Source organism: Tribolium castaneum, chromosome 6 (assembly GCF_031307605.1).
Source record: "Tribolium castaneum strain GA2 chromosome 6, icTriCast1.1, whole genome shotgun sequence".
Taxonomy (NCBI): domain Eukaryota; kingdom Metazoa; phylum Arthropoda; class Insecta; order Coleoptera; family Tenebrionidae; genus Tribolium; species Tribolium castaneum.
In genome coordinates, this window is record NC_087399.1 from 11,625,694 (window position 1) to 11,856,285 (window position 230,592).

General features: G+C 30.8%; 12 protein-coding genes, 3 long non-coding RNA genes and 2 other non-coding genes across 20 annotated transcripts; 9 read left to right on the top strand and 8 right to left on the bottom strand.

Moving 5' to 3' along the window:
- Positions 1 to 6,048: 6,048 nt before the first annotated feature.
- Positions 6,049 to 11,733, bottom strand: LOC103314754 (esterase FE4). Its single transcript, XM_064357522.1, has 8 exons — positions 11,487 to 11,733; positions 7,755 to 7,880; positions 7,188 to 7,706; positions 6,972 to 7,140; positions 6,745 to 6,923; positions 6,544 to 6,694; positions 6,360 to 6,492; positions 6,049 to 6,308 (listed from the first exon to the last, which is right to left on the bottom strand). The coding sequence occupies exons 1-8, from the start codon at positions 11,703 to 11,705 to the stop codon at positions 6,137 to 6,139; spliced, it is 1,668 nt and encodes a 555-aa protein (XP_064213592.1). The 5' UTR covers positions 11,706 to 11,733; the 3' UTR covers positions 6,049 to 6,136.
- Positions 11,734 to 14,775: 3,042 nt separating this feature from the next.
- On the bottom strand, positions 14,776 to 27,901 carry ras (raspberry). The gene is made up of 9 exons (XM_961425.4): positions 27,761 to 27,901; positions 22,999 to 23,098; positions 22,894 to 22,942; positions 22,736 to 22,837; positions 22,556 to 22,684; positions 22,340 to 22,495; positions 19,374 to 19,992; positions 15,374 to 15,674; positions 14,776 to 15,133 (listed from the first exon to the last, which is right to left on the bottom strand). The coding sequence occupies exons 2-9, from the start codon at positions 23,076 to 23,078 to the stop codon at positions 15,028 to 15,030; spliced, it is 1,542 nt and encodes a 513-aa protein (XP_966518.1). The 5' UTR covers positions 23,079 to 23,098; positions 27,761 to 27,901; the 3' UTR covers positions 14,776 to 15,027.
- LOC107398421 (uncharacterized) lies at positions 15,569 to 15,926 on the top strand. The gene is made up of 2 exons (XR_001575273.2): positions 15,569 to 15,710; positions 15,773 to 15,926. It is a non-coding gene; the product is annotated as an uncharacterized LOC107398421 (long non-coding RNA).
- Positions 27,902 to 31,587: 3,686 nt separating the features above from the next.
- MFK8-4 (prismalin-14) lies at positions 31,588 to 31,879 on the bottom strand. The gene is made up of 2 exons (NM_001415712.1): positions 31,841 to 31,879; positions 31,588 to 31,788 (listed from the first exon to the last, which is right to left on the bottom strand). Exons 1-2 carry the CDS (start codon positions 31,850 to 31,852, stop codon positions 31,630 to 31,632), a joined length of 171 nt encoding a protein of 56 aa, NP_001402641.1. The 5' UTR covers positions 31,853 to 31,879; the 3' UTR covers positions 31,588 to 31,629.
- Positions 31,880 to 32,142: 263 nt separating this feature from the next.
- Positions 32,143 to 32,431, top strand: MFK8-3 (prismalin-14). The gene is made up of 2 exons (NM_001416385.1): positions 32,143 to 32,169; positions 32,231 to 32,431. Exons 1-2 carry the CDS (start codon positions 32,158 to 32,160, stop codon positions 32,387 to 32,389), a joined length of 171 nt encoding a protein of 56 aa, NP_001403314.1. The 5' UTR covers positions 32,143 to 32,157; the 3' UTR covers positions 32,390 to 32,431.
- Positions 32,432 to 36,755: 4,324 nt separating this feature from the next.
- MFK8-2 (prismalin-14) lies at positions 36,756 to 37,439 on the bottom strand. The gene is made up of 2 exons (NM_001416384.1): positions 37,418 to 37,439; positions 36,756 to 36,962 (listed from the first exon to the last, which is right to left on the bottom strand). Exons 1-2 carry the CDS (start codon positions 37,427 to 37,429, stop codon positions 36,804 to 36,806), a joined length of 171 nt encoding a protein of 56 aa, NP_001403313.1. The 5' UTR covers positions 37,430 to 37,439; the 3' UTR covers positions 36,756 to 36,803.
- A 294-nt stretch (positions 37,440 to 37,733) lies between these two features.
- On the top strand, positions 37,734 to 38,041 carry MFK8-1 (keratin-associated protein 19-9b). The gene is made up of 2 exons (NM_001416383.1): positions 37,734 to 37,772; positions 37,831 to 38,041. Exons 1-2 carry the CDS (start codon positions 37,761 to 37,763, stop codon positions 37,987 to 37,989), a joined length of 171 nt encoding a protein of 56 aa, NP_001403312.1. The 5' UTR covers positions 37,734 to 37,760; the 3' UTR covers positions 37,990 to 38,041.
- A 3,520-nt stretch (positions 38,042 to 41,561) lies between these two features.
- Positions 41,562 to 41,987, bottom strand: LOC103314753 (coleoptericin). The gene has a single exon (XM_008201572.3). The coding sequence runs from the start codon at positions 41,985 to 41,987 to the stop codon at positions 41,562 to 41,564; it is 426 nt and encodes a 141-aa protein (XP_008199794.1).
- Positions 41,988 to 45,227: 3,240 nt separating this feature from the next.
- Positions 45,228 to 45,733, bottom strand: LOC135266555 (uncharacterized). The gene is made up of 2 exons (XR_010334661.1): positions 45,554 to 45,733; positions 45,228 to 45,505 (listed from the first exon to the last, which is right to left on the bottom strand). It is a non-coding gene; the product is annotated as an uncharacterized LOC135266555 (long non-coding RNA).
- A 3,185-nt stretch (positions 45,734 to 48,918) lies between these two features.
- Positions 48,919 to 50,248, top strand: LOC103314752 (uncharacterized). The gene is made up of 5 exons (XR_010334706.1): positions 48,919 to 49,030; positions 49,085 to 49,693; positions 49,739 to 49,846; positions 49,893 to 50,048; positions 50,093 to 50,248. It is a non-coding gene; the product is annotated as an uncharacterized LOC103314752 (transcript).
- Positions 50,249 to 54,905: 4,657 nt separating this feature from the next.
- On the top strand, positions 54,906 to 55,881 carry LOC107398430 (uncharacterized). The gene is made up of 3 exons (XR_010334701.1): positions 54,906 to 55,360; positions 55,405 to 55,512; positions 55,566 to 55,881. It is a non-coding gene; the product is annotated as an uncharacterized LOC107398430 (long non-coding RNA).
- A 4,589-nt stretch (positions 55,882 to 60,470) lies between these two features.
- Positions 60,471 to 61,745, bottom strand: LOC103314767 (odorant receptor 297). The gene is made up of 4 exons (XM_015982466.2): positions 61,156 to 61,745; positions 61,001 to 61,108; positions 60,799 to 60,954; positions 60,471 to 60,752 (listed from the first exon to the last, which is right to left on the bottom strand). The coding sequence occupies exons 1-4, from the start codon at positions 61,723 to 61,725 to the stop codon at positions 60,678 to 60,680; spliced, it is 909 nt and encodes a 302-aa protein (XP_015837952.2). The 5' UTR covers positions 61,726 to 61,745; the 3' UTR covers positions 60,471 to 60,677.
- A 2,727-nt stretch (positions 61,746 to 64,472) lies between these two features.
- LOC103314751 (coleoptericin) lies at positions 64,473 to 65,344 on the top strand. The gene has a single exon (XM_008201569.3). The coding sequence runs from the start codon at positions 64,532 to 64,534 to the stop codon at positions 64,955 to 64,957; it is 426 nt and encodes a 141-aa protein (XP_008199791.1). The 5' UTR covers positions 64,473 to 64,531; the 3' UTR covers positions 64,958 to 65,344.
- Positions 65,345 to 68,037: 2,693 nt separating this feature from the next.
- Positions 68,038 to 69,468, top strand: LOC103314750 (uncharacterized). The gene is made up of 5 exons (XR_010334618.1): positions 68,038 to 68,284; positions 68,338 to 68,946; positions 68,990 to 69,097; positions 69,143 to 69,298; positions 69,341 to 69,468. It is a non-coding gene; the product is annotated as an uncharacterized LOC103314750 (transcript).
- A 501-nt stretch (positions 69,469 to 69,969) lies between these two features.
- On the top strand, positions 69,970 to 160,961 carry pyd (polychaetoid). 4 transcript variants are annotated; one of them, XM_064357259.1, is made up of 15 exons: positions 69,970 to 70,092; positions 125,595 to 125,758; positions 125,809 to 126,047; positions 132,494 to 133,069; positions 133,117 to 133,180; positions 138,003 to 138,772; positions 141,223 to 141,445; positions 141,526 to 141,703; positions 141,768 to 141,986; positions 145,004 to 145,213; positions 145,262 to 145,626; positions 149,578 to 150,394; positions 154,314 to 154,648; positions 157,911 to 158,347; positions 160,566 to 160,961. In XM_064357259.1, the coding sequence occupies exons 1-15, from the start codon at positions 69,985 to 69,987 to the stop codon at positions 160,787 to 160,789; spliced, it is 4,929 nt and encodes a 1,642-aa protein (XP_064213329.1). In that variant the 5' UTR covers positions 69,970 to 69,984; the 3' UTR covers positions 160,790 to 160,961. The 4 variants fall into 4 exon arrangements, with proteins under 4 accessions (XP_064213329.1, XP_064213330.1, XP_064213331.1 ...); XM_015982391.2 differs by lacking the exon at positions 69,970 to 70,092 and adding an exon at positions 99,073 to 99,397; XM_064357260.1 differs by lacking the exon at positions 141,768 to 141,986.
- LOC655234 (heat shock protein TC005094) lies at positions 83,314 to 90,488 on the top strand. The gene is made up of 3 exons (NM_001170627.1): positions 83,314 to 83,809; positions 88,944 to 89,819; positions 89,868 to 90,488. The coding sequence occupies exons 1-3, from the start codon at positions 83,314 to 83,316 to the stop codon at positions 90,386 to 90,388; spliced, it is 1,893 nt and encodes a 630-aa protein (NP_001164098.1). The 3' UTR covers positions 90,389 to 90,488.
- A 2,011-nt stretch (positions 160,962 to 162,972) lies between the features above and the next one.
- Positions 162,973 to 226,332, bottom strand: Snoo (Sno oncogene). The gene is made up of 3 exons (XM_008197871.3): positions 225,345 to 226,332; positions 222,044 to 222,616; positions 162,973 to 168,177 (listed from the first exon to the last, which is right to left on the bottom strand). The coding sequence occupies exons 1-3, from the start codon at positions 225,606 to 225,608 to the stop codon at positions 167,233 to 167,235; spliced, it is 1,782 nt and encodes a 593-aa protein (XP_008196093.1). The 5' UTR covers positions 225,609 to 226,332; the 3' UTR covers positions 162,973 to 167,232.
- Positions 226,333 to 230,592: the final 4,260 nt, after the last annotated feature.

Sequence of the window (230,592 nt, forward strand, 5' to 3'; positions counted from 1 at the left end):
TAACACTCATGCGAAAACGCTTAAAGTTCTCGGGTGTCTATGCCCTCGAACCTCAAGCTTGTATTATTAATAACTATACATTTAGAACCATAGAATCGTGTAAAAAAATATCATCTTATTGAAGCTTTAGAACATTTGAATGTTAGGACATTATACTCATTATAGACTTGGTTACATTCCAATTTTAGAGGATTTGAAGGTAACCAATAGAAAATTTTATTTAGGGCGCAAACCATGAAATTTTTAATTTCAGAAATTTGCAAATTTTGTGAAACTACAATTTTAGAATTCAGTCATTCTTCTGGAATTTAAAATCTTAGCATTTTGAAAACATTTGGTCTTCAATTTTTTTTCTATTAGAATCATAGAAGTTGAGTTTATAATTTCAAAACTTTTCAAACAGTAGACTCGTGAAACCAAAAAAAGTAGACTCTACAACATCCTTTCTCACATTCTTTAGCTTTTATCGTAATCGCAGAGTTGTAAAAATTTGGGACGGGTTGAAAATTTTTAATTTTTCTTCTCTCTTATGAATTGTGGAAATTTCAATCGTCAATGTTCCCAGCATTTTTTTCTAAGAGATTAGTGAACTAGTTGAATTTAAATTTATTTACGGTACGGTATAATGCTCCAAGTGTCCTAATTTTTGATACAGAAAAATTGAACTATTTCGCCTTCTAGTGTATATATTTATTTTTCCATACTCTTATCACAGGGTAAGATATACAGCGTGGAATTTTTAACTGGAATAAAATTCATAACTTTGATTTAGTCGATTTTGTTGAAAATTCCCGAAACAGGACAATTTTTATTTTTCCTTGCCTACTATTTGGTGCATATGGTTGTTTTTGTTTATCTGTTGTCAGAAATGCACTGCCACCTCTAACTTTTTTTTTCAAATGTAATGGTATGTCAAGTGACACCTTGTATGAAAGTCCTTTTCGCAAGCATTACAACACACTATTTGTTTTTTGAATTTTTTAAAGCCTACTTGATAAAAAAATAAAAACCAATTTTTTAATTTGAACATTATTTAATGCAACAATTGTTGATATGTTTCCACTACTCCTAGATAAAAGTATTAAGAACAGATGCGGTAAAATCCGGAGAAGAATCAAAAAAGCCTACGGCGTACCTTCTCGCAAATAACGTACTACTCGGTTCTTCTATAGTAAAATTCTTTTAATTTTGGTCGAATGTTGTAAAACGTTGTTGTCTTTCTTACTCTTCGAGAAAGTAGCTAGGAGCAAGTAAGATAAACGATGGGCCGCCCTCGGCTCGAGCCAGGGGTATATTGTCTTTCTCGCACTTAGGTCATTTAAAAGAGACACGAAACTTTCGCAAGCTCAACTACGCCACCCACCCAAAATATATCAGTGGTTCTCAACATGTTCAAATAATGCAACAAGCGCAGACAACAAGTAAATTTTATTTACAAAAAATGTATAAAAATATTAAATGTACAATATTTACAAATCTATTTACGATTTAATTAACATTTCACTCTCATTTTCACTAGCTGTATCGTCAAATTCTCCGAAATCACTATCACTATCACTATCATTATCCGAATTCACGTTAATGATAATTTCTTTTTGCACCTGGTCAAGACAAATTTGTTTTTTTATGTCTTCCTTTATTAGTTTGTCCCAATGATTGAGTGTGTTGCTCCAAACTTCTGGTGTAACTTGATTTAAAGCCTTTTGCCACGTTTGTAAAATATATTCATCGGTAGAATCAACTTTCCCGATATGTTTGTCGTAAAAAGTTTTACTTAACGCCCAAACATGTTCTATCGGATTATAGTGACATTGATAAGGCGGCAATCTTAATACTTTATGGCCGTGTTCTTCAACAAGTTTGTCTACTTTGTAATTAATATCCTGTTTATTAGACTTTGCAATTGCTAAAAATTCTTGTTTAAAAGCATTTTGTGGGTGCACTATTTTTTTTCTTCAAGCCACCTTTTAATTTCGTCTTTTTTCCATGATGACGACAATGTTGTTTACAAATTGTTCACATTAAAAAGTCTTTGGGATTTAAAAATCACTTCCAAATTGAAATTTATAATTAACATGTATATTTGTTGGTAATAGTAAACATTTTGTTTATAAAGTTGACCCGGCAAACAAACAAAAGACATATTAATTTATTTAACAACAATAAACATAACAAATACCAAAATGGCATCCCATAGTTTGGGAACGACTGGTAGACCCTCCCATTTTCCGCTACGCTTGACGGTTTGTATTTTGTTTCACTCATTCGGATAGTAACAACAAAGACAAAACTAGTAGCAGATGGGAAAGTGTTATTTGATACATTTATACAACATTCGGCCAAAATTAAACTACTTTTAGTATAGTCACTTTCATCGATCATAATGCTTGCCAAAACGGTCAAATATTTTGCTTATCATCTGGCTTATACCAATATAGCGTCTCTCCCTGCCAAGTATGACGAGCTTGTCGCTTTTGTTAATCACGAGGCTCCTCAATTGATCTTCCTTACTGAAACATGGTTAAACGACTCTATGCCGGATTCACTATTTTCTTTACAAGGGTACGAGTTGTACAGATCTGATCGCAAAGGGAAACGCGGTGGAGGTGTTTGTAGTTACATTTCCCAGTCTCTCTACAGGCAGTTTCAAATAACTACTGTAGATGTAGCAATTGAAGGCGTGGAATGTCTGTTCTTAAATCTAGCAAGTGGCTCGTGTACATTACTTTTGGGGTGTTTATATCGTCCAGGAGATATGTCTTTCTCCAAAGACCAAGGGTTGTGCAGAGAGTTAACGGCACTAGTTAACAATTTTTCTAAAGTGATCATTTTTGGAGATTTTAACGTCCCAGACATGCAGTGGCCTGCATCGTACTTTGAATCACCAAACTGTACTTCTCAGCTTTTCTCAAACTTTTTTATTAACTCCAATTTAAGTCAGCTGATTGACAAGCCGACTCGTTTTAGACAACACCAGCGTCCTTCTATTCTGGAGTGGATTATTACATCGGATGAACATTTAATTAACAATGTGAGTTATGAATCGCCCATTGGTAAGTCAGACCATGCAGTCCTTACTGCTGACTTGCAAATCTGCCATCAACTTTGCACCAAGGTGATTCCAATAACCAAATCAGTCACAAATTTCGATTTGGTAAGCTACGAATTGCAGAGCATCAACTGGGAGAGCTTGTTATGTAATAAATCGGTAGAAGCCAGCTGGAAAGCATTTAAGTCGGCTTTGGACAATTCTATCTCTAAACACTCAGTCACCTTCTCCTTTAAAAAATCTAGCACTAATCCATGGGTTAATGCTCGTATATTAAAAATGATACGAGAAAAACTTAGATTATGGAAAATCTATAAACGTTCTGGTAAACAATCGGACTATTCGGTTCATGGATCCTTTTCCAATAAGCTCGGAGAAACAATCAAAGAGGCTAGGCGCAAATACAAAAACTCTTTAGCTGCATCTAAAGATTCCAAATTATTCTATAAGTAAGTTCGTTCCAAAACATCAGCCTCAGTAACAGTTCCCAAACTAAAACATCTTGACGGATCCCTAATCGATGATGACCATGCTGTTGCCGATGAATTTGCGAAATCTTTTCTGCGTAACTATTCGGATGAAACAATGTCCAATTTTCCTTCATTTTCATTCGCGAATGTTTCACCTTTACTATCTGATGTTGTATTTACTAAAGAAATAGTTATCGACAAAATTCTGAAATTAAGAGATCATGTGTCGCCTGGTTCTGATGGAATCACTGCTCGACAACAATGTTGTCACTGCCTATCTGGTCCACTCGCTCAACTAATGACGCTTTCATTACAAACGGGGACGCTACCTTCAGACTGGAAGTTAGCCGTGGTCAAACCCATATATAAAAAAAAAGGAGATAAGTTCAATCCCTCAAGTTATCGACCTGTAAGTCTAACTTCGTTGGTTATAAAAATTATGGAATCAATTGTATGTGACCGCTTAAGACAACACCTTCTGACGTATAATATTATTCCTCCTCCACAACATGGTTTTATAAAGGGTAGGTCCATCACTACAAACATGCTTGCCTGTTTCAACGAGTGGTCCAGGGCTTTTGATAATGGTGAGAACGTTGACGTGATCTATTTTGATTTTTCGAAAGCGTTCGACCGACTTCGCAGAAAACGCTTACTGTTAAAATTACAGCATTACGGGATTGGAGGTAATTTGTTGCAGTGGATTGACTCTTTCTTATCGTATCGTTTCTTCACAGTTAAAATTGGAAAGGCGTCAAGCATGCCCATGTCGGTGAGAAGTGGAGTGCCACAAGGGTCAGTATTGGGTCCTCTCTTGTTCATAACTTACTGCGCCGACTTATCTCGGGTAATAACTTCACCTTGGTCTTTGTATGCAGATGATATTAAAATTTACAGTGGCGACTCATTGGCTCTATCGCATGACATTAATGATTCTATCTATTCGTGGAGTAAAACATGGTTAATGCCTCTAAATTTCGATAAGTCCGTAGTGCTTCATATAGGTCGCAAAAACCCGCGATATTTGTATCAACTCCATGGTAGCACCTTAGTCAAAGTCAAGAGTCACGTCGACTTGGGTCTTGAGATTTCTTCCGATCTGTCGTGGACAAGGCACATTAACAGAGTAGTCAAAAAAGCTAACACTGCAACTTTCATTTTCCGCAAAGCTTTTCAGGGAACACAAGCGGCAGCTGTGATAAAACTTTGTAAAGCGTTTATTCGTCCCATGCTTGAATTTGGCAATGCAGTTTGGCACCCCACGTTGGTTCGAGATTCCAACTTGCTAGAGTCGATTCAGAGTCGAATCACCAGAATTCCATTTGGTCGAATTCGACCCTGCTACCCCGAAAGATTAAAAGTCCTACATCTGACCACCCTAGAAGATCGTAGAGTCAGAGGTGATCTGATTACTACCTTTAAGGCTCTTACAGATGCTGATCCTTCCATACGGAATCTTTTCGTACTGCATGGTCAGGATCGAACTCGTGGACACCAGCTCAAACTTAGAGGTGAATCATTTAAGACCACTGCCCGACAGTATTTTTTACCTTTAAGAGTATTTCACAAATGGAACTCGTTGCCAGATAAGTTGTTAGACTGCACGTCGGTCTTACAATTCAAAATTAATTTGGACAAGTACTTAAACCTGTAATGAACTGCAAAGCTCTCTTTTAAGAGGAACGGTAATTGAATTAGCCGTTTAATCAGTTATTGCTCATTCCCACTTGTAATACCATCATTAACGTAGCGCGGGCAATACAGGGTATAACCCTCTGCTCGATGGCCCTTCTAATAATAATAACAATAAAATTGGCACCGTTCCTCTCTTGGGAAATAACATAACGATAGTAGCATGAATTTCTAACATTTTGCAAGATTTCTAGTGTGATTTGCCTAATTTCAACTTATAAAAATTGGGTTTCATTTTTTATTGCGTAGGCTTTGGAAATATTCAGAAAACAAAGAGTGCGTTGTATTCCTTGTAAAGTGCTCTTTCACATGAGGTAACACATGGTATACCGTTACATTTGAAAAAAAAAGTCAAGAGATGGCTAGGCATTTTTGAAAACAGATAACAAAAACCGCATGCACCAAATGAAGTGCAAAGATAATCAAAAATTGACCTGCTTCAAAATTTTTTACAAAAATCTCTTATATCCAAGTTACAAATTTTATTTTAGTCAATAATTCCACACTGCTTTAATTGTTTTATCGCGTAGGCTTTGGAAATATTCAGAAAACAAAGAGTGCGTTGTATTCCTTGTAAAGTGCTCTTTTACATGAGGTGTCACATGACATACCGTTATATTTGAAAAAAAAAGTTGAAGGTGGCTGTGCAGTTTTGACAGCAAATAAACAAAAACCATGCCCATCAAATGATGGACCACAAAAAACAAAAAGCGACCTGTTTCTGAAATTTTTACAAAAATTGCCTATATTCAAGTTCTGAACTTTATTCTAGTTAAAAATTCCACACTGTAGATAAATGTTCTTCGTTGGTAAAAAAAAATATGTCATTCAAAAAAATATTTTAAATAATGAGACACATGGCCAATTTTTTATTGAATAAAAAAATCAAATAACGGATATTACATAGTTCTTGTTCCAGTTGTTTTTAAACGCAGTTACAAATCGGATAAAATTTACTCCAAAAATCATATCTTTCTTTAAACATATTTCCCTTTATTACAAGTTTTTCGCCGATATCTAAGTATTTCCTAGATTTTGTATCATAGGGAGTCCATATCGGAAATGCAGTTGTTCCTTTATTCTCACTAACTGGATTTCTATAAATAAAAACACTCAGAAATTTAACAAAATCCCGTAAAAAAACTCACCCCGTTTTAGCAAAATTGGCCCACAAAGTCGTCAGTGTTTGCACCATCTCTTTTTCAGGAAAAGATGCATTGAAAAAGGGAAAAAGTGTAGAAATATAGAACGAGTAAATCAAATCATCATGATGTACCACTCCTACAAAAAGTGTTAACCAAATAAATCAATGCTTTTTATTAGGGGCCTTACCATAAGGTATGGTTCCATTCGAATCAGGTAAATAAAAATGACTGTACCGTCCTTGGTACGAAAACTTGTAATAATAAACAGATTGGGTGCTGTACTGCGATATTAAATTTGCTGCCCGATTGACTTGAAATCCCACCAAATCGGCGTAAGCCTAAAAAACTTAAAAATTACAAATTTGCAAAAACATACTAAAGCACAAACATCAGCTAAACCTTTGAAGGAATCATTGGTTAAAGGTTCATCATTAAAATAAAACTTCCGAATGCCTTTACTGACTTGTCTCGATTTTGGTGTCTCTCTTTCATAAATGAAACAAATCGGTGCATATTTTTCAAAGTTGTCGCTTAACATTTGCAACAGCGTTGCGTTGCTTAACATTGCTAGAAAACAATTACACAATTACAGTCAAACTGCGTTAAAAGTGTTACGAAATGCCATATTTGCAAACTCATCTTGGGTCACCCCCAGGATTATTGGGATTTTTTCAAAATTTCCCTTTTTAATTAGTTTGAAGGGATCGTCTGGGAGAAAACGTTCCTGTCCGAAATCTTCTTCAATAACAGGCGACCAAATCAGAACGGGATTAATCCCAAATTCCTGGAACGTTTCATCCATTTTATTAAATCATGCAAAATGAAATTTACCATCATCTGGAACAAAGAATTGCCAAGTTCTTCGGCCGATTTCGTTTTCAAACAGTCCAGGATTTCTTGGGAGTTATTATCCGAACAATTTAGAGCTCGGGCTTGTCTTTTGGCCACTTCTATTTGGTTTTTGGGCAAAGGCCATTGTCCAACAGCTGACCCACTTCCAAGGATTGCTTTATGGAATAGACCACGCGACATGGGCGATACCATATGGAGGTTAATGCTCCAAGCGCCTGCACTGTAGCCATAAAGAGTTACAGAATTTGGATCCCCCCCAAAATGTTCGATGTGTTGTTTGACCCATTTCATGGCGACTACTTGGTCGCGAAGTCCGTTGTTCCCTGGAAGTTCTTTTCCCAAACTGAGGAAACCCAAAGAACCGATTCGGTAGTTTAGGGTGACTAAAACAATGTCCTGGTCTAGGAAATATTGGGGTCCGCCCCAGTTGCTGCGTCCTGTGGCACTGTAGAAACCACCGGCATGCAAATGGATTATTACCGGGCGTTTAGCAGACAGCTATGAAGTGGAATTGAGTGTGAATTTAATGAGGGGACGATACTATACTTGAGTGGTGTAAACATTGAGGAAGAGACAGTCTTCCGAGGCGGGAACTAAGACAGGTTGGGGACAAACAGGGCCATCTTCTGTTGCATTGTAGGTTCCAGGCCAAGGGTCAACCGGAACAGGAGGCTTGAAGAAAAATTGAGAGCTCATTTAGTATAACTCCAAAAAATGCACTAAAAAACGGTAAAAGTACTGTTTTTGCAAATTTCGTCTATGATTTTTATTGGATTTTAAAATATGAAGATATTTTAAAAGCAGTTCATTCTTCAAAGAAACACAAGGTGTTCCGTCTAAACCCCACATTGGAATCATTGGTAGTTCTAATAATGATAGACATCTGAAAATTAGTATGCAACCTTAATTTCTTAGGTCCTGCTCAATGAAAATATTTTCATGATGGTGACACTTCCGGTTACACCGGAAGTAGCTATCAACTTCCTTATTTTAAATGGAAACAATATCTACAATATCAAAAAACCAACATACTTGAAAATTATCACAGAAGGTATAGGGAATGCTAATACAGACCTTTGCAGAAAAAAGTTTCTCTACATCTAGTAAAATAAAAATTGGGACATTCCATTTGAAAAAATTAAGTTATGGGTACTTGAAGTTGTCCAAACTCAATCTTAAAATTTTTGAGTTTATTATTTCTCTTTTAATTCTTTAAATATGATTTCGAAATCTTTAAAACTAAGAGAGTTACCAATTTTTTAAGTGACCTGCCACTTAATCCAAAAATTTTCAAAAAATCTTAAATATCTCGAAAACGGTTAAACTTAGGTATAGGAAAAACAGATAAAAAATAACTCAACTAATCCAAAAACACAGTGAAAAACATAGCTTTCCATTTAAAATAAGACAGTTGATGGCGATTTTTGGTATAACCCGGCTATAACCGAAAGTGCCGCCATCTTGAAAATATTTTCATTGAGCAAATTCAACGGATTATGGTTAAATACCAACTATGAAATAAATATCTATTAGAACTTTATACTTCTTATGTGGGGTGTAGACGGAACAGGCGGTATAAGCTAATCAATGAACAATGCAGAATATTTGGAAAAATGTTGAAAGACTTTGGGGAGAGACACCTTAGGTGACCTTAGGTCACAAATTCTTATAGGTTACAACAAAAAAGTTTCTATATAGATCTATGTTCTGTTTTTTTATTGAAAGAACAGAGGAATGAGGACTGATAGGAGCGATCAGAAAGTATAGAAAACAGAAAGAAAATATAAGAAGAATGACAGAAATAGAATTTAAGAAAGATAATGAACGAAAGAGAAGAAGACTAAACAAAGAAGAAAGAAGGAAAAAGAAAAAAAAAGAATAAGAAAGAACAGCAAACAGCGATACGTGAACCAAGAGCAGGAAAAAAAGAAGGAAGAAAATAAAAGACTGAGGAAACGGAGAACAAATGATAGAAAATATTGCATACCAACATCCAGTAGGGAATAGAAGGTAGATAAGAAAGAGAAATATATTTGCCAATACCTATTTGATTTCGGATAGCGAAAAGAACGTAGAATAGAAGAAGAGAGAAAATAAATATGTATAATATAGAAGAGGGAGGATAAAAACTAAACTAAAAAAAAGATCAGACAATAAAGGGTGAGGGTAGGAAATAGAAGATAGAAAGTAGAGCAAATCAGAGAAAAAATCTCTGAAAATAAACCTATAAGAGTTTTGGTTCTTCTTTTAACCACCCCCAGTTTAGTAATTTTGATTGAATTTTTTTATTGAAGTACTAGCAGGCACAGTGACTTCGTCCGTGTAAGTTTTAATTCAGACCGTTTTTTTTTTCATCTAGTTGATGAAGAAATTCATTGTTCCAATGCTAATTGAATTTTCTGAATATTGTACAAATTAATAATGAAACCTTTTTCTCTTGTTTGTATAAATGGGTAAAGTTGTTTTAATTTTTGTTTAAAACGACTGGAACACCGAACCACTGAGTTATTTGGTAAAGCGGCACAGCCCATTTCAGAGTTGGTGAGCAACTATTTTTGAGAATAAATTAATTTTGTGATTATTTTAGACATATTTTGTTGTTGTTTTCAAAGCTTTTCTACCGCTATTTGGATGGGATTGTTATTTATACGAAATGTTCTGTCTAAACCTCACATTAGAAGTATTGAAATTCTGATAAAGATATTTATTTGAAAGTTGATACTCAGCCATAATCCGTTGAGTTCTGCTTAAAATTTTCACGATGGCGGCACTTCCGGTTATTTTAAACGGAAAGCTATGTTTATCACTGTGTTTTTGGATTAGTTGGGTTATTTTAAGAAAGTTTTTATCAGCTTTCTCTATACTTAAGTTTATCCGTTTTCAGGATATTTAAGATTTTTTGAAAATTTTTGGATTTGCACCTGTCACTAAAAAAATCAGTAACCCTCTCAGTTTTAGAGTTTTCGAAATCATATTTGGAGAAATAAAAGAGAAAGCCTATATCTCTTTTATAGTGTGTTCAAAACTGTATAAGAATTTAATAAACTCAAATGAAATGTCCCAATTTTTATTTTACAAGGTGGAGAAGAATTTTTTTCTGCATCGATTTGTATTAGCATTCTCTATACCTCTGTGATAATTTTCAAGTTATTTGGTTTTTTTGACGTAAAAATTTTGTACTAACTACAGCTATTTTTGCATAGTTTGCCATAAATACATTTCTGATTAAACAAACGACAAACTTTCTTCAAAATTGTAATATCCGTCAGTGACAACAATATAAATTCATGGAATGTTGGTTTGAAAAACTTTAAGGCGGCCCCCGAAAACTGTCGAAATGATGTGTTCATACTTTTATACATATCTCAAAAAATAGATCACGGAACAGTACCAAACAAAAAGCAAAATGATTAGAAATCAATTCCCCACAAAATTACATATTTTTTATTTAGTATTGAATCCGTTTTTTGGTCTGCTGATCTGAGACTTGGGTGTAAAACGCAAGATCGGAAAAAAATACACCATTCAAGCACAATATCATTGTAAATATGCTTGCAAAAATTAGAAAAATTTCTTTGAGAACGAAATTTTTTCAAAATTACTGCTTTCAAAATTTATTTGCCAATTGGAGGCGTCTCGATGGTTTCCGGTTGAAAATTGTTGTCGATTTTGAGATATATATAAGAGTAAAAAAAGTGTAAAGAACCTATGGCTAATGAATTTCTAATTCCCAACAAAAAGTTGACAACTTGACAGATTTACATTCCATGTAAAAAAGTGCCTGAAGAATGTCCTAGTTAAAAACATCTTATTCCTTTAGTTTTCGCTTAAAGAAATAACGACAAAAATTATAAATTTACTTTTTTTTTCAAATAATTCAAATTATAAAAATGACACATCTAATTTTTTTTCAGATAATTGTTAGTACAAAAATACGCAACTTTGTTCTATTTTTAACCACCTCGTATCTCTTATAATAACTGAGATCACCATGGTGGGAAAAACGGACACCCTGTATGTTAGAGCAAAATTGTGAAAAATCAGTTTTAGCTCAAAATTGTGCTTGAAAATTAAAAAATAATGGTTTCGAACCAATTTGCACCTTCATTGAGTTTAGCTTTTTTGAAAAAATCCGCGCAGTTTTGAGCATAATTAGATGATTTTTCGCCGTGTTTTAATAAAATTTGGCTTTTATGTTCATATTTAGGCGTAAAATTTAATTTGTAAATGTTGCACTGAACGCACGGGCCGCCACTGGTTTAATATTAATGAAAATACCTTAAATCGGAGTTCATTCGTTGGCGCCTTTGCATAGCGAATTCCTCTAAAAGCAAAGATGGTTTTCCCCAATCGTGTTGTATGTGTCGACCCTAAAATTTTCCCTAAGGAAGTGGTTACTTCAACACTTTGTGATTTTAATAAATAGTTTAAAAAAAATATAACTAAAAGCTGCTTTGACCACATTCTTGAAACGACTGAGGTAAGTTGCGAAGGCATTCGGTTTTATGGTATACTTGCAATTCTGGGAATACACTTCCACAACAAGTTTTCCCAATATTTATTTTGAGCCTTGACTGATAACTCAGTAATCAAAACTGCGAAGTAAAACATTCAAACACGAGACAATATTGGAATTTCCAGTTGGGAATAGTTTGCATAACGGCATAATAATGTTTCTGATTCACTGACAATTTTGTGAAACATAAATATTGATCAGCTGCATTTCATAATAAAAATGTGATCATAGTAGATTACTTTAGCTGCGTTTCTACAACGATTCTATTTGCTCGCATAAGAAAAAAGAAGTTGAAAGAAGAGTCGAAAACAAGATATACTATAAAAGTGGAAAGAACAGGTAAAAGGATTTTTTTTCATTTTATTTGTTTTGTTAATTACAGAGTGTATCAGATATACGGGTGTTAATTTTAATACGTAATAAAACTCATCAAATAAAACAACTTTTCTATGTAACATTTTGCAAAATTCTTATTTATGATTTTCACTGTTTTCTCCTTTCTTTTGTGCAGACGAGCCGGTCAGTGTTTAATAATTAATTTGTATTCATAGCAACAATTTTTATTGTTGTTTTAAATTATTTAAATTGTCCGTTTCTATCATAACGAAAATAGTTCGGCTCTATTATTTTTGTACCCATAGGCGGGTACACGTTTCAGTATGTTTTTTTTTCCAAATTTTAAGTAAATTTGCGATTTTTTTATTGAAAAATTACAAATAGAAAAGATGTTTTATTTGTTGAGCTCTATTACCTGTTAAAATTAAGACACGTATTTTTGATACACCGTTGTTTCTTATTCTTTGAACTTGGTGACCTTTTTTTGAAGCCTCAGTTGTTAAATGTTTTCCGATTTTAAGTCTTGTCTTATAAATTTTTTCATAGTTGTTTCATTACATTTGTCACGTTTTATTAATATATATATATCTACGAAACAGCTGTTAAGATTATCGTCTAATAAAAACATCTTTTAAAAACCAAAAAACCGTTCAATTTTATCAATAATAATAAAATAATCCACCTTTACTGAACTAAATATCTAATTTCTTGTACCCATTCAAATAAAGTAAGTGTGAATAAACATGAAAAAATTTTTGTAAATTGTAAGAATATCCTTCGACATTGATTTTTAGTCATTTTTTAGTCAATCAGTCAATTTTATATTAGATATTTTTTTCTTTTTTGGTCTATTGATTTTTTTAATATTTTAAATAAGGTGCAGTGAGCCAGTCGAGTTACTGCTAGTTACTAGTTAAGAAATTAGGAAGAAATCGTCAGTTCCAGCCAACATAAAGCGATTTAAGCCATTTATTCTTTTTCCGCGTCTTTTTTAGTGTTAGAAATAAACTTTTTTCAACGAAATTAATACAGAGATCTTGATTTTCACCCAAAGTAAAGCGATTTGAGACATTCTACTGTGATTCTTTCCGTTTTTACGCAAGGAATCATTAAAATCAAGGATTTTCAAAGAAACTGATGATTCGCAAGTTGTCGTTTTCAGCCAGAATAAGGCGTTGCGAAGTATTTCAAAACCATTTGACTTTTTTGAAAGCCGGGATTGTCAAAAATCAACTGATTTGAAGAAACGTACAAGAAAATTGTCGTTTTTAATAAAATAAAACCATATGGGCCGGTTCAAAGCGATTTGATATGTCTTTTTAAACAAAAAAGTGTTTAAAATGAGCTTGTTTCAACAAGCCTGTGCCTGTCTAAACGATTTTATTATTTTTTAAACAAAGAATTGGTAAATGTCAATGATTCTCACAATATAGGTCTGTAAATCGGTATTTAGAATAATATAAAAACGCCTTTATTGAGCAAAATAAATAGGTACTGCACGTGTCAAGCAACAAATAAAAATAAAACTCGTAATTTTTTTAGAAGTTTCTCTCGGATATTTTTTTCGTAATCTGAGGTGAGACAATCTGTATGTACAGGCTGACCAAGGGGTGCGTAATCGGTCTATAAATCTTCTGCTATTGAAAATATTGCCATAGTGTTTTCATTATACGATAGATGAACTTAAAATACACTAAATTTGAAAAAAAATAGTTATTTAACTTTTTGCGTTTTGGCACACCTGTACATTACCTGCGTGTTTCAAGTAAAAGTCGACTATTTCTAAAACTACAGGATTGGAAATTTATCGGACAATATCCATAGGCGACTTTGCAGTGATATTTCAAAAATTGGTCTTTTTAATAACAAAAAGTTGAATAATTCCGAAACGAAAAGAGACACTTAATAGTTTATATAAAGTTACATAATTTTTTGCGTAGAATCTAGTTATGCAAAAATATATAGGCTGTTCCAATTAAAAAGATATAACACCCTGTACACAATACCGGGTATATATTAAAATATTTTTTAGTTTGTGGACTTTAAGCCGATCTATCGGATAATGAAAACGGCATGACAATATTTCAAGTAACAAAAAAAGTTATAGACTGTCTAGGCACCCCTGGATCACCCTGTATATCTAAATATCTTTCATAGCCATTCAGTCGAAAGATTTTTGTTTTTATGAATTAACTTGATCGTTGTTACTTTTTCAGTGCTTATTTGTTATTACTTCTTGTTGGATTTTCTTGGCGTGGAAACACACAAATGTTTCAAATAAAGGTTTGGTGTGTCGGGTTTTTAAACTTTGTTTTATTTATTTGTTATTGATGAAAATTTTAAACGAATTTTTTTCTTGTTGAAAGCATTGTTAAATGTTTTACGATTTTATCTTAAAGATGTTTTCATAGTTGTTTTAAGACTTTTTTCACACCCAGTTATGACCTTAGAAGTTTCAGATAATTCATTTTGTACAATTTTTCACTTTGGAATTTATCAAATTATTCGAAGAAAAACCCCGTGTTTACGATCATTTGATCGTTTAGCCTATTTTCTCAACTGTTTGTTAAAAACAGAGCTATATAGAATCTTCCTTTGATTCGAACTGTTTTTATGATAATCACAAATCTATTTCGACAATTATAAGTGCTCCCGTCTCGTCTGTGAAGTTGCGAAACGTCGCGTTCAAAAATAGGATTGAAGGACAAACAAACATTTTCATAATTTTTTAATAAAACATAACTAATATAAAAAATATAGGTACACTTATAAATATATAGTCTTAAATAAATATGCTTCTATTGTATTAAAATTTCCATAATACTTTCACAACAAAAATGATTGTTTAAAAGTGTAAACGCAAATTGTTGGAAATACACAATATTTACAAATATCAGAAAATGCGACACCGATCGTACCTATATCACATAAGTATTTATTTACAACTTAATTCCCACCGCACTCTTGCTAAAACAATCTTTTCTCGTACGAGAATAAACCATGAACGTTTCCTTCCAATTGCGCCGAATGTGTTCTCTTCTCAAATCGAACCTCCCCACAATCGATCAATTCTCTACAAAATAATTAAATCATTCGTCAAACATGTAATAAATAAAATAGTTTCGAAAATACAATTTGCTTGCAGCTCGGGTGCCGGGAGTGCTGCAAACAAATTGCGAATATTTTTTTCTGATAGGTTGGTAATAGAAACTAGAGCACCAGAATTATCAAATTTAAATTTTGTCACCATAACCCAATAAGTTAATGTCCCTAGATGTTATTACAAAGCAAATGAGTAAAAAAAATTACTTACTTAAGCTTAGTCAGAGATTTGACTCCTATATCTTGACAGCCGTGTCTAATTCCACATTGCAAATATGGAACGAAGCGGAAAACAGATCCCTTGTCTACAATACTTCCACTAACACCTTGAGCCACTTTTAGTTTGTCGGCATCGCTGTGGAAGTATCTGTTCATGGCAGAACCCATGGCATCTTTCCGGTTCATTGCTTCAATACTGCCCATACCCCTATATTTTTTTAATCTTACACCATCAGAAAAGTAATATTCGCCGGGTGCTTCGGAGGTACCGGCCAGCATCGACCCCATCATCACTACAAACAAACAACAATGTTAAAAAAATTACCTACGTATGTATGCAAAATTTCAGTTTGTTTGGAAACAAGGTACTGAAACTTTCAGACGTTAATAGACTTGTTCCAGTGGAAGACAGAGAATTGGTTTTCCCCTTAAAAAAAGTCAACAACTCTGCTTTATCCAATAGCTTTGGTTCTGTCTTAGTGTAATTCTTTACTAATTATTATTAGTGTATTAGTGTGGTTTTTCAATAAATTTTTGATAGAAAACTATTATTTTTACCTTTTCCAACGACCCGTTAGCTGTATCAAAACTATAAAAACGCCAACGTCGGATTTTAACAAATTATGTTTTTAAAGAAGGTTAACAAAAATATAAAGTAATTATTAGTGATTAGGTCTCTCATTGAAAGTATAAATTACATTATCCATTATAATTTTGAAGTGCATGAATAATTTATTACAACTAATTTTGAGAGAAAATGCGACGTTGGTGTTTTTATAGTTTTGAAACAGTTATGCATGTTTTAAAATCATATTGTCAGTTTTTCGTGAGATTTTGCTAACTGATGGTTTTTTCGAACGTTTTAGCATAAGCGACTTTATTTCGAAATTTTGTAAAAAATAAGGCAGAAAACCAATAAATTAGTGGTTTTGATCTGTTGAAAATTATACAGGGTGATTCTTTTAGGGACTACATTAGAAACTTTTTAACTTCTAATATCCAAATCGACCATTCTGAGTTCAACTAAATTATTTTCAAAATGGCTGAATATGGGCCGAATTGAAAATTTTTAATTTTCTTTTTTTTCTCTTTGTGTGGTGAAAATTTTAATCGTTCCGAGCTTTTTTTCTAAGGCATTAGTAAACTAGTTAAATTTAAATTTATTTAAAACAATTTGGTACGGTATAAAGCTCCAAGTGTCCTAATTTTGGGTACTGAAAAAATAAGCTTTTTTGCTTTCTGGTATACGCGCTGATTCTTTTAGGGCCTACATTAGCAACTTTTTAACTTCTATTATAGCTAGAGCTTTAGGATTTTGCATACATTTTAAATCGACCATTCTGATCTCACCTAAATTATTTTCAAAATCTCGGAATTTCCGAAACTACGAGAAATTGGCGCCAACTTTGAATTTTTAAATAGTAACCACCAATTTTTATTGCATTTTCGAATTCGCCTCTGAAAACTGAGTAAAATGTACCCTAGTACTTATCTGTCATAGTTTTTGACATATGTCAATTTTTTTATACAAATTTTCATTTGCAGAGGTTCATTTAAAACATTACAGCTCGTGAACCCTTTGCAACAATTGAATAATTCTTTTTGCATTTGATAGTCAAAGGTTCAAAGGGTTTTCCCAGGTCTTTAAGATTCTCAGCTGTCAAACTGCAAGACTACTACATTTTTTGAAAATGATGATTAAAAAATGATTATAAAACAGTTTTTTTCAAATGAAATGAACCTGTTTTTTTCAATGGCATTCAAAAGAACATCACTTTTTATTAACATCTTCTATATCTATCTCTTACAGTTTTTGAAATAATCGCAAAAAACAGAATTTTGGTTCATTATTTTCACTTTTAATCAAGTAAACTTTTAAATACCATAAAGTTGTGCTATTAATTAAAAAAATGTCCTATGTGTCTACTATTTTCACTCAAGAAATTAAAAATTCGATGACAGACTGACTGAGTTACTTTACATAATGTATTAAGTTATAATTAACCAAAATTTATAAGTATAAGTTATTGTTAAAATTACGCTAATTTTAATAATTCTATTTCAGCGGTTCTCAAAATCTGAGACTGTTTTTTCAGAACGATTTTTTGGAAAAATTATGCATTTTTGATTTACATAAATTTTGCTTAATAGATTTGTCTTGCCTGTCTACCTTTAAATTTTTGATAAACCATTTCCTAACACGCTGTATTTAAACTACTGAAGTGATTCTGTACAATGCTCTGAACTCGTAATTTTGAGGCACCTTGTATAGTCCCAAGGATTCAACGATATAAAACAATAACAAAAAAAAAACAACTGGAAAAAATAATATTCACCAAAAAAGTCACATTATCTTGAATTTTCTAAAGACAGATTACTGTACAAATGTGTTGTGTTTAAAATCGAACGAGTCAGTTTTATTTTTATAAATACCACACTGACATTATTTTTTATTTTTTCAAGAGCAACCGACATTTTTGTTTACCTACTGTTTTTTTCTTTATCAATTTGATAAGTACAAGAATGCCATAAAATAGAAATAAATATAGAAATTAAAATAAAAGTTATAAAAAAAATTCTGGTTTTATTTTATAATTATAAGAAATAATTGTAATATACATACTTACTTATTTACTTTTTGTGTTGAAGTTTCGTGATAATAAATGTTTTATTGTTAATTACTGCATACTATTAAAAAACCGTTCAAATTAAATGCACAGTATAATATTTAAACGACAAGTATTTTTGATCAATAAAAATGATAAATGCACAGTGAAAATGATAGATACAAAGTAAAAATACTAAATGCGCAGCAATAATAGCAATAATAGAATCCCACATTTCGAGTTTAATCGTTCGAGGGTTATGTTTCAGCCCCAGCCTGTAGTCTAACTACTGAACGTTTATTATTTAAAACGGCCTCCGAGAACTGTCAAAATGATGTGTTCATACTTTTATACATATCTCAAAAAATAGACCAGGGAGCAGTACCAAACAAAAAGCAAAATGATTAGAAATTAAGTCCGCACAAAACTACACATTTTTTTTTAGTACTAAATCCATTTTCATGGTCTGCTGATCTGAGACTTGGGTGCCAAACGCAAGATACTGCACAGATCGGAAAAATACACCATCCATGCACAATAGCAAAAAAAAAACAACCTTCAGAAAAATTTCTTTGAGAACAAGATTTTTTGACTTACCGCTTTAAAAATTTATTTGCCGGTTGGAGGCGCCACAATGGTTTCCGATTAAAAATTGTTGTTTTTGAGATATGTATAAAAGTAAAAAAGGGTAAAAACACATTTTTTTGATTTGTCAGTTCTCGGGGGCCGCCTTAAGCTGTGCAAGCAGAATTTATATACGGTACATATACGATTTTTTTACTGGACAAATTTTAATAAAATACTGATCATTTATTATTATTATTATCCATATATGATACGGCAATAACAAAAAATAAAGCCATTTTCGTAAAATTTTCATTTAATTATAGATTTACTAATGTTTAATTTTTTTATTGTCAACAGAAAAAATCAAAATCAAAAACATTAATCAAAAATTCGGTTGTCATTATAAAAATAAATGACGTACTAAATGTTACTATGGTGTCTAGATGTAAGATTTAGAAAAATGAAATCGACTTGTTCAAAGATTTAAACCCACCCTGTATATTTTCTTTTGTTCCTAATATTTTTTCTTAAATACTTTTTATTATTATTTTGTATTTTTGTATTAATTCCTTTGTACCTGCTATTTCAAAACTGTAGAAAAACTGGGAACAGCACACTTACATTTTAAAGGGGTCAAGTAGGTCAAAAATCAACACATTCTGTGTCCGTACAATTCTGGGTTAAACTGGACTCTAGTGAACAAATTTAGTGCCATAAAAAATAAAGAGAAAACCAATTGCAAAAATTGATACTGGTTTTTATAGTTTTGTCAAATCTTAAATTCTGTTGCAAATAACTAAAATTTCGAATTTGACTTACCAGAAGATGCCCCCAATGCCAAAGCCTTGATTATGTGCCCAATCGATTGAATCCCCCCATCTGCAATAACAGGCACTCCGTATCTCTTCGCATACTGCGCCACCCTGTAGACCGCTGTAGCTTGTGCCCTCCCAACGGCCATCACCTCCTGCGTTATGCAAATACTCCCACTCCCCATGCCACAACGTAGCGCATCGGCACCAGCATCTATTAAATTCTTCGCCTGTTTGGCGGTTACCACATTCCCAGCAATCACTTGCAGGCTCGGATACGATTTTTTAATATATTTGATCATTTCTATTTGATAAACTGAATTTCCTTGCGAGGAATCGAGAACAATAACGTCAACTCCGGCATTGACTAGGAGTTTCAGTCGTTCTTTGTCTTCGTCGCGTGTTCCAATAGCTGCTCCGACGATCAATTGTTTATTATCGTCTTTAGATGCTGTGGGGTAGCTTTTCGCTTTTTTCAAATCGGTTCGGGCCATTAAGGCAACGAGGTTGCCTTCGGCGTTTACGATTGGGAGTTTGCCCTTTTTGCTTTTGGCAAGGATTGAGTTGGCTTCGGGAAGGGTCACTCCAGACTGAGCCGTTACGAGATCTTCTAGTTTGGTCATTATCTAAAACAATTTTTAATTAAGGCCGTTCTTCTAAAAAGTTAACAGAAAGTTTCAAAATGGACGAGGAGCTGCGTAAATTTCTGGTAAATTTAAATCTACTAAACTAAAAATCAAAATTGCGGTTGATGATTTTTTGATTTTTTTTTCAAAGGTAGAATAGTTATTTACCTAACGAAAGTGGAATTTCCCATATGAGGCACTTTGTTTGCTGCAAGAGGGCAGCGAATGTTGAAAATTGCTTTACAAACAAGTTAGGTACAATATTTTTTGTACGAAAAAAATATTTATTTTTGATAAGGTATCAAGTCTGTAATCACATTTTTTCCAATATTAACAGTTTCCGAGATATTTGACAAAACTTTGCAAGAAAACATAAAATCGGAAACTTTTATACAAAATTAGCGTTGACGGTTATTTAACATTTTTTCAAACATTGAGATGATTTTTTAAAATTAAGTAAACCTGTCTAATCTGTAATTGCATTTTTCCAACTACAGCACTTTTCGAGATATTTGGCAAAATGTTTACTAGAGATTCTAAAGTTGGTACTCGTAACTTGAGCAATATTATTACCGTTGACGGTTGTTTGATATTTTTCAAACACTGAAATAAATTTTGAAAATTAAGTAGGCCTGTCTAATTCAAAATTTTCAGAACATTTCAAATCTGTAACTAGATTTTTCCATCCACAAGAACTTTTCAAGATAACTGAAAAAATGTTGTCAAGATATTCTAAAATTCTTAATTTTGAAGCAAAATTACCGTTGACGGTTATTTGACAATTTATCAAATATCGAAATAGTTTTTGAAGATCAAGTAGACCATCTTGTGCTGAATTTTCCGTAAAGTTCAAATGTGTAATCGGATTTTCCTGTCTACAAGCACTTTTCAAGATATTTGGCAAAATGTTGTCAAGAAATTCATAAGTCGGAAAAATTTTAAATAAAATGATAGTTATTTGATATTTCTTCAAACATCAAAATTATTTTTGAAAATCAAGTAAGCCAGTCTAATGCAAAATTTCAGAAAGATTTCAAATCTATAAGCGCATTTTTTCTACATCCAACACATCCTTAACAAAATGTTAAGGAGAAATTGAAAATTTTTAAGTTAAATTCTATTGTCGGATTTAATTTTTTTGGAAACATCGAAATAGTTCTGCAATTGGATTTTTCTGACGACATTTAGGTTTCAAAATATTTAGCGGAAAAAAGACTAAAAATAATTGCAAATTTTGAAGTGAATTCAGCGTGTGTGCCATGTCAAGTTCAAGCAACACCTGTAAATATTGCAGACTGATTGATTTAATAAAAAATTGAAATGTCACAAAAAATATAAATTTTAATTACTCTCTGCCTTAAATAACCAAGAAATCTTTTCGGGTCATAATTATTGTAAATTTGAAAATTTTGAAAAAAAAATCCGCTTGGCAGTTTTTTGACAGTTTATTAAATATTGGTTTTTGAAAATGCTGAATTTTCTCAGGATTTTAAATCTGTTCCTATTTTACCTAAGACTAGTATTTTCAAAAAATTTTTGCAAACTGTTTACTAGAAATTTGGAAAATTTAAACAAATTTCCGAATAAAAGAGACTTTGCTTGCATTCGTTGTTTTTACACGATAAATCTTTTTCGAGATAATTATCAAAATGTTTATTAAAAATTAAAAATTTGGAAAATTTTGGGTGGAAATCTGTTAAGGGTTTTTGACATTTTTGAACACCGCAATAACTTTTGCAAATCAAATAAAGGTGTGTAATGCAGTATATTTTGAAGATCTCAAGTCTGCAATTGGATTTTTCCGACGGCTAGTAATTTAAAAAACATTTTACAAAAAACAACAAAAAATTTCATTTTAGAAATGAAGTGAAACTCCGTTGACGGAGTCAAATTTTTTAAACATCAAAATAATTTTTGCAAATCTAGTAAAACTGTCTAATGCAGAATTTTTTAAAGATTCCAAATGTGTAATCTAATATTCTCAACGACTAACACTAACACTTCCTGATATATTTGGCAAAATGTTGACAAGAAATTGAAAAGTTAAAAAAAAAAAGAAATTTTTAAGCAAAATTGCAGTTGACGGTTTTTGACATTATTTCGAACATCAAAAATAGTTTTTGAAAAAAGAATATGCCTGACTAATTTTTCGGAAATTTTAAATCTGTAATTGGATTTTCCTATCACTAGTAACTTCCCAGATATTGACAAGAAAATCAAAAGCTGGGTTACAAATTTTTGACTCTTTATTAAATTGTATTAAATTTTTGGTTAAAGAGAATCGAGTTATTTCGCCCCCTACTCGTAGTATTTAGTCCTCTAAAAATATTAAAATAAAAATACTTACAGTTTCGAGTTTAGAGTTTGAGTAATTTTGATCTTCAAGAAAATCAAGATCTCTCGACGTCACAATTCCAACAAGCTTTCCGCCCATTTTTCCATCTTCAGTGATCGGAATGCCCGAAAAACCTTGTTCCTTCTTAGTTTTGAGCACATCAGCAACCTGTAACGATTTTTGTTTTTTCGTAATGTTTGGTAAAAATTAATTAATAATTAATCGTACCGTATTTGTCGGACACAAAACGACCGGATTATGAATAAATCCGTGTTTGTATTTTTTTACTTTAAGTACTTCGTTGGCTTGATACGAGGGGGAGCAATTGTGATGAATCACCCCAATCCCACCACAAAGCTAAAACACAAAAATGACTAAACCGAATTATTTTTTTTTAAGATAAAATACCGCCATTGCAATCGCCATTGACGATTCTGTCACAGTGTCCATCGGAGACGAAACAAGCGGCGATTTGAGCGTTATTTTTTTGGTCAATTGGGTCGTCAAGTCCTAAAACATTGTAATTACGTACCGGGGGATGATATTATAATTAAAAGAAAACATACAACTGCGTCCGGTGTAAAATCGATATATCCTGGGAGGATTATAAAGTCACTGAAAAAGCAAACGAGTTAATGGATGAAGTTTTGCAAAGGGTTAAAACTAATTACTTGTAAGTGAGTCCAACGCCATCGTTCATCATGTCTTGGAGTGATTGGCCATCTTCAAGCAAACTGTTGCTGTCAGCCATTTGGACTACTATTGATTATACTGGAAAAAATAGACTATTGTTTTATTGTGCAAACAACTCTATTTGTATTTGCATAAGTTGTGTTTGCTGAAACGATATCATCAGCAAAGATAAGCGTTTGAAAAGAACCCATTGAGTACCAAAGTGTTGAAAAATTGGCCCTATTAAACTATAACCTTTATCTAATCGTAGTAAAATAAGTGAAACACGAAACAACCATTATTTATGATATGTAGAACACTTGAATTAGAACAAACCATTTCAGAGTGTTTGTAAATGTTAAGTCTGTATTTAGAATACATGGGTAATAAATCAGTGTGTTTAAAGCACGAACGAGCGATAGCGAGTGAGTGCCTTTAACAGGTAGTTTATTGATTGTCCATTAATAATTTCAACTTTATCTAAACTTATTGTGAATTAAATGTAAGAAAAATGATGGAAATAAATAAACAGTCCGTTTTGGGTACAATTTATAATAGACTACCTGATTTGAAAGAGGTCGGAAATGTGTTTTTTAAAGCAGGAATTCAAAATTTATCCCTTGATAAAGTTATCAAACACGATCGAAAAAGCGGCCTTAATTTTATCAATTCGACGTTCCCTTTACAAAATGTGTAATTGAAAGATGCACGAACATCATTGCGTGTCACTTTAAAATATTCAGACTAAAAGTGAAATGTAAATAAATTATACCAATATCCAATCACGCACTTACATGGAATAAGAAAGCAAGAAATTACATTATTAAGGACTTTACATATTGAGGAAACAAATTAGTTAGTATACAGAGTGAGTCCATAGTGGGTTATTTCTGAATTTTTGTTAATATGCAACCAGTAATACTGATTCCAGCAGACCAGATCGGTAATCATTAAAAAATTTCAAAATTAATCCACGATTACATTGTTCTGGGTATTGCCAAGTTTGTTTTAACAGTTTTGATAAATTTTTACTATAAACTATTATTATTTAAAAGATAAATAATCAATGTTGATTGAATTAATGATTTTAAAAATTAAACAGTTTCCAAGTGGTAAGTGAAATTACAATTTGTGGTTGCATCTTAAGACATGCCAGAAATAATCCACTTCTGACTCACCCTGTACTTATAAAAATGGAAAAAAAATAGTTTCGTACTCTTGGACCATTATTTACTTTATAAAATGAAATCCTGACAATGATGCTTCAAAATTAAAAAGTGTTTAGATATTTTTTTATAATTAAATTAAACATCAATTCATGAAACCGAGTCTATGATAACCCACAACTGATAAACCAAATTTATAATTTACAAATGAACCTCTATCTCTTGCATCTGAACTCTAAACAAATATACGTAACCAGGAGAATTCGTAATTAAATTAATTCAGTCACTTACAGAAGGATTATAATTTATTAATGGAAGACATTCAATATTTACTACTTTTAAGGTTTAAACATGCAATAAAATGTTTTTGTTGACTTCTTAGTCCAACACAATGATTTTGCGCAAAAACATGTAAAACATGTACACAAAAATTTTGTTGTGTTCAGATAGTATTGAAATACTATAGCTGGTGTGTAATAATGTGTACTTAAGAGTAATAAATATTATGTGCAAAATACAAATACATTCAAAAATAATAGCTTTTACGTGTAATGGAATGTTATATCGTTATTCTAGAAACAGGTTTTTTGCTAAAAACTCAATTTAAAAAACCAAAACATGGATCGACAATAATATATTAAAATATTTCGGCGTTAATATTTGGAAAGCTTTTCGTCCATCCACTAAAGCAATTAATGTGAAAAAGAAAACCGAAAAATCACCGAACTGGATGGAGAATCTTTTCTTTTCCTAAAATATTACCAAAAAAATCGTGGAACTAAATTGAAAGTGGAGTTCTTTTTGCCATTTTCTAGCAATTAAAACCGACAAAATATAAAAACTCAGCTTTTGGTGTTTTATCATGACGGAACGAGTTATAACCAAATTATAGATTAAAATATAACGCCATTATTTCGACAATTTTGGTAAAAACACGACGAAAAATTGCAGCATTTTGTAAAAAATGATATCGTTTTTGTTTAAAGCTATTAAGCGAACAGAAGTAGAGTAAAAAAATCTATTATTTATATCAATTTTATGCCTTTGTCAGGCGTTTCACATCATTTTTCATAAACGTAGTTATTTTACGAAATTAATCAAAAATCACTAAATTTGATAGAAAAGTACATTACATTGTCTTTTTCAATGTTTTACACCAATCTCAAATGCAGATTCGTCAAAAATTAACCAAAAATCTCAAAATGCGTTAAATGCGTTAAATGGAGCAATTTTTGTATTGTGGAAATAAAAACGCAGTTTTTTAACTTTTTGCTAAATCTGGCTGAAAAATCATTAAATTGGATCAAAAATTATATGCTTTTAAAATTTTTGCGTTATAGGTAGGTGTCCCAACCAATTACTAAAGTACATTATTCACCTTTAAATTGTAAGAGAGTAAAAAGAATTATAAAAAATTAGTAGATATTAACCACCTCCATCTCCCACAACTATTTTCAGGTATACAGTGTGTGTTTCGGAAACATGTTTGTTTATTAAATATCCTATACACTGTCTCTTTTTAGAGCGCCACCATGGGGATCTGTTATTATAAAAGATATGAGGTCGGTTAAATTAGGTCAAAGTTGGTCATTTTTATGCTGAACAATTATCTGAATGAAAATTTGATGTGTCATTTTTAGGTTTTAAATTATTGAAAAAAAAAACGAAAATTTTCATTTTTTTAAGCGAAAACCAAAACAACTAGACGTGTTTAACTAGGGCATTTTGTATTTTTAGAAAGTATTTTATTCCTGATTACAACGATGTATCACATGATATGATTAAATCTTACATGCTGATCAAAAAGAGAAAAAAGCATTTTTGTGAAGTGTGTTTGAAAAAAACGCCAACAATTTTGCTTTTAAACAAACTAGATTTTGGAAGTATATTAAAAACGTGAGTGTTTTCATAGTTTTGAAACAGCTAATATAATTCTTATGATTTACCACTTCCTAAAGAATCTATTCAATCTGATTCTTTTCTCAGATTTTTAAACTTAAAGCCGTGCAGTTTCTTAGCTCCCACTCCCTGGTGTATATTTCTAAAATTTCGCTGGAGTAAGTTGCTCTTTAAACCGGTGTTTAAAAGGGCGATTTACACCAGGAAGTGGATACAAAAGAAAAGAAACTGCTGTACGTAAATATCAGTTTTTAAATGAAGGGACTGATTTCCTCAATAGTATATTTAAAAAAAAACAAGTTTCATAAGACCAGTCTTGAAGCACGAATTCAGTTTCAAAAACGAGTTTTTTAAAAGAATGAGTGTTTCAAGGTCTTATGAAACGAGTTTTTTTTGAACTATTTTTTGTAATTTGCCCCCTTTTTGCCGTTATTTTAGTCGGTTTAGGGATTTTTGTGACGGTTGGTAATGTCCCAGTTTTTAAAGTGAAAAATTGATTCAAAACTTTTATTGTATCAAAATTTTGTCAAAAAACACGAGTATGGATGATAATGAAGGTAAGCTTGCATGAACTCCACTTGAAATTTGTAAAATTAGCAAAAATACGGTCCAAAATTTGCTTCTTGCCAACCTAAAAATTTTCGTAAAATGTTCCGTCAAATAATGACTTTTATGACATCGCACCTGATGACGTTGCGTGCTTTAATATGTCTATTAAAGCATGAAAATGGCGGCAAACTACAAAAAATACCTTCATTAAATTTTATCGCAGCCTCTGTCTATAAACCTTTTAGTAATAAGTTTAAATTTAATTTCAATAAGCATTTTATTAATGTTAAATTTCCATCCCTTTTATTGTGTCCAGCAGACGCCGTAGTTTTGCTATTCTACGTTGTTTCTCTAAAACTGTAATTTTTAAATATGTAATATTTGTTAATCAAGAATTGAATTTGTAGTCTTTTTGACTGACGATGGCAAAACGTTTAGTTTTGGTTTCTAATAATTTTAATAAACTACTTCGATTTGTGAGTTCGAGTTTAAATTTATCTTCTGTGTATAATAAAAACAAGTTATATATTAAAAAAAAACAAATTAGTACCTAGTTCCTCAGGTTTTGCGGTTGAACTATACGATTTTACATAAGCTACATAAGCTTGACCACGATTGGTCGGACGTTTTGGAACACCTTGTAGTTAGTGACAAGGCTATTTTTGGTAAGTTGCGTTCAATAATGAAATTGTAAATAATTCTAATTCCCTAAAATATAGTCACAAACAAGCTAGTAAAAAGAACTAGCAATTTAATTTAATTCATTTTTTTTTTTTTTAATTTGGCAACATTTAGACGAAACAACAACAAACTATTGTGTAGTATCATTGTTATCGCTGCGAATTAATCAAAAACACTATTGGCGGCATAACCCAAGTTTTCTCAAGTGACATTGCATGCAACAAACATTGCATGCAAATCCCAAACGTGCTATAATCTCACATTCGCAATTAACTGACATTTCAATCACAAAATTTCAATAAAACCGAAATCAATGAATGAAAAATTGTGCAATTGGGAAAACCACGTGGAGCCGCTTCTCGTATTTGTTAGCAGTTACTGAACCCATAAATCAGAAAAATCGAATCGGAGGTGCAAACAATTAAATAACTAAGAGTAATGAATATGTGCTTGTTTTATTACTCACTCGGTGAAATATCGAGCAGAAGGGAGGATTCCGGACTTGGAGCGATAACCGTCCAATCACAGAAGCTGTTAGAGGTAAAAGAACGAGGAATGTGGAGTGGAATCGAACTCGTGTGAATATCCCCCCACTTGGAGATTTTTTAGCGCCCTCTTACGAAACTTTGAGGAAGATTTTTAGTTGGTGGAGTGGCCAATAGATGGACAGGAGGAAAAACAAATGACTAGCGAAAAGGTGCCTACTCGTATTTTCTTTGGTGGAATGAAATGGGAATAAATTAAGCGCTAGTACACTTCCTAAGATAAAATCGTAAACGCTAAGTAAAATAATAAACGCTAGGTGATAAGTGAAAAAAATAAACTCTAGATGAAAATAATAATTGCTACGTAAAAAGAGCAGGTAAATGCTATGTAAAAAATCGTAAACGCTAGGCAAAAATTAGGAGTACTACTAAAGATTATTTACATTTAAGAAAAAAAAGGGTTACTACACTTTTTACTTCTCCCTACGAAATACGCTACTAGGTTTGTGCATTCCACCTTTTTTGTTTTATTAATTAAACAGACCAACAGACGGCTTTTAATCAAATCTTCATCTCAAAAATTGCTTTTAGCCTATGTCTAGTGCATCAAATATTTAGCTTAGTGGGTGTTAAATACCAAGGTAGGTATATAGCATTTTATAAATAATAGATAAATTTTAGTAAAAAAATATTACCAATTAACATTCAAATTATTTAGCAAGCATTTTTAATATTGTACTTATTAACTGTTTCAAAAGTAAATAAAAACGCCACCGTCGCATTTTACCAACTTATTTTTTTAAATAAGATTGATAAAAATGTAAAAAAGTTTTCAATGGTGAGATCTCTCATTGAAAGTATAAATTACGTTAGCGATTTTTTTTAAGTGCATGAATAATTTATAACAGCTAATTTTGAGACAAAATGCGACGTTGCCGGTTTTATAGTTTAGAAAAAGTTAATGGAAATTACTATTATTTACCAAGCACTTATTAGTATCTAATAACATTTTTTTTATTTATTTATTATTATTTATTTATTATTTATTATTATTATTATTTATTTAGTCATTTGAAAGGTTTTCCTAATCAAAAATTTAACGTAGAAATAAACCATTTTTGTTTTCGAATTAGTTTTGTGTTTTATAAATTTTACTTAAATCTGATCTTTTAGCTCAAAATCGTGTGTAAACTCCCAAGGGCAAAAATAACGTCATATTTGCGTCAATTTAATTTAAAAATCCGTTCAATAATTGCAGTTGTGGATGAAAAACGTTGTAATACAGGTTGAGTCAATAGCAAGGATTATAGAAAATTAATTAATCTTGTCTATAATCCTTGAGTGCTTGAATCAATAGTGGGTTGTTTCTGAATTTCTATAAATTTGCAACCAATAATACTGATTCCAGCTGAGCAGAGCGGTAATCGTTGAATGTTAAAAAAATTAAAATTAACTCACGATTACATTGTTGTGGGTATTGTCAAGTTTATCTTAACAGTTTCGCTAAATTTTATTGTGGACTATTATTGTTAAAAAAAAAGCAATATCTAGATTCAATTAAATGTTTTTAAAAATGAGTGTTAGACTAAAAAATGAAAATGTTTATATGGATAGGCACCCTTACTATTTTATCGTAATTAAAGCTCCACCATTTTTGAGAAAAGTAATTAAAAAGGTGAAAATTCCAGGACTGATTTCAGCAATGTTTCTTTTTAAATCAGCAAGTCACAGAAAAGCGAAAGACTGACGAATCACGAGTCGAGACATTGATTAGGTCACAGCGCAAAATTTGTATTATTATTAAAAAACTACCGATTTAAAAAAAAAGACCGGTATTACTACTTCAGAATTACCTACTTTCAGAATCTGTAATTTTCAAAAAGTTTTACTATTGAGTATAACACTTCTTTAAAAAAATTGTTAGTACAGTTTTAGTAAAAAAAAATAAAATTGTCAAAAATAGAGGTTTTTTTCATTTTATTTTTAAAAGACACTATCAATTGTTTCAAAATTTATATATGTTGTTGCTAAGGCCATCATAAGGTTACGGTTTTTTTTTCATAATTTTTGAACTACGAATATTTTTTTCATTCAGTACAGTTCAACCTTAAGCGAAGTATTTAAGTATGATCAAAGTGGTAAGTGCCATTTGTATCTTTAGTTGCATCTGAAAACATGTCAAAAATAATTCACTATTGACTCACCCTGTATAATGCAAAAACGGCAAAATCTTATCATGTCTATTTAACTCAAATTACTTTTAATTACTTATAGAATTAACGATAGAAAAATGCATAGGTTAAACTATGCTCAATTTTTTAACATATTTTGTGTTTCTTCGGTTATTTTATGGCGAAATTTTACTAAACATGGCTACCACGTTTCTCAAATGAGGTAATATGTATAATTATGTAGTTTTCGATTCAAATTAAAGATTTTTCGGCCGATTATCGAGAAAACTCACAAACTAATTGCGTTTCTGAAAAACAAAGTAAGTAAAAAGCCTTAAATAAAATAACTAAATCACTTTGACTTTTGGTTTTATTTTGAACGAAATTTCTAAAAAATATAATTCGACGAGACAAAATGCAGAAATGTTTTATTTATTTTGTAACGTTTTGTTACAATTTATTACAAAAATGTTACAACGTTTTCGGTTTATCAAAATTTCGCAAAATACGTGTAGATGTTTTAAATCAAACATTTTTCTAAAACAATGCCGAAATAATTTTGATTCAGATTTGTAAGTTTTTAAACTTTAGCGAAACTCCTAGCCTAGGTTTTAGCTCAAAAATGTGTAAACTGTCTAAAAAAGCAAAAATAACATCATTTCAGAAACAATTACGTTAATTTTTGGTTAATTTTACACGTAACTACATCCACTGCATAATGCAAATAATTATACTTCTGAATTAAAAATTTGCTAAAATAACCCAAAAATGCCGAAAATGCGTTTTTTATCAATAATGCATTTAGGCAAAATGAAAAATTGCTCTATTTTTTACAAATATTTATACTTTTCAGGTAATTGTTTTTGCGAAATTTTACAATTTAACAACTGCGTTTCTAACTATAAGTTTTCTAATATACTCAGAAAGTCAAAATAATTTGTTTTTTATACAATTTTATCCAAAAAATTGATCACAATAATATCGTTTTTGTTTAGAAAACGTGCTGATCAGACGCTCAAACAGGAAAGAAATAATTAAATTTTTATCTTATCGTTCCATTTTAACAAAATCTTGCATAAACGCCAAAAAAGCAAAAATATGAATATTTGTTTCCAAACTTTCTAAAATCTTTCTTAAACAATAAGTATTATGTAACTATTATCGTTTAGGATATTTTTAACACATATTTTTGTTCACAATATGCTTTGAGTTTTTTGGACTCATATAATATTCACTTCAAAAAATCTTCCCTAAAAGTTTTATTTTATCAGTGGGTGAAGATATTTCAAAAAACAATAACTAATTTTTTGAAAGTGGAAAAAATTATTATTCCTAGGTGAAACAATAAAAAAATGCTTAAAATATCAGTAAACTAAAGTGTCCCTTGGCTACCTTGCACAAATTATATTAATTAAAATATTACTGCTTTAATTTTATGGTCAATTTCTGATGCTCAAATTTGCTTGATATCCTTTTTTAATTATTTTTTTATGTTGCACAAAGCTTTCAGCTCTTTTATTAATAAAACAGGTAATAACCATTTTTCGCAGATATTATAAAATCATTAATGAAAACATTTTTTGATCATGTTTTGTGTGTTGATTCAAACAACGTCTGAAATAAATAAAACTAAAAGATGAACTTAAAAATGTATTGAAAAATGCGGTTCACATTAAAATTTAAAAGTAATAGCCTCCATATCCAGTGTAAGCGTATGGAGAAGCATATCCGTAACCATATCCTAATCCACTGTATCCTCCGTAAAGTCCGGAATAAAAGTACTGTGGTGCAGCTTTAGGGGCAGCAAAGGCAACGGCAAGAAGAGCAAAAAGTACCAACTAAAAATGTTAAAATTAGAAATTAAAACAAAAATAGACTGTAGTAACTTACGAGTTTGAACATTTTGTGGTAGTTTTTATTTACTTCGATGTCACTCGAAATCTGCCAAACCTAAGACAAGGTGTATTTTATATACCATTCCGAAAATACAAGATGACCTCTGTTAGTGCATTATCTGCGTAAATCACAATTTTTAAATAACCAGTTTTACAAAATTTGTTTAAAAACTAGACCCTATTAACATTCGGAGAATTTCCTGTTTTAAGATGCAACTGAACTTGAAAGTTTATCTGACACACCCCTAAAAACAAGTATAAAAGCCACCACACAAGAATCAGCAGTTAGTGTTTGCTCGCAAAACAAGCAAAATGTTCAAGCTTGTAAGTATTTACTGATTTCGTCCCCAATCAAGTGAAATAATTGTTATTTCGTTATTTTTAGCTTGTATTCTTGGCTCTTGTAGCTTTCGCTATCGCTGCTCCTAAAGCCGATCCTCAATACTTCTATTCTGGACTTTATGGAGGTTATGCTGGATTAGGATATGGATATGGATATGCTGCTCCTTACGCCTACGGTGGTTATGGAGGATATTTCTTTTAGACAAAAAATGTGAACTGACTGAATAAAGTACTTATAAGATAATTGTGTTGCTTTAATTTGTTTTAAAAATTATGAATTTTGTGTGCCCAAAAATTTTATGCAGTGTGAAAAAATTAATTAATCCGCTTAATTAATTAAGTGTTGATCCGTTGTTTTAAATTAATTTAAATCCAACAAGTTCACTAATTGATTGAAAAAAAAATAGATGTGTAAGGATAATAAACCGTAATTGCTGAGATGCCTTATTGTTATTTTAGTTTTAAACAAAAAACGAAAAAAAAGTCTAAAAGTAGTTCAAATTTTCTGTTTCTCTGTTCGTAGCGCCTGCTCAACACGACGAAAAAATTTGATTAGTTCTGAATATTTCGAGACAAAAATTTTACATTGAGTTAGCCATCTGAAGGTGGCTTAAAATATAAAATATTAATGTGTAACATTAATATTTCTCAAAATCACGAGTATATCATATACAGGGTGTTTCTTGTTAACCCCACATTTGAAGTATTGAAAGTTTTGATAAAGATATTTATTTGAAAGTTGGTACGTAGCGTTAATCCGTTGAGTTCTGCTCAATGAAAATATTTTCAAGATTAATAAATATAAAAATAATAATAATAATAATAATAATAATAATAATAATAGAATTTATTTCCAACAGACTTCTAGTCTATAGTGGACTTTATAATAAATATAATAAATGAACGAGTAGTCCCTACAAATATAACAATATATAAAAAGAAATACTAAAGAAGAACAAAATTAACAAAATTTGAGACAATCAATATACAAAACATTTTAAATTACGAAGAAAAATATTCTAGTAGTTTGATCTTTACAGTTTTAGTTTGGAAATTATTGAAGAAAATATTTAAATCTATTGTAGTATTATTATATAATTTAAAACATTTAAAAAGTGGAGAATTCGGATGATGACAGGTATTAGGAGTGGAAAAATAAAATGTAAAAGAATTTCGGTTTATTAGCTCTAGGTACTACAATGTTCACTTGATCCAGAAGATCAAGGCTGATAATCTCACCACATAAAAGTTTCTGCAGAAAAATAATACATAGAATGTTTCTTCTACTCAATAAAGTGCTTTCATTTACGTTTTTTAAAAGATCACTTTGATCACAGTACCTTACAGGATATCTATTATAAATTTTAAAATACAAGTATTTACAAAATTTTCTTTTTGAATTTTTCAAAACATTTACATAAAACTGGTAGAACGGACACCAAACAACACAACAATATTCAAGCTTAGACCTCACCAGAGCATAAAATAAAGATTTAATGCAAGATATATTAGTAAATCCCTTTGTATTTCTACATATAAAGCCCAGAGTCTTTAATGCACTACTAGTTAGCTGAATAATATGAGGTGTAAAGGTCAAACCACTATCCATAACTATGTCTAAGTAATTTTATTGCAGAATTCCGATTATACCGGAAGTCGCTATCAACTTTCTTATTTTAATTATTATTAATAATTATTCATTGCGTTTTTGGAGTAGTTGAGTTATTTTAAGGAAGTTTTTATCTGCTTTTCCTATAAGTTTAACCATTTTCGAGATATTTAAAATTGTATTTGGACTTGCCACTTAAAAAATCGGTAACTTTCTTAGCTTTAGAGATTTTGCAATCGTAATTGGACAATTAAAAAAGAAAACCTATATCTGTTCTCCAGTTTGTTTAAAATTGGAAAAGAAGTTAATAAACTTAAAAAATTTAAAACTTAAAAAGTTTAGATAAATTCAAGTATCCATAACTTAATTTTTTCGAATGGGATGTCAGTGTCAGTACTTTCATTTCAAAAGGAGTCAGTCCAAATAACTTTTGGCTTTGAGCAAATCTATTTTCAAGCAGAAACAAGTCGATTAGGATCGCGAGGGGGAAGTTCAAAACCAACATTAGTTACATTTTAGGTTTCATCCCTTAATCGCTAGCCACCCCTATTTTAAAATTTTAAATAGCACTTTCTACTTTTTTAAACATTTTCGGAAAGGGAAAAAATTGCGAAACTAACTGTCAAATAAAAAAAAATTTGTCGATCCTTTTTTTAGTTACGGGTATTATATTTTTGAAATTTTTAATCGTAGTAGGCCATGATTTGAAGTATTTAATTTTAATAAAAAAAATAAAGTTTCTAAAATTAAACATAAATAATTTGTTGTTTTTCAATTAGAAGAATCTATAGTAACATTTTTACGTAGTACTGATACCCTTGAAATGAAATAAAACAACATAACTATTCCAGAAAATAGTTTATTTTAATAGACCTTCAACTTTCTCTCTTTAAAAGAAATAGCATACATTCTATAAAAAAAGTTTGGAGTATTGAGTTTTATTAGAAGCAGCGAAGGCAGAAAAACTAAGGAACAAAAATACAAACTATGCAGTTTACGTAATCATTAAACTAAATTCTTACAAATTTGAATTTTGCAGTTACTAAATATTGCACCTTGTACTGGTTAAGTATGTATCAGACAAATTTCAAGTTCATTTTAATCTTAAAACGAGAAGTGTGATAAACCAGTTTTTAAATAAATAAAAATTTACCTTTTTACATAGAACGCGGAATTTTAGCAAGAAATGATATTTTATAGACATTACATGAATTTATTTGCTTCCGAGAATGACTCATATAGATTCAAGTTTTCATGTAACTGAAATTCAACCCAAATTTTGTATCCATTTTTTTTTATTAAAGTTTGCTAAAGTTATTGCACATAATATTTGACATCACACGTACCAGAAGCTTTTGAAAATTCGCAATGTGACTAAAAAGCTGGTTTTATTTTTTCTAAATGGTCTGTTATAGTACAGGGCCGCTAAAAAGTATGGATATATTTATAAATATAAAAAATATTTATTAAAACTTATTGAAATTTGGTATACCGGGTAATTTTAACAGGTAACTGAACTCAACAAATAAAACATTTTGTTTGTTTGTAATTTTTTAATAAAAGTAAGTAATAATTTACTTAAAATTTGGAAAAGATAATATATCGAAACTTGTACCCCCTTATGAATACAAAAATAAAAGTACCGATCTATCTTCGTTGTAATAGAAATGTACAATTTGAACAATTTAAAACAACAGTTAAAATTCTTTACACAAAAAAGAAGGAAAGCAATGAAAACAATAAATAAGATTTTTGCAAAATGTTATATAGAAAAGTTGGTGAACTTAATGAGTTTTATTACGTGGTAAAATTAACACAGATATTTCTGATACACTCGGTATAATGCTTATGTTAAAGTGTTTTTTCTTGAAGGAAGAGAAACAACAAGGTTAAATATTTTGCACATAATAAAGGTAAAATTTTTGTATTTCTTATTCATATTTTTCTTTAGTCTTGAGACTATTAAAATCAATCACAAAAAATTTGTTCTTAAGAAGATAAGAAATAACTATTAATTTTGTATAAGATAGAAGAAGAAAATTACAATACTTACATGTCGTCATTAATATTTTCCCCTTCTCCTTAATTCATTTTTTTTGTATTTACTACATTATCGTTATTTGAAAATTAAAATTAAAATACAAACATGTTTTCTTTCTAAAAAATTGTAATAACAAAACAAAGTGTATATACAGGGTGTCCGTTTTTCGAGCTTCACCATGGGGATCTCAGTTATTATGAAATACGAGGTCGGTTAAATTAGGGCAAGGTTGCGCAGTTTTATGCTGAACAAATATCTAAAAGAAAATTTGTTAAACCAAATTTTTTGTCTTTTTTTCCAAAGCACTCTTTGCAATAACACTTTCTTCTTATTTTTAATTAGCATGTAAGATTCGATCATATGATGGGATACATCATTGTAACAGGAATAAAAAGACTTTTCAAAAATAAAAGTATTAAATATGGTGTCTTTAAGAAAAACCAAGGTTGAGTGTTGTAACTCTGACATCAAGAACGTCTTGGAAAATACGATGATAGATTTACATTTTCTGTAAAAAAGTGCCTGAAGAATGTCCTACTTAAAAACGTGTAGTTTGTTTGCTTTTCGCTTAAAAACATAAAACAAAAACTACAATTTTTTTATTTTTCCCAATAATTCAAGAACTAAAAATGACACATTAAATTTTCTTTCAGCTAATTGTTCAGCTTAAAAATGTGCAACTTTGCCTTAATTTCACCGACTTTGTATCTCTTATAATTAATAACTGAGATCTCCTGGTGGAACTCGAAAAATAGACACTCTGACAGTTTTTGTTTGTTCGATTATATCAGAAGTGATTTGCGAAAAAATATAAAGGGATATAATTTATTGAGTTTCTAGTATATAGTATATCTAGTATATTATAGTAATAGTTTTCTTCGCTTTTTTGAGCATAAAACCAATAATAAAACAACGAAATATTTTAAAAGTGTAATTTATTTAGATAAATCAGTCCAGAATTTTTGTTCAATAGAAGTAGCTTCCATAACCACCGTAGGCGTAAGGAGCAGCATATCCATATCCATATCCTAATCCAGCATAACCTCCATAAAGTCCAGAATAAAAGTATTGAGGATCAGCTTTAGGAGCAGCGATAGCGAAAGCTACAAGAGCCAAGAACACAAACTGAAAAGAGAAAAACCATTTAAAACACGGACGAAGATAGCGAGTGAATGCTTTCAAATAACAAACAAGTTGATCACAACGTTTTTTCGTAGACCGCTAATTTTTTTATGCTTAATTTAATTTTTTATCGCAATAGTTTGTAACTTTAAAGAAATAATAACAGTGAGACTTAAGTAAAAATCAGTTGTACTAGGTGATTCAAAAGTAGGTAACACAAAAGTTTTGCGTTATTTTTAAGTGCCGGCGATATTTTCTTTAAATTGTGTTCAAGAACGAGTTGCCAGGAGCCACGGTAATGTACCTCATCACATCGGAAAGCGTTTTTTAAGACTCGGAAGTCTTATAAAGTAGAAATTAAAATTTTAAACGTCAAAATCGCAAAAAATATCCTTTTTATATAAAATTGTTCATTACATTGTATTGAAATTAACAAACAAAATCAATAAATTACTTACAAGTTTGAACATTTTGCTTGAGTATACAACAGCAAACACTGACTGTTACGACTGTGTTTGTCACTTTTATAGTGGTTTTTGGAGGTGTGTCAAAATTTCAAGTTTAATTTCAGAACAGGAAATAACCAAAACAAGCCGCCGAATATTAATTGGTAAGATAAAATTTTCTTTATGCAAAACGAGTTATTTGAATAAAAAATGATACGGATATGCACTTACAAATCGAACAACTCGTTCGTTCAAGGGAGGTCATCCTGTTGTTACAAAACGGTATATAAAACCTCCTTGCTCCTGGTCCAGCCAGATTTCGAGTGATATCGAAGTTGCTGATAACTGCCACAAAATGTTCAAACTTGTAAGTATGGAGCAAGGAATATTTTCGAGAAAAGTTTTAATTGTTTTTTATTTTATAGTTGGTACTTTTCGCTCTTCTTGCTTTTGCTTTCGCTGCTCCTAAACCTGCACCACAATATTTCTACTCCGGACTTTATGGAGGATACACTGGATTAGGTTACGGCTACGGATATTCTGCCCTTCCTTATGGCTATGGAGGATATGGATATTACTATTAATAAACCCATGCTCTTCATGATTTTTTCTACTAATAAATTGTGACAAAAAGTACTAGTCGGATTTTTTACCTTTGATTACGGTTGCTCATCATTTTTTATTTTTTAAAACGATGTTTTTTTCTAATTAATTGTCCTTCGTTTTTAAGGAGCACTTAAAGGTGCGAGGTCTGTCTTTGTAATTTATGAAACGTTAGATAGATGCTTGTAGCTAATTCAAAAATCTTTAATATTTAGAATGTTAAAAGTTTTTCTGACTTGTAGAGTAGAAAAGATGTAGAATTGGTACTTATTAATACTGTGATACTTATTTAATCTTAATTCGTTATATTCTAGGATTGAAAAACAAAATTTTTACAAATCTAGTCTCATATTCTAACCATTACATTTTCTACATTGCTTCATTTTTAAAAAATTTTTAGAAAATTTTTATTATTACCTATTATACAGGCTGTCCCGCGAGGAAGTGCACATATTTTAATAATAGATTAACCATTAAAGATAAAGTGACCTATTTTTTTATTTTTTTGCAAAAACGTTTTGTTATGGAATTATTGGCCTCCAAAAATTACCTAAAAATACAGTTTATATTGTTTATCTTTAAAATATTTTTTTTTATAATTTGGTATACAGTCGTTGTCATAGACATTCATTTAATAGTGCAAATTATAATCTTGCGAAACATTGTAAGAGGAGGCTGCGAGCGCTTTCTTGGCATAAATTGTCTCATAACTTTGTAGCACAACTTAATTTGACTTTAATATTACTAACATTTGAAAGTTCACTCAATTTAGAAACTTATTTGTCTCTAATAAATGTTTTGTAAAATATTCCGTTTTCGAGTAAAATAATAAATACATCACAGTGGTTTTAAACTTGAATTTCAAACCTGTCAAATACGCAAATATTATTGTATACTGTGTTGTATTCTATAATATATTCTTCGGTCAATACAACCAGTACTTTTTCAAGATAAAATGAAGCTTATTTATAAAATGATTACTCATCTGTAAAATGTACAGGCATAACAAATAAAAATGTAATAAAGTTGGTATATAGGTTTAAAATCGAAGCCGTTTAGTTTAAAAACACTTTTGTTGTATGGGTTGATATCGACTCCATATTTTCACATTTTATTATTTTACTCGAAAACGGTACATTTAGCAAAAAAATACGAGAGGCATAAAAGTTTCAACCCAAATAACAAAAATGCCAAATTAATTTGTGCTACAAAGTTATGAAACAATTGATGTCAAAAGGGTACACATAATCCCTTTTAACAATGTTTTCCAACCTTACAATTTGCACTATTAAAATGACCATCTATGACAACGACTGTATGCCAAATTTTATAAAAATTGGATAAGTAGTTTTAAAGATGAAAAATATACAGAATCGCTAAAAAGTATGGATACAGTTAAATATTTTCAGAACGGTTTAACAGAAAACCTTGAAATTTGGAAAACAGTTAAAAGTGTTTAAGTTCTATCATCGGAAAGCTTTTTCATATTTTTAACCTCACTTATTTTGTAAATACAAAGTTAGCTTGATTTTTTTAATGACACGAAGGGTTAAATTTAATAATTTTCAAAAGAGAATTTTTTTCTGAATTCAATGATGTAACATAATGCCCACCTTTACTTTTATTAGAATGTAAAAAAATTTGAAATTCTAGAAATTTCTGGAATAATAAATCTAAGTTAGCTTTAAAAATACTGTTATTAGCAATGTTTGTCACTTGTATATCAAAAATTAAACTTGGGTACAATAATTAGTTTAATAATGATACATTTAAGTAAAACTGAGCGAAAAAATCTTATGTTGGTTTGTCATGGAGACATAAAGCCAAAAAATTAGTGGAAATTATTTTGAACTTCTTTTGTAGCATAAAAATTAAGTATTTTGTGTTTTAATTTTTTTAATTAAAACGTGTTTTTTTCAGTTAAAAGTGTTATTTTGACAACTATTTTTAACTTTTACTTATTTTTGGTCAATGTTTAAACAGCAAAGAGCTATCGATAGAGAAAAACAAGATTTACAAGACCAGCAAAATTTTACATTTTTCAAAATTTTTAATTTTTCTTTAAGTTTCGATTATATTGAGGTATGCATATGTTATATCATAGAACACAAAAAATGCTCTTCTCAAAAATATTAAATTTGATCCTTGTTGCTATTTAAAAAAAATCAAGTTAGCCTTGCATCCGAAGAACAAATGGAGATAGAAATTTAATTAATATCTGAAACGACAGAATTTATATACTTTTAAACATACACCAAATTTTAATAAGTTTTAATGAACAGTTTTTATAATACTTAGTTGTATCCATACTTTCTAGCGACCCTGTTTATACTATGTATTTTGGGGTTACTTTTGGAGGCTAATAATTCCATAATAAAACAATAAAAAGTTTAAAAAAAATATATGGGTTTAAAAATATGTGCACTACCTCGCGGGACATCCTGTATACCAGGTGAAGCAACTTTATAGCGCAACTAACTCGATTTTTTCGAACACCACTGTTCTAAACTTTTTCGCTTCCGGACAGTTTTTCATTGTACTAGTTCAAATTGTCTAAAGTTCTAGGTTTTGAGAACAGAAATTTGTTAAGACTGTAATATCAGTTCAGATTATAATTTTAATAGCAGAATATAGGTGTCAATTGTTTGTATTTCAATGAAAACAATTATTAAAAGCACTCATCTTATTTTGTGCAGACAACTTAGCAAAGTGTTACAAAAACTAAATTTTGTTCGCAAGTTTTCGGTCAAGTGGCTTGTTTAGCAACAAAAATGAATAAATAAAACCAGAGTGCGCAAATATAATTAAAAAGTCAATATTTTTTATTACAGTGCTTTGTCTTGAGTTAAAAGTATTAACACAACTCTAGTCTTAATTTTGTCTTGAATCTCGACAATACCAAACAAAGAATAAAAAGATTTTTGATTTTTGTAAAACCTAATAACCCACTAGATAACTGAAACATTTTTTCTGACAGTCACTGATAAAACAAGGTCCGACTAGACACTAACCGGCGTAAATTAAACAAGAAGAATAAAGGAAAACAAGAAAAAGATCCTTCTTAATTAAAATCATTTTCTGAGAAAAATCTGACGATATTAAACACCTGGATTTTTTTTTAGTTTTTAAATGTTATCATTGTTATAAATTTCGAAACTGAAATGCAAACAAATAAAGGTCGTGGTACACCCACAATTTTTTTTGAAGAGTCAATATAATTTGCTTATAGGCAGAAAATAAAGTTTTAAGAGAAGTATATGTAACCGTGCCAGTCTATATTTAGATTTAATGCGAAGTTAATTTAATTATTCTACTCGTACTAAGGAAAGAAAAACAATAATTTATTTGGAAGTAAAGAACTATGTTTATTCTTAATAAGTTAAAACAAATTACCCCAAAACAATTTTGGAAGTGAAAAATTGGAGATTTGGTCACATTTTTGGATAAAATTAAGGACTTAAAAAATTTTGTAAAGAAAGATAAGTGTGTACTTTTTACTTAATAAATAATAATAATAATGGAACAAATAATGTGTTGTGTTTAATTTCCTTCTTCACCACTTGTAGGTTCCACCCACATGCCAAGTAGGTTTCGCTTTTCCAGGTCCTCTGACAACTTTCCCCCACCCAGCATTAAAATCGTGATTCTTTCCCTTATGACCAACTTCAACATTCGTTTGGGTGTTTCCACGGTCATCTCTTGAAACGCTGGGATTCACCGACCATCCTCCGTCTTGTTTCGAAGGTCCTGGGATGTTCGGAGCTCCAGGTTGCAGTGAACGTCTTTCTCGGTGGAGTTCATACAACATTTCAGCTGGAACGTATTCATTTTCTTCAGCTGGGATGTCCTGTTCTACGGAACGTCTAAGTCGATAAAATTGGTAATCGGGTTCGAGGTCATAGTTGTACTCTTCGGCTGGCAAGGCCAACGTTGATGCAACAAGTGCAAAAAGTGCCAAATAGAAACTGGTTCTGAACATTTTGAATTGTGTTCTTTGATTTTACTGGAGAGCAGGTCAGTTGTAAACTGATTTTGAGTTTGCAATTTCAATGCTTTTATACAGAGCAGATACTAGGGAAGTCCCGTGTGAATAACCTCTACTACAATATCTGTGAATCCCAAGATGTGTTTTACTATTTCCAACATTCATTCAATGAATACTCGTAAATAATGTTATCTTGTGTCGTGCTCAAACATGAGATAATTGCATATTTTATTAATAATAATAAATGATTACAAATAAAAAGAAAGGGATATACCTAATATTGCCATACCATTTTCACCGATAGATCAACTCAAAGTGCACATACTAAAAATATTTTTATTGTACACAAGGTGTGGTATACAGGGTGGTAACCAAAATTACATTTTTTTTTAATGAAATACCTTATATATTTTTGCATAATTGAGTTCTACACAGAAAAATAATGTAACTTTATATAAACTATTATGGGTCTATCACTTTTCGTTTCGGAATTATACAACTTTTCATTATTAAAAAAAACAATTTTTGAAAAATCACTGCGAAGTTGCCTATGAATATTTTCCGAAAAATTTGTAACAGAAAAACTCAGAATACCCTGTAGTTTTTGCAATAGTTACTTAGAACATGCTGATAATGTACATGGTGTGCCAAAACGCCAAAAAGCAAAATCGCCTTTAATCAGCGTAACAACGTAAGTTTGAACCACTTTTCGTCCGATCAACCTAAAATTGAACAAAATATTCAACATTCACCCGATGAAGAAAAATTCCAAATTTATTACCAGAATGTGCGGGGTCTTCGGACTAAATTGAGCGAACTTTATAATAATATATTATGTGAACAGTACCCGGTTATAGTTTTAACAGAAACGTGGCTTAATCCTGATATAAACAATAGTGAATTTATTGACACAAATAAATATATGGTGTTCCGGAGTGATCGCTCACCTGAAGTGACAAACAAATTTAGAGGTGGTGGAGTGCTAATTGCTGTGGAGAAAAACTTTCCCTCCAATCAAGTACAGTGTGATGCAACAATGAGAGAAGAATTGTGGGTTTCCGTTTATGTGAATTCTAGTCAGCTTATTATTGGTGCAACTTATATTCCACCTAACGCAAATTTTGTGGAATATTCAAATCATTTAGACTCCCTGGCTCTTATGTCTACAAACTATCCGAATGCCGTATTATGTGTACTTGGTGACTATAATTTACCAGGTGTTAGTTGCTTAGTTGATACTGACTGTGATTACTTAGTGCCCAACAATGTATTTTCTGCTGCAGAGGAAATCATATGTGACAATTTTGCATACTTCGGTCTTTTTCAATATAATAATATTGCAAACAATAATGGTACTTTTTTGGATTTGACATTTTGTAATAATAGGCTTTTAGTAAGTAATGTTGAACCCATTCTTGCTATTGATAAACATCATCCACCTTTATGTGTTAATATCTGTGATATTATTGTACCTGATATACAACCAGAAATTGATATTTTTTATTTAGATTATAAGAATGCACCATATGATGTTATTAAAAGTTATTTATCTTCTATTGATTGGTCTGTTTTAGATAATTTTGTTGATATCAATAACTCTGTAGAATATTTTTATTCTCACATTTATTATATCCTAGATAACTTTATTACGATCAAATGTAAAAATGCGTCTAAAAATTTTCCTTCCTGGATTAACAAATCAACAAGATCTTTAATTGTAAAGAAGAAAATTGCTCACAAAAAATATAAGCGTAGTAGTCTGTTAAGTGATTATGAACAATTTTGTGTACTGAGAGATAAATGTAAAAATGCCACAAAGAACTGTAAAAAACAATTCCTTGATCAGGTAGAACAAAATATTATAACTAACAGTAGAGCATTTTGGTCATATGTTAAATCTAAAAATACTGTACAGGGTTATCCTAAAAAAATGTCGCTAAATGAAAATTCATGTGATTCTCCTAATGGTATTGTAAACCTTTTTGCCCATCATTTTGAATCTGTTTATCTTGATCAACCGAAGTTATCTGATTTAAATTTTTCTAAAAATAATCAAAATGCTGTATTTTTAAATAGCGTTGAAATTTCTGCTGATGTTATTTTTTCAAAATTGATACATCTAGATGACAACTATACAACCGGCCCTGATGGTATATCTCAAATGTTTTTAAAAAATTGTGCTTATGAATTGACATTGCCATTACAAATGCTGTTCAATAAATCTCTTGATCAGTCTCAATTTCCGGATATTTGGAAAATCTCATATATCAGACCTGTCTTTAAAAATGGTAGTCGTGTAAATATTTCCAACTATAGACCGATATGTACCCCATCGTATATATCAAAAGTTTTTGACTCCATTATGGCTGACATTATATCATTTTCTGTAAAACAATCTGTTATTGAAGAACAACATGGTTTTTTCAAGGGTCGCTCTACGATGACCAATCTTTTTCTGTTTACTGAATATATAACGTCAAATCTTGAAAATGGATTCCAAATTGATTGTATGTATACTGATATGTCAAAAGCTTTTGATCGCATTTCCATTGAGTTATTAATATCAAAATTAGATAATTTAGGTTTTGGGGATCCAGTCCTTAGTTGGATTTATTCTTTTTTATCTAATCGTGTACAGTATGTAACTATAAATGGTGTTAAGTCTCGCACAATTCACCCATCCACAGGTGTGCCTCAGGGGTCACATCTAGGCCCTATTCTTTTTTCTCTATATATAAATGATGTCAAAACAGCGATCGAAAGCTCTGAAATCCTTCTTTTTGCCGACGATGTAAAGATTTTTAAAGTTATTATAAATCCAAACGACTGTGATATATTACAACGTGATTTAAATAGTTTTTGTATGTGGTGTAAAAAAAATTTTTTAGAACTGAACATAAATAAATGTAAATCACTAAGATTTTCTAGAAAATTATATTACAATCTACCATCGTACTTTATGTCAGGCAATCAACTTGAATGTGTCACTCATATTCGCGATTTAGGAGTTATTGTAGACAGCCAGTTAAGTTTTGACTATCACGTTAACCACATTTTGTCGAAAGCAAACAAAACATTAGGATTTTTAATAAGACAGTGCTCTGATTTTTCAAGTTTGCGTGTTGTAATGTTATTATATAATTGTTATGTTCGTCCAATCTTGGAATACTGCACAATTATTTGGCAACCTTGTTATAATGTTCATATTAATCGAATTGAAAATGTTCAGAAAAAATTTGTTAAATTTGTATGTTACAAATTTAACATATTTTATGACAAAAATAATTATATAAACATTTTAAGTTATTTAGGACTATCCTTACTATCTTCTCGTAGAATATTTTATGACGCGTCGTTCGTATATCGTATATTGTCTGGTAATGTAAATTGTAATCCTATTCTTCCGCTATTTTCAATAAATATACCCGTTTGTAACGTTAAAGAGCCTAGAATGCTTGTAGTGCCTTACCACCGTACCAATTATGGGAAAAATTCTGTATCTTCTAGGCTGTCTAAAACATGCAACGTACTTTCTGGTAAATTAGATTTTATAGGTTTACCTAAAAATAGATTTCTAAAAGATTTAAAAACTGTTATTGAACATAGTGAACTTAGCTCTTTTAATAATTAACACTTTATTTTATATTAACTGTATTGTACCTATCTGTGTTTGTATTTATCTTTGTATTTTATATATCACTTGTACTTGGCGTGGCCGTTAATAAACATTATTATTATTATTATTATTATTATTATTATTATTATAACTCATTTTTTTCAAATAGAGCACTTCTTTACACTTATCGATGGCATTTTTCATAAGCTTTCTAATGATATGCGGTTTGTATAGCACATTTCTTAGTGTTATTTTTTTCCTCTTACTTTATTTTATTATTAATTCTTGATGAGCAAAATTCATTTATGTATCAAGTAATAATTAGATTACTAATATAATTAGACATTAGTACATATCAAAAAATAAATTACTATTTGACTTATCAGATTCTAGGATAACAAATTTTTTTGTAATAAAATCATTTTTTTGAAAAATCTCGAAAATATATCAAATTTGCTATGCAATTTCATACCCTTAAGAAGTTTATCAAAAGTGCTGTCGATACATGAGAAAATATACAGGGTGTTTCATTTGAAAAAAATGAGTTATTCAACTTTTTGCGTGCTTTAGTTAAGCACTTTCTGTGTGCTTAACTAAAAGTCGTTAATTAAATTAAACTACAAGGTATTCTGTTTTTTTTTTGTTGCAAATTTGCAATATTTGGAAAATATTCATAGGCAACTTTGCAGTCATTTTAAAAAAATTAACTTTTTTATAACAAAAAGTTGAATAATTCCGAAACGAAAAGAGATAGACCCATAATAGTTTATATAAAGTTATTTTTTTTGCGTAGATTTCAATTATACAAAAATGTATAGGATGTTCCATTTAAAAAAATGTAACTTTGGTTCCCCACCTGTATACAACACCCTGTGCATAATAAAATTATTTTTAGTTTGTGGATTTTATGTTGATCTATCGGATAATAAAAACTGCATAGAAATATTTCGATTACTAAAAAAGTTATAGACCGATTACACACCCTTGGGTCACGCTGTACAATTTACATTATTAGATTCCAAAATTTGTAGAGATTCTTACAGTAATAAAATACTAGTGCTGTTAAAAAACTCTCTTTTGCAACACTGCTATGTCAATAACTGATACCAAGCATCAGTTTATTCATTTTTGTGGAGTTTTACCATGAAATAAAACGTGTTACGAGAAAGTTTATCAGGTTATAATAATTAATACAGTTACTTATTACGTAAACTACCCTACCTTCCCTAACTGAATTTTTATAAACTATTTCTTACAGATGAAAACTAACATTATATTTGGGATTCTCAGGCAATTTTACGAGTGGAAGGTCAAAGTTTAAAACTCCCTATATTGCCAAGTTAATTTTAAAAAAAAATTGAAACATTTTCCTCATTTGGGAGTTTGGAGTCCTGAGACAAACAAAATTTAAGATTAGCCGCATTGCTAAAAGTGCTCACATTCAACATACATACAACATTTTTTGCAATTTAAAAATCGTAAATACAACAAATAAGAGGAAGAAAGAAATGCAATTTTTTTGTTTCGTGGTAATTTAACTTCTTCTAAAGAAACTTTCGATGATATACAGTATGTGTTATAAGTTCCTCACTTATTAAACTTATTAAACCATAAATGTTTAATTGTAAAAATAATCTATTTTATCGACCATAGAGGTAATGAGTTATAAATAATCATAATAAAATGATGTAACAAAAAGTGATTTTTGGATCCATTAGTCTAATGATCACTTTTAGGACAGAACTAAGCGACTCACAAGTTTATGAATGTTAATTAATTACATCATTAGTTTTTTATTTTATATAAGTTTGCCAAATTGAAAGAAGTGTTTGACATCAAGATATTTTGTACTACTAAATAATTACGATAAAAAGGTAAATATACAATAAAATGCAGCACAAAAACAGACAGCGCGTGTATGATTATGTTGATGTGGAACGCTTTTTGTGTTGTTTTTACTTCTGGTAAAGTTACATAGTTCTGTAGTTTCGTATAACATGTCAACCATAGATATAAAAGTTCAGTTTAACTTTTTTTGTCAGATATTCTGTTATTATTACCTTTCGATTTTTAATTATGCAAAATGAGTCAATAATTGCGGGTTATTTCTGACTTTCAAAACTATAGAAGTGCCAACGTCTATTTTACCGAATAATTTTTTAAAATAAAAATTATAAAAATGTAAAATAGTTACATTAGCTATTAATTTTTTAAAGTGTATAAATAATTTATAACAACTAACTTTTAGAGACAAATGCAGTTTTGGCATTTCTATAGTTTTGAAACAGCTTTTACTAGATTAATACTGATTCCAGGTGACCAGATCGATAATTGTTACAAAACTTCAAAATTAATCCACGATTGCATTATTTTGAGGTTTGCAAGTTTATTTCGACAGTTTTGTCAGAATTTCATTATGGACTATTATTATCTAAAAAATAAAAAAACAATGTTTATTTAGTTAGTGTTTTAAAAATCAAACGCAATATCTAAGTGGTAAGTTTAATTTGTGTGTTTGGTTGCATCTTAGGATATGTCAGAAATAAATAGTTCACCCTGTACGTCTCTGGACGAAGTAGTATTATTATTGGTTTATTAATTAGATCATTAGTTGAGTAAAAAACTGTTACAAAATATGACAAAAAGCAGTTATATTGTTTGATATTAATTTCTTTTCTTTTGACATTTATTCATTGTACAGACTTGTATCATAACATAACCGTTAAAGATTTACTAAGCTTCTGACCGCGTTACGGAAAAAAAACTCCTTTGCATTTTTAAGTAAAAATACTAAAAATAAAAACATCAAGATGTTTTCCACTTGAGAGTAATTTTTTGTGCCCTTGTTTTAGGTAACATGAAACTGTAGAAACAATGTCAACAAATTAGTTGCTAATTGGTTTCAGCCGATTTATGAAGTTTTGGAATGTTTTTATTTCATGAGTTTATATTGTAAACAAAAGGAAAGAAATATGCTTTTTATACTCGTTAAAATATGATGACATAATACACAATGATTAAGATTACGAATAAATGATATTGAACTATTATTTCAAATGGTACAGCATAAAAAGTAATGCGTTTGTCGGATTCTATAGTGACTATAGTAGGAAACTAGTTAGTTGCAAGTCGCTAAAATGAACTTTGATTTTCGGGGCGAACCCAAAAAGCAAGAAGGTTTTAGTGCACTTAATTTTATTCGAATTTCTAATTCTAATAACTGTGAGTTGTAGAAGATTATTTAGAACTACTTAAACTTTGCTTTATCGATTCGTTTCGGACCTATTTCGCCAAGTTCTTTCTCACCATTGCGTTTGTTAACGTTATAGCATTGACCATACTTCAGACTTACTACTCTCTTACTAGTTTCAGTACGGTACAATTTTTAAAATACGCACCTATTTATTTTGGACGCTTTCATGTAACAAATATCTTGTTTTGTGCTGACGATTATTTGTATGTTTCTTATTGTTAGGTATTAGTATGTTTGCTTTTCATCTTGCATTATATAAATGTTACGGACAAGAATTTCCAAAATATTCCTCGGTGGAGTTACACCACTATTGGAAGAACGTATGACAATGAGGTTAAGAAAAACGCCCTATATACTTACATCTTGGTCGCGTGCATTGTAATGGCAGGTTTTGGTAGTAGTGTTCTTTATGCAATACCAACGGAGAAAGACAACGAAATTTTCTTCATTATGACTTGGTTTGAAGACAATTTGTTGGAATGGGCTGATATTTTATCTTTGTGTCATCGAATGAGTTTCCTTTTTGTTTCTGTGATAATGCAAGCTCCGTGTTTGCAAATTTGCTATATGATAAAACATACTCAGTATCAAGTAGGCATCTTGAAAAGCATCCTAGAAAATATACATCAAGGATTTGATAATTTGGACGAACTTGTTTACGACGATAATTTTCACAAAGAAATAAAAAAAAGATTAGTGTTTTGTATTAAACGCCATATTAATATCACTTTAGTAGGAAGGAAAATGGTGAGAGATACTGGTATTTTTGTGCTTTTTCTTTCCATTAGTGGGGCAATGTTGGGTGTAAGTCTAATGATGTTTTTCTATGTGGTACGTTTTTATTGTGTTTAATTATTGTTTAATTAAGTTTTTCAGATTGAGGATACACCGACTTTTGTGAATGTCCGTCTTTGTGCTCTGATTTTTGCGGCTACGATAACAGGGATGTTGTATGTGATCCAAGGCCAAAACACTGAAGACATTGTAACTCAAATATTAATAAACATACTAAAATAATTCAAACTTTTAGAGCGAAGAGTGTTTTCAAACTTTGACTGAAATGGGATGGTATTACTGGAATGAAGAAAATAAAAGAATCTATCAGCTTTTGTTTATTAACTCTTGTGAACCATTTTCTATCAGATTTTCAGAAAATATGGCAGTAAATTACAAATTAGGAATTGAGGTAAGTGCAAACGAAACATTCCTTATTACATTAAACTTTTCCAGTTGGCAAAAGCTGTATACTCTATGATGTCATTTATGACGTATGTTTCTAATTACATCAAAAATTAATTAAACACAAACACTCATTTTTATGATTTCTTGCAACTAATATAGCACCTATGTTGACCTTGGCTTGTAAAAATAAAATAAATTGTCAGCTGCAATTAGAAATGTTGTTTTTATGATCAACTTTAATAAAAGAGTAATTTCTAATTTGGTTGGCGGAAATGAGCGCAACTATATTACATCGATTTTGACTAGAAATAAGCAGTTTTGCATAACTTATGAATAAGTTAATCATTGGAATAATGATTTTTTCAATTACTAACGGTAAAACAAAATTAATTACATCATTTAAGGCGATTTTATAACTGACCCATTTAGCAGTTGCTCAATAAATAGTATTTTATATACTAAGGGCATAATGAAGATGTTTATATTCGAGGGCAACAGTTAAAGTCGAGTGCCTCCGGCCCGAGATTTATAAAATCAAGTTATGCCCATGGTGCATATAACGTTTTATTTTCCACTTGGAATATGAAAGATTCATGTTCACATTAGTATCATTAATTAGTAATCATTATGCCCGCCTATTATGGCCCTAGGACATAATGAACAGGTTTATATAACGCGTATCATAGACCAAAAGAATCAAGAATTTATATTATTATTATTATTAATTGAAAAATAAAAAACTTTTCGATTTTTGAAGTTATAATATTTTAAGTTATATTATTTTAAATAAAATACCCTATACAGGCTGATTTAAAAGAGCCGTACAATCTTTCGGGTGCTGATAAAGAACATAATTAACTGAATTAAAAGTTCCTCTGACAAAAAATTGAGCCTTTTTTTCACGAAATATAGCTCTTCAAAATTAAATTTTTAAGTAATTTTTTTATGCTTCTAATAATATTGTTTTGACTTTAGTTAGTGAAAATTAGAGCTCTTGCAACATTAAATAAATTTCTGTTAAAAAAATCCACAATTAATGTCTAATGACGTGCAAAACAATTAAAAATCTTGTAAATTCGACAATAAATTAAATTCGACATCCTAGAAAACAAAAGAGCAACAATCGATACCGTTGCTAAGGAAAACAAATTAAAGAATGTATAAAAAAAGTTGCTTGAAAAAAAATCAGACTTCATTTTTGGGCTTAACTGAACGTCTTTTATCACCATACCAGTGATTGTCCGACACTTTTGAATCACCCTGTATATTTTTACATAATTAGGTTCTACGTAAAAAATATAATAGCTCTTTGTATAAACTATTAGAAGTCAATCTTTTTCCGTTTCGGAATTATTCAACTTTTTGTTATAAAAATGACCAACATTTGAAAAATTACTACGAAATCGCCTATAGATATTTTCCAACAAGTTTGCAACAGAAAAGCTTAGAATATCTTGTAGTCTTAGCAGATAGTCCACTTTTAATGGAAACACGCAGCTAATGTACATGGTGTGTCAAAACGCAAAAAGTGTAATTAATTATTTTTTTTTCAAATGGAACACTATGCATATCTTTACACGTATCGATATCATTTTTTGTATGTTTTCATATAATTCATGATATGCGGTTTGTATAGCAAATTTAATATATTTCTTAAAATTTTCCAAAAATTTTTTTTTATTTATTTAATTCGATAATTAGATAATAATAATTAGATTACTAATAATTAGTCACATTAGTACTCGTACATAACAAAAAATATATATCCTCTATACATTTTTTGTAAAATCACGAAAAATATTTTAAATTTGCTATACCATTAAAAAGCTTGTCAAAAATACTATCGATACATGAAAACAAATACACGGTGTACCATTAAAAAAAATAGTTAGTTAACTTGTTGCGTTTTGTCGAATGTGATAATGATAATATGACAATGATGATATGACAATGATGATGATAACGCAGATAATAATATAAATACTTTATAAATAAATAGTTTTTCTGATGCAATTTTGTAGGAAAATATTCATCGGCGACTTTCCAGTGATTTTTCAAAATGTGGCTTTTTTATAATAAAAAGTTGAATAATTCCGAAAGGGAAAGAATGACCACTTTGTGATTCAAACGTGTTGTGTTTAACATAAACGTTTGGTGTCGGGTTTTTAAACTGTATTTTGGTTAATCGTTTCCACGTCAAGAAAATACAACAAGAAGTAAGTAAAATTTTGTTTTCGAATAAAGCGGTCCAATACGGCCAATACCTTATTTATTTTCGAGGTTAATATACATTTAGATAACTTACGCGCAGACTCATTTCGGTTAAACAATAAACGATGGGTAGGTATGTGTTTATATTTTATTGTACAGGGTGAGTCAATACTGAGTTATTTTTTACAAGATGCAACCAAAAATACTAATTGCACTTTCCACATGGAGACTGTTTAATTTTTAAAAATATTTATTGAATCAACATTGGTTTTTTATCTTTCAAATAATAATAGTCCATAATGAAATTTTAGCAAAACTGTTAAAACAAACTTGACAATACCCAGAACAATGAAATCGTGGATTAATTGTGAAATTTTGTAATGATTACCGATATGGTCTGCTGGAATCAGTATTATTGTTGCATATTAACAAAAATTCAGAAATAACCCCCTATTGACATTGACTCACCCTGTATAGTATAAACGTTACACGTAACACTAAGCAAGGATAAACGTGGGTTTCCCATACGTGCAACGTTCCTTCAGTGGCGTCGATGATTTTATAGTTTTGAAACAAATAATAGAAGGTGATTCAGATAAAATAAAGAGCCTGACGATCTGAATCACGCTGTATATCATAGTAAAAATATACTTTTATCAGCCTCACCTTGTGTAAGACGTGAGTGTACCATTAAATAATTAAGTTGAAAAGATAAATTTTCATTATAGACGCTGATCTAACTGTATAAGCCTGACACAAACAAAACAACACAAAGTACAGTCAACATGTATGAATATTTAGGTGTGTTACAATGATTTTCATCTAGTCGCCTGCTGTGAATTTCTCATGTAAAATTAAAAATGCCGCTTTAAAGATATCGCCATTCTCCATTTTTTAAGTCTCCATTTCGGAAATAAACTTTGATAATAAATGTATTTTCTTGCACAGTGTAAAATTTTAGTATTGACAGTTTGTGAATTTTACAACTGAAGGTTTTGACATTTATTGACAATAAATTCATTTGAGTAGAGGCAAATTTTTTCCATACAAACTAATTTCAAAGATAACTAGATATAAATCATTTTAACACATCTTGTAAACGTAGAATGTATTTTTCGTACGATACTATCGAAAGATGTCAATTTCTCACATCTGTCAAAAACTCGTGCGTTATTAGGTCGCACAGTTCTAACGTAATTCTTTGCTTTTATCAAATATGTTGCTATTCTGTTTATCTGCAAGGAGAACTCAGAAGCAAGACAACTGGTAGACATGAACAAACGTATCAAACTTTGCAGCTTTCTTAAACAAATACCCATTTATTTCAACATTAAAAATTCAGAGTTTTAATATTGTAACAACGTTTTCTTTGTACATCATAAAGTTTTATAACAGATAATGGTGTTTAAGACAAGCAACCCTTATAATAAGATGTTTTGACAAGAGTGACCCAAAAATATTTATTGATTAGCTTGAAGGGTTCTTTTGGTTTGGGGTAATCATAATAAAAATTTAATGGTGCACAAAGAAACGTTTCTACAATTCACAGGACAGTTTTCAGCGGTCCGCCGACATCACATCACTTAGGACCAGTTTACAGAAGCATCATTAATTTAATTTGCAATTAAATGCGTGATTAACTGATCATGTGACCAAATGAAACAAATGTGATTGGTCCATTCGCGTTGTTAACTTTTAACAACGAATTCAATTTCAACAAAGCTTTCTATAAACCGGCCCTTAAGAGCCACGATGGATGGAAATCTACTGCTGTCGCGAAGAATAAATAAAATTTTAAATACAATTCCTCAAAATCTTTTTTCAACAAATGGCGTTCACTCGCACGATATCACTCACTTTCCACACCCGTTACGTAATAGTCTATTCGGAATTAAAATCAATTGTTAAATTGTTTCAACGTTGGCAGGTTTCCAACATGATTTCAAAATTTTTGACACTGATAATAATTGATTAAAAAAAAAAGAGGTTTACTATTGTGTTGTTTTTGCTTCTAGCAAAGTTGGATAATGCTGTAATTGGATATAATACCTAATATTATCAACCATAGTGTTAGGATTCAATCTCGTTTATCAGTACAGACTGAATTACAGAAATAAAAGGGAAGATAGTTGTCTTTACACTCATTAAGAAAAACTCAATTAGAAAGACGTAATAGGTATAGAACGATTAAAATTACGAATAAATGAGATTGAACTATCATTTCAAAGGGTAAAGCATGAGAAGTATTGCGTTTGTCAAACTTTATACTACGTTGTAAGTTTAGTTAAAGTGGAAAAGTAGTTGAAGCAAGTCCCAAAATTGAACTTTGATTTTCGGGGAAAAAAGCAAAAAGGTTTTAGTGCACTTGATTTTATTAAATTTTATGCTAACTGTGAGTTCTAGAAGATTATTTATGCCCTTGTTTATTTCGGACGCTTTCATGTATTAAATATCTTGTTTTATGCTGATGATTATTTCAATGTTTCTAATTGTTAGGCATTAGTATGTTTACTCTTCATCTTGCATTATATAAATGTTATGGACAAGACTTTCCAAAATATTCCTCGGTGGAGTTACACCATTATTGGAAAAAAATATGACAAGGAGGTTGAAAGAAACGCCCTGTATACATATATCTTGGTCGCTTGCATTATAATCGCAGGTTTTGGGAGTAGTGTTCTTTATGCAATGCCAACGGAGAAAGACAACGAGATTTTCTTCATTATGACTTGGTTTAAAGACAATTTGTTGGAGTGGGCTGATATTTTATCTTTGTGTCATCGAATAGGTTTCCTTTTTGTTTCTGTGATAATGCAAGTTCCTTGTATACAAATCTGCTACATGATTAAACATACTCAGTATCTAGTAGGCATCTTAAAAAGCATTCTAGAAAATGTGCATCAAGGATTTGATAATTTGGACGAACTCGTTTACGACGATAAATTTCACAAAGAAATAAAAAGAAGATTAGTGTTTAGTACAAAACGCCATATTAACCTCGTTCTACTAGGGAGGAAAATTGTCAGAGACACTGGTCTTTTTGTATTTTTTTTCTCCATTAGCGGAGCAATGTTGGGCATAAGTCTAATGATGCTTTTCTATGTGGTACGTTTTTATTATGTTTAATTATTGTTAACAAAGTTATTCAGGTTGAGGATACACCGACTTTTGTGAATGTGCGTCTTTGTGGTCTGATTTTTGCGGCTACAATAACAGGGATGTTATATGTGATACAAGGCCAAAACATTGAAGATATTGTAATTCAAATAATACTAATTAACACACTCAAGTAAATAGTTTAATCTTTTAGAGCGTTGAGTTATTTGAAACTGTGACCCAAATGGACTGGCATTACTGGAATGAAGAAAATAAAAGAATTTATCAGATTATGTTTCTTAACACTTTTTAGCCATTTTCTATCAGATTTTCTGAGAATATGGCAGTAAATTACAAATTAGGAATTGAGGTAGATGCAAACAAAGCGATTCTTTTTACATCAAATTTTTCTAGTTGGCAAAAGCTGTATACTCCATGATGTCATTCATGACGTATGTGTCATTAAAAGTTAATTAAGCACAAAAACTCACTTTTAAAATTTCTAGCACCAAATATAGCACCTAAGTTAATCTTCACTTGTAAAAATACTTGTTTTATAAAATACATTTTCAGCTGCTATTAGAAATGTAGTTTTTATAATCAACATTAGTAAACGAGTAATTTTTAATGTTTTTGGTGAAAATGAGCTTTTGCATATTTTACAATTATACATCGAGTTATATCGATGTTGACTACAAAAGTGTGCTAAGTGTTGCCTTAAGTGAGCAAATAAGCACTTTTGCTTAACTTATTAATAAGTTTGTTATTGAAACAGTCATTGTTTCAATTACTAACATTAAAACAAAATTGTCATCATTTAGGCCTCTAGCACGATTTTACAACTGACCAATTTAAAACATGCTCGATAAAAACTTGATAAAAAAAACTTACAATGTTTTACAAATCACACAAAACATTTTATTTGATATTTGTCAATGGTTTAAAATGGATAACTTGACATTTCTCAATATATTTTAAATGGTAACTTAATGTCGAATTAGTTGAATTCGGAATTAAGTTAATTTCGGCTTTTGTGTAATTGTTAATAGTAATAAACAACCCTTCAAAACATTTTATTATTTTGTTTGTTTATTATTATTTTTATTTAATGCAACACTTTATTCACATTGCTACTGCCAATACGAATAAATTAATAGACACTCATTAGATTTTTTTTAATTAGTTTGGGGTTGAGTTGACTAGCCTGCGGCCCATGGAATTTAAATATTTTTTTTATTTATATTTTGTTAAGTAAAGGCCTATTATTATCATTATTATTATTATTATTATTATACAGTTGACTCATACTTTTGATGAAAGTATTCATAATATTTACAGCTGATTTACAGAATATTTTAATTGCAATCAAATTTTAGTCGCGATTAATTTTTCATTTGTCAACTTAACGTGAAATTAATTTAATCGTTGATTAAATTTTAATGATCCTCATTAAGGTCAGTTTTCAAAAGTCAAATTAAAATTTAATTCCGGATTAAACTCAATTAAGTTATCATTTAGATTGCATTAACAAACACAGAATTAATCCCGAATTAAAGTTTAATTGGGATTATACGTGTTCCAAAAACGGTACTAGATATTTAAAATAAACAGATAATGAAACTGAATGCAAATCCATCTTTATTACTTTCCTCTCGCAAATGATCTGCAACTGCAATGAGGATCGGTTTATGGACACATTTTTAATTTGTACATACAAACCAGGTGAGTCTGCTAAAAGTATTTTTTGCTGTATCTCAAACTGATAATCACACCGAAATTAAACGTTTGCTATTAAAAAAATGTGAACTAAAGAAGTTAACAAAATAAGTTGATGGCTCCAGACTTCTTAAAATATGACTTTCCAAATTGTTTTAAGCTTTTTTCTGCACTGAGTTGGAGCGCTAGTTTTTTACCAAATTAGTTATTATAGTTATTTTTTTGGACTTTTTACAATACTTATTTAAATTATAATATAATTCGGAAGTAAAGTTACCGTTGGGAGCGCCACTCAGCTAGGTCGAAAACAGTAACCATAAATGGCGGGAAAATGTTTATTCGGATATTTTGAGCGTTGTACGAATTTTGAGCCTTCACAATTATTGCATTGCCTATGCGGAATGACTATTGTATCTTTGGTGGAAGAAACGAATGTTGACAAATTAGAGATGACGAGGAAAACACGAATAACGAATGACTGTTTGGTTCACTTTCTTTATTGGAAAATTATTACAAAGACATTGAAAAGCCTACCTTTTGGAATAATTTACGTTTAAGTGTATTAGCAGTTGTTAATCTTAATTGTATTTTTGTTGATTTATCAAAGTATTTCATGACTTTATCAGTGGAAAAATTCTAACCTAAAATTCACAAACTTCACTAATTTATTAGTTTCATGAGCCCAACTTTATGTTCGCTGTGATCCATTACTTATAGTCTTTAATTAGACAACTGTTTGATAACACTTTGTAATGAAAATTTAAATCTTTTTCACTTTTAATCCACTTTCAAATTCCAACAATAAACACTTTATACCACGAAAAACCGCAGAACCAAAGTGAACGTTAGTATTTACCACCACGTACTCTTAAAGTGATTCTCTCTTGTAAGTAGTTAACACTATACACGCAAAATTGTTAAACAATTCATTAAATTCAATTAAATGTGGAATTACGAAAATCTCGTTACTGTTTTCGAGATAGTTCAAAAGTCATCACCAGAGGGCGTCTAGTTAATTTTATTTCCGAATAATAATGTAATTATTTAAATAAATAATAATAGATGAAGATTCTGAATCTGATCAAAAGCTCAAAATGGTGTTGATGTAGGGGAAACTAGGGACAAAAAAAAGTAACAATTTGCTCATTTATGTTAATATGTCTTTTTCTTATTTAAATATTAATTTAATTTACGTAATAACAATAATTAAGTGTTTCTCTTTCTCGTGAACTAAATTAAAATCACGAATTTTTAGAAACATTAAGTTATATCATTATATCAGAAGCAGCGTATGTTACAACTATCCCTACACCTAGGGTTAGCTGAAATATGCTTTTGGGATGAATATAACATACGAAGCTAAAGTCAAGTATGATGGAATTTCTGTAGTTTGTTTTAGATTTTATTCTAATAATAACTTTTATAAATTAAATTAACATAACATATACACGAAAAATTGCATTCTGACAAATTAAGAAAATACTTAATCTCAGACTGTTAGTGCAATCGTCATGACCACATACGGCACTCAAGACACTTTACCCTCTACTCCTTTGGTCTGCTGTTGGAAATCGATTCGACACAAAGAGGCGCTTTTACCTTTTTTGTTTTTTTATTGCATTTATTGCCTCTTAAAGATCGCATGTTCATTGTCTTGGAATAAAGACTTTTTGAGTAATTTTGGTTTACGTTTTAGTTCTTCTTCTATTTATAATTTTAATGGTGTATCTGTTATAATAATATAGTTATAATGTAGTAGCGGATTTACGTGTTTATTTGTTGTTTTTTTGCGCTTATTAAGTTAGAGAAAAATTCTGTAGGCTTTGAATAATTCAAAAATAAGTCAAAATAGAAATTAAGAACTACAACTCTTTTTGGGTCAAAAGTAACAGACTGTTAACAAATCTAGAGTAAAAATTGACAGAAATACGTGGCCAGAAAAAATTTAATTCACAAAGAAAGATATGTTGTGCTAAACTAGTTTTAAGAATAGTTATTTATTATTGTAAATTGTAAATAATATGGATAAATCACATAAATCTCTAAAATAGCAGACATACTTATGTCATATTATTTCATTGTATGCACGGTTGCATATGTGCAATAGATTATAAATTATCGTGGCTGTTACGTTCGTGCCGCGTTACTTTTGTCGATAGTCTCCCCTACAAAAGACTTTCTAATTTTTGTTTTAATATTTTCCAACATACGTGCCTACTTTATTTCTTATTGCTATATACAGATTGTTCTGTCTAAACCCCACATTAGAAGTATTGAAAGTTGTAATAAAGATATTTGGTTGAAAGTTGGTACTAAACCGTTGAGTTCTGCTCAATGAAAATATTCTCAAGATGTCAGCAATTTCGGTTATACCGGAAGTCGCTATTAACTTTCTTATTTTAAATGAAAAGCTATGTTTTTCACTGCGTTTTTGGATTAGTTGAGTTATTTTAAGGGAGTTTTTATCAGCTTTTCCTGCACCTACGTTTAACCGTTTATGAGACATTTAAATTTTTTTGAAAATTTTGCACCTGTCACTTAAAAAATTGGTAACTTACTTACCAACTTATTGGTAACTTACTCACTTAGTTTTAGAAATTTTGAAATCAAATTTGGAGAATTACAAAAGAAGGCCTATGTCTGTTTTTCAATGTGTTCAAAATTGAAAATAAAGCTAATAAACCCAAAATTTTTAAATTTGACAATTTCAAGTACCCATAACTTAATTTTTCTTAATAGGATGTCCCAATTTTTGTTTTACTAGATAAAAGAGAATTTTTTTCTACATCGATCTGTATTAGTATTCTCTATACCAATCTGTAATAATTTTTAAAGTTATGTTATTTTTTTTGTCATTGAAGAAAATTTGTTCTTACTAACCACAGCTACTTTTGCATAGTTTGTCATAAAAATATTTTTGATTACACTTAAACGATAAACTCTGTTCAAAATTGTATGATTCATCTTTTAAGAACAAAATAAATTCATTGAATGTTGGTTTAAAAAACTTTAATTTCTCTTATTTTTTCATTCGTTTCCATGGCAAAGTATGAGAATAGACCTTTGGCTAATGAATTTTTCAATTCCAATAAAAAATTATTGTAACTTGAAAAAAAGTTTGAAATTAGTCAACAGATTTAAAGCAATATAAAAAACTGCTCCCAAAATTTTTACCAAATAACTTTGTATTTAAATAAAATGTAATAAATTATTGCTACTATTTTAAAATATTTTAAACAAAAATCTTACGGACAGTGCCATAACACGAGGCTACAGTCTGTATATTATAAGTACTAGTTATAAAAAATTGTAGCAAATTTTATTTATAAGTAATAACTAATACTGACAGTAATCCTTCTTGCGAATCTTTCTGTAGGTATTAAATTTTAATTAAAGAATTATAGCGAAATCACAAAGTTGAAATACAATATCAAAATTTTTTCTTATTATTATAGAGAAGAACATTAAAACGATAACATTTCTATCAACTCCAACTGAATCATCCTGTAATAAATATAGTTAGTTATACTATGTCCTACTCCCAATTTTGACAACAAAACACGTGCTATAACAAGAGGTACCTAAATATTATTAGTTTTCAACTTTTAATTTAACCCTTTCTAGTTAGCACCGAATCCCTAATGTATGTCATAAACGACATCATGGAATACACAGCTTTACCCACCTGAAAACATTTTTCATATAAAAAATACCCATTGTTTCCAACTTACATCGATTCCTAGTTTGTAATTCACGGATACATTTTCCGAAAATTTAACAGTCACTGGATCAGAAGCGTTAATTAAAAGAATCTGATAAATTATTTTATTTTCTTTATTCCAGTAATACCATTCGATTCGAGTCAAAGTTTCGTAAAATTCAACCGTCTACAACAACTGACTGTATTTAAGTTGGTACCTTAATTCATATTACAATATCTTCCAAACTTTGTCCTTGCAGCACGTATTGCACACCTGTTAAAAAAGCCACGACAATTAAAGCCCAAAACCGGAAATGATTAAAAGTTAGATTTTCTTCGTTCTGTAAAAGTTTTCCATTAATTAGTCAATGGACACAAACAGTCTCACCAGAAAAAAAAACAGCAACATACTAACAGCCACCATACCGCCAGTTACTGAAAAAAGGAAAACGAAAACCCCTGCTTCTCTAATATGTTTCTTGATTATTACGATAAACGAGACGTGGCGTTTAACACAGAACAATAATCTTGTTCTTATTTCGCCCTGGACTTTTGTATCACCACAAGTCATTTCGTCCAAGTCTTCAAAACCATAGTGTATATTTTCGAGCAATTTTTGTATGATACCAAGCTGGTATTCGGCATGTTTCAACAAGTAGCAAATTTGGAAACACGGAGCTTGCATTAAGAGAGACACAAACAGAAAACTACACCGATGGCAAAGAGAGAGGATGTCAGCCCACTCCAACAAGTTATCCTCAAACCAAGTCATGATGAAGAACATTTCGTGGTCTTCGTCTGTTGGTATCACGTACAGAATGCCAGTGCAAAAACCTATAACTATGATAACGACGATATAAATTTTTGTGTAAAGGGCATCTCGTTCCACGATTTTTTTGTAAGCTGTTCCAACAGTGTCGACTTTCCATAAGGGATATTTTTGGAAAGAATTATACATCGTAGTAATGAAATACAAAATGAACGACAAACACACCAAAACCTAGAGAAAAAATTAATCTTTCAAAAAGTTTTTTTTAAATACTCGTACTCACATAAAACCGTCCGAAGTAAACAGGGGCGTACTTAACAAATTGTATAGCGGTGAAGCCGTTTATCGAATAATAAGTTTGCATAATAGTTAAACCCGTGACGTTGAAGAAAGCAATCACCAAAACTAATTTTGCGAAATGTGTTTGGAAGAAATCAATGAAACAAATTCGTATAATTTCCAAACAATCATCTACAAGTTATGATAAGAAACAAGTGCGTTTAGAATTGACCACAAACCGTTTTCTTCTTCCGGTTCTTCAAATTTCATATTGATGTTGAAACACTTCTTTCAATTTAACACAATTAAGTGAAATGGAGAACTAATGGTGTAATTAATTAACATTCATAGTCTTTTGACTCGCTTAGCCGTGTCGTAAAAGTGATCATTAGAATAATGGATCCAAAAATCATTTTTTATTACATTACTTCGACAGGAAGTTTGGGGACAACCATGGTTAATTGTGACTCATTACCACCATGGTCGATCTATGGATTATTTTTTAATTAAACTTTAGTATTCAATGAAACGGTGACCAGAAATAAGTCTACACGAAAAAAATTACTTACCAAAAAAAACACACAGAGAAAGAAACTCAATATAAGCTGTGTGTGGATATTACGTTTCCCCTCTAGTTTCATTAAAACAATAAACTCTGTTTTGTCTTTCTTAACTTTAAAGATAACATTTCCTGTCAAATTACAGTTTACCAAAATCAGTACCAGGGTACTAACCTTCAGTCAGCTATTCTTTTAACTTTTAAGACAGTTTTTAAATTTTAAAATGCAATTAATTTTTAATTGAATCGCCGTAGTTATTAATTCCCATGTTATAAATAAAATTCAGTTGACATTGCCTAAAAAATTTTTGCATCAAATAAAAAATTTTGTAAATGTTTAACAAATTGGGGGTGGCGGCTGAGGTGACAAGTGATACGAATTTATAAAAAATACAGAAGTTTAGTCTTTCAACTACTTCATTTTTATTTTTGGTAGATGTTTCTGATATATTTGGGTAATCATTTTTTTCGAAAAAGTAGATTGGGTGCCATTTAACATTATAAAGCTGAGGACGGCGACTCGGAGGCACTCAAAATCTTATACATTACTTACTTACTTTCGGTTTCACCAAGAATAAAAATCGTCGGATATAGCACCGGGTGCTTGAAGATCGGTGCACCAACTCAATGGTGTATGATGAGAAAAAGTGAAAATAGTAAAAAATTCTTTGTATTAAATAGCGAATTTTAAATAAATGAAATGTGGCAACGTTGTCTAACTATCCTGATCGCAATAGAATTTGATCAAGAATATACAAGGTCGCTAAAAAGTATAGATGCAATTAAATATTATAAAATCTATTCATCAAAACTTCTTGAAATTTGGTGTATGCTAAAGAATATATAAACTATATCGTTTTAGATGTTTGTTAAATTTCTATCTCCATTTGTTGTTCGGATACAAGGTTAACTTGATTTTTTTTAAATAGCAGCAAGGGTCAAATTTAATATTTTTGAGAAGAGTATATTTTTCTGAGCATACCTAAATTTAATCGAAAATTTTTAAAAAGATAAAATTTTGTTACTTTTGAAAATGTTGTCTTTATCTATCGTTAGCTCTTTGCTGTTTAAACATTAACCAAAAAATAAGTAAAAGTTAAAAACAATTGTCAAAATAACACTTTTATTTAAAAAAGAACACGTTTTAATTAAAAAAAATTAAATACGAAATACTTGATTTTTAGGCTACAAAAGATGATCAACATGAGAATTTTTTTCGCTCAGTTTTACTTAAATGGTACTACTACTAAAGTAATTATTGCACCCAAATTTAATTTTTGCTAATATACGAGTAACAGATATTGCTAAGTATTTTTAAAGCTAACTTAGTTTTACTATTCTAGAAAAATTTTGAACATTAAAAAAGGTATTTTAAAAATGATTAGATTTGACCTTTCGTGCCATTTAAAAAAATCAAGTTAGTCTTTTATTTTCAAAATAAATGACGATAGTAATTAGAAAAAGCTCTCAGATGATAGAATTTAAACACTTTTAACTGTTTACCAAATTTCAAGATTCTCTGTTAAATTGTTCTGAAAATATTTAACTGTATCCAAACTTTTTAGCGACCCTGTATATAAATTATTTCTAAAACGGTTTCCTAGGAAATAATTCCCAGTGTTGGCACATGATTTTTTGATGGATATTAATTTTTTTAGTTCAAAAAACTGTTAAGGTTTGCCAATCTATTAATTGTCCCTAGCCATTGTTGCAATGTAAAAAACACCTCAGTGCAGGAAATAGCTATATAAACGCTATGTGTACAAAAATAGATAACTATTTTTTTACAGCACTAGAGTTTTTTTGCTATAAAAATACCCACAAATTTAGAAACCAATGATGGAAATTGTATATCCCTTTCTCCTTTTTATCTGTAATCAAAATTACACTTATTAAAATAAGTAATTATCTCATGTTTATTATTGCAGCACGACATAAGATAACATTATTTACGAGTATACATCGAATGAATGTTGGAAATAGTAAAACACATCTTGGGATTCACACATATTTTAGTAGAAGTTATTCACACGAATCTTACGGGACTTTCCCTAGTACTTAACGACCCTGCTCTCATATAAAAGCATTGAACTTGCAAATTCATAATCAGTTTAGAACTGACTTCCTCTCCAGCAATATCAAAGAACACAATTCAAAATGTTCAGAACCAGTTTCTATTTGGCACTTTTTGCACTTGTTGCATCAACGTTGGCCTTGCCAGCCGAAGAGTACAACTATGACCTCGAACCCGATTACCAATTTTATCGACTTAGACGTTCCGTAGAACAGGACATCCCAGCTGAAGAAAATGAATACGTTCCAGCTGAAATGTTGTATGAACTCCACCGAGAAAGACGTTCACTGCAACCTGGAGCTCCGAACATCCCAGGACCTTCGAAACAAGACGGAGGATGGTCGGTGAATCCCAGCGTTTCAAGAGATGACCGTGGAAACACCCAAACGAATGTTGAAGTTGGTCATAAGGGAAAGAATCACGATTTTAATGCTGGGTGGGGGAAAGTTGTCAGAGGACCTGGAAAAGCGAAACCTACTTGGCATGTGGGTGGAACCTACAGGTGGTGAAGAAGGAAATTAAACACAACACATTATTTGTTCCATTATTATTATCATTATTTATTAAATAAAATGTACACACTTATCTTTTTTTACAAATTTTTTGGGTCCTTAAGTTTATCCAAAAATTTGATCAAATGTCTAATTTTTCACTTCCAATATTGTTTCAAGGTAATTTGTTTTAACTTATTGAGAATAAACATAGTTCTTTACTTCTAAATAAATTATTGTTTTTCTTCCCTTATTGCGAGTAGAAACAATATCTAGGACCTGGAAAAGCGAAACTTGGCATGTGGATGGAACTTACAGGTGTTGAAGAAGGAAATTAAATATGATATAATATTTGTTTCATTATCATTATTTATTAAATAAAATGTACACACGTATCTTTTATTATTTTTTGGGTCTTTAATTTTTCACAAAAGTGATGAGCTATCTTGATATCATTAGAATTTATGTTCAGAGTAGGATTTATTATTAATTTTTTGGCTTTTATAAAAACGCTAATTATTATCATAACACAGATCGACATATGAAAATTTTGTTGTTAAAATTCTGACAGATGTTTTTGTATATTTTATGTGTAATTCAGTAGTACCTAGAGTGTCTTTTTATCACATCTAGTTTTTTACACAAATAAAAAAAATTAAATTTTTGAAATTATTATTAATTCTAAACAATTTCGGGAAAATTATTAATTTCAAATACTATATGACTTCTATTATTAATTTAATTTACTTAATATTTTTTACATTTTTCGTTTGACATTAGGCTTGAGTTCAGCAGACATACGTTCTTTAATTTCTAAGATAACTTAATAGAAGGACTTTTTGATCGTTTTGTATAATTTATATATATATATATATATATATATATATATATATATAATATTCCTAATCAGCATCATCAAGTTAGTAAAAAATGACAATAATGACAAAAATCATGTCATGTAATCAAGATGAAAATATTGAAATAATAAATTATCTAAAAATTATGTCTATTTATTTATACTAAATAGTCTAATTAATAATATTAATAATTAATAATTAATGATGTCATTATTTAACGGAAAATTTTACAAAAATTTTGGGTTGACAAATAGCAACTTCGGGACCGTATTTTTACGAATTCCAGAAATTCAGGAGGGGTTCATGCAAGATTACCTCCATTGTCATCTAAACTCTTGTTTTTTGAAAAAACTTTAATATAACAAAAATTTTAAATCAATTTATCACTTTTAAAATTGAGATATTACCAACTGTCACAAAAATCCCTGAATCGACTAAAATAACAATTTTTGTTTAAAAACGCAAAAAAAGGGGCAAAATTAAAAAATAGTCCAAAAAACTCATTTCATATCTTAAAGCACACATTCTTTCAAAAAACTCGTGGCTTCTGAATTCGTGCGTCAAGACTGGTCTTATGAAACTCGTTTTTTCATATACAGACTGATCCAGAAATACTGAGTCTGTTGGCAACACTGGACTTAAATTTTTAAGGATGGAAAACGCTTTCAATTAACAACAATTTAACATTCTTGTAGGGTTGTACGTCAAATAATTGTCAAGAAAAATCAAATTCGGTTGCAATGTTACAAATTACGAGCACAAATACTTTCAAATGTGTTGCCAACAGACTCAGTATTTCTGGATCAGTCTGTACTATTATTTAACGAGTTTGAGTGTAAATCGGAATACGAGAGGAATATCAAACCACGAGTGAATACTAGTGGTTTATCATCCACGAGGTGAAATAAATGAACCGATTTAATCGAAAACGAGTTGAATACAACATTTTATTCCTCGAATTGACTCAACAAGGCTTAAAATAGCTTTAAATCTGACTTTTGTATTGAGAAATGTCAGACATTTGTCAAAACATGTAATGTGACACCTAAACACAAAAAAATAAACAAAAAAACATCACTCCTTGTAACATAAAGCAAGAACGAAACAATAAAGCACTTTGTGTTATACTCTCAATAACTTTTATAACATTTTTTTATTTGCTCCTTTTTTGAATTCCTTCTGCTTTATTTTTTAATTTTTTTTATACTTATTTGTAGCAGAAATGAAAAATGTACCTTTCCATTGAAAAAAATAAATAAATAATGACATCATTATCTAGAAACGAATGACGTCAGAATTGTCATGGTGTCATAATGTAGCATTTAAAAAAGTAAAGTCTTGCTGATCAAGGACTTTTTGAAAAATGACTCAAAGATTTGAATTTTGTGCGTTACTTTTGGTTCAGTCTAGATGTGACGGTGAATGACTTGTGGCCGGTATAATCAAAAATGAAAAATCGGTTATTTTCCCCCTTATAACAATTCTGTAATTAAATTCAAGACTACTTAATTTATTATTCGTATCTAATATCAATAATTATAGATACAAAAACTTCTCACTAATAAATGAAGTTTTATCTACTTTTTTGCGAGATACTTTATTATTCCACTTCGATTTTTAATTATACGTGTGCTGGTGATGTCTAACGCTTAATTTATTAAATAGCTCATTATTGCAGTAAAAACAGTTACGAAATTAAACCAAAAATAGTTCCTATATTGTTTGATATTCTTTTCTATACCATGAATTCATTTTATAGAGTAGTGTTCAAACCAACAAGAATTTAATTAGGAATATTACACTTGTGATCACTTATGAAAATTTTTCAAAACAAGACAACAAAAATTTTTCGTGACCATTGTGTAGTTTAGTTACCAGAGAAAAAATTTTAGTGCTTTTGAAGTAGGTAAGACGAAACTACATCGCATCAGTTACAATATCAAAAAATTATTTGGCATCAGCCAATTTATACAGTTTGGGAATGTTTTTATTACTGCGCTCTAGATAAAAGGAAAAATAGTTGTCTTCTCCACTCATATAGTAAAATCCAATTACGACAAAGATTTAAATAAAGACATCATAACGATTAAAATTACAAATAAATGAGATTGAACTATTATTTCAAATGGTAAAAGATGATAAATATTTATCAGACTTTATATTACGTTATAAGTTTAGTTAAAGTAGAAAAGTAGTTGAAGCAAGTCGCTAAAATGAACTTCGATTTTAGCGAACCCGAAAAGCAAGAAGGTTTTGGTGCACTTGATTTTATTCAATTTTCTGCTAACTGTGAGTTGTAGAAGATTATTTGGAACTACTTAAACTTTGCTTCATCGATTTGTTTCGGACCTATTTCGCCAAGTTCTTTCTCACCATTGCGTTCATCAACATTACAGCATTGACCATTCTTCAGACGTACTACTCTCTCACCAGTTTCAATACGGTACAATTTTTAAAATACGCTCCTGTTTATTTCGGACGCTTTCACGTATTTAACATCTTATTTTTTGCTGACAATTATTTAATTGTTCTAATTTTTAGGCATTCATATGTTTGTGTTTCATCTTGCATTATATACATGTTACGGACAAGTTGTTTGAAAATGTTCCCCGGTGGAGTTATACCACTATTGGAAAAAAGTATGATAACGAGGTTAAGAGAAACGCCCTGTATACAAACATCTTGGTCGCTTGCATTGCGATAGCAGGTTTTGGGAGTGGTGTTCTTTATGCAATGCCAACTGAAAAAGACAACGAGATTTTCTTCATTATGACTTGGTTCGAAGACAATTTATTGGAATGGGCTGATATTTTATCTTTGTGTCATCGAATGAGTTTTATTTTTGTTTCTGTGATAATGCAAGCACCGTGTATCCAAATTTGCTACACGATAAAACATTCCCAATATCAGTTAGGCATCTTAAAAAGCATCCTAGAAAATATACATCAAGGATTTGATAATTTGGACGAACTCGTTTACGACGATAATTTTCACAAAGAAATAAAAAAAAGATTAGTGTTTTGTATTAAACGGCACATTAATCTCATTCTAGTAGGGAGGAAAATGGTGAGAGACACTGGTATTTTTGTGCCTTTTCTTTCCATTAGTGGAGGAATGTTGGGTATAAGTCTAATGATGTTTTTCTATGTGGTAAGTTTTCCTGTGTTTAATTATGGTCGACAAAATTTTGCAGATTGAGGATACATCAACTTTTGTGATTGTGCGTCTTTGTGGTTTGATTTTTGTGGCTACGGTAACAGGGATGTTATACATAATACAAGGTCAAAACATTCAAGATATTGTAATTCAAATACTAATAATACACTCAAGTAATTGAGTCTTTTAGAGCGAAGAGTGTTTTCAAACTGTAACCCAAATGGACTGGTATTACTGGAATAAAGAAAATAAAAAAATCTATCAGATTATGTTTCTTAATTCTTTTGAGCCATTTACAATCAGATTTTCAGAGAATCTGGCAGTAAATTACGAATTAGGAATAGAGGTAAGTACCAACAACAATTCTTCTGACATGAAACTTTTCCAGTTGGCAAAAGCTGTATATTCCATGATGTCATTTATGAATTATGTTTCTGATTACATGAAAACATAGGTAACAACAAAAAGTCATTTGTAACCTTTTTTACACCAAACAATGTAATAAAATATAGCACCTTGATTTTGACTATTAATTGTTTAATTTAACAAATCACAAACATTTTTTTAACCAGAATCAACTAATGACTATATGAAGGTAAACCCTTGAAGTTAATTTGGGTGTGTGTAAATGAGCTTTTTGCATATTTTATAACTACTTCTAGTTAGATCGATTTGACTACGTAATTGTATTAAATGTTATTAGAGCTTTTATTAAGCAAATAACAGTTTTTTCCTAATTTATTAATATCTTTTTTATTGGAATAATGACTGTTTCGACTTGTGGTTACTAAGGAATGATATTGAAAGAAAATTACCAAACACATTTGTAATCAACATTAAATAACAGTAATTATTATAACAAAAAAAATTGTGGCACTTCTCTCCAAAAAAACCATAGTGTCAAGAGCAAATTTCAGTCTGGAAAGTGAGTTAAATATTTCCGTTATCTACCAATATGTTAAGTGGGCGTACTTTATATTCCGATTAAATTACCAACCGAAGAGTTAGTCGCAATATTTCATACGGAGGACAATGTTCGAAAAAATAGTGAAAACCAAAACTCAAAAGGAAAGAAACAGCAACAAGCCGAGAAGAAAACGTCTCAAAAAGTTCAATCCTCGCAACTTTGTGATTAAAAGGGTAAGTACGACATAATTATTTTCTTCAAATTTTCTTCTGTACACGCCATCACATTTAGTACAATGTGTTCACAAATGGTCGTTCATCAAGTCACCTATGAAATTTGAGCTTAATGTGCCGCTTAGTTTAAATTGTAAATGTTGTCAAAGTGACAGATCCGTCAAAATAATGTAAAAAAGCTTCGAATCTAAAAACAAGATGAAACTACAATAATCATTTGAATAAAGCGGCACATTGAACTTAAATTTCATAATCGGCTTGATGAACACCATTTTTGAACACATTGTATTTTAAAATAAGTAATGTAATACAAACATGAAATTTATACAATGTGTATAGTAAAATTGCGGGCATTACGAGTTTTTTTAATTAATTATTAAATTAATTTCAATGTTTTTTTGAATTTTAGAATAATAACTTTTAGGATGAAATAAAACTATGTTTGAATTCCATAAAAAAAATGAAAGAATTTTAGTTGTAACTTTAGTCTAGAATCCTAATCTGAATTTTATTTTTCACAATAAATAAATAAGATGATGATCTTTAGAATTTAAAGTTTAGGATCTAGGATGTATAGAAACGGAAAATTAGAGATATTCTAACAGTGACTAAAATCAGATATGCAGAAACGGCGTAGAAAATAGGCAAAAGTATAGAACTAATCGTGTTGTGCTAAACTATGTACCTTACGAAAAAACTAATTAGCACATTCCCAAGTACTTTAAAAATGTGATAATTTTTCAAGAATAATTATTTTTGAAAGTCATTAGTTTTGAAGTTATTTAAAATAAAATTTTAAGGGCATCCTACCTCGGCGACATTGTTGGTAAAACATTATTATATGCTCCAAAAATACTTTTATTTCAATAATATTGTTAAATTATTAAAGATGCTCTCCGAGCTCATTACGAAGATTTTTGGAACTTGACCGAAGTAGTTGTATCCATGCATGGATGTTTAATTATTTGCGAAAAATTTTTCGATTCAAATTACTCGACTAAAAACATTTAACAATTTAAAAAAATCGTCATAATAAGCTTGAAACGCAACTTTAATAGGTTATTTAAAAAAAAACACCGTTTTAAAAACAATATTGTTGAATTAGAAGTCTTTTTAAAGCATAATCTTTTGCTAAAAAAAACCGCACAATTTTCCATCTCCGAATGAAATTGTAGTTTTTTTAGTTAATTTTTAAATCTTAAAATTACGGAGGACTATAACTTAGGAGACGAAACGAGCTACTAAATCGCAAAAAAATAGTATGGTAGAGTAAAAGGAGGGCACTTCGAATGTTATACCGTCTCGGCGACAAATGTCAAATCGTTTTAAATTAATTTAAATTCAATCAATTCACTAATTACTTGAAAAAAACGCAGAAATGTTGAGCTATTTATTCTTAGACTGAGAAAAACTGACGAGTAACTGTATAAGAAACATGAGAAAAAATTATTTTAAATTTGAAATTTGCGCTTTGTCCTGTATTTTTCAAAACGCTGCAAAAACGGTTAAAAATACAAGAAAAATGTTAAAAAAAAATGTAGAGAATTAAATTTCTTATAATAAGTCTGCGATACCACCTTTCATGTTCAAGCGATGAATTCGTTTCATTTTACTGGCGGAATGTTAATTTATGCCTAAGCTATAAGAAGGTAGAAATATGGGGTCTGGAACATTTTTTATAGGAAATTTAGTTCTCGACAAAAAGTGTGCAACACTATATTTTTACCTTCAACGGTTATAAATTAACATAATAGTTGACGACCGGCAAAAGAAAGCAAATCGCTTGAGCGTCTTTGGACGACTTTGGACCTTAAATGCTTGAAACATGATCTCGCAGATGTTTTTGTAGAAAATCTAATTCTCTGCAACTTTATTTCTTACACTTTTCTTGTATCTGTAACCGCTTTAGTAGGGTTTTGAAAAATGTGAGGCAAGGAGCAAATTGGTGAACGTTCTAAATTTTTAAATACAGTTTGTCTGTTTTTCGAGCTCTACCATGAAGATCTTAGTTATTATAAGAGATACGAGGTCGGTTAAATTAGGGCAAAGTTATACTTTTTTATGCTGAACAATTATCTGAAAGAAAATTTGATGTATCATTTTTAGTTTACGAATTACTGAAAAAACAACAGAAATTTGTAGTTTTCGTTTTTATTTTTTCAAGCGAAAACCAAAAGAACTAACGACGTTTTAAACTAGGACGTTCTTTTTTTACAAGGAATCTAAATCTTTCATCGTATTTTCCAAAGCGTTGTTGATGTCATAGTTACAACACTTAGCTTTGGTTTTCCTTATGGAAACCATATTCGCTTTTTTGTATTTTTTAAAAGTGTTTGTCTTCTTGCTTACAACGATGTATGACATTATATGATCGAATTTTATATGGTGATCGAAATGAATTAAAAAGGAAGGGTACTTTGGAAAGACGTCAATAATTATGTTTTTAAACACACTAGATTTTAAGATTAATTGAATTTGGATCTGGAAGTTTCACATTTCCACCAAGCTTCCTTATTTAAAAACTAAACAACATGATAAGTACAAATTTTATTCTTCGCAAGACAAAACAAGACAAAGTTATAAAAATTCTGGTCGCATATTTAATAGAACTGTCAAAATTTAGTTTGTTAAACAATATTTTTGAGGTTTTTTTTTCAAAGCACTCTTTGCAAAAACGCTTTTTTTAATTTTAATCAGCATGTAAGATCATATCATCATTGTAATCAGGGACCAAAATACTTTTCAAAAATACAAATGTCAAATATGGCTTCCACAAGTTGAGTGTTTTAACTCTGACATCAAGAATGCCTTGGAAAAGACAATGACAGATTTAGATAGTACTTTTAGTTTTCGCTTAAAAAATAAAAACAAAAATTACAAATTAAATAATTAAATTAAATAATTAAATAAATAAAAACTACAAATGACACATCAAATTTTTACTGAGATCCCCATGGTGGAGCACTAAAAACAACCCTGTATAGTTTACGATAAAATTTTTGCATTATTTTTATCTCTTATATTGAGAATAATAATTAATAATCAACCTGTGGCTAAAAAAGCGCTTCTTCAACCACAATTTTGCAATTTTCTACTTTGTTTAGAAAGTTTCTAAAATTTTGTATTTTTATTATCAGCAAAAGCGCTCTAATCGCGCAATTGTCAGTGTTATATTAGTAAAATATCTAGATTTTTGTTCGTTTTTTGTCAGAAAAACTTTTAGAAAAAAAAAACATTTTTTTCTTTAATTTTGCTTTCTTCTATTTAGTTTTGCCAATTGCTATCGCCTATAGTGAATATCTTTTATCTAAAGGGAAAACAATATAATTTCTACTCTTCACAGGCGCTTAATAATGAAATAGTCCATTTAAAGCACATCCATTTCATTAATTTTTTTACATTAACAAATTATGATTTTAGTAAGACAATGCGGTTAAGACATAGTTTTACCCCGGCGCATCCACCATTTTTATCACTATTTGTATTAGTTGTTTGCATACATTTGGAATATTTTGACAGAGTTTTACTAACAATAGCAAGTACTAACTCATTTTACTTCAATTTTTAAAAAATTTTTACGTTGGTCTCGACAAACCGATGCAGCAAATGGCAAGATTTAGAAATATGTCAGCGCTTTTTTTTAACTAGAATCACACAATATCAAGCACTGAATATGTTATTTTACTGTTTGATTTGCTTTATTTGTAAGACCTTTTTATTTAGAAAATACTTATACTAACTGATTTAATAACCGCACAGCAATCATCAAACTATTTTAATTTCTTTGACTTTATTTAGAACAACCCACTTGATGTGGTATTCCGAATTTCGGTTTTTAGTTATGAAACAAAATGCTGTTAAGACATAATACAAATTAATATTAAAATTAAGTTCAGATTCTTAGCTTATGTTAAATGAAACCTTCCGGTCATCAGCTTTCACGTTAGTGAATAGATGGGAAATGTCCAATAATAAAAATAATGATCAAAATTTACTACCTATTAATACAACGGCAAAGTGGGTTCCAATTAAGGTGACACAATTTTTTCTAGTTATCAACATGAAATTTGCCGAACCACAAATACAAGAAGGTTTAATTTATTTTGAAATTATCGATTTTAGTAGTACATGTGTTATTTGTAGAAGATTATTTAAAACTAATCAAAATCTGTTTTATCGATGTGTTTGAAACAAATCTCGCTAAATTGGCTTTAATTGTTGCCTTTGTCATTGCTACCGGATTAACAATATTGCAAAGTTATTATTCAATAAACAACTTCACTGCTAATCAGTTTTTAAAATATGCTCCCGTGTATTTCGGACGTTTTTATGTGAGTACCTATAACTTATTGTGTTTCTAAAATTGTATCCATCTTTAGGTGTTGGTCTGCTTGGTATTTATCTTTTACTACACCAAAGTTATATTTAAGATTTTTGATACCGTTCCTAAATGGAAATATGAGACCGTTAGCAAAAAATACAACCAACACGTTAGAAGAGACGCTTTGTATATGAATTATTTTTGCCTGTTTAGTGTTCTGGCTGGTCTCTGTACTGCAGTTCTTTATGTAATACCTTCAGAAGAAGATCACGAGATTTTTTTTATTGTGTCTTGGTTTGAAGACAATGTGCTAGAATGGGCTGATATTTTATCTCTATGTCTTCGATTGAGTTTTCTGTTCGTTTCCTATTTAATGCAAGCTCCATGTTTCCAAATGTGCTATCTTTTGAGACATATCCAATATCAAATGGGGATCTTGAAATTCTATATGAGAAACATTCATCATGGGTTTGAAAATTTAGACAAACTTATTTTCGATGATTCTTTTCATAAAGAAATTAAAAGGCGATTAGAGTTTTGCATTAAGCGACATGTCACTATAGTACTCATAGGCACCACAATGGTTAGAGAAGGTCGAATATTTATTCTCCTTTTTGCAATTTCTGGAGCAATGATAAGTGTTAGCCTAATGATGTTTCTCTTTCTGGTAAGCTTAATTGTAACTAATTCACAAGCACAGATTTTTACAGGTTGAAAGATCACTTCCTTTTACTTACTTACGTCTAAGTGCTCTAATTTTCACAGCAACGCTAACAGGAATACAGTATATTGCTCAAGGACAAAGTATTCAAAATACGGTAACTCAAACGTAAATTAACCAATTCAAGGCTTAAATGTTTTATAGAGCGAACAGTGGTTTAGAACATTGGTTCGTATAAAATGGTATTACTGGAATCGAGAGAATCAAAAATCTTATTTTATAATCCTTAACGCCTACAAACCATTTTCTATAAAATTTTCCCAAAAACTTGCGGTTAATTATAAACTCGGAATCACTGTAAGTATAGTCACAGATTTGGTTTTCACATAAAAGTTGGTTCCAGATAGCGAAAGCTGTGTATTCCATCATGTCTTTTATGAGATATATCACAGATCATGTAGGAAATTAGGATTCACTCCAATAAATTTCAATTCTTTGTTCAATTGACAACCCTTAGGCTAGACAAAGAATTATAATAATTATTCAATTTTTTTTAAGTTCTGGAAATAGCATAGGCTAGAAAAGTAGATAAGTATAGTAGTAACAAAAGTTGTTGTGTATCTAATAAAAATATTAATTGTCAATCAGGGTTAGTCAAGCGGCATAGGAGAAACGGTTTATTAAATCATACTATCAACATGCGGCGCCACGTGCGTTATCTAGGCAGATTTCTGTAAATTTGGGGTACGTGGCACGGTCGTTAAAAGAAACTACTTATGCCATCTCTTGGTAGTGTGATTTCAAATTAAATCCACGAATTTATCCAAAAATCCAAAATATTAAGCAACCTTTGGCGCGCAATGTCACACTACATTCAACGGTGTCAAAAAGTTTTTTCAATTTTAAATGTTTCAATTTCCAATTTGAATTATTCTGCTACGTGTTGTGTTCGTGTTTTTTTTATTCTTATTTGAATTCGTTTGTTGGTGTTATCTACTCCTAAAGTAATCTCAAAAACATTTAAGTTTTTAACTTTCGAAGGCTAAAATTTGGTAAGTCGGGATTTTGTTGCCACCAAAAATATTATGTAATACATATCTCCAGCTCTGGTGTGGACCTATTATACACTTAAAAGGCAACCTACAACGTTTATTAAACAACTTCTGGCTGGCTGGAACACATGATTCTGGAAACAGTGCATCTCTTTACTTGTGAGAACTATCCAGAAACAAATCCACTTGGGCACCAAAAATAAGTTCGAGAATTTAAACCAAATTTCATTTTTTGAGTGAACATCTATGATGGACACCGTTTAAGACTTCTACCTTGCACATAGTGTCTTTTATTTAATACACGCGTTCATTCTTCATTTGTACAAAAGCCACAAAAACGTATCTTGAACTCCCTCCTTTTTACCGTTAAGTTTCAAGACTGGTGAATCCATCAAAGTGGAGTCCTTACATTAAAATCAGAAAAACCTCTTACTCATATTAAGTTCATATAAGTAAATTTGTCACTACGTGAGTCTACAACCAACACGAAAACATACAAGAAATGTTTGCACAAACTATTAAAAGCACTACTTTTCTGTGAAAATTGAATTGGGCACATGTCTAAAACTCCAATAGTACCTTATTAGAGTCCGTATTTACTTATTTAGTTCTTTAATTTTTTTCCAAGTTTCAAAATAATGTTAAATAACCGGTTTTTGAGGGTGAGGAAGTCGCCAAATTAATATGTGGAAGCCAAACACGACATTTATTTCTTATAATTGATGTTTTTATAATTTGTGAAACGTTAATTCATTAATAAATTATTTTCATTCATTGTATTTATTTTTTCTTTATATTTACAATACTAACAAAATTTTGCAATTAAACACATTTAACCGATTTTCAATAAAATCGGTTATGTGTGTTTAAATCGTAAAAAGATAAAAAAATTAAATTAATTGTGTAAATAATAAAATATTTAAATTTGCCGCCAATTTTAGTTCCTCATACTACCAAGATATGGCGCTATTATCGAAATTTTGACGACCAGTCAATTACGTGTTACTTGATTTTCTATAACTACTATATTCTATGTTGTCAATCTACTTTATAAAAAATATAAGAAGTTGCATAAAAATTGAAATGAAAATTTTTATATGGATAGCCAGCAACAAAATAGGCGACCCATATTTTTTTATTTTAACCAAAGCTCTACCGTTTTTGAGAAAAATAATTGAAAAGGTGAAAATTCCTGGCCAGACGTCAGCAATGTTTCTTTTTGAACCAGCCAGTCACAGAACTTGAGATAGAAAACTTGCCAACAAAAATAGCTTGAAAGACGTACGTTTTTTCATAATTTCCGCCTCTGTTGTTTCACATACGACTTCAGATGTGCTGCAGGAGCAGTCATTTTACCAAAACACAAACTTTTGCAAAATATTAGCACACAACACAGTCACAATCGACAACTCATAGTTTTGACATTTTTATTTGACGTTTACCAGCCCAAACGTAGGTCGTAGCGTTACTTGTATGCAGCGAAAGACTGACGAATCATTAGTCGAGACACTGCTTACGTCACAGCGCAAATTTTCTATTATTACTAAAAAAGTACCGATTAAAAAAAAATCATTTTGTGTCTACTTTCAGAATCTACAATTTCCAAAAACTTTTACTTTCGAATATATCACTCCATTGTAAATACATGTGGAACGTTTCAAATAATTCAGCTAAAACGTTTTAAAAATATGAACTAGCTGTTTGAAAACTTTTTGCTACTTCATATTTGAAAAAGTAACAAAAACAATAAGTTTATGTGAAATTGTTAGAAATAACTTTAATTTGAACTTCTTTCTTGATCTCTGTAATTTTCCAAGTCCGGTCCTCAACTTGTCAAATAACAAAAATTATTTATTTTTTGTTTAAACAAAAAGGCTTGGGCGTTATCGCCATTTATTCTTCTTTTTATTAAACTTTTTAAGTCGTTTAAAATTTGAAAAGTGTCTTTACTTATTTTACTTCTGGAAATGCTGAAATGTGAACAAATATGCAAATGTTTTGCATATTACACTTTTCAATTGAAACGTGTATTGGTGAATCATAAAAACTGGATAGAAATTTATTTTCAAGCAAAAACAGTTTATTTAGTATTAATATTAGAATTAGAAATAACACAGAAATAAGAGAAATAAGCAGTTTTTCTCTTTTTTGAATTGGGTAAATAAGAGAGCTTGTTTTTATTTCAACTTTTAAACTAAACAAATAGTATTAAGTCGTAAAGACTATAAAATTTTGAAAAACGTGAAATAAAACCGAGACAAATATATTTTATATACAATTCCACAAAAAGTTATAGTTGTTGCACCATGCATTTTAATGTATTTGTTCTAATTTAAAATTACGAATGTTAGGTCATAGCAAAAAGTTATTACTATTTTCTATGTTAACGCTGATAAGTCATTACTTAAATAAAATCTAGCAACAATTTTCTCACGTATTTTTGCTCAAAACCTCATTCAAAAATCACTATTTTAGAATGACATTTCGTTAATAATTACACAAAACAACACCAAGAATAGAAGCTAAAAATTGTGCGATAAACAATTGGTTTTAATTTGCTATTAATTTTAAACTTTGTGACCAGAATAAGAAAAGTTTGGGGTCAAAAAAAAATGGTGTAAGCAATTCGTTTGTTATTATTCTTTATTTTATCAATGTTTATTCTTGGTCTATTTATTTGAGCGTCACTTGATTGTACATTTGTACAATTTGTTTTATTATTGTTTTTATTATGCTTTGTAAACTGTCTGAAAAACAATATTGCGAATACTTTCGACTACACTTTACTTTAAAAAAATAAGAAATGATTCATTTCAATTTGACTTTGATTTTAATTTATTTTTATTGTAATGGTCAAACATAAAGTAACTTTTAACGTGAAAAGTTGAAAAGTTTGTTATACAAGCTGATTAAAAAGTTTTGTACAAACTCTAGTTACGCACAATATTGAAGTTAGATTTTTTTCGAGCAACTTATTTTTTATTATACAGCGTATCTCAAAAAGTATTATTTGTTTAAAAATTTGAATACAACCATAATCTCTGCCCAATAAAAATTTCAAAATTTCTAAATTAGTTTATTATAAACGTTTTTATAAATTCGCTAATTGCTATCTTCTTTCTTTTTTTATTTTTCTCCACTCACTTACATGGTTGTTTTTTTTTCAAAATTTCTTGCTGAACTGTCCTCTCGTGAACCATTTTTGTTCACTCGTATTTTTGTAGATAAATGAGTATACAACAAATAAATGCAGATTTCATGAAGATCAAGAAATAATAAGATTTCTGACATCCAGAGACAAGAAACGAATATTCAAGAAGTAGCCAAGTTAAGAACAAATTTTTTCTTATTTTGATTTTCAAGACAATAGAAGAAAAGCGCGTCAAGATTTCTTGTCTTGATGAATCACTCTTTAGAACAATTTACCTAAGGGGCATTTCACGCGAAGCGGCCAGCGAAAAAAATTTGACATCTTGAAATTCGGTTATATTCAGGATAATTGTTCTCCCAGAAAGCATGATTGTAAATACTTAAAGATTTTTTTGCATAACACTTATTTGTGAAAATATTGACTTCTACAAATGTGACGAAATATGAGCTTTCATTTAAAAAACTGATGCATACCAAAATATTCAAGATATAGAAAATTCTCAGTTCTTTTCGATTCTGAAATCAGATTTGGAACTTGAATTTTTTTTCGTGTAGGAAACCGGAAGTGAAGTTTCAAATCCGAATTTTAGTAGCCTGAACCATTTTTTTAAACTTATTTTTATTTCAAAAAATAGCTTACAATATCTAGACTTTACACTGGGATCTCTATTCCTTTAGGAGACACAGTGCTTAATGTACGTGATCGGCCGATTTACGCAAGAAATTACACGCTTTTGTGTACATTAAGTACTATATTTCCTAAACGAATAGAGATCTCATTTTGCGATTCATAGTGTAAACTCTATTTACTTTAAGCTATTTTTTAAAATACAAATGATTTAAAAAAATGATTTAAAGAAATGGTCCAAGTTACTAAAATTCGGATTTGAAACTTCACTTCCGATTTTCAATACGAAAAAAATTTCAAATTTCCAATTTTATTTTAAAGTTAAAAAGAACAGTGAATTTTGTGTATAAAACACCATTTTAGATATTTTGTTATAGTACATTGTTTAATTAGAATAACAGTTTACAAAAACTGTTATGATTAATATTTGATAAATTTTTAGAAGTCAATAACTTTTTAAACAAGTCGCTCACAACAAAAACCATTACGCATTTACATTCACACATTTTAAGAGAACAATTGTAACCGAATTTCAGATTGTCGCATTTTTTTGAGATGTCCACTTCATGTGAAACGCGCTCTAATCCAAACACGCAGTAAAATACATAGCTTACCATTTAAAATGTTACCTTAAAAAATGTATCAAAATCATTACAATAAGAAACTTGATAGAGACTTCCGGTGTAACCACCACCTTGAAAATATTTTCACTGAGCAGAACTTAACTGATTTTTTAAAAACGAGCCACCCTAATTATGATAAAAAATTCAACTTGCAATTACTTTGCGGCAGGGAACGAGGTTCCGCAAAATACAAATGCTTATCTGACATTTGCAAGTGTTTGCAAGTTTTGATGAATTACTTTAACGAGTGCTAACGGTTGCTATGGATAGTAATTTGCAACTTTTTCGTGAATTACTTTAACGACAATTGCAAGTTATCTGACACTACCGAGCGTTATCGAGTTTCGTGAATGACCCCCTAAGAAATTTAAATTATATGTGCCGCTTCGTTCAAATGACTACTATAGTTTCTGAGAAATGTCGTCGTTGTCAAATATTTGATTAGTTGCTTCCTCATTTTTATGCATTTTTCAGTAATGTTGTTTCAATTGTAGGGTTTGTCTTGATTTTTGTTTTACATTCTCGAGCTTATTTGAGTAGTCTGAGCTGTCGTTTGTATGATTAAAGCGTTTTTGCTTTTTTGACGGATCCATCACTTCTGACAGAATTCACAATTTCGATTTAGCGGCATATCACGTTTAAAATTCATAGGTGACTTCTGCGATTCTGCTAAATCTTGTTCTGTGTAATGTAAATAAAAATAATGAAAATTAAAAAAATTACACAGCCGAATTCATGGTCAAAATACCTTTCCTTATAAAGGGTGATGCCATTTAAAATTTTAAAGGGGCTGTTTGTATTACAAAGCTGGTGTTACAACTTTTAAAAGATACACCAAAAGGTATCCCCCTTTAAATTGACTTGCCTCGGGATTTTTTAATTTTATGCTTATTTTCAGAAATATTCAGGGTGGCTCGTTTTAAAAATCACCCGGTATTGCTGAGTGCTAATTTTCAAATAAATATTGTTAAAATTTTTAATACTTCTAAGGTGGGGTTTGAACAAAACAGTCAATTGTACAATTTTTTGAATTGTTTTTTTGCAACAGTATCAATTTATTGTTACACTTTTGTTTCCAAAAAAGAAACAAATATGCGTTGTTTTGTACATCATAAGATGTTTGTTGGATTTTTTTCAACAGTTTAATGTTGCAAGATTTGTCGCTTTTGCTAACTCACTAACTCAAGTCAAAAAAACATTGGCAAGTATTCAAAAAATTAACCTAAAAATTTAACTTTGAAGAGCTGCTACACAGGCTGTTTTACGGAACCTTACGAAGCTTGCGTCTAATGTACGCACCTCAATATACAAAAGTCACAAAACACTAGATACAAAAAATTCACATTCAATTTGTTAATTTTTGGAAACCCATGACTGTAGTTATCAAGCTAATCAATAGTCATGAATTGTTATTTTTCAGAAACAGACGGAATTAATATGATCTTAATCTCTGTATCTTAATTACTGACTACCCAAAACCGTTGTAATTCTCTAAAGGGGTGAACAAACTAGAGAAAACTATCCAAATTTTCAAAATTTGTTATCGAGTGCGTATAGGAATATGGTTTCTTGGTGGCATTTTATAGGCGCAGGTCTCGTAAAATTATGTGAAACACCCTCTAACTTGTGGAATAAAATTGTTTTGTTAAAAGGCTTTTCAGTTTGTTATCTTTTATGTCTACGCCAGAGATTGTCCGACATTTTTCAGTCACCCTGAATATGACGTAATTTAATTTAATGACTTCTTCTTCCTTATAATTCGATATTAAACTTTTGTATTTACAAAAATTACATTTCTAAAGTATTATAATTTATATCACATAATTTCAAATGAATTTGTGGGGCTGATCATATTTATTAAAATAAACGAAACAATCGGTACTATAGTGGCGGTCAGCTCGATTTGCGTGTGCGTCATCAATTTCATTTTTTCATTACCAACACAAAGCTACAAAAAATTATCAAAAACAATGCAAATTTAAACAGCTAAGGGCTATCTAAGGGTGGTATCCTTGAACATTAATTTACATGTGCACTTCGACAACACCGTCAAGTGTCACGAATTTGTCAAACTGACATTGACAGTAAATTATAGACGTCGTCTCATGGTTGTTGAAAGTGTTATCGGTGTTAATCACAAGTATTTTCTGTTCGTTTATTGTGTTTTGTGATTTGCGTTTCGTTAGGTTTTTGATTCTGCGTTTATTAGTTCTTGTTTTGTGAATCTGTATTTTTTGTAACAACTCATAATTTAAACACTTCGTAACCTCAAAAAATATTTGATAGTTTGTCACCGCTATGCCCCTGCTATGTAAACGTAGTGACAGAAATGTCAGATGACGCACACGCAAATGGAGCTGAGCGCTACCATACCAACTCAATGAAATTGAACAGACTTTAGCTTTTATACGGACTAGTAGAGCGCGAATTTGAATGTCCTAAAAGCCCACACCCGTCTGGATTGTCTATTCTATTTACTCATTGTATCAATTAACAATAACTCGACCTTGCCTTCTTCAGCGATGAATAAAAAATGGGTAAACAGTTACGCTACATTTAAAAATAAAACAAGCCCACACAACAAAACCAAATTTGTCTGATGATTGTACTTATTTTCCTCCACTCCGTACCGTGCTCCCATCGAACAAATTTACCAGTTTTCTGGAACATATCGATTAGTGTGCCACAAACGACTTAAAACTCCCGTTGGGTCGATTTTGCTTCACTCGGTCACAAAAGCTCGAAGTAGGCGCGCCTCAATTCAAAATCACATCGTGTCAAGCAAAATGGGCAAAACCCCAGCGATTGGCATCGACTTGGGCACGACGTACTCCTGTGTGGGTGTGTGGCAGCAAGGCAAAGTGGAGATCATCGCCAACGAGCAGGGAAATCGCACCACTCCCAGCTATGTGGCCTTCACCGACACGGAGCGCCTCATCGGCGACGCGGCCAAGAACCAAGTGGCGATGAATCCCAGCAACACGGTGTTCGATGCGAAGAGGCTGATTGGGAGGAAATTCGACGATCCGAAGATTCAGCAGGATATGAAGCATTGGCCGTTCAAGGTGGTGAATGACGGAGGGAAGCCGAAGATCCAGGTGGAGTTTAAAGGGGAGGTTAAGAGGTTTGCGCCGGAGGAGATTAGTAGTATGGTGTTGAGGAAGATGAAGGAGACGGCCGATGCGTTTTTGGGAAAGGAGACCAAGGATGCGGTTATTACGGTTCCGGCGTATTTTAACGACTCGCAGAGGCAGGCTACCAAGGACGCTGGGATGATCGCAGGTTGGTACTTATTGACTTATTGAATTTGCTCTTTGTTCGATTCTTTTGCGTAGTTTTCAGTTTCGAGCCATAATCCATAATACACCAAAAATGTAAAAACTGCAAGGACGAATAAAAGATTGACAAGTTTTATTTAAATCATACAGGCTGGCTCAGGGGTGCGTAATCGGTCTATAACTTTTTTGTTACTTGAAATATTGCCATATCGTTTTTATTATCCGATAGATCGACTTTAAATTCACAAACTGAAAGTATTTTTATTACACACAGGATGTTGTAGAGGGTGGTGAATCAAAGTTATATTTTTTTAAGTGGAACACCCTCTAAATTGTTACATAATTAGATTCTACGCAAAAAAATAATGTAACTGTATACAAACTATTATGGGTCTATCTTTTTTCGTTTTGGAATTATTCAACTTTTTGTTGTAAAATAGACCAATTTTTTAAAAATTACTGCGAAGCCGTCTGTGAATATTTTCCGATAAATTCGCAACAGAAAAACTCAGAATATCCTAAAGTTTTAGCAATAGTCCACTTTTCAACGCTGGTAATGTAATTAATTAGTTACATTATTACATTTCGAAAAATAAATTACCATTTGATTTATCAGGTTCAAGGGTAACAAATTTTCTTGTAATAAAATTTTTTTTTTTGAAAAATTTCGAAAAATGTTTTAAATTTGCTACGCAAACTCTATCCCTACACCATTAGAAAGCTTATGCAAAATGCTATTCGGAAGTAAAATTACCGTTGGGGGCGCCACTGAGCTAGGTTGAAAACAGTAACCATAAATGGCGGGAAAATGTTTATTCGGATATTTTAAGCGTTGTACGAATTTTGAGGCTTCACAATTATTACATTGCCTATGCGGAATGATTATTGCATCTTTGATGCAAGAAACTGATGTTGACAAATGAGAGATGACGAGGAAAACACGAATAACGAAGGACTGTTTGGTTCACTTTCTTTATTGGAAAATTAATACAAAGACATTGAAAAGCCTACCTTTTGGCATAATTTACGGTTAAATGTATCAGCAGTTGTTAATCTTTAGTGTAGTTTTGTAGATTTACCGCAGCATTTCATGATTTTTTCAGTGGAAAATTCTAACCTAAAATTCATAACACTTCACTAATTTATTGGTTTCTTGAGCCAAACTTTGTGTTCGCTGTGATCTATTACTACAGTCTTTAATTAGACAACTGTTTGATAACACTTTGTAATCAAAATTTAAATATTTTTCACTTTTTATCTACTTTCAAGTTCCAACAATAAACACTTTATACCACGAAAAACTACAGAACCAAAGTCAACGCTAGTACGCACTTTTAAAGTAATTCTTTCTATTGTAAGTAATTAACACTATACACGCAAAATTGTTGAACAATTCATTAAATGTCAGTTAAATGTGTCATTACGAAAATTTCTTTACTGTTTTCGACATAATTCAAAAGTCATCACCAGAGGGCGTCTAGTTAATTTTATTTCCGAATAGATACGTGTAAAAAATACATGGTTTTCCTTTTGAAAAAAAATAGTTATGTAACTTTTTGCGTTTTGGTAAACCTGTACATTATCTGTGTGTTTCAAGTAAAAGTTGAGTATTTGTTTTCTGTGGCAAATTTTTCGGGAAATATTTATTGGCGACCTCGTAGTGATTTTTCAAAAATTGCTAAGTTGAATAACTCCGAAGCGAAAAAAGATAGACCCATAATAGTTTGTATAAAGTTACATTCTTTTTGTGTAAAATTTAATTATGCAAAACTATAGAGGCTGTTCCATTTAAAAAAATATAACTTTGCTCACCACCCTGTATACAACACCCTGGGTATAATAAAATTATCTTTAGTTTATGTACTTTAAGTCGATCCATCGTATAATAAAAACGGCATGGTAAATAGCAAAAAAGTTATAGAGCGATTACACATCCCTGGGTCACCCTGTATCCCAGATGTTTCAGTTTTGGATTCATCTTATTGCTTTTTTATTTTATTATTTATTTATTTCTTTATGTTATTTTGCGATCATCCTACATTTTTTTTACTGTGTATTTGATAGATAAGTTGCTTCTAATTTTGAAGATGTGTCACCATCAGACATAGTAACTAATAGAAGCTCGAAGCTCGATTTCGGATGGTAATGGAAATAAGTGATGGTGCAGATACTCTTTTCATTTGAAGTGAAATATTGGCGTCACGTTTGCACTTTGTATACAACTACAAAAATTAAGCTAAAATAATGAATAATGAATATACAGTCACATGTTAAAAGAAACTTCTCAATTTCGTAAACATCCTGAATAATATGTGTTAATAATATTAATACTAAAATAAACAATATTTTTACCACATTTTTATTAATTGTAAAAGTGTTAGTTACATGTGAGCAAAATCAAAAAATAAATAACGCTAATTGCATTTTTCAAGAATGCTTATTACCAAATGGCCTTGTAGGTCACCATATTAACACTATGAAAATATTGAAAATTTAAGATTTGCTGGTTTTTCCATATTTTTCATTCCATATTTAGTAATGTCATCGTAATTACGGTCATACAAATGTTTACCTAAAAATTAAATACTTAAATGTGCATTTTTTGTATCTATTAACTGTTTCAAAACTGTAAGAACGCCAACGTCGCATTATCTCTCAAAATTAGCTGTTATAAATTATTCATGTATTTCAAACAATTAATTGCTAATTTAATTTATAGTTTCAATGAGAGATCTAATCATTATTAACTATTTTATAATTTTATCAATCATTAAAAAAAATTATTTGGTAAAATGCGACGTTGGCGTTTTTATAGTTTTGAAACAGCTAGTAGTATTTTGTGACTTTTGTATATTTCGAATTTAAATTCAATGTGCCGCTTTGTTTAAATGATTATTGTGGTCATCTCTGTCAAATCATTGAATTAACTTTTTACTCATTTTTTGTATTTTTAGGCAAAGTTGTTTCAAATGTAGGGTTTGTTTTGATTCAAAGCTTTTTTGCAATATTTTGACGAATCTGTCACTTTGACGGCATTTACAATTTAAACTAAGCGGCACTTTATGTTCAAATTTCACAGGTGACTTGATGAACTACCATTCTTGAACACATTGTATAAAAAGTATTTACGAATAATTATTTTACGATGTAATAAAATATATGGGTCCGAATTTGGGTACACTTAAGGTTTTCCTACTTTTTATTCGTCATAAGATAGTGCTTAGTTCTGAATTAATAATGATAAGGATAAGTTTGCAAAATTAAACAAATACTTCTAAAAATAGATGTCTGCTAAATGCTTGACCTATAAAATTATCAACGGACCGATTCTCTTAAATACAATAATAATTAATATTAATAAACTTTTGTATTCTTCTCTATAAAATGATTAAAAATGTCTGTAACATTAAAGTTAAAAGAGGTATATGAGTAAAGTTAAAACTGTTATAAAAGAAAAAAAGTGTTTTATTATATAGGGTGATTCAGACCAACTTTCACATAGTAAAAATAATAATTGTACAGTGAAAATAGTAAATGCACAGTAAATAATAGCATCTCAAAACTAGAGAGTGTAGAATTTCACATTTCGAGTTTTACGTTTTCGAGTTTAATCGTTCGAGGGTATGTTTCGTTTTAAGTCGCTGGGGCGAAGCTAGCTACTGAGCGTTTATTATTCAAACTGTGCAAACTGAAACTAGATACTATGCATATACAATTTTTTTACTGGACAAATTTTAATAAAAGACTGCGTGGTTTACTTGTCATTTAAATTTTTTACTGTGCAATAATGAATTAAATACTGATCATTTATTACTTTTACTGTGCAAAAATTAATTAAATACTGATCGTTTATTATTTTTTAATGATCAAAATCAAATTTATTACTAATTGATTTATTACTACCCTTTTTTAAATTTTCATGGATAACTAGATAAACATTTTAAAAAAATTGCATCATAAATAATATCATTAGAGACTTTTGCACTAAACCCCATAGTACACCAATGGAACAATTTAGGAAACAAAGCGGTAGTACATTTTTGGACACTGTAAACAAATAAACAAAAATAGATTACAGAACAAACCCCCTATCAAGTGCAGCTAGTACAAAAAACTTAGGAATTTGAACCCAGATTAGAGTTTTGATTAGAGGTCAGCATTTTAAACACCTTTTTCCTTAAAAATCATTTTTTTGTGTCCCTGTTTATTGTTGCAATTTATAATTAAAAAACAACTGTTTGGCTTCCTTTAATGTTTTATTCTTTCATACATTTTATATTGGAGTTTACACCGAAAAGACTTTTCTACTTGCTATATCATTCCGCCAGAACCAAATGAGACTCGTTTTTTGCGCCGATGTCAGAGTGACATAGGATGATAAATAACTTAAATTCAACTTGAAAGTCCTAATTTAAATTGGATCAAAGGCGTAAATGAAATATGTTTTTTGGGTTGCATCGCTAGATTGTTAGGCTTATTATCTTATCTAAATCACCCTGTATACAAATTACGTAATGTGAAATTACAGTGAAAAACCCTTTATTTAAATCCAAAATTTGTTCTTTCGTTGACAACACAATGAAACCTTTAAGAGCTTTGAATTTTACTGCACTCTCAAACTATACTCTCTGCCAGTGTTAATTACAATCGTTAGAGGTCAAAATAAGCATTTGTTAAAAAAATTTGCAACGGTACTATTTAAACACTGGTACAATATACTTTCCCTTACGACACTCGCACTCGGCTCGTGTACTAATCACCAATTTAATGGTTGGAACAATACTGTTTCGGGATACTTGAGAAGTATTTCCTTTAAAAAGTGACTACTTGCGTCAAGTTTTGAATTTTGAAAAAAAATCTCAATTTTTTTAAATTCGTATCGGCCTCTAACCAATTTTATATTTTTATATTTTTGAAAAAAAAAGTCATAAATAATTAGATAAAAGAAAGAAACGGTGCTAACTTAAAAATAAATTAATAAACAATGATATCTAAGTAATTATATCTAAGTTCTCTTTTTTCTGTCCGTTTGTGATGCATTTCCATGTCCATATTCATACCTAAATAAAAATGTAAATTGTTTGTATTTAAAGTCGTATCGATTGGCCTATTTCCAAGTTCAAGGTTTTTCCTTTCAGGTATCAACGTTTTACGAATAATCAACGAACCAACAGCTGCAGCTCTAGCCTACGGCTTGGACAAAAACCTAAAAGGCGAACGCAACGTCCTTATTTTCGATTTAGGCGGTGGCACTTTTGACGTTTCAATTCTAACAATCGACGAAGGTTCACTTTTCGAAGTCAAAGCAACAGCCGGCGATACACATTTAGGAGGCGAAGACTTTGATAACCGCCTTGTTAATCATTTCGCCGACGAATTTAAACGCAAATACAAAAAAGACTTAACCAAAAACCCGCGAGCTTTGCGCCGTCTTCGAACGGCCGCAGAAAGAGCTAAGCGAACTCTGAGTTCTAGCACGGAAGCATCTCTTGAAATTGACGCTCTGTTTGAAGGGATTGACTTTTATACGAAGATTTCAAGAGCTAGGTTTGAAGAACTCAACTCTGATTTATTCAGAGGTACTTTGGAACCGGTCGAAAAGGCACTGAACGATGCCAAGATGGATAAGTCTATGATACATGATGTTGTGCTGGTTGGGGGTTCGACCAGAATTCCCAAAATTCAAAATTTGCTCCAGAATTATTTTTCGGGGAAGACCCTAAATTTGAGTATTAATCCCGACGAAGCTGTTGCTTATGGTGCGGCTGTTCAAGCTGCAATTTTGAGTGGTGATAGCAGTTCGAAAATACAAGACGTGTTGCTTGTTGATGTTACACCTTTATCACTTGGTATCGAAACAGCAGGAGGTGTTATGTCGAAGATTGTAGAACGCAATGCGAGAATTCCCTGCAAACAAACTCAAACTTTTACCACTTATTCCGATAATCAACCAGCTGTTAGTATTCAAGTGTTTGAAGGGGAGAGAGCCATGACAAAGGATAACAACCTGTTGGGTAAGTTTGTTCTACTTGTTGTAGCACAATTATTTGAGTTATTTTTAGGGACGTTTGATTTGTCTGGAATCCCACCTGCACCACGTGGCGTCCCAAAAATCGACGTTACTTTTGATTTGGACGCAAATGGAATTCTGAATGTTTCTGCAAAGGAGGTTAGTACCGGGAAGTCCAAAAACATCACCATCAAGAACGACAAAGGAAGACTGTCGCAAAGAGAAATCGAGAAAATGTTAGCCGATGCGGAACGTTACAAGGAGGAAGATGACAGACAAAGGGAACGAATTGGAAGCAAGAATCAGCTCGAGAGTTATGTTTTTAATGTGAAACAAGCGGTGGAAGAAGCTGGGAACAAGCTAAGTGCCGAAGATAAGAAAAAAGCTTTGAAGGAGTGTGAGGCTTGTATTAAATGGTTGGATAGTAACCAAATGGCGGAAAAAGAAGAGTTTGAGTATAAGTTGAAAGATTTGACGAAAATTTGCAGTCCGATTATGACCAAATTACATAGAGGTGGTGGTTCAAGTGGTGGTGGGGGAAATGATGGCCCAACAATTGAAGAAGTGGATTAATTTAATAACTTTGTCTCATCATAGCTTGGATTTTTGGCTTGCTTAGTTGGAAATTTGTGTGATAATCTAGATTTGAAATAAAGAGCTTTATTCTACCGAAGACCATTTCTAATCTTTCTACAACGGTATTTTGACTTTGGCGGAAAGTCAGAAATGAGTATTCTAGGTTAAATTATGTTAGTGAACTCAGTTTTTATGCATTTTATTTTTTTATTAAAAAACGGTACTATGTTTTTTGATAATTTTTTATGGGTCCTGTTTACAGGCTGTTCCGTCTAAACCCCACATTAGAAATAATGAGAGTTCTCATAATAGTAGTCACCTGACAAATTGTATACAACCATAATTTCTCATATCTTAACTCAATGAAAATATTTTCAAGATGGTGACTCTTCCGGTTATACCGGAAGTCGCTATCAATTCCCAATTTTAAATAGAAAGCTATATTTTTTAATGCGTTTTTGTGTTACTAGAGTTATTTTAAGGTAGTTCTCATAAGCCTTCCTTATATCTAAATTTAGCCGTTTACGAAATATTTAGGGTTTTTAATTTTTTTTTGAATTTGCACTTTCCAGTTCATAAATCGATAACTCTGCCATTTAAAAAAAAATTTGGAAATATTCTGAGCTCATTCGAAAGAAGAAGTCTAGATCTTTCCTTTGGTGTTTTCAAATTTCTAAAAAAGAATAACAAATCCCAAAAGTTTAAAGTTAAGTTTTCAGAAATTTAAGCACCTATAACTCAATTTTTTCAAATGAAGGGCCACACGTTTTATTTCATTAAATCGTAGCGAATTTAATTCTGCATCGATTTCAATTAGTATTCCCTATACTTATGTTTAATAGTTTTCAAGTTACAAAAAGTTTTTGTTGGTATTGAAAAATTCATTAGCTATAGACCTTTCCTCATAGGTTGCCATGAAAATGAGAGAAAAGATGTGTGTGAAATTAAAGTTTTTCAACCTAAAATCAATGAATCTTTTTTGTTTTCACAGGACTTACAACACAAATTTAAACAGAGTTAGTCATTTGTTTAACCAGAAACGTTTTTACGGCAAACTATGCAAAAATAGCTGTAGTTAGTAATAACTTGAAAGTTATCACAGGTAGGGAATGCTAATACAGGTCGATGCAGAAAACAATTCTTTTCCAATTAGTAAAATTAAAATTGGAATATCCCATTTGAAAAAATAAGTAATGGGTACATGAAGTTGTTCAAACTTAACCTTACAATTTTTGGGTTTATTAACTTTTTTTCCAATTTTGAACACACTTGAGAACAAATATAGGCTTTTTCCTTTAGTTCTCCAAATATGATTCCGAAATCTCTAAAACTAAGAGAGTTACCGATTTTTTAAGTGACAGGTGCAAATCCAAAAAAATTTAATATCTCAAAATTTAAATTTAAATAGCTCAAAAACAGTTAATCTTAGGTATAAGAAAAGCTGATAAAAACGGCCTTAAAATAACTCAACTAATCTAAAAATGCAGTAAAACACATATTGTAGCTCTTTCCATTTAAAATAAGTGCCGCCATCTTAAAAATATTTTCATTCAGCAGAACTCAATGGATTATGGCCGAGTACCAACTTTCAAATAAATATCTTTATTAGAACTATCAATACTTCTAATGTGGGATTTAGACAGAACAGGCGGTATGACATACTTGTAATACTGTATTTTTTTCATGCAATTTGAATTTTAGGTTTTTCCATAAAAACATTAAAATTATTACGCTGTTTACCCCGTAATAACTTGGGTTACAAATATTTAAATCAACATAAGAACTGGTCTATGAGGTAATAATTAACATAACCTAAGAACAACTTATTGTAAAAAAAAACGATTTTGTTTATTATTTTTCTTAAAAAGTGAGTTTCAAATTGGTGTATTCGTACGGCCGCGTGGACGGTGAGCCCAGTATAGTTTAACCTTAACGACGCCATACAACGAAAATTCTTTCTGATTTTGACACTGACACATGTTTATAAAAAAAAACAGACTAACAGATGATTTACATTAACACCACCATTTACATAAAGCAACTGATGATGCAACTGATAATATGGAATTCTGAGTCTTTTTTCATTTTTGTGGCTACGAGCCACGAGCGATAGTTTTTAAAATACTTGAGGAATTGGTTAAAACTGAATTCGTCAAAAACCAAACACTTCTGAAAATGTAATTTCTTGTGGCAAAGTGATGGGGAATCAAACGATCTCAAATGTAAGTTTTTCTTACGGAAAATTGAGGAAATATTTTGAGTCTGTATTATTTATTTCTCATCTACAATTAACCGAGATATCGGTCAAAAAGTTGGTTCCTCAAGATAAAAATTAATCAAAGTTTTAAAGAGTATTTTTTATGAATTTTAATTTATTAACTTCAAAAAACTGCTAAGTAGTGATAGTAAATTAAAAAATAGTACATCGTTCGTTTTAAGGAACGAATCATACAGTGTGGAATTTTTAACAGGAATAAAATTCATCACTTGGATATATCCTATAGGCAATTTTTATAAAAATTCTAGAAACAATTCGCTTTTTGTTTTTTTTTTGTCCATCATTTGGTGCACCATTTGGTGGATATGGTTTTTGCTTATCTGCTGTCAAAACTGCACAGCCACCTCTGAAAGCAGTACAACGCACTATTTGTTTTCCAAATGTTGTCAATGCCTAAGTAATAAAAAAATGAAAGCTGTGTGGAATTATTGACTAAAATAAATTTTGTAACTTGGACATAGCCGATTTTGTAAAAAAAAACCTTAAAACAGGTCGTTTTTTTAATTTTCTTTGAACATCATTTTGTGCACGCGGTTTTTATTTACTTGTTTTCAAAAATGCCCAGCCACCTCTACCTTTTTTTTAAATGTAAGGGTATGTCAAGTGTCACCTCATGTGGAAGGGCACTTTGCAAGAAATACAACGCACTCTTTGTTTTCTGAATATTTTCAAAGCCTACGCGATAAAAAAATGAAAACCAATTTTTATAAGTTGAAATTAAGCAAATCACACTAAAAATGTAGCACAATGTTAGAAATTCATGCTACTAGCGTCATGTTATTTCCCAGGAAAGGAACATTGCCCATTTTGAACAATTGTTGCATTAAATAATGTTTAACTTATAAAATTGGTTTTTATTTTTTTATCACGTAGGCTTTGAAAAAATTCAAAAAACAAATAGTGCCTTGTAATGCTTGCAAAATGGGCTTTCATACGAGGTGTCACTTAACATATTATTAAATTTGAAAAAAAAGTTAGTGGTGGCTGTAGATTTCTGACAACAGATAAACAAAAACCATATGTACCAAATAGCAGGCAAGGAAAAATAAAAAGTGACCTGTTTCTGGAATTTTCACCAAAATCGCCTAAATCAAAGTTATGAATTTTATTCCAGTTAAAAATTCCACACTGTATACATAGTATGAAACATAAAAACATTAAGAAATAATTATGAAAACTGAAGAAGTTAACAAAATTAGTTTGAAGCTCCTGATTTGTTAAAATATGACTTCAAGAATTTTTTCAAGATTTTTCCTGCAATCTGTATTTGCTTTTCAACAACGTATACCACTGAGTGGGTGCGCCAATTTTTGATCTTTCCGTTTAGTGAAAGATATTTTTCACCGATAAAACAATTATTTGATTAAAAATCCTCCACTGATGAGTGATGCTGATGATGAGTCTATTCATTTCTCGAAACCGGACGTTGAGCAATTCGTTTCGGTTTATTGATCCGAAAGAGAGGTTGTTCGAAAAAATTCCTCTTTGACAATGACAAAGCAAGGTTGCTCTACACTCTCTACAGTCCGATATAAAATTTGCATCAAACTTTCGTGTGTGTAACACACGCGATACGGTGGAAAACCAACAAACCGCTGTGAATTTGCGTGTTGCCTAAGAATAAGGCGTAAGAAATATTTAAGTATTCGCTTTATCTCGGAGATAATCGCCAAGAATCGAACCTGGAACATTCTAAAAACATCCCATTTGAATGTTTCGTAACGGATAATACACGAGAATATAAGATTGTTTGGCTGTGTGCTAATACAGAAAACACTTGTTGAGCGGAAGATGGACTCATGTGGCGGTAGCGGCTTGCTACCTGATACTGTGGAGGGAGTCAGGATTTCGGAAGTCAATCAGCAATTTTTAGGGAATTCGTTTTTTTACAAATTGTTTTGAAATTCTGTATACAGAGTTCAGCGTTGGGCAAACGAATGGAAACAAGCGTTTTCAGGTTAAACTACAATGTACCTTTTGAAGAAACTAATCATGAAGTATAGTATACTTTTAAAATGTGATAATTTTTCAAAAATACATTTTTTTTGAAATTCATTTTAGTTTTCGAGTTTTTTTTTGGCACTTTACTTCGATGATTTTTTGATAAAAGATTTTGTTTTAAAAGTGACTTCCAATTCAATAATATTGTTTTTGTAACTTGCCATTTTGGTGCTTTAATAGGCATATTAAAGCCCGCAACGTCATCAAGTGCGATAACTTAATATATACATTAAACATTACCTATTTGACGGAATATATTAAGAAAATTTTTAAGTTGGTAGGAAATAAATTCACGACCAAATTTTTGCCAATATCACAAATTTCAGGGGGCGTTCATGCAAGATTACTTTTATGATCACCCATACTCATGTTTTTTGACAGAATTTGGATAAAACTAAGGTTTTAAATCAATTTTGCGATTTCTATATTGAGGTAATCGTCACAAAAATCCCTAAATTTATTAATATAACCATTTTTGTTTAAAAACGGCATAAACGGGACAAATTAAAAAAAATAGTATATTTGTTTATTGTTTTTTGAACGAATGGGTGTTTCAAAGTCTTATGAAACAATTTTTTTATACTACTTTTTTATAATTTGCTTCCATTTAACCGTTTCATTACATAGTTTACGCACAAAACTCTTGATTACATACTTTTGCCCATACTAAATCCATTTATATTTATAAGCATTTAAATTTATAATTATTAATTAGAGTAGGCGTTTTCTTTCATTGTGATTGATAAACCAGTGCTAACTGAGGGAAAAAATCTATTCTAATTGATTATTACCGTTCGAAACTTTATTATTTGACTCTTCAGCATGATTAATTATGATAATCAGCGTTTTCATACAAGTTAAAAAACTAACAAAGCCTAATGTAATTATAAATTCAAATGATCACATGATACTTTAATATGTAAAAATATACTTAATAATAAACAGCATAAAATACATAATTATGTATACTTACAAAATTTAAAACATACAGAAAAAAAGGATCAGAGGATGTGTTACAAGTTAGATTTTATTGGTAACGCAAAAAATTTACTTCCACGGACACTCTTCCCAACTTAAAGTAAAAACGATGAATTTAATAAAATAGGTTTGGAATTATTCGGAAGTACATATTCGAAATGCATATTAAAATTATCTTGGAAAACGATATTATTGAAATTATTTATTTGTAAATTACTAGTATTTTTCTGGGTTTAATAGTCTTTTTGGAGTAACTGGCAATATTATTGGAGTTATCCGAGTTAAAAAAGGAAGTTTTTGAAGAAGATGAAGCAAATGTCTCTTAATGATATTATATTATATTAGATAGAATCTGACAAAGTGGAGTAATAAATTGTTTATACAAGACAAATAATTAGAAAGATGACAGTAAAAAACATTAAGCTATTTCAAATTCAGAGAAAAAAGTAAAGACTTCTATTTGTATATTCTTTTTTTCTATTTATACAGTAGAATCAGGATGTAATTTTAACGGTAATTAAAAAATCTTCGTTATATTGGTCACTTGCCTTCAAAAAATTATTTCAAATAAAAACAAAAAACAACTTTATCTTAAGATGTGTTAAGCGCTAAAAGAAGGCGCTTGCAAAAAAATAGTTTGCACTGATAATATACTAAAATATACGACACCGAGACATTTTCATCTGTTCACTGAGTTCACTCAGACGAGGAAAGTCATAGTAAGTAATAGTAATTAACGTTTCGAAAAACATTAAGGTCAATCAGTTTATCTATTATGAAGAAAGGTGGTACTGTTCGGAAAGGTAATAAAACAACGCAACGATGGGATAGGTTGAAATTTAAAATCACATTTTTTAATAAAATATAAAAGAAACAACAAGAAATTTACTTACTTTTGAACAGGAAGGCACCTTCCCTCCACAAGTTTCTCCCTCCATGATATTGCATCAAAAATGCAAAAGTAATAAGTATAATACAAATTTCGAATGAAAAAACGGACATCTGTAGATAAAGCTTAATATACAAAGTATGTTAAAATGATTTTCATCTAGTTGCCTGTAAATTTTTCATATACACTGCCGCTGTATAAATTAATGACAGGCATCATCATTCATCGAGTATTGCCATTCTCCATATTATTAACTTTTCAATTCGGAAATAAGCTTCGGTAATAAAAGTGTTTTTGTGAATTTCATTATACTGCCATTTTATTAGCATCGGATTCTATTGGGCTTAACGGCACAATTTTTTGATTTCAAAGTTTACTAGATAAGAATCACAACACGTCTTGTACAGGGTGACCCAAGGGTGTATAATCGGTCTATAACTTTTTTGGTAATTGAAATATTGCTATGCTGTTTTTATTATCCGATAGATCGACTTAAAATCCACAAACTAAAAATATTTTTTAATGCACAGGGTGTTGTATACAGGGTGTTGAACCAAAGTCATATTTTTTAATGCAACACCCTATATATTTTTGCATTAATGGAATCTAAGCAAAAAACAATGTAAATTTATATAAACTATTATGAGTTTACCTTTAATCGCTTTGGAATTATTCAACTTTCCGTTATAAAAAGACTACTTTTTGAAAAATCACTGCAAAGTCGCCTATGATTATTTTTCGGCAAATTTGCAATAGAAAAATTCAGAATACCTCCTAGTTTTAGCGAACAGACGACTTTTGGTTTACAGAATGTGCCAAAACGCAAAAAGTTAAATAAATAAAATATAAAAATATTAATTTTTTCAAATGTATTTTTTTATGTATTGGTAGCATTTTTGATAAGCTTTCTAATGATATGGGTTTGCAAAGCAAATTTAAAACATTTTTCGAGATTTAAAAAAAAATGATATTATTGCAAGAAAGTTTGTTATCCTAGAATCTGATAACTCAAATGATAATTTATTTTTTGATATGTACTAATGTGACTAACTACCTTAGTAATCTAATTTATACTTGATACGTAAATAATTTTTGCTCATCAAGAATTAACAATAAAATAAAGAAAAAAAGATAAAAAATTAACACTGAGAATTAAACTAAAACAAAGTTTAATACAAGATGTAACATTGTAAGAATTAGTTTACTTTATAATCACACCTAAGGATGACCACTTTGTGGTTGAAACGCGTTGTGTTAAACGTTTGGTGCGTACGGTTGTTAAACTTTGTTTTAGTTAATTTCCACGCCAAGAAAATCCAACAAGAAGTACAAGAACCAGAAGTACTTTAAAAATATTTCAAATTTGCTATACAAACCGCATATCATTAGAAAGTTTATGAAAAATGATATCGATACGTGTAAAGAAATACTGGGTGTTTCATTTGAAAAAATGAGTTATTCAACGTTTTGCGTTTTGGCACACCCTGTACATTATCTGCATGTTTCAAGTAAAAGTCGACTAGTGGTAAAACTTCAGGGTATTCTGAGTTTTTCTGTTGCAATTTTTTTATGAGGAAAATATTCAACTTTTCGTTATAAAAAATTCCGAGGCGAAAAGAGATAGACCCATAATAATTTATATAAAGTTACCTGCGTTATTTTTTGTGTAGAATCCAATTTTGCAAAAATATATAAGGTGATCTATTTAAAAAATGTAATTTTAGTTCACCACCCTGTGTAGTGTGTACTATTGCGGGTAAAAGTCCTCATACAACATTTTTTTCAAATAATAAAAAAGTTATAGACCGATTACGCACCCCTGGGTCACCCTGTATTATGTAGGTAGTAAGAATCAAATAAAAAATCGTCAAAACTTATAAAAAGTATAATTACATTTAGAGCAATTTTGAAATAACTAATGCAGTTTTATTTTCTTTGTGTCCATTCTGGTGCAAATGACTTACCTGTTTGAGAGTATGCCATTTGCACCATAATGGTATACTAATCTTCATTAACATTTTGTAAAAAAATACAAAAAACTTACCTACGCCAATATAAAGACTAATACCAGAAAATCATCTGATCAAGTACAAACTATCAAAGATATTACATCAATTACTATCATGTATCTATTTAAATTTGGAATTATTTAGATGTTTATGGAAGGATTTGGAAATAATAGGTACTACTTGAAATTAGTTATGGATATTTCACTTTCATTCGAAGCAGTTAATACATATGTTATGGCTACAACAGTACTATTTAAAGTTGAATCAATCGACAATAAATTATTGTAAACGGTGCGAAATGTTTTTAAATAATTCTGTAATAAATAATAATCGCACACCTGTTGGATTAAAAATAGCCATTCGCAATTAAAATAAGTGATTGGGAGTGGGTGTACCTATTGTTCTGGCACATTTTGCGTTTTCCCCCAATCGATTACCAACAACCCACAAGGTCAAATCGCTTAAGACGTTTTCAAATGCGACAGATTCTAGTTGTCGCGTTGTTGGTCCACAGCCTTCAACCGGTAACAGAAAGAGAAGGGACGGTGGACTTTCTTAAGTCAGTTAGTTTAGTTGCTAGACGCATTCCGAACCGACGCTGACTTGTCCCCTTATATATTTTTTTCTCTAAACTGGAATAAATGTGATAACATTTATCAATTATTACAAAGTGTAAAATAAGGATTTCTCCCCATTTCGTGCGAGTTTTCAGTGAATTTTTGGGATTGACAACGCGTGTCAAGTTTAAATGTCCATGTTGTTGGTGTTGTGTCTGTGTTGTGTGGTGCTGAATTTGTTGCACAGAAATGGATAACATAGCCAACAACAATTTGGTTTCGAATTTACCTGAGGTGAGTGAAAAAACTCGTTCGGCCAGGTGTTGAATTCGAGATTTTTTGCTTCGTTCGATGCTGCATTGAAATTGATTATAAAACTCGTGGAAAGTGAAACGAAAAATGCATTCTTTGGTGTAAACTGAAATATAGTGTACTTCCCACGATTGCATTACATTTGAAACTTGATATGCCATTGTTCAATTTTTGCTTATCTTTGTTTTGAGTCATTTCAAATTGTTGTTTTTCGAATTCCCTTTGATTTTTTTACCAACTAAGACAGTCTCAAGGCTAGTGAAGAGTTCAATAATCGAATTAATTTAACCATTTCGTAAGTCTATTTAAATTAAATGATTAGGCGGCATTCAAATTAGTTAATGTGTTTATTTGTTTTTGGAGTTTTAAACCATATTTTAAGCAACGTTAGTTTTTATACCTGAAAAAACATTGTTTCCAGGTGTTATTGTATTCAAATTCCGAGACGCCTGTACGGAATATAAAACCCCAAAACAAATAATCAAACGTGACGAAATTTTCGTTTAGAGCGGGCTTTTTTCAAATACAACGAAAGAATTATTGAAAATGTTTATTGTTACCCATATTATTAGCACAGCTTTCTCCTCTTTCTCTTGTTCATTTAATTTTTTAATTTTTACAAAAATAGTAAATACTTAACACACATTTGCATATTTTACAAATACTTATCGTTTCTAAAATAAGAAAATGTTGTGTTCACATTGGGAACACAACATAACCATTAATTAGCAAATAATTTATCGTTTAGCTGACCTGTTGGTTTCATTTCATTACATTTCATTTAAAAGGGACAAAATTAATTAAAAACTTGATCGATTATACTTTTGTAACGCATGAGTGAACATGCAAATGAATGGATAAATTATTCTTGTATTAGTTTCAGTTTTTAAACTTATTTTGCCATTTTCCATGACAAAATTATAGAAATTATTTCCGACTTAATGACATTTTTCGAATGATTCTGAGATAAAAACAAAGTTCAATGAAACACTCAAAATAATATCAAATTCGATTTATTTTACTACAAGGTTAACAATAAATGTCCAGCTGCATCAAAAAAAAATTGAAACAGAAAAAATTTTAGAAAAAATATTAGTTTAAAAAAGGTAAGACACAAAGGTCGGTTTACATAAAGAGAAATTAAAATTTAATTCAGAGTTTAACTAATTCGACATTATGTTGCCATTTAAAATGCATTGACAAATGTCAAGTTAATCTCGAATTAAAATTTGATTGCAATTAAAATGTTCCGTAAACTGGCTCTTAATCTTTTAATTTTTGGAAAGATTAACGTTTTTGGCTGAAAAAGACAAAAATAATGTAATCATTGCCTTAATCTAGTGTTTTTTGTTCTCTCTTAGCAAAATCTTTCTCAAAACTAATTTGTTAATTTTTTGGCTTATTTTTTAAAAAATTTCGAAAATGCAAATTCAAAGTCATTTTTGAATTGGACTTCTGGCAAATTCTCACAAAACAAACTTAAATTTGGTTTTAAAAGTGTCTTAGACATTGCAAAAGGTAAAACTTAACACAGTATTGCTTTTTTCGGTATATTTTTTTGAGGAAATTTCGATTAAAGAACAACTAAAATAAATTTTGGTCAATTTTAGGAATTTTCTCAAAAAAACCTTGCTTAAATAATTTTCGGTTTACCCATGTAATTTTCGCACTAATTGCGTTTCAGTCAACGCACAAGAATGCTCCAAAAAGACCAAAAGTTATGTAATTATTGTGCTTTTTCAGTCTGTTATCAACTAAATTATAAACTCAAAATTTCGTGTAAAAGACCATCATTGCCAGTTTGTGTTTTTTTGCAAATTTTTACATCTTTTTTGCAAAAATCCGAAAAATCGTTTTATAAGTAGATTATTACATACAATTTATTTGTTTCAAGGATTAAGTGGGTTACAACATGTCACCGATGATACGAAAATGCTAAAAATAGATTTATGTTCCAGTTCACAAGAAGTTATCGTCTGTGTTAATTAAATGCAATAATTAATTACAACACTGAAAGAATCTTCCTGAACATATAAATTAACTAAACGTTCGCTTCGTTAAAAGAAGAGATTTCTTCTAAAGTTAGTGAAACTATTAGATGCCATTAAGTACCTGTTTTTAATAAAACCAGCAAAACCAGTGAATATATTTGCCAACATCCAGTCTAGTCTCTTTACAAACAAGTGTCCTCAAGGTAGGTAACAAGAAATGTTGATGTTTATTTTATTGGTAACTGAAATCACTTTCTCTAGCTGAAAAATTAGTTAGTCTTATAAACAAACACTGTTCTTATCTTGTTTGGTTTTGTTTTTACTGAGGTGTATGAGGTGGTATACTTCCAGTGCTTTTAAGGTGTTACAGTTTTGAGGGCTTTGACACCGCGATTATTCTTGAAAAAAGGTGGTCGTTTATTATTACACGAAGGTTTTCAGCAAATAATTCACCGATTTTCTTATCGGTTACAGGTCCGTGTTTCAAGCCAACTAATCAAATAGTGAAATGTTGATCTTTTTACGATTGCAGTTAACACTGTAAAGACAAACGAACAAACGGAGGGGTTCACTGTTCGATAAAGATGGGTTGACAGCTACTTGGATTCGATGAACAAAGAGAGGAAACAACAGACTGTTCAGTATTGCATTAAAACTGCAAAAATATGTGCGTTATTTTTAATTAACCAAAAAGGAATCGAATTGTATGAACTTTAGAAAGAAGGGATAAATTTTCTAAATTTTAATCAACGCTTTTCGTGGTACAACTCTATAAATTGTCTCTGTTTCCTTTCGTCTATCTCTTTGTGTTGCGTTCATGGCTAATTAATTTGGCTCTTTGTTGGTGATCTGTCTCATGGCGCCACTTCTCCCTTCCTGAAACACGCACACCACCAAATTGTTGTGGAGATTTAGGAAAGTTGAAATTGTTTCCGGAATTAATCTACATTTTTACTCTAGTGCTTTTAATGCTCACACTTGGGTCATTTTGAACTTTTGAACAGTTTATTTGGAAATAAACGTTTAAGATTTATTTTTATTTACCTTATTTCTGTTTTATTATATATTGTATATTAAAAAACAAGTTTAATAATTTTTAGAAACAAAAACGAGCCGTAAGCGAGTATAAAACGAGTATTTTATGCTATTTTTTATATTTTGCGCTCCTTTTTTTTCTTATTTTAATTAAAAAAAAACTTTGTGGTCTAGGGAATTTTGTGTCGGTTGGTAATAAATAATAAATAAAGAAGAAATGATAATTTAATCGATCGTACGTGTATTCCACGCATTATCGATGAAACTCTTGAAAACTAAATATCCCTAAATTTATTAAAGTACACTGTACTTTAATGAGCCATAACGACTCCTACTGATAGACGTTAATAAACGTATTACAAACGCAAAGTATAAAAACGTTTTAAAAATTGTAAAATGTTACTTTTGAGCTTTGACCCAGTTTTTCAGTTCGGTAAGAAATTCAAAAACGTTTTTGGAAGTTTGAAAAATTAGAAATAACTGTTTTTAAATCAAATTTTGTCATTTTCAGCTTATTCTTGACGAAATTTCGTTAAAAAATAATCGAAATTGTGTGAAACAGGCAACTAATATAGGTTTATTTTATTTTTGTTATTCTGAGTATTTTGAAAAGACTGACAAAACAAATGAGTTTCAGGTTCGAATACGAACTAAATTGACTGAAATAAGATAAAATTAAAACCATTATCTATCAACTTTAGTAATTTTTCAATTTTAGCGAAATTATTCGAAAAAAGCAAAATTCATCTACTATTTCTTTCGGTTAATTTTATTGATTTTTCAGTTTGGTTTGAATAAAATTTTTTGAATATTTTCATTTCTGGCTGAAAAATCTGCTAAACAAAATATGTAATTTTCGACGTAATTTGATGATTTTTTGGTTTCTGTCCTTTATTTATTTTGAATTTAAAACTTTAGTTCAAAAACAGAACACGATTTTCGAGCGGATGTTGTCGTGTTATAATTTAACGAAATTCTGCTCAAAACAAACCAAATCGAAAGAAACATCGCTTTCCATTAATTCTTTGTATTTTTTAAGTTCCTGCAAAATAAAACGTCTCCACCTAAAAAAGACAACATAACATAAAATTTGATCTAATTCGTTTTTTTTTCCTTCTAATTTTACATAAATTAAAAAAAAAGTTTTTGTCTTTAACAAGACTCGATGGAGACTGGGTGACTTTACAGTATATATGTAACAAAATTTTGCGTAATAAATGCGTTTCTGACTAGAAGTTGCGATATTAGTTTTAAAACATTTTGTTGTGAATAGTTGTTGTGCAATAAATGAACATCTACATAAAAGCTGATTTATCTTTTTTATCTCAGAAACATGTTCAGAAGTTCAAAAAACTCTTTTTTGTCTAAATTGGATCAAATTTCGTGATTTTCTAGCCAGTGTTAGCAATATTATTCGAAAAAGTATTTTTTTGTTCTCAAAAATATACTTAAACTTTCGAAAATCACAAAAATTTCAATTTCTGTGCATTAGGGTAATTTTTTTATAGCTTACTTTTAAATTTTGCCAAATGATTAGTTTTGGTTAACACTATGCTAAAAAACTCAAAGTCAAACTTTGTGCATTTTTGATCTTCTCTAAAGAAATCTTGCAAAAAACTAACTTTAACAACACTTTTGACCAAAATTTATTTTGAAAAGTTTTTATGCAATGAATTTCTTTTAAAACGAGCCAAATCGAGCAAAATGTTAGGGGTAATACGATTTTTAACAATATCCAATTTTTTTGTTTTTGTTTTTATATATTTTTTATGCAATTTCGCACAAAAATGAACCAAAGCGATTAAAATACCACCAACTTCGACGTATTTTTGGGGATCCTGGACGTTTGTTGACCAAAACTTGTAAAATAAATGATTATTTGATTCAAACATTAATCAAGTGGAACAGGCTAAAATATTTAACATCAACTTAAACTAACAAATTTATTTTTTTGATCTCTTTAAAGTGTCAAAACGTTGTCTTAATCAACCACTTCCACCAACAAACCTTGAATCAAATGGATTATAAACGAAATGTCGAACTTCTTTCAAAATTAGTTTATGGTCTCTGATGTGTTGTTGCAAGGGCTGGTTGCGATCCTTGAATAGAGGCGTCATTTTCATTTTGGGTGACTGTACCTGCATCTTATACTTATTAACTGCACTAATTTAAGGCATAAATTTGTGATTTATATTTCTTGTATTTTTTATTGTAGATTTAATACATTTAATAATAATTATTGGAACATATCAAAAGTGTTGTATTTATTGGGTTATACTTTCAGTTCAATGTATTTTAAAAGTTTCACAAATATGACAGACAATCGCTTTGGCTGTGTCTGTGATCGAAAGAATTCGACCCCAACGGCGAAGAGGGTACATTCCTGTACCTTCGACAAGTCCGACCTTGAAGGTTATTCCACCTGCCTGTCAACAAAGAATGCCGTTTAGATTAGAGCTCTGCAATCCCTACGCGAACCCAACAACCGATGACAATAAATTCAAGCTCACGCAGGTGTCGTTTATCGCTACGATAACGAGCCTCAGTTTGTGCAACTATAACAAAATCGAGAGAGCTGAGTGTTGCCAGAAGACAGAAGCACTACCAAATACTATTTTTTTCAATTCACAATGGACAACTACTCATAAAGATGTGCACATCTGTTCATTCAAACAACATTGGATTTATTATTAATTTCATTACATACATAATAATAATTAAGGTAGTTTTTGTTATTTGTTAATTTGTTAAATGCAAAATCAGTACAATGCAATATTTTTTGCGGAAATAAGCCGTTAAATAAAACAATATTTATAAAAGGCAAAAAATCGAAAATATCAAAAACTTTGAAAGAAGAGTGTTTAAAGTCATTTGAATAGAAGCTGGAAATGGTGGAAATAAAATTGAATAGTTACTTGAAAGTTTTTTTTTTTTTGACTTCTTTTCGAAAAATACAGTTTTAACATTTTTTTATGGTTTTATACACACGTTCAGAAATGGTTGTTCAACAAGCCGCTTATGAAATTTAAACGTAATAGGCCGCTGTGAATGCTGTCGAAGTGTCTAAGTGAAAGATCCGTCAAAATAATGCAAACTGGCTTCAAATCTAATAATCTAATAATGAATGAAAGGACTAGGCACACTTCTCATGGGAAATTAAGGACCACTCAAATTGAATATTTTTTATATCAATTGATGCGTCTCAAAAAGCTGATCAAATCATATCATTGCGCCAAACTGTAACTTGATTAGGAACGCCAGAAATCGAAATACTTTCAATACTCACTTGAAACAACTTTATCCAAAAATGCAAAAAAGAGTAACGCGCTAATTTAAAAATTTTACAGAGATGACAATACCTACTTAGAAACTACAATAGCCATTTGGAGGAAGCGATATATTAAATTTGAATTCCATAGTCGACTTGATGAACAACCATTTTTGAACATATTCTACAAGTAAAGAAAAGTTGTTCAAGTGCATAGCACAACAGAATACAAGGTGTATTAAAATGATTCTCATCTAGTTATCCTTGAAATAGATTTACATGTACACAAATGTGCCGCTTTACTCAAATGAATCCACCGTCAATAAAACTCAAAACTGTCAGTTGTAAAATTCCCAAATTATAAGTTAATTACCTTCAAAATTTCGTTAAAAAGCAACTTAAATATGGTACTGTGCAAGAAAACACTTACTGTCGAAGCTTATTTCCGAATTGGAGACTTAATAAATGTAGAATGGCAATATTTGACCTCTGAATGCCTGTCAGTAGTTCTATAAAGTGGTATTTCTGATTTTACATGAGAAATTCACAGGCGACATGGTGAAAATAATTTTAACACACCTCATATTATCGATAATTTTTTCTATTTTTTCACCAATAGAACAAAAAATCACCAATAATAAACCAAGAATAACTTCTAGTCGTTTCTATGTTAAACTAGTATTTAAAGGGCAAAAAATTAGAGAAACACAAAAAGGTGTGATCCAGATAAGCTGCAACTGAAATCTGGGTAATTATCAGATTAAAGGGCATGATTTCTTTAGTAAGTCCATCAAGTTTTGTAATGTTTGGTCAAATGGTTCCAAAATTATAGTGCAAAAACTTGGTTCCCTGGGCCCAGTTTCGATGTCAATTAACATCATTTTATAGGTTCTTTTTGAGCTTTATTTATTGCTGTATATTTATGAATAACCCTGTATACGAGTATGGTTTTTATACAGCGTTGGGCAAAAGTTTGAAGCTAAGCGTGTTGTGACTAAAGTATATGTATTAGCGGTTTCAAAACTATAAAAACGCCAACGTCGCATTTTCTCTCAAAATTATCTCTTACAAATTATTCATGCACTTTAAAAAATAATCGCTAATGTAATTTATACTTTCAATGAGAGATCTGATCATTACTAACTATTCTACAATTATTTTAATAAAATAATTCGGTAAAATGCGACGTTGGCCTTTTTATAGTTTTGAAATAGCAAATATTTTACGAAAAATTAATTAGTACAACATCAGCTACTTTAAAAATCTGACCATTCTTCAAGAATAATTTTTTTCAAAATTATTTTTGTTTTCGAGTTATTCAAAAAAATGTTTTTAAATGGCACCCTACTACAGGGATTTTTTCGGGTAAAAGATTATACTCTAAAAATAACGTCTACTTTAATAAAATTAATTTTAAACCAATGTTTTTTTTTAATTAAATTATTAAAATTGCGGTCCGAACGAAGATTTTACTTTTTGAATTTGGCCGAAGAGGTTGTATCCATGGATGCTTTTAATTCACTAATTTGATTTGTTAATTTTTTCGCAAATATAAACATCAATGGAAACAAGAACTGTGGCCAAGTTCTAAAACCTTCGTAATGAGCTCGGAAAGGAACTTTAATAATTTATTTAAGAAAAACCACTGGTTTAAAGTTATTGTTATTAAGGTAGAAATTATTTTTAAAGCATAGTCTTTTACCAAAAAAATCGCCGGAGTAGAAGGCCATTTAAAAAAAATTGTTTGAATAACTCAAAAACCAAAATAATTTTGAAAAAATTTATTCTTGAAAAATGATCGCATTTTTAAAGTAGTTTATGATGTACTAATTCGTTTTTTTGTAAGGTACATAGTTTAGGCACAAAATGCTTGGTTTCATACTTTTGCTCAACGCTGTATATTCTTCTACCACTTGATTACTGCTCTCTGCTTTGTGTCGGGTTGTCGAGTAATTCATCTTCGGGAGAGAATTCATGTCTTTTCATTTCATTTGTTATTATGCATTTTACTCATTGATCATTGCCCATTTAAATTTTTTTTAAAACTTTTTCTAAGAACTGTAGTAATGCATTCATATCAATTTTTTAAAACTGAATATAGGATTAATATGTGTATTATGTGATTTTCAGTAAAACATACCTCAGCGTATAATTTTGTACACCTATTTATTGTAAAAAACCAGATCTCTCTCTCTGTGTGTGTTGAATATTTCCATTGAAATTGATTGCTGTCTGAAACTGGTGCAGCCATTTTCGTCCGATTGGAAAAGTAGAATTGTTGCTAACCTTGAGTGGTGTTGTTTAATAATTGTCACTTCCATCTGTGTAAACTGCGCCTCTTCCATGATTGATTTGTCTGGACTTGGATGTTTTCCCGTTTGTTTGAAAATTGGAAAATGGTCATCAAATCCGGGTTATTGGGTTTTAGTGTTAGCGATGGACTGAATTTGTAATTTCAGTGTCGCGTCTTGTTCCGAATTGTCGAAACTTGTTTCAAAATAAGAGTAAAAATACCATCGTATGAATGAATTATAATGAATGAAGGAAATCTGGTTAGTGTAAAACTTTCAAGAAATGTCAGAGGAGACGAGATAATTTGAAAACAGAACGAGACACGTGGTGGCTGACAATTTACACGTGCGTGTAGTTCACTTTTACTTCCAGAAGGAAATTTATTTCTTTGACATTTGCGTTTCTAATATTGCAAAATTTTGAAAACGACGTTAATAATTATTTATTGTTGGTTTTTGTTCTAAATATATTTAGGTCCTGAAAATGTAAGTGAAAGTAAATAAGTGTGGCAAAATTATGCACACGTTTAAAGTATGTGGAAAGGTAATGACAATAGAAAACGTGTCTAATAAAGCCTTCGGGCCCCGTTATGCTATTACGAATTTTGAGTTAATTTACTTCACCAACTTTCTTGAGGAAAATTTCCTTTCTAAAAAGTTCAATATCTTTGTATTATGAATAGTTGTTACTACTAATTACGAATTGTAGCTACAACTTTTTATTTTTGTAACATTTTAACTTCAATCTATACTAGTTATGTCCTATGATTATTAAAAAAAACCAGTTTGTTTTGGATTACCAGAAGTACGGTAGGAATAATGGGTATAAACAGAAATGCCCCACGTTGAGCGCCATTTTATACCAGTTTTTGTATTGTGCCCCACGTTGGGCGCCGAATTACAATTCACAGAAAATACTTAAAAATGCAAAAATTACGTCTAACACAAATAATTATAATGTCTTCACGTTTGTTCTTATTTTTTTCTACCTATTTGTTCATATTTTTCATTTTTTTCTGTATTAATTGACTTATGCGAATTTCTCCTGGGAACCAGTGTTTTGATAATAGTCTAGCATTCAAACGCAATAATTTATGTCATTTTTTATAACAATTAGAGTAATTTAATTGCCATTCATTATAACAAGAAACGTCGAATAATTAAAAAGCCCAACAATTAAATTTGTCACGTAGTAATTTAAACCCATTGTTAATATGTTTATAATCATCTAACAAACAATCCAGTCTGTAGTAACCAGATCGTGGATTCGTAGGTGCTAAAGAATGCAATAAAAAAAGGTCATTTTACGGCATGGTTTCTCACTAGTCATCTTTATAAACTGCCCACACGTTTCGATACAAGTTCTCTGATACGTAATTAAAAGAATTTTATTCCGAAAAAACATTCTTTGTAAGGAGACAAATGGTGAAAAGGCACGACGTGCCTTTGCCATTACTGTACAAAACGTGTTTCAACTAGTCTGAATCTATTAGAAATCAATATTCTATTCCACGACACAACCTGTGGTAACATCAATAATTCATAAAATTAATATTAAATGGACTAATGAATGGAACGGACTTGCTAATATGAAATAAACTCAGTTTTCTGAGCTACGAACTGTGAAATCGCCTGATCATTTTGTCAAAATTGAAGTTTTTAAATGCTGCTTATTAATTATGGTTGGTTTTCCGCTTCACATAATTTATTAATTATAGTAATGGTACAAGTAAATAAAAAATGTTGAGAATGTGCATGTTTTTCTACACCGTTGAATAAAGCTTCGTCATAACCCTTTTTCCGGGATGTAACCGTCATGAACTATAAGTATTATCCATTAAAGTTGCATAATCACTAGTTCGCTGTTTCAGTAAGTGTTGGTTGGGTAAAGAAACTTTTTTCTTACAGTTTAATACGATTAACTGTATCAACATGTTGCAACTAACAACTTTTATTCAATTTTTTTATTTATTCTAGCACCAGTTGAACGTTGAATCTCGCTGCTTGATTACCTGTGATATACGTGTTCAGAAAACAGATAATTCAACTGCTATTAACTACTAATTCCAGGCCTTAGAACTTTTGATCAGTGCAAACTAGGCTATTAACTGGATTTTTTCCGCTTTTTGTTTGTAATAAAGCGACTTGTCTATAATAACTAGAGTCGTTTTTTCATATAAATAGGTAACATCATGTTTCCTGTTTTAATGTCCGTCTAATTGCAGGTTTGTAACATGACGGAAATGTTTGGCTTTAGTGTCTATCCGTTGAAAAGCCTCTCTCTTTTTTGCATTTCTTGCATACTCATCGCCATTAAAGCGATGTAATTGATGCATTTTTCAGAAAGGGTTTTGTATTTATAATTATTTTCTTCGTTTGAGGATGAAATAAAGTATTTGGTTTTTGGCTAACTCTATTTTGAAAACGATCGCTCGCAGACAAAAAATTAAAACAGATCCTTGAATAATTTTGCATATGAAAAGTTGGATTATCAGTTGTCTGAATTATCTAATATTAATAAAAAAAGTATTTATCTCTTACTACAATTAATTGTTATTTTGGATAACCGATGTCTCAAAAACCGTTAGGGCTGAAAAATAAAGACAGTTTCGAAAACCTTTGACAATTTTCCGTAAGAAAAACTTACACATAAATATATTTTAAATATATTTTTAGAAATATTTGGTTTTGAGAAACAACGTTTTAACAAGTTTCTTATATTTTGGCTGATATTTTAAAAACGCTGGTTCGCAGATAAAAAATATAAATAGATTCTAGAATCCTTGAATAATTTTGATTATGGAAAGTTGGATTATCAATTATTGTCTGAACTATCTAATTTTAATAAGAAAGAAATAATAAAAGTAGGTGCTCATCTCTTACTACTCGAACAACTAGTTTTTTTTTCTTGGATAACCAAGTTTTGAGCCATATCTTAAACACTGTTAGTTCCTGGTGAAAAATAAAGACAGGTTCGAAAACTTTTGACTATTTTTAAGGGATACTTCCATGTGAGTACTGATTTCATTCTTCATTTTGTCAAATACAATTATATCTTTAGAAGTACTATTTGGTTTTTGATAAACTAAATTTTAACTAGTTTCTCAAATTTTGGCTAATATTTTAAAAACAATCACTTGCAGATAAAAAATAAATAGTATACGAGTTTTATAAGACGCGCTATTGTGGCACGAATGAGTTTTTGTTGTTTGTTTTTGTTTAGTTTAAGTTATCAAAAACTGTTCAAATTATTTCCCCTTAATTTTGTTACTCGGGCTTTATCAATAAACCCCTTGACGCTGTTGACAGATCACATACTAAGTTTCAAAGACGACTGATGACTCCCAACCCACCATTGCCAATACAACTCATAAAAATTTACTAAAGCAATTGCACAAAAGTTCGCTTTGTGAATTTACTTTCAGTTTCACAATGAACAATTTGTGAAACCAAAGTAGGAAAAACAGATTTAGAATCCTTGACTAATTTTGCTTATGAACAGTTAGACTTTTAGTTGTCTGAACTAAACTATGTAATTAATAAATAAAAAAATAAAAATAAATAATAATAAAAGGTATATCCCATTTCAGTTCATAGTAGAATTTGCAACAACGCATTTGCATTTTTTTGAGTGAAATGGAGTCCAAATTGAAAGTTTCTGGTGGGGTTTCTTGACTCGGAATTTGTCGCTGGGATATAGTTTAATTTTTTATTTTATTTTAATTCAAAAAATTCAAATGCGCTGCTGCAAAATTCTACAATATGTGTTAGAAGATATTCTCATCTAGTCGTCTGTGAATTTTTCATAAAATCAGAAAATGCCGCTTATAGAACTAATGACTAACATTTAGACATTGAATATTACTATTCTCCATTTACTAAGTCATAAGTAAATGGGATTTACTCATCTCTTACAAGAGTTAATTTTTATCTTGTATAAAAAACTTTGACCCATACCCCAAAAACTGTTGGTTGTAGATGAAAAATAAGGACAGTTTCTAAAAAACTGTCAAATAGAATTATATCTTTAAAAGTACTGTTAGTTTTTGCCAAACTAAATTTTAATTAGTTTCTCCAATTTTGGCAGATATTTTAAAAACAATCAGTTGCAGGTAAGAAACAAAAACAGATTTAGAATCCTTGAATAATTTTGCATATGAGAAGTTAGATTATCAATCGTCTGAACTATCTAATTTTAATAAAAAAAAATCAAAGCCGGTATTCACTTCTTATTACAATTAATTTTTATCTTGGATAATCAAACTTTAACCCATATCTCAAAATTTGTTAGTTGTAGATGAAAAATAGACAGTTTCGAAAACTTTAGACTTGCAAACCAGTTGATTTTATTCTCCACTTTGTCAAATAGAATCATGTCTTTGGTACTGTTTAGTTTTTGACAAACTAAATTTTATCTAGTTTCTCAAATTTTGGTTGATATTTTAAAAATGATTACCCGCAGATCAAAAAACACAGATGAATAATCTTTGAATAATTTTGCATATGAACAGTTGGATTATCAATTATCTGAACTGTCTAATTTTAATAAAAAACTAAACGTGACTCACTTCAACTAATTTTCATCTTGGAGAATAAGACTTTGACCGATATCTCAAATAAATTCAGACAATTTTCCCTGAAATTGGCATTGACCCCACGTCTGAAAATTTACAACTGACCTAGCCTCGACTAGAATCTTGATGATACAATTTCCAGCAACTAGAGACGGCTAACGTTCAGTCGCAATGTGTGAGAGAGCTTTTATTTATTATGTCTGTGTTATAGGGTTAGAGGTGTATAGTCGACAAACTTATGATTACATTAAGATGACAGTATAAAGTAACCTTTAATTTTGCATGCAAAACAACAAAAAAATTCTGCATAGTGTATGATTTGACATTCCACTTGGCTGCACCTTGATTTAACTGTCATTTTCGAGTCTTTATGGCTATGTATCTTGTGCTTATTGCAGCTTCAAACAAAGGGAATGTATGATTTCTAATAAGAATGGTAATAAAGTACCACTTTGTTGTTTTCCAAACGCATAATCATCTGAATTAATTATTATTCTAAAAGCAGCTTTAATTTTGATATATCCTCTCTCAGTAGGCGATAGATATTGCCAATTAATATCTGTTCGTGTTATGTATTGTCACGTCGGCCTTATAAATCGCCCAAGAAATAATTAAAACGGGCTTTTAACATTTTGACCTCACCAGCATTGTAATACAGTGGAATTTTTATAAGAGCGATATTATATGAATTATGGAATGTGAAAATAGAGGTAACCTTAATAATGAGTTAGAGTCGTTAACCATTCATTTTTTAAATAGGTAATGATTTTAGGATTAACTACATTAATTTCCACAATAATAATCAAGTTTTAAGTATTTTTTCGTGACTTGTGCCATCTGTGTTTAAAAGTCTGAAAATCAATTTTAAGAAACTTTGGTTATAGCTGCACATTTTTCATTGAATAAACGAGAAGTTTTGTTCAAAATATTCTTATACTTTTCGCAAATAAATTTTAGTTTTGAAAAACATTGATTCTCGATAAAATAGGTATACAGGGTGTTTCATACAACCTTACGAGGTCTGCTCTTAATGTTCATAATGAAATATACAAATGTGCGTAGTCAAATATACAAAAGTCACAAAACACTAGACTCAACAACACATTTAATTATTTAGTTTTTGGAAACTCATGACAGTAGTTGTCAAACTAATGACTGTTTTATTAAAATTTATTAATAATTGCAGGTTTTCAGAAACAATTGTTATGTATCAAGAGACAGAATGAACATGATTTTCTTACTCCCTAACTAACCAAAAATGTAACTTTTTGAAGGTGTGAACAAACAAGAGATGTCTATTCAATTTTTCAAAATTTGTAATCGTGTTCGGGTCGCAATATGTATTTTTGGTAGCATTTCACAGGCGCAGACCTTGTAAACTTCCTGTATTATAGTAGGTTCGGATGATTGAGGTAGTACTGTACTATAGTTTCGTCAACTTAATAACAAATTAATAAAATGAAAACAAAGACAAAAACTCATTTTAACTTTTTGAATTTTTTTTTATCTTTAAGTAAAAATAAGCGTGGGTATTATGTTATGTCACTGAATTCAGAAAAAAATGGTCTTCTTTGACCCCTCGTGCCATTAAAAAAAATCAAATTAGCCTTGTAATCTCTAAATAAATAACGATAGAAATTTGAAAAAGCTCCCAAATGATAGAAAATAAACATTTTTGACTGTTTCCCAAATTTCAAGGTTCTCTGTTAAACCGTTCTGAAAATATTTAACTTTATCCATACTTTTTAGCGACCCTGTATGTAAAAATTGCTATTCTCACCATATCTTCACCATAAAAAAAAGTTTGGAAGAGAGGATTAAAAAACCGACGTTAGCGGAGGAGAACAAACAAAAGAAAAAAATTACCGAACTAAAGGTAAACTGAAAAAATCTAATGTTGAAAAAAGTGTCCAAAAAGAATAAAAAAAGTGTCCAAAAAGAATAAAGTCTTTTAGATTAAAGCGTCAATCGAGAGCATCAACAGTGAAGTTGAAAATAAGAGACATGTGACTTTTTGTACTTTTTGTCAATTTTCTATTTAATTACTTAACAAAGGTTCCAAATAAGTCATAATCATGAAAGACTATTTACCAAGGATATTTACTAATACAAAAAATAAAATAAAAATAAAAATTGCCCGCACTTCCCCTACAAATGTTTTTGCCAAGACGTTAGAATTATATTAGGTATTTGCTATTTCACAACTATAAAAATGTGCGGTTCAGAATGAGTTACGATTTTCGTCCACCGCGAACGATAATTTATCGTTATCAAGTCAAGTACACAGTAAGTGTTTAAAAACTAACAAGCCATAAAAAATTATGCCCAAGGTATGAATGAGTTATCGAAAGAACCTTAATAAGAAAATGTATAAATTGTAGAAAACAACTCATTTTCAAATTTTTAAACGTTATTTAATAATTTATTAATAATAATGTTTTTGTCAAGATGCTAGAATTTTATTAGGTATATTATTTTGAGTTCGGATAATCGAAGCAGTGCTGTACTACAGCTTCGTGAAAAGTGCTACTATAAAGTAGCACAATGCACACAAACACGAAAACCCATTTCTACAGGTAGTATTTTACAGTTGCAGATTTATAAAATTAAGAAAAAAATAATTTTACATTTAAAAATTAAACATTAAAATCATAATTTGGAAACTATCAGTTATAGGTCTTCGAATCAAATTTTGCGCTGCAAATCAACTTTTGATTTGGAAAATATTGATGTTTACAATTTTTTTAGTTAATTACTCTCTAAGCTAGTAACTTCTAAACCAGAAGAAATTTTCTGCAAGACACAATTAAAACTCACTTTGCGAAGATGGTATACAGTCTGTTTCAAAAAAATTTTACCAAACCGGTAGTTCGGGAAAAATGGGTCTCTCTTCATGAGGGTTGTAAGGTACGTTTCAAATTTACCTTTTGTTTTTAAATTTTTAATACATTTTTGGTGAATTTATTCTACTGTGTTAAAATTTTAAAAAATAGGACCTCTTCTCATAAATATCACCCACCGTTTTACATTCTAGTATGATCCCTCATTGTGCAGGTGTTTTCTCGTGTTCGCACACGGTGAAACTGGGATCAAATTACATCCACGTAACATGATTTATAATTTGCCAGCTGTTGATATTTTAATGCCGTTAAGTTTGCCACGGGTTGAATTTCAATTATCTTTGGTGGTGTAAAGTCGTCTTCAGTCACGTCTGATCAAGTGACAAATATGGTGAGACGTTCACTGCCAAGGTCGTAGAAGAAAACCAACCAGACACAAAGGACGATAAGGTTCAGTTCCTTCGAGTTCTCATGATTTTCATTCAAAATAATACAACAGACGGATGATAATTTTCTTCTTCTAGTCTGGAAGCTCATAATTATTTGAGTTTCAACTTATTGTGTTCAAATTTACACCACTATCAACGATTGAAGAGTAATTCAAAACAAAGTTTTTAATAAAACTTGTAGATTTCACAGACCAGTGAGTCAGAAAAACGCAAGTTGCGTCTAATATTAATTAAAAACACTAAAAGTTAACTGTGCTGAACTAATCGTTGAATGGTCAAGAAAATCGGTTAGTGGGTAAAAAAATACAGGACTTGACTATTTCTTTTTTTAACCAGTGGTGAGGTGATTGTCATGAAACACCTTATTGTATCACAATCTGAAGACATACTTCCAACATTCAATTATTAAGTAAAACTGGTAGCACTGGGTAATTTTTTGCAGTTGCTACTCATTACGAGTAATTACTAGTTTGCTAGTGGAGATCGTTTTCTTATTCTTCTGAAAGTGTTGTCGATGTATCCTGTTTTATACACATTATGGTCGAAGCAAGAATGAAGGTATGTACTTTTTTCAGATGAAAATAAGAAAATATTGTTTCCAATATACTTTTTGGTCTATATTGGACAAAAGTAAATGGACGGGTTGGTCGTTTACTGTTCAAAATGCACCTGATGTGACCTGACCTGACCTGAGGTACAACTTCAAACCAATCTCCGAATCTTAACAGTATTTATACCCCATTTCAGTTCATAGTAGAATTTTGCAACAGCGCATTTGAATTTTTTGGAGTGAAATGGAACACAAATTGAGAGTTTCTGGAGGGTTTTCTTTGCTCAAAACGTGTCGCTGGGATTTAGTTTAACACAGAAATCTTTTCTTTTCCAGAAACTCCCAATTTGTGCTTTATTTTTGCTTCGAAAAATTCAAATGCGCTGTTGCAATTCTACCATGAACTCAAATGGGATATACAGGCTGATTCTTTTAGGGCCTACATTACAAATTTTTTAACTTCTAATATGGGTAGAGCTTTAAAATTTTGTATACGATCCAAATCGACCATTCTGAGTTTAAGTATAGTTATTTAACTAACGAGTTTGGAAAGTGCAATTTTCCACATGAGCACTTTGTTTGCGACACGAGCGCAGCGAGTGCTGCATGAAGTGCGAATGTGGGAAATTGCTTTACAAACAAGTTACGTACAATATTTTCTGTAATGAATAAATATTTTTTTTGATAATTTTGTTCTTTTTGTTGATGGGTATGGTAACAGGTCACACAATCATCAAATTGACATGAAGTGCCACTTATCATAAAAAACTATCGTTTCCATTTCAACCTATTAAATGTCCCTAGCCATTATTGCAAAGTAAAAAACACCGCAGTGTGGGAAAGTCTAAAAGCTATGAGTACAAAAAATTATTTTCAAGATGGCTGAACTACGAGTAATTGGCGCCAACTTTGAAATTTGTAAGGGTAATCACCTATTTTTATTGCATTCTTGAATTCGCCCTTTAGAACTGAGTAAAATGTATCGTAATTATTAGTACTTATTTGCCATAGTTTTAAGTATGTTTTTTTCTTAAAATTTTCGTTTGCAGTGGTTCATTGAAAATATCACAGTCCTTGAACTTTTTACAAAAAGTGAATCTATTTTGTTGCATTTAATAACCATAGGCTCTAAGGGTTTCTAAAATCTTTACTATTGTCAACTGTCAAATTGCAAAGCTACTATGATATTAGCATCTTCTATATCTATCTCTTACAGTTTTTGAAATAATCTCAAAAAACCGAATTCTAGCTCATTAATTTTATTTTTAATCACAAAATATGATAAAATTGTGCCATTGATTTAAAGAAATGTTAGTTTTGTCCACTATTTTCACTCAAGAAGTTCAAAATTCGATGGCAGACTGACTGAGTTACTTTACATAATTCAGTAAGTTAGCATAAACCATAGTTAAATATTATTGTTTTGCTGCTTATTCGATAATTAACCAGCTAAAAATTAAATAATATGTTAAAGTTGACAATTGTTGACCATTTTGCAACGTCTACCGGGTTAACTATAAAAATTACGAAGTAGAATCTGTTTTTTATGTTTTTTTCAAAAACTGTAAGCGATAGGTATAGGACATGTTGATAAAAATCACCACAAATATTATTGTTCTTTTGATTGCCGTTAAGAAAATAGGGTCGATCCATTTTAAAAAACTGACTTATAGCCGATTTTTGATAACCATTTTGAAAAAATCATACTAGTCTTGAATTTTGACAGTTGACAATTTTGAAAATTCTAGAAGGCTCTACGAAACTTCGGTTATCGAATGCAAAAAAATATATTTACTTATCGCAAATGGTTCAAGAACTGTGATATTTTAAATAAACTTTTGGAAATGAAAATTTTAACAAAAACATTGACATTGTATATCAAAAACTATGACATATAAGTACTAACAACTTAAGTAAATCTTACTCAGTGTGAGAAGGTGAATTCAAAAATGCAATAAGAATGCTTGGTTATTATTTAAAATTTCTAATTTTAAAAATAATTTTGTTGAAAATTTTAAAGCTCTAGATTTATTAGAAGTTGAAAAGTTTCTAATGTAGGCCTTAAAAGAATCACCCTGTATATTTAGACTACTGAACTGAAGTGATTCTCTACAACGCTCTGAACTCGCTAATTTTGAAACACCTGTAGATACAATTTTTGTATTATAATTTCTAAACTGCAAAGTTCATTTTTATCAGTACGGGTAAATGTATCATACTATTTTTCTCGGTTATCTCACTGGAACGTGAAAATAAACATCACATGAGCTTGTTGAAGCGCTTTTGGGAAGTGTTTCTACATACTTCCGGTTACACTTGACTCATTCAATGACTGTCAGACCAGACACATGTTATTATGGTGTTTATGACACGCTAGCATCCAGAGCTTCGTTTTTATTAAACTTCTGGAGGTTTTAATTTTGTACATCGTCTGTCAACGAGTGCAAATTGGTCCAATTTGTCAAAGTTAACTTTAGAAATCGTCATTAAAAGCTAATTGCATTTTGGTCCAGTTCATCCTGAAACGGTAAACTGGTCTGAAAATCGTTGGACCACTTTCACTCCATCCACGAAAAAGCCGTCATCACCTCAAGTTTTTCGATCTGGTTGTCGGGTCATCACTGACCTTGGTTCTCCGACTGCTTGTTTTATTTCTGCACAAATCGCGTCCTTCGACGCCACTTGAATGTTAAAGTCAAGTTGCTCCTTTGCCACTGGTCACATCGCCCTCTCCGCATTCCCTTCATCCTTGGTTTTTGGATAGGAGGACCGGAAATTGCTAGATTGTGATGAGGACAGGTCGCCATCTTCTCAAATCATGTAGTATTTATAGAATGTCAGGTGGACGATAGCCAAACGCTCGTTATATTTAAAGCAAAAGAATGAAAGAAGCTCGAAATTTTTATTTTCAATAATAATTACAGATTTTTGTAACAATTTTGTTCAGTGCTTTTTAAGATTTCTTTGATTGATGAACTGACTTGAAAGTTTGCACTTAGATATGCCTCTTTTTCCAGTTATAACAAATTTCCTATAAAAAGTAGATTTTCTTATAAAATCATAATTTTTTTTTCAAACAATGTCGCCAATAATTCATTCGACTAGTTTAGTTTAGGATTGGAGAACCATTTACACTAGATAAAAATAACTTAAAAAATCGTCAAAAAAGACAAACAAATCTAATAAACTTCGACGAAAGAGTTGATTTCAGCGAAATTCTCAGTTTTGTGAGATTTTGCTAAAACAGACTGAAAATGTTCAGTCACTAAATTAATACACTACTAATTCATAATTTTGTATTCTTGTTTTCCAAAAAATCGATCTGAAACTAAAGTCCGAAATTTTGAGAACTAGTGAATTAGAATAAAAAAAAATAGCGTAAATTTTATACTATTGACAGATCAGCAGTGGTAAAATTACTTCTTGGTCCACTCGCAATTCTTCTATTTCAATTTGTGTTTTGTTATTAAATTTTACAAAAGAAAACAAAAAAAATATGTCAGAACCGAGATTCGAACCTTCCACACCCTACCAAATAAACGAAATTAACTGTTGATAAACTACCACACAGTGGCTTTCAACAGGTGGGTTAATAATTTTTTTTGAAGAAAGTATGATTTTTTTGAAAAATGATGTAAGGGTTTTTAACTCGTCTGAGCATGATATCAAATTCACATACAAGATTGCCAAGCCATTCCCTAACACCCTGTATGCAAAAATAGTCTAAATCACTAAGTAACAGTATTTGATTTTACACTCAAATAATTTTCACTCTGCTTTTGTTATTCGTCTTGTGGCTGTAATATTATTTTTTGAAAAAGAAATTCTTTTCTTTAAGTAGAGACAGCTCAAATAAAAATTGGATCAAGTATGGTTTTGCCAAAAAATGCTTTCACACTTATTTCTGGACCACACATTAGTTAAGACATACTTAGCAAAATCCATGCTGGGTGTGCAGTAATCTGGTCATCAGAGAAATATAAGATCAGTTGGTAACGTTTATATGCGCTAATTTACGACAGTAATAAAATAATTGTAGGCTAAAGTCGTTGTGAAACTTAAATTGTGCTAATGGTTACGTCTAACGCAAGCATCTTTAATCTTTTTTTTAAGAAATATAAGTAAATAATAAATGATATTCTTTTTACTCTTAATACTAATTGCTTAAAATAAAACTAAACATCTTCCAGCTATTAGTGTTTCATCCACTGATGTGTTTATAACAGTTATAAATTTAATTTTTTCATGGCAAACATAAGTAACACAACACTAACGCTTTTCTGTCATTATGGACAGCTTTGAGGTAGCTGATGTAGCAGATAATAATTGGGAAATAACGGTGAGTGTGCTACAATTATTTAGAACGGTTACTTTTAGATACTGCGATCCAGTTTGAAAACCAAGTAAACTTGTTTCAGTTTCATTCTAACTTGTTTTAAGGGTGACATCAGTTAAATTTGGAACATCCGGTACTTGAAGTTAATAAATCTGAACCATCCAATTTTTGAAACATACTTACTCACATCATCGAGTTATGAAATGGAATGGAAGCAGTAATTAAATCATTCTTGTTGCACTATTGTTGCTCAATTTCCAATGACATTGCACAACTCGAGAAGATAATGATTGAGATTATCTCGCAACAGCTGTATAATCGTCACCATTCGTAAACAATAACTCTAAATTATAATAAAACCCAATTGGCAGCTGCTACTTTCACATAAAGATAAGCTAGAAAGTGCCAAGAACTATAATAGTCGCTTCTTCCTGGAAAAAAATCCGAAATCTCATCAAAACTCTTATGTCTCATTTAGACTCGCCACGCTTCTGTTCCATCTCTAAATTTATTCAACCAAAATTCAGCTAAACATTCCCGAAACCGTGTTTCTAATTTGGATTTTTACCTGTTTCTTGTAGATGTGGCATCCTATTTTTAACACATTTAAAAGTGGGAAGCGGCCGTAAATAAAACACTTACAGAATTACCACCAATTGAACGGTTGCTCACACAAAACAATTTATTAACAAAGCCAATTTACGCAATGTTGCATTGTTCTTGTATGAGTAAGAGGAGGTTTTTTATCGTGAGGAGTTGGGAATACAAACACATAATTGGAATAACTCCCAGTTGAAGGAACTAAATGAACATAATTAGGCCTGACTCTAAGGCAATATGAAATTGTTGCTGTGAGTTATGTTTCAACATATTGATAAATTCTTTACCAGAATAAGGAAATGCCTGCTATAATTGCTTTCACAGTCGTGAAAATATTTAGTATGTCTGAAGAACGAGTTATGTACTTTCAACATTCTTTGATAGTTTCTAGTTTATATCAGTCAATCATTCAATCAAAAAAATGTTCTCATTATGTCATCATTACAAAGTAAAAGAAATAAATTTTGCGTAAGGTTTCAATCTCGGTTTTGCTAAACTGGTGTGAACTATTTCATTCAATTTGTTTTAGTAACTAAGTGTCTTAACGACCAATAAATATGCATTTGTGTGGGTGTGGATACGGTTTATGTCAATAGTACGACGCATTGTAACTCTTAATCTTTAAATGAAACAAGAGCTGCAAAACAAGTCACAAATAAAAAAGTAAAATAAAAACCAAAAGCAGTTAATAACTCCGTACTGACAAATGAAAGGCGGATAATAATCTGCAAAAATCGCTAAAATTGTATGTTACACAGCGAAAGCAACGGACAGAAATGGAGTGTGCATTTTGAAATTCCTTCCTTCATTTTTAACGGTATTGAAGGAACACTAATACATCAAGTATTCAACTATATCTCAAATACCAATAGTTTCATCTTATGGCGTGATAGGAATAATACGTCACGTACATCACAGCTAACTAAGAGGAAATTGGTTATTAGAGAACCAGTAAATAAAATTCTAGTTGGGATTAAAAACAACTGTTAATATTTCTACTTCGCTAGTTCTAAATTAGCTAAAGAATAACATTAACTACCGTGCGATAAGTTGCATGTAATGATTGTTATTAATTGTGATATTCTTTTATAAAGAGCGGAAATACGTTTATTACACCTATGAACTCGATTTGTTTATTGGGTCATTTGAAATGACTGTAATTATTGTGTTAATTCTAATGACTGTCGCAGCAATTCATTCTCCATTTAGTACCTAATTACTAACATTTCTATTTATTATTTTAACAATTTTTAATATTGAGTGAAATCATCATTAAAAATTTTAATTTGGAGAATCTTCAGGTATTCCAATATGTTTCTGAGAAACGGTTAAATCCTTAACCCGGAAATTGGACTGAGTTTTCGACTTCTCTGGTTTCTTAATGCAGTTTGCATTGTTTGTAAAAATAAAATAAGACACCTACAATGCTAATGTTTCATACAAAATAATTATAAATCCACCAAAGTACAAAAAAGTCGCAGGAAGTGGGAAATTACACATGGTGTCGTTATCGCAGAAAAAATTAAGGTTTAAAAATATGGACACTGCATAAGTTAACCAAAAAAAGCAGGGTAAGTCGTTACAAATCTTCGGTCAAGTTAAATCCTTTACCGAAAAACCGCCCGTCTCAGCTTTTTATTAGTTTTAATATAAATTGTATATTTATTTACTATAAATATAAATATTTAATATAAATAAATTAATATTAATATAAATAGTATCATATACTCGTAGTATACATTGGAATACATAATTTCAAATTTATTGTACTTTTATATTTTTACAATCCTAATCTCAGACTATCCTCGTATTATTTCCAATATTCCATACTCAGTGATTGGGTTTTTAGAATTCTACATTTTCGTAAATTCTCGGAAATGTTTTATGTTATGTATGGCTTCAACATTAAGTTTAAAAAGTTCAAATTTCTTATTTCTAAAAGCTCTAATTTTAAGATCTCAGTAATTCGTGTTTTATTTTTAATGTTCCTCTATTTTGATCTTTAGAATTCTAAATTTACTCGTCAATAATTTTTCTTATTTAATGATTATCTGAAAAATTCTTGTTTCCTAAATAGCAAGTTTATGCTTGCTTAGATGGAGGTTTGTATGGAGGCATACATAAAACTTTACATATATTTTCGCTTTAAAATTTAAATTCCTAAAGTTCATAGTTTGAAATTTGAAGGGGATGAAGAATTTCTAAGATTTTTGTCGCAAGTGGGCATTTATATTTAATTCTACGATAGATACGCGATTCTTTAAAGATTCTGACATTTAAGGCTTCATACGAGATTTTTTTTTACTTTGCCTTGATTAGACGATTACAAATAATTATTCTATTAATTACAAATAATTATTTGTAATTAATTAATTATTTATAATTTTATGATATGGGACTCTGTCTCAAGTTTTTTCCTTAATCCTTCACATAACGTTTCATTGTTTACTTGACTTTATAGATATTTCTATCTTAAAGGTAAATTTCTACCCACAATACATGTATTATTTATTATATCAAAAACTTAATAAACCATGAAATAGGGTGTTTCCTTTAAGAAAATTTTTATAAAACTGTTTCTATAAAATAGTGTTAATTGAAACGCTTAAAAATCACAGTCATAAAGTTTAAGCTATTTGTTTGGATCCCGTGATTAATCTAGACGAAACGGATGGAATTCTTTACAAATTTTTAGAAAAACTATGCTTCCTTTTCTTTCAGTTTTTTTTTTGGTTGGTTTTTATGTTCTTTCTTCTTTTATTCCTCCTATACCTGCTTCTTCAACTACTTTGCGTCTAGGTTTTTTCTTCTAACTTGGTTTTCTCTTTTCTCCTAGCTTCTTATGAAGCTGCCTCGCCCCTGTCTTGGCTTTTTCTTTCTTTTTTTCTCTAGCTCTTTCTTCAGCTGTTTTACGTCCAGATTGGCTTTTTCTCCACTCTTCTTCAAGCTTCATCTTCTTCCGCTGTTCTGACACGAGTTGTTTTTTCTTCATCTGTTTTGCATCTAGCTTTTTCTTCTGTTTTTCTTTCTCCTTCAACTTTTCTTATAGTTACTTTGTTGTATGGAACTAAAGGAGTTTCATAGAGTACAGGGAGAGAAAAAATGTAAGTGAGAAATTTTAGAGAATATTTATTATAGTTCTGTATAATAAACAATTTAAGGATTTACTAAAAGAAACATAAAATTTTGTTTTACCTTCTTTGCATGTTGTGTCTTCTTGTAGTCTTTTTCTAACATCTTTTTAAACTGCTTTGTAATGCAATGTCTTTTTTGTCAGCTCTTAGTCTTCCAACTTTATTTGATTTGCCCAAGCTGGATTATTTGTACGCTTTCCTTCTAGCTTCTTCGTCCGCTGCTTTGGACCTGGCTTTTTATTCCGCTCTTTTTATATCTTCTTTTTCACCAGCTTTGCGTCTTTCTTTTTCTTCCACTCCTTTTCTATTTATAGCTTCTTCAGCTGCTTTGCGCTTTGCTTTCTATTACGTTCTTCTTGTATTTTTTTGAGCTAATTTGCGCTTCGCTGCTTCTTTCGTTTTTTGACCTTCTTCTAGCTTTGGTGACATTCTTGGTTTTCTTATAACACTTGCCTAATTGTTATGTTAATAAAGGTCGAAAGTTCTTACTACTAATAACTCATCCGTCAAATCTTATTAAAAAATCGCTATTTTCTAAAACTATCCAAGTTTTATTAAAAAAAATGTAAATCTCATTTATTGTGTTTAATTTTGTATTTTCTAAAGTTCAGAGTGGTAATCAGCTGCACTATTCAGCTTCTAGTTGGTTAGGTAATGGTCCAGCTTCTTATCTTAATTAAAATTATATTTAAATTAAATGTTTCAGATAGAAGACTAATTTTTTGTTCATTTTAATAACGTGTTATCGGTTATCGGCATTTAGCAATTATTTTCTAGGTTCATTATAAGATTGTTTGGTTAATATCAGAAATTTTAATGGTGCATTTAAATGTTAAAATTTGTAATAAATTATAATTAACTGCGCTGCTCTTTCCTCGTCCAATCTAAACCACACTGCAGTGACATTGAAATTCTTTATTCATTTATTCATCACCTCCAATCTTGTCGAATGTCATCTTCTGTAAACAATAAGTTGAACAAGAGCCGCCGGTAGTTCAAAGCAATTCGAAAGAATCATAAATTGCAATTTTATGCATTAATTCAAGCGTAACTAGAAATTCCTCGAGCATATCTAAGAGCTTTCGTCTTTTATCTCTGAAATTTGTTGCAGGAACGCGGCTGGGAGTACAAACAAATATGCGTAACCCGAGTTCCGGGCTATGGGTTCGGAATTGCCGTCTCCGGAGGCAGAGACAATCCGCATTTCGCCTCCGGTGACCCCAGCATCGCTGTCAGTGATGTTCTAGCTTCTGGTCCGGCCGAAAGAATTTTGCAGTAAGTTTGTGGTTGGTGTTGGGTTTGTGGTTTGATTGTCGTTGTGTTAGGGTCAACGACAGGATTATTTCCGTGAATGGAATCTCCCTTCAGAATGTTGATTACGCCACGGCGGTTCAAGTGCTGAGGGATTCCGGAGATACAGTGACCTTAGTGATTAAGAGGAGGACGACTCAGCATCAGCATAGTCATAGTCTCAGTGCGTCCTACACTGGAGCACCACTTGCTGCCTTGGGAGTTAATCCTGCGGCGACAAAGGTCACCCTTACCAAAAATTCCAAGAAAGAAGGTGAATAGGCGTTCATATTTTTTTTGACTAGTTTATAAAATGAGTCGTTTTTTCGAAAAAAATTCGTTGGCCACTTACGAAAAAACTTCTTTTTTTGTTTTGAGAAAATATTCTAATACACGCGAAACAGACCTATGAGTATATTTTTGAGGATATTTGGTAACTGATCCCTTTCTAAGTGAAGATTTTTTGGACCCGCTTGACAGCTTTAATGGACGGGACACTTTACACAATTTTTTTTATTTTATTTTCAACTTTTCTGAACAGGATATGTAAAAGTGAATTTTTCTTTATAGGAACGTAATACCACTTATTACAACCTACAATTGGAGCCACATTTGTAAAACTCAAAATACGAAATTGATGACGGACGGGACACAAAAAGACCTCACATTTTTATCGTTGAACAATCGTTATAAAATTCTGCTAATTTAAAAGGCACTAATTCCAACAATTAATTTTGAAGTAAAAGGTAGATTTTGTTGAAACCTTTAAAACCATGAAACCGAAAAACAAGGCAATGTGTGACGACTTCTGATTAATTTACTTTTTGGTTACACATGGTGGACGGGACAAAATAAATTGTGAATGAAAGTAACTCAAATATTAATTAAGACAGGTTTTAAATAATAAAGATTTTAACAATATTAAAATTAGACAATGGAAATTGGTGTTGTTTAATGACGCAAGAAATAAGAGCATCATTTATATAGGGTGACTCAGGGGTGCATAATCGGTCTATAACTTTTTTATTATTTGAAATATTGGCATGCCGTTTTTATTATCCGATAGATCGACTTAAAGTCCACAAACTAAAAATATTTTATTATACACAGGGTTATGTATACAGGGTGGTGAACCAAAGTTTTATTTTTATAAACGGAACACTCTATATATTTTTACATAATTAGATTCTAGAAAATGAAATAATGTACCTTTATATAAACTATTATGGGTCTATCTATTTTGGTTTCGGAATTATTCAACTTTTCGTTATAAAAAAGACCAATTTTTGAAAAATCACTGCGAAGTCGCCTATGAATATTTTTCGATAAATTTGCAACAGAAGAACTCAAAATACATTGTAGCTTTAGCATTAGCATTTCAAATAGCAAAAAAGTTATAGACCAATTACACACCCTGTATGTTTGCAATAACGGCCGGGGCAGCAAAATTTACGAAGAAAGTAATACTATAAATGATTTACTTACCGCTTTCTATTTTTTAAACTAAATACCAGAAACTAGAAAAACATTCTTCAAAAATTATTCAACAGTTGTAGTACGTTAGCTGTCAGCAGTATTGTGTTATCGCCTACGAGGCAATGTATGTGAATTTTAGAATTCACATTTAATGTTTAGAAACATTAAAAAAACCTCTTTGTCTTTTGTTCAAAATTAATTAAATATAACAGTTTTATTTTTACATTTTACATACTAAAATTGATTTGAAAATTTCGGTGTCAGGTTGTATTATCCATGGATTGTCTGTTGAGCAAAATTTTGCGAAAAAGCTGAATACGAAAACGGATAGAGTCTGAATTTATTTATTATTACAAAATGCCTTAATAAAACAAATATACTCGTACCTAAAGTTCAATCTGTATTTTTTTGCTTGTGCAAAATTTTGCAAAAATTGCTGAATTCAAGAATGTTATAAAATGCTCAAAAGAGCAAAAATAACACTATTTTACTAATTAATTTTACTAATAATTTCACTAATTAATTTTATAATTTTTGCGATTGTTACTGACAAGTATCGCAAAATTTTGTGTTTCTGGGATTTATGTGGTAAGATTTTGTTCTGATTTTAGCTCATAAAAGTTATTTATTATTATTACTCACTTATTATTTTTTTGGTTTATTTTTGTCGAAATTTTGCAAAATATTTGTGTTCTAAAATAAAACGTACGAAAACGTCCACAAACAGCAAAAGAAATTTAATTTGGGTTATAATTTTAGACTTAGCTAATTTTTTTGGAAAAAATCTGTATTCTTAGCCAAAAGATCCTTCTAAAGTACACCAAAAAATTAGATGTAACACGCGTTTTGATAATTTTGTTTCAGGAAATTACGCAAAATAATAGGGTTTTTTACTTACAAACATAAAAAAAAAAGAAAAATTAAGCCTTTTTTTAAACTTTGACACGAAAAAACAATAGTAAATACCTTCAAGTAATAGCTTAGCGATATTATGTAATACATAATTGAGTAGTAGTTGAGTTTTACAATTGGATGTTGCGATGTCGCGTTTGTTTTGATATTCTAAAAAGTATGAAAGAATGGAACACGTTACACCTATAATTGGCTATTCGATTTTTTTTTAATTTTACCAAAAATTTTGTAGATACAAAAAATTGCAGTTTTATTTTTAAAGAATATTTTCATGTGATATATGAATGGTGGAAAACGATAATAAATTGGTGAAAGTGACCACCAAAACAAAGTTATTCCAACCTTATTGCTAGGAACGCAATTATATTGTGAATTGTTTTTTTGATACTTGTATAAGCCAAACACTGAATGGCATAGTTTTTGCGTTTTTGTGCATATAAGAGTATATTCCTGAGCTGCAAATTTAGTATTTTCGTTGGAAAAAATTACTAAGTTGCGTCAAAAATAACATTTTTTTTGGATTTCTTAAAAATCTTTCATATTTTCACTCAAAAATTCATTTTTTCGACATTTCGCTAAAACCAAACGATTAAATCTCAAAGCCGTTCCAGAAACTTAGTAAACTAGTTCGAAAATAAGACAATTTTTGCTTTTTTTAAAGACATTTTGTCAGAAACACAATTATTTTACAAATGAAAAAATTAAGTGGCATTTTTAGATGTTATTATATTACCAAATTTGTTTTAATTTTTGGGATGAAAATGTCTAGATTAAATACCAAACGCTTAGTTAAATTTCTGCCTAAGATGAGCTGCGATTTTGGAATTAAGTTGGCACCATGAATATTGATGAGATAAAAAAAAATGTGTGACAACACTGAATTAGCAGTTATTCATCTAGGGTGTGATATACTCGTAACGACCATAGATTATAAAATTATCACGTATGTGTTTAATTATTTCAATTTTATCAATTTAATTTCACTTTCGCCACTTCATTATAAATGCTTGAGCTTATTATTCAAGAGTTCTTTTTTACATACACATGTGGTTGGTTACATTTATTATAATAGCGGTAACAAGTAGCTGCATATAATTAGATCATAAACGTCATTCAAATCTTCCTTAAGCCTTTACTAGTGAATAATTTAATATTAATTGATTTGATATTGGTGTCTTTTAAGTGAAAACTGGTTGTATGTAAATACATGAACAGCAATTACCAATCTTCAATGGAGATAAACTGTTAGACAAACTGAATAATTTGTTTTTGCTAAACAGATCTAGTGTTTCAAGTCTCGGAGAAATGCCCAACAAGGAGACACAAGGTGTGCTTAAGTAAACCTAATGAATACAAAGCTAAATGAATTTCTTTGCCTTACTTTCCGCATTTGCAAATGATTACCTTTATGTTTTTTTTAATATTTGAGTTCTTTTTTAGGTGGTCTCATGTGTAAGAATTATTAAAATTTTTCGGTACCAGAATATTAAACAATTTACAATTTTCTATATCTGATAAAATTCTCATATTATCAAAATTATTTAAAAAAGTTTTCCTAGGTAGATTTATCACCAAAAAGATTGTGTCAGAATCTTATTACGATATATTTTTTATTCTTTTCATTCATTGTCACCAACGTAGTTGGAACAACTCGTTTAATATTATCAAAAGAAATATCATAATTACATAAGGCGCAACAGTTAGAATAAACTGAAAATTATGGTCTAGATCGAAAAACGGACACCCTGTATAAATTTTAATTTTTAATTAAAAAATTGTCAAGTATTTTATTATTAAAAATTTTAATAAAAAATTAATAATTAATTATATTAAAAAATTAATTAATTAATTAATTAATTATGATTTAATTAATAAATATTTAATTAAAAAAATAACTTAATAAAAAATTAATAAGAAAATTAATTAATGCTAAATCGCTCTACTTCATTTTTTGTTATTTCTAGTGAACATTTTTAAACAAATGGCGTTAAGCTTCGTTTGGTGTCATCATTACGTAAAAAATTTGTCGCTAGCTCCCAGAAAATTAAGTTTTTTCAATGTGTATAGCCTACTTTTAATCCTAATAAAACTTTAAATTCTCAGTTAATTTGAGTTTTCAAGGTAAATATACCAACTAAATTTAACACAAAAATTACTTAATTACTATAATTAAAATAATTTGAATTAAGTTTTCACTTACATGGAAAAGATTTGGTTAATCTCAAATTAAATAACAAATTTGACTACAATTAAATGTGAGTAAATAACTTTTTTGGGAGTGCTTTCTTTTGCGGTTAGCGAAAATTTTCGAAAATTCGTGAACAAGACAACTTTCAGGCATTGTTTGATTAAGAGATCATTAGAAATAAATAAGAAAATAGCAACTCAGTATAAATTAATTAATTTTAATTTAATTCAGTGTAGATATTAAAAAAAATCACATGCTTGGAGAAAAAAATGTGTATTTAATAGCAAACGCTGAATTTTGTGTAATTCTTAATTTTTGAGATATAAAAAATATACAGGATGGCCAGCCCAGTTCCTTCCGTCTTCTGTAGCTCAGTTATTATTAAAATTGGAGTTTTGATATTTCGTAGATGTTATTTATATTCTAGGATATATTTCAGGAAAATATTTTTGATTATACAGCTTGTCTCAAAAAAGGTGTGACGTCATAATAATATTTTTTTGAACGGCATGTTATAATTTTTTGTGTTCATTATGATACCTTTTCAGCTTCTTACATGTTTTTCAAATCGGTTTAGGAATTACTCTTAAAAAAACAAAATCCATAAAAAATGGTTTTTCACCTTCACTTTTAGAAATTAAAAAAAATAGAAACAATGCTTTTGACGACATTATTACTACGAAGTGTTAAACAAGGTTTAACCGACTTATTAAGTAAGTTTGATTGATTTGAATTACTACAGGGTGTTTACAATTTATTTCCAAACTTTTAAACTTTAGAGCCTTTTATTGCTTATTTAAAAATAGCAACCCCTGTTTATTTTAATATCATTCGATATAGAATTAAAAAATGAACATTTTTTCTTATTGCAATGCTAACGTAAATTTTAGTACATTCGGAGTTATTTACCAAAATCTTGTTTTGTCTGCTGTTTTATTGACAAATTTAATGAATAAACCCTGTTTATTTTTAAATGATTCGATGCGAAAGTAAAAAAGCAACGTTTTTTATTATCACAATCTTATTGCAAACTCCAGCACTCTGAGTTATTTGTCAAAAACATTAACCATGTTCGACTTTTAATCATTAAAGTCATTTGTCATTGACAGAATGAGTTTCTAGCAAATAACTCCTAATGTGTTAGAATTTGAAATAGGGATGTGATAACAGAAAAAAATGTTTTTTTAATTCTGCACCGATTCACATAAAAAGGAACGGTGTTAAAATCTTTCGATACGTATTCATTAAAATTGTCATTAAAATACTTGACAAAACGAGTTTTTATAAATAACTCTGAATATCTTAGCATTTATGTTAGGGTTGTAATATAAAAAGTTGTTCGTTTTGCAATTCTGCATCGAACGATGTAAAAATAAATAGGGGTTTCCATTTAAATAAGCAAAATAAATGCTCTAAACTTTTAAAAGTTTGGAAATAAATTGACAACACCCTGTAGAAATTAAATCAATCATGCCTAATTAATAAGTATGTTAGACCTGTTCAACACGTACTGTTTCTATTTTTCAGTAATTTTTAAAACTAAAGATGTAAAACCGATTTTTTGTTTTTTGTCTGTAGGAACTTAGTTTTGACTTAAATATTAAATTAAATATTTTCGACGGATTTTTTGCGTTTTTAAAACTGTATTGCTTTCTCCAAAAATTGTTGACTGTTAGTGAAGTTTCCCTACATTTGGGTGTATTTAAGAATGAATGAACTAGTATAGCATTAGAAGAGAAGAGAAAATAAGTTATTAACCGACTCAGAGGTTACAACCTTTGCTGCTAAAATACTTATTAAACTAGATGCCGACCGTAATTACGGTTTTATTACTAATAATTTTGTTAAATTGTTGTATACCGCTCCCGCGCTAATTAATTTTAACTATAATGTATTATTGTACTGTTATAAATTGTTCCACAAATTTTAAGCAAAGTTAGGTTTCTGAAATGTGTGTAAATGTGGTAAAGTAGGAGCTTACCATCGATCTTTTGCTTTTCTCAAGATTTATAGATAATAAGCACGCGAATATCATATTATTGATAAATTCCAGTAAAATAATGGATTCAAAAAAGTTAAAAACCATTTCCATAATTCGTTTTTCTTGTATTTGGATTTTAATCTCGCCCATAATTTTTCTCTAGATTTCGGCATAGTCCTGGGCTGCAAGCTCTTCGTTAAAGAGATCTCGTCAAAAGCCCGCGACCAACTCCTCAACACCAACCAAGTCCTTGTCGAAGGCGACTTTATCACAAAAATCAACAACACGAACTGTAACGACTTAATGTCGCTCAAAGAGGCTAAAAAAATCATCGACGGTACAAAAGACAAACTAACAATCTCAATAGCACGTGACTTTACATCGAATATTTCTCATCAGACACAAAGTTCAATAAGCACCACTGGCGCTGTTAACAATTTTTACAAAGGTGATGACTTTTTAACATCGCAGAGTTATTCAAATCAGAATTTGTACGTGCAACCACCGACCAGAAACCCCAACCTCAATACGAGTGGGGGGTTTGAGGATAAGTTGGACCCAAATAGTGGACCGAATTCTTTGGTTGATGATAAGAGCAATTTGGCACCGAGGGGAAGAACACGGGGGCCCTTATCAGAGGCTAATTTGAACCAGTTGGATAATAGGAATAGTTTAGGGGGGTATGGCAGGTCCAAGGGGAGAGATGAGCCGCCTAGGCCTCCGCCCCCACGAGCAGAAGGTGACGAATATTTGTGCAAATTTTTGGTATTAAATTTTTTTTTTTAGATTATTACAGTTCTCGCCGACAAATCTACGATGATGATCCAATTATCCAGAAGAAGCAACCGATGTAAGTATCTACAATTGAAAGCTATGTTTTTAATTACACTTCTATATTTTTATTTTTTGGATTTGCACCTTCTCTTTCAAAAATTAACAACTTTATCGTTTTTAAATGTTTTGAAATTGTATTTGGGCGACTGAATGGGAAAACTTTTGGCCTTTTCAAACTAAGAAAAAATTACTAACTCCAAATTTTGAAGCTTACGTTTGGGGAACTTCAAGTGATTATAATTCAATTTTTATGTAAATGTAGTGCCTCTTTTTTTCTATTAGATGAAAGAGAATTGAATTCAGCATTGATCTATATTGACATTCTCCATATTGTTTTTTTAGAGTGCGGGATTTGAAAATAAGTAGTTTTTACTGATTTTTTTTATCTTCCACAATGTGGGATAGTTTGGAATGAAATTTTGCGCATTGGTATAATGGATACCGATATAATGTATACCCCAAAATTTTGGAAATTTAAAAAAAAATAAAATTTTATCTGAGATACTTTTTTGTATAATCGAATCAATTTTGTTTTTATTTCAAAACCATACATTTTTATCAGTTATAATGCTTTTGATACATTATTAGTCTTATAATATTGAACAGTTTCATTAACTTTTAGGGCCGGTTTAAAGGTAGAAAGGTTCGTTAAATTTTAACTCGTTGTTAAAAGTTAACAACGCGAATGGACCAATCAATTCGTTTCAATTTGGTCACATGATCAGTTAATCACGTATTTAATTGCGGATTAAATTAATGACACTTCTCCAAACCAATTCTTAAAGTTTGAGTGAAACTAAAAAATAAAAAAATTGGAATTTGGAAAATCAATAATTCGTGGGAATTGTGTTTTGGGCCATAGATAAATGTTTATTATCCCACAACAATTGAGCTGAAAAATGTACTGGAACAATGTCAACAAGTTTAAAATTGTAAGTTTGTAACAGTTTTCAAGGGATTTATTTTTTTTAACTTTTTTTGGATTTGCACTTTCTCTTTCAAGTTGATAGTGTTATAATTTTTAATAAATTTTAATATTTGGGCATGTGAAAGAGAAAGCCTAGAGCTTTCTTTTAGTGTTTTCAAATGTTGAAAATAAGTTAATAAACCCAAAATTTTCAAGGTTACGTTTACAGAACTTCAAACACCTATAAATAATTTTTTTCTTAATTAATGAAGAAGGGTTTAATTATACATCGACGTTAAAAACGTTCGCTATACCTAATGTTTAATAATTTTAGTTTTTGATTTTTTGACATTGCGGGAAATTCACTACTTTTGCAAAAATTGTAACTTCCACATATGAAATAACGAGTGTTTTGGAATTAAACTATGCATCCTATTGATACAGATGTATAAGAGGGTGATCCTGATCTAATAATGTCAGACTAATTCTCGAGTAATGTTAAAAGACGTTCTGCTAAATAAAAAATAAATTAGATTTTTTTTACAAGCAGCTTCCAGTTTTTGATATTTTTTTAACAAATGTCTTAATTGTTGCTTTTTTGTCGAATTGATATTTGAATGTGATATTTTTTACTAACATATATTCGTTTAATGTTGCGAAGCGCGAATTTTGCCATTTCTGCTAGCTAAATTTAAGAAAAAATAACCTTTGAAGAGCTATATCTTGTGAAGAAAAAGTTCAAACAATTTTTTTCTTAGAATTTGTTAACTCAGTTGGATGGCTTTTATCATTTCATCCAAGTCTGACACTTTTAGAGCAGCTTGTTTCACAAAATTTTTGAAAATAAAAATAAATTTAAATGTTTAAATTGATGAAAAATTAAGAAATATTTCGATATCTGGAAATTTTGTAATTAAGATCAGAAACCAATCATTAGATAATGCTATTAATGCTCTTCTATTTTTAAATGCACATTTCATAAGAATAGAGATTAATTAACGGTTGAAGGGGCTTCCCATTTAGATCTCAATTTAAGTACCTATCACATAGGATGTATTTAAGACTAATTATAAGCTAGTCAGTTTTGAAGATCTTGGTGTTTTGTACACTTTTTTAAACATAGTTCCCCTTTTCTAAGTTTGCAGTTACATACACGTATTCTTACGTATATGAATTTTTTCAGATTTTTTTCTACAACTGCTTCTAATTAATATTAAGTTGCTAATGACATTCTGAAAAAATAAATGATGCTTGTATGTTGTTTTGTACAAAAATTACGCAAAAAAGTTGTCACGAGCCCCCCAAAAAATTATTAAAAATAGTTTATTCAAGCATTTTACAGCTCATTTTTAACAATGTGTTAAAAAAGTTAAAAATGAAATATTTGTAATTTGGAAAATTAGCAGATTTTGGGAGTGGTGTTTTGGTTTAATAGTAAGCCATGTAAATTAAATGTTCAGTATCTCACAAAAGATCTCTACAAAATTTACTAGGAACTACGAGTACATAAAAACTTTTGAAATATAAGTTTTTAATGAAAAATAGTTATTTATTTACCGAGTCTGAGTGTAAATCGGACGCTTTATTACCGAGTGGATTTTTAAACGTCGAGTGATAGCGAGAGGTTTATCATCTATGAGGTGAAATAAATGAACCGATTTACACGAAAACGAGGTCAATACATTTTATTCTTCGAAATAGACTCAACAAGGCTTTAAATCTGATTAAAATAATCTACCGTTTCGTCTTGAAAAATGCCAAACAGTCAAAACTTTCTTACACAGGAGAAAAACCGAAAATTTTGACAGTGTTGAAGAAAAAATGAAATTTTATGTGTTGGGGGAATTTATACAGATGGTAATACCTTCAAAGTGTTAAAAATAAAAATAAACTGAAGTATTTGCAAAAATCAAGTTTGGTTTGAGGTACCGACATTTTTTGGGATAATTTAATCTTTTTTACAATAGTTTTACAATAGTTACAATCCAAATCAAAACGATGGTTAAAAGGCCTTATACAAATATAATTCCTCTTAAAGTCAATTTGGTAAATGTCAAAAAAATAATAATTTGGAAAATTTACACATTCTTCTGGGAGCGGCGTTTTGACTTACAAATAAATGTCCATTGTCTCACAAGACTTAATTAAAAAAATCGCACTGAAATAAGGTTTAAATGTTGAAAATTTGTTGCAAAATTTCACACAAAAAGTCGACAGCTAAAACAACAACTTTGTTGTTTTACATAGAAAGCTGTGTTTTTTATTCTGAGTATTTAGTATTAAGAGAGATTTCATCAGTTTTCACTATTACGTTTAGCTGTTTTTGAGATATTTACAATTTTAATTGATAACCTTAGCATTTTTCATTATTTTTAACTCGTAATCCAGATGGAATGCTTTATTTTTTTCTTTATTAAATTAATGATAATTTAATTTTGTATCAGTTTGTATTAATAGTTTACAAATTATACAGGCTGTTCTGTCTGTACCCCACATTAGAAGTATTGGAAGTTCTAATAATGATTGTCATCTGAAAAGTAGACAACCATAATCTCTTAGTCCCTGCTCATGAAAAAATTTTCAAGATGGTGACAGTTCCGGTTGTATAGGAAGTCACTATCAACTTTATAAATGTTTTAAATGGAAAGCTATATTTTTTAATGCGTTTTTGGATTACTACAGTTATTTTAAGGTAGTTTTTATAAGCCCTCGCTATACCTAAATTTATCCGTTTACGAAATATTTAGGGTTTATAATTTTTTTTTTTGTATCTTCCAGTTCAAAAATCGATCTCTCCTATTTTAAAAAAATTGGAAATATTTTTAGCTCATTTGAAAGAAGAAACCTTGATCTTTCTTTTGGTGCTTTCAAATTTCTATAAAAAAGTAACAATCCCCAAAAGTTTAAAGTTAAGTTTTCAGAACTTAAGCACCCATAACTCAATTTTTCCAAACGAAATGCCACTAGTTTTGTTTCATTAAATCGTAGAGAATTTAATTGTGCATAGATCTGTATTAGCATTCTCTATACTTATGTTTAATAGTTTTCAAGTTACAATAACTTTTTGTTGGGATTGAGAAATTCATTAGCTATAAGCCTTTTCTCATAGGTTGTCATTGAAAGGAGAGAAAAAATGTGAAAAACTAAAGGTTTTTAAACTAACAATCAATGAATTTATTTTGTTTTTACAGGACGGACAACACAATTTTGAATAGAGTTTGTCGTTTGTTTAATCAAAAATGTTTTTATGGCAAACTATGCAAAAATAGCTGTGATAGTAAAAATTTTCTACAATGTCAAAAAACCAACACAACTTGAATTTTATAACAGATAGATATAGGAAATGTTATACAGATTTATCAGAAAAAACATCTCTTCTATCTAGTAAAATAAAAATTGGGACATCTCATTTGAGAAAATTAAGTTGTAGGTACTTGAAGTTGTCCAAACTCGACCTTAAAATTTTTGGGTTTGTTATTTTTTTTTCCAATTTTGAACGTACTGAACGTTTAACTCTCTAAACATGATTTCGAAATGTCTAAAACTAAAAGAGTTACCGATTTTTTAAGTGGCAGATGCACATCCAAAAATGTTCAAAAAATCTTAAATTTCTTGAAAACGGTTAAACTTAGGTATAGGGAAAGCTGATAAATACGGCCTTAAAATAAGTTAATAATCCAAAAACGCAGTGAAAAACATAGCTTTCCATTTAAAATAAGGAAGTTGATATCGACTTCCCGTATAACCGGATGTGCCGCCATCTTGAAAATATTTTCATTGAGCAGAACTCAACGTACTATGGCTAGAAACCAACTTTCAAATAAATATATTTACTAGAACTTTCAATACTTACAGAACGGGCTGTATATTTTTTATTTTTAATCACACTATAAATAAGTTTTGAGATTTCAATCGACAAATATGTTTGTAGACCCGACGCTCGATTCGTGACATTCCACAAAGAGGGTTCTGTGGGAATTCGTCTAACTGGTGGCAACTTTGTCGGAATTTTCGTAACAGCCGTGCAACCAGGAAGTCCAGCATCCCTTCAAGGTTTGCAACCTGGTGATAAAATCCTCAAAGTGAATGATATGGATATGACTGGCGTAACGCGAGAAGAAGCCGTTCTTTTCCTCTTAAGTCTCCAAGATCGCATCGAACTAATTGTTCAATACTGCAAAGAAGAATACGACAATATAGTCGCGTCCCAAAAAGGCGACAGTTTTTACATCAAGACCCACTTTCATTACGACAATCCGGCAAAAGGTGAAATGTCTTTCCGTTCCGGAGACATTTTCCACGTCATCGATACGCTGTATAACGGAGTCGTGGGCTCGTGGCAAGTGTACAGAATTGGACGCAACAATCAAGAAGTGCAAAAGGGAATTATTCCGAATAAAGCTAGAGCCGAGGAACTGGCAACGGCTCAATTCAACGCAACGAAAAAAGAAATGTCGGCTAATGAATCAAGAGGGAGCTTCTTCAGGAGACGAAGGAGTTCGAACAGACGGTCGAAAAGTCTGGGAAAAGAGCATTGGGATGATATTTTGTTTTCCGACACTGTTTCCAAATTTCCTGCTTATGAACGCGTTTTGCTCAAACATCCTGGGTTTACAAGACCTGTTATTCTCTTTGGGCCGATTGCTGACGTCGCAAGGGAGAAACTACTCAAGGATTTTCCGGATAAATTCATATCACCTCGTAAGTTATTCTCATTTTCGTAGTTACAAAAGATATGAATACTTTTTATTTTTATTTATTCAAATTAGACCGTTGGAACAATTGATACTCCAACTTTTATGTGTAAAATTTTCAAGGATTCTGAATATCTTTTAATTTTTTTTGTCTATGAGCGATAGTTGTTAAGCTATCAATCAATGTTCAACGAACTGCTTAAATTAGTTTGTTCAAAAACAAAACATTCTAAAAATATAACCTTTTTGGTAAAGTGGAGAAACAAACCTATTTAAATGTAAGTTTTTAAAAGTGAAAGTTTGGTAACTCAGTATATGCAAAACTATTGAAGGATTCTGAATATGTTTTCGCTCTTCATTAATTTTCTTGTTCACTTAGCTGAAAAAGTTCTTCACATCTGTTTATGTAAAAAATGTACATTTTTTGTATTTCCAGTTTCTTAGTTTATTTATTAAATTTTTATCTTATTATTTTATTTACTTTCCTAATGCTTTTATTGTTTGAAGTGGTTTCCGTAATAATTCTTTTTTATCATTCAAACTATTTTTGTATAATTTATTTATTAAAGTTTATTTTTATTAAGGTATATAGAAACAAATGAAAATTTATATCTTTCGTTTTGCAGTGTTGGACTTAATGTTAAAAGCGCACTATTGATTTCCATTAATTAAAATTTTTATTACGAAGAATAATAGTATTTTTTGCGATTTTTTTCTTTTTATTTCTGGAACTTTTTCTCTTAATTTTCGGTTCTTGTCGCGTCCAAATTTTTGTCTTTTCAGTTTGTTAGTTTTTCCATTGTTTTCTTTATTTTATTAAATGCTTACCTATCATTGCTTTAATAGCAGTTCAAAGTAATATACTTATTTGTTAGAATCTTTCCTTTATTCCATTTTTTTAATTAAAATTTTGCTTTTATCTTCCATTGTTCTATTTACTCCACCTTTCATAATTTTTTTCTTTCAAATTTAAAAAATTAAAGAGAAATCTATGATTTTTCTACCCATATGATGTTTTGTTTCTTCTCCCATTATTATGCTTCCTTTTCATTACTTTTCATTACTCTTTCATTCTTGATTGCTTATCTTTTTTTTTTCTTCATTTTACATTGATTTGTTATATCAATAATTTAGTAATTTGCAGATTTGTTTTAACATTTAAATTTGTATAATTGATCTATTAGGTTGGCAACGTTAAATGTAGAAAAAAAATCTGATATTTATAAAAAATTATGTTTGCCGTTTTGCGAATTGTTGCCACTTTAATTTTAAAAGCATCCTGTGGATTAAACATTTCATTGAAATTTTTGTTTCAAAGAATATTATTTTTTGTTTGCCTTTTTGTTTTGGTACTGTACTTCTTAATTTTCCGTTTTGGTGCATCTACAGTTTGTTTCCGTTTACCTTTTTCTTTTTGATTAGGTTATTAAATGTTTAGTTTGTTTAGTTTCTCATGTTTTCTTTTTTTGTAAGTATTTTCATATTTTTCTATTTTTTGTGTGATTTTTTCTTGTATTCTTATATCCTTAAATAATAACTTATTATTATTGCTAATATCTTTACTTGTTCTAATTATTTCTTCACTTGCCTTAGTTGTTCTATCTCACTTCTTTGTTTCTCACTCTTCTTGAATTTATTTTAATTTTTTTGTATTATTTTTTTTAATTGTCATCTCTTTTTTTCAACTTGTTTGTTTTCATTTATTTGTTGCACACTGTTATTGTTTTTTTTTCTAATGCGACCCTTGTTTAAATTTTCTATACATACAATAATGTTCGACTTCTTATTTTTCAGTTTTCTTTAATTTTTGGCCAATTTTTCTTTTTCAATAATTCCTTCCAGCTCTACTTATTTTTTCGTTTGAGTTTTTACATTGTCTCTATTTCTTTTATAACTTTTTTGTTTCATATTTAAGCAAATAAAATACTTTTTTTCGATTGATGGATTGGAGTTCCCTCTAGAAAGTATAGGTTTCTTGTGCAATTTTCTTAAATTATAACAACTTCAATTTAAATTATAAACAATTATAATATAAACTATTCGAAAACTTGCTAACAAATTTTACTGTTTTTCTGTCATATGTGAAAAATACGTCAATTTCCAGCCGTCTTCACAGGTTTACGTATTCATTTTTGAGATTTGAAATCACTGAACAAACAACTCTAATTCAAATTAATTGAAATTATAACGTTAAAAACTCGACACTCGACAAACACGACACACGACATTTGTTTGTCAAAAACATGTTCCTTACACCCCACACATCAAATTGTAGTTTTTCCTTTAAAATGTGTTTTAATTTTAATGTTTTTAAGATATTTAAAACTTTTTATACTTACCTGTGTACTTACTCATTTATACTTTATCGATAATAATGAAGTTTCCGATAGATTGACAATTGATAATAAAATACTGGTAATGTCCTCATAAAGTTTTCGACACAATTCTTTATTGCAGAACTCGATTCAACAAATGAGGAAAACACAAAATCGCAGAAAACTTCAAACATCATACGATTATCAGCGATTCGTGACGTCATTTCAACTGGGAAACACGCCCTTTTGGACATAACTCCCAACGCGGTTGAACGCTTGAATTATGCCCAAATTTACCCAATTGTAGTGTTTTTCAAAGCTGAGAGCAAGATTGTGATCAAGCAGTTGCGTCAGGGCTTGCCCAAGTAAGTTTTTTTGCTGTCCAAAGATCAAATATTTTGACACTGATAATTGATTATAAAAAATAACTTAAATTTGTTAATAGGTCTGCGCACAAAAGTTCGAAAAAATTGCTAGAACAATGCCAAAAACTGGACAAAGTGTGGAGCCACATTTTCAGTGCTACCATAACAATGAACGACAATACGGATAACTGGTATCGCAAAGTTCGTGATATTATTGATAAGCAACAAAGTGGCGCCCTCTGGATGAGCGAAAGCAAGGTAATTGTTTTAAATTTAAAAACTGTGCCAAGGTGATGGTTTCTTCGTTCTTTCAATTTTTCAGTTGGGGGCGGATATGTTTTCTGACATTTATTTCCAATACACCTGTAGACCTAATAACAAATCCAATTCCTTGCCTAACAGGTATAGACCTTCTCGAAGTCGTACGAGAAGGGTACCGCTTTCTATGTACAGTAGTCCTCAATTTATTTATCCCGTGGTACATTCCCAATTTTCTCCGAGTCAGAGTAGTTTGTACAGTTCGAGTACCGGTCTGCCATATGCAAGTACTATTCCTTACTTTGATGCTTCCGCTGATTGGTTTAACGCTAAGCCACGTGGTGCACTTACAGAGAATGTTAACAGTTTTGAAGAACCTCTTTATTACGAATGTAACACTTTTCCAAGGTGTAGAACTTACAACAGCACTTTTCTTCCAATCAAGGAGGAGGTTTTTGGCGAGATCTAACACCAGAATGCATGTTTTGTGTAGAGTTCGGTTTTTATGCAAAAATAAGCCATTCACAAGTATTTGCACATCATGATAATTACAGAAAAAGTTAAATATTCTTCTGTATCACTTTATTTCTTAAACTTAATCTAAAATCTACGGTTGTAACATTTTAGTCCTTCGAGCCGGATAGCTAACAAGTGCACAAAATTGAAAATGCGATATTTGATCTTAAAGTTGTGTTCTATGTCTCTTTAAGCTGAAACAAAATTTATATTTTTGGGTTATTTTATTACCAATACGCACGTTCATTGCGCAATGCCATTTAAGTATGTAATAGTTACTTATTTATTGTATATGTGTTTTAGAGAGTATTTATCCACGCAAGAAATATTTTTAAGTGGATAAAATGCCAGTAAATCACAAATGCAATACAACGTTTTATCCATATTAACAAAATGGAATTAATCTAAATAAGTTAAATTACAAATATTTGCAGATTTTGTCTGGTATTCATAATTACTAGTTGCTATGGCAAAAGTGAATAAAGTGATCTTTTATCAACTAGTGGATAATAGGTCAGGTCACTAGTGGATAATAGATCACTTTATATGCTTCATAAGCGTGGATAAAACTCCAACTATAATGTGATATTTTTTTCTTTGACACTGTCAAAACTTAAGGTTTTTCTCCTGTATAAGGAAGTTTTGAAATTGTTTGGGATTTCTGATTACGAAACGTCAGATTATATTTAACAGATTTAAAGCAATTTTAAGTTTTGTATAGTGTAATTCGAAGAATAAAATGTTGTATTCAACTCGTTTTTGCGTAAATCGGTTCATTTATTTCACCTCATGGATTATAAACCACTCGTTTTCACTCATGGTTTAATATTCCACTCGTAAAATAAAGCGTCCAATTTACACTCAAACTCGTTAAATAAATTACTAAAAAACATCTAAGGTGCAAAAAAATGTTAATTTATATCTTTGGAGTTTTGTGTTTTAGCAAAAGTCGAGCGATAATAGTTTTCATTGTCGAGTTTTATTAATCGCAAAACATTTTTTTGAAACTGGCCAAAATATTACTGTTTTGTGTCTAAATTTCGATTTTTTACATAATTTCCATCGATTTAGCTGATGCTGATTTAGTTAAACTTTAATCAGAAACTTGCATATTTTAAGGGATTTTGCCCAAACAGGTTAAAATTCGAACTTTTTAGGCTTAAACTCAAGTTATACCAAGAAATTCTGCTTAATTTTTTGATGTAACAGGCCAGAGGTGAGCATGCTTTTAACTCGTAATAACTTAATTTTGCAAGAGATTTTATCCAAATGTCAGAAAAAAGTCTGAATTACCTAATTTTATTCAAATTACATCAAGTAAGTTTAGCGGAACTGGCAAAGTAATTGATTATTTTAGTCCGGAATTCTCCACTAGTTTAATCAATTTCGAGCAATTTACTCGTTTTGAGCAATTTTAAGAGATTTCATTTTGGAAAATTGTATTTTTAACAAAGTTCGGACGATATGATTCCTCAGAAGTCTTATTATATTTCACACATTATCTATTGAAAATATAGATATAGTACGAATGTTTATTGACAATATAGATATAGTACGAATGTAATGGGGTGATTTATTATTTCTCAAAATTAATTCATAAAAATATTGATGGTTGTCTGTCCACAGAAATAATTGCGAAAAATAAAATTTTTCGATCCGGTTTTAGCAAAATATTGCAAAAAGATAAAGTTTTTATAATAAAAACTTGCCTAAACTTGCTTGAAAAAAACTTGAAATGTTAGTGATGATATTACCCAATTCAAACACTTTTGAAAATATTAAATTTTCAGCTCAGGAATATGAATTTAACGATAAACGATAAATTAACAATTTTTTGGCTTATTTTAGGAAAAAAATACTAAATATTTGCGTTCCATGGCTTCCAAATTAATGTGCGAAAACTTTCAGAAAAGGCTTAAGCGTTGTCATTTTTGACCTGGTTCAGTGTTTTTCGGTTTGATTTTTTTTTAATGTCAACTAACACTTTTTTACTCTTTTAGATGTTACATTCTTTATATTTGTATTTAAATATTAAACTTAAATTATATTTAAATTTAAAAATAAAAAAAAATAACATAAAAAACTATTGATATAATAATTAGTACACAAAGGGCTTTTCATCTTTTTATACTTTTGCTTCAGTTTATAATTGCGATTGCTTTTTAACATGACAACAAATAACATACATGTAAAACATAGAAATAAAAAAAAAACAATTAATTATCGATAATTTTTTTATTTCATTTTTTGATGTATTTATCAGAAACTTGAAGAAACTACGAGTATCAAAAAGAATAAAAAAAATGTTAAAGGCTTAAACAATAAATAGAAACAGTAAAAAAATGCAGAAACCAGTAACACCATAAATATTGCTATGGTGTCAAAATGATGCATTTACAAAAATAAAATCTATATGACTCGTAACAAAGATATGTATTTTATTCATAACTCACCCTGTATAAAAAAATAGATACATTAAAATTTACAAATTCTCAAAGAAAATACAAGTAGATTTTAAAACACTTTTACCGATACAATATTTGATTAAAATATGACAGGGTAATGCTTCAGCATTATTTTTATATTTTTTGCAGACTTTTAGTGTATAAAATTTATTTTTGCATAATATACCAACTCATTTGTGTGTAGAATGTACTTGTGCCCATTTAATGATCACTGCATCTTCTTTTATGGTCACATTTGTATTTAACACTTTTTGCTCGCTTTGTGTTGTCTCTAATACATGTTTAATGTCTTTCATCGCCATTACCATCGTCATTTTAGCCCGAAGAATCACTCTCAGACGATTTCCTGTTCCCAATGTCATCTTTGCGACTATCATACGCTAGTAGTCCTGAAAGTGACTTGGAACACAGTCCTGGCCCTCCAGTCTCTTCAAATTCACCAACAGCTGGACGCTTAACAAAAGCCAGTTCTGATCCAAGTGTTGTAATGCCTGATAGTAGCACCACAGATGTTTTACCGCCATATCAGGTTGATTTACAATTTCAAAAGTAATTTTTCTAAAGTTTGGAATTTTAGCCAAACTACGACTCTAGGTATGGTTTTAACAACAATCAATCGAATGACCAAGTTAATTTGACCAAAGAACCGAACTATTTGTCCAATCAAGATATTCCTGGTAGTTTGGACCAGTATGGCAAAAGTGGGTTATATAATACTCAAATGGACACGAGAACTGATTTTGGGAATGTGCAACATAAGAGACAAGTTAGTAGTCTTCATCATGGGTATAACCATCCCAAGAGTCATAGCATAAACGAGCAAAGTCCGCGAAGGAGTCCCAAGGAAGGGGTTTATGGGCAAGTCCCCGATTTACCACCGCGCATTGACCGCGCAATCAAACCCATCAGTTTGTTAACCACACCCAGCAAAATACCCAACGGGTAAGTTAGTGTTTCTGAGGGGTAAACCGCCATAATACTAAAATGGTTACAAAAGACTCCACAAACATCTAAATGATTCCTGATTTAAATAAAAGTAACTTACTGTGATATTTATCTGTGCCTAATTAACTATTTAGAAGTCTGTCTATATTATACTTTTTCTACTTTGGTTTCACAAATTGTTCACTGTGAAACTGAAAGTAGTTTTGTATTGGCAGTGCTGGGCTGGCTGTCATCAGTCATCACTGTAATTTAGTGTGTGATTTGAGCGACAAGTCGTTTATTGATAAAGCCCGAATAATTAACAACATTAAGAGAAAATAGTTTGGACAAATTTTGATAAGTTAAACTAAACAAAAACAAACAACAAAAATAGAAAGTAGAAAAAATAGTATATTACACTTGTTCTATAAGACTTAATTGTGGCACTCATTCTATCTATTGAAGCACTCTTTTGTCGTACTCCAAACTCATTCGTACCAGAATATAACGTCTTACAAAACGCTTATACAATGTATTCAAAAACGGTTGTTCATCAAGTCGCCTATGAAATTTTAACGTAATGTGCCGCTTAATTTAAATTGTGATTACCGTCAGAGTGACAGATCCGTCAAAATAATGCAAAGCTTCGAATCCAAAAACGAAAGAACACAAAACATCAAAAATCACGGAAATATAAAACATAAAACAAACCCTACACATAAAACAACTTTGCCGAAAAATGCAAAAAGTGAGTAAAAGGCTAATTCAAAGATTTGACAGAGAAACTAAAATAGTCATTTGGAAGAAGCGGCACAATGAATTTGAATTCTATAGTCAACTTGATGAACAACCATTTTTGAACACATTGTACTATTGCGATCATACACACATATTCTCCATGACAATATAATAAAGTTAGTTTAATTTATAATAATTAATTAACAATTATTACAAACAATTACCAATATCTCATTCCAGTCAGTAAAAAAAACACAAGGTTTTTTTAAGCAAAACATCCAAAGGAATGACGATATTAACGTCTGAAATGATCTATTCCAGTAAAAAAATATTTTAAATGTGTTTTTGAAAATTGAAAATATTTTACAAAACAATCAAGTCTAAAAGTAAAAAATAAAAAAATGTTTTTTAACTATTATTCTTCCACTTTGTTACGGTTACGTGTTACGGGTTACGGACATTGTAATAATAATGTTGTCAAATTATTTAATTTTTTATAGAGTTACGGACTTCTGCGACAGCAAATGTTTCATAGCATCATTTGCAAGGTTTTAATTTTGCCCGCATTTACTATTTTGTACAAAATGTAATATACACCTAAACTTATTTTTCATTACGAATGTCTATCTAAACACTAATCGCCGAGGCGATAGTCGAGCCATACGTAAATAATTGTTTTCCATTAGAGAATTTTGTTGCTTACAAGTTAAAATTTTATAATTTATAAAAGCTTTCAAAGCATTTTACCGAAACAAGTAATTGTTCAAATACCGGTGTGTTTTGACTGTGCTTCTCTAATTGAATAACTTTTCTTTATTAGTATATTTGTTTTCCATTAGAGAATTTTGTTGCTTACAAGTTAAAATTTTATAATTTATAAAAGCTTTCAAAGCATTTTACCGAAACAAGTAATTGTTCAAATACCGGTGTGTTTTGACTGTGCTTCTCTAATTGAATAACTTTTCTTTATTAGTATATTTTATTATATAATAAAAAAGGTTTTGGAATTTTTTTATATATTTTTTTCGTATTTGCTTAAGTTTGTTACTATAAGGGACTATTTCATATTACAGTACAGTTTTTCAAAATTGCTCCAATTGTAATTATTTGATCTAGTTTTTGTTTTTTTTTTAATTTTTTTTTAAACTTAATTTTTTTAAGATGTCTTAATTTAACGCATTTCAAGGAATTCCAATCAATTCCATAAACTTTTAACCTTAATTCCTAGCCAGCATTAAGTTTTTTGCAGTTTTGTTGAGTTCTAAGAATATTTTAAGAACCTCCTTCGTCGCCTCGTCTTTAATCCGATTCGTCCTTTAAAACTCTTTTGTACGGACTTGTTACATGAATAAATATTAAAGAACTCCAGAAAAAAATTATAAACATAAACATTATAAATCCATGTTTAGATTTTTAAAATAATTTAAAGAAGAGTCTAAATTTTAGACTACTGTCAGCTTTAAAAAAGAATCAGAGAAGAGTCTTACAAAAATTTAGAAACGAGTACAGAAATGATGCCAAGAGTAATGTAGAAAAATTCTATACAAAATTGGAAAACAATTTTGAAAAGACACGGAAACAGTGGGTTGTATCGAAACAACACAAGAGACCACTTTCGTGTAGAAAACTATGAAAAAAAACTAAAACCAAAATAGTTAGGGTATTTTTTACCCTACACCCCCCAGCTTGGGACGCCCCTGATAAAAATTTCTACATTTGATTTTCGAATTCGATTAGACGTATGAAGATTATCGATTGTATCAAATTTTATAATTTTATCTGAATGGCTTCTGAAATATTGAGAAAAATTCGCTAAAAGAAGCACCCTTTTCAAAGGGTGTAGCTCCCTTACGACGTATTTTTCGATACATGTTTATTAGGAAACTTTTGTTTTAAAATTGATTGTTCTATCACCTGTTTAAATTTGTAACAATAAAAACGAAACACCCTGTATAAACAGAACTGTTCCCATTTCAGATCTATAGAGTGACCCAAGGGTGTGTAATCGTTCTATAACCCTTTTTGATAATTGAAATATTGCTGTGCTATTTTTATTATCCGATAGATCGACTTAAAATCCACAAACTAAAAATATTTTTATTAAACAAAGGGTGTTGTATACAAGGTGGTGAGCCAAAGTTATATTTTTTTTAATGGAACAGCCTATATATTTATTTTTGCATAATTAGATTCTACACAAAAAATAATGTAACTTTGTATACTATTATAGGTCTATCTCTTTTTGTTTAGAAATTATTCAACTTTTTATTATAAAAAAAGACCCATTTTTGAAAAATCACTGCAAAGTCGCCTACTAATATTTTCCGGCAAATTTACATTAGAAAAACTTGGAATACCTTGTAGTTTTACTAAATAGACGACTTTTAGTTAAAGCACGCAGAATACAGGGTGCTCAAAAACTGGCGCACCAACTCAGTGGTACGTTATTGAGAAGCAAGTGCAGATTACGGGAAAAATGTTGAAAAAATTCCTAAAATAAGTTTGGACCTACAAACTTATTGTGTTAACTTCTTTAGTTTTCATCATTTTTTTATATTTGTATGTTTCATACCAGGTAATCATTCCGTAACAAAACGACGAATAATTATTTTTAAATTTACTATCAGATTTTAGCAGTTTTTTTTTTAATTTAGAAAAATTACAATTCATCAAAAAAATCACAATGTGTAGATGGAACAGCCTGTATTTTTTTCATGTATAGATGGCATTTTTGATAGGCTTTCTGACGGTATGAGTTTGCATAGCAAATTTTAAATACTTTTTTTTTTCAAAAAAATGTTTTTATTACTAGAAAATTTGTTATCCTAGAATTTGGTAAGTCAAATGGTAATTTATTTTTTAATATGTACTAATGTGACTAATTACGTTAGTAATCTAATTACTTACAAAATAATCTAAAAAAAGAATCAGATAAGTATATTAAGAAAAATCTGGAAAAGAATATAGAAACAAAGCTAAAGCATCATCTGGAAGAATTCTAAACGAAACTAGAGGGATTTTGAGAAGACGCAAAATCGAATTTAGAAAATTTCGAAAATGTTTATGTATAGTTATTCTATTTACATTGTTTGTTGTTATTAGTGTTTTATCCTTTAATTTATTTTCTTATTTAAACGTGGAGAACTACAATGATTGTCACCAAGCTTTTTTAGTACAGCGGTTTACCCCTCGGTGTTTTCAATGAAACAGTTCGTGACAATATTTTTTCAGCCGTTCGGCACATGAAAGACTTTTCGGTACCAAACCGGGTCAAGCTCTGGATAATCCGGAACAAAACAACAACGATAATAACAATTTCAGCAACAAGTTGGGCTCATTAGAACGAAGTCAGAACTCAAAGTCGGATTCTCTTTCAAGTTACGATTCTTTCAACAAACAGACGAATAATCGAATCGGTCCGAACGCTCACGACGATCTCAAAACAACCCTGTCCAAAATCGAGCCTGGCTCTGTCCAGAATAGTCCGTCCAAATACAATTCTGGCAATAGGTGGGACCAAAACCCACACAGACACAACTCGAAGCTGGATTTGAAATATGGTTTGCCTCAAAATGACCACAATGACAATAGTCCGCGCAATTCTCGCGAGTTGGATAAGGAATCGCGTCCAATGGAAAATATGAGTCCGAGAGGATCTGTCGAACGTGATATTTATCGATACTCGAGGTCTCCTGCGAAAAAGGGGCACGTGGAAACCAAAACAGATTATGGTAAATACAGTCGGAATAACAGTTCCGCACAAGATTATGCGAGGAGTTCGCATCAGGATTTGAGTCAGTCGCATTTGAGTGTGCACCAAGTGCCTCCACATCACCACTCGCCCATGAAGAGTCCACCGGTGCACCACAATGGGTTTGATAATGGAGGTCATATGGGACCTCCTAACGGTAATGGGTATAAGCCGGTGCCGCCTCCGAAACCGAAAAATTACAAACCTCCATATAAAGGGCAACAGGGTTATGGGGAAGGGATGGTGCAACCACCTATGCCGACATACCAACATGGGAAGAGTCACAGTAATCCAGTGGTAAGTTATATTTATTTATTTTTCACATGGGATGTGGGTTTGCAAAACATCAACTGCGGGAGGTAAAGTCTAGCAACTGCTATTCAGATTTAACCCACTTAACGATAATATCTAAATAAACCGGAAAGTAACGTGATAAGTATTGAGTAAATGAAGTGAAATTTACAAAAATTGCACTCTTCTAAAATAAAAAAAAAACTACTGATGAAAAAGAACAGAAAATAAAACAAGTAAATAACTAAAAGCAAAAGGAATGTTAAAAAAACAGATATTAGAAAAATATGCTTTTATTTTATTGTGAAAATTGTTTAAGAGTCATTCGAATACAGTAATGTTTGGATGTTCCGAACCGCCTATAATCCGAACGTCCCAACTGTGTAAAATTGTTTTTCTACTTTGGTTTCGTAATGAGGTCATTACGATACGCGATTTTTGCGATTTGCGTATCGTAATATCCAACGGCGTGATATAATAATTACACTAAAAACCAGGGTAATTTAGTTGGATAATGTTGACAACCTAGTTTTTTGAAAATTATCTGAGAGAACTCTCAGTGTCAATCGGCACCTGTTTCAAGTGCATAATGGAGTGTTATACCGAAAAGTAAAAATTTTTGGGAATTGCAGATTCTGAAAGTAAACACAAAATGATGTCTAGTACAATCGGTCTGAGTTATTTTAAATCGGTACTTTTTTAGTAATAATAGAAAATTTGCGCTGTGACGTAAGCAATGTCTCGAGTAATGATTCGTCAGTTGTTCGCTGCATACAATTAACACCACGACCTACGTTTGAGCTGCTAAACGTCAAAACCGTGTGTTGTCGATTGTGACTGTGTTGTGTGCTAATATTTTGCAGGAGTTTGTGTTTTAGTAAAGTGACTGCTCCTGCAGCACATCTGAAGTCGTATGTAAAACAACAGAGGCAGAAATAATGAAAAGACGTATGTCTTTCAAGCTATCTTTGTTGGCAAGTTTTCTATCTCTAGTTGTGTGACTGGCTGATTCAAAAAGGAACATTGCTGACGTCAGGCCAGGAATTTTCATCTTTTCAATTATTTTTCTCCAAAACGGTTGAGCTTTGGTTAAAATAAAAAAATATGGGTCGCCTATTTTGTTGTTGGCTATTCATATAAAAATTTTCATTCTTTAGTATAACACTCCATTTAATCAAATTAATCAATTAAGAACCTTTAGAGACTTTTGTACCAGCCCTGATATGTGGCCCTTTCGAACACTTTTCGAGTAATGTACAAACAAACATCAAAAGCCAGTGCAAGTAAGTAATTTGAGATCTCATAATCCTTAGGCCAGTTTTCAAATTCCACGTATTTGCCACAAAAGCCTGTATTTGTTAAAGGATACATTGTAAAACGTCTTGGACACTTTCAGAACACATTTGTACGAATAAACTAATGACGATCCAAATTATTAATTTCATTTCATGGTCTGCGAGCAAATATTAACAACTGCCACAAAATTCCTTAAATTTCGAAATTTTTTTTTTTTTGATACAAAAAGTGCAAAGTAGAAAAAATACTGTATGATATCTCGTTTATAAGGCATTTTGTCGCGCTTACTCTACTATGGCACTCCTTGCTGCGCTCGTCGTGCACTAAATCCGTGCGTGCGATAGCATGCGTTTTATAAAACTCGTATCATAATATACTATTTTGTAATTTGCCACCATTTTGATGCTTTAATGGGCATCTTAAAGCACTCAATCCGGAAATAAAATTAACTAGACGCCCTCTGGTGATGTCTTTTGAACTATGTCGAAAACAGTAACGAAATTTTCCTAATTCCACATTTAATTGACATTTAATGAATTGTTTAACAATTTTGCGTACATAAACACAGTATAAAAAACTTGTTTCATAAGACCTTAAAGCACTCATTCTTTCAAAAACTCGTAGCTAACGTCATTCGTTTTTGAAACTGAATTCGTGCTTTAAGACTGGTCTTATGAAACTTGTTTTTTAATATATTGTTCCATAATTCGAACGTTTGAATTCCGTAATCCTAACTACCAATTAAATTAGTTAAAAACATTAATGGTAAAAGCTACATCCAATTCATCCAAAAATGCAAAAAATAAGGGGAGCTAGGGGGCTAGTATCTATGGCTCTCGTATGAGTGAAAGTGTGATTAATTTTCTAACATTTAAAGGGCAAAAATCGCTGGGACACCCTATATGTAAGTGTTTACATGGTTAATTGATCATGTAACGTGTCTACAGGGTGTAGACACTTAGTATTCTTTTTGGCAAAGTGTAAAATAAAGCCAACTCATGTGTAAATTTGACTCACAGAAAAATGAGGGTTCCAAAAATGTTTTTATGTCTTTATTTTTCATTAGAAGACAATTTGTATTCCAACTTTTCAGAAGCAGTGTTTTAATTTTTTTTGTCTACTGGGAATAGTTTTTAAGATATCTGTCAAAATTTTGTTTTTTGATAGTTTTTTATGTCACTAAATTTCTGCCAACAAGTGACCACTCAGTCTTTCAAAACTATGTATCTTTTGGCATTTCTCGTCCTTTGACAACCAGTTTAGGTCAAAAAGCCGCTGTGAGCCGCAGTCAAACCAGATATGGCAGGATTTCTTTCTATGACAGAAATTTCTATGGTAGAAAATGAAAACTTGACGTAAGTTTCTCTCATTCAAACTCAACTCTCATTCGAAAGTAAAATTACTGTTGGGGGCGCCACAGAGCTAGGTCGAAAACAGTAACTATAAATGGCGGGAAAAAGCGTATTCGGATATTTTAAGCGTTGTATAAATTTTGAGGCTTTTGGAACAATTTATGCTTAAATGCGTCGTCTGCGTTGATTGACAGTAATAAAGTCTGTTCACTGCCTGTCCACTGTCAAAAAGTGACCGTTTGGGGGAGCTACAAGTCTGCATTCCAGTGGTATCTCTGCTAAATTTTGTTTGAAAAAAAAATATTTTTCTGTTTTCTGGGTTGCCTACTTTTTGTTAAAAACGAAACACATCAAAAATTATGATATTTTGTACGCAAATGTGGTAGTTATACTTATTTTTTAAATGTAAAGATTTACATTTGGAGTTTAGGTATGTCCAAAATTTCAAAATTTTTAAAAGGACAATCAAACATCACATTAACTGTTTATTATTCCTTTAATATTTCGAATCTTGAAATCAGAAATCACATAGATTTTAACAAATCACTCTGAAGATCTCATGCTTTTCTAACGGTTTACTTTTTTATTTTTTATCCACTTTCAAATTCCAACAGTAAAGACTTTATACCACGAAAAAACGCAGAACCAAAGTCAAAGCTAGTATTTATCCTTTTAAAGTGATTCTCTCTAATGTAAGTAAGTTAAACAATTCATTAAATATTAATTAAATGTGGAAAAACAAAAATACCTTAACTGAAAGTTATCATTTCTTATAGATTATGAGGCACAAAGTTAAAAAAATATAAAAAATCCATCACGTCAAATTTAAGAAATATATTATTAATCAAGAAGCAAGAGTAATTCCCTTATAATAGTCCAACAACAATCTCCTAACATGTTTTCATCTCAAAATTCGTTGTGCCGATCTTCGAAAACCTTCAAATCTTGATGATAACGTTTGCCCTATTCATCACTCATGGTCATGTTGCCTAGGTTTTTCGAAAAGAAAGCCAAATGTAAATAGGGAAAATGTATTTTTTGAGACCTATTTACGCCCATTTGATTTTTACCTACTCTTTTTTTTAATAAAACTTCGGGAATAAATTTTTAATTTTTGACGGAATTATAAAAGTTTTTGTGCATAATATCTTATGAAAAGCCTCGTATAATTTTTAGCAAAAATTATGCTCGTTGAACAAAATCGGACTTTTCATAAATCTTACATAAAATTAAGTTAAAAATTTGTTACAAAATACAAAACTGGCGCTTGTCCGCAGGACCAAAGGGCCCAAAACATGAACTACTATTACAACATGCCACAAAACAACAGTTGGCACACTGAAACGGCCGTCCGATTTAATTCCGAAATGCACGGTCATTACGACATGGCTCCTCCATACGAAACGAGGAGACACCCAAGCATATCATACGCCTCCAGGAGTGAAATAACACCCATTGCCCAACACGATAACCCATATGGGATGGATGGAGGCGATATGTTGATGGATGCACGGCCTCCGGAACGCAGCAATATTGTCGATTTGCAAGGGTCAAGGGAACAAAGAGGATCGGCATTTGAGTTGTACAGAAAACCTGTACATCATAATTTAAGGTAAGAGATTTTAAATCTTGTGTTTAATTTTTTGTTTGTAAAAAGTTTGTAAAATAAGTGTGTACACTGGTTTGAAACTGATTTTATGTAGGGTTGTCTGGTTTGTTTCGGTCGTGGTTTGGGTTGCATGTTAATTTTGCATGAAGATAATCAGTTTTTGTACATAATTCGGTCATTCATTTTGTGAATATTGATTCAATTACGATTACGCCGATACAGTTTTTATTACTTGTACACAATTTTGTACAGCTTTGACCATTTACTTAAACGATGAATTGTAAATTTTCCTGCTCATTCTGGTTTCCGATTGTAAAATCTTATTGATAACCAATGTAATGGCAATTCACGCTCGGTGTTAAATGTTTTCTTCAATCTCTTGCATTTCCTGCTTAATGTTGTTTCGGCTAAATACCAATAAAATTTTACAAAGAAGGTGTATTTCAAAATTTCAAACTTGCTCGTTGTAATTTTTTTTCTGCTTTATTACTTAACCGCTTGTAATTATTTTATAATTACTACATGACACCACACCACACACTTAAGAAAACATTGCTTTTGCTAAAACTGGAGAATTCTTGTAAAAATTGATTAATTTTACTCAAATTACCACCTAATTAATTATTCCCCTTTTTTATTCTTTTAATTTTATTCAGATTGTAGTTTCTGGTTCAAACGGTATAAAAAACCTCGCACTTTATTGCAAGAACAAAAAAAAACAATTCATCTGGAAAACGATCTAGTAAATTGAGATTTTCCTCAATTTTCTTTAGATACTATTCATTTTAAGTTTATGATCAAAAAGATTAAAAACAAAATTTTAAAATAAAGATTATTTAAATTTTTTTTTGCTGCAATGTGTTTTATCTTCATAAGTTAAAAGTTTTTGACCCACTATTTTGTCCGATGTTTGGCGACACTTAACAAAAAATGATGCTTTTATTGTCCAAAAAATTCTGTTGGCAAAACGCAGAAAAATAAAGAAAGGATGTTCTGAAAAACTTGACTGTAGTAAAGTAATAAAGGATTTCAATGAAGTAAGCGAAAATTTCTCATTATTTATTTTTTATTTTATTTTAGACCAAAATCTCTTTGTGGTTCACTCCTACGCAGATGAGTAATAAAATTCTTGTTGACTCCTGTGTGTTGACTCAAAACAAAACATAGCCAGTCAAACATTTTTTGGAATGTGCCTAAGATGTGATCCATAGCCAAAACAAAAGAAACAAAATCCTGAAAGGCTATTTTCCAATTTTGTGATCACCAAAAAAAAAGATCAATTCTACAAGAATTTAAAAAAAAAAATGTTTAAGAAGTTCCGCACTTTTTGAATTTTGAAACTATTAAAAGATCGACACTTTGGCTTTTCAAGGCCCATCAAATACGCCTTTCAAATAAATAATAATTTAAAATATTTAAAGAAATATCGAACTTTCACTTTGCAACTGTAATCTTATGATTAAAAAATATTTAAAAGTAGTCTAGTTACTGATTTTTGAAGAGGGATTTAGAATTCAAGAGATTTCAAAATAAAAAAATATGTATATTTTGAAAAGGCGTAAACTTTTCCGGTTTGGAAATTACCAAATGAAACACCGAAATTTTCCTTTCCGTTGCCCAGACCCTCTTTCAACATAATGAAAAATGCCATAGTTATTGATTTTTGAAGAGGGTGTTTAAAACCAAAAAATTTACCAAGTTTTCTCTTTTCACGCCTCTTTCGATAACCCACAATATTTGAGAGTTATCGAATTACCGATTTTTGAAGAAGAAAGTAGAAATCGAAAACAAGAAAAATTTAATATTGTGAAACGATCAAAATTTTCCAATTTTCAAACAACCAAGAAAAAGGTCAGAACTTTCTCTTTACAGTGCATGAATTCGCTTTGAAAATATGACCAAGTTATCAATTTTTAAAGTAATAAAATCAAAAATTAAAAAGATTAACAAAATATTTATAAAAGTGCTAAACTCGAACAACTGCACAATTTTGAAACTACAAAAAAAGGTCGCCATTTTTTCTATCCATTATCCAAAAACGCTTAATAAAAGTCGCAAAATTAAAGAAAGAAACCCAAAAAATATAAAAAAAATAAATTCTCAATTTAGTAAAAAGTGGATTTTATTCGGAAAAATTGAGTTATGGTTACTAAAATTCTACAAAAACTAAAAATTTTGTGATTTTCACTTTTTTTCAAATTTCGAAAACATTAAATTTGTCAAATGTTTTGTTAAAATGAAATCAAAATTAAGTTCAAATAGTTCAATCGAGTATTTTGATTAAAAATAGAAAAATTTGTAAATCATTAGTTAGAGCTGATTCTAGTTTAATTAGTTTTATATTTTAAATATTTTTTTACTTATTTATAGCACCTGCATCACTTTATTTTTCAACGTTTTTTCAGCATTGTTCCATATTGTTACTTGATTCCTAGTTTTTCTAAGTTGAAGTTTTTGTGAGATTCTGACCCACTTACCTAACAGTCTGAGAGAATGGCGTAGCAATATTTGTAAGTGAATTTGTCATGATCAACCCTTATATCATTTTTCCAAAAAGTGGGTACTTTCTTCAGAAGTTTTTATTAACCCACCTGTTGAGAACCACTGTGTGGCTTATGGTAATTTATTAGCAGTGAATTTTTTCATTAAACAAAATGGAGATGGTGGCGCATGAGCCTCTTGAGAATTTTTCAAAATTGTGGCCAACATGTTCATTTGTGTGGGAGATTCAAATCTCGGTCCTGGCAAAAAATTTTTTTTCTTAAAATTTTTTAACAAAACAAATTGAAATAAAAGAATAACATAGTGGACCAAGAAGTTAATGAACCTCTGCTGTTTTTTCAATAATATAAAAATTTACGCTAATTTTTATAATTCTATTTCAGCGGTTCTCAAAATTTGGGACTTTAAATTCAGAACGATTTTTTGGGAAAACTATACATTTTTGATTTACTTAAATTTTGCTTAATCGATTAGTCTTGCCATTCTCTATCTACATTTAATTTTTTGATAAACCATTCTCTAAGACGCTGTATAAAATTCCGAACAATAATAGACCCAAAGTTTATGGAACACTTGTATTTTTTTATATATTGTCATATTAAATACCATAACATTAGTTATTCTACTTCTTCGTGTGATTTTTAACCGATTTATTTAAAGAATGCATAATAACCGACTAACAATAGGTGGTAAAGTTGTGCTATTTCGCGGCTTAACGCAACCCATTCCATTTTGATGATTTTGTTATTTTTATCGTTTCAAGGGTTCAGGATGATGGCGCTTTGTTCGGATCACAGCCTAACATAATCCAAAAACTAAACACTAATAACTCGCCTAAAGTAACGCCAAAACTAACCAAAACGCAATCGTTCAAACACCAACGCTCCGAAGGCGGCGGTCTCAGCGCAGCGAAAATCTTCCGAAAGTTTTCGTTTAAATCGAGAAGTAGGGAAGGCACACCCAAGATGCCGAAAAAATTATCAGTGAAACCCAAAGATGACCGAATGCGACCGAGCAAACGCGATATCACTTCGGCCATCATCGACCACCGAGGTGGCACGATGATTAACGAGTATTGGGGCGTTTCGCTGGAAATACCCGAAAATGCGATCCCCATTGGGGAACAAAAAGAAATCTATTTTGTTATTTCCGATCCGAGGTTGTGTGATAACAACGTGCCGCCGCTGGATTTGGAAAACGGTAACATTTTGCACTTTTTTTTTGAGAGCCAGTGTACATGCGCAGGACCGGATTTACACACATTTTGTTAGTTTTTTTTTATTTCGAGCTGAAATTCGGTCCTGTAATTTTTTATTGTTTAATTGTGTCATATTCTAAATAATTACAGTAGAACCTCGATTGTCCATGTTGACTGGACTTGGATTATTTTCAAAAGAACAATAATAATCATAGTTAAATAATTTTTAATTTAAAATAGGAAGGAATTATTATAATTAATATAATTATAACCAATTATTAACAATCACATAATTTGCTGCTATTAAAATCAGTGATTTTAAAAAATATCTGAATTATTTCAAACATACAAATAATTAATATGCCAGAGTGAGAAAATACACAAAATAAAAAAAATATGTAGAAAAGTTTGAGCAAATATTATTTAATACCTTAGACGTGTAACGTTGTTTACGTATAGAACAAATTGTTAGGAATTGTTATTCAATACCTTTATAAGCCAAAGAGACACTGACACAGAAATTACCTCGGTGCGTTCACTCGTTTTGGCAAAAAATGGAATCGTTAAACAAAATCGGTCTTTTCATAACTGATCACGTATATAACTAATTATTTTTAAAATTAATTAAAAAATGTTATTACTTAGATTAAAACTTTCTTTTTTAATACTTAAATATTCTATTAAAACATTGAAAAATGGACTAGTTGTTCAAATACTAAAAAATCTTAATATTATACGGCCTAGTTTTTGATTTTTGGGGAGGAAGGAGGAAATCCAAAAATTATTACAAAATATTTAACACTTCTTAATGATTTATTTTTTAAACTTTTCAAATTTGGAAGCTGCTAAAAGAAAGATCAGGATTTTTTTTACAATACTTAAATACGCTTTCAAAATTCTTGTATTGCAAAATATTTTTTTTGAAATCCAAAATATTAAAGAAAGTTTATAGATCTAAATTATCAAAAAATCGATGCCCACATACGATTTCAAAATATTGAAAAAATGGCTTAGTTATTGATTGATTTTGAAGAGGAAGCTAGGAATACAAAAATATAAAAATAACTGCTTCCAAAGTTCTTTTCCAGTTTGAAAATTACTAAAAGAAAGTTTGAATTTTTTTTCTCAGTGGACAAATGTGGATTCAAAATTTTAAAATAGTCTAGTTAACGATTTTTGAAGAGGTCCAAAAATCCAAAAATATAAAAAAAAATTAAAACTAAAGGGCCAAAGTGTTTTGAAACCATTAAAGGAAAAATAGAAATTTTTTTCCAGTACCCCAAATAAGCTTTCAAAATATTGAAAAATGGCTTATTATTGATTCCTTGAGCAGGAAGGTAGAAATCAAAAATAAACAAATATATATTTTTAATTTTGAAATCACCAAAAGGAGGACTGAAAATTTGTCTTTTCAATGCCTACAACCGCTTTTAAAATAAAAGAATATAAAAAAAGAAATAAACTTTAATTTTTTAATTTTTAAACTTTGTTTTATTTCTAAAAAAAGAAATATTTCTAAAATGCCACATAATTTCGGAATCACTATAAAAGAAAGATCAGATTCTCTTTGTAGCGCACAAATACCCGATATTTGAAGAGGAAGGTAGATATTCAAAAATTTACAAAGAAAAAATAAATACAAAATAAATAAGATTTCTCTTTAGTTACTGGTATGTCATATGGACAAAATTATGCAAAATTTTAGCAGTTAACTGAGGAAATTAAAAAAAAATCAAAAATACTGAGAGCCTTAAAATGGCGTTTTGTATTAATATTAACAATCATATATCACATATTGAAGCGAAACTAGTTAGTTTTATCACGAAATTTTTAGTAAACAATAATTATATTCAAAAAACTAGATGAAAATCATTTAAAAACACATAATAAAACGCTTCACTCATTGGGTTAATAAAAACAAATATTTTTCAGAGACTGAAGGTTTTATTTCTGCAAGATTAAGTAATTAATATGTTTATAAATTTATCAAAAATATACAACAAAGTTGCGCTTACTCGTTTCGGTAATCATTATGCTCGTAAAATAAAATTTTCATAACTTATAACGTAAATAACTATTAAATTTTGATAAAATGAAAATAAAAATATGGATTATTGAAATTCTGCTGTACTTATTTCTAGTTCATTTCGAGATTTTGATATATTATATTTTTTAACCCAGCAATATTATTTTATTTATTTATTTTTGTATTTTTTGCAGGTGAAGCAATGTTATCGCCAATTGTCATGTGCGGACCGCAAGGAACTGAGTTTTTGAAGCCTGTGATCCTCAATATTCCGCATTATGCCAACACATTGCCCAGTCTCGGGATCAGTTTGAAAGCGACAGACTCCGAACAAGATGTGCACACAGACTGGGACAACATTTTACTGCCTAGCAATCACGCCGCCAACAGTGTGGCCGTTAAAGTCGATCACTTTTAAATTTATTATTTAATCAGCGACAAATTTGCTCAAGTTTGCCATTTTTTATTACTATTTCGCTCTCATTATATTTTTATTTTAAATGTATTTCTTTTATTTTTTAGACTGATGTAACTGCAACTTGTTTGTAATTTTATTTGTAAATAAACGAAATTTATTTTAGTACCCTGAACCAGTGTCTGATTTTGAGGTGAGGGTGCCCTCTGGTGAACAGGTTCGAGACTTCGGTGGCGTTGTAAGAAGTTGGGCCACATTATGGATTTTCAGTGGTTGGGGCGAACTGTTACAGTTGGCGCTACTGTTCACTTTCGTGTGGGGAAAAGTACAAGCATTATTTCTTTAAATTCAATTTTTTTTAAATACAGTTTATAATTATAAATCAAGTCCACTGTGTGAGATCATCTGTGTTCACTAAGTACATTGCAAATTAATTTTAAAATCAATTTCAAAGAAAGTTATACGTTTTCAGTCGTATCTGTTCAGATAAATTGTAATTATTAAATAACGGATAGTTATTTAGACAGATAAGAATCTATAATTTAAAACTCGAAAACAAATTAAAAATTTTGAATTTGTATTTTTAATTTCAATCACGTCTTATTTTTGACCTTTTTTTTATGTGATCTTACCTGACCTAGCTGAACACGACACAACGTCGGATTCAGGGAGGTTCTTAACTCCATTTTGCTGATTTGATATTTTTTTATTTTTTTTAATACAAGGTTGAAACTGAAACATTTTACTAAAAAAAAAGTAAACAAATGTCCTAATGTCTAATCTCTATGTCTTGAGATTTTCTTCGGATTTTTTTTCAGTTTTTTAAATTAAGTTTTTCAACTTCTTGAAATTGACGTAAAAGTAGTTTTTCTAGTGAACAGACGTTTGGGCAAAATGGTTTTGTACTTTGAATTTCAAACAAATGTAGTGTCTTGTTTTTGATTTAACTTTTGTATAATGCCTGACCTAACAGGCATAGATTCAGGTATTTTGGTTTTTACTTTTGTTTAACCTTATTTAGACGGACCCAGGGGGTTAGCTAAAGAATGGAGTTTATTTCGATTTTTTGTTTAACAAAAAGTTGAAGTTCAACTGTTTTCCATAATAATAAATCTCTATCTTAATAATATAAACTGTACTCTTAATCGACAACTTTATCTGCTTCATTTGATATGTTTTTTACTTTTATTTTATTAAATAAAAATTGAACCTCAATTTATTAATTAAATTAAATTAAACATTTTTTTTTCAGAATAAAAAATTACCTACCGCGTCCATAACGTATTTTAATTTACCGTATATGGAGAATTTATTAAGATTCTTTATTCCTGGTAAATGCTTGTGTTTAGTTTTTTGATAACCAACAAGTAAATACTTAAAATTAGTTTTAATAAATTTCAAACAAATCTTGTTTACCCTTTTTTTATGTGTCCTGACCTAACACAAACGAAGAATATACTTTCATTTCTGCTGTATTTAGTATGTTTTTGTCCTTTTCTAATAAAAATGTAAAGTCAAACTTGCAAAAATTAATTAAATACTGATCATTCATTATTTTAATTTGATCAAAATTGGATTTATTAGTGATCACTTTATTACTACGTTATTGTTTAATATGAGTTTTTAAAGGTTGTGTTGGCGATAAAGACACATTCTTATAATTTATTACTAATCAGTTAATCATACTGAGTTTCAAAAACCATCTGCCTTGATGAGATAATTCAGATCAGACATTTAAACAATTACTGTGACAGCTACGAATAAAATGGCCTCAATTCGAAAACAAATTATAAATTTTGACTTTGAATTTCAAATAAAAATACTTTTTTTAGAAAGAGAGAAGGGACGGACTTAAGGTGTTGTTTAATTAAATAATTGATATCATTTCTGTAGCGTTTGATCTGTTTTTTTTTAATATAAAAAGTTGAAATAGACCCATTTTAAATTTGAAATGTTCTTAAGGATTTTTATGGTGCTTCCTACCTTACAGTTCCTTGAGTAAATTAACTTGAAACTAGTCTTTTAGTTTTACTATAAATTTGTGTCCAAAAGTAAAAAAATAAAATGCTTAGACCGAAAGTGTAAGTAAAAAAATCTCAAATTTGATTCACAAAATACATATCAAGCAGCCTGGGAACAAAGCTAGGTGGCATCACCGTATACTTTCGTGTGGGGAAGAAAAACACTTGTTTATAAATTAATGCATTTATTGTTGTTTGACACATAAATTCAGAAATATAGATATATATTTATGAAATAATCTGTGTTGATCGATAATATACCTATTTAACACACAAGCTTATCAATCTTATTAATATTAACTCAACTGCATCCTTACATATTTTGAGATCACAAAATATATAATAACAAATTCAACAATTTTCGTAAATTCTCCAGGAAACTTCCAAACGAACACAATATTGCTAAAAATTGAAATTTCGGCAGTAGTTGCGCTTTTAAATTGTTTTGATAAATTTTTAGGAACAATTTGGAGTACGATTGTTTCGTTTCATAAAGAGAAGACTTTAACAACTTGCCAAAGCTGCCAAAACGTGTGGTGTTTAAAATCTTCCGAATACTGCAAAACGTCATAAAAATTCAATAAAATGTATCACATATTGTTTTCAACAAAAGAAAATATAAAAAATATCTATAATTATAAAATTATTAAATTTAACAAAAAAGTTCATGCAAAGTTTAAGAACAAACTTAGAAATAAAATAATTTAAATATATTGTACAGATAAAACTTTATTGTATGGCATTTATGCACAATCAACAAGGGCGAAACGTTGCCGAAATTGCACCTCCGCTCAATACATTTTTGATATGCGTCCCGCGCATTTTAAAATATCTACAAAATTTGATTGCGAAAATTCCTGAGACAAATCGGAAAAATTTGGTCGAGACCGGACGTGCAATCCGACCACCTCTCACAACCCTCACATTCACACTTTTTTTAAAACTATATCTTTTAAGATTAGAATAACAGATGCTTCCAAAGCACCATTCTAGTTTGTACTTTTCTTCGTAATTGATAAAAAATATTATCTCTGTAACAGGTTCACAATATAAATTAAAAACAAGCATAACAAGAACAATTTTGAGAGATTAAAAGAAAAAAAAACAAACAACTATCATCCTCGTTTGTTTTTGGAAACATACAAATTTTACACGCATTTTTTACAAAGCAAATTAAAAAGTAAAATCTCTAGTGCGTCTCATTACAGGAAACCTATGACTAACGGTATAGACCAGTCATTTGAGAATTTCAAAACGAACCAACTCGAAGAAAAATCAAGTTCAAAAAAATCAAACATTTGAAATTATACAATTATTTGCCCTTTACATACAATAAATTGTAGAATATTCGATTAAAACTAAACATTTTTCTATTCGTCCAGATGAAATTCAACTTCAAATATTTTTGAAATTGTTATTTTTTTCCGTTAAATTAGTGATAAGTATTTCACGATATACACCGGGTAATCAAGAACAAGTTGGTAATACTGAATTGTATATTGTATATATAACTGCATTAAAACTGGCGCCAAATTTGAATTCCTTTGATTACATTCTATCAATTGAGTGAAATTGAAAAAATGTAGACAGATTTTTAGATTCAGATTTTCTGATAAATCTAAGTAGCACTCAGAAAGAAGATAAAACAAATGGCCAAAGTTCCAGAAAATCCATACTTGCACAAATTTAAATCTAGTATCTAATAAAATAATAATTCTCGAGAAATTGGGAAATTTTTAAAATCTGTTCCATTTCTCGCAGAAAAATATGTTTTGTACACATCAACAAATTTTAATCTTCAACACACCAAATTTTATATACTTTTTTTTTGTACTTTTCGACTACACTATCAAATGTTTGCTAATTCCTAGATTTTTTAGATAAATGTTCGCACTTTTTATTTCTCCCAAAATTCTTTTGATATTTATAAAAATAGTATCAAATGCCTATAAAACGATAGATTTTTGTAATCTGGCCATTTTAATATAATGTAAGTTTTTATTAAGGTAGTTTATTGACACATCTTGGCAATTTATTTGAATTTATACAGGGTGCTCAAAAACTGGCGCACCAACTCAGTGGTACGTTATTGAGAAGCAAGTGCAGATTACGGGAAAAATGTTGAAAAAATTCCTAAAGTCATATTTTAAAAAATCTGAAGATACAAACTTATTGTGTTAACTTTTTTAGTATTCATTATTTTTTAATGTTTTTATGCTTCACACTAGGTAATCGTTCCCTAACAAAACGATGAATAATTATTTTAAAATTTTCTATCAGACTTTAGCAGTTTCTTTAATTTAAAAAATTAAAATTCATCAAAAAATCACAATGTGTTGATGTGCCAACACTGGCAACTATTTCCTAGGAAACCGTTTCAAAAATAATTTATTTTTATTGTTGATCAAATTCTATTGCGATTATGACTGTTAGACAACGTTGCCACATATCAATTATCTAAAATCCGTTATTTATCAATAACTTTAATACAAAGAATTTTTTTACTATTTTTACCTTTATATGTAACCACTTCTCTACCACACACCATTGAGTTGGTGCGTCAGTTTTTGAGCACGCTGTATAGTTTGCACAATTTTTTGGTTAAAACTTAAAGTTCGCTTGCGAGTTAATTTAACACAATTTTCAGGCGCAGCTACGAACAGTTACTTCAACTCGAAAAAAATACAAATTTTGACATTGCAGTCTTTCATTTCAAAGATAAATATCTTGTCTTTCACTACTGATAATCTTTTTTATGTGACCTGATCTGACCTGACAGGAGGATCTGTACTTAATTGAGTTCATCCTATTGCATTTGATGTGTTTTTGATTTTTTATATAAGAAAATGAAGCTGAACCAGAATTTTATCTAAATACAAAACAGATGTCAACCTCTATAGTGTCTACCTCAATTTAATTTAATTTGAGATTTTATTAAAGTCGTTTATTTCTGTGTTTCTTTCGTTTTTCACAAATCAATTTACTTAAAATTAGTTTTCTAATTGCAATGTTTGACTTTGGATTTAAAATTTCAAAGTGTTTAACTTTTAAATGGTTTTTCAATGTGACAGGATCTTTCACTCATTTCTGCTGCATTTGAAGTGTTTTATACTATTTTAATATAAACATTTTTTTATTTATAGCAATTTACTTGTATTTGGTTTTTCAGGTTTTTTTTGCGACTTTTTGGTATCTTAAAATTAGTTTACTATTTAATTTCAAACAAAATTTTAATTCAGTTAAATTTTTGCCACAAAATTAAAATTGTTCAAGTAAGTGAAAAACAGTGCGAAAAAAGAATTTATCGCGTTTTTACATCCTGGTTCTTGACTCTTCAATGCTTAACTTTTCCACTTATTATACTGCATTTCAAAAAGAGTCATTTGAAAATAGGTACAATTTATCTTTTCTGAAATACAACTTATACATTCTGAACTATACATAATTAAAGGAGGTGTAGAAATTCTAAGCATAAGCTGCCAGATTACGTATTATTTTGTCTGCAGAAGTTGAAACACTTCACATGAAACCTTCACACCAGATGGATTTGTTCCTCTTAATTTTAATTAATTTTGGCAATATGAAGCAGCAAATAAACAAGCTTCGGCAAATACAATGGGTTCAAAAATGGTTGCTCAAGTCACCTATTTGAACGTAATGTGCCGCTTAATTTAAAGTGTGAATACTGTCAAAGTAACATCCGTCAAAATATTGCAAAAAGGCTTCGAATCTAAAAACGAGCAACAAAAATCACGGAAATATAAAACACAAATCAAGACAAACCTTTCAATTGAAATAAATTTGCAGAAAAATGCAACAAAATGAGGAAAAACCTAATTCAAAGATTTGACAAAGATGACAGTATTCAGAAACTACAACAATAGTTATTTCAACGAAGCGGCACATTGAATTTGAATTCCATAGTCGACTTTAAATAAATGTACTAAAAAGTAAAAAATATTTTCTCTATAAGAAAAGAAAATTTTAGCCTAAACCAACGTGTGCATTGAAAATTTCGGCTCGTATGGATAACTGGAACCCTCTCAAATTTGACTCGCAAGTTAAATAAAAACTTTTCAATAAATAATTAAAAATTAAAAATAGAAACGAAGTCTTTGTGAAACCAAAAAGAAAAAAGTCTGTTTTACTTGCTTGGTTAAAGACAACCAATCAAAAATGTAGTTTCACAACTAGCAGTTCGTTTTAATTTTTTTTAACTTTTCCTAAAATTAGTTCGCTTTAAAGTCAAATTTTCGTTTTGACTGGTCTAGAGTACGACTATGTACAAATCGGAATTTGCGGCGAACGCAAAACTCTTGGAGTTTTCGGCGCTCTCCTATTCTTCCGCATTGCTTCGATTACCAACTAAATAAGACACAATAACGAAAAAAGTGCCGTTCAACGCCGGCACAACACAATTACAGATCATTCTGGAGCAGTGTTTATTATTGCTTTCGGTTCCGCGACGGCACTTTCCAGACTCGCAATAACACTCGTTTTTTGTCCCTCAATTTCACAATCGTTCGTTTTGATTATGGAAGAACTGTTATTATCATCATGGTCTCTAACTTCCCCCCCATTGCATATCACTTTAGTCTCTTCAACCGGCCGATGTTCCAACTCCTCCACCTTCTCCTCCAACTCCTTGATCCTCTCGTCTTTCGTGCGACATTCCTTCATCCACCGTTCGTTCTCCTTCAAAAGTCCCTTAAACACCTCCAAGACGCGATCCCGCGCTGTGCAACCTTTCAACAACTCTTCGATTTTGCTCAAATCGGTCGACTTTTCCGACGTTTCGGACGCACTATCTTCAGTATCGGTGGACAATTCGATTTCTGAGTTATATCTCGGTAAAGTCCCCGTTGTTTGAACCACTGACACAACCTTCGCCACTTCGGGAATTTTCTCTTCGACCACCTCCTGCTTCACTATGACCTCCGTACTGTTGTTGTTATTCGTTACTTCCTCCTTCTTCACTTCGAACTCCTCCTTGATAAAGCCCTTGCCATAGCGGTGTTTCTTGGGTATTGTGGGCGCAAGGGCAACATTTGGCTGGAAAGTGCGTTCAAATCGCTCTGATTCCGACATGAGGACAACTCGTTCGGGGTTTTGTAACACGGGAGTGTCGCTGTTGTAGCGATTCATTTGCATTAGATGGCTGTAGACTTTGGGTTCTTTGTGATGATTGACCGGTTTGAAGGCCGACAAGTGACGATTGGCAGCTTGGAATTCCTGGATGCATTGATTCAAATACATTGCGTCCAGAGACGCGTACAAACTGTACGATTGCAAAGGACTCAAATACTCGCCGAGAAGTTTTTGCTTCTTGAGGGGCAGTTCGTGTTCTTTTATTATGTCCGAAGCGAGAACCTGGAACAAAAATCGCCCTTTAGAAGAAATTCAAAGCGAATAATGAAGGGGACTGAATCACATGCAATTGATCGGACAGGAAGTATAAAGCTAATAAATCTTCTATTTTATTGTAGATTAGCATAACCTCTCCAGCCGCTTATCTCTTTAAGAGTAAAAATCAGTGAAGCCAATTAGATATACAAGACACCTGCTATCGAAAAAAAAGGTATGAGGAACTAATAATAAAATAAAGTACCTGAGAGCAGAGTTTAGTGCTTAACCCCCGCTGCAACAAACCGTTATAAATTTAATACCGCTAATAGGGGAGAGTGGGGTAAGTGTGTTTACAGCTTAATTCAAAGCGGTAGTAATTGTTTTATTACTGCTATTAACATCTACCTAGTTTAATTCCGGGAGGTCTCAAAACTTTTAATTAAACATTTAAGTCAAGTGATTTGTATTTTTACAACAAAAGTTTAAAAAAATTGTTAGAGGCTGTTCCATATCTGGTGGCGAACTGACAGTGACATAGAAGCATTATGAAATATACCCACTTGGTAAAGATAATGAAGAACATTGGCGTGCATTTTTTTCTCTAAAATTTACTTAGTTGTCATTTTAACATTAATGAGTTTTGAGGACAAAGATACATAGAAATATTACTATTATTATTAATAATTTGTTCATTATTTTTCATCTTAAGTATTTTATTATAATTTTTTAAAGACAAACAGTGGGTTTAAAAAAAACATTTTACTAGGACGCCTATGAACATTTTTTTTTTCAATAGTAAACGTATGTTTAATGCCAAAGTTAAGACATTTTTGACAATGTCGGTTCGCCATCAGATTTGGAATAAGCTCTACCTGCATGAGATAACAGTTAAATTTTTTTTGGAAGGTAATTTGAGACAACAAAAAAAGTTGATTATTTTTTGCAATCAAAGCTTTGTGTCCTGCAAAAATTTCACAAAAAAATAGACCAAAAATAAGCAAATAACAAAATATTTTGAGAAAACAAAAAAATTTAAGTCTTAAGAAGTAACTGTCGGTTTATTATTTTTTTACAATCGAAGTATGCATTTTTTTATGAGAAATATTTTACGAAAGGTTTGCCAAAAATAAATCGTCTTCAATGACTAAAAACTAAGAAATATACATTTTTATAACACTAAAAAAAATTATAAGCCCTAAGAAATGTCCACTATTTTCTTACAATCGAAGACTTTTTGATAAGGTTTGTATTTTGCAAAAAATCAGAAACATTCTTCAGATGATTTGCCAAAAAGTAATTCGTCTAAAAAGAAAGCTAAAACGCTTTGTTTGTCGCAAAAATCTGAAAAATTTTACGACTGATTCGCCAAAAGATTATTCGCCTAAAAACGAACCAAAGATAAAGTATTAAAAAAAAACACAAAAAATGTATTAAAACCCGAAGTTATTAAATTATTATTATTAATAATAATATTATTAGTTTATTGACCAAAAAATAATTCGTTTAAAATGAGCCAGTGAGAACACCAAAACATTTATTATACCCCCAAGAAAAAATTGTCGGTTCACTTTTCTTTGTAATCGAATGGCCTTTTAATAAGATTGTTTTCTACAAAAATAGACAAATCTGTCGGATAATTCGCTAAAAACAAACTGCTCTCAATGACAATTTATTTTCTGATAAGCTTGAATTTTCAGCAAAAATCAGGAAAATTTTACGAACAATCCGCCAAAAAATATTATTCGTCTTAAAATGAACCAAGGATAACAAGAATTTTAAAAAGCGAAAAAATGACCTAAGAAGATGTTTATTTATTTATTTATTTTTTTGTAAAAGCCTTTAGAATAAATTTTATTTTGTGAAGAAATCAAGAAAATTGTACATGAAATGTACAAATGTGTTAAATGAATTAAGCCGAACGATGTATGAAGTAGTATTTGTAACCACATGTAAAAAATATAATACTATACTAAATACAACACTTTTAATTAAACATGAAAACGAAATAATGTAAAGAACAAAATAACTATAAATTAAGAAGTTATAAATGAATAAAAATAACGTTAGGAAAGTTGTGTAAAGAATTAAGTTCTTTAATTTGATTGACACAATTAGTTTGTACATTTTCTAAAAACGAATTCGTTTAAATTGGTTGTAATCTCTTTTATACAATGATTTTCATCTAGTTAACTTTGAAATTGATTTACATGTAAAAAAAAATGTGCCGCTCTACTCAATTGAATCCTCGGTCAATAAATGTCAAATCTGTCAGTTGTAAAATTTCTTTTAAAAAGTTCGTTAAAATGCAACTAAATTGTTACACTGCACAAGAAATATCAAAACTAATTTCCGAAATGAAGACTTAATAATTGGAGAATGGTAGTATTGGACGTCTAAATGCCTATCATTAGTTCTAAGAAGCGGCATTTTTTATTTTACATAAGAAATTCACAGACGACTAGATGAGAATCATTTAAAAACGCATTGTATAAATTAAATATTACAAGAACTCATTTTAAAGCAGATAAAACAATCCAAATCGAAGTCCCCATAATCCTTATAATCATCTAAAAGATTTAAATTGTATGAAAAATATCATTCTTCCCAGCGACAAGTTTTCAAAATTGGTTTATTCTTTTTGAAAAATCAATCTTGACCTAAAATGGTTTAAAATTAGCTATTTTGACGACAGTCATCTCATTAATAAACTTCCAAAATTGAAAATGCGTCTGAATGATGTCAAGCAATTCGCAAATAGAACACAATTAATAATTATAATAATTAAACCCAACAAATTCGATGCTTTTTAAAAGCCTGAAAAAGTATAATTAGTTAATTAACTGTAGCCGCGAATATTTTGGGTTGTTCATGACCGTCTGGTCAAATTTTCGCTTTACTGAATCGAGAGGGAAAATTTACGATTCTAATCCAGCGAATGGCATTTAAACACAATGAAATTTTTCGAACGGCGCGGATTCAATTCAGCCTCGAATACGATTTGCGAGAGTTTCGTCGCTAAAAAGCGTTAAGCTGATGGCAAAAAACTGTCAGAAAATTGCCATTTCAGCCTTATTGGTCTATCTCTACCCCTCGTTCCGACCCTGGCTCTTCTCTCATCCGAGGAGGGAGATTATCAAAATCAAGTTACGGCGCAGATTTAAATCTCATGCATATCTTATTTCAGGCGTGTTTGTTCCACAGGGGGCGCAAGGGTCGAGGGGGTTCTCTTCCATAGTTTCTTCAAGTCTCTTTATTGGATATAAGTGTGTTTGGCCGTTAATAATTAAGGTTTTGTAAACATTCTAAATGTTTTAGGGGGATCAAGTCGTGGGGGATTTTTTTTCTTAATTATTCAACAGGCGAGTGATAATGGAGCGGTCAAAGGACGTGCTGTTATCGCGACACACTAATTTTAACGCTATCTTTGGATAAATACGCCATCCGAGTACTTTGAACTCAATAAAAAGAGTTTGGATGGTCACGGCTGTTTTATTAATAAAAATTTCGACGCTTATTTTTCTTCTCGATTAACCTCGCGATTGACCAATTTAGATGGGTTAGTCACTCGTTCTAGTGCGTAAACATAGAGGTAAACGACAAAATTTGGAACAAACTGAACTTCTTTGTTCTGTTCCATTAAGCAGTGGGTAATTATTTCACCCAGATAAGAGATAACACTTTTTCCATTACTGCTTGTTGGATCCCACATAACACATAACTTTCTTATCTGGCTTATTTTGGTTTGTTATTTTCTGGGTACAACCGTATTTACGTCACGCTTCTTCAGTGATTAAGGAAAAAAATCAGAGATGCAACTCCAAAGAATGGAAAAATATAAATGATCGAAACACTAGACACAATAGATCAACGTCAAAATGATTAAATTCTGAATAAACAAGATAAAAGAACTAAAACAAAATTGGATGATAGTTAAGCAGCCACAACACGTAATTTATTATTAACAAACATAGATTTTACTACGTTGCAAAATCACTCTTCTGTTAATCCAAGAGCTATTTTTTTTAAATTAGCAAAAAACTTTTGAATTATTCCTTTCGTCCCAACCGAGGGAAAGTAATTTTAAAATATTTAAAATTACCAGCAAATACGGCCAAATATCAAACAATCACTATTTGATACAAATGAATTAGAATTAATTAAAATTAAATATAAAACTTAATAAGCGATTTTAACCTCGAAAAAAAATGGCTTACAGAAAAAATTGTTTTTGACATTCAGACAGTCTGGCTAAAGCCTGGTTGGAAACTACAAAATCTTTCCATTTTATTCTTCATTAACAAAGTACTCTTACAGGGTTATTCACAAAAGTCCGAAAATGACCAGGTAAAAATGCAAAACGAAATAAATTTGACAAATCATAACGCAGCAGATCAAATCATAAATTCAAGTATGTATTACTTAATTATTATCTACATCATAACAGAAATCCAATTAGATTTATAATCTGTACTTTGTGTTGCAATTTTACTTGGACACTTTTGAAATTTTGTGTGTATAACCCTGTATATCAATCCACGATAATTGCATTATTCGGAGTAATGTCAACTTTGGTTTGACACTTTTGTTAGCTTTCTTTATGATCTATTATTAATACATAAACGTTGTAAAAGCAATTATCTATCAATTTATGATTTAATATATTAAACATAATATCAAGAGATAAGTGTAATTATTATTTTTGGTTGCATCTAAAAAAAATTTAAAATACACCATAATAAACTCTTCCTGTATATAATAATTTATCCAGTAATTAGCGTCATATTTAGTGAAAACATAAAATTATTGTGGACTTAAGATTATAATCTACTTTTCCAAATTCAGTATTGTTTATATCATACGTATTATTTTTTACATGCATAATAACTTAATAACTGTGGTTTAATTATACAGAGTGATTTTAAAGTGACACATAAAACATGTCTTTGTTACTTCTCCAAAAAATCTTTGAACAGGTCGATTTTATTATGTGAATAATTCATTTTCCAAATCATTTTCCCCAAAATTTATTTCGTTATTGATTTTTTAGTAACACACAAAATTCAAGTCTTTGTTATTTTTCAAAAAATCCTTGAACAGACCCAATTGATTTTTGTAAATGCTACATTTTCCAAATCATTGTATTAGACAATTTATGACGTTATTGGTTTTACATTCTTTTTTCTTTCGATGCGAATGTAAACAATCAAATCAATCAACTATTGTAAACTTTATATCTCGTTTTAGGCAAAAGTATGGAACAAAGCGTTTTGTGCCTAAACTATGTTCTTTACGATCACAAAAATGTGATAATTTTTCAAGAATTTTTTTTCGAGTTATTCAAAAAAAAATATATTTTTTTTAAATGACACCCAACTACGGCGAATTTTTTGGTAGAATATAATGCTTTAAAAATTACTTTTAATTCAATAATTTTGTTTTTGAATCAGTGTTTTTTTAAATAAATTATTAAAGTTGCGTTCCTAGCCAATTACGACGGTTTTCCGAATTTGACCGAAAAAGTGGTAGGTATCCATGGATATTTTTATTCGAGTAATTGATTCGACAATTTTTTCGCAAATATAACTTCGGTCAAGTTCGAAAAACCTTCGTAACGAGCTCGGAGTGCAACTTTAATAATTTATTTTCAAAAACCACTGGTTTAATTACAATATTAATTTTAATCAATTTAATTACCAAAAAAATCGCCATGGTGGGGTGCCAGTTGTAAAAATTTTTTTTTAATAACTTGAAAACTTTTAAAAGTAATTTCGAAAAATTGTATTCTTAAAATATGATCACATTTTTAAAGTACTTGATGTACTAATTGTTTTTTTTTTTCGTAAGGGACATAGTTTAGACACAAAACGCTTGGTTCCATACTTTTGCCCAACGCTGTATAATTGTTCTTGCACTATTTTGTGAGGGGTGATATTATGTTACGTGTTGTCATGATAAAAATAGCAACATTATCCAAAAACCGAAGTCATTATTTTGTTATAAAAACTTTTAAAATAAAAGATACGAACATAAACCCTCGTTAAAATGTAAGGCTGGTTAATTTTTTTAATATAGCAATACCAATAACCAATAAAATATCCAGGTTTGGGATTTTAACGTGTGTTAAATTTTAACAGGTCTGTAAAAAAGCTGTAAAATAAGCAATTTTTTTTGGATTTAATAATTTTAGCCCTTTCCAATTAAACTTCGTTGATGATATCAAAACAATTATAAACAATGCTAAAGAAACAACAGTAAACATTACCAAATATTCCAAAAACCTTTTAAACCTAATTCCTGATTATTTCTTTAGTTCATTTGGTAAAGTCTTAGAGCCGGTTTACAAAACATTTTAATTACAATTAAATTTAAATCGTGATTAACTTGACATTTGTCAATGCATTTTAAATGGAAACATAATTCGAATTAGTTAAATTTTGAATTAAATCTTAATTTCGCTTTCTGTAAACCGTACCATTAATTATTTATAATAGTTCGCAGATAAGTCCAACAAAAAACATAATAATCATCGATGTAAAAAAAAGTCCTATCTAATTTTAATAAGTATACCTATTTTTACCGTCATCTAATGATGTAATTAAGCAAATGAAATAGTTACATTTGTGAGACATATGAATAAAATGGAGCAAAAGCTTTTAAACTTTCTTCCTGATGAATATAAATTACGCCTATCTTTTACTCTTACAAGCAGAAGCACTTTATATTTATACAGCCCAGAGTGTACAAATACTTTTAAAACAATTTAATAAGCACAATTCATTGAAATATTCAAAATTTAAATAAAAACCAACTGCTAAAAAATCCAATCAATGGGAGTAGAGATTTTCTCTTCGGTCCCAACCAATCGATCTCTCCAAATCATGAATTTCCCAACTTTATCCGAACCCTAACTACCCCGACCTTGTAAAACTTGACAACTGTATCATCATCACCCCTTTGGGAAAGCGAAAAACTCATCATTTTCAAGGACGTGTCGCGATCGATCCGTTCCAAATTCCATTCACACTACTCTCCAACTTTTGCTGTTCTTCCAGCCCTAGCTCCAGTAAACCGGTAACTAACATATTCCCAGAAATGTAGTGTGTACACCAAAAAAGCGATTATCGATTCGCCTCCAACTCCTCGACCATCACAACTTCGCAGAACGTACCCTTTTCTCCCGCGTGATGAATTACACGCAGAGTTCCTATTCATCGTCTTTCCCCCATCTCATCATGACAGTCGTCTCTCAGGGGTCACAAAACACCCTTTCTTTTGTCTGCCGGACCCTTTTTCGCTTTCTGACCTTCCCCCGTACGTTCTGCGGTGTTGAATTGATGTATACCGGGTGTGCTTGCATTCTTTTATGACCTATATTCACGCGATGGTTTTTTCCGAGCGCGTTTTTTTTCTTCTTTCTAACAGAGGGTAGATGTTAATTGCGCTAATGGGTCTCAAGTGATCGCATTGTTGGGTTTTTTTGGGACCCCCGTATGGGGATGCGTCACGTGGAGGTAATTACCACGGACAACAGATTACACGTGATGGTGGCCGAGCGTGACGCATGCAAAAGAATCGGACCATTCAGTTCGGTTTAATCGATTTTAACTCGTTTTGCTTTTAGCACAAACTCAAAATATACTGTAATCCGATTCACTTTTTTTGTTTATTTAATGTTAATTTTAAAATTATAGTATTCACTTTATAAACACTGTTGCTTTGCCATATTTTTAAATATCAATTTAAAAGAACAATTTCCAAATTTCACTAATTGAGAAACTGCTTACAAGATTTCTAGGACTTGCGATAAAAATAAATTCTTAGCTGAGACACCCCCTAGGCTTTTAAATAAATATTGTCATGGTTTTTGAGGTATTTCTATGTTTTACACTAAGTAAAATTTTTTATAGGTTTTATTAAAGGTAAAATATTGTGAAAATCTGAGCAAAATATGCGAAAGTGATTTCAAAATACAATTTCGTGTATACATTTTGTAACAGATATTAAATTCGCTACTTCACGCTTCATTAGGTAAAATTTTGTGTTGTATTGTGTTTAAAAAATTTAATAATACATATTTGAAACTTTTGTTTAGGACAATTTTTTGTTAATAAATATACAGAGTGAACCAAAAGTAAAGCACAAAATTAATATCTTTGTTAGTCATTTGTGTTCATTGTGTTCATTTTTCAAAAAAATCCTCGAACAGGTCGATTTTTTAAATGCTTTTTGGGTCCATTATGACATTTCTGACGTCATGCGTTTTTGAGTACTAACATTTAATTTTTTTAAATGACAACTGACATTTTTCATTTGTGTTTTCAGCTAATACACATTTTTATCTTTCTGACAGGTACAAAAAATAAGAAAATTAAAGCAAACAAAAATAAAAAAATGAGAACATAAAACAAAACAGTTATATAAGTTACAATGAGTATTTTTTTCGTTCTTGCTTTATTTTATAAGAGGTGATGGTTTTTTGTTTATTTTTTGTGTTTAGATGTCATATTCAAATGTTTTCATGCTAATTATATAAAAAATATAAAAAACAACTTTATGTTTAATTGTGAATATATTTTTGTTTCATAAAATTGATTTTTGTAATTTTTGAATAATTTTTTTTAATTTTTCTTCTTATTACCTAAAAGATAAAGATGCTTACTATGAAAAATAATGAACACAAATGTCGGTTGTCATTAAAAAAAAGAATTATGTCACTACTCAAAAACGAATGACATCATAAATGTCACTATGATATCAAATTGTAGCATTAAAAAAAATAAAATCGATCTGTTCCAAGGATTTTTTTCAAAAATTACTAATAACAAAGATTTTGTACGGTACTTTGGGTTCAGTCTGTAAATTTTAGGTGTTGGTTAATTTTTTATTTATTCTATTTTTAACCACAAAAAAACTCAAATAAACTTTAGTTTATTTCAAAGTTTTCTTGGTGACTTTGATCTTATGTTTATTAATGATAATTTACAGTCGCCCTGTAATAACTAATAACAAATGTGCAATAAAGAATGTAGTTTAATAAAGCTTATAATTACCTATATTATGTCCGAAAAATAACACTTATATTTAGCCTGTTTCGGCGATTTTGTTTTTGTATAAAATGTTCTGAAAACTGAATATTGAAAATATTTTTGTGATACTGACAGCAGGTTTTTGACCTTGAGAAAATGTCAATAATGGATGTGTTAGGTTAACTGTAGTATGTCATTGAATTCCCTCCAATATGTGACAATAAAAGCAAAAATCCTCGCGAAAATCTGTCAAGACAAGAAAGTTCAATAGACATAGAAAAGACAATAGAAAATAGGTACAGACACAGGAATTATACCATTAAAACCGCAGCCACGAATCTTTTCTATATGTTATGGTGAGTAAATTTGGCTAGTTTATAAACTACTTAGATAATCATAAAATAACCTGTTTGTTGAAATGTAAGACTTAAAAGCTTTTAGTTAAATCTATGCTATCCAATTCCAATCATTCTTTTTGGTCATGCCTGTACTTTAACATAATTTCAGCTCTTCTCCAAGAATATTGTCTGAGGATTTCGAATGTTTTTATTTATCATTCAACAGTTTTTGAGACGTCGGTCATAACTAGATCCTCAAGATGCAATATTAGCTGGATACAAAAATACATACTTCTGTTTTTTTAATTAAAGGTCGATAGTTTAGATTATCGATAATCAGCTTTTCATAAGCAAAAACTTAAACAATTCTTATAATAATTTTGACAAATAATTGCCTAATAATTTTGGTAAAGTGGAGAATCAAACCAACTCTTGTACTATTTTTTTCCGAAACTGTCTTTGTTTTTCATGTACAACAATTTTTAACGTTTCGGTAAAAATTTTGTTCCTCAAGAAAAGTAAAATATCAGTATTTTGTAAATGTTTTCATTCAAGTTAGATAGTTTAGACAATCGATACTCCGACAGTTCAGATCCAAAGTTATTCAAAGATTTTGAATGTTTTCATTTTTTGTCTACAAGGGATAATTCTTCGATCAAAGTTTAAAGATTTGTTTATGTTGTTAAAATCTAAACATACTCGTAATTTGAAATATTTTTTTAGCAAAGTGTTGAATCAAACAGTTATGTTTTTGACTTTAAAGTTGTCAAATCCATGAGTATTGTCAAAAATAGATATTTTATGTTAACTTTTAGGTAAGTAACTAAATTTTCGCCAACAACTGACAATGACACCCAAGGGTGTAAAGGTAAAAAACATGTTTTTTCTTGCATTTGACTTGACAAGATGTTTTCACACACATCTTTCATTTATGCACAGTGAGCACAGTCACCACCAAAAAGAATGATACCCTTACCAACTGGGCCGGATAGGAAAAATCTAACTAAAATCATTTAGGTTATAAACTTCACTAAACAGGTCCAGCAAGTTTACACGATATATCGAGCTGGTTTATTATAAACTAGACAACTACACATTAAACATGTCAAAGAGATTTGGACCTGTGGTGTTAAGGGTGTCATTTTTTTTATTGTGACTGTACCTATTTGGCAGACTATAACATTCATTCTATGCCTCAACAAACTCAGTTGTTGCTGACAGTACTGTAGAAACAGTTTCGAGAAAAAAATACGAATACAATTTTTGTGGTGTTTATTCGACAATGTGTTTTCAAACTCAACATCATAAAACATGGAACGATACATACCTCAGCATCTTATCTGTCGATCTGCGAGTTTATGCACGTCTTAAATTTACAGTTAGTTCAGTTTTTATCCTCCAAGTTATATCGTTTTGAGTTAATAACGCAAATGTTATTACAACTGAACAACAGCAATCACAAAAAGGAAGCAAACGGTCAATGTTTGGAATTGTTGACGAGCCGCCACTGTCGAAGGGCGGTAGAGTTCGCCTGTGGGAGAGATTCACTGTCGACACAGCGCGTGTTTGGCCTGCTTTCCATCAGGAAACCTCCGTCAGAAAGAGACGCTCGAAGGACGAACGAAAAGGACGAAAGGACGATTTCCATTTCGTCGTCGTCCTCCGCCGCCGCCGCCGCCGCCGCCGCCACGAAATAATAAAATTACGAGTCGTCGATGAAAATGTGACCGGGTCGTTATATCATTCTCTCGCTCAGATTCGAAAAATCGGAAAAATTCCATTCGATGTGCTGCGTCAAGGGGTGGGTTTATGTCATATATTAAATCCCAAGAGAGGAAATCCGTACCGTGGCTCTATTCACACCGGTCGAGTTCAATGAGCGAAACGGGAAAAGTAATAATGAAAAGCCAGAGGCACCGCCCCCCGCTGAGCGAAGGGCTCCATTGTACGCGCACTTTTTTACAGAGGGGACAGAACAACGAAGGAATTTCCTTTTTGGGCTTGACCCGAGGTTTATTTGCCGGATTTCAACAGAATTTCGGGAAAATTAAGCGCTTAGCATTTCGAGAATCCCCGACTAATTCAGGCGATTCAGTCCTAGTTGTTTTAAACAACTAGCTGAAAATTTAGCTCAGTGGAAAAAAATACTCATACATCACCTAAATGAGATATGTAATTACAATTTACATAATTATTTGCAAATTACAGACGCCAAGGTTCAAAGAATTATGAAAATTTGTCTAGTGGAACTATGGATATTATTACTCTCAATACTCGGGTTTAAAGAGTTTTAATGATAGATGAGCATAAACTGTTCCCCATTTTGTTAACAGGAAAAATATAACCACAAAGATTTTCAATTGGTTGTAAAATAAACAGCTTCTAAACATTTTTAAGCATTATACGTGAAAAATTAAAAAACAAACAAAAAAATACAAAAGATAATTATACACAAGAGCTTTTTCTTTCTGTTTTTTCTGTTTTGTAAGGTGTAATTTTTTTTCTTACTACATCGTAAGTATCGTCACGCTTATTAAAAAAATGTGTACACAGGCTGCCCCAGTGAGTTTGATCTATTATTGTCATTTAAATGTTAAAAAATTAATTATTTTTTAGGAGCTTTTAATTAACTTGCTTTGTTGTCTGTCTGTCTGTTTCATATTTTCGAGCCAAGTTTGAGAGGGTTCCTGTTGTCCGAATGAATTGAAATTTTGCATACTTACGTAATCTGTATGATAGTGAAATTCTATATATATTTAATTACTCCCTAAAGGGGTTAAATGCGTCTTTGACCAACATGCACAGTCAGTGTTTTGGTACAAAAAAACACAAAAAATTTAAATTAATTTTGCACTAAAAAAGAAAAAAAATATTTTTTACAGAATTACTTTGTTCAGTTGACCGGTTCGCAAAAATATTTTCCTATGAAAGAAAAACACAAGAAAACATTTTTTAGTGCACCTTTAAAAAAAAGTTTTTTATAACGTTTGTTTATATATTTTTTTTCCAAAAGCCGTAGATATTAACCCTCTGCCACACCTAAAATTATTTTCTAATATACCCGTTGTTTCGGAAATGAGCTACAATACAAACTTATGCTTTTTTAAATAAAACACCCCATATTTTTGTGCGCATTTTGACTCAAGCTTTTGATCGGTTTGGCTTAGTTTTTGAAATAATTTGATTTTTCACGAAAACACGTTCTTTTTTTAATTATTACACAAAAACCAAGAACTCTGGAAAAGCATGAATTCCTTTTATAATTTTTACGTTCTTCGACTTGCAACAAACCTCTTCATTTTTTTTTATCTTCTTGATTGCAGTATGCTAAAAAAATTTATCTTTTAATTTTGAACTTTATTCTTTAAAGTAGTGAAAATTCTACTTTCCCCAAGACTTTTCTAGAATTCTTAGTTTTTATGAGTATTTTTTTAAAGCTATTTTCATGAAAAAACATTATTTCAAAAACTAAGAAAATTCGACCTACAAACAAAAATTCAAAAAATATACGGTGTTCCGATTAAAAAAACTAACTGTGTAGTGCAGCCAGTTTCGGAAACACCCTGTATTCTTGAAAAGAATTTTAGCTGAGTCAAGGAGGCAGTATCTACCGCTTTCGTAAAAAATGATTAATTTTACATTCAACATTTAAAGGACAACAATGAACTTTTCCAAATCGCTGATGGGATATCCATATTATGTAAAAACTGCATCCAGCTACCAAAAAAATTAACCGCCCCCAGCCGTCACTGCCGCCCCCACCGCCCCATCCATCGGTCTCTTCGTCTGCCTTTTCCAGCATGCTATTTCCGTATTTCAGTCAGTGTTATACGGAAACATTTCCCCCGTCCCCGACGCCGAGCGCCGATGCGTAACGAAACCGCCGTCACCGACGCCGACGACGCCCCCGCGAAATTAACACACCGCGTCGATACTCACTATACTGGAAATAAAGCTAAAGAGCGAAAAAATTCATCAACCCTTGATTGATTTCGGGAAATTTCTTCTTGTAGCTTATTGGTTTGAAAAAATTGATTTGTGTGCGTTAAACAGCAGGAGCGACCTTGCTCACACTTTATTGGGAAACCCTTGAAATTGCCAAGAAAATCGATGAAGCCACCTAGCAATTACGTGTTTTGCTCGATTAAGCCGGCGGTTACCACCTCGAGATCTTGCGGCCACTTCAGACGAAATATCGCCAAGTGGAGTGAGGGGATTTTCACATGAAATGTGTTGAATCCCTAGAGGGAATATTCATTTCGAGATTAACTGTCGAAATGGCAAAGTGAAAATGAATCGTTTCCTCGACCCTTTTTGGACTTGTTTTGATCAATACACAAAAAAATTCAGTGACGTCGACAAAACTTTTTCTTCTTTTGATTTTACTTATTTAATCTCATCGCTGTCAAGTTTGTTTTGAATTTTAGACGCCGAGATAAACAAGAGACGATTTTTTTATACCACTGGCGCTATTTTTCGATACTTATCGCAGACGTAATCTAGATTAGATTGGAATGTAAACAGGAGAGGTAAAATAAATTTGATCGGTTTTAATTTGTTTGTTTTATTCATCGTAATTTGCTTTTCTGTGTTCGTTTCGAAAATCCTAATCTCCAAAAACACAAGTCGTTATTAAATCATGACGTCATGGTTTTAGAGTTTCATTAAAATAAAGAAAAAAGAAGAAAATTATCTCTAATTCAACGATAATTCGATTGATTCCAAAGTTCTCACTTTGTATGACGAATATTTTTAACATTGTATGTAACTCTACGTAGTTTACTTTCACATGCCTTAATTAATTTAATGCTCCTTGTATACACATTTGCAACACTCTTGCTTCGTTCGTTCGTGAGTAAAACTATTGGTCATTACTTTCAAGTCAGGTTAGGTTTAGGTCAGGTGCAAATTTAATGCTTTTTAAAATTTAATCTCAGGCTGCTAATTATTACCACAATTTATGGCCACTTCATTAACCAAAAAAGCTCATTCATCTTTTAATATAAATAAATTGCCTTCCTTTGCTCTTTTAAAAACTCCTAAAAAATTGTCATTAATTCTTGACATAATAAAAATGAAGAAAAAATTGGAATTATCTCTATTTAAACGGTAATTAGATTATAGAGGATTGATTCCAAAGTCCTGACTCTGTATGACGGACGTATACTTTTATCACTGTATACAGGGTGAGTCTGCAAAATGGACAGTATTTTATTCATTTCAATTTCAATTTGGTTGCCCTTTTTTAAATTCAGTATAACCTAGAAAGTTCATTACGATTTCGGTGTTTGTTTAAATAATAAACCCAAGGACGTAACATAGTTATATATTATATGAACCAGGTTAAACAAAATTAATACTACATTTAATAGGCTCAGAACTTAACCGCAAATCATAAATGCGAAATAAACCTATAAAAGTGGTAAGTGATTAGCGACTTATTTTAGTCGCGATATAAATCTAGACGCCACAATATCAATATTGCATTGTATTACGACGCTAAATAAAGAAACGAAGATAAAAAAAGATAAAGCAATATCATCCTGTCTAGGTGACTATGGTTTATTTATTTTTGATAAAGCAGAAAATTATTATCAGTCTACAGACTGAACGAAAAGTAATGCATAAAATCCATTTCTTTGTAATTAGTCGTTTTTCAAAAAAATTCAAAACTACAGGTTGATTTAATTTTTTAAATGCTACACTTTTACATTGTAGTTATTCGTTTTTCAGTTGTAACGTCATTCTTAGTTTTTTTTAATGATAACCGACATTTTTGCTCACTGTTTTAGATGGTACACATCTATCTTTTTGGGTAATAAGAAAAAAAATAAAAAAGTAAAAAATTAAAAAACCAAATTTCATTAAATAAAAAAATATTGATAATTAGGTACAACCGGCATTATCTTTTTGTTCGTGACTTATTTTACAAACAGCAATTATTTTTTTATATACTTTTTTAATGATTAATTATACATACCATGAACACAATTAATATGACACCTAAACCACAAAATAAACAATAAACACCCCTAATAAATTAAAACAAGAGTGAAAAGATAAAGCTATTACACTCTAGTAACTTTATTTATTTTATTTTACTTTTTAAATTTCGTTTGATTTAAATTATCTTTTGAAAGATAAAAATGTGTACTACCTAAAACACTAATAAAAAATGTCAATTATCATTAAAAAAATAAAAATGACCTCTTTATTCAAAAACGCATGACGTCAGATATGTCATTGTGGTGTCAAATGTAGCATTTAAAAAACCAAAATTGACTTGTTGAATTTTTTTTTAAAGTAACTAATAACAAAGCTATGAATTTTGTGCGTTACTTTAGGTTCAGTCTGTATAATGAAATGACTTTACAAAATTGATTGTTTCAGAGCATTTGTGAAAAATCCTCCACTTTTGTCGGCTAGTTTCTGACTCATTATTTCATTGTCTCGTCAAATGTGACACGTGTTATAATTTACGGATTAATCATCCAGGATATTACTCGTTCTTAAAAAAAAAGTCAGAGTTAATTTGGAATTTGACCCTTTAGCCTCTACGCAGCTGTGCGTTGCGTGCGAATGATGTGCGCCCTTCCTGTCGTCCCTTCCTCGTTTTCGATTGCGTCGGGATAAGTGTCGGGGTGGCAGGAGACGGCGGCGGCGAAGGAAGGGAAGGGGGATTTCCCGTCTGGGCCCAGACTAGCCGGACACCGCACCGCCTCCGCCTCCGCCGCCGCCACCAGGGACGCCGCCACCGCACTGCGATACGACGCTCACGCAAGCGCACGCATGTTCATTGTCGCCCTTTCGAGCCCTTGTTCCCGATCGAGCCTAGGCCGATTTATTGAGATAAAGGACCGAAATTGCAAGGAAACAATGCGGAAATAAACGGATCCTTCGATTTCGGAAAACAGGAACAATTAGATACAAAGCGCTAAGGCTGGAATGGTCTGTTTCTGACATGTATTGAAACTTGGGGTAATTTATTTATCCCAAGTTGGTATTCAAAGACTTCAACTCAACCTTTCCAAAAGATGATACTTTGATACTTTTCACGTATTTACAACAAGCAGACGTCTGCTATTAAAATTCCATTCTATTACAAACGCTGTTTATTTGCAGTTTAAATCCTCTGAATCGCCACTCTGACAACTTAGTGGCAAATATTTAAATGCAATAGCCTGAAGTATAATAAACAGGACGTTAAACATTCTTCAGTCTGTTTCATGTCATCATCGTCTGAGTGGAAAAGGAGAAATTGCAACAATTAGATCAAAAATACTTTACAAATATAAAATAATAACAGTCAAGTTGGCAGTTTTCACCTAACTTCGGTTTGTTCCTAAGAAACACACTTTTCAAACTTGAAAATGTGTTATGTTAAGAAGCTAAGAAATAAGTGTGATATTTGGCTTAATTCTAAACTTATTTTCAGGTTTAATAAAATCTCACGTGTTTAAACGCTCAAAAAAGACAAAAATTATACCATTTTTATCCAATTCAACGATATTTTATAAAATAATCGATTGTCTGACTAAAAAATTACATAATCGTTTGTAAAAAGCAAAAACAAATTTTTCGCCGAATTTGAATTTATTTTTAGATATATCTTGCTAAATATTTGTGTTTTTGCAAACAAAATAAATAAATAAAAATAAATAAATAAAGCCGAGATTTGTGATAGAGTTTTAGTGATTTGTTACTAACTTTCGCAAAAACTAAGTTTAGAGTTTAGCGCCCGAAACAAATTAAAAAAAAACAACATTTTAACACGATTTGGTAATTTTTGAGTATTCGGTATTCCACAAAATTTTGCCGAGATTTGTGATAGAGTTTTAGTGATTTGTTATTAACTTTCGCAAAAACTAAGTTTAGAGTTTAACGCCCGAAACAAATAAAAAAAATATAGCATTTTAACACGATTTGGTAATTTTTGGGTAGTCGGTATTTTTGTTGAATAATTACGTTTTTTGGACGAAAAGTGTGTTATTATAACACAGAAATGGAAAATCAAATCATTCTCGAATCGATTTATTGATTTCCCAGCTACATTTTACAAAATTTTCCAAAAACTGAATTTTTGTCTCTCAATAATGAGGTTCAAAAGTTAAAAGATGCAAAACTTGTTCCAATTTTCGATTACTTTTGAAATTTCTCGGTTAAGCTTTGGCAAAATTTTACTATGTTTCTAACTAAAAATGTGCTAAAAACATGCAAAATAATACAATAAAATCTTTTTAATCCGAACCGTAATAAATGATAAGTGATAGGATAGCAGGCATTATAGAATTGCTTGTTCTTTATATAATGCTAAATCATACCGTCTGTATTTTATTATACAAGTTGTTACATTTTAATTAGTTATTGCGTTTTTCGATTAAACAAAAAAAATCAGTTTTTAAGACACTTTTGCTCAAATTTATCTGGTTCGAGTTATTTATATCTCATGTCAGTTCATAGTAGAATTTTGCAATAGCGCATTTGAATTTTTTGGAGAGAAATAAAGCACAAATTGAGAAGTTTCTGTATAAAAAAAGAATGTTCAAATAAACAAATCTTATTTGTTCACTTGAAAGAGAAGGTTTAAATTTTATCTCTCGTGTTTTCAAATTTCTAAAAGACGTTAACAAAAGCAGAATTTTTAAGGTTATATCTAGAAAACTTCAAGTTTTCATCATCCAATTTTTTAAGTAATAACGCCTATTTTTTTCTTTGTTTAGTAGGGAAGAATTTAGTTCTACCATCAATTATACATCGAAATTGACTTCTGGGTAGTCACGGTCAGAAAGATTGCCACCCATATTAACAGAGCCGAATAGCAAAGGCCTTATTAAACCTTCTAAATCATAAAGTTCGACAAACAGGTTATTTACAAACAATTTAGATAGTTCAAAAAATATTCAGCTAGTTTATAAACTAGTCAAATTTAGCCCACTGACGGTAACATATCGTAATAATTTGTGGTATCATTTCTTTTGATCGTGACTGTACTTGAAACCCTCCAAACGTAAAGATGTCGAAAACGTTTATAAGCCCACGTTAATTTACCACACAGGTATTATTTATAAGTGTTGTTTTCACCAAATCCCATAACAACACTGTTCACAGGGACAGCAATAAGACACTTTGTTTTACGATTAATATTTTAAGTCTTGTGGTATTAGTGTTAACCACTAAATTAATTCTCAACTTTTTATAAAAAAAATTCTATTACTTTCAAAATGAACATACATATTGTAATATGACGTAGTTAAAATACAAAAAATAATTTCATGAGTTCGAATTTTCCGTTTTTTTTAATGAGTCTTGTCTTATTTTTGCAACTGCCCTAACTAGGTATAAAAACCCATAAACTATTCTCAAAATAAAAATATATATTAGACAATAGAGTAGTTAATATACAAAAAATAATTTGATAAGTTCGAATTTGTTTATGGTTTTTATTAAAGTTGTGTCATTTTTATATGCATAGACATAAAAATATATTTTTGTAATAAGTCGAATCTTTTATTCCCGCAGCTGCGCTAAATTACTATAAAAAGTCATAAATTACTTCTAAAATAAAAATAAATATTGGAGTATGAAGTGGAAAATAATATACAAAAAGTCATACAAAATTAAAGTAGAAGTGGTTATATTGTTAATTATTCTTTATTTACAATTATAATTTACTTTCTGCGACAAACCCTTCCGATTTGTGAAATTTTGAAGATGAAATGCCGCCATATCGCGCATCAAACAAAGGGTCGTTCATGTTTTCGTTTTCGCCAAACAGCCTTGATTAGATGCGAAACGGCGCGACGTCGGCGGCATATGAATGAAATTGGCCAAAGTGTCGATCATCCCTTTCCCTTTGTCAAGGGCGAACAACATCCAGGGTGTGCGTGCCAGAGGGGCTAAAAGGGGTGATTCGCCGGGTCGCGGCGGAATCGATCCGCTCTCGTCTACGCGTTGTCTCTGGTCCTTTCCCCCGATTTTCGCGCGCGGAGAGAGAGTCTGGTGGAAGTCTATGGGATGCCCTTTTAAGTACCTACCGCCAAATCGAATCAACGCCAACGTTGATTGAAAGGTGAAGATGACGAGCGAAGGGGAGGTTTATTATTTCGATCCGACGATTATTATTATTATTGTGGGAAAAATGCTGTGACAATGACTTAATTGGCGCGATAACGAGCAACTGCTTCCACGAATGGACGATTTAAATAGAGACCTAATGCTCCCTTCAATGGAATGCACTCGGGGAAAATGTGCATTGAATGACGAATGAATTGGGGCGATCACAGTTGAGTTGAAGCAGAGATTTTCGCAACGACTTTTCTTAAACCGCTTAACAAAAAACAAAAAAACCTTCAAGTAAATGAAACAAATGACAAGAGTTCCAAATAATGTAATTCCTTCTGGAAATAATTACCTTTCTGGCTCGGCAAAGTTGTAAAAAGCGTTTTCTTTTATAATTTAAATGAATTTCGCAAAAGTATTTATTTTAAAAATGCGTTTTAAACGCTCCAAACAATCCAACTCCATTTTTTCTTGAGGTTATTTCATAAAAAAAACGATTGTCTATCAGAAAAATGTTCATGATCGTTCGTAAAAAGCAAAACATTTTCAGCACATTTGGCAATTCTGTGGATTGCTGCTACCGAAATTTCACAAAACAATTTTTGAACAAAAAACTCCCAAAAAACATATTCAATTCAGTTTTTTTATTTTTCCAACATTCGCCAAAAAAAACTTTTTCCAAGCTAAATCGGTGGCTAATTTTTGGTAAATAATTGCGTTTCGGATGAAATACGTGATATAAAAAAGACAAAAATGAAATCAAGTCATTTTATTGATTTTTGAAGCCAGATAATTGTGTTTTTTTATCGATGAAATGTGTAGTATATAAACTCAAAAAATGTAAAAATTGCAGCATTTTTAACAAATTTTGAGATTTTTCGGGTAAATTTTGACTGCGAATGTGAAAACCTGAAAAAGCACAATAATACATACTTTCCGATTAAGTTCATTGATTTTTCAGCGGATTTTAGACAAATTTTCTGAAATATGTATAATTGAATTGAGTTTGAGAAAACGAAGTAAAATATCTGCAAATACAAAACTAGGTAAAAGTCACTTTGGTTTATTTTGGACGAAATGCTTCAAAACAGCCAGTTTATGTTCAAGTGTTTCAATAATTTAAAGAAACAATATTTAAATTTTTTACTGGATTAGTTTGACTGTACGTTCCATTTTAACCAAATATTGCTTAGCGCTCAAAAATGCAAAAATGGACAATTTTAAGCCAATTTGCTGATTTTTTTGGGTAATTTTGGTCGATTTTTTTGAATAATAACGTTTAAAAAAATTCCAAGATCACACAATAAGACTTTTCGCCTCATTTTGGACGAAATTTCTAAAAATAATCAACGGTCTTTCTGGTTAAACAACGTACTAAAACTTGCTAAAAAAACAGATATTAAATTTCTACTTTAGTGAGTAAATTTTCATTATATAATTTTCAACACAATTTTAACAAAACTTTGGAGAAAAAAAACTTAGTTTAAAGGCACCTGAAAAAGGTAAAAATACCACCCTTTTTGACCTAATTTGACGATTTTTAAAATATTTATTATTTTTTGGAACTTTTCCTTTAACGAGTTTTAAGTGTAAATTAACGTTTTTTAAATTGAAATTAGTTCATTGAATACACATGAATAATAATTATGTACGTCAAGTTCAAATTATATGTAAAGTTTGCTTTTACTGTTTGGCAATAATCAAAAGCAACTAAAAAAGTTACTGGGTAACTGAACTTAAAAATAATTTCATTATTTTTAAATTTAGTTCCTAACTCTTCGTCTTTTGCATACTTCAATTAATAAAAGCTTCTGTTCTTCTGTTTACTCCAAATATCCCTGTTTGTCAATTTTTGATTACAGATTTGCTATAAATCAAAGTTTAGTTTTTTCGTAAGCAACTCTGAGTTATCACTACAAAGTACAAATCGTTAATCAAAGTTTAACCAAAACAAAGTGGAGACAAAACAAATGTGCATTTTTATACAATAGTAATTAATAACAGATACGCGTGGTTATGATTATGAATGAGTACATCTTGTTATTATTATAAAAAAATCACACCTATACAAAAAAAATATACGAGGTGTGGTAATTGTGTTTATGTAATTCACTAATCTTCTGTACTCAAGCCACAGAGTTAAAAATCCACCTGTTTCAAATTTAGAAAATGTCGAACTGAAACGCATGAAATGTTATTATTATTTTAACTTTAAAAATAATTTTATAAATTCGGAGTGAGTAAACTTAGCAAGTACCAAGTCAACCAAAAAAACTCTGATAAGGACTTCATCACATTGGTAAGCTTATATTTAAAAAATGTCTAAAGTTGTGTATGCAAAATTTCAGCTTGGACGAATAACTCCTAGAATAAATTGTAATGTAAGTAAAAAAAAATGAAGTAATTCGCATTTGCCAGTGAGTTATTTTTCAAGAAACACTTTGTTACTCATAATGTCATAATAGTAGAAACAACAATTAAATAAACAAAATGCAGTAAATGCCGCTGATAACAACTATGCATAAAAAAGAATTTATCCTTGGAACCGAAAAAAATTGGTCGCACGATGGTAAGCACACCAACACATTACTACTTTCATTTTTTGGTTAATACCATCCACCCATGCAACATCTCCATTCTGCAATTTATCAAAAAATTACTACTGGATCTAGAACCGCGCTTTTGTAAAAAAAAACACCAGAAGCTCCAAGATCATGTTTCATAAATTACAAAAACAATCGACAACTATTATGGACCGAATCTGGTACCGCATTCTTTTTCGATGAAATAAACAATAGAGAACAATGAAGACAACCCGAACTCTTTATCATTCAATCGTTTGTCATAGCACACATCTGTCATCACCTCTTTTTTTCTTCTCTCCACCAACGTATACCTACTGAGAAATTCTTTTGTCTTAAAGGAATCAAAACAAAAAGCTTGTATTATATAAGAGCAGCAACTTTTTTGGGTCGGTATCAAATTTCAGTCATCCGCGTTGTCCTCTACAGAACCGTTCACCGTTCAACAAATAAAACAAAAACAAACGAAGCACGGTGCACTGAGATGACCTTGCTAGCCGTTGCAACTGCGAGCTTCTCCATTTGCAATAATAATTACAAGTATCTGACCGTGACGAAGTTGTGTGGTGTGTGTGTGCGAGAGAGTGTGTGTTTGTCTGTGTTGTCTTCCTCCTTGCAATGAACGGAGCTAGGCCACGATTGCAGCCTTTGTAGTACTTGCGAGAAAGACCAGATAACCACCTGGACTCAACAGCGTTACGCGATGCAATCAGAATTCATCATAAATGATGATGGTTGATTACCCTTTTTTTCTCTTACGCAAGTTCATCTCTTTTGGTTTTGTTTCTTACGGCTTCCTTTCTGTTGAAAGGCTTCCCTCAGGGCTGCATTAAGCTTTGGCGGAGGTGTCAGACTCCAAGCGAAGTGATAATGAAAAAGTGTAACCAAAAACTTCCAATTTAAATTAAATGCACTCGCCTGTTACCTGCCCCAGCTAATATTTAATATTGATAAACCAAAATTTAAACGATATCTCAAAAACTGTTAGTTGTAGATGAAAAATAAAGACAGTTTTGGAATCCGCAGACAGAGTTAAATCTCCACTTTACCAATAAACTACTTTTAGAAAACTTGAATAAGAATAAGCTGGGTAGTAAGAATCAATTGCCTAAACTATTTACCTTTAATAAAAAAATTAATAATACTCATTAAAACTACTGCAACTGATATTGTATCTTAAAAAACTAAATCTTGAGCGATATCTTACTGTAGATAAAAAACTGTACGTAGTTTGGGAATCCTCAGAGAATTTTATAAGTTTGTTTGATTCTCCACTTTGCCTAAAAGAATTATTATATTTTAGCTAGTTCTTCAAACTTTGACTGATATCTTGAGACCTATCGCTTGTAGACAAATGATCTTTTTTACTTCCAAAGGTTTGTTTTCACAAAAAAGTGCTTTTTCAAATAACTGTGTTTGATAAAGATTAAAGATTAAAAAAATTAATCAAAAACATCCAAAAGACGAAGGGTTGTCCGGGTCACGTCAAGTCCAGTCCGGTTAAGTCATGTCAAGTGAGGTCACCACAACACCATCTAAAAGGCTAAAGCCTTTTAACATGGTACGATCAGAAAATTTTATTTTTAATTGACCTTCGATTCATGTAATAATACAGTATTTCTTTTACCTAGGACATCGGTAGTACTAGATACTGGAGATGTAACCACAAGTAATTTATATTCAGAAGAAAAAACTGATCTTAACATCGATTAAGAAAAATTTGTTTATACAGACTGATTATTTAAGGACTACACTAGAAACTTTTTAACTCCTAGTATAGCTAAAGCTTTAAGGTTTTGTATACACTCTAAATCAGCCATTTTGATTTTAACTAAATTATTTTCAAAATGGCTGAATTTCCGGAACTACGAGATTTTTTTTTTATTTTTGAATTCACCTCTTGAAACTGAGTAAAATGTACCGTAGTTGTTAGTACTTATCTGTTGTAGTTTTTGAGGTATGTAATTTTTTTAAACAAATTTTCATTTGTAAGGGTTCATTTAAAATATTGCAGCTCGTGAACCATTTACAATAAGTTTTTGCGTTTGATAGCCAAAGGTTCAGAAAATATTCTCAAGTCTTTATGATTGTCAACTGTCAAATTGCAAAGGCTTCTATGAGTATTTGAAAATGATGATTAATAAATGATTATAATATAAAACAGTTTTTCCAAATGGAATAACCCTGTTTTTCCGGAAGCTCAGCTATTTTGAAAATTTAGTTAAACTCAGAATGGTCGATTTGGATCGTTTACAAAATTTTAAAGCTCTAGCTATATTAGAAGGTAAAAAGTTCCTAATGTGAGCACTAAAAGAATCACCCTATATAGATAGTATAATTAATAAGATAAACATGTATTGAAATTCCTTGACTGAGAGTCACGTTTTTAAGTTTGTAATAAAAAAATCATTGATTTGAAGATCCATTAATAATGATAGGAAATATGGAAGAATAAAAACACCGGCTACAAAATAAACCTTTTGACTCGATATTCATTTAAACATTTAGAACCTTTGGTAAGGGCGAATCTTTGAACAGACCATTATTGTAACGTTCAAATTCGTATAAGTATGTCCACATTTATAAAAAAAACTAATAAAAATTTTGACTACATAATATGAATTTTATAAATGTAGGTATCTAAATACGTTTCACTTTTAATTAGATTTTACTAAAAAATCACTGTGAGAAATTGAATAAAAAAAGATTTGTCTTGGGTTTCTTGGAAAAAAATGTAGTATCTCTTACCTAAGTCTAAAACTATAAATTTTCTTCTTCACACGAAACCTCTTCCTGCTTTGTCTTACATTAATTACGGCAAATTTTTAAACTATTTTTAATCCCTTTTTTACTAACCAACACCTTTTAATTTTTTTAAATATAATTCATATAACATAAGTAACTTTTCTTACACTTTCTAATCCTTGTTTCTATCTTCACCATGCTTTTTAGATCATATCAAATTTTTACCATTCCGTTGCATCGTTTTTGTTTTAAAGTGGATAAGGACAAGAAACAAAATATTTTTTTTTATTTTAATTATACTGTGGAATTGTAGTAAAATTCTAAAGCAACCTGAAACGGCAAACGCTGATTTCCATGTGACTATTAGATTTTGAGATACAATAAAATTTACATTTTGTATACCATCCTCGCCATACAGGAGCCACTTGGTGGCCCCCAAAAAGGCAAAACCACCTCTTATCTCTTATCCAACTGGTCTGTGGGAGTCGGAGGGATGCATTAATTAGATGCATAAACGACGTCATCACAACACTGCAACCGCCATTATCGTGTCGTGTGCAAGGCAGTTATTGTGTGGGCACAAAGTCATTTGTAAAACGAATCGGTAACTGCATAGTTTCTCGTTTGCATTGACAATGATTCCTGATAGGAAATGTATTTCCTGTCTAATCCGATGCGTTGTATAATACAACTCCTCTCTATTCGATCAAGTCAAAAGTCAGACGATCTCGCAATTACGCAATTTTGCAATTTTCTTGCTGTTTTTTTTCTTCTCTCCTCTCTCTCACACACTGTGGCAACACAAACAGGAGACGGATGAAGTCATGTTGTGTCTGCTGGTTATCGGTTCTTATCGAAAAATAATTCGGCGATCGAAATTAGTATCACGTACACGACATTCTAGCGTGATCTGTTTCTGACTGCCATTTTGGGGATTTCGCGAGAAAAATCTATCCAGTCGAAAAAGGGACCACAAATTGATACGTTCCAGCGATATAAAGGCATTGTGACGGTGAAAAATGACCGAAGGGGGTATGTTTGTAAATTGGTAGGGGAGTCGAGATTCAACAAAACAAGGTATTGACATTGTAGATAACACTGTTTTCAAAGTGTCAACGAGTTAATAATTTGGCGGTAAAGTAAGAATTTTTTTGTGTAAAAATAATAACATGACGAAGAGCAACCAACTTTTGCCCCAAGATGCCTCTAAACCCACTTGAAGTGGATATATGTTTATAAATTGTAAAAATACAAACAAAACTTCTCCGGATTTAGTTTTTTTGATTTATAATTAACTTTATAAATCACAGTTCCTGAGTTTGTATAGTTCGTAACACCAATAGTTATTGTTATTGAAAGTTATTGAAGTTATTGAAAAGAAATATAACTCAATATTACAAGGCAAAAACCAGTAGTCAATTCAATGATAATCTTTAGGTTATTTACAATTTTACCTTCCACCCATATGCATGTATGTTTTCATTTAACGTGGAAACTACCACACGTCATTTAGCAACGTTTTAAAATGAATAATACAGTGACATTTTTCTAGCGAATTCTGATGGGATCAACAAAAACGTTCACTAAAGGGAAAGTGCTCTAGAAAATAACATAGGATCGAAAATAAACTGAATTAGAGCAGGCCGTGCCAATGGAATTTTAACCACATTTCAAAAATTGATAAATCAAGATTTTTCAAAAACTGATTCCTTGCTTAATCTAAATTATTCCATTGGTGAATCATGTCAAGCCGAATTTTGGGAGAAATTTCTCTGAGAATTTTTTAAACGACTAATAGAAACAATATTTGTGGACATCTCCTTAGTCTCCTCTACTGTTTTGATGTTTTGAAAAGAAATGTGGCTAAAGTTACACTTTCCATTCAAGGCTTGCTTTAATATAGTATATTTTCTATCTCATGGTAGTTATTTTAATTTATTTAAAACAAAAACATTATGCGATTACAGCAAAACAAAACAAACAAAATACCCGGTATGTGTTCAATATTCCAAAATTATTGACTGTCGTGCCCAAGAATCTACAGTAAAACCTCGATATTTCAAGCTCAAAAGTACGAGTTTCCATTAACTCTACGACTTTTTATTTTAATAATTTTTTGCCACAAAGATTGAACTCGCATAATTTGCCAAATTCGTACGTTGCGCTCACTCGTTTTGGCAAATATTATGTTTGTTAAACAAAATCGGACTTTTCGTAATTGATACGTAAATAACTACAATGTGTTTTCAAATGATTCTCATCTAGTTAACTTCGAAATTGGTTTATATGTAAAAAAAATTGTACCGCTCTGCTCATTTGAATCTTCTATCAACAAATGTCAAATCTGTTAATTTCTGTTAAAAATTTCGTTAAAATGCAACTATACTGTTACACCGTGCAAGAAAACACTTTTATTATCGAAGCTTATTTCCGAATTAGACTTAATAAAAATTGAGAATGGTAATATTAGATGTCTAAATGCCTATCATTAGTTATATGAAGTGGTAGTTTCTGATTTTACATGCTAAATTCAGATGACTAGATGAAAATCATTTAAAAACACATTGTACTTACTTCAATTACTTCACATTTATTTGGAACCAAAGGCAAGTATCTGAACAAAAAAACGTACCGAGCCTGATTTTTAATTCGTACCGATTTGCTGATATATGTATTTTCACTAAAAATTAAAATGTGGTTTCTGAGCATAACAAATCTTTGCTTAACTATTCAAAGAAAAACCTTTTTGAAAGTTACATTGAACTTATCAGAGTTGAACAGACCGTAATCTATATATGATGTAGGTTTAAGTTTTCCATTTAGCCAATACAACTAAATGGTTTTTGACTCAAACTTGGAATTATGCACTGATTTTTAGTTAAAAAAATGCAAGTCTTTACTACTTGATATTTGGAAAATGTTTCGTTTCGTGTTTCCAACCAAAAAAAAAATGTTTTTTAGAAAAATATACGCTGGCTCCAAATGGCTGTGTGCTTAGATCTACAAAACCAAATCCATTCATAAATGTTCTGAAGGTCTTCAAAAGCGTAAGAATTTAAACAATTTCTCTGTCGAATTTTTTTAATTTCAGAATTTTTTGCTTACATTTTGTTGTAAATTAAATTATTACGTTTTTACTAGGGGACTGTTTTTTTTAGGAAGCCGAACTAACAAATCCAGAATATTCTTCTAAAATGTAGTATGTGTAAAGATGTCAAAAAAGCAAAAAATGAAGCATTAGATTTTTTATTAAAAAAACACATTCAGCAATGAATGAGCGAGTTCTGCAAAGAAACTTTTACACCCCAATTCATCTATTCCAGAAAAAATGCCCTTTCCCCAGAGACAATTCTAAATCTTTCCAAAGCACAGTACATACGAGTACATTTAGAGAGTAGGTATTTAACCTTGGCTTTGGTTAAGTGGTTTACCCGCAAAAATTTGCTGGTTAAAGATTCTTCCAAATTTTTAATAACATTTGCAAAAATTTGGCCAAGCCCTGTTTGAAAATAAATATCCTCCATAAATAAAAGTCGTGGACCGAATTCTACGCAACTAAGACAAAACGCACAAAGCTTTCCTTTTCTTGTGTTTCACTAAAGGCCTCCAACTTCAATTAAGCCCAATCTGTATTCTCCTCAAAAATTTGATATCTCCTTTCACAAGCACACCAACGAACCTCCATCCTCTTTCGTCTCTTTTCTTCACAAAACTGATCGCACTCTTGGCAAACCAGCACTTTTCCCCCTCGTCACGTTAATTTTTCTTTTAATATTCTCTTTCGAACTCAACAAATGCTACGCGTTAACCGTGGTAGTGAATAACGATGACTTCTGTGACCGGCAAATATGCCTTTGATGTGTCCCGATTGGTGTTTTAACGAGTCCTATGATGGTGTTGTGACAACGATGCCGGTTGGATTTTAATTAAAGCCAACAAGCACGACACTTATGCTTTATGCGATCCGACTGTTGAAGACATGCATTTATATGGAGCGATTTGTTCTTCCACTGCCATAAACGGACGTCTCTCGTTCCGACCAAATGAATTACGACGGACACATTGATCGATGCTGTTTAAATGCATCGGACCATATCAAAAGCAAGACCTAATGCTTGGATTTTATTGGACGCATCTTCAATGAATCAGGCCGAGATTTACAAGCCGCGTTGTCACTTACATCAATGAGCCATAATGGACTACTGTGTTCTCGGGAGGTATTGCCAACTTTCGACATCAGATTCGCTCAGCAGAACAAAGAGTCGCCATTACAACAACTCTTGTTACGCTTGTCTCGAAATGGAAGAGCTCGACCGACTACACATTAGCCATTCACGGCGCTTTCTGAAGAATTCATTCTGCAACTCATTTATCCACAATTTATAAAATTTAAAAACTTATTTTTTTTGGAAAAGGTTCCTCAATAAATGTAGATTCTAACAGAAAGATTCTGGTTACCAACTTATTTCCTGGTATAACCTATTTCAGTGCTTGGTTATGGTTTAACCAAGTTTAAAATCTTTGTGTCGGGTTACTAACTTTTTTACTCATGCGCAGTGTCCTTATTTTTATAACCTAATTCTTTCGCGAGAAATCATGTAATTTTGCCACTTTCTGCGACTCGTTTTTGGCTGTGTTTGGTGGCATTGTATTTATTTTATACGAAACATGAGTGTTGTGGTTATCTTTTGCATTTAGAGAAAAATAAAAAAAATCACCAAAATATCAAAAACAGATTCCTACTTTTCTACAACAACAGCGCATGCGCGTTTAAAATCCCATCGTGCGGTGTTGCCAAAAAACTAGGAATTTAACCCAATTTCTATTAAAGTACTGAAATACGCATTTAAAGTTAAAACCTTGGGTAAGATTTACCGTCAAAAATTTTACCTAAGCACCGAAATACCGAGCGTAAATTGCATAAAAGTTCTAGTAATGACATTTATCAGAAAATTGGTACACTGTCGGTTACATCGAAAGTCGGTGTCAACTTTTTTATTTTGAATAGAAAGAGATGTTTTTACTGCGTTTTTGGATTACTCAAGTTATTTCAAGGAAATTTTCATCAACTGTCCGTATACCTAGATTTAGTAGTTATCTAAATACAGTAAAACATCTTTAATTGTCCGTTGTGAAGGTGTCCATTAATGAGAGCTGGGCAGTTTTGCATAAATAATTTCAAGCATCTTTCCAAAAACGGCCCACCAAACATTCAAATTTAAAACAGCAGCAAAAATATATTTTACAAAAAAATGTTTTACTCATACGCAGAATTCTTGAATAATTAAAGTGTATATGTTACATGGATTAAATATGTCGTGTATAGCTTTAGGTGTATTTAATTCTTTCAATTTTTTGGCCATGATGATATCTGTAAGATTCGTAACAGTATAAACATTTTGTTTTCAAAGTCTTTATACTTAGTAGGGTAGTCTATAACTAAAAATCTTTTCAAAATAAAATTAAAAATATAAAAAATTAACAATTTTTTTTACTCTTTAAATCATCAAATTTTGTTTGTTTTTAGAAGCTAGGTTTTTTATAATAATTTTTTACTTGAGACATAATTTCGGCTATTTTTTTAAAAGTTGCAAAATATTTAGACACATGAATTTACTGGGGCTCTAAGACAGTTTTCCCTTTATCACAATCATCTTCATCAATACTTTTATCACGATTTTCTAAAAAAAAATTCACTCACTCATCGATATCACTAGTTTACAAAAAAAAATTATTACCAAGAGATAATTTAAACTTATTTTGTTTTCTGTTTACGCGCTGGTAACTAAAATATATGTCATATTTGTCTATTACATCTAGTTTTTTAACATATTCACTAACAGTTTTGAAATTTAATTTTTGTTGTCTAGTTTGCCATTCGTTATTTCTGTGATAAACCAACTGTTAAACATTTTATTTGCTTTAAAATATCGTCAAGTAAATGTAGATTAAACCCAAACAACTTCTGTTTTGTTTGTGGTGAAATTATTCTAATAAAACCTGGGCAACTTAAGCGATCAAATGGTAAAGGTTTTATCCACATTTAAAGTCTTATAAAAAGAGGTATATCAAGGTTTTTGGGATAAAAATCTATTAACCGATTACTGCTGGTTACAATAAAAGAAACTAACACTAATCAGTACAAAAAAAGAAATAATCGGTCATTTTTTAATTTTTCAAAAGTTTTAAATCAATTTTTTATAGTGTTTTTGGCATTCTTATTCACGTGATTAACAAATTGTTAAATATTTTAATTGCTTTAAAATATCATTAGGTGAATGTAAATTAAGCCCAAACAACTTTTGAAATTTTTTTAAATTCTCCTAACAAAGCATCCCAGGCTTAGGCGATGGACATGGTGAATCTTTTTATCAAGATTTAAAGTCTTATGAAGAGATGTACTATGGTTTTTGAAATAAAAATATGTTATTCTGTTACCACTAGTCTACAATGAGTTACACTGACATTGATAGTACAACAGAAGAAGCAGACTGTAACATTTTTGATGTTGCAAAAATTCTCAAATACTGATACTTCATAATGAATGTTTAAAAAACTTCACGTTCTATTTTTTTTCGAATTCAGTATCAGACTTAAGGTTTATTATTCTACCGATACACATTCGTTTCATTTCTTGGTAAAAAACCTTGTAAATTAGTGATTTAATTCTGGATTTTGAGTATAGAAGTTTTTATCATTTTTGTAAGGTCCTTGAAACAATTGTTCGTTTTTTACACCACCACTCTTTCGGTCTGTCCGTTGTAAGAAGTAAATTTATATGAAATCATGGTAATTGGGGATTTTTTTTGGCCGTGTCCGTTAAACAGAAAGTCCGTTATAGAGAGGTTTTCTTACATTATTTTCTAATGCTGTTGTTACGTTTCTACAAAAATCTATTGTGTGTTTTTATGATTTTTGTAAGGTCCTTGAAACAATTGTTCGTTTTTTGCACCACCACTCTTTCGGTCAGTCCGTTGTAAGAAGTAAATTTATATGAAATCATGGTAATTGAGGATTATTTTGGCCGTGTCCGTTAAACAGAAAGTCCGTTCTCGAGAGGTTTTCTTACATTATTTTCTAATGCTGTTGTTACGTTTCTACAAAAATCTATTGTGTCCGTGTCGGATATTCGGAGGTGTCAATTAAGGGAGGTTTTTTGAAATTTTTGGTTTTACCGTTTAAGCCAAAAAAAAATCGTTTAAAACTGGCTAAAAGCAAGTCATAAAAGGGACAGTTTGCCAGAAGCAAATATTTTGCGTGCAATTTTTTAAGGTGTTCTTCCCGATCGAAAAACATCCATTCCGCTTTTTACGGCCATAATATACATGCATGCGAATGATCAAGGATGTGGAATTTATTTGCGTTCCGATCCAGCGAAGGGGATGTTGGCTAATAAACCATGCATAAGGGTAACGACATAAATCGAGGAAAATTCGATAATTCCGTCCTTGAGCGTTGCTCCTCAAACTTAATGTGACCAAACAATTTGAATTGTTTCTTTCCCAAAAAAATGAGAGGCGGTATTGATTAAAAGTTCCTCAGTTCGCACTGCCCATGTCTGAGCGGTTACGCAACTATCCAAGTGGATTCTTGTTGGGTTTGAAAAAACAACGATGTCGCAGATAATGGATGGATGACTTGGATTCAAATGTTATGTCACAAGCCCACCCAACAAAAATTATGCAATCGCTGGAGACTTTTTGGAAAATTTAATGAGGGTGTCCAATGGCAGTTTCTTATGTAACTCTCTGAGACAGGTTTGGTTGGTGGTCTCTTATTTTGCTCCTCCACGAGATCAATATTTTGGGCTGGGTGAGTAATTGATTTTCATTTCTTTCGCGTTTCCGAAGACGCCATCAATAAAATGCCAACAAGATTAAATACTAACATCATTTTAGCTGTTAAATATAATCAAGACGAGCTTTTGGAATTTGTGTGTGTGCGATCAAAGAATTAATTTAACTTGGAAGTGAAGTGAAATTTTAACAATGAAATGCGGTAAAATTCATAAAAATAAACATATTCCTAGTAAGAATATATCTGTGATTTATAATTAAATTATAATAAATACGTATTGTACTCCAAGTTAGTAATTTACTTTTTTATCATTCAAACTGACATAAGTGATGTAACAACAAATTACTAAATGTAAAAAATAAGGAACAACCAAATTTAGAAGTTTCTCACCTTTTTGTTTGAATAATATACAAGCTAAAGCATATAAGACTACGAAACTAACGAATTTTGAATACAACCAATAAGGTTATAAGGAGCAATGATAAATAACTTGATTCATAAATTAGATCTAAAGCTATGTTTTTCTGGATTATTCAAATTTTTTGAAACAATTTTTCCTATGGTTTTTTTTTTGAATTTGCACCTTCCACTCCGCAAAATTGGTAAGTTTGTAATTTTTAAATATATTGAATTGCATTTGGTTATGTGAGAAAGAAATGTTTAATCATATTGGTAGATTCACAATTGAAAAAAAAATCAAAAACTCCAAAATATGAGGAAACGTTTGGAGAAATTCAATTAAGCAAGAACTCATTTTTTCTAAACATGCCTCAGTTTTTTCTTGACTAGATAAAGAACAATTATTCAATTTTATAGAAAACGGTATTAAGATCGCTATAGCTTACTCGTACGTTTAAAAGCAGTGTTCAAGTTATTTTGATTTTATTGACAATGTAGGAAACCCTAGCTGTTTTTGCACGTACAAATATTTATTCTCATTGAATAAAGAAAGAATAAGTTGTGTTCAAAATTTTGATTTACTTTCCGTAAATACAAAATGAATTCATGATTCATTCAGGTTTGAATTTATTTCTTTCCATGATAACTTCTCCGAAAGGAGCGTTGCTAATTTTTCAATGTCAACAAAATTTTAATAGAACACGTAAAGATAATGTTAAGAAATCGATACAGAATTAAATTCTCTTTAATTTAGTGAAATAAAAATTGGGGTATTTCATTTGGAAACACTTAATTATGGGTACTGAAAGACCTTCAAACATATCTTTATTATTTAAAAATGAAAACAATCAATTTTTGGCAACTTAGATCACTCACATTTTTTATATGCAAAATGATCATTATATGGTGTCGACAAAAAATTCGACAAGTTGTTTTTATTCATCTTTGACAAATACGAGACTAATTGTTACTATAGGCACCTCTTAATCAAGAGCAGGTAATGTTACATCCGGTGCTCCACAAGGCACAATTTTAGGACCACTTCTATTTTTAATTTACAAGTCAGAGGTATTAGAATCCGTAAATTATGTAGATAAATATTCATGATTTTCCAGACCATACACAGCTATATTGTCAATTTGATCCGAATTTTGTAGTAAATAATTTTTGCAATAAATGAAAAAAAAGTCTACAATTTTTTTTCAACTTTCTTTTGTTTTTTGTTATTTCTTGTTTTTTCTGTTGTTATTCTTAAGTAGTTTTTCTAATTTTTATTTTTGGCAAAGTACAATTTTTGCACATTTAATTTAATTTAGTATGTTTTGTGTTTATTTATCTAGTAATTTTAATTAATAGGGGTTAAGTTTGAATACAACAATTGCTACTAGACTTCGCCTCCCGAGATGCCCATACCACAGTTGAAATAAAGACGGTTTATTATTATTATTATTATTTTCTTAAAAAACGAAACAAGGCCCATTACCCACTACTATTAATTTTTTATTATTTTCCTCCTCATGCCACAAAAACGCACCTAATTTCGTGTCGTACCAACCCTCCTCCAACCGCAACAACCCTCGAAAAAAGACAATTAACTTAATCCATCCGTTTTTGTTTATTAGACTTTTGGCCGCCCCCCGCGATGTGTGTCTGTCTGGTCGTCGCCACCGCCGCCGCCGTCGCCGCCGCGGCACATTCCTCTTTCATTTTCCCTGACATACCTTACACAAGCAACATTCTGACCTAGCAACCGACGACGACGTCGATTATTGATCGTCGCTTCCCGGTCAGGCCGGAGACGCCACCGACGGTCGTCGCGACGCTCCCATCCATACCCGCCGCCCCCACGCACTGCGCCGCGCGTTAGGCGGCGGCGGCGGGTGTGTGCGTGTCGCCCGATTGTGATTTACCGGAGGCGGTTCTTTTCCTACCCCGCCGCCGCCAACGCGCTTTATCATCGTCATCAGCAGAGGCGGCGGCGTTTGTGCCACAAACTTGACCTTTCTTTATGCGGTGATTATGTACAAGAAATAATTAAATATTTTATTTAATACACTAAGTTAATAATAATGTTTAATGCACGAACGAGCGATAGCGAATGAGTGCCTCCAATAGTTGAAAATAATGTATTTTCAGTATTAAGATTTTTCCATAATTTTGCCGCTCACTGTATGCAGAAGCAACTATTAAAATGTTACAGGAGATGCAAGTGTCTTCTCGAAATGTATTCATTAATTTGGGGTTTCGCTATTTATAAACGGATTGGTTTAAATGTTTGTGCTTTATTTACTAATACTCCATTCAATTAGCACCAGACAAGAATTTTAAACACTTCGATCTTAGCTTGAAAGTTAACGGAAGATAAGATAATGATCAAAATAAAACAGACAAGAATGCAAATAACGTGACGAGAAGAGTATATTAGGGAAAAAAACGCAATAAAAGTTATGAGGTTTATGAGAAAAATATGCAACAAGAACATTAAATGGCGAAAACTAATTAATTAAAAAAAAGATATTTATTTCTTTCTAACAAACACTTCTAACAATTTTAGGACAATGATATGTATACAAGCTTAAATTTTTATCTAATTTTAACTCACCCAGAGCATGAATATGCAAAAAACTTTTATCCAAATACCTGCGTAATTAAATTAAAAATATGAATAATGAATTAGAGAAAAACAAAGCTCTGTTTTAAGTTAATGCAGAACTATGTTGTGAAAACGGTATAAACACTATGTAAAGGAATCGTTGTTAAAAATAAACCAACTCATAAAACAATTACTGATAAATCCACTATTGGCACAATAAAGACATACATAATTTTAGCTTATCTTATTTATTTTCAACATCCAACACGTTTTCCAAAAATAACTAATTCGATTTTTAATTATTTGCTTATTTAAAGCTGTTATTATTTAACTAAAAACAATATATCCAATAATATTCCGAGTTCCCAAAGCTCCATACATACAGGCTGATTCAGTGTAAACGACGAAATCAATCTAAATGTGTTCGTTTTAAATCAGAAAGTTCATCTTCGACCTGTTTAAAGGATGAACATTATTTTTGACAACTCAATTTTTTTTAAATTTGTATTCATTATGAAAAACACCATTTATACTTTAGGGAATGGTTTAGTAAAAATTTAAAGGTAGATAGAGAATGGCAAATCGATTAGGCAAAATTTATGTAAATCAAAAATCCATAGTTCTCCCAAAAAATCGTTCCGAAATTAAAGTCCCAAACTTTGAGAACCGCTGAACTAGTATTATAAAAATTAGGGTAAATTTTAATATTATTGACTAAACAGCAGAGGTGAATAACTTCTTGGTCCACTACGTTCTTCTTCTATTTCAATTTGTTTTGTTATTAAATTTTACGAAAAAAAAAATTTAATTTTTTTGCCAAGACCGGGATTCGAACCTCTCACACAATTGAACACGTTAAACGCAATTTTGAAAATAATTCAAAACGCCCACGCGCCACCATCTCTATTTTGTTTAATTAAAAAACTAACTGCTAGTAAACTACCATAAGACACTTAATAAAAATTTCTGAAGAAAGTACGCACTTGTTGGAAAAATTATATAAGGGTTTTTAACTCGTCTGATCATGACAAACTTACAAACGAAATATTGCTAAGTCATTTCCTAACACCCTGCATATATTTTTTCATCAGATTCACATAAATTAATTGTTTATTTGTTTTAGTTAATTACGCTTGTCCGAGAATATCAGATACAATAACTAGTACGGATTATAAAAATTCTACTGTGCAATTCCCTCTGTTAGCTTAAATTTTCATATTCTCTTTCATCTTGACTCTATCTCGGAGGTGTCGCCTAAATAATACATGAATAATCAAAGTGTGTAAACAAACACATGAAAGTTACTTCCTCAAAAGAAACACCCCTCTCTTAATGTAAAGTCTCTCTCTTTGAGGCATTACAAGATTTTTTTGTAATTTTTTTTATTTTACTTTTGTTTTTTTTTTGTTTCTTTTTATTGTTTCGTCTCATTTGCAACATTCTTGAGTCCTCTTATTGCTAATTGCTTTCAGATTACCGCAAAAACATGATAAATTTCGTTTTACCGTTTCTCTGGCACATAAAACAAACCGAAAGAATTTCCCCAAGACCTACACTTCACCGTTTTATCGCACACTCTCAACTAGAGAATATTCCCCTCGAGACGAGTCTGCCATTACCGAACTCCTGATAACTGATTATGACAAAAGAAGAGGAAAATAAGCTCATGGCATCGCAATCTCTCCGATAATAATAGTAATAATGTGAAAATATGGACCGGCTCCATTAGCTCCAACACATGAGTTTTCCGCATCGATGGTGATAATTAGAATTGTGAAAAGAATGCAAATGAAATGTAAATTCGAACTAAAAATATGAGAGCAGAGTTAGGCGTGTGGGAGGGTTTATGTCTAGAAAAATTAATTAACTGAAATCGAAAATGTTACAAGCAAAATAAGTTATATGCTAATCCATACAACCGCATAAATTGCGACATGCAGTTATGTTATTTATCAAATACAAACAACTTATCACGAATTATTTCAATGAACACGGTCTATTTATACTTCGTAGTGAAAACACCGAATACGCTAAATTGAAAATATTATCACTTCTCAACAGTATGTTGAATGAAAGTGTGCACCATACCTCCTAATTATGTAAAAACTTCGTGTTAAAAATATATTTGTTTATTAGCAGTTTTTTTCCAGTGATGATGGAGTTTTCTGAACTTTGAAAATGCTAGGTAAACAACCTCTCACCGTTTTGTGTACTTAGTTTTTTCGTATTTTTTAGCCCACACAACTTCGTTTTTAAAAACTAAGTTAGACACTAATATAAATTAAACACACTGCCACTTTTTATCAAGAGCAGATGTTGCTTGTGTGGTTTGTGGGAGTAGGAAAATAGTTGTGAAAGATCGAGGTCCAGAACTAGTCACTTTTCGGAAACTAGACTAGGTTTTGTTAAAAAAAAACGCGACTCTACGTAATTTATTACATTGCCAATATTTGTCGAGACAAAAATCGCATAAAAACATCACTTTTATTATTTACGTGACATATCCCCTGCATTGATGAATAAATTTTATTTATGTAGAACGCAAGGATAATGTATTACAACTGCATAAGCGGTGTTTACAACCATAAACGTCACACTTAAAATTCATTTATTTTTAGTTATCTTTACTGGCATTCCTTTGAGTCTTGTAATTAATTGTCCGAAAAAAATTCTTCCATTTTGAACACGATTTTCATAATAAATTCATTACAAGGTGCCAAAGTTGATGAAACCTCGATTTTGTAAAATTATACCTATGAGGGTAAAATTGTTTCACATTTCAAACAATTTTTTCGCCGGCTTCATCAGAAAATTAAACTTTCCAGCCTCCAAACATACCACCAAAGTACATTATTTTTGAAAAAATCACATGTACACCACTGGAGGAAAGCCTTTTCTCTCCCTTAAATGATTTCTTCACAACTAATTCATTTTTGGAAGAGAATACATGTCATTTTTCTCTTGGTATGCAAACAGCTAGACTAATAGAGGAACTACTTACGGATACTAATATTATTCAATTATTAAAATAAAGTTAATTAAAATTTTTGTATTATAAGAATTATTGTAATACTCGTATGTATAAGATTTTCCTGGAAGCGTATACTTGTTGCACTCTCGCTTGGTTCCTTTGTGCTTCAAACGATGCTCATATAATTTACTTTTTACTTTGTGACTTCTTTTTCTATGGAAAAGCAACATTTTCAACAAACACCTTCAAAAAAAATTCATGGGAAACCCTGTCCAATAGCAAAATCCTCCTTTATCAGTTCATAGTTTCATAAAAAAATTTGGAAAGTTTCTTCAAAGGAGGTCCAAGCTAAAAGATGTGGGTCTCTTCAGTTTCTTAGAAGTTGCAATGCTTTTAGAAACAAAATCAAATAAGCTTAAAAGCTCTACATCACTTAAAAAGTTAGTCTTTTGTCAAATTAAAAAGAAAAAATGCTTTCAGAAAGAAAATCTAACTTGAGAAATTCTGTACAACTGTCGTATTTATAAAAAAAATGTTGACCTATTGCATTACTTTTTGAACCCAATAGTAAAACTTAAGGTCAAAATTTTTATAGAACCTCTTAGGTTCTGCTCAAGGAAAATATTTTCTAGATGGTGACACTTCCAGTTATACCGGAAGTAGCTATCAACTTCCTTATTTTAAATGGAAAGCTATATTTTTTAATGCAAAAATCGGTAACTCTACCACTTTTGGAAATATTTTTTAAATCATTTGAAAGAGGAGACTTAGATTTTTCCTTTGGTGTTTACAAATTCCTAAAAAAGAATAATTGATCCTAATGTTTAAGGTTACGTTTTCAGAACTTTAAGCACCCTTAACTCAATTTTTTCAAACGAAATGCTACAAGTTTTATTTCATTAAATTGTAGAGAATTTTATTTTGCATTGATCTGTGATCTGTCATTTTGTTTAATAGTTTTTAAGTTACAAAAACTTTTTGTTGGGATTGAGAAATTCATTAGCCATAGGCCTTTTCCCATAGGTTGCCATGGAAACAAGAAAAAATGTGTAAAATTAAAGTTTCTTATACCAGCATTTAATATTTATTTTGTTTTCACGAAAAGGATAACACAATTTTTAACAGAGTTTGTCGTTTCTTTAATCAGAAATACTTTTATTGCAAATTATGCAAAAATAGCTGCGCTTAGTAAGAAATTTTCAACAATGTCAAAAAACCAACATAACTTGAAATTTTTCACATAGGTATAGGGAATGTTAATACAAATCGATGCAGAAAAAAATTCTCCTCCCTCTAGTAAGATAAAAATTGAGACATCCCATTTGAAAAAAAAAAAAGTTATGGGTACTTCAAGGTGTCCAAATTTAACCTTAAAATTTTTGGGTTTATTAACTTCTTTCACTATTTTGAACAAACTAAAGAACAGATAAGGGCTTTCTCTTAATTCTCCAAATATGATTTCGAAATCTCTAAAACTAAAAGAGTTACCGATTTTTTAAGTGACAGGTACAAATCCAAAAAATTTTAAAAAAACTTAAATATCTCAAAAACGGTTAAACTTAAGCATAGGGAAGGCTGATGAAAACGGCTTTAAAATAACTCAACCAATCCAAAAACAGTGAAAAACATAGTTCTCCATTTAAAATAAGTAAGTTGATAAAGACTTCCGGTATAACCGGAAATATGGCCATCTTGAAAATATTTTCATTGGGCAGAGCTCAACTATTAAATATTTCGAATAAAATATAAAAATGCAACACTGCAACTGTGTTAAATAGGTAAAAAAAAACTGTTTTTAACTTAATTTTAACGAAAAAAAAATTAAAAATGTAAACAAATGCATGCATAGAACAATAGTGGGTAAACAAACATTAACAATTTTAAAAAGTGTAGAGCTTCCTACAAGGCTTTCAATATTCATTAGACTAAGTTTGAGTTAAGTATAAATTACAACTATCACGTGTTTTCCTTTTCATTTGTGGTTAGCTATAAAAGTTTATTAGATCCAAATGTGTTCGTCTATAAACTCCAGCCTCCTCGCACGACGCATCCCAAGAACCACAACAGCTCCGGTTACAATTTTTCAAATATGCATCCAACCCGCGTCATCTGTTTATCGTTACCGTCCGCATGTGACAAAAACCAAACCGAAGGAAGCGCGAAGAAATCTCGCAGCCAAACAAAGACGTTCTTAAAAACGCTAATTTCCATCCAGTCCAGTTCTAATGCACGTGTCAGAGCAAAAACTCCCTCGGTCCTTCCTCGGAATCGCAAGCTTGGAGGCCATTCACACCGGGACTCCTACGCCCCTCCCCGCGAGGGGTTGTTACCAGCAAGAGGCAGACTTCTTGCAGACGAACGAACTTGAGATCGACGGTCGTCGACCCCGAAACAACTTGCTCTCGGTTATAACCGAACGAACGCTTATATTCGCGAAAAACTGCACCAGATACCGGTTTTATTTATAGAAATCGTGTTTCATAGGTATTCTCCTCCTCACAAAAATAGAACCTGCTGGATGGACATCGGTTTTGTTTTCGGAGCACTCCGCCAACATGTGTTACTTGTCTCGTTTATATATAAATAAGTTTCTTTGTGCTTGCTCTGTGTGATAGGCAGCGACGCAGTTCCAAAGACTTGGGTTCGATTTTTTCGAACACGGCTTCGAACAGGTTGTCATGGGGCCGCCTCCACGTGCCCCTTATTTTAGAGTCGTGACGAAGGCGCGCTGCTTGCTCCACCTATGTACAGTTAACATTGTTGATTAAGAGCGGTAACCTTTTGTTTTGCTTCGAATCGAAAAAAAGGGTCCTTACGCAGAATTTCTCTTGCTTTCTGTGATAAATACAACTGCCATCAAATCTTGAAAATGAAATTCAAGTTTTAGGGTATTTATTTCTTTAATTTTCAGAGAATTTGGTCATAGTTTCGACTACAACAAAATTTTTAATTTTTTGTAAGCTATTTTTGTAAATATACGCTATTCCTATGAACAACAGATAGTACAGTTCTTTAATTTTCCTGCACAAGAAAGTATCTATCATTGTGATCTCACTGACATGTAGAGCTCGAGACATTTGGTTTGACGTGTGTTGAAGTGACATTATCAGGAAGACGTTGAAGTCTCATGTTCAAGAAAACTTAAAATTGTAGTAACTTCTAGCAGGTTAATAATGATTTGACATTAAAACATTAAGTTAATGTGATTTCTGAGACTTCTTGTCGTAAAAACCATTGAAACTCATTGAAACTTAGCCTCAGGTGCGGTAACAACAAAGAAAACAACTTTAGTCCCAAACTCCTCTTTAAATTTGTTAAAAAGTTATAAAACAATCTTGCTATGGGTCTAGATCCAATTTGTATTGAAAATATGGGGGTTTTACTCAATTAAGTAGCACCTGTGGCATGCGTTTTTGTTTTTTTATTGATCGACACTTTATCGGAGTTATCCACTGATGCTTCAGCCAAAAACACGCTTCATAGAAACATGTTTTTATTACTTCAATATTTTTAATTTAACATCCCAACACCTTGCATAAGCTTTTAATTTGAAAGATCATTAATAAGACAGTGCCGCCACTTTCAATAATAAGGTAGAAACAGTGAGAGAGTACCAACACAATTTTGGTAGAAACGTAAAAAACCCTGTTTATTAAATTCTACTGTCTATAGAAAGAGGGTTTATATATATATGGGTAAAAAAGGGTTAGACAATAAATTGTATTACCGATTATAAATTAAATCTTGTTGCTAACGAATATTTGTTCATAAGTGGTTTGTAAGTAATATATTCGTCTTTAAATTTATAAATACTATATAAATAGGTGTACTAAATAAATACATAGTATAAATATATTATATAAATACTATATATTATTATAAATAATATATAATGGATTTTTTTATTACTATACATAGCCCAAAATATCCATTTTAAAAAATGTATAAGTTTTATAGGGTGGGCAGTCAAGATAAACATTAATAGCTAAAAAGGGTCCACCAAAAGCAAAAAACTTGTTACTTGTTTAATTGTTAATTTAAGAAGAATGAGTGACCTGTTTTATAGGTATTTTACTCTCATTATACACAATGGGCTATATTTCATTTTATATGAACTACATAATTTGCGGCCTAGATATTGTTAGAAGCTTTACTTTTTTAGGAAACTGTGAAGGAATAAACAGCTTCTTACTTCATATTCTCGTTCTAGTTAATCGATTAATTACAATAAATTTTACCAGAAACATAATTAGGCTTACTGAAAATGTAAAGCAAATTTCTGGCTCTTTTTTAAAATAAGCCATGCTCTTCTAATAAAATTGTAAGTTCTATAATAAGTTCAGTTAAGTTTTGCCACTTTGTATCACTTCTCAATTTCTTTAAAAAAATGTAAGGCATGTAACTAGCAAGAAAGTCAAAGCCAAAGAACTCTGCACTGCATCTCAGCTTCTAAAAAAACTAATGATTTATACACAGAAAATCTAAAATAAAGAGACGTATAAAACAATTAATGCTTCAAGAAAGAAAATCTGAGCTGAGACACTATGAACAACTTTTTAGTTCCTTTAAAAATGTAAGACAATTAGGAAAAAGTGTAAGCTGAGAGATTATGTATTACTTCTAAGTGTTTTACTTCTACCTACAAAGCTGTTAGACTAGTTAGTATCTATCACCACAGTTTCACAGTTTCACACAAAAAGTCTACGAAGCTCTAAGCTGAGAGACGTATCACTGTTCAGTTTCTTAGAAAAAATTGATATACTTCTAGAAAGGAAATCTGGGCTGAGAACCTCCTCAATCACTTATTAGTTTCTTAATAAAAATTTGTATGATTCCTAGGATAATATCTAAGTACTACAAGACATATAGCATTTTAAATATTCCTTTATTGGGATGTGAAGGGTATTGTGTAGAAACCCCCAAAATCTGATTACATCTGTTTTGTTAGCTTTGAACTTTACATATGAAACACTATCTATGCTTTTAAATTTAAACTCGACGAGGTAAAAAAACTCGCAGACGACCAAAAATTGTGCTAATTGACTTTATTTACTTACTGTTGCAACTGTAAATATAAGCCTATATTGGCAATGTTTGATGGATAAACGTGCTTAAACAGCACTTGATTTTTTTGAAAATGCCGAAAATTATTATCAAAACTTTGAGACTAATTCTTTCAGAAGCATCGAAAGTGTCTTTGTTAATTTGAGTACACATCGTTTGCTACAGATCGTTACCTTTCCCGATTCGGATCTAGATCTTAATCTTATGTCAGCATTCGTTGGAAGTTGTCTTGGTGCAGAAACATCAGACGTTCTTATTGTCTTATCCACAAATAAACTGTTCGGCATTGTTTCGGCAAGTGCCCTCGCTTTTGGGCCCATCATTTGCATATAACACGAACGTGTTCGCCTGTATAATCACAACGGAATTCACAAAATATTCTGTTACAAATTCACGGTGCGAGCCGGAATCGTGTCGTAATAACACCTCCATTGTGAAGAAAAAAAAGTGTAATGGAGCCACCACGACGGGTAGCGAAAGGACCACCGGTTCATTATTATTCGATATCCGTTGGTAATTCCTCGAAGGATTTGGTACAGTATCTCGTCTGAAGAGCGGACCTGGCGTCTCTCTGCTCTCTTGCCACCAGACTCGTTTGGCGAGGTTCAAGGCCATCGACGAAGATACCGCCGCGTCCTTTGGCGTTCTCTCATCACGACCACGCAATTATCTCGAGATTTCTTACAGCGAAATGGGGGCCAAGACTTTTGTCGCCGACCTGATGCAAGAATTCATCATACCGGGGCGACCAACAAGTCCAACCAAATAACATTTGTATTTCTTCACTTGAAGAATACTAGATCAGTTTCTAATTGTTTTACAATGTTGCCTTTCTTTGGCTTAGAAATTCTAAATGCAAAACCCTGGAAAAAAGTATAAGCTACGAGGAGAATCAATCACTCTTTAGTTCTTACAAAAAAAAAAACTTGGACGAGTTCTAACTAGAAACAGAAATCACGTAAAAAATGCAAGGTTTATATAAAAAAAGCTTAAGCTATGAGACTTTCTACCACTTCTCAGTTTCTATAAAGAGTTGTACGGATTCAAACTAAAAAAAGAACCTAAGCTGAGAAGCCCAGTACTTATCACTTATCAGTTTCTGTTTTCATTTGTAAGGTTTCTAACTAGAAAGTCTAAGCTAAAAAACTGTAACATTTCTCTGCAGTTTCTAAAAAAAATAGAGAGCTTATACAGAGTGGTCCACGAGTAATAATGAGACCTTGCTGAGTTTGTAATTGAATTTAGTGAAACTTTTGTCCTAAAATGTTCTCATTAATGGAGATTGTTTGAAAAATGCTTCGTAGGCTGCACATTTATACACGTATAATATCAAAATAAAGAGGCTCTGAGTGATACAGTTTTCAAACACGTTGAAAATAAACGGCGGAAAAAATGGCCTCCAATTAAAAGAAATAAAAGAAGAGTAGCTACATCAGCTGGAAATGAAGCTACAGTTGTTGCAGTTATTACAGAAAGTCTAAGCTGTAAGACATTTCATTTTAAGAAAGAAAAAATACTTCTTAGATTAAAAAAATGGAATGTTTCACACTGAAAGTAAGCCGAGAGACGTATAAGATTACAGTTTCCATAAAAAAATGCTTCTAGAAAACAAATCTAGGTTGAGAAATTCTATCAATTGTAAGACTCCTAGGAAAAAGTCCAAACTGAGAGATTCTTTTAGGTCTCCTATAAAAAGCCTTAAGCTGTAAGACTATCATTTCTCAGTTTCTTAAAAAATTGTAAGGCGTCTAACTAGAAAAAAAGTCTAAGCTGCAAACCTCTGCATCTCTTTCCAATTTCTAAAAGAAACTGAAAGATTTCTGCACAGAAAGTCTAAGGTGTGAGACGTTGTGTCACTGTTTAATTTCTCAAAAAAACTGCATTTTTCTAGAAAAAGAATCTAAACTGAGCAGCTTTGTATCACTTCTGTTTTAAAAAATGTACGGGTTGTAAATATAAAAATGTCTAAGCTAAAAAACTTTGCATAACTTATCAGTTTCTAAAAAAACTGATATGTTTCTTAAAAGAAAATCTAAACTGAAAATCTGTGTACAACTTTTTAGTTTCTTAGGACGAAAGTGTAAGTCTCCTAGAAAAAATCTACGCTGACAGATTTGTCTGATTTATTTTAAGAAAAGACTTACGCTGCAAGACTGCATCATTTCTCAGTTTCTGTAAAAAGAGTTGTAAAGACTAATTTGAAAGAAAATCTAAGCTGACTAGCTCTTTGTATCACTTGTCAGCTTCTAAAAAAACTAAAAATGTTTCAACAGGTGAGAGACTACAGTTAAAAAAAAAATTAAATGCTTCTAGAAAAAAATATAAGCTGAGAAACTCTATATAACTTGTTAGTTTCTTAAAAAACTGTAAAACTCCTACAAAAAAAACAAGCTAAGAAATTTACTTCTAGATGTAAAAAAGCTTCTAAAATATGCATAAGCTACAAGATTCTTCTCAGTTTATGTACAAATAGTTGTATGGATTCTAGTTAGGAAGAAAATCTAAGCTGAGCAGTTCCTATCTCTTATCACAACATTGCAATGCTTCTAGAAAAAAAATCGAAGCTGAGAAAGCTGAGCACTCTTAGCTTCTCAAAAAATTATGTAAGATTCCAAGGAAATGTCTAAGGCGAGAGATTATGTATTATTTCCAACATTCTAAGTTCGCAATGCTTTTACAGAAAATGTTCTAAGCTTTGTTAAATTAGTACACAAATGGAATAATATAATAATACATAGCTGTAATATACAAAAAAATCAAAAAACCTAATTTTATTGGTTTGACACTAAAATACTTTACTTAATTTATCACAGAATTTATCTTAATAATATTTGTTCCCTGCAGCATATTTCAATAAAATAGTAAACAAAATATTGTTGTTACAATTACATAAATTGGAAAATAATACAAGCAAAGAGGGAAGAAAGTAAGTGTTAGGAAAAACTAAAATAAAAATCCTTTAAAGTTGCCAAAAACTAGAAATAGAAGCAGATAGTCAGATGAATGGTTTATACCTGGAACATATTCGAGATTCATTTGCTATGAGTAAACCTAGTTGAAAACAAAATCAAAGTTTCCCATAATTTCCAATTTTAATTGATTCCCTTATCACGAATCGATATTGCAACCATCACTATCGAAACATGAGTGTTTTTCGTTATTATACTACGTTTTAGAATCGTTATCGCTTGTTTGTCAAGAAAACCATTTCGAATTTTACGAATTAAACCCTCACTTTCAACCATTGCACAATAACCTTGACAAACACAAAAATAGTTCAGGACAATAGCCAAAAAAATCGGCGGTTTTGAGACTGTTTGGTGCCTCGCGACAAACAACAAATTCGATTAGTTGTAATTGAAATTCCCTCCTGAAGATACACACATGTTAATCAAAAAGGGAAATGCGGCGCAAACTTTAGTCATTTGGAACAACAGATCAAAGCAATGATTGAATTTTCTCTGAAGTCCCGGAAATACTTGCAAAACTTGGCATTCCTTCAGATTTTCCACGAAAACCTTGAAATTTTCGCGGGGTACATCTTGATTTCAACGACGAATAATAACGGAGTAAACTTTCACGTTCTTGTGGGTTATTAAAAATTCATTCAGGACGAATGCCTCGATTCGGGGAAGACCAAAACAAACCGATAAGAGCTCTTCTCTAATTATGCGAAGATGGCTTCGAGCCAAATCGCTGTTGGACATGTTGGCAATTCTTGAGGGATTCGATTCTCGAATAAAATAATTTTTTGGTGGAAATTGAGGGCAAGTATTTCGATGCGATGCTCCCTTGATGACCCACATTGTAATCGTTCCAGTTCGAAAATCACAAGACGAAAAACGACTCGATTAATTCCTCGTTAGGAGCGGTGACATTGTGCACAAGATTTTCACTTGCGAAACCGACGCGTGATGGCGTTTATGGAGGCCGAGCCGTTTAACATTCTAAATTATGAACGTGGGGCTCTTTTCCCCCTTTTTTTTTTTGACGTATGTCGCGACGTCTTTGTTCCGACTCGTTGTTATTGAGCGGCGCGAAGATAAAAATAATCTAGTCGCGGCTTTCTGTACGAAAGTGTAAAAAAGTTATATCTTTAGGTATCTCTGTCGGAATGTGGAAAGTGTGGTGTGGGCCAGACAAGGACGAGAGACTTATCTCCGAATAAATTCGAGCGTTGTGCAGGCGCCACATTATTTATACGGTTGCGGCCATTACTTGTTGATTTCGACGATTTGTTACATCGATGACGATTTTACGTTTCACTCATCGAAGAGACAGTAAGAGATCCAAGGGTCATTATTATAGTCGAAATGTGATTGTGTGGATGGTAACAGTTCGAAAGTGGACAGAGACTCCTAACTTTTACCACACTTAAATCATGTTCAAGAAATAAATACAATTTCCATTTCCCAGATCACAAATGTGTTAAAATGATTTTTTTAAATAATGTAACCTACTTGTGCTATAATAGTCGAACCATAAAAATAAAATGGACTGTTTTTTTTCGTGTGAATCAGCTTATTAATCGCATTATAAAAAACTAGTCATTTTTATAGCCTTCCGCAGACACTTTTTTCTATGAAGGTAAATCCAACAACACAGACATGACCGAAAAATTTGCATTTTTATATTACAAGCATTTAAACAATTTCTCACTTTTTTCTTGCACATTCATTGTTTATGAGCAGCAGTGGACGCTTAAATACAAGGATGCGACACGACGTAGAAATAAAACGGCCCCGTTTCGTTAGTTCAATTCGCGTCACCCAGATGGCGCAGTTGCTCCAACCAATACATTAAAAACGTAATGCAAAAAAGATTCCAAAGGTACAAGTATGTCGCAGTCACAATTTTGATTACATTTCAATATAAAGAACATCATTTTATTAAAGATCTAAGGAATTCAAAAAACTTTGTGGCATTGAAATTAACTAACACCAGTTTCCGTTAAAAATTTATTGTTCAAATTTGCACAATTATTCAACAATGAATGAAAAGTTAGGAATTATTTGCGATTATAAAAATTTAACCACAAGTTATAAACTAACAAATTTTCCAAAATGGAATACTTTGATTTCTATTCAGTAATTGGTTAAAAAACAAGTTTTCATTTTTGTCCGTTTTAGCTTTATTTTCTTATTTTTATTTTGTACTTTATGTTGTGTTTGAATTGTTATCAAAATTCTCCCAATTAAAAATCGCATTTATTATCTAAAAAAACAGAAAAACCTTGTTAGAAATAAAGTAAAGCAGACATCACACTATAATTCAAAGACCTTTAATAACAAAACTTATAGTACTCATTCTTTTCATGTCAATCATAGATAAGTAAAAGTTAAAAAAAAAACTTAGTAACAATAATTGCGTTTTGATGTAAAAAAGCACTCTATTACTTCTCACTTTAGCAAAAAACAATGTAAAGCTTTTAACTAGAAAAATTTGTATCACTTCTCAGTTTCTTAGAAATATATTACACAACACTCTCCAGTTTCTTAAAAAAAACTAGAAACAAGATGGAGCAGTGAAACTATCAGTTGTGAGTTTCTGTTAAAACACTTGTAATGATTCTAATAACTAGAAGGGAAATCTAAGCTAAGACTGTAACGGTAGCAAGTTTCATAAAACTTACTGGAAGTTGAAACATGGACGCTGTATAGTTTCAATTTGTTTCATTTTTTTAAATTGAAATGCTTTTAAAACCGTGCATCACTTGATTTCTAAAAGAATCCAAAGAATTCTAACTAGAGAAAAAGTCTAAGCTGATTAGTTCTGAATGTCTTAAAACAAAAATCGGAAGGTTTCTAAACAGAAAATCCAAGTAAAAAACGTCTCACTCTTCAGTTTCTTAAACATGTGAAGCTTAATCTACGAGACTATTCACTATTCAGTTTCTGTAAGAAGAGTTGAAAGAATTCGAACTACGTATAAAGAAATTTTAAGTTGAAAAGCTCTGTATCACTTCTAAGTATTCTAAAACAAATACTGAAAGACTTCTAAACAGAAAAGTCTACCACTTCTCAGTTGCTGTAAAAAGACTTGTAATGGTTCTAAATAGAAAGAAAATCTAAGCTGAAAAACTATATCGGTTCCCAGTTCCTTAAAATTAACTGGAAGAAAGCACCATTCTGAACTATGAACACTTCTGAATTTCTTAAAACAAAAATGAGACGATTTCTACCAAGAAATCCAAACTCTATCACTTCTTAGTTTCTTAAAAATAATGTAAAACTTAGAAAAACTATACCTAGAAAGAAATTCTAAGCTTTATTTTGCACATACCACTTTTACTAGAAAGGAAGTCTACGTTGAAAAATTCTTTACCACTTCCCAGTCTACTCAAACAAAAACTGGAAGGTTTCAACACAGAAAGTCTAATCTGAGAGACGTTGTATCACTTTTATTTAAATTAAGCAGAGACAAAATTAGACTAGGATTCAAAAGCCTTGACAACTAAACTTGTTCTTGACTTCATCGTTTTCTTAAAATGTAGGTGTCATGTCAATAACAAAAAGTTAACAATTGTGTTATTATCCCTTGATAAAAAAACTTTACCGTTAGTGTAATTTTAGAAATAATTCCGGATTCTGTAGTTACAAAATCAATTACCTCACAATTGTCCAAGACAGTTAGATACTCCGGTATTTATTACCAAAAAAGGCACAGTGCACTTAAAATTATTACTCATTGTAATATACTGACTCCAGGTTAAAGGTATAAAAGGTTAGGGCACACTCTTGCAAAAAAGCATTTTGATCACACCAAAGCATCTAACAGTATTAAACCTGTATCTCGAAAACAATATTTCTTGAAAATCCGTATTTCCTGGTGTGCAGCAAGTCACGATTCTGTACATCGTAAAATTAAAACGGCAATTTAATCAGTTTTTTTACTCAATATGCTTCAGTAACCTTCAAATTAGTGCTTTCCATTAACATATTTAAAAATTTACGCCTGTGATTAATTGTGATCTTCACCGAAAATTCGTCGGCGTTCCTTCGCGTCCTTGCATTTGCAAACTTTTTTTGCATAAATTGAAATTCGTTATAGTTAAATATTTTTCGTGTCGGTTCGCGAACCTTGAAACGTCACGTCGCTATGCGATTTCAGTGTATAGTACAACCAGAAACGTAAAAGTAACAGCGTAACCTGCTGAGTTCGTAATTTGGTTTGACCCATAAAAACCGCCTCGAAGGTTATTATAATGTGCGAGAAACGGCGATTTCCAGCTACCGTCTCTCTTCATGCAAATGGTCATCATCATCATGGCGCCTGCGATATTTACACAATAATCTCATCTTGAACTCACGCACCGTGGATACGCTTTTTTATGATAGCCCCAGGACACCATCGACTATCGCCCATTCGCTTAAATTAAGTATTATTCTGGGACGGAGATGTTTACGAGCTCGAAAAAAATTCTTCTGGTACCGTGCCATTTCTGTCAACTTTGATTTCCGACCTTTATGGCGAGGTCTTCGTTGCGTGCTGTTTGCATACGACTGTGCAATTCCTTCAGATTACATGTTACGAGAGTTACGGCCTTCCTACCCCAAGGTCGTTCAGCCGACTCAATCCATCTCCAATATTTTCAAAAAATCAATCAAATCCACCGTCCAGCTATTAAACTTGCCGCATAATGACAATTTTAATTACCTCCATAATTAAAAGAAACCAACAAAAATCGGATCCAACATTCGAGTTGAGTTTTTGCCAACTATTTAAATCATCTCGATAATTCACTCCAAAATTAAAATTTGAAACACATGTAAGCATAAATATAAATAAAGTTTACCTGTGTGTGTGTTATACAACTCGCTAGAGATTTTAACATATTTTCTGGTATGAATGATTCGAGGGTATTTTAATATTCTGTGTGACCCCGAGGTCGTTATCCCGACTAAGTTTACAAACGTGTGGGTCTTTGTCCCACTCTAAAATGAAATTAATGAAAAGAAAAAAGCAATACGGAATGACTAGTTATGAAATCACGCGTCGCCAATGACTCAAGATCAAAGAACATTGCCAACTAAATGATGGAAATAGCGCAAAATTCGAAAAATCGAATAACAGATGTTTTCGTGAACATGTGTCCATTAGAAATAAACCAACAAAAGCTTCTAACAACGATAGTTGACTAGTTAATCCTCTCATTTTTATTAAGAAAGTTTAACTAAATAAGCTTTAGCTTATTTAAAAATAATGATTTGTGTCATATGTTTTAGCTAAATTTTGAAAATAATTTTTGCTTTAGTAAGTAATTTAAAACTGTGGATGTTATAAAAAAATACACGTTCACAACCTTTATTTATAATTCACATGTAAAAAAATAAATTAGAGAGAAGACACGACAAGATAAATGGTCGGCCAGAAAAAAATATATCAAATGCTAAATATCATAATTTTCTTCTGCCAAATTTCCTTTAAAAATAAATATAAAAAATAAAACGTAAAAATAAAAATAAAAACACTGAAACGTATAGGCCTGCGCAAGGATTTATTTTTTAGTCGCTGTTACTTTTTAATAATGCTTTTATTTAAAAGTTTTACAAAGAATTGTTTTGATTAAACAAAGATAGGTATTATTTAAAAGTTTCATAAGGAAATATTTACAGAAACAATACTTTTGATTAAACAAGAATATTTATACCTATTAGAAAAACGATGAGTAAAGCTTCCTCATAAAGCTAAAACAACATTATTTGAGTTAATCCAAAAATTAAGTTGCAAACTCATAAAATAAATGTTTGGCGATCATGAAATGATTTTTACTATTGCAGAGTTTTTATCAATTTCATTATTTATTAACTGACATTTAGGGGATCACAAAATCCCCTCCGAAACAGAAACTATTTTCATGAAACCATCGTTTGTACGAGGCTAAAAGATTAATAACTTTTAATATCTAATAGTAAATGACCAATCCTCGTGATTTGGTAAGAATAGGTATGTTTAGGTTTTTCTTATCTAATCCTCTTTTATGTTCAAATCTTAATTTATCCCAATTTTAAAACAAAAAACTCAATAGACAGTAGACATACCAAAATCACACTCTTAAATTAATTACTTTAATTGCCTTGTTCTTGTGTACATTTTTGCAGAACAAAAAGTAATTTTTATCATTTCGGTTATTCTGAAATAAACCATGTTTTTTGTGCAAAATATATGTAAAAATTAAATAAAAAAATTAAAAACTCAAATAATAATTTTCGAGTTAGCAACATTTTTTTACGTATTTTTGACATAAATTCTTATTTAAGAACACTAGAAGACATAGAATTTCGATTAATAATTTAGTATTTTTAATTATATTAATACACTCTATTCATCTTCTTAATTAATTAGTAAATATAAGCATTTATATTTATTTATAAGTTTTATTGATATGCGTAGAGAAGGGTTATTCACATGAGACTCAAAACCTGACCAAGTAAAAAGTAGGTACAACATAAAATACAGATTAAAAAGCTAATTGGAATCCTGTCAATGATGTTATTGACATTATTGATTTGACAAGATTGATTGTAAAATGTATTTCGTGTTGCATATTTACCTGCCCAATCTAAAAATCTATTTGAATAACCCTGTATAACGTATTTAAAATAAAACTTCTGTGTGATTAATGTTTTTGAGATTCAGTAGCAGGCTCCCTGTAGGTATATAAGCTTAGGAAATATCTATTATATTTACGAAAAAATATATATTTTTTGTTATTGTAACCAGTTTTACATTCAGGATCTGGCAAAAATATATAACCAAGGGTTTTTGGGCCAAACTATGTAGTTACTATATAAAAAATAAATAAATACATTATCAAGAGCCTTAAAAATTTGGTCATGTTTGAGAAATAAAGTTTTGCGAAGTTTCTTCAACTTTTCAAGTAACGCAAAACGACGATTTCTTTAGTTAAAGAATGACTTAAGTCAATAATGTCGTTTTTAGGTGTTTAATAATGATTAAAAAATAGTAATAAAACTTTACATAACGCGACAACTAAAAAGAATTTCGAACGATTTTATTCTACAATATGATCACATTATTAAATTTCATTTCAAAAATGTAAATTAGCAAAATTTTCAAAGAATAAATAATATTTTTCCAACCGAATACGAATATTATACGTTGTTAGTTTATTAGATACACTACAACAATCTTAATCGGTTCGTTCTCTAGTACACACAAGAAACGAAAAAACCTACACTTGGTACTTATTAAGCAAAATAATAACATGGAGAATGATCCACTTAAAAAAATATCCTCTGAACTATATCTAACCCGAACAGGAGCATTTCCCTTGCAACGGAAAATCGACTCACCTGTTTCCGTTTAATCCCCGCATAAACATTCGGAAAGGCCATCTTCCCATCAAACTGCTCCTTCATCTCGTCCAGATACTTAACACACTGCTCCTGATCCGGCTGATCCTTAGCCACTCTTAAATACACCCGCCAATTAGCCGAATCAAACCCCCAATGCACTGTCCGATTCTCCGAGAAATGTTTATGCACATGACAGACAAACTGTTGTGGGGAGAAACCGCCCCTGCATTCCGCACACTCAATACACTTGGCATTCTTTCCTGTGTACAACTCGGGAAAACACGAGCCGGTGCATTTGCCGAAGCACTTGTGGTAGACCGCGAACGACACTAAGCCCTTCCGTGGCCTGATCTGCGTCACCTCGTGATGGCCATGCAGAAGGGCGCTGCATAATCTCTCCGCGTCCGTCTTGGTGATGAGACCTGAGCTGGCGGCGGCACTTGGTAAAATACCGCCGTTTTTCAAAACGGTGAGTTGCTCGGGGGTGCACCGGGAACAGTAGATTTGCAGCTGGTCGCATTCGTGGTTGATTTGGGGTAAGGAAAAGTCGCGCAGCACAGAGTTGAGCACCTGGAATTAAAGGGTGTGTCGAAATTTGGCAACAACTTTCGAATTTCTAAAAATTAAAACCTCCACCTTAGATTCCATTTAATGTATTTCTTTCTAATGACTACCAAAGGGATCAGCAAACAATATAGCATGAGATCGAAAATGTACCTACTGTATCAAAGCAAGCCTTGAAAGGGAAGTGTAACTTTAGCCACATTTTCAAAACATCGTGCTGCAAGACAGTAGAGGGAACTAAGGAAATATCCAGAAATACTGCTTCTATGTGAACTAATAATCGTTTAAAAAATTCTTGGATTAAACAAAAAACCAGATTTTGAAAAATCCTGATGTGTTAATTTTTGAGATGTAGCTAAAATTTCGCAGGCATGGCCTACTCTAATTCAGCTTAATTTCGATCTCATGTTATTTTATAATATTCGGTGAGGAATTCTATTAACTTTTCACTAGTATTTATTTAGTGTGGAAAGTGCAAATTTTCCTAAGTCTCCTAAAATAAAATACAATATTGAAAATTTGACAATTAAAAAACTTGCAAATTTGACAATAAATGTATATTGAGTCTGTGTATAAGAAAGAAATTCTCTGGTTAAACTTTGGACGTAACGATTAATTTAGAGTAGTTTCTAAGTACTGACATCTCTCTCAAATCATTGAGTTAGCTTTTTATTCGATTTATTACATTTGTCGTGATTTGTGTTTTAAACTGAGAATTTTGTTGTTGTGTGTTCTTTCTTTTCATTCCGATACGAACTCGATCACATATTTTGAAAATTGGATAGTCACCTTGTTTGTTCACACCTTCAAAAAAATTACGTTTTTTGTTAGTTAGGAATTCAAATAAATACATAAGAATCATGTCCGTTCTGCCTCTTGATAGAACACATACCAATAAATTGTTTCTGGAAACCTTTTTTTTTAATCTAGTCTTTTCTGACATTTGTATATTTGGCTTCGCATATTAGGCGCAGTCCTAGTAAAGGTGTGAAACACCCTATATAGAGTGACATTACGTCCATTCAAGTACCCATCTTCCATTAGTTGAATATGCAGAGTGTATACAAAAAATAGCACATATACTAGTTACAGAAAACGTTTCAGAAAATTGTAATAAAAAGTCCATCGTCAATTTTACAAAATTACCAACACAAAAATGTTTGCGAAAATTGGCAGCATCATCACTACTTATTTTTATTTTTAACTAAGAGACTGAAAAACTATAAAAAATAAAATGTTTAGAAAACTAAGACGGTACGCGACTGAAAAGTTGAGAAACTTAGCAATTCAAATGTAAAGGTTGTTCCATATCTGGTAGCGAACTGACAGTGACATAAAAGACTCTTGAAATGCACCCACTTGGTTAAAATAATGAAGTACATGGGCGTGCAATTTTTTTCTCCAAAATTAACTTAGTTGTCATTTAAACATTATAAATTTTGCAGACAAAAATACATAGAAATGTTACTATTATTATTAATAATTTGTTCATTATTCTTCATGTTACGTATCTTATTATAATATTTTAAAGTGGGTTTGACCAACATTTTATTACGACGCCTATGGGTAATATTTTTTTTACTAGTAAACATAGGTTTAATGGCAAAATTCAATCATGTTTGACAATGTCAATTCGCCACCAGGTTTGGAGTAACCTCTAGATATACTGGAAAACTAAAAATCTGGGAGAATGAAACTACTGAAAAGAAACGCTACTAAAATGTAGAAAATTTAATAAAAAAAATCAAAATAAAAAAATTAAGACACTGAATGATTGAAGAAACTAGGAATCTAAGGTAAGTGGAGGGTAACTGAGAAATTTAGAACTGAAAACCTGGCATACTGAGAAACTAAAAAACTGAAACATTTGAAAACTAAAGAACTGAAAGACTGATAAAAAATTACCTAACTAAAAAATAGAAACCTAAAATACATACATCTAAGAGTAAAAAGTTGAGAAACATAGATGAAAGACTGAAAGACTAACAGTCTAAGCTAGCAACTAAAACACTAGGAATCTAGAGAACTGAAAAATAGAAACAGTGACAAAGAAAGTACAAGACTGGAAACACTAAGAAAGTGAAAAATTAATAAACTAAAAAACTGGTATTCTAAAAGAGTGCGAAAAGATGAGAACTAAGAAAGCAAAAAACTAATAAGAAACTGAAAGATAAGAAACCGGGAAACTTAAAACTAAAGAACTAAAGAAACAAAAAATACTAAGAAATCGATAAACTGAAAACTGAGAAACTGAAGGACTCAAAAGTAAGTAATAATAATATTAAATTAATATTATTGAGGCCAATATTAATAGATTGGATAAGTGATGACAGTTAACATTTTTACAAGTAACACTGACTTGAATTATGCTATTACGTATTTTGTTTTACTGATAACAAATGTCTAGTTGATAGCGATTTTGACTGTTGTCCTGATATAGTAGAAACAAAATTACTTTCGGGAGACCAACTTGAATTTAGATGATAGACAAACAGTCGTAAAATTTGATGAAACAATTTCCAGATTCCGAATGTTGGTGGTAAAAACTGAGCTTGCGGTTTGAATCACTCGTTGACATTTTTTAATAGTAAAATTGTTCATAACCCAAATTTAAAAGGCCACATTCACACTTGCAAAATCTCCATTTACATGAACCGAAATTGTCCGCCAATCAATCCATGGCCAGTCGTGAATGGATTGTTACTCTCGTCTAGGAGTAGTAAGCATTACACACCTGGGGCAGACAGAGTCGCTTCTCGCCGCCCACCACAAAGCACGAAATCGTCTCTCCTTCGAGCACCGTCTCCGTGCGCTCACTGCACGACGTATCCGGGGTGGTGAGTATCGGCAGCTGCTGCACGGGCAACGCCACCGGCACGAACTCCTCCTCCTTGATCTCCTCCTCGCCCTTGAGCGCCAGCCCCGGCCCTTGCAGACTCTTGGTGGCGCTGTGCTGGTAGTTCTTCAGCACGTTCTTCAAATGCGGCGTCACTTCCATGGCACTGGTGGTACACTGCCGCCACCGCACGTCATCCGAATGTCATCGACTTACGTAACCACAACCGCCCGCCGCAGACGTTCACCTAAACTGATGTCTGGTCTGCTAGTCGCAATAGTCGTCTCGCCTGGTTTGCAGACTGTTGCCACCGCACATGCGCACACCCACCGCGATGCTTTCCACGAACACAGCGATTTCCGCTGAATTTGCTGCCACTAGTGGCCCTTTGGGCCCAACACCTGCACTTGGGGAAGCTGGACACCGCCGTCGTCAACGAGGAGGCTTGCAGCCGCTCCGGCCATGGCGCAGACGAACAGCAACTCTGTGGTGGAAAGTCTAGCCGGACCCCCCCGAGCCCCGCCGCAGACACTCGCGGCGTCACGTGATCGACCTTCCCGTCAAAATAGGCGACGTGCCGGAGCGCGTCCGCGACAGGGGGGCGAGGGGCGAAGCCCGAGAGGGGCGGGGGGTATTTGCTGTGGCGGTGATCGCAACCGCACGTGCATTGCACTCTACATACAAGAATTGGACGATGTTTGCTGGAATTCTTCCGGTACGCACATCTACAATCTTTGTTGTGCTCTCTGCTCTCTCCACTATACTCGGGGAAGTCAGAACCGGACCAGGCGCTATACAAAACCCGCTACAGTTGACGGATTACTACAGCTTTCGGCTTCGTACCCAATTCAACTCGCAAAAATTATTCGGGTTATGGTTACCAAATTATTAGAGTTTTTGTTCTCATAATGATAAACTTGTCACCAACAATTTATTATGTTACTTTTCACAGTTTTTTTTTCTTTATGATCATTGCTTCTAAAATTTGACAGAAGACCACAATTGTAACACAGATCCATCTTTTACAGAGAAACCAGGTGATTGTGATCAGAATCTCTTATCATTTATCAATTACAGAATGGCCCATTAGCTCCCGTCTTCTGTACCTCAGTTATTTTATTAGTAAAGTTAGAGTTTTGATATTTTATATACTCTTATTTAAGCTTATTTATACTCTATGACGTATTTCTGGAAATTATTTTTGATTATACATAGCGTCCCAAAAAAAGTATGACGTCATAATAATATTTTTTTAATGCTATGCTATTATTTTTTAGTGCTCATTAGGATGTCTTTGTAGTTTCTTACATGTCCCTAAAGTTTTTTAACCGGTTTAAGGATTACTTAAATAAAAACCAAAAAAATCGGTTTTACACCTTTAGTTAAAAATTAATAAAATATAGAAACGAGGCTTTTTAGATGACATTATTAGTATATTCCATTTCAGTTTATTGTAGTATTTTGCAACAACGCATTTGCATTTTTTGTAGTTTCTGGTGGGTTTTCTTGACTGAAAATTTGTCTCTGGGATTTAGCTAAACACAGAGTTCTTTTCTTATACAGAAACTCTCAGTTTGTGCTTTATTTCACTCCAAAAAATTCAAATGCGCTGTCAAGAAATTCTCCTATGAAATGAAATGGGATATACGTAAGTCTTGAACAAGGTCTTACAGACTTATTATTTATTAAGTTTGATTGATCTGAATAACTACAGGGTGTTTATAATTTATTTTCAAACTTTTTAAACTTTAGAGCCTTTTACTTGCTTATTTGAAATGGCAACCTTTATTTATTTTTAAATGTTTCGATGCAGAATTTAAAAAGGAGCATTTTTGTTTTTGTTACAGCACTAGCGCAAATCATAACACATTTGGAGTTATTTGTCAAAAATTTGTTTTTTCAACGATTTTACTGCTAAATTTAATAAATAAAAGTCTAAGATGACACCAACCCAGTTTATTTTTACATCATTCGAGGCGCAATTAACATTAAGCAACATTTTTTGTTACTACAGTCCTATTTCAAATCTTAACACATTCATTTATTTGCCAAAAACCTCGCAAAAACCTTAAACATATTCGGCTTTTAATCATTAGTCATTTGTCATTGACAGAATGAGTTTTAAGTTAATAAATAAATAAATAATAAAAAGATAATAAAAGATAATAAAAGATAATAAAGATAATAATAGATAAAGATAATAAAAGATTGTTTTTTTAATTCTCCATCGATTGACATAAAAAAACGGTGTTGAAACTATCTTCGCTATGTATTCATTAAATTTGTCATTAAAATACTTGACAAAACAAGTTTTCACCAAATAACTCCAAAAGGATTTACGTTAGAGTTGTGATAACAACAAATGTTCGTTATTTAATTCCGCATCATGTGATTAAAAAAAAACAGGGTTTGAACCACTCTCGACTTTTATTCATTAAATTTGTCATTAAAATACTTGGTAAAGGAAGTTTTTATTAAATAACTCGGAATTAGTTAAGATTTACGTTAGGGTTGCAATAATAAAAAACGTAGCTCCCCATCGAATGGTATAAAAATAAACAGGGGTTGCCATTTGAAATAAGTAAAATAAAAGGCTCAAAATTAAAAAAAATTAATAAAAACAGTAAACAACTTGTAGTAATTCAGATCAATCATACGTAATGAGTAAGTCTGTTAGACCTTGATCTAGACATACGTATTAACAATGTCACCGAAAAAATATTTTTTCTATTTTTTATTAATTTTTAAAACTTATGGTGTAAAACAAAATTTTTCGTTTTTTATTTTTTTAACAGTAATACCTAAACCGATTAAAAAAAATTTAGGTACTTATAAGAAGCTCTTAATGAGCATCAAAAAATAATAGCATGCCATTAAAAAATATATTGTTGACGACGTAATTTTTTTGGAACACTTTGTATAATCAAAAATATTTTTTTGAGCTACAGAAGACAGGAGCTGGACTGGACCACTCTGTAGTATAGTGGATATCTAGTAAATAACTATAAAAACATTTTTTGTAGCAAGCTTTGTAGAAAATAAAATAAGACAATTAATTTTCTTACTCCATGCGCCTCCATATTATTTAAGTACTATACTATACAACGTTGGGCAAAAGAAAGGAACTAAGCATGTTATGCCTAAACTATATATATATATATATATACGAAAAAACTAATTAGTACATCCTCAAGTACTTTAAATAGTACATCCTCAAGTACTTTAAAAATGTGATAATATTTTAAGAATAAATTTTTTCGAAATTCCTTTTAGTTTTCGAGTTATTTTTTGTTTGTTTCAAATGCCACCCTAATCCGGCGATTTTATGCTTTAGTTATGCTATAAAAATTACTTCTAATTTGACGTTTCATATTCTTAAGTGGATAAAATGCGACTAAAACGCGAATGCAATATACGGCAACAGTGAGCTATCCATCAACATAAATGTTAATATTAATATTAATAACTGTCACCTTAAAACCAGTCAAATCTAGAAACATTCATTGACTGAGAGTATACAGAAACAGAAGAGTATATTTCTCTAAAATATAACTATTCTGTAAATCAGAAAGTCTAAATTTGTGACCTATTTAGTTTCAAAAAATATAAATGCGTTACTGTTTGAAATCGGATTTAAATAACTAACTAGACAAGTTATAAATAAAATAAGGAGAAAGCTTTAAATAATCAAAAAGGAGATTAAAAAATTTAGTCGTTGCAATTTTACAAAAATTTTTAAGTTAGGAGGAGACAAATTTGCGACCGTATTTTTGCCAGTTTCACAAATTTCAGGGGTCATTATCATTATGTTTTCTGACAGAACTTGGATAAAACATAAATTTTAAATCGATGTTTTTTTTCAAAATGGAGACATTACCAAAAAAATTCTTGTTTAAAACGACATAAAAAGGGGCAAATTACCAAAAGTCGTTTTATATGACCATGAAGACTGGTCTTATGGTCTGATGAAACTTATTAATGTAATTATTTATTTATTATTATTAATTTATAATTAATTTATTATTAATTTATAAATTAACTCAAACATTTTTGCAATATATAGTTTTTAACTTAGTGACTGAACGAGAATAATTTATGGAATAATTTTGAAAATGTGTACAAAATGATGATTTTTACCATTTTTAGCCGCAATTTCTTGTTACTTTCATTGGTAGAAAAATTTTAGCGTTTATATTTCTTAGTGCATCCATACCCCAAATACAAATGTAAATTTGAGTTTGGGAAAGGTGCAAATTTTAGTTAGGACACCTATAAAAAATCACCTACGATATTTTTATTAGAATATTTTTACTCAAGTTGATAAACGGCATACAATATGTTTCTGATTTGTTAATAGTTATTTATTCGACGAGTTTGAGTGTAAATCGGACGTTTTATTTCACGAGTGGTTTTTTAAACCTCGAGTGATAACGAGAGGTTTACCATCCACGAGGTGAAATAAATGAACCGATTTACACGAAAACAAGTTGAATACAACATTTTATTCTTCGAATTAGACTCAACAAGGCTTAAAATTGCTTAAAATCTGTTAATAATAATCTGACGTTTCGTATTGAGAAATGCCAAACAGTTGTCAAAACTGTCTTACACGGGAGAAAAATCCGAAATTCTGACAGTGTCGAAGAATAAAAAATATTAAAAATTAGTAAATGTATTTTGTGTTGCATAGGTAAAGATACAAATTTTCAGTTATTTGTTGTAATATTTCTCTCCAGTGTCTTTGAATTATGTTTTATGCATTATGTTTTCTTCGCAAAAAAATTGCTTCAGTGGGATCCAACTAATAATAAGACAAAAGTGTCAAATGGAATAATATTATTAATTAATTAATATTAAAAAAATAGGTCAATGAATTGCAATAGAAAAAGGTACATCACTATATTGGGTATGTTTATTAGATAAAGTTAATAAAAAAAAAAATCAAATCACTAACCAGAAGTCTGATAAAAACTTGTAGTCTGTTAATGTTATTTTTTTTGTATACGTGTATGTACATTTGAAATTATAGATAACAAAAAATTTTAAATAAAATACATTTATATTTCATTGCAATATTAGAAAATAAAATTAAAATGCCATTTAAATACCCAACCAAATACTGACTCCTTGTACCCAACGCAATGGT

Bases quoted from the DNA above. Each gene is read 5' to 3' on its own strand.
- LOC103314754 (XM_064357522.1), bottom strand. From the start codon at position 11,705: ATGCCTTCGCAACTTACCTCAGTCGTTTCAAGAATGTGGTCAAAGCAG. The intron at 7,881-11,486 runs GTATTTTCATTA...TTTTTCTTCAAG, and splicing joins CGAATGAACTCCGATTTAAG to CCTCCTGTTCCGGTTGACCC. The intron at 7,141-7,187 runs GTAAATTTCATT...GAAACGTTCCAG, and splicing joins ATTCTTTGTTCCAGATGATG to GAATTTGGGATTAATCCCGT.
- ras (XM_961425.4), bottom strand. From the start codon at position 23,078: ATGGCTGACAGCAACAGTTTGCTTGAAGATGGCCAATCACTCCAAGAC. The intron at 22,943-22,998 runs GTAATTAGTTTT...TTGCTTTTTCAG, and splicing joins GGCGTTGGACTCACTTACAA to TGACTTTATAATCCTCCCAG. The intron at 22,496-22,555 runs GTACGATTAATT...AAATCGTTACAG, and splicing joins TTTTGTGTCCGACAAATACG to GTTGCTGATGTGCTCAAAAC.
- LOC103314753 (XM_008201572.3), bottom strand. From the start codon at position 41,987: ATGTTCAGAACCAGTTTCTATTTGGCACTTTTTGCACTTGTTGCATCA.
- LOC103314767 (XM_015982466.2), bottom strand. From the start codon at position 61,725: ATGTATAATTCTTTCCAAAAATATCCCTTATGGAAAGTCGACACTGTT. The intron at 61,109-61,155 runs GTGAGACTGTTT...AAACTTTTACAG, and splicing joins TGTTGCTGTTTTTTTTTCTG to AACGAAGAAAATCTAACTTT. The intron at 60,753-60,798 runs GTAAGTTGGAAA...AAATGTTTTCAG, and splicing joins ATTACAAACTAGGAATCGAT to GTGGGTAAAGCTGTGTATTC.
- LOC103314751 (XM_008201569.3), top strand. From the start codon at position 64,532: ATGTTCAGAACCAGTTTCTATTTGGCACTTTTTGCACTTGTTGCATCA.
- pyd (XM_064357259.1), top strand. From the start codon at position 69,985: ATGTTCGAAAAAATAGTGAAAACCAAAACTCAAAAGGAAAGAAACAGC. The intron at 133,070-133,116 runs GTGACGAATATT...TTTTTTTTTTAG, and splicing joins TCCGCCCCCACGAGCAGAAG to ATTATTACAGTTCTCGCCGA. The intron at 145,214-145,261 runs GTTGATTTACAA...TTGGAATTTTAG, and splicing joins ATGTTTTACCGCCATATCAG to CCAAACTACGACTCTAGGTA.
- LOC655234 (NM_001170627.1), top strand. From the start codon at position 83,314: ATGGGCAAAACCCCAGCGATTGGCATCGACTTGGGCACGACGTACTCC. The intron at 83,810-88,943 runs GTTGGTACTTAT...TTTTCCTTTCAG, and splicing joins GGACGCTGGGATGATCGCAG to GTATCAACGTTTTACGAATA. The intron at 89,820-89,867 runs GTAAGTTTGTTC...AGTTATTTTTAG, and splicing joins AAAGGATAACAACCTGTTGG to GGACGTTTGATTTGTCTGGA.
- Snoo (XM_008197871.3), bottom strand. From the start codon at position 225,608: ATGGAAGTGACGCCGCATTTGAAGAACGTGCTGAAGAACTACCAGCAC. The intron at 222,617-225,344 runs GTGTGTAATGCT...CTTTAATTCCAG, and splicing joins AGCGACTCTGTCTGCCCCAG to GTGCTCAACTCTGTGCTGCG. The intron at 168,178-222,043 runs GTGAGTCGATTT...TTTTTGTTCCAG, and splicing joins CGGGGATTAAACGGAAACAG to GTTCTCGCTTCGGACATAAT.